This window comes from Perissodus microlepis, chromosome 7 (genome assembly GCF_051167445.1).
Source record: "Perissodus microlepis isolate ML-2025 ecotype Zambia chromosome 7, ASM5116744v1, whole genome shotgun sequence".
In the NCBI taxonomy this organism is placed as follows: Eukaryota; Metazoa; Chordata; class Actinopteri; order Cichliformes; family Cichlidae; genus Perissodus; species Perissodus microlepis.
Window position 1 is genome coordinate 26119004 of NC_140467.1, and position 288358 is coordinate 26407361.

Sequence of the window (288358 nt, forward strand, 5' to 3'; positions counted from 1 at the left end):
TGTTTAAGTACAACTATTTTTTATTAAATTAATATCATTCTTTTAGACTTAAATTGACTAAAACCGCAAAATCAGTAACAAGTCTTTTCTGATGTCAATAATCAAGTGAGCAGTAGTGTAATTTTTCAATAGAGTATCCAATCAAGAAACTTAACTTACTGAAAAAGCTTCAGCTGATCCCAAATGCTGCAGCAATAGTACTGACAGGGACTAGAAAAAGAGCATATATTTCTCCTGTATTGGCTTTTCTTGATTGGATCTCTAGATTTGATTCTCCAGAATCAAATTTTAAATCCTTCTTCTCACATACACATAATCATTAGTTATAATTAATCGCTGGCTCTCTTTCACAGTGTGTCTTTTGTCCTCTCTTCCTCCCCTCACCATCAGTCAGTCATGACAGAGGGCTGCCCCTCCCTGAGCCTGGTTCTGCTGAAGAATTCTTCCGGTTAAAATGGAGCATTTCCTTCCCACTGTTGCTAAGTGCTTTCTGTATTATCGTAGGGTCTTTACCTTACAACATAAAATGCCTTGAATTGACTGTTGTTGTGTTTTGATGTTATAAAGGTTCCTTTTTACTTGGCATGAGAATGAAAGGAGGGCAAGGCATTTCTGCACTGGTCTCACTTTTCAGGCTGTTAATTTTTTACATACAGTCTAGATTTATACAATTTTGTTTTTGTTTTTTTAAATCACTTCCTGGTCCTCACATTTCATCTTAATACATCACTGAAAGAAAAAGAGGGAAAGAGGGGAGGCACGTATTCTCAGAGTGAATTGTGGACAAGAATGCCATTGAATTTGGGTGTTTTTTCATGCACCAGCCTCTTTTGTGTGCAGGCTAAGGAAGTCTATTGTGTGGGCAGACACTCTGGGAAAAAGGCGAGCTTGGAGCTGTTGTCTGCTGGTGCTTCTGCAGCGCTCAGGCCCTGAAAGGATCTGAATGAATCTTTGCCATTGGAAGCAGCCGGCCCATAACCAAGAGACAATACCACCAGAAAACTTTGAAGACCAGCAACAATTAAAAATGCTTCACTATATTAATTATGCATTCATGCTTTTGTCTTCATTCTTTTTTTTTCCTTTGGGAGACCAGAATAGGGGCGCTGTAAGGTTTAACATTCAACAGGTCTGAGTCTGAGAGAGCTTACAGTGAAGAAATTACACATGCAAACTGTGCTTCAAATGCTTCAGTTGAAAATTCAGTGAGAAAGAAAATTATGTTGCAGGATGTGATTTTCAAGTGATTATACTATGATGTTCACCTAATAAAATCAAGCTTCGGTAAAAACAACAAAACAGGACTGAAAAACAAAGATCAAGAAAGTTTGGTTCAGCTTCATCTTGCAGAGCATGTTGCTAGGAAACTCTGAGTTACAGCTTGGAGTTCCACTTTGCAGACTCTTTTTCTTTAGGGCCTTTCTACACTCTCCTTCTTGGTTGCCTGCAGAACACACATAAAGCAACTTTCTGAAAGCACTGAGGTGAAGTTCTGCTGGCTGGCAGTCCTGTCAGGTGGCTCTGTTGTGCTCAAACATGCCAACACATAGCTCCAAGTTTTGTTTAGAAACAGCTTTGAAAAATCATTCTGTCATACTGAAAACTGAAGGACATGAAATCACAGTCACCCCCTGGTGGTCAAGATTTCTCTTTACTGGTGATTGTTACTTTTTATACCCAAATTTCAGGTGGCACACTGGGCATCTCTGAGATATAAAAAAAAATATTCAAGTATAATATTTAATCACTGAAACAAAAATTTTCTATTCAGAATGCAAGTCAATAACTGTAATTTGACATCTTAATCAAAGAATTATCCAAAGGTTGGATGTATGTTACATTTTTTTCTGCCTTTCTGTAAAAGAGAACTCAATTGTATTGTAAAAGAGAATTCATGGATAGCATCAATAATTATATTTCAGTGTTAAAAATACATTTTAGATTAATGAGCTTGCGTTTACTGGAGGATTACCTTTTACAAAAACAGAGTGGGTTGTCCCCATGAAAAACATATTATACCTTTTCTGCTGATGCTAAAAAGCTTATTATCCTATGAATCTTCCTTTGAGCTTTTGGTTACACAGGAGACGACACATCGTGGTAATTGCTGCAACAGTAGAGTAACAGCTTTTGGTGGAGGCAGTATGATGGTGTGGGGTTGGATCGCACTCACTTGAAAAACAAGGCTTGTCATCATTGGAGGTAATTTCAGTACAGAGATGACATTCTGCAAACCAGTGGCAATCTCGAGATACTTGGTTTGGTCTGGGACCAAACTCCTTGTAGGATCAGTGTGGGCATGCTGTTCATGCCAGTGTGACCAACACAGCCACACTTGCTTACTTGATGAAAAATTGTATGCCATTCCACAGCAGTGTGTGACAAAGCTAGTTACCAGCCATGGAGCTACCAGGCTTCTTGTCATGGTCCCAGGTTTTTCTGGGTATTTTTGTTGTCTTTTCTCACTCCTCGCCACCAGGGCACAGTCAGAGTCTCGTCCTCGCCTCAGTCCTCACCTGTGCAGCATCACTCACCTGCCGTCCATCACGTGTGATTACTTTTGTCCTACTTAAGGCCTGATTCTTTGCTGGATCGTTTTGCTAACCGTGGTATTCCTCTGTTTGTTGTCAGATTGTGTGTTCATCAACCCCTGTGAATCTCCCCCTGCGCTTCTCTACCCATGTTTGCAGGTTTCAGGTTTTTCTAGTTCTTTGTCTCAGGTTTCAGGTTTTGTGTTTAGCTTTTCCAGGTGAGGTTTGTCTTTGTATTTCTCAGTTCCCCGTTTGCCTCTTGTTTTGTAGTGTTTGTGCAGCCAATTCACTAGCTGGGCCCACGTCCTCATTTTATGTTTGACAGCGTTTTAGTAGGGTTAGGTTAAAGGTGAATGGCTTGGACATGAATTGAGCTGCAGTTTGGGGAAGGCCTCGAAAGAGACTGGTGACGGCTCCCAGGCCTGGCAGATCCCCATGTACTAAATAGAAGTGAAGAAGTTAAAGAATTGAAAAGGGGTGGGGCACGTAAGTGAGAATGAACAGCTTGTAGGACTGGGGGAAGCTATATAGATGAGAACCGGAAGGAGCGTGTTTGGAGGTGTGGTCCTGCTCCTGAAATTCTGATACTTAAGCTCCAACAATAAAGGCTCGCGTTTTGTTAAACATTCAGTTCCGTTTTGTGTGTCTGCATTTGGGTCCGCTCTCTTTCATCTCCAGTGGTAGTGCACAATGAAATCTTCCCCCAAGGTTATATATTAATTGAGGAGTTATCTTAGCCAAAAATGAACATCAAGTTGAAGGATCACCATTTTCACACACTGGAGGTGATACAGTACACATTACAAAGGCAGGAATACGACAGATATAATTGGACTAACAGTCAGAACGAAAAGGACCCAGAAATACACAGCTAGATGATTTTGATCATGAGATTACAGGGAGTGCAGAATTATTAGGCAAGTTGTATTTTTGAGGAATAATTTTATTATTGAACAACAACCATGTTCTCAATGAACCCACAAAACTCATTAATATCAAAGCTGAATGTTTTTGGAAGTAGTTTTTAGTTTGTTTTTAGTTTTAGCTATTTTAGGGGGATATCTGTGTGTGCAGGTGACTATTACTGTGCATAATTTTTAGGCAACTTAACAAAAAACAAATATATACCCATTTCAATGATTTATTTTTACCTATGAAACAAATATAACATCTCCACATTCACAAATATACATTTCTGACATTCAAAAACAAAACAAAAACAAATCAGCGACCAATATAGCCACCTTTCTTTGCAAGGACACTCAAAAGCCTGCCATCCATGGATTCTGTCAGTGTTTTGATCTGTTCACCATCAACATTGCGTGCAGCAGCAACCACAGCCTCCCAGACACTGTTCAGAGAGGTGTACTGTTTTCCCTCCTTGTAAATCTCACATTTGATGATGGACCACAGGTTCTCAATGGGGTTCAGATCAGGTGAACAAGGTGGCCATGTCATTAGTTTTTCTTCTTTTATACCCTTTCTTGCCAGCCACGCTGTGGAGTACTTGGACGCGTGTGATGGAGCATTGTCCTGCATGAAAATCATGTTTTTCTTGAAGGATGCAGACTTCTTCCTGTACCACTGCTTGAAGAAGGTGTCTTCCAGAAACTGGCAGTAGGACTGGGAGTTGAGCTTGACTCCATCCTCAACCCGAAAAGGCCCCACAAGCTCATCTTTGATGATACCAGCCCAAACCAGTACTCCACCTCCACCTTGCTGGCGTCTGAGTCGGACTGGAGCTCTCTGCCCTTTACCAATCCAGCCACGGGCCCATCCATCTGGCCCATCAAGACTCACTCTCATTTCATCAGTCCATAAAACCTTAGAAAAATCAGTCTTGAGATATTTCTTGGCCCAGTCTTGACGTTTCAGCTTGTGTGTCTTGTTCAGTGGTGGTCGTCTTTCAGCCTTTCTTACCTTGGCCATGTCTCTGAGTATTGCACACCTTGTGCTTTTGGGCACTCCAGTGATGTTGCAGCTCTGAAATATGGCCAAACTGGTGGCAAGTGGCATCTTGGCAACTGCACGCTTGACTTTTCTCAGTTCATGGGCAGTTATTTTGCGCCTTGGTTTTTCCACACGCTTCTTGCGACCCTGTTGACTATTTTGAATGAAACGCTTGATTGTTCGATGATCACGCTTCAGAAGCTTTGCAATTTTGAGATTGCTGCATCCCTCTGCAAGATATCTCACCATTTTTGACTTTTCTGAGCCTGTCAAGTCCTTCTTTTGACCCATTTTGCCAAAGGAAAGGACGTTGCCTAATAATTATGCACACCTGATATACGGTGTTGATGTCATTAGACCACACCCCTTCTCATTACAGAGATGCACATCACCTAATATGCTTAATTGGTAGTAGGCTTTCGAGCCTATACAGCTTGGAGTAAGACAACATGCATGCAGAGGATGTGTGGACAAAATACTCATTTGCCTAATAATTCTGCACTCCCTGTAGTCAAATTTAAATTGGGCAAGGGTTTTGATTTTTCCAGAACCCAGCATTTATTCATCCCTCCTTATAGATAATTTACCTCAGACACTCCCCTTTCTGGTCCTCATCATTGTCATCATAGATTGATCAGCATTTCATGGCAGCCATATACCGACCTTATTTCCAGTGAGGGTTTTTTCCTAAAAACTCCACAGTAAACCATGCCATTTCCTTTGTAAAACTCACTGGCAGAGGTGCCTGGCTTTCAAATGCTGACATTAGAAGTGCTTTCAAAGTCCTGCTAAGTCACCCTGACTTCTGGTGCTTGTTTGGAGTCAAGTAGAAGGATGCCTATTATTTTGCATTTTGGCTAACTTTTGATTGCAAAAGCAGCCCTAAACTGTTTGACTCACTCTCTGAAGCCTTGTGTTGAGTTCTCTCCAATAACCATTGACTGCCATATCTGGTCCATCTTCTTGATGATTTTCTGGTCATATCTCCTCCCACATCACCTCCGACTCCCAGGTTATCTACCATGAAGTCAGTTTTCAATGAACCTGGTGTCCATTTTGATATAAGAGAAAACAGAGCGCCCTTCTACATCCCTGGAGGTCTTTGGCATAACCCTTGCCACCATGCAGTTCCAAGCTTCACTGCCCATCAAAAATCTCAATCACATTAATCCTCTCCTTCAAAACATTCTCCTTGCTCCCTCTTGTTCTAAAAGACAGTTGCTCTGAACTGTAGCTTTGACAACTTCTCATCACCAACTGAATGGGATCACTTTCTTGTATGATGATCAGCTACCCCACCGTGACGACGTTCATCTCTACACAGATGTTGCTCCTTCTGCTGACTTTGAGTGTTATTATTGCCAACGGTGGTTCTCTGCAGCAATTTCTCCTGGATTTTTCCAGTTCCAGTAGTCATTGCAGGCTTATTATTGGGCCATGAATGGTCAAAAAGACCATTTTCATCCACTCTGACAACTTGCTGTAGTATACATAATTAACAAACGCTGAAGCAATTCCCCTTCTATCATGCCTTTTGTGCGTCATCTCACATGGCTGTCAGTCATCCACCAGTTTTTACTCAGAGCAGAAGATATCCCAGACCATTATAATGCCATTGCTAACTCCCTGTGTTGTCTTGACCGTTAAACATTCAGAGCCTTTGCCCCTCATGCAGAGGTGCCCTGACACCAGTTCCTCTATTTTCAGCCACAACATTCGAGATCTAAACCCTAGCATTGCAGAACTCATCCACCTTTCCCAAGAAGATTTTATTGACAGACTCTTAGCGGGCAATCTGACCAGCTACTGGGCTGATTGGATTACATTTCATTCATTCCACAACATGTATCATTTGCACATTGATTACTGTCCTTTAAAATCCCCACAATCAAAGCATATCTCAGCAGGATCCATTTCTTTGCCAAAATGTTCACAGGTTCCCCTCACTTAACCTCAACATTATCTCAGCTGTCACTGTTCATCAAAGGTCTTTGACACAGGCACCCATTCAACCCCACAACATCTGCCCCACAACATCTGCCCCTAAATCTGGATCTTTTATCCTTCTGCATTTTCACACCCAGGCAGAAGTATGGTCACTACTACCTGCCACATTGCTACCAGAGCCTGGTTTCTGTCATGGTTCTCAAGATCTGGAGAGGTCGTGGTGTGTGTGTGTTTTTTGTCTTCGCCTCTCCCACCAGGGCGGAACTGGACCTTGATTCCCTGCCTCTGAACCCGCCCTGAACACACACCTGTGGCTCATTCACACTGATCCTGGCAGACTACTTAAGATGGCAAGAGAGGCTGCTTCCTCGCTGGATCGTTACATAGTTATACAAGTATAACACACAGTGAAATGTAGCCTGACACGCTCCTCGACATGTGCAAAAATGGGGGGGGGGGTAGAGGAAGAACATTATATATATATATATAGTATATACATTGGGTGAATGTGCAGTAGTAGCAGCAAGCAGGTGAATTCTGTACATTAATATGAATAGACATCTGACTATTTTACAGACTAGACAATATAAACATATTTAAAATTAAAGGAATTTGGAATGTACATTGTGCCTGGGTTTAGAGTGTTTAGAGTGTTTGGAAGAGAGTCCTGTCTCAGGAATACTTTGCAAGTATTCCTTGTGATCACCTAGAGTTTCCTCCTAATGTTGTTTTCCTCTGTGTACAGGCCTTCTAGATTCCCTGCCCGTCTTCCCTGCCGTCTGTGGATGTGTGTGAGTGAGCGTGAGCATTTTGGAGTGGACATTCAGAGTGAGTTGTGGATTAAGTTGAAGAGGAGCGTATGTACCCCACCTTGGACCTTCCCCTCGGACCCCCCTCCACCCCCTGGAGCCCCGTGTTATCTGTCTCACTGTATATATGTAGATATTCTCACTTGGTGCCACACTGTAAATAAACCCTCACCTTCTCTCTTAACTTCAGAGTCCTGTGAGTGAGTCCTCTGCCTAATAATCTGTGACAGATTCTTTCACATTTTCATCAAGTTCTCTCATTTTTCTGTATTTCTCCTAATCTTTTGTCTGGCCATTCCTTCCACATCCATGCGGCAGCATCCACTTCTCGCAAAAGAATCCCTGACCGCTTAATCAAGCTCATGGGTCACTGGTCATCATAAGCCTACCAGTTATACATTTGCAACAATCTCCAAGACCTCTGCCATGCTCAATCAGTACTACTTCTAGGGGATGTTTTGATGCATGCTCAATCACCCAGCTAAGGATATCCCAAAAAGCTGATTCTGTCCATCTGGACGAAGCGTTTTCAGTGTGTACTGGAAAGTTCTTTAGTTGATGTATTAATCACATCACTTTAGTAATAGTAGTAACACTTTCTGTACTCAGTATAGAAAGCTCACTCTTGACATCAGTTGTATGCATGTGGAATGTGATCACAAGTGGGCCCAAGTTTTATTGCACCTTCACAGCAGACTCATTTTCCTCTTGAAGGCTGTAGACATCCTGTTGCAGAGGAGATGACAGTTGGTTGGAACTTTTCCTAGACTGAAGAGATAAGGATCTGCTGATAATTGGTCTGCTGTGGAATGTTCTTTGTTTGGGAGGTATAAAAGGGTTCAGGGTGATGTCTTTCCCTCAGAAAAATGGGTTAGGTGTGTGATCTGAACATTTTCAGTGTTTTTCTTTTCTTTTTTAATAAACCTCACTTCAAAAGACAAGCTCGCCTGTTGGTTGCAGTTTTATTCAAGATTTTCCATAACACGTGAAATGAGAAATGTTTCATCACTCATCCAAGTGTCTTTTCAGTCCAGGATATGCACATCCTCATTATTGAAAGCATGGCCACTGATCTGTAGGTGTGAATAGACAGCAGAGTCTGTTGAGGTGTGCCATCTGCTTAGCCAGTGGATATTTGGTTTCCTCTATGTATAAATCATGGTAATTGTCCTGGCACTTAACAGCGTACACTATATTACTCTGTTTGTGTTGGCTGAACCAATCCTTGGGGATGGACCTATTTTTAGAAGGAAGAGAAGCAGTGTTTAAAGAAAATGTGTCTCTACTGTTCCAATACTCCTGACACATACAGGTTCACTAAGGGTTTTTTCTAAGACAGCAGTTGTCCTTCTCTTCTGTATCGGTTGGAGCTTTCTTTAGGTGCGTTCCCAGCTTTGATAAATGTCCAGCTGGGATAACCACATTCACTCAGGACCTTCTTGATATGATGTTCTTGATGATCAGTGGTTGTTGATCAGTGGTCATGACAATTTGCATATTAATGATCAAGAAACTGACCTCACAACCTATTGTTCTTCAGTGGAGCTAGTTTCAGTCATTATTCAAATGTGCTGTTTATAAGCGTGGGGAAACCTGCAGTCAGCTGAAACCGAAGAAGTCCCACAGAAAACTTTATGTCCAGATGAACAGAATCAACTTTTTGGGTACTTCTAGAGGATGCCTCTCTCTTGTGATCTGCCTGCACCTGGAGCTACTGCCAGTCCCCTTTGAGCTCTTTCCCCAAACTGCAGCATCAGTTCATGATTCTCCATTCACCATTTTCAAATCTAAATAAGGATGTGGTCCCGGCTGATAAATTTTCCTTTTATTGCTTGGGAACTTCCATTCTCAAAAGAATTACACGGTTATCTTGGGGTTAAATAATTATGCTTTTTGGGGTGGGAGATGAGTAAATGTACAGAAGTTCAAATTTACAACAAATCTCAACTCCCCGGCAGAAAATAAACAAACAAAAAATACTGAACTTTCCAACCTTCCTGCCCCCAGTCACTTTCATTCAAACAGTTATGGTGCTGTGAAGCTATGTGAAGTTATATGTTCACTTATGGCTTTTATTTACACAAAAAATTGGTTTTTCGTATCAATTTGCTGCTGCAATTTTTCTCTTCCACAAAACAGATAAATCCCAGCAGTTATGCCAATGTTCAAAACAGGTCAGATTTCTTGTCTGTTGGCAGAGCCATATGTTTCAAATACAAGCTGGGTTATTGATTGCAAAGCTCATTGTTGCTGCAGGAGATGTTATGTGGAAAATCAGAGATTGTGTAGTTGGAGTGAATGCAGAAGTACCTCAACATGTTTCTGCCTCTTTAATAAAGTCATCTGTGACCTAGGCTAGCACAAAATAGAAAGTTTTTCCATTGTGTGTCTGATAATGTGTGTGGTGGTCCAAGCCAATACATAACATATCAGCCCTCTTCTCTCCTAAAAAGGATCTTGTTGTCAGTTAAGAGACCACTTAGCGCTCTTATAATCTCATCAGAGTGCAGATAAAAGCAGATCAGACCTGCTGTTTTCTGAAGCCTCCTTCACTGGAGAGGCTGGAGAGGAGCGTTTTGTTTGCCTGTTGGTATGCAGAGAGCAGCCGAGGTGCACAAAAACACTGGTAATAACAGTACATCTTTGTAAAGGTTCAAAGGCTGCCAAACAACCAGTCAACCCAACCAACTAACTGAGATTCAAATCTGTTGCAACAATGGCAGAGAAACATCAAAGTTGAAGGCAGAGCAAAGTGGCCAGTTCCCATCACCTAAATCAATAAAGACTGGGCACAAAGTAAACACAAAGTTAACAGAGGAAGCCACATTCACATGTTACTAACTGCTTGTTTGGAGTCAGGATGAAATGTATTTAATCAAACGCTTAGTAACTGTTTTGTGTAGGGGCTTGGATGGGCTTGGCTGACTTAGGGTGGCTGTAGCTCAGGAGGTAGAGCAGGTCATTAACAAATCTTTGGTGGTTGGTGGTTCTATCCCTGGCTGCTCCAGTCTGAATTCAAAATATCCAGATTAACCAGTCTAAAAGCAGAAAGAAAACAAATTAAACACAGAGAGTGAGAACAAAACATGGGATACAGAAGAGCTGCCTCAGGAAGTGTGATAGCAATGGCACAGATTAGAGGATGGAAGGGTAATAACACATTTAATCTTGAAATAACGATAAGAAGTAAACTCACACAGAAAGTTGGGATCATATTATATGTGTAATTATATGGATGTACATGATCTGCAACAATGCTTAGGAAGCTGCATCTCAGAGTAGCATCCACATGGATGGCAGAACCCAAGGTTTCAAGAAAAACAATGACCAAACATGAGACTGACTTCTTCCCATACTCGTGCTATGGGTTCCCTTGGTAGGTCATCTGGCCAGCCATGTAAAAAAATATGTGATTCATCAGACCAGACCACCTACTTCCACTGCTCTGTGGTTCAGTTCTGGTGCACAGGAAGAGGAACCCCCACACCGTCAATAACAATGTGCCAGAGGGACCAAGGCTTGGCAAGCCCCAGACCCAGGCCAAGACACACACACATCCCAGATCACCAGCCCCAGACAAGTAGTAGGAAACGGAGATGTAAGAAGATCCGCCTGCTCCCCTTACTGCTTATCAGTGTTAAATGTGAGTGTATGAGGTATAAAAAGTGAGAGGTGAGAACTAGAGTACCATTCAAACTGAGGGGACAGATGCAACACAAACACTAAAGCCCTGTGTATTTTGACCGCTCACTACATTTCTTTATTGGACAATTGTGTGTGTGTGTGTGTGTGTTCTAAGTACATTCTCCACGTTTCTCCTTTAATATACTTGTTTAAATGTAAACATATGAGCTCTAACACTGAGTGTGCTCTGGTTTAAACTTTACCTCTGCGATAAAGCATTATTTTCAATACTGTAGTTCAAGAAGGATTGCTACCTTTTAACCTGCATTCAGACTGCTACCAGCCACCGACCGACTTTTTCAAATGTAGTGTGAAACAAAGAATGACTGATCCCTCAGTTAGGAAAGGCTGGGGTAGGGGGGTTTACACAGTGAGTGGGGTTAGGGGGGAGTATAATGATACCCAGTCTGGTTTGTGTGGCATGACCTCATTACCTCAATCCATGTATTCACTGTAATTCAACTTCTGCTGTTGTTTGTCATTTTTAAAGCATCTGTACACTACAATTACAAATTCATTTAGAGAAGATTGCCTTTTCCCTTTCTGCCTCCTCAAGAAATATTTTCTATCACCATCTTATTTTCTTCCTTTGTCATCATTACAAATGTAATGTAGAATGAAACAGTTAAGACTGTGAACTAATCCAGGTGGACAAACAGCAAAAGTAACTGTATTGACCTGAATTAACCTGAGGTTAGGTGGAGAGGCAGAACAGTACAATGCTTGGATGAATTTCTATGCAACAGTAAAGCTTAAATACACATCAATAAAAACTGGATGAGCTTATCTGATGTCCCGAAAAAAGGACTGGAGAACCTTCTCTCAAGAGATTCATTCAGTGACTGGTGCTTTTTCCCATGTAACATCATCTGTGGGTGGAACATTCCAGTAAATATGAAAAAAAAAGAAAGCTCGAACAGATGACCTGGTCTGATTCAATCCCTAGACATACCTACCTTCTACCTCACCCAGGTCTAGGTTGTGGGGCAGCAGTTTGAGCAGAGATGCCCGATGTTTAGCCTCTGCTTGATGAAACCAGCGGGACCACATCATCTGCAAAAAGCAGTTTCTGTTTCAGTAGTCTTAGACTGAAGCAAAAACCCGACAGAAGACATTCCTGTTGCAGTCCAGTACCTACATGGTACACCAGTTTGACTCATCTGGGAATGCGACATAAAAAGATCTTGTATAAATCACCTTTTTTGAGGACAAGTCATCAAGTCAATGCAGAAAGAGATCTTTATAATCTAACTTTGTGCTTTCCTGTAAATTCACCGCAATACTGCAGGCTAAGGTTATTACTTACATACTTCATTTTGTTTTGCAGGACTTTTCACAATATAAAAAACAGATTGCAAATTAAAATTTCCAGTTCATTGAATGCCACTGAGCAGTCCTTACCTTTAAATAAAATCTCTCTTCTTCCTCTCCTGTATGGTCTTTCTTACATCTTTTTCCATCTCTGAATGCACTATCTTGCTCGCTTTTCTCTTCCCGGAAAATACAGCAGCTGTACCTTTTGCTGGCATACACACTGTGTGACAAAAAGTTTGTGTGTTTGCTGATATTTGTTAGGCTGGCTCACGTTGGAGGGGGAAAAAATCACTCCCAGCAAATCCAGATTGCAGGAAAGTCACTGAAAAAGCACCCAAAAAATCCCTGAATGGTTGCTCTGCGGGGGTACAACTAATTTTATTAGCCTCCTTGGAAACATTCAGCCTAAGAAATGGAAAGAAGGTTCTGCATAAATCAAAGGTAATCCAGAGTAAATTATGCAAATATATTCAATGAGATAAAGAGGGGGTAGTGTGCTCATTTGTTGTGAGGTTAAAAAAAACAGTCAGTGGTTGAAACTGAATTGAGAAAATTTAAATGGTTGTAGGGGCTCAGCATTTTAGGAAACAACAAAGGGGTGTTGCATCAATTTTAACTCACTGAGACAATAACAAAAGAAAATCTGGTGAGAAAAAGCATATATGACAGGTGGGGTTTGTTGAAGTTATCCCACCTCTTTCTTTTCTTTTCTTTTTTTTTTTTTTACACACATCCAGCAGTTTCAGTTCATTTCAAACAAAACTAACAATGCTTAGATTGTTTATGAGCTTTGTTAACTGATTAAAGTACATTTAAAAGTTCTATATAATTTATTTATTAAATATCGTTGTTATATTGCAGCTTCAATAATGATCATTAATCTTTTTTTTTTTAACTTCAGGTCAGCTGAGAGAAGTAATGGATGGAGGGAATTTTATTTCAGTCATAGAAATACTAAACAAGGAGGAGGTCAGGTGTTAGACTGAAATGGCAGGTAAAACAAAAAAAATAAGATGTATTTAATTTTATACGCTATGGGACAGATTTTTTTTTCTAGTATCTAGTTTGGTATTCATAGTTCTTGATTTCTGGTTTATTTATGTTTGCTCCCATTGAGTCTAGCCTGCCTCTGTCTCATCTCTGTCTCCTGTCATTAGTGTCCCAATTTTTCTTTACCCTCAATCTCCCCAGTAATGTACCCATGTCTGTCTGGTCTATTTGAGTTCTATCTCTGCAAATGCATTCGTAGTCCTGTCCCTCTGTTTTCTCCCTGCCTGTTTCCATGTTCATCTCTCTGTGTTTTGTCCCTTTGTCCCCTCAGCCTGTCATGTTTCCATGTCTGTCTATCTCGAGTTCCAGTGTCAGTTTCAAGTGTGGTAGTCTGAGTATGAGAGCAGAGAGCAGAGAGCATTGGAGAGGAGAGCGTGGAATTATAGCCAGCGAGACTCGAGTTGGGCCTGGTAGAGTATGAAGCTTGAAATTTGAACGTTGCTAAAAGGGAGTTTTTCCTTCCCACTGTTGCCAAGTCCTTGCTCATACGGGGTTGTCTGATTGTTGGGAATCTTCTCTCTTTTATTCAACGGTCAATATAGAGGGCGTAGAGGTGAATGTTGTTGTGATTTGGCACTATATATATAAAACTGAGTTGAAATAAACAAAAATGGGCTACACACAGTTCTGTATTTTCAGAGTGAATTTGGATTTGGTCTCCATTTCAGTGCAAGGTGGAAGCATAATTCAGCAGTCAAGGGGACAGCAGCCCTGAGAACTCCGTCATCATACGATCAGCCATTCCAGTCAATTACTTATCACATTGTGTAAATGATTCTGTACCACTAAGTAACCACAAAGTGTCTCAACACACATGTGGAATATGATTCACTTTGCTCGTTCATTTACACTTGCTTTCACAGCACAGGCCTTTGTCTTTCAGACAAAGCTGCTCAGTTCAGCAAACTTCCAGCTGGCTCTAAACACACTACGGTCCCAGCGTATTATTGTGTAAAACAAGAGAGACATGATTAAATCCTGGCCTTGCCCTTAAACCCTGTGCTCAAACCCTCCACTGCATCCTTCATGCAATGGAGCCACTGCACTACTGCGTGGTCTGAACAGAGGGTGAATAATCATCCCAGAAGGTAATAGTGGAGAGAGTCAACAATCTGCTGAATGGCCTGGCACTCCTCCACAGTGCTGTAGTGAGCATCTTGCTCGGACAGCTTACGAGTGATGTACAAAATCAGGCAGTTGATCCTTTTACCCGCTAGAACAAAATGGCCTTCTGCTTGAAGTTTTTCCTTCCCACTGTTGCCAAGTCCTTGCTCATTTGTCTGCAAAACAAAAGAGAGAGAAAAGTGTGATGGAGGTTTGTGTCTCCTGAATCCAAAGAGGGAGCTAGTTTCACATAAGAGGGGCCTGAAAGGTGAAAGCTCTGCTTCCTATTTTACTACTTATTGTAGGAAACACTACAGGTCAAATGTACAAGGCAGCAGCCTAAGAGACCAAAGTGCTCTATTGCGGGGATATGGTACTCTGAGCTCTGATGACGATGAATGGATTATGACACCATCCAGGTAACCAATCACAGCTTAGCATCCCTCTGGCAGGTCCAACCTAACCCTGGTCCAACTGGCACCCTGGTCGGACAAACTGGATTTAACAACATGTGGGACTCCAGCAGCTGTGCTGCAAAGTAGGTTGATCTGGTGGCGATTAGTTAACTACAACACTTCAACAGCTGATTTAAGAAGCCTTATTAAAAAGGAAATAAGGAAGGAACAGGTGAGGTGAGGAAAGCAGAGAAGGCGTTGCCTACTGTTGCTACTGCAGCAAACACAGAGCATGAGATGGCCAATAGCTTAGATAGAAACTCAGGTGAATCAGAGGCTCTTGGTGCTTCTAAAGTGTTTACTGTTACATGTTACTGCTGCCATCTCTGATAAACTAAGCTAGAGATTCACAAACTTCGCACACTCTGTCACACTACCATTTTCTTGATGAAACAAATTCACCTCTTATAACGAAGTTATCAAGAACATCAGGAGGACAGCGTCACAGATCTGTGACATTATAAGCATGAAACTATGCAGCTGCAGGATGGTTGCTCTCCTTTTCTTCTCTCAGATGGTCAACCAGGGCATGCACAATGGTGAGTAACCATGGTTACAGGGGGGCACTCAGAAACTCTCATGATCCCCAGTAAAAGATCTCAGGTTATAATAGCCATGCAAAATTAATTATGTACCCAAAGACTAAAACCTAAAGAAATATACTGTGAATATAGAGACATTTTAACAAGGTCAGTCCATCATTCCCTCCAGGTCTCACTGTCATTCCCCACGTGAGCCTTGAAGTCTGTACACATCCTTACCAACGAGCTCAGCTCCATCAACTTTAGGAAACCACTGTCCACTGACAGCCTTGTCATAGTTGGATACTCAGGCTATGGTGGACTTGGGATGCAGTAGACTATGGTCCATGGTCCACCAAACTGTGGTTTGTCTGGGGGGCACTGCTGGAGAAACAGTAGGTGGAGGTCAGGTGTGTGTATTGGGACATTCATAAATATGAGAACGTGGAAGGTCATCTTTCACGTTCCTCAGGAATGCCTCAGGACTTGACAAATCGTCAGTATATTACGCCTCGGGAGTGAGAATGGGCTGGGCCAGCTGACCTAAGAGACCGACAAGGTGTGTAGCTCAGAGAGGTAAGGCGGGGCAAGATTGTGAAAGCATTTAAAAACAAACATAAGAATTTTAAAATGAAGTCTAAAAGACACATTGTGACATCCTCTAAATGGACTTCAATACTGATTAATGGAAAACCACTGACTGTTCAGCAGATGTTAGGCTTTTTAGGGCTGCCTTTTTTAGGCTGGTTAGAGTCTAAATCACAAATTATGTAAATATTACCCAACCTCTTTGTGACATTGTGGCACAAGCTGGCAACTGAAACTTGACAGCAACACTTAATTGGACAGTAAAGGGTGAAAATGTACTGATGTACTACAGTTCAAGACTGGACAACATGGAAAAGGCCAAGCTGGATACATTCAATACCTTGCAGCCCTAGTAAAAGCTATTGAAAAAAAAAACCTAGCCACATTGTAATGTACCACCCACTAATAGTAAGCACAAATCACAGAGTGGTTACATTTCTCAGCTCATGTGCATTCATTTTTTCCCCAGCCAGAAAACCCAGAATCTGCAGCATTTTGATAAAACCACACAACACCTATTGAACAGAAGGGATTAACATGGCAGTTGGAATGACTTCCAAAGAACATGAGCCATATGACTATGCTGAGGTGGCTGTAAAGGACATCAGATTGAGACCAGACCTGAGGACAGAGCCTTTAGAAGATCCTGATCTCACCCAATTGGGAGGGTGAGAAGGGGAACGTGGTCTCATTTGCAGTGGTACAACAATCCCCACTTGGGACACCGACTAAACCTACAGACATGAAGCTATGGGTCGACGATGGTAATTACGACAGAAACCTTACCACAACTCACTGAAGATAAGACATTATGGGAATGCAGAAACAAGCAGGAGCCTATGAAATCAATGAATGGATAAAAAGGGGAGCTATACAGATGGATGGGCTCTTGTTCACATCATGGGAGAATAGTGGCACCAGTGAAACTTTGTCAGCCTCTGATCAAGCAAGCACATGGCCCTGTGCATGTCAGTAAAAGGTTAACTCAGAGAAATATGGAAGAATTGTGATGGTACCCACAAATGGGAGACATTTTGTAGAACTAAATTGCTCACTGTCTCAAGTGCAATGAGCACAACCCTTTCGTGGGAAAGTTCCCAGACGCCCCATTCAAAGACATTAGCATTGACTTCATTGTCATGGGAGCTGAACACAGAACAAAGGGATAAATATACTTACTGGTAATGGTGGACAGATTCGCTAAATGGGTGGAAGCAATTTTCTGACTGACTATGATAGGGAGTGCCAAGAATCATCAGGTCTGGCAAAGGGTCACATTTTAATAATAAGCACTTATCTGAGGTTGTGAGAGCTTTAGGAATAACACACCGATTCAGGGCAGTATATCATCTGGGTATTATAAAAAGAGCAACCAAAATGACATTGGCACGATTGGCATTAATATCCTCACTGCAGAGTAAGACACATTTGACCCCACATGAACTCTTGACAGTGTGTCCAATGCCTGGACCCCAAGAGTGGGAGCACATCTCCTTGCTTTAGACAACTGGCAGATAGGCTGTGATGAGCACATGACTGCTCTAACCAATCTGACTTGAGATAACTCTAAACAGGTCCAGAAAGCTTAAAAGGAGGGAAGACCAGAGCCAACAGACGCCTGTGGTAAAGGTAGCTGACTGGGTGTGAGTAAAAGTTCCCAAAAGGACTTGGGCTGAGCCCAGATGGACTGGACCTTATTGAAGCCACTAGGTGCCTTCCCAGCTTTGACAGATGTCCAGCTGAGATTTTCCTAATTTGTCTATTGACAGTACAGGCTAGAATAAAAACAGGTTTTATGTCCAGTGTTGTAATTTTTGTTTTCATGGTGTTACAGTGAGGCAATGCTACTTTCACAGCATGGCTTGTCATTAATAGAATAAATAAGACTTTTGTTGTTGTGGCAGAAAGAAGACAAAAAGATAATTTTGCAACACAAATCAGTGATGCAGATTTAAAATACACTTTAACTGAAATATAGCAAAAGTTCAAAATGTTCTGATAATGTGGGGACTTATAAAGTGTCTGCTTATTTCTATTTGTACTCTAAATTGCGAACATAAATAGCGACATTCGCTAATGTAGCTTAAACCACTAGAAGTTACTAGCTAATTTGACCTTTCTGATCCACTAGTCCATTGGTATAGTGTGAGCTACCTGCTAAGAAGCTGATACACTGAATTTTACTTCCAAGGATCTAGACTTTCTTTTAATTTTTTTTAAATTGAGCAATGACCTTGAGCAATGGTTTTCCAGGCTTTCTGAAGGTCTTTCAGAGTTGTTGTTGTGGTTTATTTTACTGGCTTTTTTCACTCAATTTCAGTCTAAGGGATCAACCAGTGTTGTATCTACACATAACAGACAACTTAGCAAAGAATCAATTTTTAACTAAACATCTGCAGGTACTAGCAGAAAGCTCCCTCAGAAAGTTCAGGCTGTGTTGAAGAATAAAGTTGCTCATACCAAATGTTGACTTCCAAGGTAATTAGTACAAACTCTGTTTTTACCTTATATATTGTATTTTCATGTTTGCTTGCATATTATAAATAAATCACTGCACCTATTTCCCTAGTAAAAACAAATAAATGGGTGGTTCAGTACTTTTGCACAACAGTTTCCAAAACATGTTTTTAACAAACTAAACTAGTTACCTCTGTTTTTAGAATGATCTTAAACCAAATACTAAAGGGTGCTGGCTCCCGTCAGTCTTGTCCCAAAAGCTTATTTTTGAGAGTCTTAGCCTTGTATGTTAATTTGTGTCCATTAAAATTAAAAAATATTGTTAAATCTGTATTTCAACTCTGGTGAATAGGTTAAGTCCAAACAGCAGACCAGACATCTGTGCAGTGTTAGCCAACACAGTGAGGACCACCACAGCTGAATTAAAAAATTGCACTGCAACAAGACCATCCCCTTATGAACACACACGCACACACATAGCATACTGTATATTTGCACACATATTATACTGTGCATAGCTATTTCATCCAGTTTGGTTGCTAATCTTGACCCAACCAGACTAACACTCCCACCACTTTGAACCAAAGTAGATACTTTTGTCATATTTTTAATTAATTTAATGAAGCCATACCTTTACAATGGTATATCATGTAAATGGAAAGTAATTATGTGTGAGTTATTGCATATCTCAATGTCACCATGCATTGCATACAATATCCTCTAGTGGAGTCCAAGAATAATAATATGAAACTTAGTCTAAGCCTAAGTACATACATGTGCATCTGCTTAGAAATGTGTAAAAACTTACCGTGGATCAAAGAGTAAATGGTAAATGGACTGGACCTTATACAGCACTTTTATACGCTGAGCACTCAAACCACTTTAGCGAGGCCAAATGCAAGTGAGCAGATGAAGGGGACTCCTTTTTTGTGACATACTTCTAGTAAAGACAAGAACATTAAAACAAATTCTACTTACATTTCAACTGTAAAACACACACAAGCTGTCACTCTGATGAATTAAACCTGCTAACAGTTGTCTTTGGCCACTGGGGACTGGCTTACATCCTCACCAAGTCTCAGTTATAGCATAGAGGCTAAGAGTAACCTGGTTAACAATAGAACACAAATGGATTTCCACAGTCTCTCTCTGTGCGATAACTTTGAGAAAGCAAAATGTACCTGGAGTGGTATAGACTAAAGTGGTGGAACCTGGTCTGCTTTTCTGTGTAATGCCAAGTATTTATTTATTCTTGTAGAGTCCAAAAATAAAAACGTGGAGCTGGAAATGAGCAGTTACTTTAACATCTCTGATCCTGGACCAGGATTTACTTGGCAATGAATCAATACCAATTTTAGTAGTATCACCCACCTCCATTTGATAAACACGGGAGCTTCTTGTTCCAGAAAATCAGATAATTCACAAAGAGGTTTGAAGTCCCTTGATCAGCCAATTAAATGCTAGACAGACCACTTATGCCTGAAGTGCACTTGTATAGGCGATAGGACAGGTCTCAGCAGGTTTGGGGGATCCCAAGAACAATCTATCCAGCTTACTCATCAACCCTATCATATAATTTTTACTAAACATAGTTTTCCCTTTTAATATTCCACTTAAATGCAAACACACAAATTCTTAAATAACTAGATCAAATGATATAATGATTAGATTAAATCGACTTATTTATGACCTTAGTTTTCTCATCTATTTACTGCTGTCATATCTTATTTCCATTTGCTGTGCCCCCTTTCCCTCTTAATATGTTTCCTTCAGTGTTTCCTAAGTTATTTATGTTCTTTAGTTCTTTTTTTTTTCATTTTCTTCTCCCTTGTTTCATATCCTTATTACTTTCACTTCTTCTTAATCTTTCTCCCCAACCAAACCAAACTTCAAAATGTTTTTGCACCTTTTTAATTCCTATTCTACCCTGACACAAATATCAATTAATAAATACAAAATTAACGGCTGAATGAAGTCGTGTAATTGCCAGTGTCTCTATTAATGGTCGTGTGGAGGAATTGAGCCAGTGAAATGTGGGCGGCGCACCGCCTCGGTGTGGCCGCTCCTCTCCAGTCAGCCAGACTGCGTGAAGAACAACGGACAGAGCGAAACGGCGTCGCACACTGGGACCTGCGAACTGTACCACACATACGTAAATAGCCAACTCACAGCCTGCATAGTACAATATGGAGCTGTGAGGGTCGTGGACCTACTCTCTCTCGCTCAGCATAAAAAACACTACATTGTTTATTTTCCGCATTTACGAATATTTTCCACCAACATGGAGACTACAGGCTTCTGGCTGCTACTGGCTGCACACTTTATCCTTAACTGCCAACAAGGTAAGACATGTTGTAATTAATGTTAGTGTGTTATTCACAGAAACAGTTAATAGTGTTTCAAAAGTGCGGTGGCCTTTTACTTGCTGCGCCAACTTTTAGGTGATCTCTAGCTTTAGGTAAGTTGAGCGGTACGCTCTCTCAAAAAACAAAAAACAAACAAAAAAAACTCCGAAAAAAATCTATTTGTACTCTTTGTATTTTGTTAGCATTAGAAAGGTTTTTTTTGTCTGGTCTATATATATTTATGAACTCATTTTCCTAACTGTGGCTGAGATGCCACACACACACACTTCTTTTCTTAATTACTCAGTGGGATCTCAGATTAAAATGTTCTGAGGCATAGAGTGTCACACATAAATTCTAAACTGGAGCTGTCAAGCATGAAAAGAGAGGTCTGGACACGGTCTAACTGGTTTATTAAGAGTGTCAGACTCTCTGTATTTATAAACAACAGCAATTGAAACCCAGTAACACATTACACAGTAACACATTATCTACATATATATATATATATATATATATATATATAAAACTCATGTACATAAAATATGATGTTTATATCAGAGATGTGACTTTTAGTTTTGTAGCTGTTAGTTTCTGTGGCTATGGAGACGTTTCCAATTTTTATTTATGTATTATTTATTGATTTATTTTTTTGACTGCTGCCATGGGAACGTGCAATCATCATAAATGTTTAGGTTTAACTGTTTCAGTCTACTCGCACGCAAAAACTATACTTAACTGGCAAGTTAGTTGGCAGATCTATATTCGTCTTTCCACCAGAGGAACTCAGGGAGTCTAGAAGTTCCAGGCAGGCAGTTTTAAAAGCTTGTTGTAATATCTCAAGGTCTATGAACTTTTGAGGTGGGATTTTACAACTGCATTTAAAATGCAGTGAGATGGTGATCTGATGGCACACTGTTGGTGCACTGTTGCCTCATAGTAAGCGTGTCCAGACCCATGTAGGATCCTTCTGTGTTGAGTTTGCATGTTCTAATCATGCTTGTGCTCCTTTCCTTCAAGAAGTCTAATTTTTTCTACCAGAAGAAAATGTGAAAACTTATTTTTTCAACATTATTTTGACAAAGGGGCAGGCTTACAACTGGAGTTGGTCCCTAGGCATTGCACAGTGCTGGCCCACTGCTCCCAATGCTTAAGATGGGTTAGATGTGGCTATGCTATAAATATTAGTAAAAATTTTTATATTGTCTTAAAATATTAGCAAGCTCATTAAAAAGAAGTAACTCACAGCCAGTCTTTGTTTATTGATTTTCATTTGGTTTTGCTGTTAGTAGCATTTAGTAGCTCTTCTGGTACTTTAATCATTTTACATGACCATCCACTGCAGGCAATGTTGTCTTTCAAGTTATTTGCTGAACCCTAGAATCAATTCCTCTGTGTTTAGTAGCTGTTCTTTCAACACTTAAAAAAAAAAGACTGATAAGTTGGTCCTTCTTCTGGTCTTCTTGTCTCCCCAAAAGGAGTTTGTTTCGTGCACCATCTCCCAGTACTTCCTGGGACATGGTGCAAATTCTAAGTTGCTTAATGCTGCACTATATTTCAATATAAGTCAATATATTAGAGCCAATTTACAGCTTCTATGATTACTGTTTTCATAAAAAATGGAAATACAAAAATGTCTTGCATTATATTGGTGCCTCTGCAAACTTTAAAATCTACTAGAATCTACAATTCCTGTGGGGGGGGGGGGGGGGGGGGGGGTTGTTTTTTGGTACTAATGGACACACTGGTAGGTCCTGCAGGGTAATGGAGCTTTAAAAAGTCATTGGAAATTAATTAGTTTTTTTTTTTCCTTAAATTTAAATTCTGGAAGAGCATGTTTTAAAATGTAGCTATGATGACATGTCAGGGCACAAACAGACATTTTAGCTTTCTGAGAAGGCAGCACAGGAATGGTGGAAGAAAAGATGTACAAGGAGAAAACTCAGCACCATCTGTCCTCCCATAAGATACTTTTGAATGGGCAGTGCAAGCCCCGTGCCCTACTGTGTCTGGGCTCATAGAATCTCCTGCCCACTTATTGTCTAACAGGGAGTCTGCTGACAGATGGCGGTCACAGTCAGCCTGTCTGACACTAAGGCACATGGAGGAGGAAGCTGTGGAAATGATACTCATCACACACAGTGAAGATGCTCACTTCTGGCTAAAATAAATGCTGTTTTTAGTCTGTGTTCGCATTTTGTATGAAAACAAATGCGTCAGTGCTTTTTATTTTCGTATAGACTTTTATTTACTGAGTTACTGTATCAACTTCAATGGCCAATCAGTGTAAAGTTGGTGTGTGGAAAATGCTGGTGTTTTGATTCAACTTAAGTTTAACAATCAAATATTCTATAAAAGCCTAGATTCTGTTTTTTCTTTCAGGAAAGACATAAATGATCACCACAGACTACCTCCTGTTTGTCTTTCTTCTTTACATTAATGTTTCCCCCCCCCCCCTATTTATTTTATCCCTTGATATCTGTCCAGTGCTGCTTGGGGAGACTGGGAAGACATCCTTTGCTGCCCAACTGGTAGTCTGGAGAGAGGGATAAAAAGAGCAGATTTCCAGTTGTGACAGCGGGGATATTTGATGACCAGATTAGGTGGTATTAAGCGTTAACTCGGGCATACAGAGAAGCCATCGGTTTAAATCCTCCTGAGTATCCCCTCTTTTCTTTCCATGGGCCCTTGGCTGAATGGTGGCTGGGGTTATTTGGGGAAACAAGCAGACGGGTATTTGGTGGAGGTCAGCTGAGGAGGCCAGTTGGTCGAGCTCAGCCCAGTGAATTATGCTGTGAGAGGGGAGATTTGTTTTGAAATAGCAGGAAAGGGGGCAATGACATACAGAAGAGAGGTCTAAGGGGTAGAATGAGGTGGAATGATGGGGTGCAGAGCAACACAGAACAGAAGAGGGTAATGGGTGTTTTTCTTCTTTTTTACAGGGGATGGGAAGGTGGGGAAGTGTGATTCACGACGGCAGTGTAATTTGTCCGAGTGGTGGTGAGGACGAGAGGGCACTGTCACACTGTGAAGCTGGTGCTGAAGTGTGAAAGCACATTTTGTTAGGAGTGGGGAATAAAGTAAAGAGTAAATGCACACATTTGCCCTCCAGTACCACAAGATTGTAGGCTCACAGAGTGATAGAGCACAGGTTAAGCAGCTCTTCTTCCTTTGTTAAATTTTAACAGCCCCAGCAAAGCCCACTGTGCATTTTGGTTCTCCAGCCTCACTTTGTAGTCCACTTTTGTGGACTATAAAATATGTCTTGGCAAAAATGCCGAGGAAAGCCACATACATGTTTGTCTCTTTCTGCTCTTATGAAACAAATGAAATAACAAAACTGTGAAAAATGTGAGTAAAACAATCCGTCGATTTACAAACACATATTCTTTTACAATATAATATGTGTCGGTCTAGGTTTACAGTCGTCCAGATCATGGTAGTCTAAGGAGCTTGAAAAGAAAGTGACTGAACTTCTTTAAGTTTCTTGAAGATGCTTCATCTCTCATTTAAGAAGCTTCTTTAGTTCTAAAACCAAATGGTGGATTCCTAGGTATTTAAACCCTAGTGGAAGTTGTCCTGTCGTGTCCTGATCATTGACCCAATATTGATCATGTGCCTCATCATATTAGCCAAGGTGTGAAAAAATGGCACAAGTTATTATCAGCAGAGGTTTTGGGTGAAACCTCTGTGAGACCTTGCCTCACCCTATCATGTGACCTATTGTGATCACCTGACACAAGATATGAGTGGGGGTTAATGCGCCTGGGAAGGGATCTTAAAACTGCATTGTAGCTGGCAGACAGTTGATGTCACCCTCTCAAAAATGTTCAAAGATGGTGGTTCACAGTGGATATAGATGGCCTCTTTCAAACCATCTGTCTTCTGTCCAAAATGTGAACATTGTCACCCTTGAACGAGTGATCTTTGAGCTTTAGATGCAGCTGTACAGCTGTCTTGTCCTGTCAAGGTGGCTCTTCTGTGTTGTCCCATGTGGAGCCGCTGTTGTGTTTCTCCAGTGTCTGAGCAGTCCTCACTGCATTGCACAGTATACAACGTTTATAATATCCCAGTAAAGATTGGTCATGTGGACATCTATGACAGGTGCAAGAAATTTACATGATAAATAAAAAAAATTTTGTTTTATTTTTTTACAAATATCAACATTTTTTGTTATCAACATGATGCATATGAATAGAGATTATTTATAAACAAACAAAGTTTATTATGCGTCAGCCTGTTGATTTACTCAGTACATGTGGGTATTTATTTATTTTTTTGTTATTTACATTTTTTCAGTTTTTCTTTAACTGGCTTATTTATTTCAATTAATCAACTTATGTTTTTGTAACCAGGTTAAAACAGTTTTTTTTTTTTTAAAGTTTTCTTTAAATGTGTTGAAATCCATGTTAAAATGTAAAAATAATAATGGTATTTAGTATTTAGAATTCTTTTAAAAAAATATTTTAACACATAACTCACACATAACTGTTTCTGTACAGAAATCATGCTGCCCACCCTCTGGAAACATGGGACTACAGTGCCTATAGAAGCGTAATAAAAATAAAAAATGTCTAAAATGAGTTGAAGTTTGACACAACAACCACATTTTACGGAGACCAACACTAGATGTTCAGTAGATGCTGAAAAAAAAAGTTGCCTGGCATTACAAAACAACAATGTAGTGGGATAGAGAGCCACATACATACACTTAACTGTTTCATCCAGAGGTGTGCTGACTCTCCACAGGCAGAGTTCTTCATGTTTTATATTTGAGAAGCAGCCCCACATGCCTCCCCTTTTGTTGATTTGTTCATTGATGACTGACTTCTCAAATTGTCCTGTTTGGAAGATATCGTTTCATCTCTCAACGAGCTGAATTTCAAATTGCAAGGACAGCGCAATAATGGCAACATGTTCTCACATTCCATAAGTCCCTGAAGCTATGGGTTGCATGACATAGACACCAAAACCATGTCTTGCACTGTGTTATAGGACAGAACAGTATAATGTTACTGATGCGGAAGGGAAAACATCTCGTTGGGCTTATTCAGACACACTAGCTATGCCCATTCACAACTTTCATCACTATTTTTGAGTGACAGAAAATGGGTTCAAAATCCCTTTGAATTTGAAAGCGCGTAGGGGAAAAAGTAGAACTATTATAGCTGAGCAGTTACATGCTGAAGATGATGTAACAGTGGGCATATCACCATTAAAGACAAAGTCACCAGCAGAGATATTGCGCTATTAGGCAATAGCATGAGACTCTACTGCCCACCAAGGGAAATCTAGATATAGTTTGCAATGTTCTCCATTCTGTCACTAATAAACTGGAGATAATGTAACCCCATTTCCTCTTCCTGAGTATAATCACACCTCTTTGGATTATTCTACCCTCATTCAGCTAGTGTGTTACATGTCCCACCAGAGACGATAAAACACTGACTTACTACACAAAAGATGCATATAGCTCATCTCTCCTGTGTATAAACATTTAGAACACAGGGAGCTTTCATCCACATTGTGTAAAGAAAACCTCTGAAGGACTGTTTTGATGCAACAATGTGGGGATTGCTTTGTGATGACCATGGAGAGGACATTGATTGTCTGGTGGATTGTGTAACAGACTACATTAATTTCTGTACAGATAATGGTGTACCCACCAGGACTGTACATCAGATTCTTGACATCAAGGGTGTTCTTAAGCAGAATAGGAGAGCCTTTTGAGTCAGGAAACAAAGAACAACTGAAGAGTATACAGAGATTGCTGAGGAGAGGCATTAGTGAGGGGAAAACACTTTTCCATTACTACCTACTCAGATCGACTTCCCAGGTTTGCCATGGTTCTCAGAGTTTTCCATTAGGTCATAGTACCTGGTACCAGGTACTAAAGTAGTACCTAATCTGCCCGGTTCCAAGTGATCCGAGCAGGTGCTAAAATGTGGCGTGTCAGACTGCATGCCACCAGCTTGTCAGTAGCATCACTCATGAGAGAGTCTCGTTCACGAAAATCAATACTGCTATTTTTGAAACGATCAACGAGGGAAATGGCTACAAAAAACAATGCCGTGGTCCCCGAGTCTGACAAAAAGCCACAGACCGAGCAGCAGGTATGTTCTTGCCTCAATGTCCACCTTTGTTGTAGTGTTCATTTGCATATTAATTACATCACAGGATGCTTGGACGCGTTGCTCTGACAATGACCACTCACATTTGGTGATACTCGATCTGAGTCGACTCATGCTGAGCCGTGGTGAGTCGAACCGAGTAGGTACTAATGGAAAACAGACTCTACAGACAGAGGGTGGAGAACCAGCTACAGTTGAACAATGTTAATGGAGTCTGGAGGAGTCTTAAGAACCAGTCTAAGATTACAAGACGAACTGCCAACTCTTGGCAGTTCGTCTTGTAATCTGAAGGTTGCCGGTTTGAGCCCCGGCTCCGACAGTCTTGGTCGTTGTGTCCTTGGGCAAAACACTTCACCCGTTGCCTACTGGTTGTTTTGAGAGGGCCCGGTGGCGCTTTGGAAGACCAAAGCAACGAAGGCGACAGGTCCATACTGTACTATCATACTCACACTGAGAGACCAGCTGGAGTACACAGGTGTGTACCACTTGAATCCTGGACTCTTGTACCAACATAAGAATCCAGAAATGTGTGTCCAATAGGGTCTTCTGCAATTCAAGCAGCCCAGGTCGAACAATTCTGGTTCCATATCCACCACAACTCTAATTGCTTCCTGCAAAAGTTCTGACTCAGCAATTGTTGGCCTTATCGCCAATTGGGACAACAGGAAGTACAAACACCTGACCAAGTACTTTATTGACTGTTGCCAGGGTAACCACCTCCAAATCAACACTGGGAAAATCAAACAGCTGGTGATGGACTTTTACAGGCACAACCATCCTCCTTCTGCACCAGTGAACATCCAGGGAATGGACATTGAGATGGGGGACTCATAAGTACCTGGGTGTTCACCTGACCAGTAGATTGCATTAACAATTCAAAGGCCATCTACAGGAAAGGACAAAGCAGGCTGTATCTGCTATGGAAACTGAGGTTATTTGGAGTGCAGGGTCAGCTCCTAAAGACCTATGGGGGTGTCCAAACTCATAGGCTGCATCCTCCTGAGGCCGCATTTGTTGGCCGATTACGTCACAGTGTCACGACAAAGGCTGTCCAAATTTGTAGACTCCTCCAAATGTGGCCGACAAGTGCTGCCTCCTTTTCTAATGTCAATCCAAGCTCACCTTTTAACATATTACTTACAGTAATGGAGAGAACAGCAGCGGTCAGTTTGAGTCTTGGTATTGTTGTTATCTTAATAGGAGCAACTCTGGTCTTTGCTGTAAAGCACAATGCACTTTATCATCTTTGTTTACGTGTCTTAAATACGAACACTGACCGTAAGAATATAAACTTGTGTCAGAAAAGTCATGCAACTCTGTTTTTACAATTTGGTCAAAGTCTTTAGGAACATAACAGTGTGATATTATGATTTTCTCTATGTTGTCTAAGTTGCTATTGTAGTTATTCCACATTGGCCTTAATTCACTGGGAAGTGGATCATCCCAGCTTGTGCCTTGTTTGCATGTCTCTTGAAGCACTCTTTTGCCTGTAAGTAGAAAAGGGGAGATGAATCTCAATGGGCTGTAAAGGGATTCAGCCATAGACGGGATGGGGAGTTGAATTGCTTCCTTGACGCTTGCAGTGTTCATCACACCATCGTCCACGTAGAAATTCTTGATTATGACTTGAGATGCAAGGGGAAACTGTGTCTCGTTATCTTTAGCAAGATGCCTTAACCCATAATTTGCACACCCTGGTGAGGATGTGGCGCTGTAAAGGTGCACCTTCATCCAAAACTCTTGGGGCTCAATGTTAAGTGCGCCATTTTTCCACCATAAAAATCTTAAATAATCTGAAATTGGTGGAACATTTTTTTCAGTGTCACAACATAATTCAACTTGATGCCTTCTAAATCTGATGAGAACACCATTAAAATCTGGGCCTGACAGCAAATTATCATTGAGACTGTTACCTCTGTATTTTGCTGAGGCATCAAATACTACTCTGAGTTTGTCTGGTTTTTGGGGGTGATATATCCTGTGGTGAGGAATATACCACTTTTCTCCTTTTTTGCTTCACTGTGCACTTCCTCTGCATCACCCTTTTCTACGATTTCAATCAAACTTTATATGTTGTTCCTTGTACCTTTGGGTACAGTTTGGTTTGAGGCTTTGAAGCCGCACAGTGGCCATTTGCTTATTGTCTGGTAAGAGGGGTCTCTCCTTAAATGGAAGTGGCATTTCATAATGTCCTTCGGTGTTTTTGTAAATCCCTTCCTTTTAACATGTTAAGAAAGAGAATGTCATCTTGAGACACTGACCTGTTATCCTTGTTATCGTCCTTAAAGTCAGACTCAATAACCTTGATTGCATCAGCTGGAGTCACTAGTGGGAGCTCTTTAACTGCAACTCTGACACACAGTAGACATACTAAAAGAGTCATCGTAAGACAATGCCGGGCATGCAATTCTCCAGCCCAATGCTGTGTGAACTGCATAAGGTTCATTCTCTCCTCCTAAGATTACTTGCTTTGGAGGAGCTTAGCTTATTCCTGAGAGCAACTCTAGCCAATTAAAAGGACAACTTCACAGTCTGGTGGTTGCAGCCTGTTCTGTGTTGGTCTGAATTTGTGGCTGGTTTGTAGCTCATTTACCATTGTCATAGTTGAAGTTGTGCAGACAGGTAGGGTGTTTCTTTTCTTACACACTTCACATAAAAGTCTGTAATAACAGTTCTTTGCGCTGTGGGTTTATATATTTCCTTCATTCCTCAAGTGATTTGCTGTTTAACTGTGGGTAACTGTGAGGTTTGTCTGTTGTTTTGACAAAGCATGCATGGTGCTTTAACATTTGGACTGTTTTGTGTTTTCAGTCTCAGTTAACGACTGCATGTACAGAACACCGGAAGTGTTCTGTACATGCAGAACATACATCTGTAGAGTGGAGAGCCTGAAATGATGTGATCAGGTTGCACATGATCTTGGCTTCAGAAGACATGAACTTGGCAAAGTCCTTTAAAACTGGAAACTTCCCACTTTCTTTCATAAACTGAGTAGCTTGACGATTTCACCTTGCAGCTGCCCAGTTTGGTATCATTTGAACAAGTTTTTGGTTCTCCTCACAATCGTCGAGAATGTTTAAGCCTTCCCCTGAATCCTGTGGAGTCATTTGTTTGGATCTTTGGCCAATTTGCCAGACTTTCTCTAAATGCTTTCTGTACATCAAATGGATGTTTTACATGCTAGGGCTGGGCCATATCATACCGTTCACGGTAATACCGGTATAATGTTGGGCAACGATAAGAAAATGACATATCGCGATAGAATATGGATAAAACGCGCATGCACAGTGCCTTTGTTTTCATACGCACATGGCGGAAAAAGCATGGTGGCGACGCAGAATGAGAAGGGCGAAAGCGGATCGTTGAATGAAACGGATGAACCAGAATTGGTTTGTAAAAATGCTGCAACTTCAGTGGTGTGGAACTGGTTTAGCTTTCGTCCGTCAGATACACAACAAAGCACTATTTTTGGTAGAGCATGCTAGCGGGCCGTCGTCATTACCGTGTTTTTTGGAAAATACGGCACACTTAAAATCAATCCTAAAATCGACAGTGCCCCTTATAATCCCGTGTGCCTTATGTATGAATTCTGGTTGTGTTTACTGACCTTGAAACAATTTTATGTGGTACACGGCGCTCGAAAATCTGTCAAATGTTTTAGTACGACTTTGCTAAGCTACGAACCCGCACCGCTTGATGGATTGTCGGAGCATTACGGCTATCGTAGACATGTCTTGCAGCCTCGCGGAGTGATACTGTGCTTCAACATAATATTACCGTATTGTGTGTGTATAACCTCTTTTTAAGTTTTGTGGATATTATATATGGTTATGCTGAGGATATGTCGGCCAGTTTCCACTGGAAATGCCTTTTGGTTAAACTGTCAGCAAGGAATTTGCTGACAAAGGAATTTGCTGACAAAGGAATTTGCATTTGCACTGTTAATTTTTTTTTATATAACTTTAATGAACATAAAAAACAGCTGCTTGTTTAAGTGAAAATACATTGATGGGGTTTTTTGCACTAATAAAGTTGTGGAGTTGTAAAGTATTTTGTCTAGTGTCAATTATATCATTAGTTATATCGTTATCGCAAATTTTCAAATGTATATCGTGATAAATATTTTTGGTCATATCGCCCTGCTCTAGTACATGCATCCCTGTATGCTTGACTGTCATTTCTGTAGAAGATGCCATCAAGCGTTTGTCAAGCTGGACCTCCTACGTATTTCTTTAAGTAGTGCAGTTTGTTAACAGGGGAGATGTTCTTTTTATCAATGAGTGCAGTAAAGGAAGCTTTCCACTCATTGAATTGTATTGGGTCACATGTTGTACGTACTTGTTTTTACCATTCATCGTAAACTTTGAGAAGCCGTTTTTCCTTTCTATGGGCCTCCTCCTCCTACAGGGCAATGTAGTTGACCATTGGATCCCAGAAAACCTGGGTTGGAGCTGTGGAACTGGAACCTTGAAGTGGCTCTCACTGGGACCACAGTGCTGAGCGTGGGTTGATCTCCTTCTCTGTTTGGGGTAGAGCTCTTTTCAGCTTGGGTCAAGCTCCTATTGAAGCATCCCCGCTTAAAAAGATGTTCTCTCAAATGGTTGGTTCACAATCCTTTTATTATACTGGGAAACAACAAAGTATACATTTACAAAAACGTTGATACCAACTTTTTTCCCTCATCAACCTGGTGCTAAGGAACCGTTTGCGACTTATACCTAATGACCAGGTGTAATACTTTCATCTTTTTGACCACTGTAAGTATAGCATCAAGTCCCATAAACGTTTTGGATATTGATCTGGTTCGTTAAGTAACAGAGGTGGCTGCTAATCAGTTTCAGCTGCTTTGATGTTAATGAAATTAACAACATACACTTGAAGGGATAACAGCGAGACCCCCCCCCCCCCCCCACACACACACACACACCCCCCACCCCCGAACAGAAATGGTTTTACACTTGGAAGCCACTGACATTTTTCCCTTATTATCTTTACTGGCGTTTTTTGTTTGTTTGTTTGTTCAAAACTAGTTTTGTATTTGGCTAGGGTCGGTGTCACCAGTGTTAGCATGAGGTGATACCTGGACCCTACAGAGGTTGCACAGGCAGTCAAAGTCCATTGCCAAAAGGTTTGCTGTTTCGTCCCAGCACAGTATCAAGAGCATGGAAGAGATTCCAGGAGACAGGCACTCTAGGAGAGCTTGTCAGGGCTGTAGAAGGTCCTTAACCCATCAGCAAGACCACTGGTACCACTACACCACTTGCTCCTTTGTGCAAGGAAAAAGCAGATTGTCAGAGCCTTACAAAATGAACTCCAGCAGGCCACTGGTGTGATTGTCTCTGACCAAACAATTGGAAACATGCTTCGTGAAGATGGTCTGAGAGCCCAGTGTCCTCTGGTTGTCCCTGTGCTTTACAGTTTTTATAAATGAGAGCAAGTTCAGCTTAAGCACATGTGACAGACCTGAAACAGTATGGAGAAAATTACATTATTAAGCATGACTGGTTTGGTGGCGGGTCAGTGATGGTCTGGAGAGGGATGCACAGACCTCTACAGGCTGACTGCCCCTGACTGCCATTAGGTATCTGGTTGGAAAGATCAGTGGGTTTTGAGTTCCTCCTGGTTCATGACAATACTCACCCTCAGTGCAGAGAGTTTGCAGGCAGTTCCTGGAGGATGAAGGAACTGATACCACTCACTGGCCCCCGTGTTTGCCTGACCTAAAGCCAGTAGAACACCTCTGTGACCGTTTTTCTTTGAACTCTGGCTTGATAATTTTTATTTCCAATATATTATGTGGCTTTCTTTTGTTCCTAACCTAACATTACCGAGTATATATCTAGTAACAACTATACCAGGTATTAACCTCTCAAAGCAGCACTAATATCGCCTCTCACTCTAAGACAGCTGGGATTGACTGCAGTCCCATCACGAGTGGATAGGAAGGAAATGGCTTCATATTATATACAGTAAGCAGTAGGTTTCCATATAAATACGCATAGAATTCTCTGTACCACTACAGCACAGTTTGGGGTATTCTTTGGAGCCACTAGAGCAAAAGTCATAGCACTTGGTAATCTCATCATGTGAAAAAAAAAATGCTTATTTTTGTTTGTGTTTTACAGTCATCTAAATAATTATGGTTGTTCTCCTCCAGTTCAGATAAGTAGCCATTTAGAGAAAAAAAATTAGAAAAATTAGAAAAAATTAAATCCCAAATAAATGTCATCATAATAGATGTCTTTCTGAAAGTGCTTATAATATAAAGTGCCTTGAGGTAAATGATTTGGTGCTATATAAATAACTGGGAATTGAGTATTGCAAGGTCATTTAAATCATTGGAGTCCAGAATATCATTTTGCTCAAATATATTACCAAGTTGTGATAAGAACAAACAGATTTTGCATGAGAAATAGAGGGAGAGAAATAAAAGGATTATTAAGAAATTGCAAGTAAATAAGAAATCACCAGACAGTGCTAAAGAGGGAAAATTAAATAGAAGTATGTCAAGGTTACGAGAGGACAAATCCATAATTTCCTCTGTGTCTGCCCCCTAGCTGCTCATTTAAATTAGGTCATCTCTCAAAATAGTCATGTGTGCCCAAGGTGTTGAGCGCAAATGCCCGCCTGTTAATGAGTCAGTGATTGTGTTATTGATGATGATCACACACATCACAATGGATATATGCAAGTAAAAAACCAATTGATGTTTGGCTGCAAACTTGCAGGCAGGGTGGCTGTGGCTGCCCCCCTGCAGATGATGTAGCACTGAAATCTTTAGAAGGTCAGCGGGTAGGACGCCCTGCTTAGAACACTATGGACAGAAAACTCAATCATCTTTTTTCCTGTGAGACTGAACCCGTGTTTTTTCAAGTTGTGGTCTGTATGCTGCAAATGGGAAACACTATTCTAATAAATACCCCATTATACAGCCACCATTTACAAGCTTATCTGTATGTGAATTTGGTAATAAAATACTTCTTGATGGAATTAAGTGCAAGATAGAACTGAGCTTTTTGGAGTAGGGGAAAAATAAATTTTATTCATGTAGTCTCATAAATAATGGATAACTTTTGGTTAGCTGGCCATTCAATCTTAGATAAATTTTATTCATATGTCCATTGTATATGTTAAATTTCAAATTCCTTTTTTGCAGACATACTTTTGAATGGCTCTTTACGCTAAAGCTGATTCAAACCTGTCCATTGAACCCTGATACTTTGCTCTTCACTGTAATGATATTATCACAATATCTTCTCAGTCAAATGTTGTTTTATTGGTGTTGTGCTGCCTTTGTTGGCATATTAATATAAAAATGGGTATTTTCAGTATTATATGTGTTCTATAGACACAATGTTCATTTTCAATTTATAAATATAACACAGTTATCAGTGAGTGGAAAGTGCATACTGGACATCTGCGCATCAAAAGGACCCAGTCAAGGTGGTACAGGAATCTGATTAGTATGCCTCCTGGGTGAGGTGTTCCCAGCATGTCCCGCAGGAAGGAGGCCCTGGGGCAGACCTAGGACACAGTGGAGAGATGGTATTCCATAATTTCCTCAGGTATTAATAAAGTATTCTGATTCTGATTCTCTCAGCTGAAGATGGACTTGTTGCACAGGTGGCATCCTATTATAGAGCCACACTGAGCTCCTGAAAGCCTCCCATTCTTTCACAAATGTTTGTAAAAGGAGGTGATTGATTTTTATACACCCGTGGCTGTGGAAGTTATTGAATTCAATGATTTGGATGAGTGATTGAATACTTTCAGCAGTATAGAAATAGACTTTATTTGATCACACATTGGGGACATTCACTTGTTACAGTATTGCAAGGGACGTGGGACACAAGGTAAATTTGAGATATATTGGAAAAAAAAATTAAATTTAAAAAAAATTTTTTTTTAAATAGTATACAACAAAGAAAAAATACTATACGATACAATAGTACAATATACTATATAAAGATTGTTACTATATACAATAAGATACACCAAGAGTTTTAGTTTTGTATATGTATATAAAGTGCAGTGGGAGTGATAAAAATATATATGTATTTTGAACAGTATTTATCCTGTGTGGATATTTTACAGTCTTAAAATGAGGTTCTCATTCAACCTTGGTCTACTACTTTTGGTGGGTTTCTTCAGTGTTTACTGCCCATTTTCCCTAGTTGGCAACTTGGAAATACTACATGCCTTGGATGCAGCATTAAAATCGTCAAATTCATTCATGAATTAGTCTTTTGATTTGACTACATGCTCTAACCGACGTCCCTAGGCATACCATTTTCAATTGATTTACTCTCCAACTGAGGATTAAGTTGACAAAGTATTTAATCCAAGAAAGAGGGCTTTACATTCATCCTCACACTTCCCTTCTCATTGTTGTTTCTGTGGGATACAGTGCTGGCATTCTGCTCCATCCATTTAAGTCCAGTGTTTAATTAAGTTGTTTTTCTGTTGAAGGAGCTTTTCTGGGGGCCTTTGACAAACTCTTTCGTCAGTGTGTGTACAATCAGATTAGAAACACATCTGCTGAGAATCAAAACACCTCTACTTAGAAGACATGCTTTATAAATAAGGAAATCTGCAAAAGAAGGTAATTCAGTGCTTAGTTTTGCAGGACTTATTAGACATTAGAAAAGGTAGAAAGTTTGAGTAAATAAGACAACAAATATTTGCTTTATCTCAAAAGTTGGGCAGTTATTGCCTTTGAAATACTTTTTTTAAAAAACTTTTTTTTTTTAAATGTTGGGGCAGTTTGTGTGTAAAACGATGTATGATGTTTACCTGGAAACACTTATGCAAAATACTAAACCACCTATTTTAAAACCATTATTTGCTTAATATTTATAATTAAATGCTAAAAATCTGGCCCTCTTTAACAATCTATTAAGTTGTTTCCTTTTCCTCTCCATGCTGCTACCTCTCTAGCAGACAACCACTTAAAAGATAACAGAAGCCATCATAGTGTCATTAAAGATCCTTATTAAACTTCTGCACACTCCAAAAGACTTCAGCCTGCCCAGCAGATAAAGCCAACTTTGGCCCACCTTGTACAGAGCATAAGTGTTATGTGACTAGTCCTGTTTATTGTTTTGGTAAAGGGATTTGTACTTTAGTGTCCAAACCACAGTTATGCCGTCAATGAGCATTTTACTGGTGTTAATGAGCAGGTGGTGAGGTCACACCAGGTGAAGTAGGCGATACTCTGGATCATCAGAGAACTTCTGGAGATGGCATTTTGTGGTGTTGTATCTGAAGTCTGAAGTATAGAGGATAAAGAGGAAGGGACAGAGGACCGTCCCCTGAGGGCCCCCGATGCTGCATATCACCACTTCAGACACACAGACCTGAAGCCTCACGTACTGTAGTCTTTTGATGAGGTAGTCCATTGTCCATGCAGTCACAGTGCTTCTAGTACTCTACAGCTGTGAAAGTGATCTTGCCAAAAAGTAATTCTGTGGATTGCATCATCCACCCCAACACCAGGATGGTAAGCAAACAGCAGGGGTCCAGCAGCAAGAGAATGGAGGTTGTTGATCCCCTCCAGACTCTTAATCAAGTGGGAAAAGTAAAAACACAGGTCTAAAATTGTTAGGCTCCCTGGGGTATACAGTCTTTAGCACCAGAACGACACAGGAAGTTTTTCACTTTGGTGGGAGGAGTGGGAAAATGCAAAATCTTGTCCGAAGAGGGGGGAGTAGCATATTGGGAGTGGGGCTTGAATAAAAAGTCCCTTTTTCATTAGTACCTACTCAGGTCGACTCGCCATGGATCTACGTGACTCGACTCACATCGACTTGCTTTCCATTACAGCCCAGTAGTACCTTGTTTGCGTGCTTGTTGTCATTGCAATGAATCTGCACGTCCTGCGACGTAATTACTATTGACACGACTGCGACACACCAGTTGGTGGCATGCAGTCTGATGATGTCACATTTTAGTACCTGTTTTGATCAATTGGAACCCTAGCTGAGCAGGTACTAAAAAAGTGCCTGGTACCAGTTGCTATGACCTAATGGAAAACCGTGGTGAACCGTGACGAGTCAATCCGAGTCAGTAGTAATAGAAAAGGGGATAATCTCTCTTTTAAAAAGGGATTCAGTTCACGATTGCTCTATTCTGTAGTCTGTATCCATAACCAGTTTTGTCAATACTCTGACTGAGGGTTGGTTCACGCTTACGCAGAAATGCAGTCAAGACAGAGCAGTTGGATAGGACTCCTTCTTTTGAGGTCCAGGGAAGCAGGACTGCCAGGCCTTCAGTTAATCATTCTGGGTATGTCTCATTCATTAGCAGCAGGTTAATTTGTGCAGCCAGACATTCATTGTTAGTTAGTTAGCTTCTTTAGCCAGTAAGTGGGATTCATATCAGGGCCTGGTGCTGTCCAACTCTTTATGCTTGAGATTCTTTTTTGGATATCTGCAACTGTTGACGCTTGTTCAGGGAGGTTGCTATGGTTGCTCTTAGCACCACCAGATACCCAGCATTGTTATTATGGGTTACGTCCTTCTCCCACATAGTCCTCCAATATTGCTCCATCTCCAGCCTTGTTTGTTATAGTTTCCCTGCCACTGAGTGTACACCTTCGATGGTTCAATGGAGAACAGCTGGTTTATCCTCCTGGCTTCTAGAATAGAATAGGACTTTATTGTCATTGTACATGTACAACGAAATTGTAGGTGCTCCACACCGACTGTATCCGAAGTATGTATATATATATATATATATATATATATATATACAAAACAAGAGGAAAAAAATACAAAAATAAGACAAAGGCACACATTGGAGAACAAAACAGTTGCAAAGTGCTCAGAGGCAGTGCAAAGAAAGACTTGGTCCATGAAGAGTCAGTGTGTGAGTGGCCTAAGTGATAAAGGTTACTCAGACCATGGTTTAGATTGGTGAGGCAGGATTGCTGGGCAGCAGGTCAAACAGGTGGTGAGCGGGGTGCAAGGGGTCCCCTGTGATGGCACTGGTTTTCCTGAGACAGGAGGATCTGACGAAGGTCTCCAGGGGTAGTAGAGGGCAGCAAATTATTTCTTGGGAGGTGTTAATTACCCTCTGTGCAGCCTTCCTGCTCTCATTAGTGGCCCGTCCATACCAAATACCCAGGCAGTAGGAACATTAGAAGGCCAGCAGCAGCTTCTCATTAAGGTTATTCTTCCTTAGGACACGAAGGAAGTGCAGCTGTTGCTGGTCCTTCTTTACCAGGACGTTGGTGTTGTCAGTCAAGGTGAGATCAGTGGAGATGTGGGTGCCCAGTAACCTGAATGTAGAGACAGATTCCACCCTCAATCCATTTATAATGAAAGGGGATTGGACCTATCTGTTCCTCCTGAAGTCCATTAGGAATTCTTTGTTTTAAGGACGTTCAGCTTCAGGTTGTTTTCTGAGCACCAGTGGGACAAGTTCTCTACCTCCGCCCTGTACGCTGTCTCATCTCCATCAGAGATGAGCCAAACCATGGTGGTGTCATCGGCATACTTTATGATGGTATTCAGTGCCTTCAACAAATGCACTGGGGCTTGGTTCCCAATCAATAACTTAGATGTAGAAAAAGGTGCTTCTATGAATGTGTGTGAACAGGTGACTGAGATGAGGCATATTGCATAGTGCTTTGAGTACTATTTGAGTAGATTAAAAAAGTGCTATATAGTAATCAGTCGTTTACAATGGTTTGAGATCATATTCAGAGTTTATTAGTGTCTGTGTGTATGAAATAATAAATTTTTTTCCTGTTGTTTTTTCTTTCATTGGATTTTCATAGAAATAAATAATTCGTCCTGTATTTTTACCAGTAATTCATCCAATGAAAATATTACTAATACCACCCCCACCATGCTCAAATCCTCGTTGGCATCAAGAGCTGAGGGTCAGGGATTCGGGTGGAAGTAGAGGGGAGGGGATTGTTACACATTCTGGCATGAGCACCAGTTCTCACCCCACAGCCTGTAGATGTCCTGGCTCTCCCAGGGTTTAGCTAATCCTCTTATTCAGCTTCTGGCTGGAGGCTGCGGGGCTCCCACAGACCGGAGCACAGAGTCGGCCACTCTCCGCTGAATAAACACAGTGACACAGTTGTGGTCTTTTTCTATTTCGTACAGGCGCTGAGCAAGAATTCTCCATAGAATCTATTCTACTCCTTCACTCTTTTCCAGTAAGCATGTTAACCCACCACCCCCAATCATCAAGACCTGAATTACATCTCTCCTACTCAGTCACCCTCCCATGTTCACTTCTTTGTTCTTCTAAAATCAGCTTTTCTCTCTTGATCCCCTTTTGCTCTATAACAGAAACCTTTTTTTTCTTCATTATTGATGGCCTCAGGAATATTTTCTCCAAACAGCGCAACAAACACTAGCCACATTGTGTAGTGTGACATCATTTTATGCTCCCTCCACAGAGGTTCCCAAGCGCTTTTCTTGCCGAGTTTACTTAACAAAGGAAATTATGATTTGTCAAAAAACCTGAACATCATGGACTGTAAATGTGCTAATTACCTCAAACTTAGCATAATGTCATCCATCCCAGTCACCTGTCCCAATCAATTTGGAAAATAAGGTTATTTTGTGCTTTCAGTTAGAGCACAAGTGATACCAGACTACAATTTTTTTAAAAATGAATTTGAGGCATGGTTGCAAAAAAAATCTTTCTCTTGCATGCTCATAGACTAAAAAGGAATCTGATGCTACTTCTGATCTATTAAACATGCTAAAATGTCTTAAAAAGAGCACAAATTCTCACAGCTTTGAGATATGTTTGTAAATTCAGAGACAACTGTCATTTTTAATTTGAGTTTACAAGCTTTGACTATTACAAAGTTAAAGCAAATATGGGAAAGTGTATAGATGTATATGTGACTTTTAAAACTTCAATTTAGTTGTTGGGTTCCTGTTAATATGCACTGCAAATAAAAGTCTTATTATTTTACAAGAAGAGTGCTAGAGAGCATAATCATTTCTTGATTAAATTCTATTCACATTAATTGTCAAACATTTTGATTATTGGTTGTTTTTTATGATTATTTTTAAACAGATGTCCCTAACATGAACTTGTACCAGGTTATTAAATGCTAGTTATTAATTGTCTATGTTACAAAAATCCAAGTTTTTAAGTTTGTGATTGCAAGCCACACAAAAGATGACATTTGAATGATTTGTTTTGTTGTGTTTTTTTTTTAAACAGGCAATTCCTTTATTATGTAGAAATTGTAACCTTGTGGATATGTAGTGACACAAAAACTGAGAATTTTTAAAAGTATATTTGAATCATTTGAGAGGTTAAAAAAATCTACAAACTCAACAAATAAAGTATGCGTAATCAAATTATCCAGACAAATTATTTGTCATTGGCCTAGGTTCCCAGCTTTGCCTTGTTGGGAATTAAGCTTAGAGTATAACTTTGATAACCTGAAATTTAATCTAAAATGAAAACTTTAGTGCTCTTAACACTTTCGTGACAGATTGTCAGCTAGGGAAAGTGTGACGCCAGTGTGTGTATATATGTATATATGTATGCACAGCGACATCTGCATACACAGGAACAGACTTTAATAAGCCCTTGTTGATATACTGGTTACAGAGCAAACAGGTGTTACATGTCAGAACTGCTTACTTACACTGTCTGGCTGACATTTCCAGCTTAAGAGAGACAGAGCTCACAATTTCCTGTCAGGGTTGGCCCTACTGACAGCACAGACCTCACACCCCAGACCTCGGCAGCATTTTAGCTTGTGTCTCCATCTTAACATGGCTTCTGTCTGTGACTGTGCCATGTTGGCTTGAGCACAACACCAGACTGTCATTAGACTGCCACTTTTGCCAAAGAAAATCTTTTGGTAGAGGTATAATGTACAGCAAAAGTCTACCATTTGAAGTTTATTTATTCTCATCCACAAATAGTAAATGCTTACATCTTTAGCAAAGATTTTTTTTATTTGTCTGAAATATTTACATTGACTGGCATTTACTCACTTGCAGCACAGCCAGAAACCTCAGCACCCTCCCGAATTAATATGCCACACACTATAGCGCAAGTTCACGCTCACATCTCTGCCCTATTAAAAAAAAAAGAGGGGTAAAAAAGTACCAAAATTTTATCACTAACAAAAAAATGGCACTGTGACACACACCCCGGAACACACACGCACACACTGGCGTTATGTTTGGGCAGCAGCCCTTTTATTTGTGGCAACACAAATTTTCTGATATATCTGAGCAGTATTATCAGGTGCTTCTCAAGGAAGTCTCCTGTCCTGCAGATGAGCTCCATTCAACAGCTTGAATTTAATTTGGTGGCCGTACCTCTTGTTCAGCTGTAGGACTAATAATATTCATGAAGTTCTCCACCTCCTGAAGGTTCTGGTTAAAATGACGCTTCAGCTCAAAGTAACAGTTTTCTTAAGTAGAGCAAAGACTCCTGACACGAGGTGCAGTCCATGATGGTGGAGCTTGAGTCCATTTCACAGCAGCCTGGCCTATAGAGAGAAAATACATTAATGAAAAAATAAGCTAAAAATGAATAATTACTCAAATATGTTGCAGAATATACTTAGGCTGCTTGCCCAAGTCAAATCTGTCACATCTGTGTATTTAAAAACAAACAAACAAACAAACAAAAAGATCCCCATGAACTAAATGGAAGAGAAGAAGTTAAAGAATTGAAACTCGGAGGTAGGGTGGGGCACGTAAACGAGAATGAACAGCTTGCAGAACTAGGCGAACCTATATAGCTGACAACCGGAAGGAGCGTGTTTGGAGGCATGGTCCCGCTCCTGAAATTCCGATACTTAATCTCCAAATAAAATACCCACTGTTATTGTAGTTAACTTGGATATGTTAAATAATTTATGTAAATAGTTCTACTATTCATAGATAAAGAAACTGAATACTCTATGTGTTGGTGACCATTCGTTTCTGTCTTGCAGCTGAAGGATATGGATACAGGAATCAGCGCAAATTTTCAGAAGACATTGACTGGTCGTACGCAGGTGAGTCAACAATCACAGGTAACAAAACGAAAATGCTCAAGCAACTTCTGTGCATTCAGAACGTTCCTTTCCATGTGAAAGTAGAGCAAAATGGTGTCAACAGATTTGGGAGGTCTTCATTTTATTATGTGTTTGCGTACACTGCTGTTTGGTAAGACTCTTGGGTATATATATTCCCCTCTCGCCCCTGCGGGCACTCTTTATACTTCAAGCTTGGGTCCAATGCCAGAGGCCTGGGAGCTTAGAGGTCCTGCGTAGTATCTTTGCTGTTCTTAGGACTGCGCTCTTCTGGACAGAGATTTGTTCCTGGGATCTGCTGGAGTGACTCACCTAGCTTAGATGTCACTGCACTGAGTGCTCCAATTACCACTTGGAGAAGTATAAGAAGATGTGGAGATCTGTGCGGTTGTCAAGCCATCACCAGTTTGTGTGTCTATATCTGGAAGTTCCACAGGATCTTGGCTTGGTCATTCTTGACCATTTTGACCTCAGGTCTTCCTGAGGGGCATCCCAGCAAGAACCTGGGGTCTTGCCTGGTGTGGTAGACCGTGGGCTAAGAGCCTGTTCTTGTGCTGCAATAGTTAGTCCCATGATTAGTGTGGGTCTTTTGAAACTGAGTGGATGCTTGGTGTTGTGATGCAAGTCTTGGGACTCGTCTGCAAACTCCAGTCCACTTTTTGTGGTGGGGGAATAGGTGATACCCCGAACACGGTGGTGTTCTGGGGCATTGACATTGCTGGCCCTGGACTAACCTTTTCCTAACCCATGGCAGGTTGTGGGAGATGGGGGTGCCTACTGAGCCACAGGAGGTAGAGGATTACCCTCCTTCCGGGGGTAGTCCTCAACCTCTTGGTTTTACCTGTCCCATCCTTCCCTCCTCCACACTCCCTCATACAACACATCACTCACACACGTAGAGTCTTGAAGGGGGTGTCGTGGATTGCGTAGGTTAGTGTGTAAGGCCATGAAAGGGCCCCCTGTGTAACGGATATTCATGAATACACGAATGCGCCTTATGCCTCCCCCCCCGTCCTCCTTTTTTAATTACACACAGGGGTGCAGGAAGGGGGACATCTTCCTACACCCCTGTTTCACACACTCTGCCTCAGATCAGGGGCAACAAGCAGTTTGTGGTGGTTCAGGTCAGGGCGACATCTGCTCACCAACACCATGGGGGGGGGGGATGTTTGCACATGTCTTTGTCTTTCTGTATGTCATCAGTTGGTAGGTGAGAGCGAGTGAATGAAGTGAATGAAGTGTATGTGTGTGTGTGTGTGTGTGTGTGTGTCTGTGTGTGCATGGTGGGGTCTGGGTCTGGGGCTTGCTGGGCCTTGGCCCAAGTGGGACATAGTGACCAGGTCGTGTGTACTTTTGGGAGCTGTCTGCCTTCAGGCTTCTGGGAGGCATCACTGCAGTTAACCTAATTATCAAGTACATTTGTGACAAAGACACAGTGACTGCGTGTGAGAAAGCCTGACTCGTACACTCTCTCCCCATCTCCTTCTCACGCTGTCCTCTCTCTCACACACATACTATTGGAAAATTGTTGATTTATGTGTCTGTGTTTTTTCACATTTTTTGTGCTCCAGGTCTTGTATTTTTGTTTTTTGGGGTTTTTTTGTTTTGTTTTTGTCTCTTACAGGTGCAGTAGTTGGCAATACATTGTGCATTTTATTTGTTTTATTTGTTTAAAGTTTGTGGCAAGCCTATTCATGCTGTTATGCATTAAGCAAACACCAAAAGAGTATAGTAGGTATAGAAGCTCTAGCTAAAATAAAGAGTCTCAGTGGCATGTAAAGGAACAAAGAGCAGAAAGATAAACCTAAAAGACTTCCACACCCAGTACTGGACATCACTACCAACAATACAGACTGCATTGCCCTTTAGCTGCTGTTACATAAATCTTGAAACTTGATTTTTAGGCGAGAGGTTTCTTCCCTTCATGTGTTCTTAATGATCAAATACGGGCCTATCAGACTGCCAGTTTTTGTTTTGAAAGATTCATGTTTCCAAAAAAGAAAGGGGGGGGGGGAGTAAAAACTGGTAATAAACTGAGTTTTCTTCTGTCACCATCATATTTTGAGATTTTGGGTGATTGGATAGAACCACTGGATGAACTACTATATGCAGGAGTATTTAGAACTATGTTCCTAGGACTATGCTCTTTTCGACCTCAGATAAGACCGCAGAGATCTCAGATGACATTCCTAGAATCTACTGGAGCCAGTAGATTACTGGGTGGGGGGGGGGATGTTACTGCCCTGAGTGTTCCAATTACCTCAGAGACCACTGTTGCTTTCATCTTCCACATCTTTTCTAACTCCTCTTTCGGCTCTTGACCCCTCGAGTTCCTTATGGTCCTACTTATTGATATTGTTGTCGCTTTGTTGCTATTGCTACATCTATCTTTGCTTAAGCATCTTAAAACACTTGGTTTTAGAACTAAACAAGCCTCTGGGATGAGAGGTGCAGTGTCTTCATCAAAACTTCACTAAGTCCAATCACTTTCTTTCCACGCTTCTTAAACTACTATGACCTGGATAAATGAGAACCTATGCAGACATACTTCCACAATGCTTCCCTTTCTTGCTCCTCTTTTTTTCTCAGGTTTCTGAATCCCTGAGGGATTCACTAAGTACATAAGTACATCAGTTTGATGACATCTGATGTACTCATGGATCTTTGTATTTTTATTGTGGACAGTGGTTCTGATAGTGGCCATATAAATGATAGACAACTGTTAGATTGATAAATGTAAGGTTTTCCTACTTGATATTCAGTTTTTGTTGAAAAAAAAAAAAGGGTCAGTTTCAACAAAAATATCTAAATTTGTTTCAAAGAGGAGAATACAATGCTCTCACAGTTACCCCAAGATAAAAGGAGTGATATTCTGATGTTGGAGTTTTCATGAACGCAGCTCTGTGCTGAAAACTGCTTCTCTGACTGAGCAAACACAAATGAATTAAAGAAGCATGTTCTGACTTCTCAGATCATTCTCTAAAGTGGAAATGACTTCTCCATATTTTTAAGTTGGTCTTTGTTATGAATTCAAAATGATGTCACAAATTGGGCAGATGTCTTAACAATCATTTTAGTAACATACTCTGGACTGCATACTTTTATAAACAGGATTTTAACAGTAATCTCAGGATCAATAAATATATACAGTATATTCCAAATCTTTTATAAATATTTTGTATTTAATTGTATTAAAAGACAAAACACATCAATAAGAAAGTTTTAGAGACTGGCTGAGATGGTGTGTTGCTTCTTCTCTGTAGAAAGCTCTTGCTTCACGATCTTTAAGAGGTGGAGATAGTTTCAATGTAATAAAAATGAAGCGTGGCTGTGGAACATCAAGCACTTAATAAGAAAAGCAAAAAACCCCTCAGTTTAACATTGTCATAAAGTTCAAGAAATACAAAGAAGAGAATTGTTTATATAATGATGTTCTGTAAATACTTTGTCAATAATTCCTACACCTTTGACATACAGCATCACTTTCAGTCTTCTGTCTGGCTTCCCACAGAGTTGACATTCGCATACCTGAAACAATGACTTGGTGATGTTCCGGGGTAGGATGAGAGCCCTCTTTTCAATTTCTTCCATGTACAAGTCGGCCACAATGGGAGAAATTGGGGAACCCATGGCACACCCATGTTTCTGTGTGTAGTACTGACCCTTATATGTAAAATATGTGTAATGAAGACAGTTTCAAAGGTAAACACACTTGGTCGATGCTGAGAGTGGTCCTGTTGCAGAGGTTGAGGTCATCCTGTAATCTCTTACAAACTACCTCCAACGCTTCCGTGACTGGAATACAAATAAAGACACATGTAACATCATATAAGGCCATTGTTACATCTGCCCCTGTAATGACATCTCTCACCTTCTCAACAAAATCCAAGATGTTCTGGATGTGGTGTCCAGAGCTGCCTACCAAGGGGTTGAGAATCAAAGACAAAAGATTTTAAGATGTCATAGGTGACGTAGTTGATTATACGGACAATTGGTCTTAAAGGTGCGCACTGTTTATCAATCTTCTGTAAACCATACAGACTTGGTGTAGATTCCCCTGTGTATGATGTCCAGTTAGTGTTGTCTTGTTCTAACTGTTTCAGACAATCTATCACCCTCTTCCTGTAACCACTTCCTGGGTTTCATTTCAGGGGTTCATAAGTATTTTTGTTACTGAGCAATGGCAAAAGGATATTCTAGTGAGTTCTATGCTAAACAAAGCCATAAAGGAACAAAGTAATATTAGACACTGACTCTGAAACTGATTAACAACCTAATCTGGTCTGCTACTTCAGCGGTCCCCAACCCCCGGGCCTCGGACCGGTACCGGTCCGTGAGTCGTTTGGTACCGGGCCGCGAGAGTTGAGGCTCAGGTGTGAAATGTATGGTTTTCAGGGTTTTTATCGGTTTTCAGCATTATTTTGTTATCGTTTCTATCGTTAACTCGGTTTTCCTGGGTCTTTTCATGTGTGTTATGAATAAATCTTTTTTTCGGTACCGGTACTAGTTTTATTTTGTTGTATTTATCCGCGACACCTTAAAGGCCGGTCCGTGAAAATATTGTCGGGCATAAACCGTTCCGTGGCGCAAAAAAGGTTGGGGACCGCTGTGCTACTTAACTGACGAGATCAATGTTACAAGTCAGTTAAACTTCAATATCACAGCAGTTTAACTGACTTGATGCTATACTATGATTAAAAAGTGTTCCTTTAATTTTTGTAAAACGTGCAGCGTGGGGCTGCACTGCGCATAAACACCTTGCATCCCCACGCACGGGGCGATCCACGCTAACTTGCTAACGGAGATTTGCCGCGTTAATGCGGTTATGGCGTTAACGCCATTTTAACGAGATTAACGCTGACAGCACTAGTATATATGGATAAAGTACACATCATTTGTGTATGTTTAATCTAGGTTTAAATGTCCCTTAGCATAATGTCCCTTGACCAGACACCTTTGGTAAGCACACAAGCTTTTAGCATAATTTTTCTGCTGACTTTAAAAGTTATTGGTTTTGGCAGGTTTGAGGTAATCACTTTGGAAAAATGTCGGTCTGTTTTATCCTTTCCACAACCAGCTTTGATCTGTGTTGTGTATCATTGCCCTATTGAAACGCTGAACACATTTGAACTGTTTTATTTCATTTTATCCACTTTGTACCAGTTCCTCTGGCAGCAATATTCCCCCAGTTCCAACCCAATATTTACCAGTTGGTACTATTTTCCCTGTGGTTAAGTACCTTAGCTTTATAAGTAAAGGTGAGCTAATCTGAGTTGATGTACAGTAGCTAGTATCACCAAAGGTTTTACACCCTGTGGTCTATCCAGATCTTTTCATACTGCTCAGATGACACAGAACAGACCAAAAACAAGAAAACACATTGCTGTTGTGTAATAACACCCTGACATAGTTTTTAGGGTCAGATTTCTCAGGGAAACTCTAATGTGTATATAAGTCCCTTCTTTTCCTTCTTTTCAAAAGATTCTATATCATACAATGTTTTGATGATGCTGGTGATGAACACTGGGGTGGCTCAGGAAGTAGAATGGGTCAGAAGGTTGTTGGTTTGATCCCTGGCTGCTCCAGTCTGCATGCCAAATATCCTCGGGCAAGATTTGAACCCCAAGTTGCTCTCTGAAGCATCCATCAGAGTATGAATGTGTGTGAATGTCAGATAGAAAGCACTTATGTAAAACCATACAGAAAAGTGCTTGTGTGAATGGGTGAATGAGGTATTGTGTAAAGCGTTTTGAGTGCTTCAAGAGAGTAGAAAAGCGCTATATTAGAATGAGTCCATTTGCCATTTAACACTGCTCTTGTCCAGAAATGTTACAGATGTGCATACTGTCTGTTCTATAACAGCATGTGGCTCACGTAATATTAAAGAAAAAACATTTTAAGTAAGTCTTGAGCTCTGCTTAAGCATTTGCATTTACTTTGTTTCTCCATTCATTTATCTTTGTTTTTCCAACAGTGCTCTCACTGGTTTAACTTAACTTCTACAAAAATCAGCAGAGAAATGAGAAGTGCTTCACATATTTAATCAACCACAAAACTTCTTTACTTTTTAAGTGCAAGATTTGTTATCATATTGCAAATTTCAGAAAAAAGTCATTGTAATTCCTTTGCCAGATTAACTCTAATCATAAGGTATAAAGTTTACATGAATTTACAAAATGGTAAAATGTAAATTTTTTTGTATTGGAGTTTGTATTGGTTTTTTTTGTAGACATTTCTATATTAGATGGAGGAAAACAGGAATTTATTCTGTCATTTAAATGTTTATCTATTAGTTAATTACTTTGGTGTAGTATGAATGGACATGGGAGAGGTCTTTATTAATAGAAAAAGCTTGAAATGTCTGAAAATCTAATTAAAGGTTTAAACTCTATGCCCTCCTTCGCATTTTTGAAGCTGTCCAGTGGGCAAGGCCAATTCTGGGCCCCAGGCCTTACTTTTGTGACACCCCTGAACTCGAGAGAGTCACCTACTCAACTGAAAATTATTGAAAGTAACAACTTTCACTTTTCACTATTTTTTTAAAATTTATTTTGGGTTTGATTATTATTTGGTTGTCTTTCCACCAAGATCTACACCGCCCCAAAAATGATTTATCTGAACACTAATTGTCTATATACACACTCCAGGAACATTAAACCAGAACAACTGGGCCAAGAAGTTTCCATCCTGCAGCAACGCCAAGCAGTCTCCCATCAACATAGAACAGAACCTGGCCCAGGTGAAACTACAGTACCAGAAGTTGAGCTTTGATGGCTGGGAGAATCTGACAACTAACAGAACAACAATCAAGAACGATGGCAAGACTGGTAATAACAGTAATGCTTTGGATTGTTTTTTGTTGTTGTTGTTTTCTAGAACATCGAGAATTTTGATCTAGTTTTGTCAGTTCTACGTATTCACATATACTTATATCTCAACTACTGTATGGAATAAAATAGACATTTTACACACATTATGATCGCCAGTGGAGGAGTCCTTTTGAGCCTAGCAACTGATTTTTTTTTCTCCTCAGACAATAAAATTGAAATCTTGGAATATATTAACAGCATTTATTAGAGCACCAGCCAATGTAATTTTTAAGTCATAGCTCCTATAAATTAAGAGATTGGCACTATAACTACTATATCATTTTTTTGTTTCTGTAAGGGTCACCTGTATGTGCAAGCTCAAAATTATGTATTTATTGCTACGTTATAATTATTGTTATCCATTAAATTTCAAATTGTCTTTTACAAACAAGTAGAAAATAGTAAAGCACATTCTCATTTTTTTAAAGTAATTATTTACTTCCATCACTGAACAGAAAAATGTCTTTTTGTGGTTGAAAGATTCATTCATTTCTGACTTCTTAAGTCCACAAGCTGAAATTTAGATATAAAAATGTGAATTTTTAAAAAATTAGGACAGGCTAATAAAAAGAAAAAAAACTGTATACTTGTACAAGTCAACAAGAATGAATTAGCAACAGGTTGAGCTAATATTTTCCTTACCTTGACGGGGAAATTAGATTTTTGCCAAGACAAAAAAACGTAACAGGCTTAAACTTACATGGATTAAATGGCACAAAGGGAGGCAAACAAAGAGAGATCACAGTTACTGTGACCAAAACATATCAAAGGGACTTTTCTTCATGTGTTCAATAATCGGTGACTTAAAACAGGCTTAATATCATCAGTTCACAGTAAATAAGGTATTATCACAACAAAACCATAATTACATGACCGTGGCAACACAATGAAAACATGACCACTTTTGTGATCCATTCAAAGTAAGTTTCGATTCTTGAGCGTATCTTTTTAGCAAGTTAAAGAAAAGGCAACTTTTATTCAGGTCTGTTTTATGGTAGAGTGCAGGTGCTGCTAGAGTATTAAATAGAGAAGATCATCTTTTGATATTCTGTATGTTTCTAATCCATTGTTTTCAGGACATTTTCACAGTGTTGTGGTTGAGTCTTCAATGCAGTAGGCGAAGAATAAAACTGAAAAATCTGGGATATCAAAAACTTGAAGCAGATCTACAGTCATTGCCACTGCAACATCTTGTTTCTTTTCTTTTTGCCATTCTGTTGTAGGGCTGTTCGATATAACGATATATATCGGTTTCATATTACGCTATTGTTTGTTTCGTGGTGTCGCAAAATAAACAATTTAAGGGAATATTTTTTCAGCATTTTGATGGTCACTGTAGTGGTTATAGTTCTCTCTTTCTCTTATATTTAAAATAACCACACTACGCGGCTGTTTTTACACGTTGTCATTAGCAACAATGATGGTAAACCCATCGTGTGGCTCCACCTTTGGCTTGTTTATTTTCCACATAAACCTTTCACAATGAAGCTGAAGATCCTGTTGAGATTTTTCAAAATAAACTGAAATGATGACAAACAGAAGAACCAGTCAAAAGAAATCAAGGACCTTATTTCTAAACGAGGGGCTCCCTCTGTAGCATTGACATGGTTTGGTTATGAAAAGTCTGACACGGACCAGAAAACTGTACTACGCAAATTATGCATGAAACCGGTCCCCACCTCAGACTCAAACACGGCAAAACTCTTCTACCACCTACGCAAGAATCATGTGAAAGAGTATGGAGAGAGTTTATGGATGAGTAGCAAAAAACAGCCGTCTGGTGCTGAAAATAAACCTTAGACTCAAACGTTAGAACAGGCTTTTCCCCGTGTAATAAATACTCACAAAGAAAATTCCGTCCGTTACAACTTGTGTCTAAAAATATACACTTTCACGCATCGGTCAAAACACTCAACTCCAAGTGTACGACGCCCACCTGAAAACACTTCACGCAAGTCGAGTTACCCAAGATTCACAGAATTTACAGAAAATGTAAAATTTTTGTCATATAATTCGTTGTCGGGACGATAAATGTCTTATATCGGAATATGAGATTTTGGTCATATCGCACAGCGCTATTCTGTTGTAGATTTACTAGTATGCTTTTGCCTGACCCAGTTTGGGTCACGCTAGCTCTTGTACAAATGGCATCTCTCTTTATACATTAGTCTCAATGTAGCTTTTTAATAGCATTATAAAATAAAGAAAATTCAGTCTCACACATGCCATTTTTTCTCACATCTCTTTTCTGTTAGTGACCGTCAATGTGGATGGTGACTTCTATGTCAGTGGAGCAGGTCTCAGGTCAAAGGTCAAGGTGGGGTGCATCACTTTCCACTGGGGGTGCTGTAATGCTTCTTCAGAGGGCTCAGAACATAGTCTGAATGGTGTCAAATACCCTCTAGAGGTGAGTCAGCTTATGTGACTAGTGTTGAGCTTGGTAATGACCTAAATGTTAAATATTACTTACAGACTCAAATTCATCTGTTATGATCAGGAGAATTTAAACTATATCTATAAATTCAGCTCTGTCCAGAAATTAAGCATTCAGCTATGTTAAACTCTGAGATCAATACAAATATCATTAATTGCAGCTGTCTTTATTATTGTGTTTTCATCACAGGTTTGTTCTGTCTTTATTTAATGATAGATTAATTAGTATTATTTACTATTTTTTGTTTTACCTCTGCAACCTTTGTTCCATTTTTATAATTTTATTTTCATTTTATTTGCTCTACTTAATTTAGTTTTATATTATTTCTTGTATTGTTGTGTTTACTACTTGAGATGATGCATCTCAAGGCATTTACTTAAATATGATAAAAAATAATGTTATAATATTATATAACATTATAACCAGAATTCTTATAAAGCAACAATAAAATATAATCCTAATTTAAAACAAAATCATTTAATATTTTTAAAAAAGACCTTTACAAAAAGAAATTCAGTGTCTGAATTAAACAATCTAACTGGACTGATAGACTCAACTTGTTGGTGTTTATTTTTTTCTGTTTACTCCTGTAGATGCAAATATACTGTTATGACCCACTTCGATTTGATTCTTTGGATGAAAGCATCAAGGCTGGAGGCAGAATCACAGCACTCGCTGTTCTATTTGAGGTTTGTGGTGTGTGCATGTGTTCACTACAAGGCATATTGTTATGTGCTGAGAACAGGTTTAGAGGTTTGTATGACTTGTGTGCTTAAAGAGTAAAGCATTGAAATTCAAAAAGCTATTCCATACATGCGTGACAATAGAAGAAGAAAGGTATTAAAATAATTAAAATAAAATAAAAGTTAAGCTTGAATAAGTTACTGCAACCATTGAGGAGCTTAGCATGGAGCCGCTACTCCTCTGTTGAAAAGAGCTGATTGGGGGCTTTTTAATTCAAAACAGGTAAACAGATGGTCAAAGTGATACTGCCAGTGTATGTAGTATCGTGGCTTTGTCCTGTCTTCCTACCCTAACCCCATCCAGTCACAGCAGATGATCATCCTGAGCCTGGATCTGCTGTAGGTTTCTTACTGTTAAAAGTTGTGTTGAGAAGTTTTTCCTTCTCACTTCCACCAAAGCACTTGTTCATAGGGGGTCATATGACCGCTGGGGTTTTCTTTGCTTTGCGCACAGAGGGTCGTTTGATTCTTTGTATTATTGTAGGGTCTTTACCTTACAATATAAAATGCTTTGAGGAAATTGTTGTTGTGATTTGCCACTATATAAATAACATTGAATTGAATAGTAATGTTCAATCATTAGACTGAAGGTTTATTTTTATTGTTGGTTTATGATCATTGCTGTGTTCTTGTCTGTGTGCTTATGTTCAGTGTCAGGGTTCATACTGAGCATAGTAAATACTTTTTCTTAACATGCAGTCTGCTTTGTGCAGTCATGTTGCCTCTGGCCATGTTGGCATGTTAGAACTGTGAAAGGTCAGGTTGGAACAAATCTAAGACGAATGCCTCATGTGAAACAGCAGGGAATATCTGTGTGTCTTTCCAGCTAAAGCTTGGGCATAAAAACTACCAGTTAACTACCAGTTTTGTTTCTTGCCAGCAACTTTGGCAGTAACTGGGTCATAAATAATCTTCTTCTCATCATTTTCTTTTTTTTTTTTCTCAAAATTCAAAAAATGTGAACGCTTTGTTGGAAATGGTGAAAGCAGTGTAACCATGAAAGTTCTGGTTTTGAATATGTCCTATAGTCTTGTTTAATATTCCCTTTGTGTTCCTTTTGTTTTTCTTAACTTTATGATAAAATAATAAATGGAGCACTTTGAAATATTTTCCTAACAGTGCAAGATCATACATATCTTTAGCAGAACCTATATCTGATTTCATGTTATGTTTAAAACATAAAATCCATGACATGATGTTATGTTTATAATTTTGAGAGGAAAGGGTTGTACGTTGTTTGTTTTATTTATTCCTTCATATTTTATTCATTTGTTAACTTACAAAGTTTCAGTCCATAGGAACTTATAGTTTTACAGTATACTGGCTGTCCTGTTTATTTTCTGGGGTTTTTTTTTTTCAATGGTATTAGTGTTGTTATATTTGTTAGTAAAGCTATTTTAAGATATTCATTTGGAACCTGTATGTATATGTGTGATTTATCTGAGGTAATTATGTTTTCCTTTTCACAGATAAGCACTGAAGACAACATGAACTACGCTGCTATAATAGAAGGCATCAACAGTGTGAGCAGATATGGTACAGCAGGTGGTTTTTTGTGTTTTCTCTTACCTTTTCTTGTGTTGTGTGTTTTTAAGCTGTCTTGTTTACTGTCCAGGAAAGAGTGCCAGGGTTTCACCCTTCACCCCGCAAGGTCTTCTGCCAAACTCCACTGAAAAATACTTTATCTATAATGGCTCTCTGACTACGCCACCTTGCGGCGAGATTGTTGAGTGGATCATCTTCAAGAACACAGTAGCCATCTCCGATGACCAGGTGACAAATCCAGTTCCAGTACATTTAAATTAAAATGTATACATTTTCACTTTCTATTTTGACATCTGCTTCAAATCCTGCATGTTGTTTATTATTTTTATATTCTTGTTTTAAATGGTAACCTTCTTTATATTGATTTCTAAATGATTGCACCACTTTAGGCAATAAAATATGATGCTAGCTTTTACTGTAAACATACAGTAGAATTTAAACATATTGTAAACATAACTTTCTCAGTATAATAGAGGGGTCTTTTTGCCTTAAGTGGCTCGACAAAACCTAAAAGCCCAGTTGGAGATAATGGGTATCATGACGGAAGTTATCTGAAGTTTCTATTAGGCCAGGCTTTCACCTTCAGGGTCTGTGCATGCTCACTCTAAAAATACAGTGGCTTGCAAAAGTATTCGACCCCCTTGAACTTTTCCACATTTTGTCACATTACAGCCACAAACATGAATCAATTTTATTGGAATTCCACGTGAAAGACCAATACAAAGTGGTGTACACTTGAGAAGTGGAACGAAAATCATACATGATTTCAAACATTTTTTACAAATAAATAACTGAAAAGTGGGGTGTGCGTAATTATTCAGCCCCCTGAGTCAATACTTTGTAGAACCACCTTTTGCTGCAATTACAGCTGCCAGTCTTTTAGGGTATGTCTCTACCAGCTTTGCACATCTAGAGACTGAAATTCTTGCCCATTCTTCTTTGCAAAACAGCTCCAGCTCAGTCAGATTACATGGACAGCGTTTGTGAACAGCAGTTTTCAGATCTTGCCACAGATTCTCGATTGGATTTACATCTGGACCTTGAGTGGGCCATTCTAACACATGGATATGTTTTGTTTTAAACCATTCCATTGTTGCCCTGGCTTTATGTTTAGGGTCGTTGTCCTGCTGGAAGGTGAACCTCCGCCCCAGTCTCAAGTCTTTTGCAGACTCCAAGAGGTTTTCTTCCAAGATTGCTCTGTATTTGGCTCCATCCATCTTCCCATCAACTCTGACCAGCTTCCTTGTCCCTGCTGAAGAGAAGCACCCCCAGAGCATGACGCTGCCACCACCATATTTGACAGTGGGGATGGTGTGTTCAGAGTGATGTGCAGTGTTAGTTTTCCACCACACATAGCGTTTTGCATTTTGGCCAAAAAGTTCCATTTTGGTCTCATCTGACCAGAGCACCTTCTTCCACATGTTTGCTGTGTCCCCCACATGGCTCGTGGCAAACTCCAAACGGGACTTCTTATGGTTTTCTGTTAACAATGGCTTTCTTCTTGCCATAAAGGCCAACTTTGTGCAGTGCACGACTAATAGTTGTCCTATGGACAGATTCCCCCACCTGAGCTGCAGATCTCTGCAGCTCGTCCAGAGTCACCATGGGCCTCTTGGCTGCATTTCTGATCAGCGCTCTCCTTGTTCGGCCTGTGAGTTTAGGTGGACGGCCTTGTCTTGGTAGGTTTACAGTTGTGCCATACTCCTTCCATTTCTGAATGATCGCTTGAACAGTGCTCCGTGGGATGTTCAAGGCTTGGGGAATCTTTTTGTAGCCTAAGCCTGCTTTAAATTTCTCAATAACTTTATCCCTGACCTGTCTGGTGTGTTCTTTGGACTTCATGGTGTTGTTGCTCCCAATATTCTCTTAGACAACCTGTGAGGCCGTCACAGAGCAGCTGTATTTGTACTGACATTAGATTACACCCAGGTGCACTCTATTTAGTCATTAGCACTCATCAGGCAATGTCTATGGGCAACTGACTGCACTCAGACCAAAGGGGGCTGAATAATTACACACACCCCACTTTGCAGTTATTTATTTGTAAAAAATGTTTGGAATCATGTATGATTTTCGTTCCACTTCTCACGTGTACACCACTTTGTGTTGGTCGTTCACGTGGAATTCCAATAAAATTGATTCATGTTTGTGGCTGTAATGTGACAAAATGTGGGAAAGTTGAAGGGGGCCGAATACTTTTGGAAGCCACTGTAGGTGTTTTGTGGTTCATGTAACTCTGTTTCCACACAGAATGAGCTTGGAGTCCTGCTGGCTATTTACATTTAAACATTAAAGATTACCATCCATTAACCTAATAAATAATAATAAGTAATAATAATAAATAATAATAATAAGTTTATTGCTTGAATAGACAGTATTGTTTTGTGTTTTGTGTTCTAAAAGCTGTAATTCCAACAGTGTAAAACACACAGTTTGCATCACACTGGACAAATCACCACATTAAACAATAAACTGAAGTTGGTGTCATAAACACTACCAACTACATGGGGAAGGGGGCAGATGGGATGGACAATCACTGAAAACTGTGACTTGATAGAAGAATCGATAGGAAAAAAACAAAAAAACAATTATTACTATGTTCGTAAGCAACCCCTTAAAGAGATATTTAGGTTTCACAACAGAGAGGGGCAAGAGAGAGAGAAAGGGCGAGACAGACAGAGCATGACTGAAACCCATACAGAAGCAGTCTTTGCTTCAAACAATTATTGGCTTACAGAAGGTTTCTGAGCTATTCAGACTTGATGAAGCACATTAGACCCACATAATTGCATGTACCTGCACAAACATGTAGATGCACACAAAAGGTTTTCAACAAAAACATTCCACCATGATCCCTGCTGAGGACCAGATGTCGTTTTCAACTTGACTCATTCACTTCAAACACAGCTACCATTAGATAGGTTTCACTCTGGTGAACTGGTGACTCAGCAACGCAAAAAGACCTGGATGTCCATGGAAGACAACAGTGGTGGGTGATCACAGAATCATTTCCATGATGAAGAGAAACCCCTTCACAACAGCCAACCAAGTGAACAACACTCTCCAGGAGTCATATCAATATCCAAGTCTACCATAAAGAGAAGAGTGCTTGAAAGTAAATACAGAGGGTTCACTGGAAGGTGCAAGCCACTCATAAACTTTAAGGCTCGATTAGATTTTACTAAAACACATCTAAAAAGCACAGAATGATGAGAGTATGGAGAGGGCATGGAACAGCTCACAATCCAAAGCATATCCAGGCAATATGATGACTTGGCCGTGCATGGCTGCCGAAGGCACTGGGACACTAGTGTCTGACACAGGACAGAAACAGCCGAATGAATTCAGAGTTTTTCAGAGACATACTGTCTGCTCACATCCAGCTAAATGCAGTCAAATTGATTGGGTTTCATAATACAAATGGACAATGACCCAAAACATACAGCCTAAGCAACACAGGAGTTTATTAAAGCAAAGAATTGGAATATTGTTGAATGGCCAAGTCAGTCACCTGATCTCAACCCTTTTGAGTATTTCACTTGCTGAAGACATCTCTGTGCAGAAGCCCCATGCTGACAGCTAATAATATTTAAAAAAAAATTATTTGTAACTGTGAGTGATGAAAAGCTGATGTAGTAAAGTGCAAAAAAATGATGTTGGAAATTAGATTAGCGGGTCACCTTTGAGTCTTTAGTGGGGCATGTAGTCAGATATAGTTTTGAAGTTTGAATACCTTAAAAGAATCTTTTATTGTTGCCCATTCTTTTTCAAAGACGTTCACCATCAGAAAAATTTTGAGGAGTTTAATAAGAAATATTTTTAGGCTACCTTTTCCTTTGTTTATTTTATTCCCAAAGTCTTTTCTGTAAAAGAACCTGCTGAAATCACAACCCCACAGTTAGTGCAACCTCACAGTACAATCACTCCTAATTATTAGGTAACCAGTGTAATTCATGGCAGAGTGCTGAACTCATGTTTATAACTGTATTGATTCCTCTGTTGCAGCTGGTAATGTTCTGTGAGGTGATGACGATGCAGCAGGCTGGATATGTGATGCTGATGGACTACCTGCAGAACAACTACAGGGAGCAGCAGGAGCAATTTATGGGTCTGGTGTTCTCCTCTTATACGGGCACTGAGGAGATCTTCACACGGGGTTTGTATCCAGAGTTTTGTTTCTTAGGACAGTCATTTATACCAAGGGCTCTAGTCATCTGAATGAAATCGTATTTGACTGAAAACTAGTGATGTGCGGATCGATACTGAAATATCGATTCCTCCAATACCAGTCATTTATGTTCTAGAATCGATTCTCATATTAAAATATCGATATTTTAGCAATTTATGGTAAATTTGTAGTTTATCATTAACAGGAACATAGTGGAAAGAAACTATATCATTCGGATTGTCTACGTTGGAAGGAACTATTTCCTCTTCTGCCTTTCATAGTCATGTGCGAAATACGGCTGTACAAATGTATAAATGTGTCGCAGCCCCTTGGCGTGCGCACTCACAACAATGGCTAGGCGTAAATGGAGTCGTGTGCAGACATATTTTACCTCCACAAACAGCCGAGACGCAGTTTGCGATACATGTGGCAAGACCACTAACCTCGTCAACTACCTCACTGTAAATCATATCACAGAATATGACGAGCGTATGTTGAGGCGAACTGAAGAGGAGGAGAGGGGTAGGTGCCGCTAGGGCGAGACAGACGTCTCTCGCGGAGGCCTTTAGTGCTGCAGGCAGGCAACATGCTCAAATGGCACACAACTTCAGTTTTCTATATGATAATTCTGCATCATTAAGTGATAAGAACAAGTAATCTGACGTCCTGTAATCATTATGAAGCTATAATTTGAGATACAATAAAAGATACAGTAAAAAAAAAGTTTTTGTACAAAGTATCAGTATCGGATCAGTATCACCGATGCCACCCTGAATTTTACTTGGTATCGGATCGGAAAGGAAATCAGTGGTATCGCACATCACTACTGAAAGCAAATGTTTTCTCTGATTAAATACATCAGCTGGATTGTGTAGAATACATAGTGTTTGCCTTTTTAACCTAAAGACATATAAAGCTAGTATTTGCAGAGTTTTAAATAATTTTAACTTTGTTATTTAAAATTGAAATCATGATATACTTTTTAGAGTAAATCATATTTCATATACATGAAGCAGGTTGAAGCATTAGTTGAGGCAGAGCTACTAACAGAGGTTGATGCCTGTAAATCTTTGGGCTGGATGTACCTGTCCTCATAAAATTATTATCTGAAATAAGTTAACACAAAAGTTGTTGGAGCATCCAAACAGACAGGTTTGCTTATTGTTTTTGGTGACAGACCTTGTTGGAAGCTGAGATGTGGCAGTCAAACTACTGAAAACTTAAAAACCGTAAATCCTCCACTTTAGCCATGATAGAAACTTTTTTCACATGGTATTGATTAGTTTGGAACAAGCAGCAACTGAAGAACAGGGCTTAAAAATGAATTTAGTGTGGCATTCAGTTTTCCAATCAAGCTTACTAGAATTACCATTTAACTTTCTTAAATATGGGGACCTGTGGCTCCAAAAAATGAACATAGCAGCAACCAAAATGCTAGATGATGGTAATGGGTGGCAGCACAGTGGCCACCTCCATCTTACATGTACAGTAATCCAGTAATTGTAAACAGTAATTGAACTCGTAATCACAATTCTAGCTTACCTAAAGGACTTATTCAGATAAAATAATTATTGTGGGTGATTTTAACATCCATGTAGATGCTAAAAATGACAGCCTCAACATGGCATTTAATCTGTTATTAGACTCAATTGGCTTCATTCAAAATGTAAAAGAACCCACCCACCACTTTAATCACACTCTAGATCTTGTTTTAACATATGGCATAGAAACTGAACATTTAACAGTGTTTCCCGAAAACCCTCTCTTGTCTGATCATTTCCTAAAAACATTTATGTTTACAATATTGATAACACAGCAGTGGGGAGTAGACTTCATCACAGTAGATGTCTTTCTGAAAGTGCTGTAACTGAATATAATATACCTGCTGTTATCTTCTTCAATGCCCTGTACCAACACAGAGCAGAGCAGCTACCTGAACGCTACTCAAACAGAGGTCGATTATCTTGTTAATAATTTTACCTCCTCACTTTGTATGACCCTGGATACTTTAGCTCCTGTGAAAAACAGCTGAAATCAGCTGAAATCAAATCAGAAGTACTTGGCTCCTTGGTATAATTCTCAAACACATAGCTTAAAGCTGATAACTCGTAAGCTGGAGAGGAAATGGAGAGAAACCTTTTGGATGGTTCCTTACCTTTTGGATGGTGCCAGTAGTATCCCATTAAGGAGTGATGGCCATCTTCAACCAAAACACTGACACAAATGTGACACAGGAACTGTCAGTCATTAGTCTCTGTCCTGCCTCTTCCCTTTGATACATGGCTACAATGCAAAATCAGGGTTTCCAAAAAGTTGATTGTGTTCATCTGGACGTAGCATTTTGTGGGAGAAATGTTTCGTCACTCATCCAAGTGACTTCTTCAGTCTCAGCTGACTGCAGGTTTCCCCAATCTTATAAACAGTACATTTGCATAATGACTGAAACCAGCCCACTGAAGGAACAATGGGCTGGGAGGTCAGTTCCTTAATCTTAATTATGCAAATTCTCATGACCATTGATCAACAACCACTGACCAAAACCCACTGATCAAAGACCACTGATCAATGGCCATGAGTACCATTCACAGAGAGTTGGGGAATGGCTGCAATCACAGCATTGTAAGATGGCGAAAGATTCACAGATGGTCTTTCCCTTTTCACGTAAATGGCCTCCTTGACTCCACGCTCAAACCAGCGTTCCTCCCTGTCCAGGATGTGTACATCCTCATCATTGAAAGAGTGTCCACTGGCCTGTAGGTGTAAATAGACTGCAGAGTCCTGGCCTGACAAGGTAGCTCTTCTGTGTTGTGCCATCCGCTTTGCCAGAGGTTGTTTGGTTTCCCCGATGTATAAATCCTGGCAATCCTCCTGGCACTTAACAGCGTACACTATGTTACTCTGTTTGTGTCGGGGGACCCGATCCTTGGGGTGGACCAGTTTTTGGCGCAGTGTGTTTCGGGGTTTAAAAGCCACAGAGACCCGGTGTTTAGAAAAAATGCGTCTCAACTGTTCCGATACTCCTGACACGTACGGAATCACTACAGGTTTTCGCTTGGGCAGCGGTTGTCCTTCTCTCCTGGATCGGCTGGAGCTTTCTTTAGGTGTCTTTCCAGCTTTGACAAAAGTCCAGCTGGGATAACCACATTTACTCAGGGCCTTCTTGATGTGCTGTTCTTCTGCCTCGCTGGCCGCTGTGTCAGTGGGGATGGTGTTCGCTCTGTGTTGTAGCGTCCTAATGACACCCAGTTTGTGCTCCAGTGGATGATGAGAGTCAAACCTTAAATACTGATCCGTATGTGTAGGTTTACGGTACACGTCAGCTTTTAGATGTCCCCCATTACTGATGGAAATCTCACAGTCTAAGAAGGCTAACCTGCCACTTTTCATATCCTCCCTGGTGAATTTGATTTGTCAGTCCACCGAGTTAATGTGATCCGTGAAATGTGGTACGTCCTGAGATTTGATTTTTACCCAGGTGTCATCCACATATCTAAACCAATGGCTTGGTGGTGTTCCAGGGTATGATAGCAAAGCCCTCTTTTCCACTTCTTCCATGTACAAATTGGCCACGATGGGTGAAACTGGGGAGCCCATGGCACACGCATGTTTCTGCCTGTAGAACTGACCCTTGTATGTGAAGTAGGTGGAATGAAGACACCGTTCCAAAAGCAAACACACTTGGTCGATGCTGAGAGTGGTCCTGTTGCTGAGGTTGGTGTCATCCTGTAATCTCTTACGAACTACCTCCAACGCTTCCGTAACTGGGATGCAAGTGAAGAGAGATGTAACGTCGTACAAGACCAAGGTTTCATCTGCCTCCATAATGACATCTCACCTTCTCAACAAAATCCAGGGTGTTCTGGATGTGGTGTTCAGAGCTGCCCACCAGCGGGTTGAGGATCGAAGCCAGAAACTTGGAGATGTTATAGGTGACCGAGTTTATGTGAAAAGGGAAAGACCATCTCTGAATCGAGGAGGGGGCCTAAGGGTACATCTTTAGCCACCTTACAAATCTGTGATTGCAGCCATTCCCCAACTCTCTGTGAATGGTACTCATGGTCATTGATCAGCGGGTTTTGGTCAGTGGTTGTTGATCAATGGTCATGAGAATTTGCATAATTAAGATTAAGGAACTGACCTCCCAGCCCATTGTTCCTTCAGTGGGCTGGTTTCAGTCATTATGCAAATGTACTGTTTATAAGATTGGGGAAACCTGCAGTCAGCTTAGACTGAAGAAGTCACTTGGATGAGTGACGAAACGTTTCTCCCACAAAACGCTACGTCCAGATGAACAGAATCAACTTTTTGGAGATTTAACCCTGATTTTGTCTTGATGCATTCTCAGTCAGGAAAGTAAAAGTCTGAAAGGGAGGGAAAAATGACCTGAAACTGAAAAAGGGGGGTTGAAACTGAAAAAAAGGGAATTTGAAGCCCCCCAAAAATTTAAACTGTAAAAAAACTAAATTGCATAATTTTGTAGTAAACAAACGGCAGACACCGTTGAGCCATTACAACAGATTTTAGGGTTCCCCACCTCCTGAATCCCACTTTCCTACTCATTTTCCTGTTTAGAAGCAAATTCACACTCTACAATTGGGAAAGGAAACTAGAGGTAATTTTTTTTTTCATTTTTTCGCTGCTCATTTTCTACTTAACTGATTCAAGCTTAGTACCTTTTTTAGAATTAAAAAAAAAGAATTAAAATTTCACCTACTTTTTACTTTCTTATTTGAGTACATTTCAGAGCCAGTGTTTTTTCACTTTTACTTGAAAAAAGAAGTTGACACTTGCTGGAGTATTTTTAACACTAGTATCTGTACTTCTAATTAAGTACAGAATGTCTGTATGTTTTCCACTTCTGTCTGGCTTACCTAAGCTCAAAGTGGGCTGCATGTGGCTCACAATGTAAAATGAATTTGTTGACATCCCTATATACTATTCCAAAAGCAATTCTCTTTTGCAATGTGAAGCTTATTATTACTGGGTGTTTAAATATGGGACTTTACATGACAGTTTTTTTTTTTACATTTTTAACCAGCAAATACTCAAACACTATGTGTGTATCTGTCCCAAAGTACAGATCCTGATTCATTTTGATTATAAGAAAGGGTGAGAATTTCAGGCTTTTAAAAATCTGCCTCACATTTCAGTGTGCGGAAAGAAAAGAAAAAAACGGTCTGAAAGTGGGTCGAAAGACCATTTTTCCATTTGAAGCTTAAATTTCATCATTCCATTCTATCATATATCTTAAAACTTTGGACCATAAACGTTTTAGGTAAATTGAAGATGGTGAAGCAAAATATTCTAAAGTTCTGTTGATTTTTAGACAAATGATCATGATGTAAAAATAGAGCTGAAGTGACCTGAATAAAATGTCAGTGACAGACAGAGAATGGGGTGACTTGGGTACCAATTGATTTTAACACTGCATGTTGTTTCTACTCAATAACTGGGATTGATCTTTGGCTTTGGGGAGAGTTTGTTCTGGTACCAGAGAAATATTTGATGTTGTTTTCAATTAATGTTCTAAAATATTCTTAAAATATTTGAGAAGCTGGTTTTGAATTGCCGTTGACTTTTGCCTCCACCAGTTAGTTTTGGAATATGCAACACTTTAGCATATTTTATTGGAGTTAGCAGAAATTAATTTATTAGTTGTTACACACACATCTGTATATATTTTGGCAACATTACAGGACAAAAACAATCTTCTCCATAATCAGTTCCATTTGTTTGTCTGTTTATCAGTCTAGCATCCACAGTTGTAAAGATATTTAAATATTGTGTGATGGTAGATATCAATAACAAGTGAAGGTGATTTAATTTTGGTGAAAATTGTGTCAAGGTGATACCAAATGTGAAAAACAGTAAAAACTTTATATTACTTGTAAAATTTGAAGACAATCCTTTAAAATATCCTAGACCTTAGAGAACTTGACTATCTAGCTTGGCTAAGCACACACTTTATTTTTTTAATATGACACACTACATCTGCTAACCTCAGCATGTTGTAATAAAAACATAAAACAATAGTAAGCTGTAAGTTTTAGTAAGCTGTTAAACGCTAGGGCTGGGCGATAGGGCCTTAAATCCATATCATGGTATAATTTGAAGCATGTGCGGTAACGATATATATCGTGATATATTTTTTTCTTCTGTATACTGTATTTTCTATACTTAAAATCCTTTCATTTTCTCAAAAATCAACAGTGCACCTTATAATCTGGTGCGCCTTATGTATGAATTCTGGTTGTGCTTATTGACCTCAAACAGATTTTATGTGGTACACGCTCAAAAATCTGTCAAAAATGTTTTTGTAGGACTTTGGTAAGCTACGAAGCCGCACCACTTGATGGACTGTCAGAGCATTATGGGTACCGTAGTCAGGAGCCTCGCTGAGTAACCTGGGTCCTAAACTCCGTCTTCTTCGGGTCCCAAAGTCAAACGAACACTGCGGCATCACTGAGAGTTAAAAACGGTCTAAATTCTTTCATCTTTAATAAAATGATCAGCACTGCTGCTTTACCAGGTGTAACAAGTTAAGTTTAACATCCAGGCATCCATGAAAACAGAATTTATTACATTTAACAGAGTTAGAAGTTAGCAGGAAGTTAGCTCGCTCGCTTCCACCTAAACATGATATACCACGTTCTGACAGAGAGATTTCTGAAAAAATTCAAACGTACAGCTCTGCTGTCACTTCCAACATAAATGAAGACAGAAAACTAAACAGCAGTGACTTTTTTAGGGTTGCTGAAGTTGGGCTAGCTGGTATATAATGATGTGCTACATGATCACTAGTGACACAGCTATGTTAGCATAACATAAACACAGTGAAGCTGTAGGATGAACGCTAACTTTTTTCCACTCGATAAAAGTTAACGTGAGGGTTCCTGATGGTTTGGGACAAATGCAATCGCATGGCAGGATGCTATGAAGGGACCAAACTTCAGTCAGGAGAACAACTGAGATAATCCATCCATAAAACAAGGTTAGTCATTAATATACTGCAACAACATGGGAATAGAGCAGAATTCATTCATTAATGAATCAATGGTACGGAAGTGGAGGAAGCACAGTTTTTTTTAGGCTTACAGTTGCAACAGGATGCCATCTACGAAGAGAAGCAACGAAGACTCTCCACAAACCAGTGAAACATTTTGGGAGTAGAATTCAGCCAGCAGCAAGTGGAAATACTCTCTGCTAAAAATGTGGGCCTCACAGAGTTTTGACACTGGTGATCACTGAGGACATGACCAGACTTAAGGAAGAAAACAGATCCAACTGTTATTGAACTCAGGCCTGCAACATGAGTGATAACCTCGTGTTACTTGGCCTTGCATCACAGAGAAGGCAGAAGAAGACCAAGTAACAAAGGTAAGACAGTTCATCCAAGACCCACGTGGAACTCCCAGACAACACGGTAAAAACCATCACCTTCCATCTTTTCAACCATCTGGAAGCAAATGGATGGACAAGCTGGGAGGAAAGGACTTCAGCATCAAAGACCAAAGATCAAAGGAAATTCTGGAGTGACACAAGGTCCTTTCCCCGATCAGCCTCATCAGTGGAGGCTCCTGAGTTCTCATTGTGGTCTATATCTGTATGTCAATGGGCAGCTCTATTGCAATCAGAGCACCACTCCAGGGCTGAACTGATCCTGAATCAGGTGATTTATATCCACACAAACACCTTTTTTTCTGATTCCCTCTCTTCACTCTCCTTTTCCACTGATTTATAGACAGTGTTAGGAAGGTTACTTTTAAAATGTATTCCACTACATATTACAGATTACATGCCCCAAAATGTATTTTGTAACGTATTCCGTTACGTTACTATTCTGAATACTTTGGATTGCTTAATATATTATCAAGCTTTTTTACAACTAATGAATGTCCTATTGCTGTGTGATTTATTACTATTACTGAAGGCTACTCACCATACCAATACCAACTAGATTTTTAAATCTTAATATAAATGAGTAACAGTAGGGTGGACATTAGGTAAGGCTGCACTTTTTGCAGCGATCTCGTATAGAAAACTATTCCGTGCGTATATAAAACAGGTCAGCGGCTCTGAACCGTAGTAAAGGGACCTCTGGCTAATACGTCGGGTTCATGTCAGGCATCAAAAGGCTGCTCCAACAGAACTTATTGTTTCGGAGGAAAACACGAACACAGTGTACAGTCAAGTCTTAATAGCTTACTTACAACTGGGCTCGTCAGGCACTCCTTTTGGCTGCAGTGGTTATTATTATATTTACATGCTTCCAGCTCCCCTTTCTGGTCGGTGACAACTCGTACTTTTCCTTTTTCTCCCTCCCTCGCTCACAGACACATAACAAGTATGGCAGTCCATTCTCTCTGCAGCACAGACTACACTGAGGCTACATTCTTTAGGGCTATGCCTGTAACACTCTGCCTAATGCGTGTTTTGTTTGGGTTTCCACCGGTATGGAATTATCAAAAATAGAGAGGGCATAGCCTAACATATGAAACAGGAAAAGACCGCCGTGTAATCCCTTTATTTCAACAAAGTAACTTTATTCTAAATACCACCCTTTTAAACGGTAACTGTAACGGAATACAGTTACTCATATTTTGTATTTTAAATACATAACGGCGGTACATGTATTCCGTTACTCCCCAACACTGTTTATAGACATGTCAGCATAGAACAATTAATGTTGGTTTAGTCAACATAGCATAGTTTTTTTTTCTGGTCTTTTTTTTGTTATTGTTGTTGATTTTCAGGTCACTTTGGAGTGAGTCATTGGTGCGTCCGCTGTTTTATTTATTACTCTTTATGTCTTATCCTTTCTCTTTCTGCACTCAGCAGTATGTTTGATCTGCCTTCAGTCCTGCCCTTTAACTACAAAAACACATAAACACACATACACAACCCGACCAGTCAGTCAATCAGTCAAACCATGACCACACTGAGGTTTGCCACATGGAAACACATGGTCTGTTTTCCCTGACAGTTGGTTTCAGGAAAAAGAGACTAAAATTGGTGAGAGAGAGAGAGAGAAAGAGAGAGAGGTTTGTGCATTCTTTACCAGTTCTCGTGGTTGGCACTGCCCTCTAGTGGTCCAAGTGAAATATTTGTATTTATCAGCTTGTATTTATCTGTTCCCTCTTCTGCTGTTTGTAGCTAATGATATCAGGATTTTCACTTTGATCCCTCAGTGACCAGAGTTTAGACTGGTTAGAGCACTGAGCCTAGCTGAGATCCAGTGGAAAAGGAAATTTGCGAATGATTGGATAGAGTTTTCTGTCTGTCACCGCCAATCCTCAGCCTGCTTTAATCTGTGTTAATCCCAGACTTCATAGTGTCAGTCATCTGCATTGTCTCTGCACTACTAATCTCACCTCTGACCCAGAATCATACTTACAAACACAGACAGGAGCCATTTCAACAGCCACAATTCACTTTACTCATCCATTGCTTACTTACCGGTAGTTAATAATTCAGTTCAATTTAATTAAATATTATATATACAGCGCCACATTGCAACAGCAGTCACCTCAAGGCAGTAACAAATAAATCAATAAACAAATAAAGGCACATCATGATGGGCGCTAGGACAGTTTATGGCCCACCAAAGTCAATTTTAAAGGTATAACTATGGCTTCACATCTAAACTGAATTAATTCTTGATTATGCTCTTCAATTGTATATTGAAGAGCACAATTTCACAGTTTTATGAAATTCAGCTTTGTAGTTTTTTGTGTAATTTTCCTAATCAGCAAACAAGCATTGAACACATTTCACCACTGAGTTGCTTCAAAAGAACAAGCTATAAAACATAATGTGATGTGATAACCTGCATCGAGGATCAAGAAAATTTTAAAAGCAAAATCATAAAATGTAATATTTTCTTTTTAATTGACTCTTTCTTTCTTTTTTTTTTTTAATGTAGTCAATCATACATGATAATGTATCCAGTGTTCCCCTGTTCATCAACTCTACATAAAAGCTACTGAAATAATAAAAGTTACTATAATAGAAAATAAAGTCAAGGTAGATCTTAGTTTTGGTTAGAGTTTTGGTTCCTGTATTTGAATTTGTGTCTACACTGTAGAATGTGACAATCAATAATACCAAGCCAACCACACTGTAATGAGTACAACATTTATTTATTTATTTTTTATCAGGATCTGAAATGACTAAGGAAATGTAAGCTGTAAACCATCTGCAGAACTCGTGGGTTTAAAAGAGTGCATCACAACATATTTTTAAAAAGAGAGGTTTTTATCTGTGTTTCAGTCTGCAGTTCAGAACCGGAGAACATCCAGGTGGCACCACACAACCTTAGCAGCCTGCTGGTGACATGGGAAAGGCCACGGGCAGTGTATGACTCCAGCATCGACAAGTACTCAGTCAACTACAGACTAGCTAGTACAGAGAATGCTGTCTCATCTGAATACCTGACTGACGGAGACCAGGATGTGGTGAGAAAGCAACCAACAGTTCATAATATAAAAAACATTTTCTCTTAAATTTTGTGATATTTTCCATCTGTCCGTCCATCCATCCATCCATCCATCTTCTTCCACTGATCAGGGGCCGGGTCATGGGGGGCCAGACTAAGCAGAGAAGCCCAGACCTCCCTCTCCCCTACCACCTCCTCCAGCTTGTCCAAGGGAACACCAAGGCATTCCCAGGCCAACTGAGAGATATAATCTCTCCAGTGTGTCCTGGGTCTACCCCGGGGCCTCTTCCCAGTGGGGCATACTTGGAACACCTCGCCCAGGATGCACCCAAGAGGCATTCTTGTCAGATGCCCAAACCCTCTCAACTGGCTCCTTTCATTGTGGAGGAGCAGTGGGTCTACTCTGAGCCCTTCCCAGATGGCTGAACTCCTCACCCTATCGCTAAGGGAAAGGCCAGCCAACCTTTGGAGGAAGCCCATTTGCGCTGCTAGTATGCGCACTACCCACAGCTTGTGACTGTAGGTGAGGTTAGGGACGTGGATCAACCAGTAAATTGAGAGCTTCGTTTTTACATTCAGCTCTCTCTTCACCATAACAGACCAGTACAGCGTCCGCATCACTGCAGCTGCAGCACCAATCCATCTGTTAATCTCTCACTCCCTTCTCTCATCACTCGTGAACAAGACCCCTAGATTTTAGTTTAATCCACTTTGGGTAGGAAGTTGTCCCTGACCCAAAGTGGGCAATCCACCCTTTTCCGGCTGAGGGCCATGGCCTCAGATTTGGAGGTGCTGATTCTCATTTCCACTGCTTCACACTCTACTGCAAGCTGTTCCAGTGTGAGCTGGAGGCCATCATACATTAAGGCTAACAGAACCACATCATCTGCAAAAAGCAGAGATGAGATTCTGAGACCACCCAAGTGAAAGCCTCCCTCCACTTGGCTACTTCTAGAAATTCTGTCCATAAAAATTATGAACAGAATCGGTGTCCCCCAGAAATAAGTCCGACTTATTGCCGGCTATGCAGGCCAAGCTCTTGCAATGGTCGTATCGGAGTCAAAGGGCCTGTTGCAATGGGTCAGACATCCCATACTCCTGAAGCACCTCCCACAGAACACTCTGAAGGACATGGTTGAATGCCTTCTCCAGGTCCACAAAATATATGTTGACTGGTTGGGCAAACTCCCATGCACCCTCAAGTATCGTTGAGAGGGTAAAGAGCTGGTCCCGTGTTCCACGACCAGGACGAAAGCCGCATTGTTCCTCCTGTATCCGAGGTTCAACTAAAGGATGGACTCGCCAGCACCATGGCATAGACTTTACCAAGGAGGCTGAGGGTGTGATCCCCTATAGTTGGAGCACACCCTCCGGTCCCTCTTCTTAAGTATCCGTCGCATGACAGTTTGCCAGAATTTCTTCCTTTTCCATGGCCTCTCCAAACTCCTCTCACACCGGGTTTTTGCTTTAGTCACTGCCTGAGTCGTGTTCTGCTTGGCTTGTCAGTACCTATAAGCTGCCTCTGAAGTCCCGCAAGCTAACCAAGCCCAATAGGACTCCTCCTTTAGCCAAGTGGCTCCCTTCACCTCTGGTGTCCCAGCATTTAGTTCGGCGGTTACTACCACGACAGGCAGCAACCACCTTACAGCTGCAGCTCAGTGCAGCGGCTTCGGCAGTGGAGGTGCTGAACATGGTCCATTCAGACTCAATGTCCCCAATCTCCCTTGGAACGCTGTTGAAGCTCTGCCTGAGGTGTGAGTTGAAGATCTTGCAGACCGGACCTCTGCCAGGCGTTCCCAGCTCACCCTCATTATACATTTTGGTGCATCAGGTCTGTCCAGCATCCTCCCCCCCACCACCTGATCCAACTCACCACCAGGTGGTGATCAGCTCAGCCCCTCTCTTCACCCAAATGTCCAGAAAATATTTCCACAGGTCTAGTGATACGATTACAAAATCAATCATCGACCTGCGGCCTAGAGTGTCCTGGTACTACATGCACTCATTTACACCTTTATATTCGCACATGATGTTTGTTACAACTGTGGTTTGCACAGACGTCCAGTAACAAAACACCGCTCAGGTTCAGATCCGGGAGCCCATTCCTTCCAGTCACGCCCTCTCCAGGTCTCACTGTCATTGCTTACATGAGCGTTGAAGTCTCCCAGTAGGACAACAGTCCCCATGTGGAGCACTCTCAAGCACCCAGGGACTCCAAGAAGGCTGGGTACTTTGAAGTAAACTGCGCATAAGCGGAGACGACAGTCAGGACCTGTTCTCTGACCCGAAGGTGCAGGGTGTAAGCCCTCTCGTCCAGAAACCCCAATGTACAGGCAACAAGCCAAGGGGATACTAGAATACCCACCCCAGTCTGCTGCCTCTCAGCAAGGGCAACTCTAGACTGAGACAGAGTCTAGGCCCTCACCAGGACCCCAAGGCATGCATTGAGGTGAGCCCGACTATATCTAGCAGGTACCTCTCAACCTCATGTACTAACCCAGACTCCTTCCCCACCAGAGAGGTGACATTCCATGTCCCAATCACTAGTTTTGGTAGTCAGGGTTTGGTCCGACAGGGCCTCTGCTCCTGGCCACCACCCAAAGCACATTGTACCCGACACCTACAGCGCCTACTGTGGGTAGTGGGCCTACAGGAGGATAGGCCTATGTCCCTTTTTCGAACTGTGCCTGGCTGTGCCCCATGGATGCCATTGGGCACCCTCCCCGGGCCTGGCTCCAGTGAGGGGCTCTGGAAGGGTGAACTGTTTCCTTGGACTTACTCATAGGGGTCTTTTGAATTCCTCATTGTTTGGTCCCTTACCCCGGACCAATTTGCCATGGGAGACCCTACCAAGGGGGACAACATAGCCCCTGGAATCCCTGGAACACACAAACCCCCTCCACCATGTTAAGGTAGCGATTCACAGAGGGGGTGATATTTTCGCCAATTATATTAACCATTGACCTCTATGAAGCCTGAATAAGCAGCTGTTGCACAAATGATAATCACCGAACCTCTAAGAACTGTGCACTGTTTACTACTACTAAAAACTATCTTCTCAAAAAGGTGTTCACTAGGCTGCTCAATGTTTTTGGTGTGGATTTAATGGTAAATAATTCTTAGCCATATTGTCGTTTCATAGTCTAGGGAGTATGTTGAAGTTCACCTGTAGGCCAACCCAAAAGTATCACCCTGGATTTTATGTTAGACAATAAACTTTGTGTTGAAATAAAAGTTTTATGACACTTCCACAATATGTGCAAGATACTTGCCAAAAGTAAAATGTCTTTTTTTCCAAATGATGAATGTCTGCAACAACTTCTGTGGTGTTTAATTTCAAGGTAGCAAATTAAATAAGTCTTGGACACAGAAAATTTTCAGCATTAATATCATTAGGTGATGAGGTAAGGATGCTTACTTATACTCATTAGACACTTTGTTAGGTGCACCCGTTGAACTGCTAGATAATGCAAATATCTAGTCAACCAAATCACATTGCAAAAGATGAACATTTTCTCAAAACAGAAAATATCCAGAGAGTGGCATGTGTTTGGGTGAAAATCCTGTTAATGCCAGAGGTCAGAGGAGAATGGCTAGAATGCTTTGAGCTGATACGATGGCAACAGTAATTTAAATATCTACTGGTTATAACCAAGGTATGCTTAAGAGCACAGCATGTTGAACCGTGAAGAAGATGTGTTACAGCAGCAACAGAAGAAGGCGACAATAGTTGCTGCTGTCAGCTAAGAACAGGAACCTGAGGCTATAACTTGTAAGGGATCACCAAAGTAGGACAGCAACAGACTGGAAGAATGATGTTTGGTCTAATAAATGTAGATTTCTGCTGCAAAATTTGGATGGCAAAAATCCGAATTTGGTAACAACATGAAAGCTCTTGATACCTGCCATGTAAAAAGAGCCAACAAATCTGTGGCAGCTGCATGATGCTGTCATGTCAATATGGATCAAAATCTCTAAGAAATATGTATAGGAATTTGTCTACAACAGCGGTCCCCAACCCCTGGGCCACGCACCGGTACCGGTCCATGAGTTGTTTGGTACCGGGCACTATCCTAGTTTTAGGATAGCTGTAACATTCACTTGTACACTGTACTTTGACCATGGTTTAACTCCTTGTGAGTGAAATAAAGGCATGCAAATGACTGTAGAGAATGGAAGTAGGTAATCTTGGCACTGATGTGATATTCTTTCACCAGGGTGCGATACTTGATGACCTCTTGGCCAACACCAGTTATATGATCCAGGTTGTGGCGGTGTGCTCCAACGGTCTGTACGGACGTTCAAGCAACCCATTGATGGTTGTCATGCCCATTGACAACCCTGGTAAGAGCAAGCGTGCCCATCACCAGGCATAACCACAAAATCTATCTATTAATTGTGAAATAGTAAGGCTAGTGCAAATTGTGACTTTGTGACAAACCTGCAAGATAGCCAAACCTGTATATTAATTTGTATTGAACCTTTACAAAGTGCAAAATAATTGGTTAACACTTAGTAATGTTATTGGTCACATTACTATTACTAAGTCATCATTTGACCATATTTTAAATATATTCCAGTCACTTTTACATATTATTAATAATTAATCATTTAAATTTCATCTAATAACGTGGATGCATTTTTTATTTCATTCAACATTTTTATTTACTATGGCATTTTATTGGTTTGTTTTTATTTTCATCATTTTCTTTTGCTATTCTCTCTTTACATTTTTCTGTTGTTTTATGGTCATAAATGGAATAAACTGCATTAGAAGATAAAAGCTTATAAATTACCACACACTAACAAGGTCACTTTTGTAACGGAAACATCTGGTTTTGGTTGAGGCTAGAGAATGTTTTTTTCCGTCTAAAAGGGTTTTGTTTAACCTTACTTAACACAAAGACCTGAAGCTGCTTCAGCCCTTCAAACTAACTAAATTGTTACTGAAATATGATCATTAGGGTGCAATTAATTAACTTTTTTGGTTTCTTACACATTTTTCTTTGTAAACAATTTATCCCAAATATTTGTCCTCCCCTAAATCCTGAATAAATATTTCTTGTGTTTTTCCTCATCTCCTTTTTCACCCTACCCATTTTACCTTCCCTATGGTTGTACACATGTAACTGACTACATTTGATTTAACACACAAAAACATGTTTCATCTTGTCTGTGTTTTTAACTGTTTCTTTAGATTCTTAAAATATACTCTTCCTGTATTTAGAGTTAAACAATATACTTGGTTTAAAGAGTCATTTTTAGTGTTGCAAAGCTGCCATCTTTGTTTTGCTGTCATTCACATTCACATGGCATCTGTTCTGCTTCCCAAACCTTTTGTTTTTGCAGCCTTTTGTTTAGTGAGGACTGGATTGGCAGTTATAGTGACTTTGTATTTCAGCTGAACTTAATAATGAATAAACCGATATGTGTTCTTACAATCAAAAAGGTGAAGTATCCTATTATCCTGTATCTTATTGTAATATTCTTCAATATTCATTAGATTTACATAAGTGAATTTTTCCTAACTTGGGTTTTGCTAACATTCTGGCAGTCATAGCTGCCTAGAAATAGTTCTGTCACAAAAAAACATAGAAATCGACATCTTAACAACACCTTATTATGTTAGTATTAGATTACTACTATTAGATTACTACTTATATTTAAGTAGCATTACCTTATTTTCAATTATATTGTAGGGTCTCTACCTTCTAAAGTGCCTTGAGGCAACTGTTGCTGTGATTTGGCACTATATGAATAAAACTGAATTGATTATGGCATTTACAAGATTGTGAGGCAACAAGGCAACGTTTTACTCACCTTTAAAATTAGTCACTTTTAAAATTGAAAAAATATTTTAGACCGAGTATAGTGTATAGCATAACTTTATTACTGGACTGGTTGCGCAGGTCCTATCATGCTACCGCACTGGAATTCACTGAGCTCCTGAGAGCAAACCATACATGATTATAGTAGGAAATTTACGATCACCAAATGAAGTACGTTCAAAATACAATTCCTGTACAGAAATTTGCAAAAGTGTTATTTATGATCTATAATGATGATGATATGTGTTCTAGGAAAAAATACTGATATGTATTTCATTTGTAAATGCCATGGTGCTAATGTTGATAAAGTTAAAACACATATCATTTCCCTGAGTCTTCTCCATCAAGCCTGTTTCTTTAAACTTGTAAAACCTCACTTCATGCTTCACAAACAAGTCTGATCTGGTCCTTGTGGTGTGTCATTTAGCTTCAAACAGGTAAGAGCCACTAGCCCACCATTTACACACCTGCCCCCTTAAATCCCCACTGTGTGCTGTCTCTAAGTTCAGTCAGCTTGTGCAGCATTAGCAGATAACTCTCCTTATGAGTTTGTTTTATTCCTCTTAGGGAACAGGTGGATCCAGTCTGAAAACAAAAGTTTGAGACAATCGGAGTTAAAGAAGTAACATGAAAGCTTTTTGTTCAGATTCCTTTCTGTAACTTGTCTAGTTTTACAAGGATGAAACAGGAACAACTACAAGTTGCAAATGCTTTATGTGTTTGTGTCTTTTGGGGATAATTCCTGCATGCAGGTACCTGATATGTTGTCACCATTTGTTTTTTTCATAAATTGTCATTTTATCACATGTAGTTGTCTGAATAATCCTCCTCTTTTTCATTTTCTCCATATGTTTTTTTGTATTGTCCTTTTTTCTATCCCGAGTGACACATTCCCATTCTGATTATTGGTCCTAGAATAACAAAACTAAATGAAAGGATTAATTGTCCAGGAGCTTACCTGTTCTTGTCTGAGATGTTTTCGTCTGTGTTTCCAATTTGTTATGACCTTTGTTACCTGTTTCTGCTTTTTCAGCATTTTCTTTCTTTGAACATTGTTTTTAATTCTGGAAATTAAAAATAACATGAATATAAGTTGAAGGAAACTTAAAGCCATCCTGAAGAAAATTTAAGTTAGAGTTATTTTGAAATTAAGTGATTTATTCTAGTTCTTGTTTGCATTGTATATAACTAATGTTGCATTCTGTTCCCTTTCTAGAAAATGCACTGGATCCAGCTTCTTATGAATATAGTAATGAGGTAAAAACAAAAATCCTATTTTCCCCATCTCATTGTTTAATTGTAGAATTACTGTTACTCGTCAAAGTCTGTAAACCATACTTTTACCAACAGGTCAAGTATGATCCAGATCTTACCTGGGACGAAATAGGACAAACTAAGGACTACGATCTGGATTGGAGTGCAACAAACTTGCAAAGGACAACAACTTCTGAATCACCTTTTTTGCTTTTGCCTACTATTAGAACTACAACAGTAGAGTCGGGTCACAGGAAAGTTACCAAGGATCCAGTTCCTCCTCTTAGATCCACTCAATCTGGTCAAGTGTTGAGCAATTCTGAAGAGATGCAACAACATAGTACCTCCATGTGGTCACCAGAAATGACCCTGCCACCAGAAACAAGGGGAAGAGCTAACTTCAATGCCAATGCTCTGTTTAATTTAACCAAAACAACCAAAGAAAACTCACTTCATACCACCACTGCTCCTTTACACCGCACGATAAAAATAGATGGTGTTCATGGAGGCATTACCCTAAACGGAAAAGGCAAAATAAAGGGAGGTATAAGTACCACTGCTCCCACAGTCACCACTTCAAAGGCTGATTACATTAATAGAGGATTAAGTCAACAAGATTATTCTGGAAAAGTAACTACTACTACTCCTACAATTACCAGTGCAAAGACCAAAGAAGGTAATGTTTCTCAATCAGGCAACACTGCAACCAATGTCATGTCTCATATAAGTAATGTGAGCAGCACAACATCGTCTTCTACATCCTTCATCCAAACCAAGACTGATCCACGTTTGGCACACCCAACAAACAAAGACAACACCACTGATAGAAGTCTTTCTACTAAGCCCAGAGGTATTCCAGAGATCCAGACAGAAAGCTCAACTTCCAAACCTTCCTCTTCACCTACCAAAACATCTGTCCAATTAAGCCGCATTCTCGTGCAGACCACAAAGCCACTGTCCAATGGTGAGAGCCTATTTGTGTTCCCCTCAACTTCCTCCTCCTTCACCTCCTCTCCTTTGTGTGACGCCGTGGATTCCAGCTGTGCCTCTTCCACCTGCTTGCATGATCCTACCTCCTCTTGGCCTGTATTGTCTCCCTTGGACTCACAGCTTACTGCTACATCCCTGTCACCTGTCAAAGACCCAGTTTCCCAGGCTTCAGTCTTCACGCTATCTGCCTCTACCCTGCCTTACCTCCCTCACCCCTCACACTCCCTGTCTGGTTGGGCGACTGACCCTGTCTTTCCTGGTGTTGGGTTTGATGATACTGATAGCAATGATGATGTGTTGTCTGGATCTTCAAGTAATCCCTCAGTATTTAGCAGTACACCTCCACTCCAAGCACTTCTAGACCCGTCTGCTATTGTTTTCACCACCAAGCTCTCTGAATCTTCCTGGGATCAGTCTCTCTCAGCAGCATCTCCTTCTGTCATCCCCACCCTAGAACCTTCGGTTCATCTGTCTAGTAACCGCTTCCTTTTTGACCCTACCCTGGGATTATCTAGTTCTTTCTCATCTGTTTCTGACAATTCAAGATATGCCACAGGGAAAACAATAGAGACTTTTCTCAAAGAGGGCAGTGGTGACAGGTTTCCATTAGTTAGCGATGTGCATGCCCTGTGTGACTGCTCTTTGGAGCCATCAGCATCCTCCCCTTGGTTGCATTTGTTAAATGTTGAATTGTCCTCCTCAGCCTGGGACTCTATAAGTTTAGAGCTTTACTCAAGTTTGGGCTTCCTTTCAGCCACTCATGTTGACTTTGACAATTTTTTACACTCTTTATCTGTGGTGGGCTCTGATGGTCTGTCCTTAGGTCAGCCACTGTCATCCCGTAGTGCTATCTTGCCTTCATCATCTTCTTCACACTCCCAGGTTCTCCAAGCCACCCAAAGTGACCTGCCAATTTCTGTTGCAGCCACAGCATCTGCCATCATGGAATCCTGGTTCTCTGTATCATCTGTGCTAACTCCTTCACCCACAGCCTCCCCCACCACTCTCGCTACAGAGGGACAGGTGATAGACACCAGTACCAGTGCATCTGGCTCAGGCCTGTTCCCCGACTCCCAGGAGGGCATAGATCAGGAGTGGGACATGGTTCAAACTTCAACCTCTGGGGAGAGCATGCTCCCTTACTCGATGAACGTTATTAGCAGTGCTTCCCCATCTAGCTCCTCAGAGGCTGGCCAGAACCCAGACGATCTGGATGAACACTCCTCAGCATTTTATTTTGAAAGTGAGAGTAGCAATGCATTGGGCTTCGAGGTAGGAGACACGACAACGGAAGCAGTAACCTCTGCTTCACATTGGTCGCTAGGTAGGGAGGAGGGGAGCAGCTCAGGGCAGAGTGAAAGCCTCTACGACAACGAGACATCTTCTGACTTCAGTATCTCTGAGCACACAGAAAGGGAGTTGACAGAAGAGGAGCCAGTAGCAGGTAAAACAAAACAAAACAAAAAAAGCTGCCAGTGCGCGAGGGACAAAAACTTCACTGCATTTGCAATTTTGCCCTGGAAACTAGGAAACACATGCTTTGTTAGGAAGAATTTTGAACATCCAAAAGACTAATCTACTTCTCTTCATTTTTAAGAGAAGAAAAGGAAAATGTCATTTATAATTTCAGTCTGTTAAAGCAAAATAAAGAAAATTCACTTAACTATACAGGCCCCTTAACTATAATGAACCTTTCATCACATTCTTCACTATTATTTCAGATATATTTATCTTAATAGATTGCATCCAGCCATATTTTTTTTTTTCAAACTGCATATCAGGGATGTAAATAGCTCCACTTCCATGTGAAGTATTTTTCTTATTTAATATAATTCTAATGGAGCCTCTCTGATGACATGTGAGGCAGTAAGATATTCATGGCCACTAATAAAGAAGAAGATGCGAAAATGCAGGAGCCCTAAACGCTGCACTACATTTGATGACAGAATAAAACCTTTTAAAGAGGCCACACTATCATGAGATAGAGACAGAAAGTTAAAGAATATCCTGACAACAACCAAAATTATTATTGTAATTTAAAAAAAAAATGATGACATGTTGTCTAGCTTTGGTCATTAAGGTTTAGTGATGCTCAAAAACCCTAAACACTGAAATGCCTTTTCAAATGTTGCTTGACATGGGCACCAGAGGGCAGCAGAGCTGTTTTGATCTTCAAAGTGGTTCACATATCTATATTATCTTTATATTGTCTCAGCTGTGCTATGTATAGGTTGTAAATATCAGTGAAAAGTGATTTAAAGTTGTAGTATTTACAAAGTAAATCAAGTAATGAATAACAGAGAAAGATTTTTTCCCTTCCTGACAGGCTTTGATTTTTAGTTTATTTAAATGAAATTCACATTGATCTTATTAAAATCTTGCTGCAGGTGGGTAATATCATAATTAATATCCCCGTTACTTCAAAGTTGCATAATAATAATAATACTTCTTTAAAAAACTTAAAATATCTTTTTTTTGTTGGTTGGATTTTTCTTTTTTTAAGATTTTCATCCATAAAGCTTTGTTCGTCAAAGTGTCCTTGAAAATACCAAAATTCTATGATTAAAAAAAAAAAAAGTTTTCACATGGTCTTGTTGTAGAAGGTCTTGGTGTGTTACTGCACTAATAACAACAAAGGCCAAATGTTTGCAAATGGAAAATAAAAGTAGTGGGTCACTCCTTTTATTTTATTTTTTTAGAGGTAATTTGAGGTCAACTGATCTGTGTTGTATGATGTGTATTGAACATTGCCTTGACTTTTCTTTCAGATAAACTAAAAATAAGGCCTGCCTGGTAGCTAAATATATGCTAAATATGTGTTAGGGGGAAACCTCCAACCTTTTTATTTATTATATTTGTTAAGAGGGGGTTTTAAGAGTGTTGGTTCCTTAAGTCACATATTTGATTTGATTTGATTTTTAATTTTTTGAGTTGAGTTTTCTATTTCAATTTCCTCATTGAATTGACTAATATTTTTCATCTTCTAGTAATTAGTCCAAGGTTTAAAACCGGCATAAAAAGGTGTGCTGGATGAATGATTGGATGAATTGGTTTTACTTTTAAAGCGCACCACAAACTCGATATGAGCTGGTTAACAGGTCTGACCCACTCATTCATGACAGTACAGGGTCAGTCTGTGCAGAAAAGGTCTAGCAAACAGCTTTTCAGTCATGTGTAGTTCACACTATTGTTGTTTTTACAGGCTGTCAGAAAGGATGGTTTAGCGGCTAAATTCAATTCAATTTTATTTATACAGCGCCAAATTACAACAACAGTCACCTCAAGGCACTTTTATATTTTAAGGTAAATCTTACAATAATACAACAGACAAATGCAAGTGCTTTGGCAACAGTGAGAAGGAAAAACTCCCTTTTAACAGGAAGAAACCTCCCGCAGAGCCAGGCTCAGGGAGGGGCGGCCATCTGCTGCGACCAGTTGAGGTAAGGGGAGCTGCTGAGTGACCTCGGGTTCAGCCATCATAGGTTATGTACTTTGAGGAATCAGTGATGGACTTTTCATTAAAGGCTTTTGTGCCTCCCTGTGTTTCAAATGGTTTGGCAGGTGTTTTTATCGTGATGAATTTTGTATTTGTACAGCACATTAGTCAATTTTGAATGAGGGAGAGCATTGTGTTTTGAGATGTAAATGTGTTTTTTTATTCTAAAATAGATATTAGAGGTATGAGAATGTCCGACGTTGTTTCATAAACACTTTGAGTAAGCCAAGAAGAGCTCAGTTACATCTCAGTTGCTTCTTTTTTTCTTGTAAGTCTTCAAATTATTAATTATTCTTCACGTTTTTGGGGTCACCATTAAATTTGTATGTGTTACCTGCCAAGATGATGAAGTACAAAGGGATAGTACTATAAGTTCTAATTATTTTTGATAATCATTTATTTTGCAACAAGTTTGGAAGTTGGTCCACAACTTCTGTTTAATTAATCAGATGTGAAATTTCCATTTGAATCATGTTTCAGTTGAGTGAAATGTTGTTTAGGTCTTCCACAGTGTACATTTCTATCCACTTTTACAGGAAAGATGCACTGTGGGTATTTTTCATATATCATTAAAAATAATTAGTGAAAGCTCACAAAAATAATACCTAACACCTGGAAACAGAAGAGCACAGTGCAAAGAAATCTGTGTAACCTACGATGCTGTATTACCATTTTGCTACGTGCTCTAATGCAGCAGTCCCCGTCCCCTGGGCCACGGACCGGTACCGGTACATGAGTCGTTTGGTACCGGGCTGCAAGAGTTGAGGCTTGGGTGTGAAATTTATGCTTTTCAGGGTTTTCATTGGTTTTTATCCTTATTTTCTTTATCGTTTTTATCGTTAACTTGGTTTTCCTGGGTCTTTTCCTGGGTCTTTTCCCGTGTGTTATGAATAAATCTCTTTTTTTTTGGTACTGGTTTTGTTTTGTTGTATTTATCCGCGGCACCTTAAAGGCCAGTCTGTGAAAATATTGTCACACGTAAACTGGTCCATGGTGCAAAAATGGTTGGGGACCGCTGCTCTAATATATAAATAAATAAATTACTTACGTATTCACTTAAGTAATTTGAGTACAATGAAAAAAGTCGATACAACCCCACAAGAGAAAGGACAGCTGGTTTTATTATTCTTGGAGGCCTCATATTGAAGTTTTGCAAATGTGACATCAGAAAACCCTTTTGATGCTGATTTTTAATTCTTTCTTTTACATTGGACCATCTATGGTTGTTTTCCTATTTTCTTTCCTCTACTTTTAAATGTTCCATGCTTATATGCTCAAAGTTTCAAATATACTTCAGGCAAAGTTGTTCAATTGAACCAAGTGGGAGAGTAAGTATAGTTTGTTGACAAGACCTGATTGATAAAATTATGATTTGCTTGACTAAATATGTCTAAATCTGTGGGCTGTAATATATTTTGAAAATGAAAGAGCAGCTAGCAAGCAAGCAGAGGACGTTATTTTTGGATTGTCAGTCGATAGTGTTACATTTGTGGTCCTATGCTTTATCAGTGTATTCTATAAATACAATAATCTGTGTAAAGATATACAGATTTGCTGAAAATGCAGTAAAGTCTGAAGGCAGGTTATAGAGTTAAATTTTAACAGGTTTACAAAAAACTCAAGGCAAAAATGGCCAGGCCTGTATTTGTATAGCGCTTTACTAGTCCCTAAGGACCCCAAAGCACTTTACACATTCAGTCATCCAGCCATTCACACACACATTCACACACTGGTGATGACAAGCTACATTGTAGCCACAGCCACCCTGGGGCGCACTGACAGAGGCGAGGCTGCCGGACACTGGCGCCACCGGCAAGGGCAACAATGCTCTATTTAAGGTTTCACAACATAAATTTACTATAAATTCACTAATCAGTGTACGACCATCTTTTATATATATTTTATGGATAGGAGGTCAGAAATATGGTGACTTTAGAGACTACACTTTGGATTCTACATGGGACCAATATTTTTTATACTTTCTTTTGCATTATTTCCATTGATTCTAGATTGATTTTGATTGATGGTTACATTTCAGGCAAAATAAGCAAAAATTTAAATGCATTTGCTGACTGTCACAAAAAAACCAAAACAAAGGAAAAGCTGGTTAAATAGTGAAAAACATGTTTGAAATAGCCATATTCTACCTTTTGTTTCACCCAATACTTACAATTTAAATGTATAAAAATACTATGACTATAATGACTTTTTTGTAATTAAAAGTTAACTATATCCAGTTTAAACTGACACGTTTAAAATATGACCCTGACTGGGTTTGTATGCCACTGGCATATAGTGTTTGTGGCTCTGTTGACCAATTTTATTATACTTCTTGAGCCTTCATCTAAAAAGTAGGTGGGTTTTGACTTTTATTTCTGCTCTCCAGCAGCGTTTTTTTAGCTGCCAACTCTTTTGGTGTTATTTCTCTACAGATGCTAGTAACAGCAGCCACGAGTCAAGAATTGGTTCAATCAGGGAACAAGAGAGGAAGGCTGTGGTTCCTTTGGCAGTCATCTCCACCCTCACCGTCCTCGGCCTGATTGCTCTCATCTGTGTTCTCGTCTACTGGCGGTAGGTACTGCCGGTAAATCTGCATATAATGGAAAACAGTTTATACATGCAGGATACATAGTACAATTTTATAATCCCCCATCTATTTAAATTTACACTTTATGTAGTGAGATTCTTTTAACACATTTACACAGGTGGTTTAGTCCAAAGGTTGAGAGTTGTGAACAATATGGTTAAAACAAAGGCTTTTTTCTGCAGCCTGTTGTGCATTTACCATGAACATGGTGATGTGCGATAGAAGACCACTTCCCACCCAAATTGTGCTCCATGTGAGAATGATCCAGACAACTTGTTATCCATAGGAGGGTCATCCATCGTGGGTAATAATATCATGCAATTATTCTTGTACGTATGGTACAAGATTAACATCAGGAAGAGACGTGACATTGGAATATCATTTGAAATCATTGAAAAGTTCATTTTGCCTTTTCCTGTACCAGTTTTATGTCAAAAGTGCATTTTTGTTTACTGAAAATACTGAAAAACGCTAACACATTTAGCATCCGACTTATTGTCTAATCCAAATCCTCCCCCAATAATTTCATGATTTTTGTCACATTTTCTTTTTCTAAAAGGTGTTAAGAATATATTCCTAGTATCTATTAAAAACACGTATGCATAATCCCCATCTCCACTGCCCGCCTTCTAACCCAACTACACTTCACATATATCTTCTGATGATCAACGTCAACCAGAAGATTTTCACATTTTTCTGGGAAACCTAATCTCTTCAAACATGGGCTCAATCTTGATCATGCATCGTATTGTGTGTTTTTATTTGTGTTTTGGTGAGCAAATACACACACTTCACAAATAATACCTTCTGTTCATGCTGTTTTGCTGTTGCCAGCAAACTGAATGAAGCCTTTCATCTGTTACTGCAGCTCTCTGTTGATAACCTTCAGAGATGCCATTTTTCTTTATTTATGTAGACATATGAAATGCTCAATATGAAGCAAACTGAATTTTCTTTAAGGATAGTCGTAGTTTTTTGTTTGGATGCTTTGTTTTCTCCTCATCACAAACCCCAAACTTTTTTTTGTCTTGTTTTGACAACAAATCTTGAAAATCTTTCTGACCGTGAAATACCCAGCTCCAGAAATCCAATCAAAGACACGCTGTCAAATGCAGTGTAAACATTTTTAGTTATTTTTCACAGAGTACATTTGTCATCTGCCATGTTGAAGATAAACATATTGCTCTTGTTTGGCAATCAGCTTGTTGTTGTATCCCTAAGACTGAGCAGTGCTAAACTGGTAATAATCTGTAGAGCAGGAGGATTAATCCTTAATAAAGGATGTGCTTTGGCTGCAGTGCTCTGAGCATCACTCAGAGGAGAGCGTCCTGGGAGGGCTGCAGGATCGAAAAGGACATCTGACTGATTATGTCGGATAGAAGGAATCGTATCAGCTTCTTGTAGGGCGAGCAGCAGGAGGTCAGACTGCACTAATCCTCCTGTTGTTGTGTCCTCCTTCACTAACTCACAACATGGTGCTCATTTGGCCACTGCTGCTGTGCATTTGAGATGAAGCAGGGTGAGAGGATTTCGATTGACTACAAAGTTGCGGCAAGGTGAGAGTTGTGCAGCAAATCAGGATATAGCTAAACAGTCTTTAAAGGTTTGGATATGCGCAATATTAATATTTATCCTACATCCTGAGTATCTCACAGGATGTGGATGGTAGCTGTTTTCAGTTCAGAGTGTGTGACTGTGTGTTAATGTGGTTGTTACTAAGCTGCAGCTCAGTTACTTAATTTAATCTGAGCTTCTCACAAGTTACTATAATCAATATCAGTATATAATCAATATAATTGCATTAAGTAGTTTCTATGGTGTTATATGTATGTCAAAAGTCATGCGGGAGAAAAAAATTATTTAATTGCACGAGTACTAATTGTTACTCGCGCAATTAAATTCATGTAAATTCAATAATGCACACATACAACTCAGAAGCCATGTGTTGAAATAAGCAATCAGGTATGCAAGACTGCGTTTGCGTGCGCTTCACAGTCTTACGGTTAGCTCTGTGCTCGAAGCTGAATCCTAATTGCTCCAACCAACTGACCTTAAGCCATTTGGAGGGCGGAGCCAAAGGAAAAGTAGCCCTAATATTAAATCCTAGTGTAGCAGTGGAAATTACATTACTGCTAAAGAAATCATTAAAACTAGAGTACTCAAAGAGAAGTTCTGAAGTCTCTGAACTCCTGTTTACATTATCACACACCTTTTAAGATAAAAAAAATCATAATGAGTTTCTAAGAAAAGGAAAAATAGTTTTTATTCTTTCATTCTTAATTAAATACATTTTCCAAAATGTGAACAAATAAGGTGTGCTCCACGTACTGTGGGTCCAGGTTTCATTATTTAATCCAGGTGCTCTGAACAGAAAGTCTGTGGAGTAGACAGGAAAAAAACGATGTGACAGGCCGTCTTTTTACAACACAACACGACAGTAGTAAGTAGCTCATTTTCTGATCTGAATTAGTGGCCGATAAAACAGTTAAGGTTTTTACTATGATTTTGTGTAGCAACCTAAAGGGTCAAACTACACACCATCCTTGTAGCTGCTGTTTGCTATGTGGGCTAAGTTTTCATACTTTGTGGTCATGTCAGTCCACTACGTAAGAACGAGTTTTACCATGTACCATGTTGTAGATCCTTAAATCTGGTGTCTTGCCCTGGACTTGCAGACCAAAGGGAAAAAGCTATGCATCTGTCTGTTCGCACTGCTAAAATATTTGTACAAAATACTTGTACAATTGTCTTTTTTAAAATTATTTTAGTTTGATAAGTTTATATATTTATTAGTTGATATATTTGTATACATAGTTTATAATTGTGTTCATAATAAAAGCAAGAAAAATATTAAAGAACTAATTCTACTAGGTGGTTAGATTTGTTGTTATTAGTAAAATTATTATGATTTATAATATTAAATATTAATATAATTAGAATGAAACTTTTTGTAGTTGTGGAAGAAGTATCTATCCCAAATCCTATACTTAGATAAAAGTAGTCATACTACATTCTGTGAAAATAAACTTTTAATGAAGTGCAAATGTTCTGCATTAAAATATGTCAATCTCTATATAATTGTTTGTTTGTTTTTAACCTGTACTGTCAGGCAGGTTTAGCGACAGAATCATGGTCTGAATGCTTTGTTGTGCCAAACACATTTGCTTTTTCCAGGACGAGCGCTGTAGACTCTGGGGTTAATCGCTTTGTTTTTATAAATTGTGTTATTATCTGTGTGGGTATTATGCCAGAGTGGACAGTGGGTGAAGGCCAGGTTGCCGAAAGGCAAGAGGAGAAGGCGGAGGAACTGAAGAAGAAAGGGACAGAAAGAAAGAGGGGTGGGGGATAATCAATGGCCAGTTGGGAGGAGCAGGGAGAGGAACCACCCCCAACCCACCCTCAATAACACCAGACATGCGTGTGTGCACCGCAAGAAAACTGTTGATTAATTTAGCTATGCATTTTTATATTTTTGTCTTCTAGGTGCTGTATGGGGTTTGGGGGTTTTTTTGTTTGTTTTTTCTTCTCTTACAGGTGCAGCATTTGGCATCACATTTCTATTTGCACTCTATACTTTTATTATGTTTTTCCTGTTTTCTCCCCCCTTCCATTTTTTTTTCTTCTGCTGCCTGTCAACTTAGACAAGGTCATAATATACTATATACTATATTACATACAATCTAAAAACTAAAATAACACTAATAGAAAATGATAAATAAACACATGAAAGAAACACATGAAGAAGAGGAGCCTATAGAGAATTTAGAGAGCTCGTCTTAGAAAAGCAAAATGTGTTTGGCACATTTTTGCATTCAGATCATAATGCTAATTGCAAAACCTGTCAGACAGGACTGAATTTTAAAAAAATAAATAAATGGTAAATGGACTGGTTTTTATATAGCACTTCTGTACATAAACGCTCAAAGAGACTAGGGGTTGTTGTATCCCCTCGGATTGCTGCCAGTGCATTTAGGCTTTTGCCGCTTAATGAGGACAGGGTTTGTTCCCAGTTCATTTGGGTCGGGGAGCAGGTACTGACTGTTGTTTGGCATAAAAGTCCAAGCAACAGTTTAGCCTTCTTGGAGTCCCTGAATGGGGTGATCAAGCTGCTACACCTCATTACTCTGTTGTCCTACTGGGAGACTTTAACCCTGATATAAGCAATGATAGTAAAACCTGGAGGAGTGTGACTGGCATGCACAGCCTTCCTCATCTGAAACACAGTGGTGTTTTGTTATTGCAAATCACAATTTGTCCATAATGAACACCATGTTTGAACATAATCTGCAAAGGGTGGACCAAAATCATAGTATACATATATGGAGGAGGCATATGGAACTGAAACTAATCCTTTTAGCTGCAATCCTGCCTAATGTAGTATACAAAGTATTGTAGATCAATTAAATTTGTTGCTTTGGAATGTGTGAATAACCATTCAACTGCCCAATGCTGGGAACTATTGGAAGTCTACGTCAACCACTTGACTACCCTGAATTATGAACCCTCACTGATGCGACTGAGACCACTCAAGGACTCTGGCTGGCATTAAAAGCGAAATCATTTAAGGGATACGGGTCCTATACTCCTTTCTGCTTATAGCTCCTGTTGACCTAAACTGTGTCATTTAAAAGAAAAAGAGAAATCTTTAATCTCGTAAAGATTCCATTTATCTGGATGCAGTGTTTTCAGTAGGAGAAATACTTTATCCGAGTGAATTAACAATCATGAAGATGATTTTGTGGCTTATTGTTGCAGTGGTACTAGTTTCAGTCATTGTGCATCTGTACTGTTAGGCAAACACTAGCAGTCATCTGAGACTAAAGATTTCCTTACCTTGAGTAAGTTGTAGAACAACTATCTTTAAAAAAAACCTAGACTGAAGAATTAATATAGAAGTAGAATGAAGTAGAATGAATAAAGTAGAAATTCTGTTTGGTTTGGAAACTTGATGCAGGGCTAATCAGACTAGATTAGTGGACAGTGGGATGCTGGCGTAAAAACCTCTGAGACCTGTTGGGAGATTGTTTTTGTTAGTCAAAGTATTTGTCATTAATCTCCAGTGTTGGTCAAGTTACTTGAAAAAAGTAATCAGTAACTAATTACTGATTACTTCCCCCCCAAAAGTAAACCCGTTACTTTACTGATTACTTATTTTCAAAAGTAATTAGTTACTTAGTTACTTTTTGAAAACATGATTTACAACCTGAATAGGTAATAAAACGATAGATCTTTCAGCCCAATTCTACTTTTTCTGCATAATCCATCATACAAAATGTAATCAAATGGAAAAAGTCTCTTTTTAAAATTTGTTTTAATCTTTTAACTTTATGCATCAAGCAAACATTAAATTATATGCAACATTCTCAGACTGGAAGAAATTTGTTTAACATTTAAACCTATTTTCTGCATATTCCAGCACATAAAATAAAATAGTTTTTTGTGTTAACACTCACTCTTTCAAATAGATGCACGTAAAACACAGCAGAAAATATATAAAATCAAAGGCTCAGGGGTCCTGTTGCTCTATTTTCACCTGTATAGAAGGAGTGGGGCAGGTGGAAGTTTGCCCTGGTGCAGGTCAGAGGAAGGATCTGGGAGTTTCACATTCCCGTGTAAGCGTACTCGGTGCTAGCTTGGAAGTTTAGGGGGGTTTTTTCACTGTAAAAAGAAGTTTTCTTCCCACGCAGTGATCAGCGGACACTAATGTTTTTGTCACTTTTTACGGAATCAAACTCAAAGTAAGGTCAGTACTTCCACGCTTTAAACGCTGCACGGTCATATGCTCTCCCGCACTCGATATATTATCCATTGCTGATCTGCACGCAGCTGTTGCCACGACTGTCGCACTCGCTTACGTCATTGTCATGAGACACTCTCGCAAAAAAATCACGGTTTTATTAACGCAGTAACGCAGTGTGCTTATGGGAAAGTAACCGTAATCTAATTACCCTTTTTGCAATAGTAATCCCTTACTTTACTCGTTACTTGAAAAAAGTAATCGGATTACGCGTTACTGCCCATCTCTGTTAATCTCAGAGATCAGCTCTGATTCTGTTTTTTTTTCCCCATCTGTGAAAATCCTTGATGCCCATGTCTGGCCGAGACACTACAGAGGTGCTGTCATTTGTTTACAAACCTATTAACAGATCATCTTATTTACTGGTGTTATGGGGAGATTATTTTGTATTTTCTAAAATCTGGGCTAATGCTAAATTACATGAAAGCAAAAAACATTTCCTGCCTATCAGTGCAATGTTGATTGTCGTCTAAAGGAAGTGTTTGTTTTTCTGCAGGTTATGTTTCCAGTCGGCTCACTTTTACATCCATGACAGCTGCTCAACCAGAGTCATCACAGCACCAGACACTGCTATATCTGGTAACATGCACACATCGTTTTGTGTGTGTCTGTGTGACATATTACATTGACATGAAGTTAAAACCCAAAGTTAACATCTTAACAACGTAACATAAGCCATTTGAGGACTTACATACTAGAAAAATTACCTTCATTTCAAAAACAATATTATACTCTCAATTTTTCTTAAATATCCTTTCCAGAAATTTAACAAACACCCCAAGTTGTCAATAAATCTCTTCACTTTGCATGAAAAACAGGTCCTGAATTTCAAAAAATGTTTTATTTCAAAATTTTCCAGCCAACAGTGTAAAGATGCTAATTTACCAAAATGTCATTAGTTTATGGAGCTGTCCTCATTTTGCTGTAAAGTTCTCACTTGTCTAAAATATTGTTTTTCTCAAAAAGTAATATTTTCACAAATGTAACAACTTCATGCATTACATTCATCCATCCATCCATCCATCCATCCATCCATCCATCCATCCATTTTTTTCCACTTATCTGGAGCCTAAGCAAAGAAGCCCAGACCTCCCTCTCCCTAGCCACCTCCTCCAGCTCCCTGGGGGAACACCAAGGCACTCCCAGGCCAGCTGAGAGCTATGATCTCTCCAGTGTTTCCTGGGACATGCCTGGAACACCTCCCATGCCATGCCCATGCCACCTCAACTGCCTCTACTCTGGGCCCTTTTCCCAGATGGCTGAACGCTATCTTAGAGAGAAGCCAGCAACCCTTAGAGAAAGCACATTTCCGTTTCTTGTATCCGCAGTCCCATTCTTCGGTCACTACCCAAAGCTCATGACCATATGTGAGGGTAGGGAGGTAGAACGACCAGTAAATTGAGAGCTTCGCTTTTACGCTCAGGTCTCTCTTCATCACGATGAACTGGTACAGTGTCCACATCACTGCAGCCGCAGCACCAGTCTGTCTGCCAGTCCTCTGTTCCCCTCTCCCCTCACTTGTGAACAAGATGCCCGAGATACTTAAATAGACTTGGAGGTACTGATTCTCATTCCCACTGCTTCACACTTGTCTGCAAACCACACACCAGTGCGAGCTAAAGGCCACCACCTGATGAAGCCAACAGAACCATATCATCTGCGAAAAGCAGAGACGAGATTCTGACACCACCCAAGTGGAAGCCTTCCGACACTTCGGCTTCCGAAATTCTGTCCATAAAAATTAAGAACTGAGTCAATCACAAAGGGCAACTCTTGTGGAGTCCAACACCCACTGGGAACGAGTCAGAAGGATCGAATAGCTCATAGCAACAGGCCACACACCCCACACTTCCAAAGCACCACCCACAGAATACTCAGAGGGACACGGTCAAATGCCTTCTCCAAATCCACAAAACACATGTAGACAGGTTGAATAAACTCCCATGCACCCTCAGGTATCCTTGCTAGGGTAAAGAGCTGGTCCAGTGTTCTACGACCAAGCCAAAAACCGCATTGTTCCTGCTGGATCCAAGGTTCGGCTAGTGGATGGACTCACACACTGTGTTAGGTTTCTTGTGCACCACAGAGGTGACATTCTATGTCCCATTCGCTAGTTTTGGTAGCCAGGGATCAGTCCACCAAGGTCTCCACCCTTGGCCACCACCCAGCACACATTGCATGCGACCCCTATGGCCCTTCTTCGGGCTGTGCCCTGCCGGCCCCCATGGGCAAAGGTCAGACACCACCAGGCACTTTCCTTCGTTCACCCTCCCCAGGATTGGTTTCAGGGCAGGGCCCAGTATATCTATACTGGGGCCCCGGAATGATGGACTGTTCCCTAGGTTTCTGTGAATAGGCGTCTTTTGAATCGCTCTTTGCCTGGTCCTTCATCCAGGACCAGTTTGCCATGGGAGACCCTACCAGAGCACAAAAAGCCCTCCGACAACATAGCCCCTGGCATTCCTGGGACACACAAACCCCTCAACAGATTCACGGAGGGGTTATGCATTATATTCAAATATTTAAATACATTATCAATAACCTTGTTGTTGTTTTTTTCTAGATTTAGTTCAAATGTTTTTTCCAAATTCAGTCTACTTACTAGTTCCTATTAGTTTCCAGAGGTGCATTTACGCGTGGCCTGCCTTGGCACTGTATCCCTCAGTTTCTCTTACTCGTCTCTTTTTTCCTGAGACTTGGTGTGCACTCCGTGATCTTAAGTTTGCACAAAGAGGGAAACTTTAACTTCTGTTTTAAACTTCCGAATTTAAAGCCAAATGTCATTGTATTTTATTACATGTACAATGTGCAGGATCTGACCCAACAGTTTTCACCATTTTTTATTTAAAGGTTCCAACATGCATGTTGCCTTTTCCAACATTCACAGGGCTCTGTTCCATGAATTTATCCTCCATAGTCATAATGTCAATGTGTTTGTGTATGAGGAAGAACCTTCTGGAGAAAAAGGACCTGTACTGTGACCTTCACTGTGGTGGTCAGTAGGCCATCAAGCCCTGAAACACAACTAATTTTAGTGCCATTGCTGAGAGTGCACCCAGTATTCACTGCCTAAAATAGGTGTGCCAAGCTTGTAGTGACATACTCATAAATACTTAAGGGAGTAATTACTGCCAAAGGTGCTTCAACAAGGTATTGACCAAAGGCTATATTCATAGCTGAATTTATTATGTTCACATTCACATTGTTTTCATCATTTATTTTTAATAAATTTGCAAGAATTTGAAATTATGTTGAATTTTGAGTTTAAAATTAATTTAATAGGTTTTGTATAAAAGCTGTAGTGCATACTTTCTGGATGCACGGCATACCTGTTTATTTAGTTAAATGTGTTATTATCACAACCAAGAAGTCCAGAAACTTTCTTTTTTGTATTACATAATGGACAAAAAATTGTTATTTGGAACATTTGTTAGTTTTTTGTTTTGTTTTGTCTTTTGTCATTTTGTTGTTTTAGTTTTGTGGGGGTTTTGTTTCCTAGGTGAGCACAGGGCTTTTCCAGTGAAGGACTTTGTCAAGCATGTTGCTGAACTTCACCACACTCAAAGCTTCAAACGAGAGTTTGAGGTATGACAAAGATTCAATTATATAATACAATTTTACAGTGGTGCAATAGTTATAGCACAGAAAGACCGCTTTCATAGGGTGGATTCAAACCCAGGACCTTGTTGTTGAGCTCAGTTTGGATTTGATAAGCAGAAGATTGATGGAATTTTAAAAGTTTTATGTTTGAGTAGTTGTGTGAGTGGTGTTAAGCTGGTTTTATGGTCCTCTCAAATGTGTCCATCCATGTACACTACTGGGGACAGAGGGGGAAAGGGCTTTTTCATTGTACTCAGTGGCTAACTGACTGACCAACAACAATGCAAGCAAGAGTGGCCCACACACCAGTTTTACTCACTACAGATCACAATGTCGTCTATAAACATCATCAGAATCCTGCCTAACCTCATCTGTCAACTTGTCCATTGGGAATGAATAAATAAATGAATACAGAAAACATTTGGGCAACCGTCATACTGACAGTTCGTGAAGTTGCTTTGAGGCACATCCTATTGTGCAACATCAAAAGTGTCATATGGGTTAACCCTAACAAATCAAAATGCTGATGGGAAAATATTTACAAACAGTTTAATGTGATTTCTCCTTCATGTTTGCAGGAGTTGTACTGTGGCATAAAGCTATGTGGATCTGTAATTTGTAATTGTAATTTGCCCTTTTGCACTTCTTTGGTTTTTGGGAATTGTCCTGCTTGTCTGCTGCTGATTCGCCCTCAACCTTAGAAACTGAGGCCCAGTTACGAGGTAAGCCCCTGTCATTTATTCATGTTGCTGCATACCACCAGATGTGTATCTGTCTTGTATTGCACACTGTTTCCTTGTCATAGTATCAGTAAAGCACGTTTACTCTGTGGCAGCAGTAGAGGAAGGCATGACTGCATTATGTGAGCTGCAGAGTTATTACAAAGAGTAAAATGTGTGCATAAAGGTCGTTTCTAGTTTCAAGAAATCCAACCAAAATCTGTTGGAAATCTGTTAAAATCTCAAAATCTTTTCTTTTAACCATGAACTGTTTTGGAAAACTAGTTGTATGAAGTTTTAAAATACATACACTATATTGGCAAAAGTATCCACTCGTCTGCCCTCACACGCATATGAGTGACATCCCATTATTAATCTGTAGAGTTTAATATGATATTGGCCCACCTTTTTGCAGCTAAAAAAGCTTCAGGTCTTTTTGGTAAGGCTTTCTACAAGGTTTAGCAGTGTGTTTATAGTCATTTTTGACCATGCTTCCAGAAGCACATTTGTGAGGTCAAACACTGATGTTGGATGAGAAGACTCTGCTCTAATTCATCCCAAAGGTATTCTGTCTAGTTGAGGTCAGGACTATCACAGTACCACGCTGAAATTCACTGAGCTCCTGAGCGTGACCCATTCTTTCACAAATTTTTGTAGAAGCAGTCTGTATGCCTAGATGCTTTATTTTGTACACCTGTTGCCTTGGAAGTGATTGCAACACCTGAATTTAATGTTTGGATGGGTGAATGAATACTTTTGGCAGTAAAGTGTATCTTAAAAGGGAATCTGATGCAATGCTTATCCTTGATGGTCTGATCCACAGCTATTGCAACAGGCGTGTGTTAAGTGGTTTTGAGTAGAAAGACGCTTTCTATCACAAGTTTATTTTACATTGTATGGAATGTAAACTGAAATCTGCCAGTGTGCAACTGTACTCACTTATGATACATTTACCGAGACTTTAAGTTATCTTTGAAGACTCTAAGCTTTGCTCTGTGTGTGCATGTTTCTAGGAGGCACATATGTGCACTGTGGACATAGTGATGTCTACTGACAACGCAAATCATCCAGACAGCAAGGCTGAAAACCGACACAGCAACAATTCGGCCTGTAAGTACAGGTTCAGACAGTGTGATGTGCTTCATGTTCAAGATTCAGAACAGTTTCAGATTTCTAACTTTTACTAAAGGAGTTATTTTCATCTCTTAATCACAAATAAGATGGATAAAAGGCATAACATAGTTATGATTATGTTAGGTATTTTAGGATTGTTAAGATTTTGCTGAGTCTGTGTGCTCTGCTAGTGTTTATCAGATGCAAATTAATGTTTCTGTTGAGTTGAGGTTTTAAAAGATTGTTTTTCAGCCGAAGTTCTTTTCATTAACAGGTACACATAACTGTTATTCAGAAACACATACAGTTGTAAATACATGGTAAGGTATGTGTGGCCTCAATACTCAACAGAGCACCACATATAGATTCTTCCATCACTGAAACTAGTCCCACAGTGCCACTGTTTATGACACACTGAACAAAACTATAAGGATTAGTAGTCACAAAATGCAGTTTTTAATTGATAGTTTCATTTATTAGAGAAAAAAGCTACTTAACCTACCTGGCTCTATGTGAAAAAAGTAGTTGTCCCTTCTTGTTAAATCTTGACTTAACTAGGATCAACACGTATTTTTTTTTAAACTGAGTTTAACTTCAATAGCCATGCCTAGGCCTGATTACTACCAGACATGTTGAATCAAGAAATAGCTTAAGTAGTAAAAACATTGTTTCCTTCATTCCCCTACTTACCTCCTAAAAATCAAGTGGATACTATTTTGGAAATAGATCCTTTTGGCAAAAGGCGAATCTCTGTCATATGCAAACTGATATAGAGCTTAAGGCCTATTACTTGGGAAAAAACTAAAGATAATTGGGTAAAAGACATTGGGGTGGATTTATCTGATGATGAGTGGAGATCTTGCTTGAATTGTATACATACCTCCTCCCTTTGCATTCGCCATGGTTTAATTCAGTTTAAAATTCTTCATCGTCTTCATTATAAAAGAGAGAGGCTTTCAAATTTTTTCCCAGAAGCTGATCCTGCCTGTCCCAGGTGTGGACATAATCCAGCAAATGAGGGTCACATGATGTGGTCTTGTCCTAACCTGGACAATTACTGGGGAAATATATTCAAACTATTATCTCACATCAGTGCGCAAAATTTAGTGCTTGATTTCCGCATTGGCATTTTTGGAGTTATGCCACCTCAATACGAAATTAGTACATCTCAGGAAAATGCCATAGCATTTGCTACATTGCTTGCCCGTAGACTCATTCTATTCCACTGGAAGTCTGATAAGGTTCCTTCATATATACAATGGTTAAAGGAGGTGCTTTTCTTTTTACCACTGGAAAAACTTAGACACAGAGTTCTCTCATCACAACAAAAATTATCTGCGACTTGGAACCCATTTATTGACTATATAAAAACGTATTTTCCAGATGTGTGGCGTACATTTTTTGTTTGTTTTGTTTTGTTTCTCTTTACATGAACCTCGGGTGGGGAGGGAGGGGGGTTCTTTTTTTTCTTTTTTTAACTGTGCTTTATTTTTTATGTATAATCGCAACGTTTTCATTTTGTATTGTGACCATGATTTGTGTAAAGTGATTAAATTTAAAAAGTCAAAAAAACCTAGAGTGCAGGCTAAAACTGGAAGTTTGTAGTGCCCAATTTCTATTCTATCATTCCAGTTTTTTTTCCTTTTTAAGTTGAATATGTAGGCGAAGTATTTCATACGCAGTATTGCAGTCTTTTATGCAGCCAAAACATCAAGATTTAATTTGGAACAATAAAAATAACTTCTTTATTCACCAAAAAAAAAAAGAATGAATACTGGTGCATTTGTTACATGTTTATATCCAGATGCTGGTCTGGAGATTTAATTCTTCTTCATTTGCTGCACTTTCAGCTGTGGCTGCTTGTTCATTCCTGAAGAGTCAAGACAGCAACTGGGTTTTCAGTTCAGAGCCACAGTAATTAGTTGATTAAGAAGCCTAAAATTAATTAATAAAAATCTTCTGTAGCCTTATCAACACACGGGACTAAGATAAAGCATTAAGCTACAAATTTTGGTTTTGTATATGTAAATGAGTAATTCAACCACATAAAAAGAAGAAAGAAATTAAATGCAAATGAAGATTTAAGCCTGTATCCTGCTAGTAAAGCACTCAGAGTATAAAAACATGTATATAAAAGATGGGCACACACCATGACATCACTCTGTTCTGTGAACCTTTTTCTCACTGTTTTAAGCTTTGATTTGAGCATTTTTGTGATTGCTGTCTTTTTTATTTGGAGTCACAAGTGACCAAAATTATTAAATACATTTGAAATAACATGTAATTTCAAACTTACAAAAAGAAAAAAAAAAGAAATAGCTTAAGTAGAACAGAGACAGAGTAAAAGGTTAAAAGATCCCAGAAAGCAACACATCATGCCATAATGTAAAGAAACAGTTGAGAAACAAAGTCAGTGACATGAATTAGTCCAGAAAGAGTTAAAGGCTTTGGGACTCCAGCACAGTATCTGAAACATACCACCTCTGAATGGCTCAAAACAACTAACTAACAAGTCAGATTTAGGCAGCAATTAGTTTTTCACATTGGATCAGGTAGTTTTGGGTACATTTTTCCCTTAATAAATAAAATCATGATTTAAAAACTACATTTTCTGTTTGGTAGGTTCTGTATTAAAATATGTTTACGCTTAAGTGTGACAGATGAGCAAAAAAATAAGAAACTTGGTAGGGAGGAAATAGTTTTTAACAGCACTATATGTTTATTTTTGTCAAAAGTAAAGTACAGTAGAGGATCTAGAGTAACTGGCCCATTTCAGGACTTTCCTCCAGGATTACACCCCGAAGAGTTCAGGACCAGAATGTAATTGATAGTCATAAATTCTACACTCTATCAGGCGATGCTGAAGGAGAATGTCTCGTCATGCCCTGAAGTGTTTTAAATTTTAAAATTATATTTAATATCCATTTTATATGGAAGATGTCAAATTTGCTTACATGTCTTTATCTGATGTAAAATGAATGAATCTAATTTGTTATCTTTACTGTCTGTGTGTGTCTGTCTTTGCCTGTCAGATGATGATACCCAGGTACACCTCTCACTATTGGCCAACAAAAAAGGAAAAGCAATGGATTACATTAACGCAAGCTACGTGGATGTAAGGAAAACATTTTAATAAGCTACATACAAACTGATGCCTTCATCCTCACTCTGAAGCTCATTTCTGTTTATTCAGCCTCTCAAACAAATAGTCTAAGGGTATTTTTATTCCCAGAGCCACTCAACACTTCCCTCTAGTCTTCCAAAACCAAGTCAAGTCTCCCTGCTGCATATTTCTAAACCTATTCACGAGAGGGGACCTGCGAAACTCTCTATTATGCTAGTAACGGCACCAATAAAACCTTATTTCCAACATCTTGTTGTTTTGTGAAAAGCAGAAGCGACACAAAAAGACCTCTCTGCAGTCATGGCCTCTCTGGAGAGCCGGCATACAGGTTAGAGTTGGTAAAAGCACATTGAGAATCTCTACAGCTCCTACTTTTGTCTGCTTTTGGCGCATTGACGACAACTTCATGCTGTCAGTCAACTGAAGGTTATCAAACTATTAAATGGAGTGATTGAACAGCGCTCTCTCCTGAGAACATGTGACAGTCTTTCCTAGGCAGGCCTTAACTAAACAAATCACCAGAATTCTGCCATCTTGACATTTTTGTTAAAAAAACACACACACACACATATTGTCCTTGATGAGTTTTGTTTGATTTGGCAATTTAGTCTCCAATTTGAGCACCTATACAGGAGCTTTCTTGGTCCCTTTCTCAGTAGTAAAAAAAATCTAGTAAATTTGAGTTGTGGGATTTAGATTGACTGTGAAGTGCATTTAAATGCTTCATTTTCAACAGGAGAACAAATAGGAAGCTCCAAGTGGACTTTAAGGAGAAAATATTTTTTGAGCACATTTTGTTTTTAAAAATCAACTACAACAAAAAAAAACTTTATCATAAAAAAGCTACAAATTCTAGTGAAACAGGTTGAACTCGTATTAGACTGAACACACCAGGAGTAAATGAAAATATGCTGGTATTCCTGAATTAGCATCACTTGTAGACTTGTTTCTAATTTTAGAGATATTGCACAAATCCTAAATATTGATTTAATATGAGCTTTGAGATATCCTGATCAAAAATGACTCCTAAGGTTTCTGAAAGTGTTACTGAAGCCCAAGGCAAGTCATCTACATATTCGTCTCCATTTTAGAAGGAGGAAATTCAAAAGACATGCCTGAGTTTAACTACATGACGTGAATCATCTGGCTTCATGGATAGATAGAGTTGGCTATCATCTGCATAGAAGTGAAATTGTATGTTATTTCTTCTAATAATATTGCCTATTATTTAAATGTATAATGTCAATAGAATTGGTCCTTGACAAAAAGAAGACTCAACATTTGCATGAACAACGCGGATAGATATAACTTAAACCACTGTAGTGCAATTTCTTTAAAAATTAATTAATTAAAAAGTCTGTAGTAAAATATTGTGCTAAGTGTTATCAAATGCTGCACTGAAGTCTAGCAGGTGTCTGACAGTGTGTAAGCTCACTGTCAGAGGCCATAAGAGGTCGTTAGTAACCTTTAGTAGTGCAGTTTCTCTTCTGTGATTCTGAATCCTGACTGAAATTCTTCAAATGAACCGTTCCTCTGCAGATAATCAGTTAACTGGAGGATGTTATAAGGCCTTGAGGCAATCAGATGTAAAACACAATATTCATGAGTGTTTTAAATTGTAAATTGATAAATAATAAGTAATAATAAATCCAGATTCATAAAGGAATGGTGCAACTATACTTGAAATAGCTATCAATGTGGTGTTTAAGCATTCAGAGCAAAAACTCTAATGGACAATCTTTTTATTATCTGCATTGTTTTTCACATTGCAATGTAAAAGTACATGAACACAACAAAGTCAGCAGAACAAATTTCCCATCTTGTACTTAGTACATCTTGCACATACACCTGTGACATTCTGATTTGCCAAAGATCATGTCAGCACTTTGTGTTTCTCAGGGTTTTAAGAAGCCACGGTTGTACATTGCTGCTCAGGGGCCTGTGAGGTCGAGCATTGAGGACTTCTGGAGGATGATATGGGAGCAGAACATCTCCATCATCGTCTTGATCAGCAACCTGGTGGAGAAAGGATGCGTAAGTGTCTCGTCATAGTTTCTGAAATTACATTTATATTTTTGAGTTGAAATATATATGAACATAATCTGATGACACACACAGAGTGAACTTGTGTACACTCATGTTGGTCAGTAAAGAAAGAAATAATTCTGTAGCTTTAAAAAATATCTTTTTTACACTTTTACAGTGCTCTTTTATAAATATCGATCAACCAAAGAAGAATCTTTTCCATCACATTTCTTTTAGCATTATATGCATGTGTTTACTGTGTCTTAGAGAATATATGATCAGTACTGGCCACTAGAGGTGCAGGAGGAGTACGGCAGCTTTCTCGTGACTGTGAAGAGCACTAAAGTCCTCGCTTACTACACTCAGAGAACCTTCACCATCAGAAAAATCCAGGTAAAAAAGGTCAGCCTGTAGCAGTCACCCTTAAGTATCCTGTGTAATAACAGAATTTCAATTCATTTTCTTTTTTATAGCTCTAATTTGCAAAGATGGTCACTTCAAGAGAAACAAAGACCCTAAAATATCAGAAAGGAGTTCCCTTAATGGGAACCAGTTGGGGTGAGGGGAAAGAGAAGAGAGTAGAGAGACTGCACTACATTATATTTAGATTTTCATGTTACTAGGCCAAGTAAATGGCCTGCATTTGTATAGCGCTTTACTCAGTCCCTAAGGACCCCAAAGCGCTTTATAATACATCCAGTTATCCACCCATTCACACACTGGTGATGGCAAGCTACATTGTAGCCACAGCTGCCCTGGGGCGCACTGACAGAGGCAAGGACACTGGCGCCACCGGGCCCTCTGGCCACCACCAGTAGGCAAACATCTTGCCCAAGGATATTTGGCATGCAGCCAGGAGGCAGCCTGGGATCGAACCACGACCTTCTGATTAGTGGCTGACCTGCTCTGCCACCTGAGCTACAGCCACCCCGTAGGTGTAGCAAGAAATTATTTTAGGGTGGCAGTACTGCAGTAGATTCATCCATGGATGGCACAAGTTGGTATTTCACAACTCGAGTGATGTCAGTGAGTCACTGTTGGTATCTTCCTGTTACTAACTGCTTTGTTCTTGTCCACCTGCAGAGTTCTCAGAAGGGGCGGGCCAAGGAGGGGGCCAATGAGCGGACTGTGACACAGTATCATTACACCCAGTGGCCTGACACTGGCGTTCCAGACTTAGCTCTGCCGTTCCTCTGCTTCATCCGCAAGTCGTCCAGAGCCAGGACAGATGACATGGGGCCACTGATGGTTCACTGCAGGTGGGAACTGCCAGAAAGAGTTAAAAATCTCATTTTCATTGGCAGCTGAATATATATGCTTAACTCTAATATTCTTTTTGCCACGCAGTGCTGGTGTTGGCCGGATGGGCACATACATTGTCCTGGACAGCATGCTGACGCAGATCCAAAATGAGGGCTCCGTCAACGTCATGGGCTTCCTTAAACACATTCAAACTCAGAGGAAATGCCTGGTGCAGACAGAGGTCACCCTCATTCCTGTCCATACACACCCACACCTATAGCCAGTCAACACACCATCCATTTACTACCATTAATAATAATACTAGCTAATAATAACGACTTCTTTGTGGATGGTAAATCCTGAGTCTCTACATGGCAAGTTCAGTGTCATTGATCCGTGCACCCAGACTGGAACAACTGACATTAAATTGGAACCAAACACTGATGCAGCCCAGAAGATTAAAAAATAAAAAACGAGAACCCCACTGGCAATACTTAGATTTTTCTTCAAGCAAACCCATGCCTTGGTATGCTGAAGCATTAGCGGTGCCTTTCACTGGAACTAAGGGGTTGAGCCCAACCCCTTAAAAGTAACCCCATATCCACCAAACATTACACTTGACAGACTCATCCATCGGGCTGTCAGACGGAGAACCATGATTCATCACTTTTCACTGCATTACACCGCTTAGATGCAGCTGCTCGGCGATGGAAACCCACCCCATGAAGCTCTTTATGCACTGTTCTTGAGCTAATCTGAAGGCACATGTGGTTTGAAGGTCTGTAGCCATTAACTGCTGAAGACGTTACACACTATCCACTTCAGCATCCGCTGACCCTGAGGCTGAGTTGCTGTCATGCCCAGTCTCTTCCACTTTTTGAACCGTAGTAGTGAGGAAATTTCCCAACTGGACTTGTTGCACAGGTGGAATCCTGTCACGGTAGCATACTGAAATTCACTTCAGTGCCTCAGACTGACCCATTCTTTCACAAATTTTTGTAGAAACAGTCTAACAAAGGTGTCTGATTTGATCTCCTGGTGGCCATCTGAATTCAATGGTCTGGATGAGTGAATGATTACTTTTAGTAATGTAGTGTAGCAGTATGATATAGAGGGGTTACAGTCATTTTGATCACTGTTGTATACACCCTCTACATTCATTCCCATAATGAGTGCATATAAACTTTTGACCACAACTGTAGACCTTTCTTTCAACCATATTTTGATTCTGTGTAGAATTAATAAAATAAATTCAAATGATTGCTAGAGATCTTGTTTAAATATAGCACTGAACAGAATATTCTTCTCACGAATACATTTTTAGTTTCTATCTATATTTTTCACTGGCAGGCAGAACTAGAATGCATTAACAACCTTTTTTTCACAAAAGTTCATCCTGATCCCGAAGTCACAGAAATAATCAACTTTGAATTTTTGTGACTTATTATTTTCCGACAGCCATCTTGTTTAATTCCATCTCCCATTTCTAACGCCCACTAGGGTTATGATGGTTTGTCAGTTTCTATTTCATGGCTAAAACTGTATCAGGTATAAATTTAGGACAAATAAACAGAAAAATAGGGAAATAAATTATGTTGCTCCTGCGACAACTTTGCCTCGCTGTTCTAAGCCCCTGCTATAAGATTAGCATGTGCACATGCTGAAGCCACACTGAAAATAAGTCTGTGATGCTTTTTGGCCTCAAACAGGACAAAATCCAAAGCCTAGAGATAACCTAGATATAACACAAGGTGCTGCTCCCCACTCCCAAGAAAAGTTCAGCAACATAGAACAACAGAAGATGCCATCAGCAGTTTGTTTGCTTCAACAGGGAATAATGCCAAAACAACAAACAATCAGCAAACATTTTACAACAATTTTATCTGATCCTAACAGGACAGCTAGTCTGTACTTGCTGACAAGAGGTCAAATTTGTCCTCTCAAACCGAGTCTGCAACTGGAGGAATAAAAATTAAAGCTGTTGGGAGAAGTTTATTTTAGAGTTTAATTTTAAAATATGCTGCAAGTGTCACATTTTCACTGATTCGTTTATTTAAAGCACATTTTAAGTGTATTATAGATTTATTGGTGAGATGATGTTTTAGATGTGCAGCTTGTTAAACTGCACATATAAAAAACACTAAATGAGGCACAAACTATGTGTTACATCGTGACAGGAATGTCTGGGTATTAATTTGGTGATTCAGAAAATGTATGAAATGATTGTATGTCTGAGTGTCTTTACATTACTGGAATTGTGGCTACTAGAACAAAGACCACTCACCAAAAAGACCTTCTTAATTAATCGGATTAATTTGACATTCATCTGCATCAGACTGTCAAACTCCACATCTCCTTTATTAGACAGTAAGATTTTTTTAATGTTCAAATGAATAGAGTTCAGTGTTTAACATTTTAAACTTCCTACCTGGCTCAGCCAACACACACACCTTGAACAGCGGAGAGAAAAAAAACACATACTGAGAAAAACATAAAAACAACAACATGTTGTGATCAACATAATCCTGAATCATAACAGTCTCCTGTTATGAGACTGTTAAAAAAGTTTCAATGACAAATTTAAACTTCTCGTTTTTTTCTTTCTGCAGGAACAGTATGTTTTTATCCACAATGCCCTGGTGGAAGCCATCTTGTCTGGTGAGACAGAGGTGGCAGTGGCTCAACTGCATACGTACGTGGACAAGCTGATGACCCCAGGGCCTGATGGAGGAACAGGGATGGACAAACAGTTCAAGGTAAGCCTTACTCTCAATATGTTTCATTGAGACAGACACAGTCTCAGGCAGTCTTCATATTAGTTAGTATGAAACTATTATCATACTTATTATCAGACATCTTTTAATGAAAGATGGGTTTTTTTTAGTTGTTTACAGTTGTTTACGGGTTTTTGATGTTTTCCACAGATGGTTTGTTACACCAATCTGAAGCACTGTGACTATTCCACAGCTCTGCAGGACTGCAACCACAACAAGAACAGAAACTGCTCGGTGATACCCAGTGAGTCTGACACACTCGTCAGCTGCAGCTGAAAATACTGCACATACACAAAAACATCTGTCTGCACAAACATGTTCTATCTCATATTGCAGTTGAGAGGTCACGAGTGCATTTGCCGACAACAGCAGGGGAAACATCAGACTACATTAATGCATCATATATCGCAGTAAGTCATATATATATATATATATGACTCTGTGTGTATGTGTATATAATTCATCAGTAACAGCCACCGTTTCAAGTAATGAGGTCAGTAAGTGTGGCTGACATGTTCCTCCAGGGTTACAGGCACACCAAGGAGTTCATTATTACCCAGAAACCCTTGCCTGTCACCATAAAGGACTTCTGGACAATGATATGGGACCACAACGCCCAAGTCATTTTGTCACTGCCTGGGGTGAGGAACCGTTCTTTTTAAAGACATCCCTGAAAGAATCTTGTGACTAAATCCTCCTGGGGCTCTTTGTACCTGTTTGTTCATTTAATTCAAATGTTATTTTAATATTTATTTTATATCTCAAAATATCTTTTCTGATTTAATATTTTAATGTTTTGTGGAAAATGTATTGAGGTTTTCTTGACGTGTTAGCCCAGACTAGCGATCTGTTCAGGGTGCACCATGACCTTTTGGAGAAAGTCATGCTCTCTCTACAGTATCATGGTACATACTGTAATTACAAGCAGCCAGGTTGGAAAAAATGTAGTTGCAAGTTGGAGATATCTGTGAATTGTCACAAATGCAATATAATGATTTCCTGTGTTGGTAGATGGAGGAAGAAGCAGAGCCATTTGTTTTCTGGCCTTATAAAGGGCAGCTGATCAGCTATGAGATGTTCACTGTCACTCAAAAGAGTGAGACTCATGTTTGTCTGTCCAACGAGGACCTGCTGGTAGTTCAGGACTACATACTGAAAGCTACAAAGGTTAGTAACATGGCAGTTTGAATTCCCTCTAAAAAATGTATCCCAGCTTTAATTTAAAACCCACGCCCATAAGAATAGTTGTCATGTGGACATGAAAACTCACTCTCATGACCGACTGTGACTGATGTTTGCTGTCTTTTCTTATCTTAATAGGATGACTACGTTCTTGAGGTGAGACACTATCGTGCTCCCAACTGGCCAAACCCAGACAGTCCCCTCACTTCCACCTTTGAACTTCTCAAACTGATGAAGGAAGAGATCCTCACAAAGGACAGCCCTACTGTGGTCCACGATAAGTAAGACCCTTGGACTAGTTACAATACTGTCGTCTGGTCTGATACTTGTTTTGTAATCTTTATATTATTCACGATCCATATCTATGCATCTGTCTGTCTGTGTACCTACCTACTCAGGCCTTCTTGTCCAACCTCTGAACCTCTTGTCTGACCTCTCTGTCAGGGTGCTGGTTCAGCATTTTGAGTTTATTCTGTTTTGTGATTCTTTGTATTATTGGTTTAGGATCAAGTTTTATTCCTTGAGTTTAGTTCCTTTTATGTTTTGAGTTTTTTTGTTGTTTATTTTTCAGTTTACCTGTTTTTATTCATGTTTGTTAGCAGCCAAAATACAGTGAGGAACATAAGTATTTGAACACCCTGCAATTTTCAAAGTTCTCCCACTTAGAAACCATGGAGGGATCTGAAATTCACATTGTAGGTGCATTCCCACTTTAAAAAAAACAATTAGGAAATGACATTGTATGATTTTTAAAGAATGTATTTGGACACCTGAGAAAAGTAGTGTTAATATTTGATACAAAAGCCTTTGTTTGCGATTACAGAGGTCAAACGTTTCCTGTAGTTCTTGACCAGGTTTGCACACAGTGCAACAGGGATTACGGCCCACTGCTCCACACAGATCTCCTCTAGATCTGTCAGGTTTTGGGGCTGTTGCTCAGCAACATGGAGTTTCAGCTCCCTCCAAAGATTTTTTATTGGATTTAGGTCTGGAGACTGGCTAGGCCAGTGGACAGGTGTCTTTAAAGAGCTCAGACAGGTGCTAATAATTTAGATTAATAAAGGCATAGTAACAGGTCTTTGAGAGCCAGAATTCTTGCTGATTGCCAGGTGTTCAAATTTTTATGTGCAGCAGTGCAATACAAATAAATTCTTTAAAAATCATACAATGTCATTTCCTGAATTGTTTTTTAAATGCTGTCTCTCACAGTGGCAATGCACCTACAATGTGAATTTCAGACCCCACAATGATTTCTAAGTGGGAGAACTTCGAAAATCGCAGGGTGTTCAAATACTTATGCTCCTCACTGTAAATGGTTACACTTTTTGTTAAAAATCAATTTTTGCCTTTGATTGTCTGCATTTGGGTCCTCATAAAAAGCTGCATGGTCTGCAGCCACAGACCGTGGCACTCCCAAATGCGCTTCTAGAAGAATGGTCAAACATTCCCATAAACATACAGTTGAAGCTGCAAAGGCTGGGCTGACATAATATTTACCCTATGAATGAAGACAAGACAAATTGATATGCATGCGATGGCAGACAAGCAAATACTTTTGGCAATATAGATGGAAGTTGTGGGTGTATGTGTGGGTGTGTTTGTGTATGTATATAGATAAGATAGATATAGATATATAGAGAGAGACGTTGGATGTCGGACTGGAGAATAATAAAAAGGCCGCTAGAAAAGCTGCAGCCACCAAATATCAGCAGAGAATAACCTAAGTCCTAAGGCGTCAGCTGAATCGGAAGAACAAGATTCGTGCAATCAACACATACACCCTGCCAGCTTATTATCAGACATCAATAAGCTGGCAGGCCCAAGGGAGAAGATAGAAGCCATTGACATCAAGACAATCAAGCTCCTTACCATGTATGGAGGGTTTCACCTCAAATCCAGCACCCTGAGACTGTATGCTAAGCAGAAGGAAGGTGGCCAAGAACTAGTGAGTATCAGAACTACTATCCAGGATGACACAACAAAGATCCATGACTACATCAGGAAGATGGGCACATAGTATTGCTTAGTGAATACCTCAGGCAGCAGAAACCAGAGAAAGAAGAAGAGCAAGAGCTCCCATGATGACAGACCCGCATGTACCACCGACAAACAGAAGAAGGGATATTGAGAAATCCCACCAGTAGCTAGCTAGACTGAAAGACATCACAGAGGCAGTAATCATGGCAACAAAGGAACAAGCTCTAAGCACAAGATCCATACAGGCTGGGGTCTAACACACCAGGCAAGACCCGAGGTGCAAAGATGCCCCTGAGACAATCCAGCATAACTGCAGGGTGTAAGATGCTAGCAGGCAGGGCATACATGGAACGCCATAACCAAGTGGCGGCCTAGTCCACAAGAACATGTACTGAGTATGGCCTAGAACTCCCAAGGTCAAAATGGGAGACGCTCCCCAAGGTGGCTGAGAATGACCAGGCTAAGCTCTTGTGGGACTTCCAGATACAAACAGACAAAGTGGTAATGGCTAACCAACCGGACATAGTGGCAGACAAACAGAGGAACACAGCTGTAGTGATAAATGTAGCTATGCCAAGTAGTAGCAAAATCAGGAAAAAAGAAAACACAAGAAGTTGGAGCCACATGCCCATATAATTTTATTTATTTTGTTTTTTGTTTTTTAGTGTGGGTGGGTTTACAGCAGGACTGTTCTGTGCTCTTTCTTCTCTGACTCGCCAGTTGGATGCCGAAGCATCAGTGGATGTCTTCCAAGTAGCCAGGCTGATGAATCTCATGAGACCTGGAACCTTCAACAACATCGTAAGTTTGTCTGTCTCACAATAATTTTATTGTAATGTAATGCTGTAAAGTGTACCTCATTAAATTCGAATATTTAAAAAATATATAATTGGCATCAAAGCAACAAGGCAGCTGTTTTTATTGTAATAGGCTCTTTATATGTTGGGTTTTTTCTGTTTGTTTAAGGGTATAATATGCCTTAATGGCTGTGGCCTTTTTCAGTAGGAAGACAACAGTGAAACGGCAAGAAGCACGACAATGAGTTTAAGGTGTTGACTTCACCTCCAAATTCTCAATCTAATCAAGCATAAGCAATTGTTTTTTTCCAGCACTTATTTTGTACTGGACAAAAAAAGTCTGATCCATGGAGATACCTTCAAGGGTCTAGTGGAGTTCATGCTGTTTTGGTGGCAAAAGGGGTACCAACATGTCAATTCATTCATCAATTGTCAATTCATGTTAATGTTATTGCCACCTTGAGGTGGCAACAATCCCTTCAAGTTTTATATTGTAAAGATCCTACAATAATGCATAAAAGATCCCAAGCGCTTCAGGGTTCGCAAAATTTCAAAATCCCTGGTAGCCCTTCGGGCAGGGACTCTTCAGTTTTTGGTAGCCCAAAATAAATTTAAGTAGCCCGAATAAAAAAGAGAGCAATTTTTTGATTGATGTTTTGTTTCCTGTTTTGTTTCCGTTACAATATTTAATATTGTAACGGAAACAAAACATTAATCAAAAAATTGTTGAAACACAAATTACAACATTGTATAAAAATTACAATCATCAACTCAAATACTTGTTTCTAATTGAACAGAAATTTCTATGAACTTGTAAGAACTGTGTAGTGTGTCAGATCCTGAATTTGAAATTTCCACTGAAGTCAGGGGTAAGAGGCAAGTGGAACCAAGATCGAGGCCATTTGCTTTTTGAAGTTTGCAAAGACTGCTAAATTATGCCAGTGGTAGTTCACTCTTTGCAACATAGTACGCTGTTTTAAACAGATTTTCAGGTTTGTTTTTAGTATGTTATTTGCAATTGGTGTTTGTTCTGGGAAAGCTATTGCAGACTGAGCAATAATGCATTTCTTGCATTTCTCATGGGTTCTAATGGGGGCCTTTCTTAAAATTACTGGTCCCAGTAACAAAGGCGCTTGTCGACTCAGAAATCGAGAGAAAACCAACGACACACCCGGCAGAACATTATGTTATTTACACGGGTGCACATAAGTGGTCCGCAGGTGCGCATTTGCTGTCAAAATAAAAGACGCGCACCAGATAAGAAGTTGCAACGCGCGTTTGCGTCCATATAAAAGGCAGTGTTTTTGTCCGCTAGAGTGGGATTTTCACGGCACATTCTGCACCACATCTCTGTGCGTTCATCATTTGTTTGAAGCCAGCTCACCTCCTGCAACTACTTTTCCGAGAATACGTGCTTCTTTTGTGGTTCGGACTCCTTCTGACATTTCTTTGGAGGTGGAGGAAAACCAAAGTAATTGCTTAAAGGAGCTTGCTTCTTCGACATCTTTAAGAGTTCTAAACAAATGTCTGTCCTCCTCCACAAAATCTTATGTACGCAAACACGCGTTGCAACTTCTTATCTTGTGCGCGTTTTTTATTTTGACAGCGAATGCGCACCTGCGGACCACTTATGTGCACCCCTGGTTATTATATAGCTCGTCATATTTCAGCCACAGAAATTCTTTTGTCCATGAAACCATAAAGCTGCACTTTCTTTTTGCCTTATAGTCTGATTTGTCATAACTTTTCCGTTTTGTGGTAAGCTTTTCTTTGGCTGTCACTTCTCCACGCTGACCTGTCTTATTTGGTTCAGCAGAACTAAAATATATATCCTGCTGCTTTTACACACGCACTCACATAACGCTCAGCGATTCTCTGCGCGATCAACCTCTCACATGTTTAAGCTTGCTGCGGGAGATTTCACTTGTCATGTTTGTATAGTAAGCTAACGATTGATAAGACGATGTCAGAGGAATTGGTGCGCAAATTATCGTCACTCACCAATCAGTGCTGTCGCTCTCTATACACAGTTCGCGCGATTGCAAAGTGAAAGCAAAAAACATGCGCAAATTCAAACGAAATTTCCGAAAGAATGCAAAAGCTTTGACATATATTTTTCCTTCCTATGACAGCCCGACGGGCAGGGCAGAGATAGATTTTGGTAGCCCGACTGGAAAAATCGTTAGCCCCGGGACGTCGGGCCAGCGATTTTGCGAGCCCTGTGGAGCATATACATATATATATAATTGTACACATAAAAATAAATATACTTTTTGACCTGGAGCCATTTGTTTCAGACGAATGCCATTCTGTGCTCCCATTCACTCTTATTCACTAATTTCTCCAACCAGTTTTGGAGAGAAAGAAAATAACCTCAGTTTTTAACTTGCTCTCCTGACCTCAGTTTAAGCACCACACATACCAAAAACCCACACATATGGACAGCAACTTGTCAGGATGCTCACCGTTTTTAAAACACATAAATATCACATTTGATCTGAATGTGATATGGAGAAGCCTCATTTTAAGAGGAGTGCAAAGCGCTTCTCTTACAGGCATGACAGAGAGAAAAGGGGCCATTTTCTCATGCCACGCCTCCCTCATTTTAATATCAATTGTGGATTGGTTGGCCTGTGTCATAGTCCTGCTCCCTCACCCCTAAGGGGCACACCTACCAGTGGCTGTCATGTGTTTTGCCAGGAAGTCTGTCAGTGGCTTACAGTCTGCACTTTTACTTCTCTTGTACTGATAATTTTGGATGCAAGGGACATATTTCTCTCTTTTTTTTAACATATGACAACTTTCAGTATGTTTAAAACAAACAAACCACTTTTACAGTGTCTGCCACTTTATTAGGCACACTTGTTTTCACTGTACACAAACAAGCTGTTTATCTAGAACTTTTTGTTCACATCCACAGTGTTCCACATCCTTGCAAAAAACTTTTTGCAATTGAATTGTAAATTCTAGTTGTTTTAGAAGGATTTTAAATTAGATTCTGGATTTAACAGGGAGTCAATGTTAAAAAGAAAAAAAAAAAGAAAAGCCAATATTAGAAAAATATGCTCTTTCTTGTCAGTACTTTTGCTGCAGTATTTTGGATCAAGTAAAAGAGATTTTTATTTGCAGAGTCCTATAATAATGAGTTACAATAGCCTACAAATGTATGAACTGGTTTTTCAGGAAAAACTTTTTTCAGCAAGGCAGCATGGTGGTTTGGTGTTTAGCACTGTTGCTTCACAGCAAGAATATCCAGAGTTCAACTACATCATTTGGCCAGAGCCTTTGTGTGGAGTTTGCACGTTCTCCTTGTGTTTGTGTGGGTTCTCTCTGGGTACTCCAGATCCTCCCACAGTCCACAGAGATGCAGTTAGTGGGGTAAGATTAACTGATGATTTTAAATTGCCCATAGGTGTGAATGTGAGTGGTTGTCTCTGTGCATCAAATGGGATCTCCAGGGTATCCCACCTCTCCCACTGTAGTAGCTGGGATAGGCTCCAGCACTACCTCCTGAGCCACCTCGCAAATGTACAGGTCATCTAGTAATTAGAAGGTTGATGGTTCAATCCCTGGCTACTCCAGTCTGCATGCCAAATATCCTTTCGCAAGATAACCCCAAGTTGCTTTCCAATGTATCTATTGTGTGTGTAAATGTTAGATAGAAAGCGCAGAAAAAGAAGTGGATCGGTGATTGTGGCAGGTTGTAAAAAGCACTGTGAGTGGTAAGGTAGAGTAGAAAAATATGCACAGCAGGTCAGTTAAACACACAAAACTGTACAATGAACATATAATGACTGTTTACCCATTTTCTAGGAGCAGTACCAGTTCTTGTACAAAGCCATGCTGAGTCTCATCGGGACACAAGAAGACGAGAAAACTCAGTCCTTTGACGCTAACGGGACCATCGTGACGGAAACCACCAGCATGGCTGAAAGCATTGAATCCCTGGTGCCAACGAATAAATAAAACCAACAAAAAAATACTACACTTTTACAAATGAGCAACAGCATTTCGTCCCTTCCCTGAAACCACCAACAGAGCTGCTAGTGAATCCAGACTCTCGCTACAATCACTCAAGAAATCTTGTCATTCAAGACTCTGCCTTTTGTAGATTGAGACTGGTATAAGTTTCCTCTATACAGTTTTGTAATGTGTGCCTTTTTGCTCATCTTGGATTTCTAACTGTGATATAAACTGTAGACTAATTGTTCAATGTTTTTAATGCTGTACTGCCCTGAGACTAACTGTCAACGCCAATCTTATATTTATTGGCGCTGAGCCAAATGTGGGGAAAAAGGGAAAAGCTGCATCTTTTGACATCAAATGTCAGACTCTTTCAATATTGATTTTGTTAATGTGTCTTTAACAGAGTACTTGCTCTGTTAAATGTAAATTCTGTTTAAATTGGTGTAGCGTGCTGCAGTCAAATATAAAATAAGGGTATCGAATAGTAGATTAATGTACTGTAAATAATATTATAATAATACCCTGAATGGACCAAATTTCTATTTATGCTTTTCACCTTTGCTTTTATTTTTGAAGGGTTTAATTCTAATTGCCTAGCTGCTTTTATACTATGGATTTTGTAACAGTCATGCATGGGTACTGACCTTTTTGTTTTTTTGGTTTGTTTTTTAGCTATAAAGGAATCGCTGCTGGCTTATTAGCTAAGGGATTAAATAAGGGAAGGAACACCAAAGAGAGCCTGTGAGAGTGTTTTGTTACTGTGTGTTGAATCACAAATATACCTGCAAAGATGCAACAGACACATGAACTATTAGAGGTTTGCTCAGAAGTTAGTTAAATACACTGTTTTGCATACAAGTGATGTTGGAAATTTCCAATTTAAACATTTGGTACCAAGATGATGTATTAAGTCCATTGTAGACAGCAATTAGCAAAACTGTAGATTAGCAGAATGAGTTTCAGCTCATTAATATGCAGCCTTACAGAGAACCAACAGGAGGCAGGTCAAAGGTCACAAAGTCCAGACAAAAGGAACAAAAATGAGGAGAAACAGCCTTCTGTGAGCCTGACAGGGGAGAGATGTTACTGAATCAAGAAACACCGAAAATGGAGACATACCCAATTCCATTTCTAATGATGATTCTTGTCTGTGGATTATACAATTCCCTTAACAGAGTCATGGACTAATCCCTGGTTATTTCAGTTGATTTTTGCATGTGTTAATCCAGGCTAAGACACTGTAAGAAATGTGCCTTTTCAGGACAGAAAATAGGTCAGTGTCCAGACGTTGTATCCACATTTTAATTTGCATTTTTGACTTTTCATGAATACAAACTTAATTGTTCTCTGCTTGGTGCCCTACTTTATATAACTGCCTTTAAATCAAGAAGGAGCAAAAACGCTGATCATCTTTTTCTGAAGAGTTGAGCTCAACTAATTAAGTGATCAGAACCATGTCACAAATATAAAGGTCACAAAAAGCAATACAGGTGCAAAAGTCTGTATTACGCAATAACTGTTTTTAATATCTTAAAGCTTTGTGCTGACAAATACCAGCCATAATTGTAAACATGTACATACTGTGTATTGATGCAAAAGAAATAGTGTGCTGCAGCCTTTATCATCATTTGGCCTCTTTTGGTGTCAAGATGATATATTAAGTCCATTCTAGGCACCAATTAGCAAAGCGGTAGATTAGCAGAATGATTTTCAGCTCACTGATATCCAGCCTTACAGGGAACCAATGGGAGGTAGATAAGTAAGTAATCAATAAAAAGATAAGTAAGGGAGAACTAGTGCGTGAAGTGGACAAATCAAGAGTGTGGAAAGTTCTGAAGATAACAAGGAAACTGATTGCAGCTGTAAACCGTCATAATTCTCTTCCATTTGGGTCTGTGGGTGATATGTTCCTGTTGTGGTTGGGAAGTGAAGGACTATAGCATAATAACAATTATATTTATTATATTGTGCATTTTAGGACACAGTATAAGGTACGTCTGTGTGTTTTTGAATTTTGCTGGTAGTGCACTTCATTCATGATTCATTTCTATTGGAATTTAATTCAAATCTTCATTCTGAGCTTTCTCAACAAATTCTATTGAATATAATGATATCCCTAAAATTCATAAAAAAAATCATCCTGGCTAGTTGACATTAAATTCTCAGTGGATGGATTCTCAATTGATTTAAATGTTAGTGCATTTGCAATTAAATTATTGCACTGTTTGCACTAAGATCCAAGCATTACGAACACCAAGGCCTCAAAGCTACAACACCAATGAATAAGGAAATCTTGTGGAGAAAAGGTCTTCTGCAAAATGTTGGAAGCTTAAAAATGCTCAGAATGAAGGAAAAGATTCACTTTACCCAAATACCTTGCAAACAAGAGAATTCCACCTACCTGCACGGCTTTGCTATCAACATGGCTGAATTCAATGGATTCTGTAGTGCTCTAAGCTTAAAAATAAAATTAAAAAAAGCTTAAAAAATAAAAAAGGTCAGTTATGGATATAGTAAAAATCCAACGAAGAAGAAATTTTAAAAAAACAGACTATTACATTTATAATTTAATTGTGACAATCCGAATCTATAAATAATGAATGAGAAATACTTCACATAATAATTTTATTCATGCAACCATTATTTTATAAAGCAAAATATCAGAACCATCTGATTGTTTTTTACTAATCAAATCTTTGATTATTGTGAAGGTCAATCAAAAAGACAAATAAAAACCATTTGTTATTATTCAGTGTCATATTCTTGTTACTAACAGATTTAACATGAACACATGAAACTGAACCACCTTAAAAATACCACCTAAAAATACCATGTGGTACTTCTAGCTCGCACTACAGAGGACGAGCGACTCTAAATCTTAAACATTGCATATTGTGGCTCCGTGCACCATAGGGAACATGGTAAACCATTAAAACTGATCTTATAGTATGTATCTCTCTCCCTCTCTCTCTTTATATATCTATATATCTATATAGATATATAAATATATATATAAAAACACCCAGCACGCCCCTGTGGGCGGTTTATCCTTCAAGCTCGGGTCCTCTACCAGAGGCCTGGGAGCTTTAGGGTCCTGCGCAGTATCTTAGCTGTTCCCAGGACTGCGCTCTTCTGGACAGAGATCTCCGATGTTGTTCCCAGGATCTGCTGGAGCCACTCGCCTAGCTTGGGAGTCACCGCACCTAGTGCTCCGATTACCACGGGGACCACCGTTACCTTCACCCTCCACATCCTCTCGAGCTCTTCTCTGAGCCCTTGGTATTTCTCCAGCTTCTCGTGTTCCTTCTTTCTGATGTTGCTGTCATTCGGAACCGCTACATCGATCACTACGGCCGTCTTCTTCTGTTTGTCTACCACCACTATGTCCGGTTGGTTAGCCACCACCATTTTGTCCGTCTGTATCTGGAAGTCCCACAGGATCTTAGCTTGGTCATTCTCCACCACCCTTGGGGGCATCTCCCATTTTGACCTCGGGACTTCCAGGTTATACTCGGCACAGATGTTCCTGTACACTATGCCGGCCACTTGGTTATGGCGTTCCATGTATGCCTTGCCTGCTAGCATCTTGCACCCTGCTGTTATGTGCTGGATTGTCTCTGGAGCATCTTTACACAGCCTGCACCTGGGGTCTTGCCTGGTGTGATAGACCCCAGCCTCTATGGATATTGTACTCAGAGCTTGTTCTTGTGCTGCCATGATTAGTGCCTCTGTGCTGTCTTTCAGTCCAGCTTTGTCCAGCCACTGGTAGGATTTCTGGATATCAGCCACCTCCTCTATCTGCCGGTGGTACATACCATGCAGGGGCCTGTCCTTCCATGATGGTTCCTCGTCTCCCTCCTCTTTCTTGGGTTTCTGCTGCCTGAGGTATTCACTGAGCACTCGGTCAGTTGGGGCCATCTTCCCAATGTATTCTTGGATGTTCGTTGTCTCATCCTGGACTGTGGTGCTGACACTCACCAGTCCCCGGCCCCCTTCCTTCCGCTTAGCGTACAGCCTCAGGGTGCTGGACTTGGGGTGAAACCCTCCATGCATGGTAAGGAGCTTTCTTGTCTTTATGTCAGTGGCTTCTATCTCCTCCTTTGGCCAGCCTATTACCCCAGCAGGGTACCTGATCACGGGCAGGGCGTACATGTTGATGGCCCGGATCTTGTTCTTACCGTTCAGCTGACTCCTCAGGACTTGCCTGACCCTCTGCAGGTACTTGGTGGTTGCAGCTTTTCTAGCGGCCTCTTCATGGTTCCCATTCGCCTGCGGGATCCCCAGGTACTTGTAACTGTCCTCTATGTCTGCAATGTTGCCTTCTGGTAGTTCAATCTCCTCAGTTCTGACTACCTTCCCTCTCTTCGTTACCATCCGACTACACTTCTCCAGTCCGAACGACATTCCAATGTCATTGCTGTATAGCCTGGAAGTGTGGATCAGTGAATCGATGTCTCGTTCACTCTTGGCATACAGCTTGATGTCATCCATGTACAGGAGGTACCTCCTATATATATATACACACACACACACACACACACACACACACACACACACACATCTGCCTGCAGAACACTACTTTAACTACTGATTATACTCACTTTTCTGCTTAGGTTTAGAGAAAAAAATAAAAATAAAAAAACATAAAACATGTCATTTAGTATATTGTCTGATAGTAACGTCTAATTTAACAAGAACACATGAAACCGAATCACATTAAAAATGACAATCTGAGTTTGCTGTGGATGCAAAATCAAAGTTCTACAGGCCAAACAACAAAATGCTGTTTTTAAAGCCTTGTCAACACCTATCACTAACACAAAATATATAATAGACACAAATATCTCTCAGGTCAATGTGAAATCTACCTACCTTACAGGAAGACCTCTGCTGCTGAGGATAAATTCATCCGAATCACCAGCCTCAGAAATGACAAGTTAACAGCATCTCAGATTAGAGCCCAGATAAATGCCACACAGCAGACACATCTCTACATCAACTGTTCAAAGGAGACGATTATACGATTCAGGCATTTATGGTCAAATGAAACCTCTACCAAGGAAAAGCAACAAGCAGAAGAGATTTGTTGGCGCCAAGAAACACAAGGCATGGACATTAGACCAGTGGAAATCTGTGCTTTGGTCTGATGAGTTCAAATTTGAGCTCTTTGGTTCCACCAGCGGTGTCTTTGTGCGACACAGAAAAGGTGAGTGGATATTCTCTACATGCATGATTCAAACAGTGAAGCATGGAGGAGGTGTTTTGGTGTGGGGGTGCTTTGCTGGTGACACCGTTGGGGATTTATTCAAAAGTGAAGGCACACTGAACCAGCATGGCTACCACAGCATCCTACAGCAACATGCCATCCCATCCAGTTTGTGTTTAGTTGGACCGTCATTTATTTTCCAACAGCAAAGTGACCCCAAACACACCTCCAGGCTGTGTAAGGGCTGTTTGACCAAGAAGGCGAGTGATGGAGTGCTGCGCCTGATGGCCTGGCCTCCATAGTCACAGTCGTCTGAAAACGCTCCATGTCCACACTAGCGTTTTCAGTCGTTTTCACAGAGTTGTGCGTCCACATTGAAACGCCTGAAAACGCTCACATTCCAGTACTGTGCATGCGTGAAACGCAAGACGATTCGGCCTGCCTCATTTCTGTCAGCCATTTATTTACTTTCCAGCTCTTTGAAACATCGCGCCAAAATGTCAAAGAAAAGCACCGAGTTTTTTAATTGGACTAACAATGAGGTGGAGTTGTTGCTGCGAGTAACACAAAAGTACAAAGTTGTAAAAGCGAGTGAGAATTAAAGAATTTGAAGAAAAGCTATCTGGAGCATGTACAAAACTGACATTAATCTTTAATAAGGCTGTCAAAATTGAGAGCAAACAAAACAACTGCTGTGTAATGCCCTCCGCTATCTTTATTTAATTGGTCACTTAACTGCATCACATGAAGTCCTGTAGTGACTTCAGTTAGCACTAGCTTGTGACTCCTTGAAGCTGGATTTGTGTGTACTACCAGTTTCAAGCAGAGATCTTTCTTGTGTAAGTTGAATGTGTTAACCACTACATAAAGTTCTCACTAGTCTTTTGACTCTAATGGGGGACAAAATTGACAAAATCTGCTTCATGTTGCTTTCAATAACTACCGACTGTTATCAGTCAGTAAAGTGTTCGCTGAGGTCACAGGAGGGTAATTCTAGCCTTCAATAGAATCACACACAAAAAGAGGAGTTGCCCTCTGGCAGCCATTAGAAAGAATGCAGGATAAAGGCACTTGGCACTGAATTTAACACCTCCACCAAGCCTGAAGTGGAATGAAAGAACAGTTGTCAAGGTAACAACCACACACATGCACATACATAAAAGAAATTGCTGGATTTATCAGATGGTACTGGGAGCATTATTTGGCAATGGAAAAAGGATTGCCCACACAAGAAGGTACAACAAGGTAAACAAAATAATCTACAATGCTTCAGATAACTTTTTATTGTGAATTCAAAAAATCAGGGAGCAAACAACCTTCCTGGGTAGGCATGTTAGAGTATTATTATAAACTCAGAATGAAAGCAGGTAGGTGAGCCAGAATCTGTCTGAAGAGTTTAAAGGTCGATTAATGACATGAAATGTAGACAAGATTAGAATTTACAGTCATTTGCTCTTCTTGATGTTGTAGCTCTACTCCTGCAGGGTGCTTTTGGAAATGAAGTGTAGTCCTTCCTCTTTCAGCCGGGCCAGCACTGGTTCGTAGATCTCTTTCACCATTGGAACCACCAGACCTTTTGTATTGATTTCACCTACAAAGTAAGTATAGAGAGCCGGTAACATTATATTCTCAAGTATTTATCTAATATTCAGTGAATGAGGTTGGTGACTAAATTTAGTTTGAACATAGTTTGAATGCTCTCTGTAAAGTGAAAGACCAACGAAAATGAACATTTTTGAAAAGTTAAATCACTAACCGTTAAGAACCATCCGAGCAGCAATGGCTGCTGGGTATCCAACAGTCTTGGCCATGGCTGAGAAGCCGGTGGGGTCGCCATACACCACCAGGCTGATGTGTTTGGTCTCTAGTTCTCCAGTTGGGTAGCGAACCCCCACATCGTTTCTCAGAATGATCATGTCTCTTTCTCCCTTATCTGATGACAAGGGGCAATAGTTCTTTTTACACTTGGTGTCACATTTAATACTCCTGTTCTTCTAATGTGGTATTAATGAGCTCACCGAATGAAAGTTTAGTTTCCAAATGTTTTGCAAGGGCAGCCAAAATGCTCTCTGCATGGGGCACTAGCTCATCGCCAAGCATCCCTAAACTGCAGAAATAAAAAAATGGTTATTAAAATAACATAACCGTTACAAAACAATACTTAGGGCTCGAAAGATAATTACTCTGCCCTAATAACCCCACACACTGCAGCGGCAGCCCACGTGTCCTTGGCTACATCTAAAGAGATGAGCATTTGCTTTTTGTGGCTGGGTTGCTGGTGAATTGAATAAATGAACAACAAGTCTTTCAATGTGAGCTGCAAGCGCCTTGCTTTTTACCCTTTAACAACACAGATGGAATGTTTCCAACAGTTCACTTTACCATCAGAGGAATTTACATTTCAATGCCAGTGTGACCCTCTTGCATTCACTGCCAGCACTGTGAGAACAATGACAGCATGAAGCCTTGGTCTGAAGAGACCCTTGGAAAAGCTAATTTAAACTGATGATTGTGCATACTACACCACTTCAGGCGTACTTGTTAGGCAGGCAGTAATAAGTGTGTAGAAGATGCATAGCCTTGCTCTTGGGGCGCTGTGTATAGGGACAACGCAAACTCAGAAGAGCAGTATCAATCACAAAAGAATATACCAGATATTTGGATGTCTGCTAAAGTAGTACAGGATTCCACCAAATGACAAAACAATTCAAATTATTTCAGGCTTCATTTCATCTTTATACTTTTGATAATCACTTTCTGACTTGATAAGGACGAGACTCTTCTGAAAGGTGCCAATTCTCACACACTGACAATATGATACAAGCTTTTACCTTCACATGGTTTCAGACTGGCCAAATATATTGAATAAGGGGAGTTTTAACATTGCATTTAGCTTCAGTGTAAACCATAGATGGTATAAACCAGTGGTCCCCAACCCCCAGGCCACGGACCGGTACTGGTCCGTGTACTGTTTGGTACTGGGCTGTGAGAATTTAGGCTCGGGTGTGAAATTTATGGTTGTCAGGATTTTTATTGTTAACTCTGTTTCCCTGGGTCTTTTCCCGTGTTGTAGTTATAGGTCTTATTTTGAAATAAATATTTACGCATTACCATAGCAACTAGAGAGCATTAAGGGGCAGAGAGGAGGATGTGACTCTCAGTGTTGTTGGCGCATTTCAGTAGGACGCTGCTAATAAAGTTACACAATTAGTTATTATATTTACAAAGTACCACAGTTCGTCGCATCATTTTATTTTGTTGTATTTATCGCGACACCTTAGTGGCCGGTCCATGAAAATATTGTCTGGTATTAAACTGTGGCGCAAAAAAAGGTTGGGGACCGCTGGTATAAACAATAAAAGGCGCTGTGACATCACTCACTGGTTTATGAAGTACTGTTTTAAAGCCTCCCTCATCTTCGTGTTTTGAAACCGTATGTAATGAGTGAGCGATAGATCTGCCTGTGAAACTGCTAGTTATCTGCCAGTGTGCATACACTAGATACGAGGCTCAAAATGAACAAAATTTACAAAACTATTCATTTTAACCCCAAATGACTGACTGACCCATAAATTAATCAGCGAAATGTTGTGCACAGAGGCCAGGCCCAAGTGCAGTTTTCTTATTGTGTCCTACTGGACAGGCCTGTTTTTGCAAACACAGGACAGATCCTTGTTGTCATTAGACTTTTTAATTAGATTATAAGGCCACTGGACTCAGTAGTATATAGAGCCTAATCCTGGTTTGAAAAAAATATTAACATACATGGCAGCCATTCTCAGGTTCAAGAGTCTTGACGTCCCTCACATTTTTATTCTACTGTTCCCTTTCCCCCATTTCTATTAATCAGAAAAGCTTGAAAGTGAAAAGTGATTTAGTTTCTGAGATATCTGAAGACTTTTTTAAAGGACCCATGGACACTATGAGAGAGATGGTACCAAAAGGAAATTTGTTAAAATCTTGAAAACACAATAGGAGAGAGACAGCTTAGCTTTAGTTGACTAAAAGAAGCTCTTTTTTTACTTCAGGATGGCTTCTCACCATCTCAGAGTGTCCATCCTGAAGTCATCCTGCCCTGTGTGTTCATATACAGCTTGTTCAAAGACATTTTGGGAAACAGAAGAAGATAAATCCATCTGCTGACAGAGGAGTTCTTTCTGTAGAAAGAAGAGAAACAAGTCACTGCATTGCATTAATGAATCATGAGACTTCAGGGCTACATTTTGTAGGTGGGCTGCTATTTATTTGGTTCTCTTTGCATTGTCTTTTCAGATAAAAAGTTCTGAGTGTTTTCAGAGAAAACCCTTGTTACATCAATCATCATCAACCAGCTTTTGATTTCTGATAAACACAACCCAAACACGGAGCACTAAGGCTCCTTTTTCTTGTCGAACAGATAGCAGATGACAAATATTGTCTGCTGTATACTCTCATCAGTGCCAGAGTGCCCCGGCTCACTGCAGCCTTGATGCTAATAAACAGCAACTGTAATAGGCTCTACTGCCACAGTCAAGAGCTTCAAAGCAGCTTGTTACATTAAACTGAATGACAGAAAGAAGCAGGGTGCACTGTTAACTGACTATTTTCCGCCCACATCTTTGGATGCTTTTGAACACTAAAAGAGGTTCTTACCCATGAAACTGGTGATGAAGTGTGCTGCAGGATGGGACTGGGATCGCTGTTGATTAGACCCAGTTTAATGAAACCACTCATGGCCTTCGAGAAACCCTGAGTAACAGGACAAGAACGGAGGTGACCAAAAGATGTTAAAATAAATTGGGTTTCAGGTTTAATCAGGGGATTATGTTACATGGAAGGAAAAGGTTTTAAATATCTTGCTGAGTGCTGGATATTTGCAAAGTTACATGGACACAGAAAAATGTCTATTTTGCGCACTTCGAGATCACAGTGATACCATTGCTGTGCACTGATTGGCCACGCTGATGATTAATGTAGGACTTGTACTTCTGTATTACAAGTTAAGTTTAAAGCTCATTTTGTACCACTGCCAAATCTGTAGTGAGATTTAATGTTCTGGGCACTTATTACTGATGTGGCTTTGTTTGGTTAGTGTTAACTGATAACTCCATCCTCGTATCTTAATATGGTCACTCCTGTCTTCAAAAACTAACATGGTAGGTGCCAAAATGCTAACACTGAGGTGTCAAAATGGGGAGTCCAAAACCCATGCATTTCAGAGACTATTTATGCCTTTTATAATCAAAGATAATTATAATTTCAATATTAGATTATTACAGATTATAATTATAATCTAATATTGAATTTAATTATTTCTTAAGCATAATAAATTCTGTATAGCAGTTGTATTTGTATGTGCAGTTTGTCTATGTGTGTTGTACCTTAAAACGCAGAGTTCCTCTGATGAGCGTGTGTGCTGTCTGGATGCCGTATGGCTCAGCGTATTTAGTGCTGTCACGATTCGGAAATCCCTCAAGGTTGAAACCTGGAAAGAAATCCATTGGAGTGGTGGAATCCATCAGAGAGCCACCAGGTGGGACATTTATCACCTCAAAGAAAGACAAAAAAATCTTATCTTTACTGAAAGTAAATAATAATAAAAAAAAAACATATTAACAATTTATGGTCTTTTGAGACATCCATACCTGGTTGTCTTTGAGAAAAATAGCGGGACTGATAGTGTTGAGGAGGACACCATATGGGCTCCAGCTGAACTTGTAACGAAGAGGATTGTCTGAGCACTCAGGAGCAGGAAGACCACCACAGAATGAGCTGTAGGACTCCACCTAAAATGTATTCAATGTATAAAGAATGATCAGACAGCTACACAAAAATGCAGCTAAAGCTACTGTTGATATGCAGAAAGTACTTAAAATATCTAGTAGGTGGTATATGTTAGAGTGACCAAACGGAAGCCACTACTCAGTAAAATGCACAAGGGCCCATCTTGAGTTTGCCAAAAGGCACCTGAAGGACTCTGACCATTGGAGGCAAAATGTTCTGGCCTAATGAAACAAAGATTTAACTCTTTGGTCTGAATGCTAAGCTTCATGTCTGTTGGAAAACGTGAATTTAATATTTTTTTGAATAAGGCTGTAACATGACAAAATATCAAATACGTAAAGCACTGTAAATACTATCTGGATGCACTAAAGTGTATTTATAATGATACCAACAAATGTAATTTTTTACAGAAATGTCCAACAAAATTGTCCAAGCAAGGAATAGTTGTTAACCAGCAACCAGGTCACTGGCGGCCAAGGATCACTGATACACATCAGGAGAGAAGGCTGGCCCGTTTGGTTTGATCCAACAGACGAGCTACTGTAGCTCAAATTGCTGAAAAACGTACTGCTGATTAGAAAGGTGTCAGAATACAAAGTACATCACAGTTTGTTGCATATGGAGATGCATGGTTGCAGACCAGTCAGGGTCCATGCTGAGCCTTGTCCAGTTTGGAAAATGCCAACAATGGGCACCTGAGCATCAGAACTGGACAATAGTGAAACTGAATAATGAAAGACAGTGGCCTTGTCTGATGAATTGCATTTTCTTTTACATTACGTGGCTGGCCGGGTACATTGTTTACCTTGGCAACACCTGGCACTAAGATGCATATGGGAAGAAGACAAGACATGGGAGCAGTGAGATGTTTTGGGCAATGTTCTGCTGGGAAACCATGGGTCTTGCCATCCATGAGGATGTTACTTTGAAACGTACCACCTACCTAAGCATAGTTGCAGATCATGTACACCCTCTAACCAAAACAATATTCCTTAATAGCTGTAGCCTTTTTGGAGCAGGATTGGTTTAAGGAGGACAAGAACGAGTTTGACCCTAACCCTAACCCTCAACCTAATCAAGCTTAATAATCTGTGGCATATGCTGGACAAACAAGTCCTATTTATTCATATTTTTTAATACATTATATTATTTATATATCATAATAGTTGCCTTAAGGTGCTTTATATTGTAAGGAAGCTACAATTATGCAGAGAGAACCCCAACAATCAGATGAAACCCTATTAGCAAGTACTTGGCAGCAGTAGGAAGAAAAACTTTATATTAACTGGAAGAAACCTCCAGCAGAACTAGGCTCAAGGAGGGTCTAGCCATCTGCCATGACCAGTTGGGATTTAAGGGAGTGCGACAAGACAAAAGACACGCTGTGGAAAGGAGCAAGAGATTAATAATAACTAGTGATTAAAGGCAAAGTGGTGAATAAACACAGCGAGTGAAGAAGAAATAATGTTATGCCTGATCAGTGTACCAAGTAATCCCTGTGATCTAATAGTTCAGGCTTTAATCTGATCCAAATATTCAGCTTCTAGTTTTTTGCATTTTTGGCTCTTTGTGATGTTAAAGAGAGAGGATATTCTTACAGGGCTATCTCAAGCAAATGGCTATCTGTGAGCAAAGAAACCCAACCTACCTGCTCTTCAGTGCGTTTTTGTAATAGGAGTTGCCAATCAAAAGCAGTGTTGGGCAAGTTACTTTGAAAAAGTAATTAATCATAGTTACTAGTTACTTCTTCAAAAAAGTAACTGAGTTACAAGATTCTAAAAGTAATTAATTATTTGAAAAGTAACTACTGCGTTACTTAAAAAAAAAAAGTTTAAGCCTCTGGGGTCCAAGGGTATAATTGGCCATTTTAAACTACTTTTGATGTTTCCTCTATATTACACCTTTAAAAACTATTTACTTTGCCTTGTTTGGTATCATCCTTTTCAGCACAACCTCACGTGTCTGAATTTAAAGTTATGTTTTCATTTTGACATACTGTATTAACACAATTGATCTAAAATCAGACAAAAAACATAAAATCCGAGTAGAAAGTTAAATTTTTTACTGTAACAACCACAAACATGTTTAATGAATCATATTTCATTTCTTTAAATACAAATATAAATTCACAATTTTAAAATCCTATGCACAAGTTTTGCACACAACAAAGTTATTTGCAGCCATTTACTTTTTACCCCTTTTTTTTATAACCATTTCAAATTATTTACATAACAATCAGCGGTTCTGCATTCAATAAGATGCCACACAAATTATTTGTGCCACTCCAAATATTTCTGTCCACTATAAAGGAGAACATCACAGCCTGATACCTGCAGGTCTGACAGCAGCAGGTGTATCACTCCTTTTTCTACCTGGAGACAACAGGTTCATTGTTCTGACACACAACACAAAACTATCCACAACACTACACACAAGACAACACATTAACTACACAAGACAACACATTAACTACACACTCCAAACACACTAAACGTCACAAATCTCTTACATCTCAAAACTCGCTCTTTCTCTTTTTCTGCTCCCTCTCTCTCTCTCTCTCTCTCTCACTGTCACTCCTAAAACTTCCCCCTCTTCCTAAACAACCAAATGTCATGTTGCCATATCATTTTTTGATTGGTTGACATGGTGCATTTTTCCACCAAAACAAACGGGCTGTTTTTTGTTTTGTTTTTTTGGTCATAAGCAAAGAGTGCTTGCTAGCGCTGTCCTTAGAAAGTAAACATGACGAAACTATTGGGGAAAAAACACGTGTATATATTGTTTATCATGACTCTGGTTTTACGTGGCCTATCAACACAATTGCTTAAAGATGTAGCGCCCAGATTACTTACAGCTACTTCCGTGCAACTGATATGAGATGCAGTAAACTGAACACAGCTTCAACCGTCTGTTTGTTGAAAAATAGTAACGGACCGCATTTTCTTGTTATTAACTGTAACGGCGTTGTAACGATAGGAACAGTAATTAGTTAGATTACTCGTTACTGAAAAAAGTAACGCCATTACTTGTAACACCATTACTTGTAACACCATTACTTGTAACGCCGTTATTCCCATCACTGATCAAAAGAGAAGTTTAAACGGAGTATGGTGTTACGGAGATGAGTTAAAACTGCTATTTCAGTCTGTGGTTAAACTTAGACTAGACAAGTGCAGCCCCTAAGTTAAATAAGATTAGTCTCAAAACCTGAATGAGGCAAAGTCACTGTAATAAAGTTCACAAATACAAACATGAAACTGAAAATGAGTATAATAGGTCCACTCTAAAGGAGTAATAGTAGGTAGACAATTTTCAATTAGAGAACATTTTTTTTTCCTACGGTCTCTGAATTCAGCAGCACCCAAACATGCAGGCAATGTGAAACTGTGTGATCCATAATTGGTTAGTTTATGCTTAAAGAAAATCATGTGTGGAAACAAACCTGACAAATCAGTGCTTACAGAAAAACCATTGGATTCAGCTTCCACTGTATGCTGACTGACTGAATGATTGCATGAATAAGCAGGTCTACAGCTGTTCTTAATAAAGTTAGTGACAATTGTATTTATGTATCTGTCAAAGTCTGATCAGGTTAACCACTTGATATGACAGAAGCTGGCATGAATCATTAATCTTGAGTTATGTCTAGTTTTAAAGTGTTCAGTCTGTCAGAACAATATTGGGTTCAATTTGTTTGTTTACATTACCAGTTTCTAAGAAAAACAAAAAACAAATTCCAGTTCAAAAACTCCACATTAGCCTGTGTCTGTCTGCTTGAACTGAAACCTGTGTGAAACTCAGCATGTGTTAAACATAAAACTTTCCATGTTGAGCCATAGTGTGACTGTCCATGTGTGTTTGAACACTGTTTATATGGCACACATACAGGTGCCAGATTTTCTATCTCAGTGTTGCAATGTTGACTCACAGTGCAGCTTTCAGCTTTGGCTTTGTTGATACACTCCATGGCCAACATGTGGTCGATGCCTGGGTCCAGTCCCATCTCATTCACGATCGTGATCCCTGCTTCTTCTGCACTAATACACACAAATGCATTCAACATGTAAATATGCATTTTCACTTTTCATGACTATATTTCTTAATAATATTAGGGGGGATCTTTTCTGTTTTATTTTATTCTATTTTTGCTATGCATTTCACTTTCTTATCAAAAGAAAAATAAGAAAATTTCCTTATAAAATTCAAAGTTTAAACTTTAAAGTCACAGCTTTTTATCTCATAACCTTCAAACATTTAGCCAGTGCAATAATTATGTGACACATTAACAAGAAACAAGACTAACATTTGCCTATACATTTGTGCATCCCAAATCCTATGCATATGTTTTACAATAATTTATTAATACTGCTGAGGATGATGTGCACAGATAAGAAAATAATAGAGAAACATTTATTGAAAGTAATCCTGAATTCCTAACAGACTTCTGTGGACTTGATCATTACCTGCTCTGCAACGCCTTCATGGCAGGACTAAGGTAGCTGGCTGTCACCATGTTCACCTTCCTCTTTATACAGTGTTTGGCGATAAGCGGATGGAACGAGTAAGGCAGCAAGCTGAGGAGAAGATGAAGGGGTTGACTTAAGTATAAGCGGACTGATATTTTAATCTAATAATGTAATGTTAAATTGTAAAACAGTCCAACAATAACTGGGCTCCATTAAATTACTTTGGAGATGAAATGATAAAAAAATAAAAAAGAATTTGTTTTGTGGTAATACATATTGTGGTAAAGTATTCATCTGGAATAAATGAAATCATTACAACTTTACACATTACTTAATATTTGCCACCAATGTTATATCTGTCCTGCTGCTATACCTGATGACCAAGTCATGATCTCTGACCAGAGAGTCTAGGTGTCCTTCTTGGCTGCTGACATCCAGCATGACAGGGATGGTGTTGGGGTATTTGGCTGCCAGCTCCTCTGCCTGGCTCAATAGCATCGATGCTAAATGCAAACAAAGAAACAATAACCACTGTGACACATAATTTTCTGGTCTTTGTCAACTTTCTCAGTTTCAGTTTTTTTAAGACTTTAAGTAATGTACTCTTTACTGTGCTTATAACTGTTAATGTAAGCCACTCAGCTGGACTCAGCTGGAAGTTTGTGGTGTCTTTGTAATCTAGGCCATTTTAATGCAATTATCAATGAATATTGTGGCTCAGGGTTTCATTTATATGTTAGCTCAGTTAACGTGATGCATTGTGCTACCCAAGCTACCCAGAATATATCCATCTTCTAGATATAGTCAATGGCACTCATTATTATAATAATAACACCAAGATACCTAAAGTCCTAAGTTGGACAAGAACCCCCATGGTAAGATTTACACTTTAAGGGTAGTGTTAGAAGTGTTTTATCACTTTTACTAGAGCAATATGATTTATGATAAACTGTATCTAAGTGAACTTCCTCAGGCTAAAGGAATAAGTCACAGTTAAGCTTCTTAAAGATGAAAATATTTAAAATAGCAATGAAAGTCCTCTGACTCTCAGCCAAACTGCAGAAGTAAGTCTTCTTGGAGTCCAACGTGGCAACAGAAATCTAACAGGCTAACCAGCATTAAGGTTGACACCAGTATACTGATGCAATGATTTCACTCTGTTGATCTCCAAAGCCCCAAAACAATTTAATCTCAGTAGAAGTACATACATCTATGTTAAGAGGGAAACATGGTCAGTCAGTAACCTGCACTGCTTACAGTTACCCTTTGGCAGAGTTGAGTAAACACTGACTAACACTGTTCAAGGTTGTGATGTGTCCATTAGATGGGCTATACAAATCACTCACTCCTCATAATTCTTTCAAAGAGACCAAACTAACCCTTAATAAAAATATTAAACATTGACCTTTGGTTTCATTATTTATCTGAAAATGATAAACTTGACAATAAAGACTGACATGAATTTTAATCCCACAAAAGCCCAGAACATTTCAGTCTTAATAAAGTTTAACAGGCAAACTCACCCACAGTGACCTGGGTGCCCTGATCACGGGTCAGATACTCCACAACAGGTCCAGACACATATCCTGAACCCAACAGCAGAACTCGCTTCATGCCGGCCTTCTTCATGATCTGAGTTTTCTCCCTTAAGAACATCAGACAGGCTGGGTTATTATGGTAAAGCATGACAGCATTTCAATTTCTGAGCCTCCAAGTGGGAAAGTTACATACTGAACTCCACAGATTTGAGTTCAGTACCTAAAACATGAGATTTCAAAAACTGAAGCACAGCATACCTAGGATATCAGATATGGATATTTGTTGCAAATAAAAAAGGAACACCAGAGATGCAGTTGATGACACTGATTCCTTGCTCATTCATCTGTTTGCACTGATCATGTTTGCACTGATCACCACCTGCACTCATGTATATATCTATCTACTTAGCACTTTTAATTCTTATTTTTATGTCTATTTAAGCGTTATATGACAGTATGTTTGCACTAAGTACCGCAGCAATTTCCTAATGTTGTAAACCTGCTCAACATTTGGCAATAAAACCCTTTCTGATTCTGAAAAAGTTTTAGATGACGAAGCTGTCAATACAATTCCGTCATCTTTTGTCAGTCCCATTGGAGCAGCGTTTCAACGCCTCTCTCTGTCTCTCGCTAGCAAAGTTGACCCAGACAACAAAGTAAAGCTAGTTTTCAGCTACGAGCCCGACACAAACCCGACGTATTAGCCAGAGGTCCCTTTACTACGGTTCGGAGCCATGGACCTGTTTTATATACGCGCGGAATAGTTTTCTATACGAGATTGCTGCAAAAAGTGCAGCCTTACCTAATGTCCACCTACTGTTACTCATTTTTATTAAGATTTTAACATCTAGTTGGTATTGGTATGGCGAGTAGCCTTCAGTAATAGTAATAAATCACACAGCAATAGTACATTCATGTAGTTGTAAAGTATTCAGAATACATTACTTCTATAATCTTTGGTGGAATACATTTTAAAATTAACCTTCCCAACACTGTCAACAGGTTAGCACCTCATACCACAGTGCAGCAAAAGCAGTCTCATGAGCGCTGGGAGGGACAAGCCCAGAGCCCAAAACAGACAGTGCAGGAGATGACAAGGTTAGTAATTGTATGGTGAAAATTATACTTTTAGTTATCTTGATTGGCAAAAGAAAAGTAAATACAAAATCTGCTTCTCACATATAGGGTATTTCCAAGATTTTTTTTTTCAAAACTTCTTCAATTTCTTTCATTACAGCTGTCCTGTTGACCCACAGTGAGAGGCATCATTTCACAAACACCAGGAAGACTGAAACTCATCGCCGGGATCAAGCAGGGCTCGTGACCTTCACCAGCAGCTCCCTCACAAGAAGGATAAACCCAGCATTTCATGAACACTGATGGAGACCTTTGCTTTGTGTAATGTTAGAAGTGCTCAGATAATCCTCAGAGGGTCTGTACTTTTACATAATATAATAGCTTTAAGTCCTGTAGAAAGTTAAATATATGTTGTGCTCTCTGGTTACTCTGGTATGAATGACTCTGAATTACTTTATGATAAATAACACACTATTGTCAAAAAACAGTGAAAGAATTCCAGATCACAAGTTTTTAGTTCAAATACAAGTAACAACCTTTGACTTTAATCAGGTTTTATTTAATTGTGTCAGAGAAAACGTGCTCTTCATGTAGCTGAGTACATTCAGTGTTTAAAACAGAAGTTGTGCAGGTCTGAGATCAGCAGTTTTCTGAAACACCAAACTGAGGTCCTGTTAGTGCTGATGTATAGTGACACAAATACAGGGGTGATTAATCCTTTTGACTTTTTGTCTTTAAATTTATCAATAAAACAGCTGCAGCTTTCACTGACAGCACATGTGGTACTTTAACCTTTGTACTGTTTTCATCAGTTAATTTTGGAGTTACTACAAAGATTGACGATATAGGATCATCTGTCTGCTGTCACTGGGTGGTGCTGAGGTCTGAATCTGAGGACGGCTCCTGTAATCACAAACAGAACAGAATCATCACAAACTGAAATATAAAGTTTATCTCTCAAATCTGAAATAGAGCTGATCCTTCTCTGTCCTCACACACTCGGGATCTGAAGTTGTTCAGTCCTACAGTTCTGCCGACAGCTGACATATGAGCTGTTTATTTTTTATTTGTTTTAAAGGCCTTATATACTAACACATTTTCTAATATCATGTTTACCTTTGAGTTGTTGATGCTTTATAAATGGACATCTGCAAAGATGAGATGATGGAGCTAGGTAGCTAGCTAAGGACCTAAATTACGGATTAGCTTACAAACACATTTAACTTACCAAAAATAATGCGGTGGGGCCTCAGGTCCTCCTGTCCGGTAGTCCAATTTACTGAAGAACACCTCAGGCTGTCACTTTGAAATAGTCGGTAATGTAAACGCTGGACCTCTCAGCATCTGCCATTCCCGAACAGACACGTGCAAGTTTGTCCGTGACCGCAGCCGCGTCGTCAGTGTTTTCTCCAGTCATTGGTCAGCATTATAATATATGCAAATACATGCGGGTCGGAATCCCCGCCCCCCCAGGCGTGCCCCTGACGCCAAAAACAGTGCCAGCAGAGTGAAACTGAAAAATGTTTTGAAACCGAGAAATGGATTGAAACTGAAAAAAAAATTGTAAGCGAAAACAAAAAAATTACACTTTTAATTAATTGTTTTTCACTATCAATTTTTTTTTCCGGTTTCAATACAAGATTTTTCAGTACATTTATTTCAGTTACAATATTTTTTTTCGGTTTCAATATTTTTTTCGGTTTCGTTTCAAAGTGGCATCGTTCTGATTCCATAGTCTTTCCCTTTTCACGTAAATGGCCTCTATGTTGTGCCATCCGCTTCGCCAGAGGTTGGGAGAGTATTCCAGTGTGTACAGCTGATCTGGGACTGCTGCAATGATCTGGTGTCCACATCGGATGGGAGGTAAGCATGGGAGGAGGCGTTGGATTCGGGGGAGGGAGGGTGATAGTGAGGGCGTATCAGTATCAGTGTACATCAGCGGTCCCCAACCTTTTTTGCGCCACGGACCGGTTTATGCCCGACAATATTTTCACGGACCGGCCTTTAAGGTGTCGCGGATAAATACAACAAAATAAAACTAGTACCGGTACCAAAAAAAAGAAGATTTAATTCATAACACACGTGAAAAGACCCAGGAAAACAGAGTTAACGATAAAAACGATAACAAAATAACGCTGAAAACCGATAAAAACCCTGAAAACTATACATTTCACACCTGAGCCTCAACTCTCGCGGCCCGGTACCAAACGACTCACGGACCGGTACCGGTCCGAGGCCCGGGGGTTGGGGACCGCTGGTGTACATGTTTCATGCGTGTGCATGTGTGTGTGTGTATCCCGTGTTCAGCTGAGAGAAAGTGTCACCACACCCGGTTAAGCGAAGGTCAACAGTCTCTGTAGTGTTCTGTTGCAGAGTGTAGCAACTGTGGTTAAACACCAAGCTAAACCCCTGTCAATGAATACACGAGTCCGAGTAGAGGTGACTTTTTACTCAGAATCTTCATTTGACAAGCGGTGAAAACTGTGGTTGAAAAGAAATACAGAATAGAAAAAATGATCGTGTTTACATAAATATTGTATCACGAAATAACTCAAAATATGACTTTACATCTTCGTGTTAGCTTGAGCAACAGTAATGATCATCAAAAGGAATGCCTTTTTTAACATGTACATATCAACCTCCATGAATCACAAATAAAATATAATTTTTAACAAATACCGCTATTTATGCCTTTTTAACACCTTCATCATGAAATATATACACTTACAGCGTTGCCTGAACGATGTTCCCAAGTGGATGGCTGTGGATAAGCCTCAGAGCAAGACCGCATGTCACTCTCCCTCTTAGAGCAACCAGGATGAGGAATTAAACAGGAAATGAAGCAATACAGGGAACCCACCAGGAAGTGAGGTTATTAGCAAGTTCACCTTCAAAATTAAATCTTCTTCACATTTTTAACTCTTTTTACTGTTCTTTTTAACTTAAATACAAACAAATTAATTATTTTAAAGCAAACATTAAAGATAAATGACATAAATGCCTTTGAGGCATCACAGTCTCCAGTGGATCCAGGTGGCCTTGAAGGAGGTACAAAGAATTCTGACAACAATCCTGTTATCATGGGAAGAATTTGTTGTTCCAGTCAGCTTCAACCTTGGTAGGCCTTCAGCTGGCACCAGGGGGGCCGCATGAACTGAATGTTTGGGTTTAGTGTGAACAATTGCATCCAATTTTTACAGTTGATCTAATGTCCATCACTGGCAATGTTCCCTCTAAGCTGCGCGCGTGCGCACTGCTGGCATGGTCTCTGCGCACAGAAAAAAAATCTAACCTGAATTGAAATTAAAATTAATACTTTAACAATTCTGTTTTGCAGTGTTAGTCAGTAAGTGACTGGCTGCTCCAGTATGGGATTAGAACGATGCCACCTTATCCCACAGTCCAGCCAATAATGCGATTCACATTCGTTTATACGCAGCTAATCAACGTCGTTGACAGGCTATGACAGCGTCCTTATGTGCCGACACCGGTGTTTTAGCTAGCAAACCGGCTGATGAGGAGTGAAGCCACGTTAATGACAACGTGTACAACCATTGGAGATGTGAGCAGGACAGACGGAACAATTGACGGAAAAAGTGTGGACTTTATACCAGTTTTTAAATTGTGTTGATAGGCCACGTAAAACCAGAGTTAAGATAAAAATATGCAATGTTTGGTTTTCTTCCTGAATACTATCGTTGTTTATATTTAGTGTGGGAAGAAATGGTAAAAACGGGGTTTTATAAGGAAAACGCTCAAAAGCTTGTGAGCAAAAACAAAACCAAAAAACCCCACCCTTTCCTATTGGTGGAAAAATGTACCATGCCGACCAATCCAAAAAATGATATGGCAACATTAGGGGTGCAACGATATTCGTATCGATATTGAACCGTTCGATACAGTGCTTTCGGTTCGGTACGCATATGTATCGAACAATACAAAATTTTTAATTTATTTGATCAACTTTCCTTCTGACGATGCTGTCTGTGTTGAGCGCTCAGTGGATCTGCGCTCGACAGTGCAGCCTAGGCGGAGTAGTCGAGCGCAGATTCAGTGAGCGCAGGGCAAGCTAGCGAGACAGAAGTTAAGCTCTCCTTGCAACATGGCAAATTGAACCTCCCCCACCCTCATTCAGATCTGGCGTTTGGAACTATTTTGGTTTTCATGTGAAGTATGACCCTGAAGGTAAGCGCGTCATGGACAAAAGTAAAACAGTATGTTGGATGTGCCACGCAATGCTCAATTACATGGGTGGGACCTAGTGTGTTAGCGCAGTTAGCTCGTTAACGTGTTGGCCGTCCAGCCCCACGCATGGGGCGATCCGCGGTAGCTCGTTAACGGAGATTTGCCGTGTTGTGGCGTTAATGTCGTTTCAACGAGATTTACGCTGACAGCACTAGTGGGAACACAACGAATATGACTGCACATTTATGCTGACAGCATCCTAGTGCAAAGACAAGTGGAAGCAGAGAAAAACAACAAGCGCGCATGGTACAAACTTTACCCGAGTCATTTAGACAGCCGTTAGCACATGATTCTCCTTATGGGGACCTGATATGTTTAATATGCTGCTGAGAGTATACCCCAGAAGACGCTGTTGTATTGCTTATAATGTTTGCACTCCGTGCTTACTGTCCCTTGTGGTCCACCGTAGTGGCAACGGGGAGTGTTTGTTTTTACGGAAGTGGGTGTGTTTTATGTTGAACTGAACGAGCGGCAATAAAGAGAATGGTGGCTCACGAAGCAGATTATGAATACGTTATTCATAAGTTTGAGACAGAACATTACATGGTGTCAGAAAAAATCGAACTAAACGCCCACTGACAGAGCGAAATGGATTCGTCGGGAGTTCCTGCACCACGGATGGACTGGGATTCAGCCAATCTTCCCGATGCCTGGCGGAGGTTCGTACAACATGTGAAGCTAATGTTTAGCGGCCCGCTAAGCGGCAAGCCCGAGGAGACCCAGTGCAGCTATCTTCTTCTGTGGGTAGGAGAAAGAGGCAGGGACATTTATAACACATGGCAGCTATCTGATGAAGAAGCTAAAAAGCTGACCACATATCTCGACAGGTTTGAACAGTACCTCATGCCGAAAACAAACACCATTTTCGCCAGATACAAGTTTAATGAAAGACTCCAAGGTGAAGGGGAGTCATTTGAACACTTTGTGACCGAGTTAAAGTTACTCGTCAAGCAGTGTGGCTACGTTAACAGTGATGAAATGGTCCGAGACAGGATTGTCTTTGCAACCAGTTTCCCACAAGTCAGAGAAAAGCTTCTGAGCCAAGGGTCAGATTTGACTCTAGAAAAAGCCATAGACATTGCACGCTCCTATGAGATCGCACGAAAGCAACTGAAAGCCATGGTTGACCCACACACGAGCCTGCAGGGAGCAGCGCCCGCGCATGCAGTATCCGCTAAGCGCCAGAGTACGCAGCAAAAAGATAGGAGGGCACCTCATCATAATAAGATGGGAAAAGTGTGTGGAAGATGTGCACGAGCACACAGTCAGAAGGAGGAGTGCCCTGCAAAAGGGAAGAGGTGCAAAAAGTGCAATAAAATGAACCACTTTGCTAAAGCATGCCGTTCACAAACACCACATCAACCCAACCCAGTGTACTCTATTAACCCTGACACTCCAAGCGATGAAGCGGAGCTATTCATAGATTCCATAACAAAGTGCAACGAAGGGGAGGCCGATGAACAGGCTTACGCTGACGTAGAAGTAGGCTCACTGCATCACACCGTGAGTTTTAAGCTTGACACAGGAGCCACTGCTAACGTCATCCCTGCCCGATTGTTTAAGAAGTGCTTTAAGCAGGTTAGCTTGGCACCGCCCACACGCACACTATCTGGCTATGGAGGAGAAAAACTCAACATCAAAGGCACATGCCAGTTGAAGTGCAGGTGGAAAGACATTCACAAGATGCTGACTTTTGACATAGTAGACACTACAGCACCCCCCATCCTAGGGCTGAGAGCATGCCTGGATCTAAACCTAGTCAAGCTGGTCATGTCAGTACAGATCACAAGCGTCATGGAGGAGTTTGCCGATGTGTTCAAGGGCATAGGGAAATTCCCAGGAGAATGTGACTTACACATTGACCCAGACGCCATGCCCGTTGTGTGCCCCCCATGGAGGATCCCTTTCACACTGCGGGAACGACTTAAACGGGAGTTGGATGACATGGAGAAAAACGGCATAATCGTCAAAGTAAAAGAACCCACAGAATGGGTAAACGGACTGGTGGTCGCGGAGAAGCGTAATGGGAAGCTCAGAGTGTGCCTCGATCCTCGCGATTTAAACAAAGCCATCAAAAGACCTCATTATCCGCTTCCAACATTGGATGACATCACACCAAAGCTGGCAGGAGCACAGTACTTCAGTGTCATGGATGCTCGCTCAGGCTATTGGGCCATCCAATTAACCACCAAGTCATCGCTTCTCACCACCTTCAACACGACCTTTGGCAGGTACCGTTTTCTGCGCCTTCCTTTTGGGATAATATCAGCACAGGACATTTTCCAAAGGAAAATCGATGAGACGTATGAAGGGCTCAATGGAGTGGCAGCCATCGTGGATGACATCCTCGTGTTTGGCAGGACAAAGGAGGAACACGACGAGAACCTCCGTGCCATGCTTGAGCGCACAAGGGAGCGAGGAGTACGTCTCAATCCAGAGAAATGTGTCATAGGCGCCACAGAAGTGAGTTACTTTGGACACAAACTTACCCGGGAGGGCATCCAGCCAGACCCAAAGAAACTGCAGGCCATAAAGGACATGCCACCTCCTGAGAATAAGAATGAGCTTGAGACAATCCTTGGAATTGCGAACTACCTGTCCAGATTTGCACCACGACTATCAGAGGTGAACGCACCGCTGCGTCAGCTGCTCAAATAAGACTCAGAGTTCATCTGGGATCAGACCCACGACAGAGTCTTCCAGCAAATGAAAGATCTCATAACCAGAGAACCAGGCCCCATACTGGCATACTGCGACACGACCAAGGAGCTACGGCTACAGGTAGATGCATCGAAGTATGGTTTGGGAGCTGTGTTGATGCAGGACGGACACCCAATAGCATATGCTTCAAAGACACTGACCCCAACAGAAGTCAACTATGCACAGATCGAAAAAGAGCTCTTTGCAGTGCTGTTTGGATGCAAGCGTTTCCACACCTACATATACGGCAGGAGAGTCATTGTCGAGTCGGACCACAAGCCGTTGGAGCGCATACTGAAGAAGCCGATCTCTGTAGCCCCTGCACGTCTGCAGCGCATGCTGTTACAGCTGCAGAGGTACGACATAGAGATTGTGCACCGGCCCGGAAAAGACATACCTGTGGCCGACACACTGTCCAGGAAACCATTGCTCGACCAAGACAGCACGCTGAGTGAAGGCATGGAGGACCAGATCCACTCAGTGATAAACAGCCTCCCAGTAAGTGACAAAAAACTCTCAGAGATACAGGCTGCAACAGGATGCGACCCGCAGCTCACCCTGCTGAAGCAAACTGTGCAGGATGGCTGGCCTGAGGACAGAAAAAAATGCCCTAAAACCCTTTTGGACTTTTGGAATTTCAGAGATGAAATTTCACACTTCCATGGCATCATCTTCAAAGGTGACAAAATTATAGTGCCAATAGCCCTAAGAAACAACATGCTGGAGAGAATCCACACTGGGCACATGGGGATTGAGAGGAGTAAGCAGAGAGCAAGGGACGCCCTCTTCTGGCCAGGCATGGACAAGGACATAGCTGCCACGGTGGAAAACTGTTCCATATGTCAGGAGAGGCGCGCGGCGAATCCCAAAGAACCTCTCATCCCACACCAGATCCCTGAGAGACCATGGCAGGCAGTGGCCTCAGATCTCTTCACATGGCATGGACGGGACTACTTAGTAGTTGTGGACTATTACAGCCGCTACTTTGAGGTCGAAAGGCTATTCTCTACCACTGCAGGGTCCGTCATCAAAAAGCTCAAGGCCATATTCGCCAGACATGGTATACCAGAGAAGCTTATCTCAGATAACGGCCCACAGTACAGCTCTCGAGAGTTCAAGGATTTTGCAGTCACATGGGACTTTGTCCACACGACCTCAAGTCCTTTGTACCCACAAAGCAACGGCCTTGCCGAAAGAACAGTCAAAACGGCTAAATCAGTTCTGGATAAAGCTCATGCTCAGGGAGTAGATCCCTACCTGTCCCTATTGGAGCAAAGGAACACACCAGTCGACGGCTTCAGGTCACCCGCGCAGCTCCTCATGAGTCGACGTCTACGCTCAGTGCTTCCCATTACCGGATACCACCTGGTACCTCGCATCATAAGCCCGACGGTTGTGCAAAAACCACGGATGGAAAGACAAGAGCATCAGAGGCGTTACTACAATCGCAGCGCCGCACCACTACCGAGGCTGCAGCAGGGGGACCACATTCGCTTTCAGCACGAGTCCGGAGCCTGGAAACCGGCTGTCATCATCCGACCTGCAGAGACTGCCCGCTCTTTCGTGACCCGCACTGGCGAGGGACAGACTATACGGCGTAACCAGCGGCAACTGAGAGGCGCCAAGGCGTCACCGGCACCTTCAGCACCAACATCCGATCTGGTAACCCAGCCGGATAGTGCAGCTCAACAACAAGCAGAGCCCCTGTCGCCATCTAGAGACACTAAAACACCAACCATGGACACTAGCCCTGCACTGACCACCAGATCAGGACGAGTGGTCAAACCGAGGGTTATTCTTGACCTGTGATTGTAAAGGGTGTAGGCGGATCGCTGCCCTGAAGGAAAAAAAAAAGAAACATGTCAAATGTCAATGTACTAATGAGTTCATATCCCGTGTTGCATTGTTGTTGTTAGTTTTATGCCACAGTAATTTTACACATGACAGTGTTGAAAAAACTGTTCCTTATCCTCATGTTCAGGATGTTCTATTTTGAAATGTATACCAGCTGTGTCACTGGCGGACATTTGAAAAAAAAAAAGGGAGAATATTGTATTGCTTATAATGTTTGCACTCCGTTCTTACTGTCCCTTGTGGTCCACCGTAGTGGCAACGGGGAGTGTTTGTTTTTACGGAAGTGGGTGTGTTTTATGTTGAACTGAACGAGCGGCAATAAAGAGAATGGTGGCTCACGAAGCAGATTATGAATACGTTATTCATAAGTTTGAGACAGAACATTACAGACGCGTATAGTATAGCTTTTATTTTGGAAAGAGCCATTTCTCTGTAATAAACTCTCTTTTCCAAAGATGAGTGATTCCTCGATCAGATAGATTTATTTTTTTTATTACTTTGTTATTTCAGCAACATTAAATTTAAAAACTGTACTTTTGAGTTAAAATATATATTTATAATTTTAATAAATGACAAATTAAAAAGGCATGAACATTTTTTTTTGTATCGAAAAAATATCGAACAGTGACACCAAAGTATCGAACCGAACCGAACCGTGAATTTTGTGTGTCGTTGCACCCCTAGGCAACATGGTATTTTGTTGTTTAGGAAGGGGGAAGTTTTAGGAGTGACGGCGGTGTTTTGAGATGTGAGAGATTTGCGACGTTTAGTGCAAATCTTGTGTAGTTAGTGTGTTTTGTTGTGTAGTTAGTGTGTAGTGTAGTCAATAGTTTTGTTGTGTGTGTCAGAACAATGAGGCAACTGCTGAATGTTACAGGTGTTACAGGAGTGATACATCTCCTGTTGTCAGGCCTGCAGGTATCAGGCTGTCATTCTCCTTTATCTCATAGTGGACAGAAATTATTTTTTGGAGGGGCACAAATAATTTGTGTGGCATCAAATTTGATGCAGAACACCTGATTGTTCTGTAAATAGTTTGAAATGTTTATTTAAAAAAACGCCTTGGCTGCATTTTTAGGTAAACAGCTGCAAAAACTTTGTTGTTTGCATAACTCAGTTACTTTTTTGAAGAACTAACTATATAATTAATTGCCCAACATTGGTCATTATATACTGTATTTTGCAGACAGAGTTACAGGACTCTCCCAGACCACAAACTCATGATCATAATTAAAGTCAGAGCTTTATATATGAAAAAAAACAAAGGAAAAAAAAGTTGTGTTTTCAAAATTCAAGTTATTTTTACTGTGTTAACATACTACACAGGTCATGAACAAGATTCTTTTTAAATTTTCGTTGTCAGTGGGCTAAAGCAGTTAATTAAAAGTAGCTAACATAAATGTAAACACTGTAATTTGATTATTTTAATAAACCATGTAACTTGGATGGATTCGATGCTGGCGTGACCACAGTGCACACGTCCGCTGTTGCTCACAGTGGTCCAAGAGACCGCTCAGGGAGTTTGTGTGTTTGCTCAGACACACGAAAAATTAGAGGAAACATTGATGACTGGTCACCAATTATCTCAATTCCCGTTGTTCTTCTCCAAGATGTTATCCATATTGCAGAGCCATGAGTTTCTCCAAGATCGTATCCATATTGCGTTCAAAACACAGTCTGAGTACTCACAGCCCTGCCTATCATGTCGGCCAGCCTTGTGGGATTTTGAACAGCTATAGCCACTTCTTGTTCTTCGATAAGCCAGATCCGAGCCAGCTCCAATCAGCCAGAACTCTGTTATCATGGTTCCAAATTGGTAGATGTTGTTCATTGTCCTCCATCGAGAGTGTCGCCAGACACACAACGCAACCGACCATCGAGTATCTGGCAGCAAACGTCTCCGCAGGACAATCTGGCTCTCCCAAGCCCAGCAAGGTGTCAATTCCGTTACGGGAACAGTTGATCAAATCCATAATTCTTTAGGTTTTAGAGAACAAGACTGAGAAACTCTTTGAGGGGTAGAGTTAGAAGAGACTAGACAAACAGACAGAAGCAGCAGCAGGGAAGATAAGGGAGGGAGAAGGGAAAGATGCGTCCGCCTCCTCCGAGAGTCAAAGAGGGTAATGTGTAGAAAGGTTTGAATCAATGTCTTAGTTATTTACAATACAGTGTGTACAAAGTCAAAATGGCAGCAATAGATAGCAAACTGTATGACTGATGAAGAATTGGACAGAATTCAGACAAGAGGAAGGCTAGTAGTGGAGAAAGTGGGTGAAACATGGGCAAAAATAGGTAAAAATCCTGGCGGCCACCAGTGCTTCTCCTCAACCTTTGCTTAATGCAAGCCAATGATTTGATCTTTCTAAATGGAGTAAGACATTTCCACAACCACAGGATGTATGTTTTCCATTGTGATTGTTTAATGAGAAGGGTTATTTAGGGTTCAATAGCCCAATTAAAACCAATCAATCATAGCAATAATTCTCCAATGGGAGATCATTTGTTTAGTTAGATCTAGGTTGGTACTTTTCTTGTCAGGCAGTGCATTTTTGTTTAAATTGGAAGTAAATAATAAAAATGTCAGAAAGTAGCATTTATAGTACATTATATTATAATGCATAATACACAATACATTAACTGTTAGTAAGATTTAAAAAGCCAGGTAACCTATGAGTATGCCTCATTTAAATATTACTATGTATATTCCTTTTTATGTATTTGGGGTTTTTTTTCTGTTTTGTTAAAGGAATCTCTGGCATCATAAAAGTAGTGACTTGTGATAAAACAACGTGACAATGAAAGCCATGCTCTGGAAAACCCAGAGTAGGACTTTTAATCAAATTATATATCCTTCTTAAAATATCTGCTAGATTCAGTAAAAAAAATCAGTTTGTGATTTTGCAGGCAGGATCCCCTCAACATTACACCAGCACCACCACCAATATTATTGGATGATTGAGGCACCCAGAGTGACCTGTGGGATTAAGATCCCATCACCCCCCTCAAATCCCCCTGGAGTCAAACCCGTGGGCTTGTTATCGCTGGCCTAATTGGAAACCGCATTGCACAAATGCTCTAGCCACAGCGGGACTGACTGTAGGTCTGCCTGGCACTTGTATTCTTAATTAAAAAAGAAAAGGCAGACATTCACTCAGGAGGATTACCCCCTAAGTTTACATATCTTAAGGAGCCAAATTCAGTCAAAAGGATTAAAAATTTGATGGCATGGCTTGTCTCGAAAAATTATACTTAGGATCAGTTAAGAAAAAAAACTCATCAGGTCTTAGAGCTGGCCTAAATATGACCAAATGGAAGGCTTTGGTGACCATGGATTCACTGAGGATGGTGAAAAGAGGATGAGATCCCTCCAAGCAAGCTGTTCCTACAGCCTTCGAGAAAAAAATGCATACAGTCTGATTGTTAATGATTAATAAAAATATTCATTGGTTAAACGTTATCTGTCGATCTGTCAATAGATCCAACAAACACATTCAAATATTTGTAAATACAACTCTTGCGAACATGTAAAAAAAAGCTAAGACTGCAGTAAAATAAGCAAATCAATTACAAATAATCAACAGATCTGAGAAAATAATTAAAGCAGATTTAAAACCATTCCTAAATGCTATATGCTATAAATGTGATTTCCCAGATGACGAATGCTAAATGTGCCAATGATTATATTTTCATGTTTTTGAGAAATCTCCTTTATACAGAGCCAGACTGAATTGACTTCTGTGACTTTGGTACTAGAAAAAAGCATTAGATCACAGGGCATGTTTACTTACAAGTCTAAGCTTCAAAATGTTTTACATTTGTAAGTGACTGTCTAGACCCACAGTTTGCTAATAAGCTGCCATAAGTTAACTGCAGATCTGACATGTAATAATAAGAACATGCAATATTAAATAGCTAGATTTGTTGCCTGGGCATGTAAAGTAGATGCTAACATAAACAAGTAAACCTGTCCTCAATGTTAGTCTTCAAACTTACTTAATGTAGCAGATAAGACAAAAAATATTCCAGTACTGTTTTCAGACATTGCTGATGTAGAGAAAATGGAGAAAACGTACAAATCTGATGTTATTTGAACGCTGTCTTTTTCCATAGAGTCACAAGCAATGAACCGTTTTATGTTATTATGTTATGTTATTTGTACTCATTTACTTAAAGACACTTGAAAAAAATGTTGTATTCTTTTAAGATAAATCATCTCTACGAAACTCCTAAGTGCAGTCAAGGTCTGAGTCTTTTTTAAGTAGATTTTGTTCTCTGTTAACAGTGGAATTCTAGAGGTATATACTGCCTCCAATCTTTGTCCTAGCTTTTATTTATGCACAGAAGTTAAACTGGTATTGATTATATCTGTTATATTTGTTGATTACATCTTACATCTGATTACACCTCAAAAAAAACTGTATGTTAACACCAGACAAAACAAGACAGAAAGACTCAGCATAATGAGTGATTGGGTTTTTAGTGTAAAAGAGTAGAAAAGATATGTCTACCACTTGGTGAGTGCATATTCCAGCTTCTGGAGTTAGTTAGCAGAGATGGCCTATTTAGCATGCTAGCTAAGTAAGGTGTTAATGCAGGCACAGCAGACACCAGAAGGCAGCACTGTGCAGGAACAACCACATAGTAATGGTTAGTTACTATGAACAAAGATCCTCAAACTTCACAAATGACAATTCTAGGAAAGGATTACTTAAGGAATGCAACAGCAGAAACGGCACACTAGAAACCAAGTTAATAACTGAGGTTAACAAGCTCTACAATTTAGAAATTCAGAGCTGGTGAGCTATTGCACCTTTCCTGTAATCGTTAGACATTGTATCTTACTCATAGAATGTTTTAACTGGTTTGATGAACATTTAAAATAAGAATTACATTCAAACGAAGCATTTAAATGCAAATATAACAAACAAACAAACAAACTTACATATTCACATTTCCTGTCTGAAGACTTACCTTCTTTCTCTAAGTTTTTCAATGTATTCAAACTTTGGAGTAAGTTTTCCGTTAGAGGCGATGACAGCCTTTAGGAATAAATCAGAACATCCAAACCAGACATGAATTTCACTTATTTGCAGAAAGAGTCAAATAAACATCCGTTACATACACATATCTAATCCAAATAAATAAATGTATGTTATCAACCAAAATATTGAATTAGAAAATGAAGTAAAACACTCAACTAAAAATAGCATCATGCCTTTGTAACAAATACAGTGAGATACTTCTCTCAACCAACATTTCACTACTTACATCTCTGACTTGTGGGCTAAATTCTTCTTCGTCCAATGGTCTGGTTGAATCTGAAGGTAGCTGGTAATGACATATAATTTACTCAAAAAAAAGGAAACACTATGTGAAACATGTCATAGCCCTCTCCCATACTTGATCAGAAAACACCACCAAATGCACTGCAAAATTGGTGGCATCAAACCAGACATCTTACCATCTCCCAGATGTAGGGGAAGAGACGGTCACCAAAATACTCTGTGGCTTCGATTGGCAGCTGAGCAGGAAGGTTGTCAATGGAGCACATGAGAATCCCATTTCCCTCCACGCTGCCGGGACCACAAATAAAACCAAATCAAATGTTAAAATTCAGGCATTTTACTCTTTCATAAAAAAAAAACAGTAGCACGTATACAATTTGATGGCAGTCTCAAAGAAGTTAGGAGGGGACAACAAAAGGCTGAAAAAGCAAGCAGCACTAAAAAGAAACAGCTTTGCATCTATTTAGGTTGACTGTCAATAGATCTGTAACATGAGGAGGGTATAAAAAATGTTAATTTTAGTAGATTAACAAGTAAAGATGGGCAGTAAAGATTGTATTAAAAACATTCATGATTCTGTTATTGGTTGCACATCTGGAAAGGCAACATCAGTGCTGAAATGTATGTAGCAATTTTAGAGAGACATATGCTCCCATCCAGAAGAAACTGTTTTCAGGGAAGGCCTTGCTTATTTCAGAAAGACAATACTTTTGAGTGGGCCCATTTCCATATGGAAGCAAAAAACCCCTGGACATACTGAAGTCAACTTTTAACTTTGGAACATTTAGAAACATAAAAAGAAACTAACAGGGCTATTTTTCTGTATTAACTTGTGTATTGCTTAATTGTAAAACCACTGAAAGACAAAATTTGTTGATGTTTTCTTTATTTACCTGTTCACCTTTGCAGTTATATTGGGCTCTCAGACAAGTCTTTTTTTTTTGACAACTTTATTTATGATTTTCCAATATGACAAAAGTACAGAAAAATATAACTCGACTTGCGACTACAAACACTGCCATTGTGAAACCGGTTGCGCCACGCAGTGGCAAACCAGTTGGATGCAGGAAATGTATAATCTATGGGCACAAACAAAAAAATACTACCATGTGAAACCCAAAAAACAAAACCCACCAAAAAACAAAACAAACAAAAACAGAATAAAATAAATACATAAATAAAAGGGGGGGCTGCATTGTGCGCAGTTCTTTTTGGCTTGCTACAGATAGTAGGTGGCTTTAAAGAAAGAAAGAGAAAAAACCCCAAACACAGATAAAAGCAGTAAATGACAACTTCTCCACATATTCAACAAAGGATGACCAGGTTTTGTAGTATTTACTTTGAGACCCTCTCAAACTGTATCTCAAGCACCTCATCACCTCTCTCACCCACTGAACAAACACTGGCGGACCTGAATCCTTGCATTTAAGAAGAATTAGCCTGCGTGCCAGGAGAGATGAGAAAGCCACTGCATTCATTTGATACGAAGTTATACCGTGTTGGTTTGGGAGTACACCAAAGACTGCTGTCATCGGATTAGGATCAATTGTTTTCCCACACACACATATGAAAGAGCTTTAAAAACTAATTCCCAGAACCGGTTCAAATCAGAGCAGGTCCAGAACATATGGTTAATATCGGCGGGTGATTGCTTGCACCTCGGACATCTATCATCAGAGGCATTGTATATTTTGGCTAGTTTAGCTTTGGTTAGGTACGCCCGGTGAAGAATTTTAAACTGTATTATACAATGCCATATACAGACTGAGGATTCATGGATCTTGCTAACACTAAGATCCCATAGGTCGTCTGGGATCTGGAGGTTTAAGTCCAGCTCCCAGGCATTTATGGCTTTGGACACAGAGTCTGCCTTTACATGCTGCAATGTGCTATATATTTGAGAGATGTGACCTCTAGCAATAGATCGAAATTGCAGACAATCCTCAAGTGTACAGACATTAGGTAGACTTGGATAAGAAGTGAAGTGTTTAACTGCAAAGCTACGCGCTTGTAAGTATCTAAAGAAGTGAGTCTTTGGGATTCCAAAATCTTTAGACAATGCTTCAAAGGATAAAAATGACCCTTTAACAAACAGATCAGAGAAGCAGATAATTCCTCTGCTGTACCAAACCTTGAATCCTGCATCGCTCAGAGCTGGTAAAAAAAGATGATTTGACGCAATAGGAGAGCACTGAAACCAGACATTGAGAGAGTTCTTAACCACAGGATTTTTAAAATGAACATTGCGACTGACTGGTAGACCTAAACACATTATTGCAACAGGGGATATGGTGAGATTACCGTCTAGCTCCATAGTGGACCAAGGCGGCCCTCTGCCCTCCCTAAAAGCCCGCATCCAGGTGGATAGTTTCACAATGTTGGCACCCCAATAATAATACATAAAGTTTGGTAGGGCCAGGCCGCCTTCCGACTTAGAACACTGTAACAAGGATTTACGGATTCTTGGAACTTTTTTGTCCCAAATAAAAGATGATATGAGTCCGTCTAACTGGGTGAAAAAGGTTTTAGGAAGAAAAAGGGGTATCATCTGGAAGAGGTACATGAATCGAGGCAAGACTACCATTTTAATCGTGTTGACCCGCCCAGCAAGAGAGATGGGTAATACTGACCAGCGTGCCAAATCCGATTTTGTTTTCTCTAATAAAGGGGTAAAATTTTGTTTAAAAAGATCCCGATAAGCGTCTGTGATTTGAATACCCAAATAGGTGAATGAGGAGTGTTCCAGTCTAAACTGCAAGGCTGAGTAGTCAGCCTCCTTCGCCATACTGTTAATAGGGAACAGTGTGCTTTTAGCCAGGTTCAATCTGTAACCAGACAGGCGGCCAAAGAATCCAATGAGGTCCAGAGCTGAAGGAATTGATGCCTCCGGATCTGTAATATACAGAAGGAGATCGTCTGCATACAAGGAGCACTTATGAATAGTGATTCCCCTAGTGATCCCCCTTATTCTGGGGTCCGTTCTCAATGCTGCCGCCAGCGGCTCTATTGACAGATTGAATAGCAGAGGGCTTAAGGGGCATCCCTGGCGGGTGCCTCTATGTAAGGAAAAGTATTCTGAAATAGTGTTATTGGTGCGGACTGAAGACAGGGGTGCTGAGTACAGAGTCCTGATCCATGAAATAAAATTAGAACCGACGCCAAATTTTTTCAAAACGGAGAACAAATATTGCCAATCCACACAGTCAAAAGCCTTCTCGGCATCTAGTGAGACTATTAGTGATCAACAGAGTGGTCAGAATATAGGATATTTAACAGCCGTCTGATATTGAAATATGACTGGCAGTTCACTATAAAGCCTGTTTGGTCCTCATGTATAATAGAAGGTACTACCTTCTCTATACGAAGTGCAAGAGCTTTTGTGAGGATCTTATAATCCACATTCAGTAGACTAATGGGGCGATAGGATCCACATTTTTGAGGATCCTTGTCTTTTTTGAGTATTACAGAGATTGTGGCTTGGGACAGAGTTTGTGGCAACGTGCTTGTTGCCTGAATTTCTGAAAAAACCTCAGACAGTAAAGAAACTAACTTGCCGGCAAAGCGTTTATAGAAATCACACAAGAAGCCATCTGGGCCCGGTGCCTTGCCATTTCGCAAAGAATTAACTGCCTGCAATATTTCCGCAGAGGTAATAGGTCTTTCCAGTAGCTCACGTTGGTCTGGGTTAATAGTGGGAGTATCTATGTTCCTCAAGAAGGAATCCAAGTCAGCCTCTGAATAATCAGTGCGGGAAGTATAGAGATCCTGATAAAATAGCTTGAAAGCAGCATTAATTCCGTCAGGGTGTGTTACCACCTGACTGGAGTCTAACTGTATGTCGGGTATAGATTGAGCTGTAGCGGATTGACGAAGCTGATGCGAAAGATATCTACTTGCTTTTTCACCATGCTCGTATACATGTCTTGATCTAAGTAGGAGCTTCTCAGTTTCTTTAATTGAGAGAGTGTCAAATTCAGACTGCAGCAGTACCTTCTGCTTATATAAATCAGCGGTTGGACAGGTAGCATATTGTGTGTCAATGTTAGCTATGAGCTCCGTCAGCTCCCGAAGCCGTTCGTTTCGCTTTTTATTCTTATAAGACGAAAAAGAAATAATTTGGCCCCGCAGATATGCTTTTAGCGACTCCCAAATTATAGATTTTGAAACATCTGGAGTGTTATTTGTTTCTAGAAAAAGCTCGATGTGGTGTACTATGAACTTGCAAAACTCCTCATCTGACATTAATGCTGAGTCAAATTTCCGGAACCGCTGCCATGCTTATACATTTGGAAATGCGATATCAACCTGCACTGGTGCATGATCAGAAATTACAATTGCATTGTATTTACACATGGTGACCCTTGGGATAAGGAAATTATCCAGACGAAAATAATCAATCCTGGAATACGAATGATGCACAGGGGAGAAGAAGGAATAGTATTTTGCTAAGGTCTCAGTGATACGCAGTGGATCTGAAATGCCATAGTTTTGAAGAAATGTCTACAGCATTTAAATTCTATGTATATCGTTCATGGACGATTTAAAATCTTCAAATCTACAATTTCACACGTGCTACACCTTAAGTTTTTGCTAATGCAATCATGCTTTTAATAATTTAAAAAATATTTCAGACTGAAAACTAAATCAAATTCAATTTCAATTACATTTTATTTAGATAGCACCAAATCACAACAACGGTTGCTTTAAGGTGCTAAAGGGAGCAAATTTCTTGCAATGCTACTAAATTATCTGCCTGGAGAAAATCAGTCTGCTGTAGAGCTGGGCGATATAAGATTTTTTTCATATCACAATATGTTTTTTTCATTTCAGGCGATAACGATATATATCACGATATAAGCCAAATAACTATATTTGTAAGATTTAAATGTGCCGTTGCTCACAAGTAAAATGTGAAATAATCAGCAGCTTGTTTTGATTTAAATATTTATTTCCCATAATAAGTTCAACAGGGTAGATGTACTTAAGGAACATGAGACTTTTTCAGATAAATAAAGGCAAATATTGCAAACTACACAAAAGGCAGCCGCTAAAGCATTTAAGTTTCAAAATAGAACAAACAAAACAGGCTACTAAATTGTCAATTCAACTTAGAAACAAAATATTAATTCTAAAAATAAATCTTAGTTTGTTTTACAGAAGAACAGACAAAATTGACTAACTTTTGTCAATATCAAATAAACTGAGAACTAAAAGGAAATTCTCAATCTCTTCTTGTTGTATAGCTTAGCTTTTCAAACAGTTTTAACAGTTACTTTAGTCTGACAAAAGCCGAATGACGAATTAGCGCTTCCAGTCAGAGATTGAGCATGCACCGGTTTATTGTATTACCAGACTTGCTTTTGGCACAATTTACAGTGCGCGCTACTCTGTTTTTTGTCAGACTTGAAATAGCCAAAATACCTTCACACTACGGAACTTCTATGGCTCTTCCGTTCGACAATCTCTCCGGCATTGGAACCATCATCTGTTTTCTCTTCGGTAACCTTCGGTCACGCTCTCAGTTGATTTTTCTCTAGTCGGCACACTCATTTCCTCCATTACCCGGGCGGCACGGCAGCTGGCTGCTTCCCAAACAAATACACATGTGCGGCTTGGCACTTGTGCTGTACGTAACAAGTCACGTGACGTGACGCTGCGACTGTGATTGGTTCGGCTCTGCGCTACTTAATTTGGATTGGCTGTTCTTTTTTTTTTTAAGAGGACAAGAGCGGTGAGGTCTATCGCAATAGTTTAATTTTTCTATCGAGAAAAAGTTCTTTCGCAATACATATCATTATTGTTCTATTGCCCAGCTCTAGTCTGCTGTGTCAGTGACATCGTTTATGCTTTCCAAGGTTGACACACATAGTGATGTCTTGTCTACCACATTGACAGGACATCTTATTTATTTATGCATTGCCAAATCACAGCAACTTTATGGTGCTTTATAGGGTAAGATGTATAATAATTAAGAAAAAAATGCCTACAATCAAACAACCACAAATGAGCAAGCACTTGGTGACAGTAGGAAGGAAAAACTCCCTTTTAACAGGAAGAAACCTCCAGCAGAACCAGGCTCAGGGAGCAGGTATATGCCATGACTGGATGAGGCTGAGGGGAGGGTGACAGGATAAAAGAAAAACTGTGGAAGAGAACCAGAGATTAATAACAATTAATGATTGAGTAGTGGTGTATAAACACACAGACACTGAAAAGCAGTGAGGAAAGTTGAAATGCTCAGTCGTCATGGGAAGCCTCCAGCAGCCTACACCTAGTGCAGCAGAGTTGCAGTCTTACACGCCTCTCTGCAGCTTCTCTCCTCCTGTTACCCCACCAAAACCCCATTTCCATTGAGACTGTGTCAGCTCCGAAAAAGACAAAAAACAAACTAAAAACCAGCAACAAACAACTTAAACATAAAAAATCCCAAAGAAAGAACAATACAGTATCCACATCTGAACTAAAGAGAAAAACAGTGAAATGTGGATTATTAAGTATTAGGTCTCTCTCCTCCAAGTCTCTGTTAGTACATGACTTAATAATTGATCAACAAATCAATTTACTGTGCCTTACAGGAACCTGGTTGCAGCAGGATGATTATGTTAGTTTAAATGAATCAATACCCCCATTCTAACCATCAGAAACCTCGAAGCGCAGGCGGAGGGGACTGTGTGGCAGCAATTTCCCACTCCAGCCTTTTAATCAACCAAAGACCCAGACAGACTTTTAATTCATTTGAAAGCCTGATGCTTAGCCTTGTCCACCCCAGCTGTGAAACTCAGAAACCAGTCTTACTTGTTATCATCTATCGTCCACCTGGGCCTTACACAGAGTTTCTGTCTGATTTCTCAGACTTTTTATCTGATTTAGTGCTCAGCTCAGATAAAATAATTATTGTGGGTGATTTTAACATCCATGTAGATGCTAAAAATGACAGCCTCAACTTGGCATTTAATCTGTTATTAGACTCAATTGGCTTTTCTCAAAATGTAAAAGAACCCACCCACCACTTTAATCACACTCTAGATCTTGTTTTAACATATGGCATAGAAACTGAACATTTAACAGTGTTTCCTGAAAACCCTCTCCTGTCTGATCATTTCCTGATAACATTTACATTTACAGTAATTGATTACACAGCAGTGGAGAGTAGACTTCATCACAGTAGATGTCTTTCTGAAAGCGCTGTAACTAAGTTTAAGAATATAATCCACCCACTGTTATCATCTTCAATGACCTGTACCAACATAGAGCAGAGCAGCTATCTGAACGCTACTCCAACAGAGGTCGATTATCTTGTTAATAATTTTACCTCCTCACTACGTACGACTCTGGATACTGTAGCTCCTGTGAAAACTAAGGTCTCAAATCAGAAGTACCTGACTCCGTGGTATAATTCTCAAACACGTACCCTAAAGCAGATGACTCGTAATCTGGAGAGGAAATGGCGTGTCACAAATTTAGAGGATCATCATTTAGCCTGGAGAAATAGTTTGCTGCTTTATAAGAAAGCCCTCCGCAAAGCCAGAACATCTTACTACTCATCACTGATTGAAGACAATAAGAACAACCCCAGGTTTCTCTTCAGCACTGTAGCCAGGCTGACAAAAAGTCAGAGCTCTGTTGAGCCAACCATCCCTTTAACGTTAACTAGTAATGACTTCATGAACTTCTTCACAAATAAAATTTTAATCATTAAAGAAAAAATGACCAATAATCATCCCACAGATGTAATATTATCTACAGCTACTCTTAGTACCATTGATGTTAAGTTAGACTCTTTTTCTCCAATTGATCTTTCTGAGTTAACTTCAATAATTACTTCCTCCAAACCATCAACGTGTTTTTTAGACCCCATTCCTACAAAACTGCTCAAAGAAGCCCTGCCATTAATTAATGCTTCAATCTTAAATATGATCAACTCATCTCTAATAATCGGCTATGTACCACAGGCCTTCAAACTGGCAGTAGTTAAACCTTTACTTAAAAAGCCATCTCTAGACCCAGCTGTCTTAGCTAATTATAGGCCAATCTCCAACCTTCCTTTCATATCAAAAGTTATTGAAAGAGTAGTTGTCAAACAGCTAACAGATCGTCTGCAAAGGAATGGCTTATTTGAAGAGTTTCAGTCAGGTTTCAGAGCTCATCACAGCACAGAAACAGCTTTAGGTTAAGGTTAAAGGTTAAAACTGATCTTCTTATGGCCTCTGACAGTGGACTCATCTCTGTGCTTGTCCTGCTAGACCTCAGTGTAGTGTTCGATACTGTCGATCATAATATTCTACTAGAACAATTAGAACATGCTGTAGGTATTTCAGGTACTGCGCTGCAGTGGTTTGTATCATATCTATCTAATAGACTCCAATTTGTACATGTAAATGGAGAGTCCTCTTTACACACTAAGGTCAATTATGGAGTTCCACAGGGTTCAGTGCTAGGACCAATTCTATTTACATTATACATGCTTCCCTTAGGCAGTATCATTAGAAGACATAGTATACATTTTCACTGCTATGTTGATGACACCCAGCTCTATCTATTCATGAAGCCAGATAACACACACCAGTTAGTTAAACTGCAGGAATGTCTTAAAGACATAAAGACCTGGATGGCTGCTGACTTTCTGCTTCTAAATTCAGATGAAACTGAGGTTATTTTACCCGGCCCTGAAAATCTTAGAAATATGGTATCTAACCAGATTCTTACTCTGGGTGGCATTACCTTGGCCTCCAGTAACACTGTGAGGAACCTTGGAGTCATTTTTGACCAAGACATGTCCTTCAATGCACATATTAAACAAATATGTGAGACTCCTTTCTTCCATTTGCGCAACATCTCTAAAATTAGAAACATCCTGTCTCAGAGTGACGCTGAAAAACTAGTTCATGCATTTATTACTTCCAGGCTGGACTACTGTAATTCATTATTATCAGGATGTCCTAAAAACTCCCTGAAAAGCCTTCAGTTGATCCAAAATGCTGCAGCAAGAGTACTGACAGGGACTAGAAAGAGAGAGCAGATTTCTCCTGTTTTGGCTTCCCTTCATTGGCTTCCTGTTAAATCCAGAATTGAATTCAAAATCCTGCTCCTCACATACAGGGCTGGACCAGATGACCCTGAATCCTCCCTTAGTTATACTGCAATAGACGTAGGCTGCCAGGAGATTCCCATGATGCATTGAGTTTTTCCTTTCCAGTCACCTTTCTCACTCACTATGTGTTAATGCATTCAATCATATCTGTTATTAATCTCTGTCTCTCTTCCACAGCCTGTCTATTATGGAATCAGAACGATGCCACCTTGAAACGAAACCGAAAAAAATATTGAAACCAAAAAAAAATATTGTAACTGAAATAAATGTACTGAAAAATCTTGTATTGAAACCGAAAAAAAAATTGATAGTGAAAAACAATTAGTTGAAACTAATTTTTTTGTTTTCGCTTACAATTTTTTTTTTCAGTTTCAATCCATTTTTTTTTTTCGGTTTCAATCCATTTTTCGGTTTCAATCCATTTTTCGGTTTCAATCAATTTTTTTTCGGTTTCAAACCATTTTTCATTTTCAAACCATTTTTCGGTTTCAAACCATTTTTCAGTTTCAATCTGCTGGCACTGTTTTGGCGTCCAGGGGCGTGCTGGGGGGGGGGGGGGATTCCGGCCCACATGTATTTGCATATATTATAGAGGCCACTAGTACTGACCAAGCTGCCATCTTTCTCTCTTCCCGTCTTTCAATGGCTGCTTCAATTTCAGCTTGACCCTCCAAACCGCAAGTAATCATTTTTTGTCATCTTTCCTTGCTGTCCCACTGGACTGGACATTAGTTTAGGTTTTTTTAGCTACATCTGGTAAAGTTGTGGTAAAATGCTGGTATTAGCCTATTCATCGTAGCAAGCTAGCCTGAAGCTAATATTTGCTAAATTTAGGGACACCCGTGTCTCTTTAGGAGTTGGAGGCCAGTGTTTTAGGAACGGCACAAGATCTCATCAACAGGCAGTGTTGGGCAGTAACGTAATACATGCACCGGCGTTACGTATTTAAAATACAAAATATGACTAAATGTATCTGTTACAGTTACCGTTCAATAGGTGATATTGAGAATACAGTTAGTTTGTTGAAATAAATGTATTACATGGCGGTATTTTCCTGTTTCATATGTTAGGCTATGGTTTCTCTATTTTTGGTAATTCCACGCTGGTGGAAACCCAACCAAAACACGCATAAGAGCCTCTAAAAATTATTATACAAAAATGATTTAATATGAAGGCAATAGCAGAGTGTTACAGGTATCGCCCTAAACAATGTAGCCTCATGGGCAGTGTAGTCCATGCTGCAGGGAGAATGGACTGCCATACCCGTTATGTGTCTGTGAGCGAGGGAGGGAGAGAAAGGAAAAGTACGAGCTGTCACGGAGCAGAAACGGGAGCTGGAAGCATGTAAATATAATAATAACCACTGCAGCCAAAAAGAGTGCCTGACGAGCCCAGCTGTAAGTAAGCTGTTAAGACTCGACTGTACACCGTGTTCGTGTTTTCCTCCGAAACAATAAGTCCCGTTGGAGCAGCCTTTCAACGCCTCTCTCTGTCTCTCACTAGCAAAGTTGACCCAGACAACAAAGTAAAGCTAGTTTTCAGCTACGAGCCCGACACAAACCCGACGTATTAGCCAGAGGTCCCTTTACTACGGTTCGGAGCCGCGGACCTGTTTTATATACGCGCGGAATAGTTTTCTATATGAGATCGCTGCAAAAAGTGCACCCTTACCTAATGTCCACCTACTGTTACTCATTTATATTATGATTTTAACATCTAGTTGGTATTGGTATGGCGAGTAGCCTTCAGTAATAGTAATAAATCACACAGCAATAGTACATTCATGTAGTTGTAAAGTATTCAGAATACATTACTTCTATAATCTTTGGTGGAATACATTTTAAAATTAACCTTCCCAACACTGTCAACAGGTTAGCACCTCATACCACAGTGCAGCAAAGCAGTCTCATGAGCGCTGGGAAGGACAAGCCCAGAGCCCAAAACAGACAGTGCAGGAGATGACAAGGTTAGTAATTGTATGGTGAAAATTATACTTTTAGTTATCTTGATTGGCAAAAGAAAAGTAAATACAAAATCTGCTTCTCACATATAGGGAATTTCCAAGATTTTTTTTTTCAAAACTTCTTCAATTTCTTTCATTACAGCTGTCCTGTTGACCCACAGTGAGAGGCATCATTTCACAAACACCAGGAAGACTGAAACTCATCGCCAGGATCAAGCAGGGCTCGTGACCTTCACCAGCAGCTCCCTCACAAGAAGGATAAACCCAGCATTTCATGAACACTGATGGAGACCTTTGCTTTGTGTAATGTTAGAAGTACTCAGATAATCCTCAGAGGGTCTGGACTTTTACATAATATAATGGAATAGAATAGAATTCAACTTTATTGTCATTGCACATGCACAGGTACAGGGCAACGAAATGCAGTTTGCATCCATCCAGAAGTGCTTTAGCCATGATATAGATATATTACAATATATATTAGCAATAATATAGATATGTAAGTATATTACAGAAATGGGTCTATTATGGTATGTTATAATGTACACGGTATGAAGTATGTTATGAATATTCTATAACTATAAGTATGTACAGGCTGTAGTGAGTACAAGCGACAGGCTATGAACAGGATATAAATATGAAATAAAAAACTATACAGAAATCTGAGATATACAGTTATACAGAAATGTGAACTATGCAAGTTATAAACAGTTGTAGGATTAAAAATTATCGTATGTACAGAATGATTATTTACACAGAACTATACAGTAGTGCAGTTAAGTAATCGCTATAGCTATAAACTATAGTAATAGCTTTAAGTCCTGTAGAAAGTTAAATATATGTTGTGCTCTCTGGTTACTCTGGTATGAATGACTCTGAATTACTTTATGATAAATAACACACTATTGTCAAAAAACAGTGAAAGAATTCCAGATCACAAGTTTTTAGTTCAAATACAAGTAACAACCTTTGACTTTAATCAGGTTTTATTTAATTGTGTCAGAGAAAACATCATTGTCATGAATCGCTGTGCGGCAGGCAGGAGTTGGACCCAAAATGCAGGACTCACAGACTCAGGGGATGAACTCAAAATCACAGCTTTATTTGCTGGCAGGGAAAAAACATACAAACTAAACTAATCTAAACTGGGAACAACAAACTAAAACTCACAGGGAGATCCACACAGCATGAGGGACGACACGACACAGACTCAGAGAAACACAGGGTTTAAATACACTGGGAAGTAACGAGGGGAATGAGACACAGAAGGAGGGCACAGCTGGGAGAAATCAGGACTGACGAGACAAGCAAAGCAGGACGCATTCACATAAGACACGGACCTTCAAAGTAAAACAGGAAGTATGACACAGAGACGCGAACTAGACTAGGGGAGACAGAGCAACTAAGAAACACAGACAACACCAACAACAAAGAGACACAGAGGGCAGCTACTAAATACTCAGAGAACTAAACAGAATACAAGAAAACCAAACTAAGACACTACTTAAAGAATAAACTGGGACAACAAAGAGAACTAAGAACATAATACAAAAAACTCAGAGGCACAAGAAACTCAAAACACTGGGTCACTGACCCAGGACCGTGACAATCATGTGCTCTTCATGTAGCTGCGTACATTCAGTGTTTAAAACAGAAGTTGTGCAGGTCTGAGATCAGCAGTTTTCTGAAACACCAAACTGAGGTCCTGTTAGTGCTGATGTATAGTGACACAAATACAGGGGTGATTAATCCTTTTGACTTTTTGTCTTTAAATTTATCAATAAAACAGCTGCAGCTTTCACTGACAGCACATGTGGTACTTTAACCTTTGTACTGTTTTCTTCAGTTAATTTTGGAGTTACTACAAAGATTGACGATATAGGATCATCTGTCTGCTGTCACTGGGTGGTGCTGAGGTCTGAATCTGAGGACGGCTCCTGTAATCACAAACAGAACAGAATCATCACAAACTGAAATATAAAGTTTATCTCTCAAATCTGAAATAGAGCTGATTCCTTCTCTGTCCTCACACACTCGGAATCTGAAGTTGTTCAGTCCTACAGTTCTGCCGACAGCTGTTTATTTTTTTATTTGTTTTAAAGGCCTTATATACTAACACATTTTCTAATATCATGTTTACCTTTGAGTTGTTGATGCTTTATAAATGGACATCTGCAAAGATGAGATGATGGAGCAGGTTTCAGTCGAGGTTCAGTCTGCTGCTGCATCCTGGTCACAACATACAGAGGTGTTATCAGCTCAGTATTGAACAAGAAATATTAATGTTTCAAATTATTTGTCCTAAAGGATGCAAGCTGTACAGAGTACTGCACATGTGACTAGGTCTAGCTAGGTCTTTAGCTAGCTAGGTAGCTAGCTAGGTAGCTAGCTAAGGACCTAAATTACGGATTAGCTTACAAACACATTTAACTTACCAAAAATAATGCGGTGGGGCCTCAGGTCCTCCTGTCCGGTAGTCCAATTTACTGAAGAACACCTCAGGCTGTCACTTTGAAATAGTCGGTAATGTAAACGCTGGACCTCTCAGCATCTGCCATTCCCGAACAGACACGTGCAAGTTTGTCCGTGACCGCAGCCGCGTCGTCAGTGTTTTCTCCAGTCATTGGTCAGCATTATAATATATGCAAATACATGCGGGTCGGAATCCCCGCCCCCCCAGCGCGCCCCCGGACGCCAAAACAGTGCCAGCAGAGTGAAACTGAAAAATGGATTGAAACCGAAAGAAAATGGATTGAAACCGAAAAAAAATGGATTGAAACTGAAAAAAAAAATTGTAAGCGAAAACAAAAAATTACAGTTTCAATTTTTCGGTTTCAATACAAGATTTTTCAGTACATTTATTTCAGTTACAATATTTTTTTTCGGTTTCAATATTTTTTTCGGTTTCGTTTCAAGGTGGCATCGTTCTGATTCCATAGTCTATATCCTGTTTTCCTTCTCTCACCCCAACCGGTCGCAGCAGATGGCCGCCCCTCCCTGAGCCTGGTTCTGCCGGAGGTTTCTTCCTGTTAAAAGGGAGTTTTTCCTTCCCACTGTCGCCAAAGTACTTGCTCATAGGGGGTCGTATGATTGTTGGGTTTTTCTCTGTATCTATTATTGTACGATCTACTGTAAAATATAAAGCGCCTTGAGACGACTGCTGTTGGGATTTGGCGCTATATAAATAAAATTGAATTGAATTGAATTAACTAAGGGAGAGCTACCTGATCCACCCTAACTAAAAGCTTAAAGGTACTTTGATAGCACTTTATAATCCCTGTAATAAAATGTAATTTTCAGGTACTTTGCTTGAAATTCTGGGTCCTTTACAAGAAAGAAGAAACACATTATATTGCAAGTAATTTTAAAAGCACAAAAGCAGTTTTCTTAAGTCCAGTGTGAGTAATTTTAAATGCAGTGTAATTTCATGGTAATTTATGGAAAAAATTTGGCATTTGGCTGGAAAGACAGGTTGTGCTGGAAAGGATGTGAAGCAGGTTAATGTGATAAAGAGATAGAGATGTAAATGTACTGATGTGAAGAATGTATTGAGAGGGTGGAAGCGAACTGTGAGCAACAGTATAGCTTCATGTCGAGAAAGAGCACAACAGATGGAATGTTTGTTTTTGATGTTATCAGGAGGCCAACCTGAAGGTGGCAGAGCTGAAGAGTTTAGTTTTTTATTAGACGTGAAGGGTTTGAAATGAGTGCCCAGGTTGAGCAATTTGGAGGACAAACTTGGAGAGACAACATGGTTTGGACAGAAGAGCAGAAAAAGATGAAGTAAAATGTATTGTAAGCATGTTCCTAAAATCTATAAATAAATGTTCCACTGAGTATATTTACTTTATTTCAAAAAAGTTGTTCATTTTTAAATGTGTATATACCTGACAAGCATTTTCTCCCCTAATCATCTTTTCAAAAATGTATACCATATAGCAATCACTTCCTTGTTTTGTTTTTAACACACAATTTCCTAGCTTTAAAATTATTTTCTTTGAGGTGTTGTCTTATTTTTAGTAAACTGCATTAGGAAAGGAAATGGTCGATGTTACTAGGTACATGCATACCTAATGATGTTACTTCAAACCCTTGGCCTACTAGTGTACCTTGAAAAGTACAGCGGTATTGTTTGTTTTTTCGTGGATATTACCATGACATTATGTTGTACTTAAAATTACTTACAGTAAAATGTATATGTCGTTTCCTGTAAAATACCTGGAAGTTAAACAAGATTACGATTAAGCAAGTGACCCCATAATATGGCACAGGGTACTTATGTTGTAAAAAGTTTTTTTGTTTTTCTGAAAAGTACAATGAAATTACATAGTACTTAAAATTACTTACATAGTACTTAAATTTACTTACAGTGTAATTATTTCATTATTTCCCGTAAAAAAAACTGACTTGTTACCCCCTTATTTTAGTACAATTTTAAGTTACAGTAGAATAATTTAAACATTATATTAGAAGTATTTGTAGGGTAAATATAGTTACACCGCAATTTCAGATAACACATGTTATAATTGCATGTAATTACAGGGTACTTAAACTCCTAAGTCAAATGTTGTATTATAAAGTGCTCCTGAGTTTGTCTCCTGAATCCAAACCAGGAGCTGGTTCCAAAGAAAATAAAGTCTGAAAGGTGAAGGCTTTGCCTCCAGATCTACTTTTATATACCCAAGGAACCACAAGTAAGCCAGCAGTCCAAGAGCAAAGTGCTCAACTGCCTGGTTCTGCTGAAGGTTTCTTCCTGTTTAAAGGGAGTTTTTCCAGTCGCCAATGCTCTTGCTCATAGGGGGTCATACGATTGTTGGGGTTTTTTTCTATTGTATATTATGGTAGGGTCTACCTTACAAAACAAAGCACCCTGAGGTGACTGTTGTTGTGACTTGGTGCTGTATAACTAAAACTGAATTGAATTGAACTGAAATCAGGTGGCATGGTACTGTTCTCGGCCTTCATTAAGTTTAAGAAGCCAACTGCACTGGTATATTTTTATGTACAAAGCCATCCTGGGTGAACTTCCTGCAGCTATGTAACCTCTTAATCCCTTTAAACAGCTGCTGTGATTTGCGGTCTCTTATTTTGCACCTTGTTCATTGAAAAACCTTCAGAGCACTTTAACAGAACAGAACTGAATAGCCCTTTATTGTCAATGTACAAAGAAATTATGGGTGATCCAGACCAACTGTGCAGGAGTAAAATATAAATAGCCAGCAGCTGCTTGTCTTTGTCTCCCTGGGAAAGTTCAGAGCTCTAATAAAGACTGTTGTAACTGAAGACTGTTATTCATAAACTGGACTTTGTATTTGTATTATTTTGTTTTATGTGTTTTAATGTTGTATTTGATTTTTAACTTGTAACACTGTAATAATATGCCTTCCTCGCCAAGTCTCCCTTGATGTTAATCTCAAGGGATCCCTGATTAAATAAAATAAATAAATATGAGGTCTTTAGGATAAAATAAGAAAGGAGTTTTTAAAAGCCAACTCAAGTAATAAATGCATGAACCAGTTTTTCTACATCACTCTGAGATAGGATGTTTGCATGTTTTATCCATGTCCAAATGCAAGTAAACAGTCCTACAGATTTGGATAATATGTGCATTGAAAGACCTATCCTGGTCAAAAATGACTCCAACATTCCTCACACAAAGGTCTAGCAGGATACGAATGGTGAGTTATGTTAATAAACCAAGCTGAACAGAAAAATATACAGAAATCATAAAAGATGCTGCTTGATGTAAAAATTGGAGTCTTTGCCTCAATCCTGAAACCCTGATCCAAACAAAACACAGTTGATGTTGGCACAAAGGCAAAACATGAACCGTTTGCGCTATACCTGTCATGATCAATATGCTGGTCAGCGTCATACATGCAGAAAGGCTTATCAATGGTGGTGCATTCATTCATGAACTCTATAGAGCCTCCAGTGTCAGCAGATATGTCGCAGATGGCCAGCAGCCTGCAGGAAGACAGAAAAGAAAACACTTATGAGGGTATAGCAGGCTGTGGGGTAAGGTGATCCAAACGGGTATGTCCTACAGGGAGGAGGCCCCAGCACAGACCCGGGACACGCTGAAGAGATCTATTGGCTGGCCTGGGAAAGGTTTGATGTTTCCTCAGATAAGTGGGGTGCCTTTGCCAACTATAGATAAGCAGACAAAAATGGCTGGATGATTTGTTTTATTATTTTAGATGTTAATTTTATTGAAGATGTCATGAGATGTCATGAATCACAATGCTTTTGTTTGTTTTTCAGATGTTATTTTGCCATATTTTAGTAATACGTGAACAGCTTTTGTAGTAACATGTTTTCATATTTATTCTCATATTTAACATCTCAAAAAGTTGATTCAGTTCATCTACACGTAGCGTTTTCAGTGGCAAAAAATGTTTCGTCGCTCATCCACATGACTTCTTTGGTCTCAGCTGATTGCAGGTTTTCCCAACCTTATAAACAGTATATTTGCATAATGACTAAAACTAGCACCACTGAAGAACAATGAGGTCAGTTTCTTGATCATTAATATACAAAATGTCATGACCATTGATCAACAATTACTGATCAAAGACAACAACATTATCATCCTTCTGGCAGACAAGGGTAGGTACACGGTTTTGCTAAACCAGAAACTATCATGAGAAAATTTTCTTGCTGCTCAGTTACAAAAATACTTGAAACAAGACCAGGAAGTGACTACAGGAAGAGGGTAGAGGAAGCAGTTAGAACAAGACAATACTACTGACCGGATGTCATTTTTTAATTAATTTATTTTATTTTTATTTTTTCTTTTATTTGGTTTTTATTTATATACAATGTATTTTTATTATTTAGTTCCAATGATACAAAAGTCTTGTATGATGTTACGTCTGTCTCATTTGTGTTCCAGTCACTGAAGCAGGGGAGGCAGTTTGTAAGAGATTACAGGATGACCCCAACCTCAGCAACAGGACTACTCTCAGCACCGACCAAGTGTGTTTGCTCTTGGAACTCTGACTTCATTCCACATATTTCTTTATTAACATATTAACTGGCTCCCCAGTTTTACCCATTGTAGCCAACTTTTAGATGGAAGAATTGGAAAAGAGTGCTCTGTTATCCTACCCTGGAACACCACCAAGTCATTGGTTCAGGTATCATTATCATTTCATTATCATTTTTATTTATGAACTGAACAGAAACAGAAATACAAAATAAATAGTACCAAATAACTTATAATTTATAATATTAATACCAAATACCAAATAACGGTCATACTGTATTAAATGCCAGTGAACACAAATGTGTTTTAGATGTGTCATCTGTAGGGGGACATTATTCCACAGTTTAGGCACTACAAACCCAAATGCTCGATTGCCTCTGTGAACGAGCCTACACCTTGGTATGGCTAAAAGCAAAAGATCATTTGAACTAAGAGATCTAGAAGTTGGATAAGGCAGGTAAGACAAATACCCAGTAGCCTGTCCATTTGGAGCTTAGTAGGTCAACAATAAAATTTTAAAATCAATTCTGAAGTGAACAGGGAGCCAGTGAAGAGAGAGAGAGAGAGAGAAAAGCACTGGTGAAATATGTTCATGTCTTTTAGTTCACATCAGAAGACGAGCTGCAGCATTCTGGACCAACTGCAGTCTTGGATGGCAGGTCTGACTAACTCCAACATATAAGAAGTTACAATAGTCCAGCTGGGATCTAATAAAAAGGTAAAGGTATGTGGATGACACCTGAGTGAAAATCAAATCTCAGGACATACCACAATTCACTGATCACATTTACTGTGGACCAACTGCTTCCTAAGCAAAAACCCTTAGTGATTTCTCATCTGTCAGGAGTATTGGAACAGCTGAGACATATTTTCTCTAAACACCACATCAGTCAGCTGAAACTGAAGAAGTCACTTGGATGACTGACGAAACCTTTCTCCCACTGAAAACGCTACGTCCAGATGATTTTTTTTTAAGATTTCCTTACCTGGATGATTGAACATCAAGACGTTTTTCTTCTTTGTTATTGAAGAATGTGATAACTGGTTTGAAATGCGTTTGTTATCGTTTTTCATTAAACGGTTTTCAAATGTAACTTCAAACCTGAGTGTTTCTTAGTGTTAGACCAGTTGGTTAGTCTAATTTTTTTTTCTTGTTTAGTCAACTAAGAAATTAGTCGCCAGGAATATCCCTAAAAGATAAACATGCAATCGCTGTTGAGATGCAGTAGCTACCACCACAGTACTTTTATTCATTCAGTAGAAAATGATTTCCAGCCTATATTTGTGATTTTCCTGTGCTGCGTTCTTACTTGTGAGGAAGCTTTGGTGATCCCTCGTTGTCTGCAGATGAGGATTTTTGTGGTCTCATGAGCATCTGAGCGTCCAGTCGCCTGAGGAGTCGAGGAGTGTGGGGGTCCCAATAAATACCATTGATCAGACAGGTTGTATAGGGTGCTACCTATAGTCAGGAAGAAACCACTGTCCAGTCATTCGCTATGTGTTGAACTACAGTGTGTCAGCCATTCAGTAGTGCTTTTGAAATCTCAACTGTAATTTAAATCTACAACTACAATTCTGAAAAAGTTGGAATGGTGTCTAAAATACATATTACACATTTTCTACAACACAAAACAAAAAAATATAACACCCTGAACTGCATTAAATAATACACTAACAATAAACAGTAAGTCTCTCTCTTCTAAGTCCCTGCGAGTAAACAGTTTTATAATTGATCAATTTTTATTTATTTATTTATTTTTGCCGCCTGTCCCATTTGGTTCTTTTGCCATCAGAATTATTGTCTGAAGGCCGAGAAAGACGCCCAACGGATTTACTTTACCAAGTGGACTATCCCGGCCTTGCCATATTGGTCCATTTGATTGACCTTTGTTTTTATTGTTTATTTATTTTATTTTATTTTCACTTGTTACATACGGGACAGACATAACTGGGGGAAAGGAAAGGGAGAAAGAATGAGAGGGAGGGAAAGAAAAACAGCGGGGAAGAGGAAATGTGATAAAGAAAAGAAAATTGATCAATATACTGATTTAATTTGAGTTAAGGACCTGGTTATACTACAATGGGTATGTTAGTTTATATTCACGTGCAACTCATTTTTAGTATCTTGCCCAAGAATAGTTTGCCTGGGATCAAACTATCAACCTAACAATTGGTAGATGACCTGCTCTACCTTTATAGCCACAACCTGAACAGAAAGGGTGGACAATAAGTTAGTTCCACACCCGTGGAGGCCAAAAACTCAAAAATGTTCTGTGCTAGGACCAGTTCTGTTTCTGTACACCTGCTTCCTTTACACACTATCATTCGAAGGCATAGCAAATATTTTCATTGCTATGCAGATGAAATCCAGCTTTATTGATCCATGAAGCCAGATGACACACATCAATTAGTTAAACTGCAGGCATGTCCTGGATGGGACCTGAATGACCTCTAATTTCCTGCTACTAAATTCATACAAACTGAAGTTATTGTATTTGACTTTAAAACATGTTGTATGACTACTTTAGGCTTGGTGTTTGATCACAACTGTTTTAATTTCATGTCACCTGTTATTTGACTGCTCCCTAATGTGGAGATCAGGGAAATATTTTACTGCTACTATTCATAACCATCATTACCATTACATTAATTATCATTTCATCAAAGCATTTATTCAATAGATTACACATGTTCTTAGTTAAGATTATTATACCTATCACAGAGAGCTTCTGTCTGGTAAAAGGTCAGAAGCGTCAACAGGCGGGGTGAGGCCGAGTGCATTTTGAGGTCGAGACACACACACACACACACAAACAGTAGTTAGACTCATGTTTAGGTAAGAGTTCAAATAATAGTTTGCAAAACCTTGTAACTGTAAGATTACGTCTGCCTAAGGGACAGTTTGTTCCAGGAGATAAGCGAGAGTTAGAAGATTAATAGGAAGCACCTGGCCTCGAGACGGAGAAGATGTCCTTTTAAATGTGTCAAAAGTCATCAACAGAACATTTGTGGTTTTGAAACTTATGCATGTATTGTATCTGCTTTGACACATGAGGGGGCGTCATAAATAATACCCTGATGTTATAAAAACAACTGCTTGTGTATTATTGGGCGGAGATCAATGCTGTCTGTGTGCAGTGTTCATCTCCCCACGCGTGTTCATTAAAATCATTGTTTGACCGACTCTCCTGGACCAATTGTTGTTTTTTGTGCTCACCCTCAATATTTGAACCCGTAACACTAACTTGAGCATTGTGCCTCACGTTAGGGAGTGTGTAGTTTAGTTTTTTTGTCCGATAACTTTGGAGAAACTTAGCCACCATTTTTACTGGCCTACTATGCCTAAAGATGTGGAATAATTTTGCTGCCACTCCAATTTTAAAGCATAGAGGAAATCTGGCTTTCCCAGTTGGAGCGCCCAGACTTCAGAATAACTTGCCACTTCAGAGTCTATACAGTCTTTCAAATTGCATATTAAAACTCACTTTTAATTCAAGTTCAGTTTGAGTACCATCAGGCTTGTTTTATCTTTGTTTGCTTTGTTTTCATGTTAAATATATTGTCATTGCCTCATCATGTCTCATTTTTCTGTATTTGCTTTTCTATTGTGTTTTCTTGTTCATTAAATAATTGTGAAGCTTTGGAAAAAGGATGGTATTAGTTATACTAAAATAAAGAAAATATTAAAAACAGAGCATTCATTGTGAAAGATTAAAACGGTAACTATGTGCATTTTAAAACTGACCTCACATATGCTTTTTGTTTTCTCAAATTAGTACTCCACACTATGGACTGTTCTCAGTCCAGCTATGGTTCCCCTGCTGCTCTGCACACACAGCAACCTGCCACAGCTCAATATTCCATCTGCTACACGTTCAGCCTCCAAAAATTATTCATCTTTTATCTAACTATAGTCCACTAGTCACTATGGTATTGACAACTGATCGCTAATATGGATAAATATCGGATAATTACTAATAGATAAACAGCTAATGTCAATGTGTGTGCTGGTCAGGCTGACATTTATGATAACCGTATAATATTTTAGTGTTGTTGAAACGTGTTACAATGGAAACATTAACTCTTGACCTCTTAACTCTGAACTCCTACAGGGGCTATGACACCAATAGAGTAAATTCACAGACTCCGCCCCCAGCACCATAGGTTCCAATCGAAGCTGAAGTGAAGCCGTTTCAGAACATTTTGCTCTACATATTTGAGTTGTTTGCCATGCTTGGTAAGTCATTTTTTCAAAGATTGTTTCAATTATTACTATTAGCTTTTACTTCTGTGGCTCTTTGGAGTTGGGACAAAGCTGTGTGAAAGGCATTAGCCATGTTGCTCGGTGATAGCATAATATTCTGTTTTAGCTAGCTGAAAGGTATTGTTTGCGGGCAAATACCACAGCCTTGAAAAAAAAGCTGGCATGTGAAATTTTTGGTCAAATACACCTAAAACAATGTCTAGAATGTGAAATGTTGGTATAATGGTGCTACTTGAAGCCTGAAAATGATCTCCCATTAAAAAAAACGAGCAAACAGCAGTAGCAGATGTCCTGACTGGGTTCTACGTTAGCATTTAGATCCCTCCAGAGTTTTGTGCACACGGTTTAGGTAAAAATGAAAAAGGTTGAGGTTTTACATTTAGTTCAGTATTACCTGTTGCCTGTGTCCTTGTCTTTTGGGAAAATACTTTACACAAGTAATGGCTCAAAAAGGATTCTTTTTTTTTACTGTGCTGCAATTGATTTGTGCCATTAATTAGTGTCAACTAATTTTTATTCAATCTCCACATAGGATATGCTTGTGAAGATGGAATATGGGGAAGAGCAGAAGTTCGTTGAAGTTCCACAAAGTGATGAATGAAGGACATGCATATTGTATTGAAGAAATAAGTGATGAGAATGCTGTTATTTGCATTTACCAGCTCACCTATGTCAGACCTTTTGATAAACAACATTCTAATGAAAGTGAGAACATGTACACTGTTACATCTTTCAGAAAATGTTTTGTGGTGCACAGTTCAGAATAAATGTTTTTCAAAAACCATTGCGTCTTTTTAGTAAATGTTTATTTCCAAAAGAAATTTCTTGAAGTTTAGAACCGTAAAATTCCCGCTTTTTAGAATTAATTAGAAGATAACTCTTACGTAGTTAAACTAAAATACTCTTTGAGAGTTAATATATAAACTCTTAACACCAAGTTAGCATTAGTAATTGTTAAATTATTAACTCCAGACAGATTTGGTGTTTAACACTAAATCAGAGTTAACGTACCAACTCTCCAAAAAGAGTTAAATTAACACTCTCTGGTGTGGACCCATATAGACACTTTAATAGTGTTGAAATCAAATCTGACAGTGTTAATTTGGACATGCTGGATTTGCTGTGTAGGTCCCAGAGACAAACTTAACACTACTGCTGCAACTATCTTACTTAGGTTTTAATGTTGATTAATATCTAAGCATTGACTTTTTGAAAACCCAACCTTAAATATGTTGGCAATACATCGCTAAGTAGCTTATTATTTTAATGTATCTGACTGATTTCACTGGGTGACATTAACTCACGGGGCACATTCCTCATAAGGCAGATAAGACAGTTACAGACAGTTCCATCACACTGGAAAAAAGTCTTAAGTGAATGTGAGTCCAAATGGTGTGTGTCTCTATGTTAGCCAGGATGTACCCTGCCACTCGCCATGTGGCAGAGCAATAGTTCTCGAGGCCTTCTGAAGGCCAAAGTTTTTATTTGGTTACTTTTTCACTCATCTTTTAGTCCAGTCCATGATGATTTTCAGAGGGATGTGTTTCTTGTTTGTTAAACCACTTAAAACCGACACATGATTCCCTTAAAGGCAAAAACACCTAACTCAAGAGATGAATGAATTATGGGTCTATGCATAATACAGAACCTAGCAAAGAACCAATTTTAAAATATAATATAAAAAGCTAATAACTAATAACTAGTTATTGGCTAATAGCTATTAGCCAATAACTTGCATATCTTGCCTGGTATGCATTACATTAGAAAAAGTATTTTTGAGGAAACTGGACAAGTGGAGGACAAAAGAAGTGGCAAGCCTAAAAATAAAAAAAATAAATCTACAACAGATGAACACTATGTTTTCCATTTTTCTCCTCAACACTACGGCTGTTCGACATAACGATATATATCGGATGACGATATAAAAACGTCTATCGTTTCATTTTACGCTATCGTTTGTTTCGTGGTGTCGCAAAATAAACTGTTTACGGCAATATTTTTTCATCGTTTTGATGGTCACTGTAGTGGCTATATTAATTTCTTAAAGTTCTCTCTTTCTCTTATATTTTATATAACCACACTACAGACGGACAAGCGCCTGTTTTTATGCGTTGTCGTTAGCAACAACGACGGTAACACCATCGCGTGTCCGCTTGTTTATGTTTCACATAAACCTTTCACAATAAAGCTCAAGATCCTGTTGAGACTTTTCAAAATAAACTGAATCACGTGAAAAAGCAGATTATTTACGGATGAGAATTAAAAAAGAGCCGCCAGGTGCTAAAAAATAAACCTTAGACTCAAACGTTAGAACAGGCTTTTCCCCGCAGCACGCCGTGTAATAAATACTCACAAAGAAAACGGCGCCCATTACAACTTATGTCTAAAAATGTATCGTTTCATGCATCTGTTAAAACACTCGACTCCAGCTACATGACGCGCAGCTGGAAACACTTTACGCAAGACGAGATTCACAGAATTTACAGAAAATGTTACATTTTTGTGATTTGTATCGTTATCGGGACGATAGATGTCTTATATCGGGATATGAGATTTTGGTCATATCGCACAGCCCTACTCAACACCATACCTAACCAACACCTTCTCGTCGTCTCCTCTGTTCACTTAACCTACATGTCCCTGAGGACACTCTCTGCCACTTCTGCATCCAGTAATGCCATTTCTGCATGCATGTACATTTCCAGAATTCCGTATTCTTTTCTAACCGACATCCAACCTGTGGGTCAAATGCACTAACAATATTCACACCTTCATTTTCCAGCTTCAAATTCATGATGCTGTCTGACACTATTCTTTCAAGATTACCCCTACTCCTTTCCACTTGCTCTCTACAGCAAAGTAGAACAGTCCAAATCCAGTGCTACTGACCTTGCTACCCTTCCACCTGGCCTCATGCACACACAATAACTCACTCTTCCTTCTCTCCATGTCAGTGAGCTCTCTCTCTTTACCAGTCATAGACCCTCCTTTTAAAGTCCCAACTCTCCCCTCCATAATCACATACCTTACCCCTTTCCTTTCCCTAATCTCTAATAATGTATATAAAAACATAGGGATTACCATGGTAAACACAGATCTAGAACCCTGCAAGTGGGCTTTATATTTGTACTTTAGTGACACATCAATACAGCATGTGTTTTGAAATGCCAGCACAACTTGACTTATTCATGTCTTATGTGGGCAGCACGGAGGTCAGCAAGAAGGTCCTGAGTTCAATTACACCATCAGACCGGGGTCTTTCTGTGTGGAGTTTGCATGTTCTCCCCGTGTTTGCGTGGGTTCCCTCCGGGTACTCCGGCTTCCTCCCACCGTCCAAAGACATGCAGTTTGTGGGGATAGGTTAATTGATTAATCCAAATTGCCCATAGGTGTGAATGCAGGAGTGAATGTGAGCACTGTCATGTGGCTGTCTGTCTCTGTGTGTTAGCCCTGCAACAGACTGGCGACCTGCCCAGGGTGTACCCCGCCTCTCGCCCTATGACAACTGGGATAGGCTCCAGCGCCCCCCCGCGACCCTGAAAAGGATAAGCGGAAGCGAATGGATGGATGGATGGATGGATGGATGGATGCCTTATGTGTTGCTGACTGAAGTAGAGGACAAGGCCCCCGAATAACAGATGGGGGTTGGAGTAATGTTGTAAGCAGGCCTTAGTGACAGACGAAAATTAAGAAACTCACGCTGGTCCTGAAGTGGGAAGTGTACAGTTCTGGATGGATCTCGTACTCAATGGGGTCATAGATGCCGTCACTCTTTCTTACAAGGTGGTGGTGTCGGCTAAGGACGGTGGCATACACTTTGGTCATATCTGGCAAGAAAACATACAGTTTGCTCTAGTTAAAATACATAATATAACTTAATGATAGTGATAAAAACGAACAAACACAATTGCATAATAAAAGGTTGTAGGAATACAGTTAGCTTTAGCCATAAATTAGTATATATCTAATCTTAATGTCACATTAATGATTCTAGTAATATTTTGACTTAATCTTTAATGATAATACAGTGAACTGACTTTGAATCCTAATAATTAGAGAGGTTTACTGTGGTGGGATGTGGAGTTGTGTGTGGTGTGGAACAACAAAGGTAGATGGAAAGCTGCTCTCATAAAAGCAAAGGAAAACACTGCAAATAAATATCACTTGACTTGCCAACTTGCAACTAACCAGGGAACATCATTCATGTCTCACAGACTACAAGGACTGTACGAATTACTGGCATTAAATGTGTTCGGACCAACTTCTACCACCCTCAGACTGATGGGGTGGTGGAACGGCTGAATAAGACTTTAAGCTCCGTGATTCGCAAGGTCATTTACGCGGATGAACACAATTAGGATTGCCAGTTAGACCCTCTTTCGTTTACAGTGAGGGAGGTGCCCCAGAGTTTCATGGGCTTTTCTCCCTTTGAGTTACTGCTCAGCAGAACTACACTACTGCCCCTTGTGATGTGATAGCTCTGTTTGAAAAATCTTCACCGAGCATAACACCCCAGTAGATCTCAGACCCAGCAACAACCTCAGACAACAAGATGGAAAAACACTGGAAAAAAAGAAAAGAAAACAATGTTGTGTATGTTATATGATGAGCAGTTCTCAGACCAACACATAGGAGGGACGAAACAACCACTCCAAAGGTACGTAGCGCCACAAGAGAGATCCAGGTCTTTAGGACAAGATTCAGCTATAATTTCACTTAAATGAGGGGACACACTGTTTTCATGATGCTAATATTCACATTTTGCACAGAGAAGATGGATGGTTTCAGAAAAGAGTAAATGAGTAAATGGATATCCACTGAATAGAGGTAGTGACCTACAACACCAAACAGGTGCCACCTATAATACAGTCCTGAGATCATTTTCCAAGTGATTCACCTCCAATTCACACCTTGTCTCATGTGATCCTAATGACTCACATGATGGCAGAACGGGTCAGTGACTCTCAGTATCTCAAAGTTGACAACCCCACAAAAACAGGGATAGAGATGACAGACGTTTTATTATCATCATCTGGTATATTTTGTCATATCCCACAGCCCTAAAATAAATTGTCAGATATTTTGTTTTTTTAGGTTCATGACTTTCCAATTTATTCACAGAGGCAAAAATAAAGGAACATAGTAAAAGTTTGGTTAATAGTAAGAACTTTTTGATCAATCTAGAAATTTATAAATGTTGTTATTTTCTAAACACATTTCATTTGTATTATAATCTGTAAGCAATGTTTAATTTAAGTCCTTGTGCTTTTTGTGGTATCCATGTTTTTCCACATTCCAAATAACAAGATCAGACAGACCATTTCCCCAAAGAACTTGTGTGTTTAAAGTGCTACAACCCACCACGGTCACTCCAACAGCTGAAAATTGCATGATGCTCAAAATATTTCATACCTCCTGTTTCAGAGACGTCCTTCAACTCGTGAGGTTCAACATATTCAACAGGAAGCTCGTTGATGATGTCTTGGGCTCCCTGCAAGAAAGAAAAAAGATGCATAAAATGAAACATTCATCACAAAATCCTCCTTAATGTATATTTTCTGACTGAGTGTTTGGTTGTGTCTAAGGTTTTGTACCTTGGAGACATTTCCTGTTCCAGTGAAGCAAAATGTGAGGGGTCCAATGGATTTGGGCATAAGCCCCATTGAAATTTCATACCCACAATCCCTGACTGCTTGGATGGCCTGGCTTACATTCCTATAGTTATGAGCCATACCAATGTGCTGGATATGAATCATGTGGAGAAAAGGACATCACATGTGAACTCTTTATAAGGACAAAGTTGTTTTTAACATTTTTTTGAAATGATAAAGAATGTCCACTCTTACCATAAACGGAGTGTGGTGGCCGAGAGCCAAGAAGCGCAGCCCCAATCCATGCAAAATGTTAATCATTCCTGAACAAAAATAAAGAGAGATTAATTTACTTCAAAAAGAACAATTTACTAAATAATAACACACAAAACAGTAATTTATAATGTGGTCATCATAAACAATTAAAATGACAGAAATATTTATAAGACAGAAAAAGTTGGTCATTAATTTAAGGTTAGAGGGTGATTTTTAGTATTCTGTGCCATTTAAGCTCCCATGACAGACTAACTATTGTATGTTGTATAAAAATACAGGCCATTCAAAATGGCTCAGTATGTATTTGTAAAAGCTTGCCTTACACCATCAAACTCTCATCTACCATAGAAAACCATCTTATGTATGCAAAATTATGTTCTTAATTGTCTTCTAGTTACATGACTTACAGCTAGTTGTATATAGTTTTGGAGGAAAATCATCTACAAGAACCAGAATAAACAGCTTTTTCTATCTGATTTCTCAGATCTTTTGTCCCGATTTAGGTTCAGATAACATAATTATAAAGTCCAGCAAGGGCCAGGACAGTCTCCTAAAGATGATTCAGCTGCAGGATCGGGGTGCCATCTGTGCAGATCTTGCTCAGGAATGGCAGCAAGCAGTTGTGAGTGCATCTGCACACTCAGTGAGCTGAAAACTCTTGGAGGATGGCCTGGTGTCAAGAAGGGCAGCAAATAAGCCACTTGTCCCCCCTAAAAATATCAGGGACAGGCCGATATTCTGCAAGAAGTACAGTGAGTGGACTGCTGAGGACTCAGGTAAAGTCATTTTCTCTGATGAAGCCCCTTTCTTATTGTTTGGGGCATCTGCAAAAAGGATTGTCCAGATAAGAAAAGGTGAGCACTACCATCAGTCCTGCCTCAAGCCAACAGTAAAGCATCCTGAGACCATTCGTGTGGGGTGCTGCTTTTCAACCAAGGAAGTGGGATCCCTCACAATTTTGCCAAAAAACACAGCCATGAATAAAGAATGGTACCAAAACATCCTCCGACAGCAACTTCTTGCAACCATCCAAGAACAGTTTTGTGATGAACAATGCCCTTTCCAGCCTGATGGAGCACCGTGCCATAAGACCGAAGTGATAATAACTAAGGGGCTCGGGGAACAAAACATTGAAATTTTGCATCCATGGCCAGGAAACTCCCCAGACCTTAATCCAATTGAGAACTTGTGGTCAATCCTCAACAAGCAGGTTATGAAAGAATGGGTTGCCATCAATCAGGATTTGGCCCAGAAGCTTGAAAATGAAGGGCCAACACTGCAAATATTGACTCTTTGCATAAACTTAATGTAATTGTCAATAAAAGCCTTTGAAACGTAAACAGTGCTTGTAATTCCTACTTCAATACGTCACAGAACAACTGACAAAAAGATCTACAAACACTAAGGCAGCAAACTTTGTGAAAAGCAATATTTGTGTCATTCTCAAACCGTTTGGCCACAACTGTACTGTCTGCTTGCCTATCACTCCCACTTATTTCAGCTTGTGTCAGAGGATGAAAATAATGACACAGTCTACATTACATTTATTTTTATTCCATAAAAGGATGAGAGCGTGATGGTAAAGTGCAAACTGCATCCAGGACAGAACAAACTGCATTAAGCTTCTAACACAACTTCAGCTCTTTGCCAGTGCCTGCACAACAATTAGGGGAAATACCTCCAACATGCACAAACATTTGACCACACAGCATACAATTCAACTGCACAAATGTAATATCTTCGCTAAATTCTTATCAATTCCCATTCCTACTCCCTGGTATAACTCTCAAACTTAAAAAATAGAACCCGTAAGTTGGGGAGGAAATGCCATCTCAATTTAGAAGATCTTTATTTGGCCTGTAAAAATAGTTGCCCCTCCGTAAATCTAGGGTGTCTTGTTATTCATCACTGACTGAAGTGATGAATAAAAACAACCATAGGTTTCTCTTAGGCACTGTAGCTAGGCTAACTAAAAGTCAGCATTTTGTTAAGCCAAGCATTTGTTTAACCATAACTATTAATGACTGAATTCATTTTTTCACAAATAAAGATTTTAACAGTGTTAGGAAGGTTATTTTTAAAATGTATTCCACAACAGATTACAGATTACAGATTACATGCCCCAAAATGTATTTTGTAACGTATTCCGTTACGTTACTCAGTGAGAGTAATGTATTCTGAATACTTTAGATGACTTAATATATTATCATGCTTTTTACAACTACATGAATGTCCTATTGCTGTGTGATTTATTACTATTACTGAAGGCTACTCGTCATACCAATACCAACTAGATTTTTAAATCTTAATATAAAATGAGTAACAGTAGGGTGGACATTACGTAAGGCTGCACTTTTTGCAGCGATCTCGTATAGAAAACTATTCCGTGCGTATATAAAACTGGTCCACGGCTCCGAACCGTAGTAAAGGGACCTCTGGCTAATATGTCGGGTTCTGTGTCCAGCTCGTAACCGAAAACTAGCTTTACTTTGTTGTCTGGGTCAACTTTGCTAGCGAGAGACAGAGAGAGGCGTTGAAAGGCTGCTCCAACGGAACTTATTGTATCGGAGGAAAACACGAACACAGTGTACAGTCGAGTCTTAATAGCTTAGTTACAACTGGGCTACACTGCCCATGAGGCTACTTTCTTTAGGGCTATGCCTGTAACACTCTGCCTATTGCCTTCATATTAAATAATTTTTTGAACAATAATTTTTAAAAAGATTTCTTGACGTCATTATGCGAGCCGCAAGTAGTGGTGACATGGGCCGTGAGATTGAGAAACAGGCATTAGAGCCTCTTAATGCGTGTTTTGTTTGGGTTTCCACCGGCGTGGAATTACCAAAAATAGAGAGAGCATAGCTTAACATATGAAACAGGAAAAGACCGCCGTGTAATCCCTTTATTTCAACAAAGTAACTGTATTCTGAATACCACCTTTTTAAACGGTAACTGTAACGGAATACAGTTACTCATATTTTGTATATTAAATACGTAACGCCGCTGCATGTATTCCGTTACTCCCCAACACTGGATTTTAATCATTAGGAAAACAATTATTTACAGCTACTCTCAATACAATTGATATTTAAAGGGGGACATGGACTGGTCCCAAGCTTTGGGTAGTGGCCAAAAGAACAAGATTGTGGAAATGAGCATAGGAAACCGCAGGAAATGAGTTTTGTGACTGGCCTTTTCCTACCTTCATCTATGATATCAATTTGAAAATCCTTCCTGAGTTATTGCATTCAGAAAATTTTCAGACAACTTGACCTCTGACAAACTCTGCTACGGTATTGATTTGAAGCTCCTACGTCATGTTATAATGGTGTAGATGTTAATTAAGATTAATAATAATTCAGTGTCCAGAGTTTTACTGACCCATGTACATTCTTATCGGCTTGTGAAAAGCTTTTATTTGTATATTTTTAAATATTAATGCGATCTAATTAACACAGTATTTTATATTACAGCCTGCTTACTGCAGGTATCTACAAGTACGGCTGCCGTCAGAATTCATTAAGCTGTACAATTTAAACATGATATCAGGTATCAATCATGGTCTCAGTACTATCAAGTTAACAGTTCATCTGCATGTTTTAATAATAAAACTTCTTGAGGCTTACTGCAGCGGTGGATGGAGCAGCTACAAAGTTTGTTCTTATTCACGTTAGAATTTGTTGATCAGGTCCTTTGATGAAGGATTCCCACTAGCATTCTCAGTGAATGATTTAATGGTGCTGTTTATGCTATAAACATGTTTTCTTTCACGCAACCTGAGCTCACCATCTTGGTACCGGATGAATGAGGTAAGCTGTATAAAGAGCTTTGAGTGCTCATGAGAACAGAAAAGCACTCTACAAGAACCAGTCCATTTACTGTTTGTCATAAAGAACACCCTTAAACCCTTTAAGCCTTTTGTTTTCTGACTTTGCTGGGCCAGGAGGAGCTCTTCTTGATCCAACTAATTGTGGGTATTTATGTATGGGGTCAATAGTGTAGTGTCTAGCACATTTTCCAAACATGCAAAAGATCTTTGGTTTAAGACCAGGAGGAGGCATAAATTCCTAGAAGGGTTGCATCAGGAAGGGGATCCGGCATAAAAATGTGCTGAGTCAAGCACACGGATCCACGTCTAAAAATAAGGGAGCACACGAAAGAAGAGTATGGCTGGACAGAGGGATTTCTTATGAGTCCTACTTTCATTATTTTTTTTTATGTCAGTAATGGCATAAAATTCTGTAACAGTTTATACTGAATAACAGATTTTGATCTTGCAAGTCCGAGTTAACAGTGTCAACAGTGGTCTGACTGATCAAATGATAAAGGCCATGTTTTTACGAATGATTCACTTCTGTCCATGATCTGACCTGATCTTCCCTGATCCCAAAGTTTGCTACAGTGCAACTCTTTCTACACAGTCGGGGAAATAATTAACAAAATTAGGAATCCCAGCAGCCTTTCTTACCTGCGACACCAGCCCACTGGCCAAATGCTACAATCCGGTAACCATTAGCATCAACCATCTTCTCATAATCAATGAGCCGGACCTCCTGCACAGACAAAAGAAACTTTGTTAGTGTTTTTGAAGGGTGTGAATTTAAATGGAAAATGAAATCCAGCCTTCGGCAGAGCATGCTGTATTTCTTTATTTACTGTACATCAAAATCATTAGTTGAGTAGCAACAGCTAGAAATCTGAATCCGTTTTCATTATTTGTTGAGAAGTTTGGACACATAGTCATTTATGGGTTTTCTTTATTTATGTCTTTATTATTTATTTTTCATTTTAGTGTATTTTGTTTTTAGATTTTTCAAAGTGAACACCAATCATTTTAAACTCCCAAACACCTGTGGGAAAAACTCCTATGCTCCGATCCCCATCAAAAGTAATTTCTCTCTCAGATATATGGTAGACTCCTTTCATCTGTTTATTCCTCACCATCCAATGTTAAATCTGCATGGGAGAGAGTGCTGGGAATTAGCCTGAACAAGTGTTGGAATGTAAACCTCGATTCACACCCACCTCTCTTTATACAATTTCAGGATTCACCTATCTAAAGCTGTCTATCAATTTTTTATACTTAAAATCAATAGCTTCAATAAATGTCAAGTTTTACATTACCTTTCTCATATATCGATTAGTCAATTGGAGTTCTTACCATTCATCTTATTATTATTTTCTTTATTAATAAATTCACCTTATTATTGGCAATACAACACCTACTCTTCTTCTGGAAAACAGTGCCCTGTACCACACTCAGTGGCTCCGTGAAGCAATGTCTTTATTTAATCCAATTTTATAATCCTTGATCAGTCTCCTGATAGTGATCCCAATTTCTTGTCCTCCACCTTTCCAAATCTAATAAGTCATAACCAATGGATCTTTTATTGTCATTGTTTGGACTTGTGACTAAGATTGTTTCACCCTGTCAAACCGCATTAAATCTAATTTAACTTAATAAAATTAAATGAAACAAATAGTAACTCAATCTGATTTAGGTCCGTACATTGATTAGCACACTACAAAACTTTGATTTTGTATTCTTTGATCCATTCAGAGGTAGACTTGCTGGTGTGTTTTGGATCACTGACCTGCTGCATAACCCAAGTGTCCTTGAGTTTCAGGGCACAAACTGACAGCCAAACATGCTCCTTCAGGAAACAATCTCCTTTTTCAGTAAAGAGCCGAATTCATGGTTCCATCAATTATTCCTTTTGTATAGTTTCACTGGTTCTTCTATACTTATACTAAATAATTTTCATTACTTTATATACCACTTCATTTAAATATGACAACTTAATCTATAATAATACAGAGTAACAGATTTTATTTATATTCTATATTAACGACTCAAATCATGCAAATCCATGTCCCCCTTTAAGCAGTGATTACATTGTGCAACATGGACGGTTGTAGACATCATAAGGGTGAAGTCAACCATTTGGCTACATGTGCAATTTTTGCATTCTAATGGTAAATCTCTACAGAAGTGTCTGCCCATAAAAAAAACAGGAAGATGAGCAGAAATCAGCACAGACTGTCATGCTCACTGTCTGATGACAATGATGTTTGGACCCAAGGAGAACCCAGGAGATATAAAGAATAATCAAGGTTTTATTTCAGTCTTACCCCCGCATACTGTGAGATGCGACTCTCTACTGAGAGAGGACCGCTGCTGTCAAGCTACAGCAAGTTCATGAAAAATTTAACAGACGTAAAGCTTGTGAACTATGACAGCTTTGGTTTTAACTTGATCTTAATCCAGTTTTGGTGTTAATGTGTCAAAAAATGAAAACAATCATTGCTGGAAGCAGTTAACAAGCTTGTTTTCATTAACATTTAAACTGTCTGTGTCACGGTTCTGGGGCGATTCGACCCAGCATTTTGAGTTTATTTTGTTTTGGTTTATTTTTTGAATGATGGATTGTTCTTTATGTTTCTCTGGTGCTTTCTTGATTATTATTATAATCTATGTTTCAGTTATTCTTGTTAAGAGATTAGTTCTTATGTTTGGTTTTTCTCTGAATTATGATTTGCTTGGGTTTTGAGTAGTGATTCATGTTTCCTGTTTTATTGTGAAAGTCTTTGTCTTATGTTAGTGTGTGCAGCTTTGTTCCCCCTGTCTCGTCAGCCCTGATCTCTCCCAGCTGTGTCTCCCTCCTGTTGTCCATTCCCTCATTATTACCCTGTGTATATAAGCCCTGTGTTTTCCCGTGCTTGGTGTCGCGTCGTACCCTCAGATCCTGCCTGTGTGTTCCAGTTAGTGTTTTCATGTTTGGTTTCTGTTTTGTTGGTGCCAGCAATAAAGCTGTGGTTTTAAGTTATATCTCCGTCTCAGAGTCCTGCACTTGGATCCACATCTCCACCTGCCCGCACACAGAGCCCTGACAGTCTGAGCAGGTGATTGAAAGGACTGAAATTAAAGGTGTTGGTTTTTTATCCCAAAAATTGATCACATCGTGTGTGTGTGTGTGTGTGTGTGTGTGTGTGTGTGTGTGTGTGTGTGTGTGTGTGTGTGTGAGAGAGAGGGGGAGAGAGAGAGAGAGGAAAATGTGTGTCAGGCGAGTCTTGGTTTCAGGTTTCAACACTCATGCCTGTCATTGACCTTGTGAAGAGTGATCATATGATTGCTTCACTTTGCCTGCAGTGCTTGAACTGAAACTTGAGAAGAGTTCAGCTACTCAAGCAGCAACATCTCAATTAATCGATTTACGTTATTAAAATATTCACAGAGAGCAACATAACTGCTTGTGGAATTTTGCTCCCAAAACGAAACAGCCAATCACTGCAATGAATAATCAGTCTGTTGTACATGAATAAAGTTTGTAACCAGCAGCTAGTTTGGTGATCAGAGCACAGTTAGCTTGCACTACATTTTTTGTTGTTGCTTATAATAGTCCTTTTAACAAAGACAACCCCAAATGACAGGTGCAACCACTGTCAAGTGTTGAAGCAACACGTACATCTAAATCCTGCCTTAAACCCTCACGCTGTTGAGTTCTTGAACCTAGGATCTTCTTGCTGTAAGGGAAAAGTGCAGACCACCACACTGCCCACCTTTGTCTTTGACTCAGCATATTACTTAAAAGAAGAAAAACTCATACTGTTTAAAAAAAGTTATTTTCAAGGCTAGCAAAAGAAGAGAAAAGACACCAAAGAATGCTTGGGAGGAACTTCTTGTATCTCAGATAAATACAGACTTTCCCTGCATCATTTACAGTTGTATACTGGAAACAGGGCTGGGCAATATGAGGAAAACATAATATCACAATGTTTTTGGCTATATCACAATCTATATCACAATATGTTTAAATAGCCTCCAAAAACAAATGTTATTTTCAACCATATAGTGCCTAAAATTGCACTGGTATACTCATTCAAATCGACCACTCAATATTTTTTTCTACTTTGATTAAAAAAATCATGTTTTAACCATCAGTTGCACACACAGGTTTTTTTTTTTTTTTTTACAAATGACAATACTGTCACAGTAAGTCTCTCTGTGGTCAACACTAGAACTTTAACAAAAGATCATAGCAACAAAAATTTACAACAAGCAAGAATTCACGAGACAAAACAAAACAGTTAAATTAAAAAGGTTCTCTTTTGTGCTTCTAACCTATAAGGTTATAATAAAAAATGTGATCACCTCAAATTACAGAAACATAAGCCTAGACAGTGACTAAAAACGAGTGACCAAGAACAGTCGTAGGTGTCACAGCTGGTTCATTTAACGTTTTCTTTGGTGTGTGGGGAGACGCTGACATGCAGAGTTTAAAACAGGCTTCATTTTGCAGTGGATGACTTTTCATCTGGTGGAATACATTTGTGGTACTGCTACCTTTTGCGGCAATATTTTTAGAGGATGTTTTGCAAATTACCACATTTTGTTCGACACTGTTGTGAAATCTAAACGACAGCGAGTCTCATTATCTCGCTCATCTAAAACTCCTGCTGTCGCCATGTTTTTCCCCACCTGGTAGTATATAAACACGCATGCTCAGTGCAGTGTGTCAGGTAGAAAACTTTCCGGTTAGGAGGGGGGATTAATGATGTAATTCGCTGAGAAAAAAAACTCAGCGAATTAAATGCAGACAGCTTAATATTGCCATGGCAATTTATACTTGATGGTTACGATAAAGCCATTTTAACCATCATATTTGGAAAAACTCCAAATATCCTTGATACCATCAAGTATATTCGATATATCGCCCACCCCTAACTGGAAACATAAATAAACTGACTGAAAAGCAGGACCACTGCAGGGTATTTTAGGGCTTACCTTTTTCAGTACGTCATCCAAGAGCCCCATGTTGGCTTCCTGAGCCTTAATGGTGTGTGAGAAAAAAGCGTACGTCTTCTTGGGAATGATCTTCTCCTCCGGCGGCCTCTTCACTCCAATTATCAGTGATGCATCTGAAATGTTCTCCTGAATGATAGCCCCTGCCTTCATATAGTACTGAAAGCAAAGTACGGTCTAAATGTTATGGCTTACAAAATGTTTTTAATGTGTCTTCAAGTTTGTCTGTATTTTTAGTCCCATAAGCTATACATTTTATAGGTACAATAGAGTGTTTTTAGAGGAAGCAAAGATGCCTAAAAGTCACCAAATGTAAAATCGCTAAATACTATCCAAAAAAATTGATTCTGTTAATCTGGACGTAGCATTTTCAGTGGAAGAAACGTTTCATCACTCCCCCGAGTGCTTCAGTCTTAGCTGACTGCAGGTTTCCCCAACCTTATAAACAGTACATTTGCACAATGACTGAAACTAGAACCACTGACAAACAATGAGCTGTGAGGTCAGCTTGATCATTACTATGCAAATTGTCATGACCATTGATCAACAACCATTGATCAACACCCACTGATCAATGACCGTGAGTATTCCCAGTTGGGGAATGGCTGTAAGATGGCAAAAAATGTACCCTTGGGCCCCCTCCTCGATTCAGAGATGGTCTTTCCCTTTTCACGTAAATGGCCTCCTTGACTCCGTGCTCAAACCAGCGTTCCTCCCTGTCCAGGATGTGTACATCCTCATCATTGAAAGAGTGTCCACTGGCCTGTAGGTGTAAACAGACTGCGGCCTGATGAGTTAGCTCTTCACTGTTGTGCCATCCGCTTTGCTAGAGGTTGTTTGGTTTCCCCGATGTATAAATCCTAGCAATCCTCCTGGCACTTAACAGCGTACACTATATTACTCTGTCTTTGTCAGGGGACCCGATACTTGGGATGGACGAATTTTTGGCGCAGCGTGTTTTGGCGTTTGAAAGTCACAGAAACGTGGTGGTTAGAGAAAACGTCACAGCTGTTCCGATACTCCTGACACATAAAGGATCACTACGGGTTTTCACTTGGGCAGCGGTTGTCCTTCTCTCCTGGATCGGCTGGAGCTTTCTTTTGGCGCCTTCCCAGCTTTGACAAATGTCCAGCTGGGATAACCACATTTACTCAGGGCCTTCTTGATGTGCCATTCTTCTGCTTCCCTGGCCGCTGTGTCTGTGGGGATGGTATTCACTCTGTGTTGTAGCTTCCTGATGACGCCCAGTTTGTGCTCCACTGGATGATGAGAGTCAAACCTTAAATACTTAAAAGCTTTTTTGTTTACGGTACACATCAACTTTTAAATGTCCCTCATTACTGATGGAAATCTTACAGTCTAAGAAGGCTAACCTGCCACTTTTCATATCCTCCCTGGTGAATTTGATGTGCTGGTCCATCGAGTTAATGTGATCGGTGAATTGTGGTACGTCCTGAGATTTGATTTTCACCCAGGTGTCATCCACATACCTGAACCAATGACTTGGTGGTGTTCCAGGGTAGGATAACAGAGCACTCTGTTCCATTTCTTCCATGTACAAGTTGGCCACAATAGTTAAAACTGGGGAGCCCATGGCACACCCATGTTTCTGCCTGTAGTAGTGATCCTTGAATGTGAAATATGTGGAATGAAGACATAGTTCCAAGAGCAAACGTACTTGGTCGGTGAACATCAAATGAAACCATCTGCCTGCATAATGACAGCTCTCATCTTCTCAACAAAATCAAAAGTGTTCTGCATGGTGTTCAGAGCTGATTACCAACAGCTTGAGGATCGAAGCCAGAAACTTTGAGATGTTATAGGTGACCGAGTTGATTATACAGACAATGGGTCTTAAAGGTAAACCCTCTTTATATTATTGATATTATTATTGATATTAATGATCAAGATCCTCACCTCAAAGGTCACTGATCGTCAGTGGTGCTAATTTCAGTCATTATGCAAAGGTACTGTTTATATGGTTGGGGAAACCTGCATTCAGCTGAGACTCAAGGAGTTACTTGGATGAGTGACGAAACGTTTCTCCCACTGAAGACGTTATGTTCAGATGAACAGAATCAACTTTTTGGGATTTCCTTACCTGTATGATCGAGCATGCGTCAAGATATTAAATACTACCTTCATAGATCTGAAAATCAAAACAACACCACCTGAAGAAGTGAAAATTAGACAAAGTATTCCTTCTCTCACCTTCTCGTGAATAGCTCTGCGGTTGGATGGCTGTACCAGGACTTTTACGCCAGCATTTGTGAGCTCTTTGACATGTCGTGGTGCCAGTGGCGCCCTCCTCTCCCAGGGATTGACATCCTCGCGACGTATAGCCATGACGGCCCTGTGGTGCTCATAGCGCCGCTGGGCCATGAGACTGGTGCACATTCCCTTACCTTGATGATGGAGGATTCGGAACATGACTTCACCTCCTCCTGCCTGAATTAAAAGAAGAGAAACAGAAATAGAAAGGGCAACCTGTGACGAGGCTAGGGAGAGTGTGGCTGAAAGGTCAAAATTTTGCTGCTGGGAGAGAAGTGACATGAGTTCACAAGGAAGCTGTTCTTCCAGACCAGGAATCATATTAACATGTTATAACATTTAAATTATTTTTAACAACTACAGTACTTTATTATTATTGATAATACTCACTTCAGTTTTATTTATATAGCACCAAATGCCTCAAAGTGATTATTATTACCTTATCATTATTATGATAAGGTAAAGACCCTACAATAATACAGACAAAAACCCCAGCAATCAAATAATTCTCTGAGCAAGTACTCTTGTTCTATGGCCTCACCAAACTCCTTCCACACCCGAGTTTTTGTTTCAGCTGCCAGGCATTCCCATCAAACACTTTCTATATGTATGGGTGCATCCTCCCTTACAACCTGATCTACCTGACCTGACCTGCAATCTGGGGTGTTCTGGTGCCACATGTACTTATGGACCCTTGTGTTTGAACTAGGGATGTGTGTGACTAGTCGTTCATATGACTAATCGTCACTATTGTCACTAGTTGGAACTGGGGATGGCACGATGCCACCTTTTTATTTTAGATACCGATATTTTAAATTTGGATATCTGAAAAACAAAGGAAGTGCAATATCAGCATGAAATTGTGTTTATATTCAACAAACAATTGTAGAATGGACCCTTGTAGGCTTAAAGCCATCACATTTAACATCAGTTGTTTTTCTTGTTTTTCTGTTTTGAGTATAATTTAAATTCATTCATGCATTCAATATTGGAGAATGTGATTAATGGTTTCAAATGCCTTTGTTTAGACAGTTTTTTTACCATTACATACTCAACAAATTTAACTTGATATCTGAGTGTTTTTCAACTTTACGCTAGTTGGTTAGTCTAATTTATTTTCCTTGTTTAGTACACTAAGAAATTAGTCACCAGGAACATCCCTATTTTGAATGTAGTGTTCAACATGGACTTGCACATAAGTCCAATAACAAAACTCCACTTAGCTTAAGCTTACATAAAGCTCAGGCAGGCCGTTCCGCCCAATTACACCCAGCTGGCTCTTAAGGTTGTTGCCTACGTCAGTGTTGAAGTCTCCCAGTAGGACACGGGTGTCAGCAGGTGGAGCACCCTCAAACGCCCCACCAAGTGACTCCAAGAACGCTGGGTATTTTAAACTGTTCTTTGGCACATAAACTCAAATGACAGTCAGTGTTCCGTTTGGGTAAGTGAAGCAACCCTCTCATGCACAATGAGAACCTCAGTGTACTGGTAGCAAATTGATGGGATACAAGAATACCCACCCATGGATATTCTGGGGTTGCCTCTCACCGAGGGCAGACTGAAACAGAGCCCATTACAATGGTTCTCAAGCCCAAGCCACGGGTCGAGGTGAGCCCGACTATATCTAGCCAGTATCTCTCAATCTCATGCACTAGTACAGGGCCCTGTCTCAATATGCGTACTTGTGCGTATTTGCGTTCTCGCGTACTCGTGATACGTCATCAGTCGGAGACCAAGTACTGTTCCAATTCAAAGTACGCATCAAGCTGAGAACACAAAAAAGTCCCGGATGTGTTCTCGCTCCGCCCGTTTTATCGAGCATGCATTGGTGGTGACTTGTGTGGACTTGGTACAGCTAAATATCCCAGAATGCATTTCGTCCAAAACTCAAACGCGGCAATGGCGGACGAGCGGGGCTGAAAACTTTTAAATATTACTCTTTCTGGGTCACAAAATAAACTTTTAAGTTATTTTCAAGCGAGAATGTAGCTGTGTAAACTTCAAACATCTGCTCGATTTATCAAGATATCATATATTTCCAAAAGTGCTCCGACGTTTTCGGAGACGTCTGTGACCCGCCAGCTCCATAGAAGACAGCGAGGTCGAGGATCATTAGAGCCGGCGAGAACAGCGGACTCCCGGCACATCGTTTTCAACCCCCCCGCGGTCTTTTCGCTACTCAGGTTAAACAAACCCCAAACCCCAGCAGCTGTCTATTGTACTAAAATAAAAATAAAGGCGTTCTGACATCTCACCTGCTTGTTTTTATTAAGACATACATGTACACTATTTTTATTAATAGAGATTTCGCTACTGAGGTTAAACATGATATATAAGTAACTTAGATCACTTCTAAATGTTAATGTTTGGTTTATTTCAGTGTTTTATTTGTTCCTGAGTAAATCGGTCTGGCTGTGATTAAAGTTAAGCTTCATAACATATTACTCACAGTTAAATTAAGAGGGGACGGCAGTAAAAACTCCGGACCTGTGACATCATCAAGTACACTGGTGTTCCAGTTGTACAAATCACGAGTCCGTGCTCGCGTTCTCGGCAAGTCCGTACTCCCGTGCGGTCTAGGCAAGTCCGGTCTCGCCGAGAACGCGAGTACGTACTTCCGTACTTAGAACTGAGAAAGGGCCCAGATTCCTTCCCCCACCAGCGAGATAATGTTCCGATATCCAGCCTCGATAGCCAGGGACTGGACCCCCAGTTTCCAACGATGATGGCAGCTACTTAGTTTTAATATTTCTCTTTCTGAGTCACAAAATAAACTTTTAAGATATTTTCAGGCAAGAAGGTAGCTGTGTAAACTTCAAATATCTGCTCGATTTATCAAGACATCACATATTTACAAAAGTGCTCTGACGTTTTCTGATTAAACAGAAATGTGAGATGGTCGAGAATTTGTCCTGTTATATTTGAGGGAGCAAGGAGCAGACGGCTGAGTTTATTAAACTCCACAATCTACAAATTTCATTAAAAGTTTAATAAACTATTATCTTGTCTTTAATTTTAGTTAGCACATACCTTAAACACTTCAAGTTGTAAGCTAATGATAGTTAAATAAGAGCAGACGCATGGTGGTGCAATAGGCTGTATGTTTTACATCCAATGGATGCATGATCTGATTGGTTGACTAATCACAAAAATAATCGGTGACTAGTCGACTATCAAAATAATCGTTTGTGGCAGCCCTACATCCATGTACATACTGGAAATGACAGCTTCAACACGGCATTTAACCTTTCATTAGAGTCAACTGGCTTGATTCAAAATGCAAAAGAACCCACCCATTATTTTAGACACACTCTAGATCTTGTCCTGACATTTGGCATAGAAACTGATCATTTAACACTATTTCCTGAAAACCCTCTTTTGTCAATCCATTTCCTACTAACATTTACATTTACAATAATGGATTACACCACAATGGAATAGATTACATCACAGCAGATGTCTTTCTGAATGCACTGTAACCAAGTTTAAGGATATAATTAATCCACTGATATCTTCTTCAATGCGGAAAAAATTGTAGAGCAGTTACCTGAAGCTACTCCCACAGAGGTTGATTCTTTTGTTATTATTTTTACTTCTTCACTGCATTCAACTCTAGATATTGTAGCTCCTCCAAAAAAGAAACCCTCACATCAGAAGTACTTGACTCCCTGGTGTAACTCACAAACACGCACCTTAAACCAGAGTACTCCTAAGCATGAGAGGAAATGGCGTCTCACCAGTAGAGCTGCAGCTAAAAATGATTTTGGCAGTTGACTAGTCTGCCAGTTTTTTTGTGATTAGTCAGTTAGTCAATGATTATTTAAATAACTCTTATCTCTGCATCCTCTGGGAAAATATCCTGTTCTAGTTTCCAGTACCTCACCTGCTTAAGTCTGCCCACCTGTTAATATCACCCAGTTGTCTTGTCACACGACAAATTAAAATAATGACCTAGAAAATCAATTTGAAAAAAATGTATTTTTAACAATATTCAATAAGACTGTCAGAATAAAAATGAAATAAATAAAAAATATTAAGTAATACAAATTAAAATACTAGTAGTATTTAAACATTAAAAAAAATAATGTGTACATGGGAAACTTTAAAAAAAAATTCCCATGTACAACCTTATCTTTTTTTTTTTTTTACCACTCAGTGGAACAAACCACATTTAATATTGTTACCAGACTGCGTTTTGTTATCTCTTGTAACTCTCCATTGAATCTTGGGCTTCAGTGCCTTATTGTTGTGAGGACTCTACATTAAGGCAAAAGGTTGGTGAACAATTAAAATGATTATACCTCACAACATTTTAAAACGATTAAAATGCATGTTTTGTCCTGTACTATTATTCTGCTTTATTCTGTGTTATTTTTGATGTAACTGCCATTTCCCATGGGCCATGCCCAAGTCAGAGTAAGGCTAAACAACACCGCATTTGCCAGACACTTTAGAAATGCTCCGGAAAACGTAAGAATAACAAAATTGGATGCTTCTGTTAAGTGAGCCTTAATTACCACGGCATATGAAGTACATTACACTACTTTGTGATCGATAAGCTTGTTGAACACCACACTATTAACAATCATTGTCAAAAATCTAACAACACAGACACAGCAGTAAAATCAGTAAACATATAAGTGGACCTCAGCGTTGATTTTAGCTAGCAGTGTGGCTTTAATCGACACAGTCTGTTACCACATGAGTCAGTTCTGTTCAACACGCTTAACATTTCAAGCGCTCGATAATGGGCTAGACGTGCTGCAGCTACCCGAACCCACCTTACTGACTGCTTTCTCTACACCACAACGGGTCCAGGCGATGAAATTTGGCGACTATCCACCGAAAACAGTGGAGGTGAGAAGACGTTCAACTTTACGCAGACACTACTTCGCACGCGCACAGGCTGAACCAAGCTACTTCCGGTCACTATTTCAAAATAAAAGTAAAAAGTAAAACCTCACGTAAAATGACAACATTCTACCGTACGTACCTACATGCATGTGACATGTAATATAATCTAACGTAATGAAACCAGCAGCGGTAGAGGTCCTACAGGGTATGACCGTTAGTGTTACGAATGCGTACGTGCGTAAGATATGTAAGCTAACATGGGTAAAAATTACAAATATTATTTTTGTGCAGATTTTGAGGACTCACAAATGCTTGCATCCACAAATACGAAGCAATTTAATCACATGTAAACCTATTTTATGAATGCGTTCATTAAAACCTGGATAAATAGTGATTATTTACACACAACTTATTAAGTTCAGCGTAAAAGTTCTCTTTTAAAAACTCTTCTTTGCATGCAAACTTCTAAAACTACACGTAACACCCATCTCGCTCTCTTAAAAAACCTTAAATGAGTGTGCACCAATCGCCTTATACGCACAAGTCACGTCTCACGCCCACGTGGGGTTTTGAGGCACTGCCAGCTTCGCACAAATCCACAAATATAAGCCGCGTTCAATTCCCAGTGTAAAACTGGGACATCTGGCTTTTCACTGTTCTTCTGCATTTTTTTTAATGAAGCGTTCCTTTTTTAAACAATAAACAGAACAGCTTGTCGCCCATCTACCAGAAAACATAGTTTTAACAATTAGGCATTACACAGTAGCCTATGAAGGTTTATATATGTTTTAAATAATTTGCTACTACATCCTGAAGTATTCAGGATTAGTCATTAAGCTAATTGTGGCTCTAGCTCGGGAGGTTGAGCAGATCAACTACTAATCAGGATTCAATGCCTGCTCCAGTTTACTTGTCTCTAGTATCTAGATACTAACCCCAAGTTATCTCTGATACGTCCATCCAAGTATGTGTTTGAATATTAGATAGAAAGCACTTATGTAGAAAAAAGTTCTGCGTATAAATGGGTGAATGAGGCAGTTTGTTCAAATTGCTTTTAGTGCTCGGAGTAGAAAAGTGGAATAGAAAAGTGCTATATAAGAACCAGTCAATTTATTATCAGAGAATGCCTGATTTTTCACAACAGGCCTCTGTGTTGCATCTATAATTGCTAATACTATTAATTTTCTAGTAGAGGGGTTATGGGCTGTTTGGTTTGTTTAGAACTGTCAGTTGTTTTGTTTCTTTTTTAAAAAATTGAGGAGTACAGAGAAGAGTTTTACACAGGGACATGGACACAGGTTACATTTGTGGATCTGTGCAAAGCTGGTAGTGTGAAATTTACCTCAAAACCCCATGTGGGCATGAGATGTGATCTGTACTCGTGAGGCATCAGGCACTTGCTGCACACGCATTTAAGGTTTTAGTGAGCAAGAGGTATGTTACCAGCGGTGGATCTAGAGAAATTTTCTTAGAGTGACATGAGGGTGGCACGGATATCAAATGGAGTTGCCAAATCAAAGGCATTTCTTAACACAGATGCAGGGTTTACATTCTGTAATATACATAATGCATGGTTAAAATACATCAAATGCAGTAAGTACACACGTTTCACAGCTAATGACATTTTTATTTCAAAAAGTTCATAATTAGACCAGGGCTTTTATGATTGTATTGGGTTTTTGTTACCTCTCTTGTGAAGCACTTTGTGACATCTGTCTGTGAAATGTGCTATATAAATAAACTTTTACTTAAACATAGCACAACCTCACGTGTCTGAATTTAGAGTTATTTTTTCATTGACATACTGTATTAACATAGTTGATCTAAAATCACACAAAAAACATCCGAGTAGGGAAAAACCACAAACATGTTTAGTGAATAATTTTCATAATTTGAAATGCAAATATGAATTTAATAAACTTTACAAATTTTGTAAACAATAAAGTTATACACAACTATTTACCTAAAAATGCAGCCAATGCCTCTGGCATTTTTTGTATAACCATTTAAAACTAATGAACTACTAAAACTAAAATTACAGAACAATTAGGTTTCACAATAAGATGCCGCAAAAATTATTTGTGCCACTCCAAAAAAAAAAGTTTGTTCGCCACAAGACAGAGGAGAAATTCCCTGGCCTAAACCCTGCTTCCCTGACAACAGGAGGTAAATGGACTGGTTCTTATATAGCGCTTCTCTACTCTGAGCACTCTATACAACTAATTCATTCACCCAACTCATTTAAGTTGTTAGTGCTCACTATCTAACATTCATACACATTCACACTCCTGGATGCATCAGAGAGCAATATGTGGTTAGCATCTTGCCCAAGGGGAGAAAGAAATTTGGCATGCAGACTGGAGCAGTCTGCCAGCCTGGGATCGAACCACCAACCTCCTGGTTAGTAGCTGACCTGCTCTACCACCTGAGCTACAGCCAGCCAACCAAGGACAGAGATCCAGGTGTATCCCACTTGGAGACAGTGATTGCATTACAATCTGCCTTTTATGACATTTTAGCAGCAACTGTGACATTCACTAGTACTCCCATTATTCTGGAGAAACCAAAACAAACGACCACACTACACACTAACAATACACTCCAAACAAACTAAACATCACAAATCTCTCTCGTCTCAAACTCACTGTTGATCTCTCCGCAATCACTGCCAAAATTTTCCCTGTATCCTAAACAAAGAAATGCCAGGTGTTGCCATATAATTTTTTTGATTGGTCGACATGATACATTTTTCTACCAATAGGAAATGGGAGGCACTGTTTTTCTTGGTTTATTTTTGCGCTGTCCTTGAAAATGCCATTTTTAATGCTTTTCCCCCACAATAAATGTAACGACAGTATTCATAAAAAATTATCACATATGTTTTTTTGATCATAACTCTGATTTTAATGGCATATCAATAAAAACTGAAAACTGGTATATAGAGTTTGAAGTCCGAACTTTCAACACAAGTTGGCTGCAGCTTGTTGCTGTGTCAGCTTACATTGATCATGTCGACCCCAGAGAGTTAATAACACTCACCTTTATTCCATTTCCAGACTGTGTTGAAATCTAAAACACAGACGAGCTCGGCACAATCATAGTGACAACAAAAAATAAAGCTGTTCCACGCTATGGGATGAACCATTTTTTAATGGGTGAGAGGGGTTAACACAATGCAATATATTCACTTTTAGAATTTACATTCAGTGTTAATTGTAGCTCAAAGTGTTAATACTAGCTTATAAACAACGATGTCATTTGCAAAACTAGGGTGGCACTAGGGGTGGCAAGAGATTATTTTAGGGTGGCACATGCTACCCCATACCACCACAGTAGATCCGCCCCCGGATGTCACCTGTAGTTTTAGACATGTATACATAAATCAGTTGTATTGTACACAATCGGAACACGTTGTTTTCTGGTTGTTGAGCAGCCAGTCTACTCTCCTCTACCCTCTATTTTTTTTTTGTCTTGTTTTTTAGCAAGACATACCACGTCGACATGAATGAACTGGTAATCTGCCTTAACGGGCATTTGCCCGGAGGACCGAAGGGCAGCTGCGCACGTACAAGCACTGTCAGCAAGCCTATTCGTTCGTTTTCATTAACGAAACTGTATTGCCCAATCAAATCTGTTAACGCAACAGGACCCACCCCTACCTTCGCTGTAAACTCATGCGGCTTGTAGAACAAAGTTTAGTTTGGAAAAAGTGGCGAAAATGAGAAGGTAAAAGGCGAAGAGAGGAAAAGAAACTAAAACTAAACAGCGAAACATGTCAAATTCACCTACACGTTAGCTGTAGGTGAGCCTGCTGCAGCTGTACGGTCAACAGTAGTACCAGCAACAACCAGTAACAAGCCCTGTCAGTCACAGGAAGTTGCTGTTGCTAGCATTATGGAAAAATGCAGCAGGAGGAATCCCAACAACAGATGGAGAAGAGTGAAATTAATGCTGTAAGAAAATAGATGGAGGGATGGAATTAGGAAGGGAGAGATTGAGGATCTGGGTAAAACGAATGGTTACTTTGACCAATCCCAGTGGCTGAAGTGTGGTTTTTAATTGTCATACGCTGCGCTGCAGCACAACTGAGAGCCCAGCAACAACTGTACTGAACCTGATTAAAGCCTGTTTCAATAGCAATTATCAAACGAAATTAAATATATAAATAATATGTATAATATTATATATATTTAATTATATTTGTTTATTTACCATATGTATAGCGATCACGGTAGGCCTGGACCAAATGCTAGGACCGATTTTATTTTACTGTCTCAGTCCAGCCATGCAAGTCGACACAAGTGTTTTATCTATCTATCTATACATACATATATATCTTCTGTTTGTACCCTATGTGGGAGGCTTGGGTGCTGTGCATGTGCGAGACATTAGACAAAAAGTACCTTATAACTATGCTTCTTTTTCTCAAGAAAAAGTGTTCAGTTATAAACTGCTGTAGGAGACAGAAGCTATACAAATGACCTTTCGTAAAAGCCACCCATTAATACCTTCCTTCGGCTCATATGGAAGATGGAAATCCTTCTATCAATTAATTTAGAGACAGCCTTCTGCTGCACGCATCACATGGAGACGACAGAACAAAAAGGTAATAGAGAAGGGTGTGTTCCAAAAGTATTGCAAGCTCTTTCCAAATATCAATAGTGGATTAATCAATCAATGTTTATCCTCTACGATCTGTGTGTAGTACTACTGAATGGTTCAACATTAATAATTATATATTTTTTTTATTTTTGGAAATGAAAAACATTACCTCAAACATACACTATAAAAAATGTCTGAACTTTTTGTTTGTTGACTAACAGGTTAAACTTCTTTTTTAAGCCCATGACACATTTAAATAACAGAAGCTAACCCAAAGAATGCTTTAGAGACAGACACATTTATAGTCCAGGTCTCCAAAATACCGGGTTTCAAAATACATGAAAAATATATAAAGTGTCTTCACATCTTTCTGGGCCTACAAAATCTACTATGTATATGGCTTCATGATGCTGGTCCGGGATTGTTTGGATATTTTTGTGGAGACTGAATATCAGTTTTTTGTATTGCTTTTAAGTGGGTGAGTGATGGTGTTCACTGTGATTGAGCAACGTCCCTTTAGTAAGTGTGTTTCAGCTGGGTGGCTGTGCTGCCCTTTGCGTTTAAAGTTGCCTCGAGCCTGGCACACCACTGAAGACTAGGTAGGTAAAGTTAGGGTTTTATTGTTTTTAGCGTTTTAGGCTGTGAGTTGCACATAGTAAACCAGTGGCACCAAACTTGGTAGGAGGTTTGAGACCATTCATTATTATGGTCTTGTAGCTGAGGCAGGTAGGCTGTTTTAAAGTTGGCATTGTGTGTACACCGTGTGTGCATATGTCACTGTTGATGGATGCTAATGAGATCGTTGTGTGGTGAGTGTTTTTTGTGCGGTATATGCACACTTTTGTTGGATCACTTGTGAGTGTTGTTGGCCAGGTGATGGCAATAACACTGAGGGGTGCTGAGCCACCCTTGATGTGATCGTTGTGTGGCCATAGCTCTCCGTTTGTGGTTGGTCACTAGCATGCTTGCTTTACTGAACTTTGGAGTTTAAAGTAACTTGTTGTGGTATAGGGCCACTTGTATGTGACCATTTGTGTGGTGGAGACAACAGATCACTTGGTTGTGATTATTTGTTGCTACTTTTGGTTTTGCGTTGTAGCAGATCAAGTAATCATTTTTGGGTTTGACTGTTGTGCTCCTTTGTGTTGGTCACATGTTACTTTTTGTGTATGTTCAGTGTGGCAACTTCAAATCTTCATGCAGGGGCATCCATGCTTAAAGATGCCAACTATAATGTGGCATCTTTAAGCATGTGAACACTGTATGTGTATGTAAGTGTATGTAACTGGGGGGGGGGGGGTCAAGTACCTGAAGATAATTGTTTAGGGGTCCTAGAGGTACCCTTTTGAGGGAGGAGGTGTTGCGTCCCTCTGAAGCCTTTAATCTGCTCAGTGCGTTCAGCTGGTGCTAATTGGCCACACCTAGTCAGGTGTTGATCAAAGCATACCTGAGGCAGGCTTTCAGACGCCTCACTAGCCGTGCCTGGGTGGCACCAGCCATTTTAGCCAGCCTGTGATGCCATTGTAAGATTAAAACGTCTTCCTATTTACACTCTGGTATTCGTCTCCTTTTTTATGTTGCGGCCTTGAGCTGGGTCGTAACAGTTGTATTTACTAATTATTGTGAAAATCAGAGGGGTTTAGTAGTTATTAAAATGTGTTCAGCATATTTGCAAATTGAAAATGATTCGTCTCATAAATCATGACTCACTGCTCTCCCCTAGATAAACTGCCTTTATACGGTAAAAGTATTGATATTGGCAATACTGGCCCTGTATTTACTTGGTATCCGATCGATACCAAAATCAGTTTCAATTCAATTCAATTCAATTTTATTTATATAGCGCCAAATCACAACAACAGTCGCCTCAAGGCGCTTTATATTGTACAGTATAGCCTATAATAATAGAGAAAAACCCAACAATCATATGACCCCCTATGAGCAAGCACTTAGGCAACAGTGGGAAGGAAAAACTCCCTTTTAACAGGAAGAAACCTCCGGCAGAACCAGGCTCAGGGAGGGGCGGCCATCTGCTGTGACCGGTTGGGGTGAGAGAAGGAAGACAGGATAAAGACATGCTGTGGAAGAGAGACAGAGGTTAATAACAGATATGATTCAATGCAGAGAGGTCTATTAATACATAGTGAGTGAGAAAGGTGACTGGAAAGGAAAAACTCAATGCATCATGGGAATCCCCCGGCAGCTTACGTCTATTGCAGCATAACTAAGGGAGGATTCAGGGTCACCTGGTCCAGCCCTAACTATATGCTTTAGCAAAAAGGAAAGTTTGAAGCCTAATCTTAAAAGTAGAGATAGTGACATATTGACTGGGCAAATATTTGTTCAGTGTGCTGTTGGTAGCTTCCAAAAAGGCCATAACCCGTCGTTGGCTTAATGAGGATACTCCTACTATAAATGAGTGGATTGACGTGATACATACTATTTTTGTTATGGAAAGAATAACTTTTAGGCTAAAGTTGCAGGCGGACTCATTTGACGAATGCTGGTCGAAATGGTTGAACTATGTACAAAATGGGAGGGCCGATTTTGTATAATGTTGTTGTATTTTCTGGTTTGTTTGTTTTTTTTGGTTTTGTTTTGTGTGTTTGTTTGTTTGCCATCCCCCCCCCCCGTGGTTAAGTTGTATTGTTGTACATATTGTATAAATAACAAAACCAATAAAACATAAATGAAAAAAATAAATAAATCAATGATCAGGCTTTCAGTTAGCCATTCTTTCTTGGATGTCTGCAACAGGGGCAGAGGCAGACATTTGATACACTCGGGGCTTAGCCCTAAAAGGTAGTATGCATGTGGGATTGGGGGGGGTTAGAAATGACTGAAAGAGTAATAGGCTCTGTTTTGAGTTTTGTTCAAAAAAGAATGACTTCATTTAAGGCAAAATATATATCACATATGCAGGACACCTTAAACTAGTTTTTTAATTAAGCAGCAAGGCAGAACAAAGTTGGGCTGTATCAAGACACGAGGACTAAACCCCAATTCAACCAGACCCAGAATTGATCCGGAATTAAAACAGGACTACAACAGTTCAAAATCAGGACTACTTAGGATTTAACCAAGACAGAACCAGAATCAGAACTAGATGATAGTAGCACTAAAAATCATCATAGACCTGCACTACACTTATTTTTTAATTCTACCAAAGTCCACTATTTAGATTCAGAAAAGTTTATATAATTATTTAGTCTTGTTGTGCAAACAAGCCTGCAAAACTTAATAAATGTAGAATTTGAAAAATAACAAACCTAAAAAGAAACACTAGGTACGAGATACATGAGTACCTATGATACAGTGATACTTTTGGTAAACAACCATTTGACTAACATGTGTGTCTCACCTGCTCTTGTTCCCTCTCTGTTCCTCTCTCTCTCTCTCTCTGTTCCTCTCTCGCCCTCTCTGTTCCTCTCTCTCCCTCTCTGCTCCTCTCTCTCTCCCTCTCTGCTCCTCTCTCGCCCTCTCTGCTCCTCTCTCTCCCTCTTTGTGCTGACAATCAAGCCAAACACCAACATCATTAAATATACAGTTGAAACCAGATATTTACACACTCTTCAGATAAAAACAGATACACTTTTTTAATTGTAACATCGAATCAGACTAAATGTTTATTTTTTTTCGATTGATAAATATAAAAAACATATTTGTTAACTTTAAGAGTAAAGAGAGAAACTATCTGTATTTCTTAATTGTAAATGGCACCAAATTGTATTCAAAATTCAGCCACACTTGTGGAGCTCCACAATTCTTTTCCTGGTGTTTTGGTTGACATCTCCCATGTCACAGAAACAGGCTCTGTGTTTTGCCTTATATGCATCCACAGGTGTTCCACCAATTTACTCACATGGACTCTACTAACCTATCAGAAGCTTCTTCAGCTCAGAATGGAATCGTCTGGAGTTTTCTTATTAATTAACAATAAACTTAGTGTACATGTACTCCTAAATTTGATGAGAGTGATAAAAAATAGACAGCTCTCTCTCTCTTTATTCTGACATTTAACTAATTCAAAAGATATTTCAATATTTATTTATCCAAAACAAAACAAGTTTACTCTAAATTGATGTTGTACAGTAAAAAATGTTCTTGTGTTTTCCATAAAGTGTATGTAAATATCTGGTTTAAACTGTGAATATACTGCTGTGTGTTGAAATTCCTCTTGTTTTGCATAGAAATATACTGAACAACATACAAAACATAATATATAAAATAACATCTACCAGAGTTTTTTCTTTGAAAGAAGCTCCTTATGTCCATTCTTGTATATCAGTACATTACTGAAACCGATTTATTTAGCCGTGGAGGGTAACTGAAAATATTAAATAAACACACATGTAAGCTAAGACTCTCTAAAGAAACAGCATTGTTGTTATTTGGCTTTTCATTTCGCCATTTGTTGATTCACTTGAAGAGCAAGTAACGTAATATGGGTCAGGTGATCAGTTTGACATCAATCTTTCGTGATACACCGTCATATTTACATTATTTGTACAGTAGGAATGATTTGCTTTGGTACCTGGTCAAACTTCAGTTCTCCTCTGTCTGCCTGGCTGCGCTTCTCCAACAGCGCACTCGCAGGCAGCCCCGCCCCCTCGCTCAGTCGCTTAGTGTCTGAGCTCGGATCATACCAATATTAGGGGGGATTTACGCACAGTCGTAAATTCCCACAGTGTGCACTATGTGCTTCGAATATTGTGTGTAGTTTTTGTTTTATACAGTTGTCAGCCAGGCATCTAACTATGAAAAAATTACACTCCAAAAGACCCCGGGCTTCTGAAAAAACAACCCGGGCTTAAGCCCAGTAATATAGTCTCCTCCAATGGGGGTCCTGCTCCTTGTGGCTGTTGTTCATCTTATGGCTCAATTCTCGTCTGTGTTTCCTAGTTTTCCTCAACACCTGGCACAGACCTTGTTATACTGAGCAATGTCCAAGCCAGATATCTGACATCAGTTATACATCTCTCGCTCATAGTCTGAGGTAGGCGGGGGTAGCATGGCAGGCCTAGGCTTGAGCCCTTACCAGATGCATCACTTATTTGGTATTCATACAAAGTACTACTATTTTGATTTGCTGCAATGAAATTTCCGCAAATTTTACATTTCAAGTAGGATCAGCCAGATGGCTCCCGGCCTCAGTCGGGTGATGGGTCTATGTGGCAGGGTGTGGACTACGATGCCGGTTAAGGGGAGGCGGACGCACCTGAGCGGCATCCGCAATCACGCCTCGCCGGCTTTAAAATCTGTATTGGGTTCAAAGATTGTATTGTTGTTGGTGTGTATGTGTGGCTGCAAGCTGCAAAGCTGCAGCCAGTGTTGAAACAGCGGCCGGAGGGTAGATACTGAAAAGTATAAATGTTTTTACATCTAGTTTTTAGCATCACTCTGAGACAGTATGTTTCTAATTTTAGAAATATTGCACAAATGTAAGAAACCAGTACTACATCCTACATGTATTTAATATGCACATTAAAGGACATATCCTGGTCAAAAACGGCTCAAAGATTCCTCAGTGTTACTGGAGTTCAAGATAATACTGTAACAATGGTTAAATGTTATTTTACTTTTTTTTTTTTTTAATTTATATTTTTTTTATTAAGGTTTCAAAAGCAGGCATTCACAGTATGTACATCATGTAAGCATACTTCTTGCTTATATTATCTGCCTTAGATACCGAAATAGTATTTTAATTTACATCCGAGTCATAAAGAGAGAATACTTACAACTATATACAATCACATAATCCGAAATAAGAAAACAAACAAAACCAACAAACCTACAAACAAAACAACAACAAAAAACCCCAAAAAAAATACGAATGTGTTGGTAGGGGGTGATCCTATAAATATATATTCTCATACATCACAGTTATTGGTTTGTAAAAAATAAAATCTGGCCTGTGAGGCGACTTTTGTTGTGATTTGGCGCTATATAAATAAAACTGAATTGAATTGAATTGAATATATTTGACCCAGTTTTCCCAGTATGATGTAAATTTCTCCAGCTTGTGGTTAACAGAAGCTGTTATCTTTTCCATGTTATAGATTTCCATTGTGATTTCCATCCATGTACTTATGTTTGGGCTCTCCGGGGATAACCATTTTCTGGTGATACTCTTTTTACAGGCCACCAGTAGAATATTTACTAAATGTTTATCATATTTAGGCCATTCCTGAGGTATATATCCAAAGAACATAGTCTTACTCTCGAGGGGTATTTCGCATTTAAAGATATCCTGTAAGGCATTATGTATTTCTCTCCAATAATCCCTCAAGATAGAGCAGTCCCAAAAAATGTGGTAGTGATTTGCACTTTGATTTCCACAGTTCCTCCAACAAGCAGGGGAGTTATCATCATAGTGAGACTTCTGAGGGGGTGTTATAAAATATCTAATTAGGCACTTCCAGCCGAATTCCCTCCACTTTTGTGAGCTGGTACACATCCACTGATACCTCCATATTGCCGTCCATTCTTCCTCTAATATTTTTATCCCTCCTTCCTTCTCCCATTTTGTTCTAATATATGAGGTCGAATGTGGTTTCAAATCCATTAGACCCTTATACAGACATGATACAATTCTATCAATAGTTTCTGAGTTATAGCTTTTTATAAACAATTCCATCAAGCGTGTGTTTGTCATTGTTACATTTCTCATCTTCGTGTCAGCATAGTGCCTTAACTGCAAATATCGATAGAAGTCTTGTTTTTCTAATGAAAATGTCTTTCTAAGCGTGTCAAAGCTGAACAATTTTCCATCTTTCATTATACTACACAGGGCTGTTATGCCCTTACCTGTCCAGTCCTTGAATCTAGAATCCAATTCATTAGGCTTGAACTCTGAGTCGTAAGCACACCATTTAAGAACTGTAATATTGGTCTCGAGTTTATATTCCTTTATAATAGTTTTCCATGTTTTAAGGGTCCTTTTCACCCACAGGTTATCAATGTTTTTTATATAGGTTTGTAGATTATTGTCAGCTAGAGTTGCCTGAATAGGAATAGACAGCATTTGTTCCTCAATGGTTTTCCATTGGGCAGTGTATGATGGGTTACACCAGCATATTATTGCTCTCATCTGCGCTGCAAAGTAATAGTATCTGAGGTCAGGGAGGCCCCATCCTCCCTTTTGCTTAGCCAGCTGTAGAGTTTTGAGGCGAACCCTTGGTCTTTTACCTTACCATATATATCTAGATAACATTTTATCCCACTCATTAAATTGACTTTGGTTAATCTCTATTGGTAGGGTTTGAAATAGATACAAAAATCTTGGTAATACATTCATTTTAATAGAATCAATTCTTGAATTAAAGCTAAAGAAAGGAATTAAGTTCCATCTTACTATATCTTCCTGTATTTTTTTGTATAAGGGTAGGTAATTCTGTTCAAATAATTTTGTAAGATCTTTCGGTAAATTTATGCCTAAATATTTAAAAGTCTCCGTTTGCCATACCAGGGTATAACTGCATTTTATTTCTTCTGGTGGGCTATAATTATATGAGAGTAGCTGGGTTTTACCTATATTAATTTTGTAGCCTGATAATTGGCCGTATTGTTCAAATGATTGCATCAGTTTGGGTAAAGAATATGTTGGGTGTCCAAGGTAGACCAAAATGTCGTCCGCATAGCATGCCAGTTTATATTGCGTCCCTTTAATAAAAATTCCCTTAATGTCTTCGTTTTGCCTAATGAATTGAGCTAGTGGTTCCAAGTATAATGCGAAAAGTAACGGTGACCATGCACAGCCCTGTCTAGTGCCCCTTTTTAGGGTAAAACTGTTAGATAGGCATCCATTAATTTTAATCCTGGCTGTAGGATTGTCATATAGTGCTTGTATAGTTTTAATAGTCGTATCATGAAAGCCAAATTTATATAATACCCTGTAAAGGAACTTCCAGTTGACAGAATCAAAGGCTTTTTCAGCGTCTACACTCATCACAATTGCTTTGATTTTATGTTTTTGTATATGGTCCATAATATGTAGTGTCTTTCGTATATTGTCCTGTGTTTGGCGTTGATGTATGAAACCCGTTTGATCGTTACATATCAATGTTGGTAGAAACTCTTCTAGCCGTTTGGCCATGATAGATGTGAAAAGTTTATAGTCCACATTAAGAACGGAGATTGGCCTGAAAGATCCACATTCCGTTTTATCTTTGCCTTCTTTTGGTATAACTGAGATAATTGCCTCCTTCCAGCTTGGGGGCATTTGTGCCTTTTTCAAAACCCAATTCAATGTAGGCAGTAAAACAGGTATCAGTTCCTTTTTAAATTCTTTATACCACTCTGCCGTGTAACCATCTGGTCCTGGTGATTTACTTAATTTAAGCCTATTAATTGCAGCTTTTAATTCTTCTTCAGTTATGTTCATTATCATTGCTTGATTTTGTTCTTCATCTAAAGTGGGTAAGTCTAGAGGGTTCAAGAAACTATCAATCTGAGCTTCAGTCCCGCCAGGGGCTTCAGAGTATAGGGTTTTATAGAATCTTTCAAAGGCTTCCTGTATTTCATTTAATTTCTTTTTTATCACTTTTGTACTTGGGTCCCTAATTTTATAAATTGTATTTTCCGCTGTCTTTTTTTTTCAATTTCCACGCCAATATTTTGGTAGATTTAATGCCACTTTCATAGTGTCTCTGTTTCAAAAACATTAAATCTTTCTTGATTTCTTGTGTGGCTAGATTGTTAATTTCGTTCCTAATGTTTTTAATTTCCCTTAATATATCCTGTGCTGAGTCCCTTTTATGTCTTCTTTCTAGTTCCTTTAGTCTCTTATTCAACTCCTCTAGTTTTCTATTCTTATCTTTTTTCCTAAATGAAGTTATTGCTATAATTTTCCCTCTTAGTACCGCCTTCAAAGTATCCCATAGTATGGGAGGTGGTACGGAGAAGTAAATGTTATTTTACAGTGACATGTTGGTTATCTCTGCACACTGTTGTTATTTCTTTAAGATACATGTTTGGTTGTGCTGCAGGAAAAAGGGAGTTAATGTGTGCAGGAAGGGGAGGGGGGTCCTTGTTGTTGTGTGACTGTGCGGGGCTGAAGTGAGGTGTTGTACGTGAGCACTCTCCCCGGAGTTAACGGCCCGTTTGCCTATGTTACCGAATAAACGGACAAACTGAGATCAAAACGTCTGGTTCTTGCGAACGTTACACTGGTGTCAGAAGTAAAGAAAGAAAAAAACCCCCACCGAAAACGCCCAACACCCTGTTGCTGGCGACGCTGACGGTCACGAGACACGAGGATGTTGCCGGACAAGATTAAGAAGGAGACGGAGGAGAGGGAGGTTCACCCGCGCTCGCCTGCCCATAGAGTGAGGGAAACGGCGCTGCGGCTGTCTGCTGAGGCTGGATTTTCTCCAGGTTTGACTAGGCTCGGGAACTTTTCGCACAGTGGCCGCGATTCCGGTGGGAGGGAGTCGACCTCGCTTGGCGCGCCGTCACGTGATGTAAACAAACATGGCGGCGCCCAGCAAGCTGCGGCGAATATAAAAAAATATATAAAAAGTTCAGCGGCAAGACGCCATGGGAAGTGTTTATTGCACAGTTTGAGCTGTTAGCTGTTGCAGCTGGCTGGTCTGAGGAACATAAAGCTCTCCAATTGGCTTTGTGCCTGTGTGAGGATGCAGCTGCATGCCTGCTGCTGCTGTCCGAGGAGCAAAGGGGAGATTATAATGCTCTGGTTGGGGCACTTCAGAGACGTTTCGGGCAGTATAACCAACCAGTGCTGCTGAGGTCGGAGTTCCACAACAGACGCAGATTGCCAGGAGAGCCCCTTCACATTTTGGCCCATGAAGTCGAGTGTCTTTGCCGGAGGGCGTATGACAGCATGCCACCATCAGTGCAGGCGGAGTTAGCTCGGGACCAGTTCCTGCAGGCCCTGAGCCCTAAAGAGCTCCGTATGCAAACTCAGCTTGCTCGACTGGCCACACTCAGTGCAGCCCTGGAGCTAGCGTTGGAGAGGGAGATGCTTCCAGGATCATCTGGGGGCGCTGATGACACGCATGTGGTGAGGGCTATGTCAGCACCTGTGGAGCAGATGGAGATGCCAGCGGGCCTGTGCAGTTTGGTTCAGACGGCTTCTCTGCAGTCGCCTTCCCCTCTGGCTGGCCCACGCCGCCGACCACAAAGCTGCTGGGGATGTGGACAAGTCGGACACGTCATCAGGCAGTGCCCCAAGCTTGCAGCGGTTCAGGGAAACGCCCACGGGCCCGTGTAGGTGGGAGTACACGGGCCAGGGAGAACGACATCCCCACACCACCGCCATTTCCACCCGGTGCGGTCATCGCTGTGGGCTGGACCCAGGTTGGCAACTTTTGCCATGTTCCAGTGATGATTGCGGGGGTGTCCTGTACGGCCCATCTGGACACGGGGTCCAATGCAACGCTGGTCCGACCCGATGTCGTCCCAACCGGAGCTGCTGTGCAACCAACTAATGTGCGACTTAAGACTGTGACCGGTGATCTGGCCCCAATTAGAGGGAGGGGAGTGTTCCAGTTTAAGGTGGGGGACCTCGGTGTGCCTTATGCTGCCTGGGTGGCTGACGTGCAGGACGCCTGCATCCTTGGGCTGGATTTTTTGCGAGCCATTGGTGGTGTACTGGACTTAGGCAAAGGCTTCCTCATACTCCCTGATGGGAAGAAGGTGCAGCTTATTCCTCCCCCGGTCTGCCCAGCATCTGCTGCGGCGTCCACCTCCACCTCGGAGACCCCCGCAGACCCGCCAGCAGAACAGCAAGCGTGGGAGGAGGAGAGGCTCTCAGCAGTGAGGAGCATCTGGTCAAAGAACTGTGAGGGGCTGACTCCACAGCAGCAAGAGAGTCTATGGCAGATACTAAGAGTTTAGTGACATTTTTGCCCTGAAAGAAAGTGATGTTGGCTTGACACACTTGGTAGAGCACGTCACTGAGACCGGGGATGCCCAGCCTATTAAAGTGCGCCCCCGCCGCCTGCCCCTGGCTCATCAGGAGGCTGCTGACAGAGAGTTGTGTGAAATGATGAAGGCGGGCATCATAGAGCCATCTGATAGCCCGTGGGCCTCCGCTGTGGTGATGGTGCCTAAGAAAAACAGCCCAAGGATGCGTTTCTGTGTGGACTACAGACCACTCAACAAAGTGACGAAAAAGGACTCTTACCCCCTTCCCAGGATTGACGAGTCTCTCGATTTAGTAGCCGGATCCTCCTGGTTCTCCACCCTGGACCTGCGGAGTGCCTACTGGCAGGTGCCACTGTCCCCTGAGTCCAGACCGAAGACAGCCTTCTGCACTAACAGGGGACTATGGCAGTTCAAAGTCCTGAGTTTTGGTCGTGCAACGCTCCTGCTACCTTCGAGAGGCTTATGGACAGTGTGCTGGCTGGCGTCCCACGGCAACGGTGTCTGGTTTACCTGGATGATCTTCTAGTACACGGGAGCTCCTTTGATGCTGCCCTGGATGCCCTGAGACAAGTGTTGGGGAGGGTGGCGGCAGCAGGCCTGAAGCTGCACCCCGACAAGTGCCACTTCATGAGGAGGGAGGTGGAGTTTTTGGGCTACAAGCTGGGTCATGAGGGCATCAGCACTTTGGAGGAAAAAATTCACACCATTACTGAGTGGCCCACACCAGCGGACCAGAAACAGCTCAAAAGCTTCCTAGGACTGGCGTCTTATTACAGGAGGTTTGTGAAGGGCTTTTCCTCTATAGCTGCACCACTCTTCCGCCTGCTGCAGAAGGACCGTGACTTCATCTGGACCCAGGACTGTCAGCAGGCATTCAACACCCTCCGCAGATCGCTGACAGAGTCCCCAGTCCTCGCCCCCCCTGACCCCACCCTGCCTTTTGTCCTGGACACTGACGCAAGTAATGTGGGGCTGGGAGCTGTGTTGTCGCAGGTTGGGCCGGAAGGTGAGGAGGTGGTGGCGTACTTCAGCCGGGTCCTGAACAGGAGTGAGCGGCGCTACTGTGTCACATGACGAGAGCTGCTGGCCGTGGTGGCAGGGGTGAGACACTTTAAGTACTACCTGTGTGGCACATCATTTGTTATCAGAACTGATCATGCTGCCCTCCAGTGGCTGATGTCTTTCAGGGAGCCAGAGGGACAGGTGGCTCGCTGGCTGGAGGAGCTCCAAGCCTTCAATTTCACTGTGGAGCACAGAGCAGGGACGCACCATTCTAACGCAGACGCCCTCTCTCGCCGCCCATGTGCTGCAGCTGGCTGCCGTTACTGTGAGAAGCGAGAGGAGATAGAGCGGGAACTCACAACAATAGACGGAGCAACACAGCTCGCCTGAAGGGCTCTTCTGGTGGTGGATGCAGCGGAGTGGAGGGCACGGCAGGAACAAGACACTGACCTGCTGCCAGTCCTGCAGTGGCTGGAGAGGGAGGAGTAACCCCTTTGGGATGAGGTCACTGGGTTTTCCATCTGCACCAGGGGGCTGTGGGCCAAGTTTGCAGCTCTCAGGCTGAAGGAGGGGGTGTTGGAGCGTGCCTGGAAAGATCCTGCCACAGGGGAGGAGAGGTGGCAGGTTGTGGTGCCAAGGTCGCTGAGGTCAGCTGTGCTGGAAGCCTGTCATGGGAGCACTGGCTCCGGCAACTTTGGGGTTTCCAAGACCCTCCGCTGCCTCCGCCAGGGCTACTACTGGGGTCAGCAGCGGAGGGATGTGGAGGACTTTTGCCGCAGCTGTGATGCATGTTCCTCGCACAAAGGGCCACAGGACCAGTCCCGGGCTCAGCTTCAACAGCAACCAGCAGGAGCTCCAATGGAGCGAGTAGCTGTGGACGTCATGGGCCCATTTCCTCGTACAGACAGAGGAAACCGCTATGTCCTTGTGGCCATGGACTATTTTACCAAGTGGCCGGAAGCATATGCCATCCCAGATCAGGAGGCTGAGACTGTCGCTGATGTATTAGTGGAGGGGATGTTCAGCCGCTTTGGAACAGCAGAGACCTTCCACAGTGACCAGGGGCGTAACTTTGAGTCCAAGGTATTTGCTGCCATGTGTGAACGCCTTGGGATTAAGAAGACCCGCACCACCCCACTTCACCCCCAAAGCGATGGACTGGTGGAAAGGTTTAACAGGACGCTGGCCCAGCAGCTAGCCATCCTAACCTCAGAACACCAGCGGGACTGGGACTACCATCTTCCCCTTATCCTCATGGCCTACAGGTCAGCAGTGCAAGACTCCACCCAATGTACGCCTGCCTTGCTCATGTTAGGGAGAGAGCTGAGAACTCCTGCAGAGTTGGCTTTTGGGAAGCCCCCGGACGCGCCAGAGGCACCACCAGGCCGGGACTACGCAAGGAAGCTGCAGGACCGACTGGATTCTGCACATTCCTACGCCCGGGACAAGCTGGCGAAGGCAGGCCTGCGCCAAAAGAGGAATTATAACGTCACCACTAAGGGGAGGCACTTCCGTGCTGGGGAGCTGGTGTGGGTCTACAGCCCAAAGAGAAAGAAAGGACGGTGTCCTAAACTGGATAGCAGCTGGGTGGGGCCCTGCAGCGTCCTGGAGCGAGTGGGGGAAGTTGTTTACAGGGTGCAGTTGCCTCCTAGAGGGAGGAAAGTGGCGCTGCACAGAGACCGGATGGCCCCCTACAGAGGGCAGTCCCTCCCCTCCTTCCCTGAGGGACGTGTACAGAGCTCCCATGACCCTGCACAGAGGGACCCCCGGCCGGAGCTGCGTTCCCCTCCCTCAGACTCTTCACCTCAAAGCCCCGAAGCTCCGTGTACACCCCAGGGGCTCAGGAGGTCAAGGAGGGAATGTAGGCTACCACCCCGCCTCAGAGACTGTGTTGTTCCCTCGCGGACGAGGAACTTATTGCTGGGGGGGCAGTGTAACGATGGTTAAATGTTATTTTACAGTGACATGTTGGTTATCTCTGCACACTGTTGTTATTTCTTTAAGATACATGTTTGGTTGTGCTGCAGGAAAAAGGGAGTTAATGTGTGCAGGAAGGGGAGGGGGGTCCTTGTTGTTGTGTGACTGTGCGGGGCTGAAGTGAGGTGTTGTACGTGAGCACTCTCCCCGGAGTTAACAGCCCGTTTGCCTATGTTACCGAATAAACGGACAAACTGAGATCAAAACGTCTGGTTCTTGCGAACGTTACAATACCATCCAGAGTAAGCATCTTGTTAGATACCATATTTCTTAGATTTTTAGGGCCACGTACAATATATTTATTTCTAATAGAGATCATCCAGATCTGTATATCTTTTTTTCTATATTTTATATTTATATTTTACCACTGGAGCGGGTATGATGACCCGCCCCCAACCACTCTGGGTCGGGGATGAGTTCCTGGCCCAAGTGGAGGAGTTCAAGTATCTCGGGGTTCTTGTTCGCGAGTGATGGGAGAAGGGAGCTGGAGATTGACAGATGGATTGGTGCTGCGGCCGCAGTGATGCGGACGCTGCACTGGTCCGTCGTGGTGAAGGAAAAGCGTAAAAGTGAAGCTCTCAATTTACTGGTCGATCTACGCACGATCTGATATTGTCGTGTTGGTGTTGTTCCCAGATCATCATACTAAATGTTGTTCCAGGATCAACATTGCAAGGGACCAATCAGAATGTTGTGATGTCATACTTTTGCGACTTCGGGAAAAACCACCGTAAAACAAAAAACTGTACTTAAGCTGCGAGAAACCGCCTCTGTCCGCCGATCAACGGACCCTCACCCTAACCCTAACCGTAACCCTTTAATAAACGGTAAGCAGAATTGATATTGTCCTTGCAACATTGGAATTTCATAAATGCACGAATGGCTTGGCGCGCAAAAGAATAACGTCACAACAATGTGATTGGTCACTTGCAATGTTGAACCTGGAACAACATTTTCATGATGATCTGGGAACAACACCAACACGACGATATCAGATCATCCGTCGATCTACATCCCTACCCTCACCTATGGTCACGAGCTGTGGGTAGTGACGGAAAGAACGAGATCGAGGATACAAGTGGCGGAAATGAGCTTCCTCCGAAGGGTGGCTGGCCTCTCCCTTAGAGATAGGGTGAGAAGTTCAGCCATCCGGGAAGGACTCAGAGTAGAGTTGCTGCTCCTCCACATCGAAAGGAGCCAGTTGAGGTGGTTAGGGCTGACAAGGATGCCTCCTGGGTTCGGGCTGACAAGGATGCCTCCTGGGTGAGGTGTTCCGGGCAGGTCCCACTGGGAGGAGGCCCCAGGGCTGAACCAGGACACGCTGGAGAGATTATATCTCTCGGCTGGCCTGGGAACGCCTTGGTGTTTCCCCGGACAAGCTAGAGGAGGTGGCTGGGGAGAGGGAGGCCCCTGCGACCCGGACCCGGATAAAGCGGAAGAAGATGGATGGATTTTTTATTTCCTATATTTTTTCTTTTTGCTTTTTTGTGATGAGAGGTAAAATAATTTCATTCTCATCACATAAAAAGAAAAGAGGAATCAAATGTATTCAGGAGTTGGAAGAAATGATCAAATCCTTAGAAAAAGCGTATGTGTCCTCCCTGGAACAGGAAATGCTGAACAAAATTTATAAAACAAAACTAGAATTAAATGAGATTATTAAAAAAAACCAACAACTAAAGTCTTAGTACAAAGACTGCACTTGCAAAATCTTTAACATGGTAACGAACCCAGTCGATTTCTAGATAACAAGTTAAAAAAATAAAGAAAAAAGTCATAACTGGGAACAGAGTATATGACCCTGAAAGAATAAACAACACTTTCAGGGACTTTTCTTTCACATACACCATAGATAAACCAATCTAATGACGAAAGTGATCAGTTTCTTGACAGCGTAACCTGTCTGAAATGATTAAACAGTCAAGCAATAGCAATGGATTGACAGCTGGTGAACTCCAGGAAGCCCTGTAACGTATGCCCATTAATAAGGGGCAGAATTCTATGGATTTCCAGCAGAATTCTATAAAGAATTCTGGACAATTATGGAACCAGTATTCCAAAGAATGTTGCAGGAAATCAAGGGAAATGGCAGTCTACCACCAAATATGAATTCTGCCAACACTAGTCTCCTGCTAAAACAAGGCGAAGTCCCTGTATTTCCTACCAGCTATCATCCAATATCCCTTATTATTAATCCCTTATTAACCTTAGAAAAATCTGCAAAGCTCTCTCAAAAAAGATTAGAGAAGATAACCCCTCTTATAGCACATCCTGACCAAACTGGTTTCATAAAAGTGGAAGCACTCATCAACAAATACAGATAGATTACTTAATTTGATAGACTATTCATGCAGTAAAAACATTAAAACTACAATTTAAAAAAAAAAAAAACTACAAAACTACAAACTACTAGATGCAGAAAAAGCATTTGATAGAGTTTACTGGAAATTCTTCACTCGCAGAAGAAGTGGATCGCATTCTCCTGGCTACTAGGAGCTTCAGCATCCTGGCAACAGTTCCCGACTCACCGACAGCATCTCCTGCACCCCCACCGATTCTCCGGGGGCCTCAGACTCCTCGATGGTGGCTGGGCCAGAGGTTGGTCTGTGCCTCACCTCTGGTGCCAGTACATTGAGGGTTGTTGGGAGGGGCTCGGGTGGTCTGTGTGTGCCTGTTTGTCTATGTGTCAGGTCTGGTTTTAGGCTCCACCTCTAACAGAACATCTCAGTTCTGTGGGGGCCTATTTCCACCCACCACACTTTCTGCCAGTGGCTGGTGCCCCCACCTGCCAGTGCATTGGTGGTTCTTTGTAAGCGAGGCTGGGTGCTCGGGTGTGTAGTAGCTCACTCTCAGCAGCTGCTTGGTGGGGCCTGGCCCCTCTGGCTCTGTTGGGCCTCCGCTGGGGGTTTGGGGCCCTCAGGTCTCTGTTCAATTCAATTCAATTTTATTTATATAGCGCCAAATCACAACAAAAGTCGCCTCAAGGCGCTTCATAGATACAGAGAAAAACCCAACAATCATATGACCCCCTATGAGCAAGCACTTTGGCGACAGTGGGAAGGAAAAACTCCCTTTTAACAGGAAGAAACCTCCGGCAGAACCAGGCTCAGGGAGGGGCGGCCATCTGCTGCGACCGGTTGGGGTGAGAGAAGGAAGACAGGATAAAAGACATGCTGTGGAAGAGAGACAGAGGTTAATAACAGATATGATTCAATGCAGAGAGGTCTATTAATACATAGTGAGTGAGAAAGGTGACTGGAAAGGAAAAACTCAATGCATCATGGGAATCCCCCGGCAGCCTACGTCTATTGCAGCATAACTAAGGGAGGATTCAGGGTCACCTGGTCCAGCCCTAACTATATGCTTTAGCAAAAAGGAAAGTTTTAAGCCTAATCTTAAAAGTAGAGATAGTGTCTGTCTCCCGAATCCAAACTGGAAGCTGGTTCCACAGAAGAGGGGCCTGAAAACTGAAGGCTCTGCCTCCCATTCTACTTTTAAATACTCTAGGAACAACAAGTAGGCCTGCAGAGCGAGAGCGAAGTGCTCTAATAGGGTGATATGGTACTACAAGGTCATTAAGATAAGATGGGGCCTGATTATTTAAGACCTTGTATGTGAGGAGCAGGATTTTGAATTCAATTCTGGACTTAACAGGAAGCCAATGAAGGGAAGCCAAAACAGGAGAAATATGCTCTCTATTTCTAGTCCCTGTCAGTACTCTTGCTGCAGCATTTTGGATTAGCTGAAGGCTTTTCAGTGAGTTTTTTGGACATCCTGATAATAATGAATTACAGTAGTCCAGCCTGGAAGTAATAAATGCATGAACTAGTTTTTCAGCGTCACTCTGAGACAGGATATTTCTAATTTTAGAGATGTTGCGCAAATGGAAGAAAGCAGTCTTACATATTTGTTTAATATGTGCGTTGAAGGACATGTCCTGGTCAAAAATGACTCCAAGGTTCCTCACAGCGTTACTGGAGGCCAAGGTAATGCCATCCAGAGTATGAATCTGGTTAGATACCATATTTCTAAGATTTTCAGGGCCGAGTACAATAACCTCAGTTTTATCTGAATTAAGAAGCAGAAAGTTAGCGGCCATCCAGGTCTTTATGTCTTTAAGACATTCCTGCAGTTTAACTAATTGGTGTGTGTTATCTGGCTTCATGGAAAGATAGAGCTGGGTGTCATCGGCATAGCAGTGAAAATGTATGCTATGTCTTCTAATGATGCTGCCTAAGGGAAGCATGTATAATGTAAACAGAATTGGTCCTAGCACTGAACCCTGTGGAACTCCATAATTAACCTCAGTGTGTGAAGAGCACTCTCCATTTACATGCACAAATTGGAGTCTATTAGATAGATATGATACAAACCACTGCAGTGCAGTACCTGTAATACCTACAGCATGTTCTAATCGCTCTAATAGGATATTATGGTCAACAGTATCGAACGCTGCACTGAGGTCTAGCAGGACAAGCAAAGAGATGAGTCCACTGTCAGAGGCCATAAGAAGATCATTTGTAACCTTCACTAAAGCTGTTTCTGTGCTGTGATGAGCTCTGAAACCTGACTGAAACTCTTCAAATAAACCATTCCTCTGCAGATGATCTGTTAGCTGTTTGACAACTACTCTTTCAAGGATTTTTGATATGAAAGGAAGGTTGGAGATTGGCCTATAATTAGCTAAGACTGCTGGGTCTAGAGATGGCTTTTTGAGTAAAGGTTTAACTACAGCCAGCTTGAAGGCCTGTGGTACATAGCCGATTATTAGAGATAGGTTGATCATATTTAAGATCGAAGAATTAATTAATGGCAGGACTTCTTTGAGCAGTTTTGTAGGAATGGGGTCTAAAAGACACGTTGATGGTTTGGAGGAAGTAATTATTGAAGTTAACTCAGAAAGATCAATTGGAGAAAAAGAGTCTAACTTAACATCAATGGTACTAAGAGTAGCTGTAGATAATATTACATCTGTGGGATGATTACTGGTAATTTTTTCTCTAATGATAAAAATTTTATTTGTGAAGAAGTTCATGAAGTCATTACTAGTTAACGTTAAAGGGATGGTTGGCTCAACAGAGCTCTGACTGTTTGTCAGCCTGGCTACAGTGCTGAAGAGAAACCTGGGGTTGTTCTTATTTTCTTCAATCAGTGATGAATAGTAAGATGTTCTGGCTTTGCGGAGGGCTTTCTTATAAAGCAGCAAACTATTTCTCCAGGCTAAATGATGATCCTCTAAATTTGTGACACGCCATTTCCTCTCCAGATTACGAGTCATCTGCTTTAGGGTACGTGTTTGAGAATTATACCACGGAGTCAGGTACTTCTGATTAGAGACCTTAGTTTTCACTGGAGCTACAGTATCCAGAGTCGTACGTAGTGAGGAGGTGAAATTATTAACAAGATAATCGACCTCTGTTGGGGTAGCGTTCAGATAGCTGCTCTGCTCTGTGTTGGTACAGGGCATTGAAGATGATAACAGTGGGTGGATTATATTCTTAAACTTAGTTACAGCGCTTTCAGAAAGACATCTACTTTGATAAAATCTACTCTCCACCGCTGTGTAATCAATTATTGTAAATGTAAATGTTATCAGGAAATGATCAGACAGGAGAGGGTTTTCAGGAAACACTGTTAAATGTTCAGTTTCTATGCCATATGTTAAAACAAGATCTAGAGTGTGATTAAAGTGGTGGGTGGGTTCTTTTACATTTTGAGAGAAGCCGATTGAGTCTAATAACAGACTAAATGCCATGTTGAGGCTGTCATTTTTAGCATCTACATGGATGTTAAAATCACCCACAATAATTATTTTATTTGAGCTCAGAACTAAACTAGAAAAATTTGCATTTTCTGCGAAAATGCAGTGTGGATGCTTTAAAGCTGAAGCTGTATGCAAAAACTAGCTGAAAAAGCTGAAAAGTTGCAGAAATTGTAAAAACTTTGCAGAAGCAAAGGAACTTTGCTAAAATGGAATAACTTAGCAGAACTGCAATATCTTAGAGGAAACATAATACTTGGCAGAAATACAATAGCATAGCAGAACTTAGCAGAAATATTGTAACTTACCAGAAACATGATAACTTCCTCTCTCTCTCTCTCTGACACACACACACACACACACACACACACACACACACACACACACACACACACACACACGATCCAATTCAGTCAACCAGTCTAAATATATTGAATTTGAATCTTACAATGAGATCATCCCATAAAAAGGCTTTCGCTCTCTCTCTCTCTCTCTCTCTCTCTCTCTCTCTCTCTCTCTCTCTCTCTCTCTCTGTGTCTCACACACACACACACACAGGGAGAGAGAAGTAAGTTTCTAGCTCAGTCAAGCAGCCTGGGAGCTGCTGAATTTGAATCCACCAATCAGAGAGCCTGTGCACTTTTTCCCGCCAAAACAGGTGCACGCAGCACAGAGAGACACAGGATTTTTGCAGTCTATTTCTCATAATGACGACTCCCCTCAAACAAATGACCATAATTTCCTAACCGTAGGGGCTAGAACGGTCATTCTTACACCGTTTTGTTCAGAAGAGATGGGGGAATCTTAAAGTGTTGACAATTTATCATTAAAATATGAATTATTAAAGATATTTGACTTCTAATGCACCATAACTGAGTAGAGCAAAGCAAAAACTGCCTTGACTTGCCCTCAAACAACGCTTTCTAACTCTAAATCTATTTGGAGTATCAATATCATTCTTTCACCGTAAGAGACAGCAGGCTTTGGTGAACAATCATGGAAATTTTCAGGTCTCTGTGGAAATCCATTAAAAAGATATAACGAGAGAAAAAAGTGGTTCATTTCCAGAGTTTGAAATCTGAAGAAATCTGAGCGAAGGACGAATTTCCTACCCTCAAACAAGTCTAACTCATTTCAGAACGGTAATAGGTGAGAAAATAATTCTTGAATTGTGAGCGTCAGGAGTGTCTGAAGATATACTGGGACAAGCCTTATGTCTTAACTTTGCTTCGTTAAGGAGATATGACGATTCGAATATGCCTCTCATTACAGAAATCAAGCGGTGATTTTGAACAAGCTCTCCATTGACTTTCTATGGAGAGTTTTGCGACTTTGTGTTGGTCTGAGGAGATTTGCCAAAATTCTATAAATCCCACAACAATGATAGTGACATTTTCGGAAAGCCAGCAAAAATACCTACATTTTGATGTATAATTTGTGGAAGTTGAGTGAAAATTGAGCAAGTAGGAAGAAGTTGTTCGGACATGAAGAGAAGACTGCAAAACCTTCAGTGGCACACTGGAAGCCAAGTGCATAGCAACCATAACAACGCATGTATTTTGTGAAAAATCACAATTTTGCAACTGAAAACTTTAAGAGGCATAAAAGTAAAACGGTAAAAGATTTGAAAAAGCTGATTTATACCTGAATAGCCCAATAATTTGAGAACATTTTAAAGTTTGAATGGTTGTTCTACGTGAAAATATGAGGAAGTAGTTAAGTTTCAAAAACAAGCAAATTTTAGCAGAATTGCAGAAGTTTCCCATTCATTTCAATGGGACAAATTAAGCTTAATATTTTAAAAAGTATAATAGTGAAAAATACCAAAAGACATAGCACACATTAGCAGAAATAGCAGAATAGTTTAAAATTTGAACGGTGAAAATCGGCTGAAAATTGTGGAAGTAGTTAAGTGCCAAAAAGTGTACGGAAGTCCCAAGAGGAACTCAATAGTGTGGATGCTTAAAGCATCCACACAATTAGATATAAAGTCTGAGAAATCAGACAGAAACTCTGTGTAAGGCCCAGGTGGACGATAGATGATAACAAGTAAGACTGGTTTCTGAGTTTCACAGCTGGGGTGGACAATGTTAAGCATCAGGCTTTCAAATGAATTAAAAGTCTGTCTTGGTCTTTCATTAATTAATAGGCTGGTGTGAAAAATTGCTGCCACACCGCCCCCTCGGCCTGTGCTTCGAGGTTTCTGGTAGTTAGAATGACTCGGGGGTGTTGATTCATTTAAACTAACATAATCATCCTGCTGCAACCAGGTTTCTGTAAGGCAGAGTAAATCAATTTGTTGATCAATTATTAAGTCATGTACTAACAGAGACTTGCAGGAGAGAGACCTAATATTTAATAATCCACATTTCACTGTTTTACTCTTTGGTTCAGATGTGGATACTGTACTGTTCTTTCTTTGTAATTGTTTATGTTTAAGTTGTTTGTTGCTGGTTTTTAGTTTGTTTTTTGTCTTTTTGGAAGGTGACACAGTTTCTATGGAGATGGGTTTTTGGGGGGGTAGCAGGAGGAGAGAAGCTGCAGAGAGGCGTGTAAGACTGCAACTCTGCTTCCTGGTCCCAACTCTGGATAGTCATATTTTGGGGGGTTTAATAAATTTGTCCATATTTCTAGAAATGAGAGCTGCTCCATCCAAAGTGGGATGGATGCTGTCTCTCCTAACAAGACCAGGTTTCCTCCAGAAGGTTTGCCAATTATCACATCGTTTCTGGGACACCACTCAGACAGCCAGCAATTTAAGGAGAACATGCGGCTAAACATGTCACTCCTGGTCTGATTGGGGAGGGGACCAGAGAAAACTACAGAGTCCGACATTGTTTTAGCAAAGTTGCACATCGATTCAATATTGATTTTAGTGACCTCCGATTGGCGAAACCGGGTGTCATTACTGCCGACGTGAATTATGATTTTACTGAATTTACGTTTACCCTTAGCCAGCAGTTTTAAATTTCCTTCAATGTCGCCTGCTCTGGCCCCTGGAAGACAATTGACTATGGTTGCCGGTGTCTCTAGCTTCACATGTCTGAGAACAGAATCACCAATTACCAGAGTTTGACCCCCGGCGGGTGTGTCACCGAGTGGGGAAAAACGGTTAGACACATGAACGGGTTGGTGGTGTACCTGGGGCTTCTGTTTAGGACTATGCTTCCTCCTCACCGTGACCCAGCCGCCCTCTTTCCCCAGCTGCTTGGGGTCTACCGGGGAACAGCTAGCGGGGCCTACGCTATCTTCGGCTGCACCAGCTACAGGGGCCTGGCTAGCTACGGGTGAATGAAGGGTGCGAAGCCGAGTCTCCAATTCAGTAATCCTGGCCTCCAGAGCTGCAAATATGCTACATTTGTTACAGATATCATTACTGCTAAAGGAGGCCGAGAAGTAACTAAACATCTGACACAATGAGCAAGAAAGTGCAGGAGGGACAGGTGAAGTAGCCATGGTGCTAACGAGTCGGCTACGAGCTAAGCTAAGCTAGCGAAACAGTACAGAGACAGTGAGTGAATACTTTGGCTATAAATTAGGTAGTGAGTACACAGAAAGTGTGCTTCGGAAGATTATACTATGAAAGAAGAATGTATTTAAAAGTTGTTAATTAAATTGCTAAGCAAATAAGCTACTCAGAAACACCGCTGTGTTTGAGCAGGAACAGGAAGTGATACTCTACCGCAGAGCGAGCGAACACCAAGTGACAGCGCCACCAAGAGTGCAGCACACAGCAACAGCCTGTTCCTGGGACCCTGTCTGCTCCGGTAGATCCTGCTCACTGCTGAGGCCCCCTGTGGCTTCTACGCCGTGGCCACAGAGGAACCCTCATCCAGGGCTCTCCTCAGCTCTTTTCTAGGCGGGTGTCATGATTGCCCCTATGGTGGTCCTCCTGGGGCTCTCATGCTCTGGGGGGCCTCTGACTGTGTGGAGTCCAGGTCTCCTCCATGACTGCGTCATGTCTTGGGTGGCAGGGCAGTGGCAGTGTACAAAGGTGTACGAACAGGTATTACAAATGCACACTATCTTGGTTGGCTGGTGCCTTTAAACATGTATCATTAATACTGTGTGCTGCTCAGTAACATTTAATATTTATTATTTACTGCTACTTGATGTTTTTTGCTTGTTCTTTTTTCAGTGGGTGGTCAAGAAGATTTTCAGTGTTTTCTCTCTCTCTCCTATCTCTCTTCTTCTCTATTTTCTCTTAACTTTCCCAACTTCTTTTATTCCATGCCCCAGTCTTGTCTGTTCTGATTCTAATGACTCAAAAAAAAAAAAAATCTAATAAAAATCTAAAAAAAATATGAGTATCATGTGGACCAGTATAGCAAAAGCCGTAATGGTCTAGAGCTTTATGTCTTAAAGACATTCCTGCAGTTTAACTACTTGGTGTGTGTTATCTGGCTTCATGGATCGATGAAGTTGGGTGTCATCTGCATAGCAGTGGAAATGTATGCTATGCCTTCTGATAATACTGCCTAAGGGTAGTATCTCATGATCCAGTGTTTTGGCATTCTGGTGTATTCACTCTCACTCTAAATCTCACCTACCTGCACTCCTGATCGCCACAACGTACCTCCGCTCTGGACGAGGAAAGAAAAAGGTTGGACATTCTATTCTACTAGTTCCATCACTCAGTCACTGACATGGAGATCCACCCCTCCCTTTAGTCTTGCTTCTTCCTGTAAACCTCCTATACTCACCATAGCAATCTTACTCACCTTCAACCTAAGCTCTGTGAATAACACGTCTTCTCCTGCTGTTCAAGTGCCTCCTGTTCCTGCAAAGTTCTCTCTCCGTCATGCTTTTCAATTAATTTTTTTTCAATTCAATTTTATTTATATAGCACCAAATCACAACAACAGTTGCTTCAAGGTGCTTTATATTGTACAGTAGATCATACAATAATAGATTCAGAGAAAACCCAACAATCATGCTTTGACCTTAGCGATTCCTGTATTAAATAAAGTTTTGTCTAAAATTGAATAGCTGTCAAGGTTACGGGTGCAGGACTCAAATGCAGGACTCACTCTGGTTGAAAGTCAAAAAGGTGGTTTATTTACACAAGTGAAATATATACACATATAGAATGCTGGTGGGAAAATGGGGGTCCAGGGCAGTCAGGAAAAGGTCCAGGGCAGGGAAGGTCCAAACTCCTCTTCACACAGCCAGTGAATCACTATTATCCGCAATCCAATCCAGTCCAAGCTCACTCACACTCATGCTCATCCACTCAGTATCCACAAGCAAGGGAAACAGGCCAGGGTCCAGGGAAGTCATTCCACAAGGAGAGAAGCTGACGTTAACAAGGAGCACTAGGAAAACACGAGGAAATCACTAGGCGAGCTGTGTTACACTGACGGAGGCTAGCACAACAATCCAGCAAAGAGTCAGACTCCACTGAGGCCTTAAGTACTGAAGGAGTACTCATCGGCGATGGATGGCAGGTGAGTAGAGCTGCACAGGTGAGTACTGAGGCGGGGACCAAAGCCAGAGTCCGCCCTGGCGATGAGGAGCGAAGGAAAAACAACAACAAACAACACTGAAGAAACCTGGGACCATGACAAAAGCTGTATATTGATTCTACTTTTGGGTCCAACATTTGCACACTGACCACTGGCCTTGACAGTATAATGTAAACATGGTCCTAGCATAAAACTTTGTGGAACTCCATAATTAACCTTAGTTTGTGAAAAGGACTTTTTAGGTTTGTCAGCATCACTCTGGGACAGAATGTTTCTAATTGTACAGATGTTGTGCAAATGAAAGAATTGGCCAATAATTACCTGAGACAAATGGATCCAATGATGGCTGTTTAAATAATGGTTTAAGTACTGCTAGCCTAGTCCCAGCCAAGTCCTGTGGCATGTAGCCGATTAATAGAGATAGTTTGATCATATATAAAAGTGAAGCATTAATTAATGGTAGGATTTCTTTGAGAAGTCTTGAGGTGGGGTGTAAAAGACACTTTGATGGTTTGGAGGAAGTAATTACTGAAATTAACTCAAAAAGATCAATGAGCACACACAGTCGATTTTCATTTATTATGCTTTTTTGTTTAGCAGCAGGACAAAAAATTACTTTGACAAGAAACCCTTCTTCATATAACGTAGTCTTCAGTTCAGCTATTCTTTTTAGAATATAACACACTTTAAAATAAATATCATAAAATACTATTTTATTATTATTATTTTTACAATTCTCCTGAGATTGAAATCAAGTTTAGAAACAAACTAAAGAAAGGAAGGTTTCAACTTGTTCTCAGGACTCAGGACCAGAGATGCAGAGGTAAATAAGAAATGTATTTTATTTACTTATTTATTTTTGTTGTGGGTGCTGGGGTTTTTTTCATAGGACGTTAGAGCTGTGTATCCTAGCAGATTAGATTTTATACACACAAATATTTAAATGCAAATCTTTAAAAACATGTATGGAACCACTGAGAACCCAGATTTCGAAAGTTTTTGTGACTGACAGAGAAAAAAAATGCTGTAATAATGAAGTATAATGCAACAAGGTACAATGGCTAAATTTAGTAAGTAAGGAAAAAATGAAAGCATCAGACATGATATAGAAACTGTACCCTTGCTTACATTAATTCATGAAACAGAAATTTCATATTTTAGCTACATTATATCCTTTTCTGTTGGTTTTCTTCAAGACATTATCTCGTTGCATTCTGTTTTTTCTTTTCTTTCTTTTTTTTTTTTACAAGGATCTCTTATACCGAATAGGAAACACCAGCCATGCTATCACTCCACTTCATATAATCATATAAACATTTTAGATATAAAAATCTGGGCTTTTCTGTAGAATATGTTGTTAAAATTGGGGAATAATTTTGATATAAACCAGGTTAGCTTTCAGTTTTCAGCTTTGATTCAGTGGGATCCACATTCAGCTGACATGAACAGCAACGGAATTACAGTCATTTTTAACTACATTTTTTCTTCATCCATTTTATTAATATTAATAACACTGTAATCACCCATTTATTTGCTTAAATCTGTAGAGTTGGTGAAATAAAGTATTTTATTAATAAGAAGTATTTTGAGAATACGGAAAATGTCTGAAATACCTCCTTACTGCACAGGAAAACTGGGTGCACACATCTACAGATGGTATAGTAGGAAGTTATCTTAAAATAACAATTTCACGACTAAAACTCCTAAGAAACTTTTGAGAAGATTCTTTCATTTGTGTCTCTATCAGAGGAATCAGCTGCTCTGTAAGGGAAGGTAGCACTTTGTGAAAGTTTACATACCTTTAAGGGTAGAATTTACAGCTTTAAAGTTGGTTAATTGGTTGATTGCAATGCCCATTTTTAAAAGATGTTCATTGGTCTGTTTTTTCATTGCAGAATTGGACCCCAGAATGCTCTTTGATAGACCCTCTGTTTTTAAGGCATGTTCAATTGAGGAAAAAATACCTCTAGGATAGGTATTTATGAGTGACCCTTATAAGTTGCTGTGGGTGGGGAACTAAACTCTGGAAATAATTACAAACTATGTCCCTCTATTGTTCTTGCTGTTTTGGCCTCCTAGAGCCTTTCACAAAGTAATAATACTTAATAATTTATATTGTTTTGGTGCACCTCATCTCACAATGAAAAGAACCTACAAGTCGATCCTATACGTTCCTGGAAACAGGCTGGTTGAAGCATGAATATCCAGTGTGAATTTGAAACAGCAGCTTTTTGGGAGGGCTAACTATCTTGCAAAATCATACACGGCTTCAGCCAATATTAAATATGCAGAAAATCTTAAGGAAGATTTTGTTCCTTGGAACATTCCCAGAGTTCAGGTACTAAGGCGGTGAGCAAAATGATGTTATTACTGATATAAATACCCACCAAATCTATAAAAATGTAATTAAAGTCACAAATTTAAGCAACTACAAACTCTGAAACCTGCTGGAGTACAGAGAAGAGCAGTTTTGGACAATCGCCTTTTGTCATGAAACCAGTGTCACATTTGGATCACATGATTATGAGCAAGAAAACAGCATTCATGGTGACAAATGTCTGATATGCTATGAATAAAGGGAGTGAAAAATAAGCTAATAAGTTAACCTTTACAGATTTGGACACTGAAACAGTCTCTAAATTCTTTCTTTCTTAAACTATGAATTTTGATTGCTAGGTTTTATTTTTTGGTGTTTTTTTTTTTTTTAATGAAATACTAGTCAAATGTGCTTGGATGAACAATGTGAATTTATGGCATAAACATGTTTAAATACAATGCCTTTCTATATTATTTTGTTTGCAATTGGTCTGCCCCCCCCCCAAAAAAAAACAAACAAAAAAAACAAAAAAACAAAAGCTACTGGTTTCATCAAAAGCTGGTGCCTGAAACAATTAGGCAACGCAATTTTTTAGGCAATGCAGGAGTAAAAAGTGCACCTGTTTGGGACTATTTCCTGTGGTGGAAATACACCAAACACATACTTGGTTCCTTGGTATTTATACTTTGAGGGAATTAGCTGATATTAAGAAAAATATAGATGTAACTAGATTTACTTTTGACTATTAAATCTTATTGAACATGAGTCTGCACTGTTTCACTGCTGTCACTTGTCTAGTCTAGTAATCTCACATCCTGAGTTCTGGCTGAAAAATAATACTGATGGCTAATGATGGAATAATTATCCATCATTATAACAAAACAAGTGACTAGTAATTCGAGGATATGAAAGTTAAGTTTCCCCTCAGAGTAACCTCAGACCAGCAAGCTAAGAGAGACATGGAGCATGTCAGGACCAGGTATCAAGGGGCCACTACGGGGCTTTAAAGGGGTTAGGAATCCCCCACACACACTTTCTTTCTTTCTTTCTTTCTTGACGTTCAAGTTCATAGTCATGGTTTGTGTTGGAGTGTTCAAGGAGAGAGTTTTCCTTTTTTGTTTTTCCTGGATCGCAAATGAAAATGCAAATAACATTTTTGTGACTGGATGTTTAAAAAATGACTCAGTCAGGTATGCTAAGTGTAAAAGGGGTATTTAGGGAAATTTAATCATGTGTGACAAAATCCTATTTAAATTCAAAGATTTTGTGCAAAAATGTACTTCCTGTCTGTTGTTGTGGCTAAGGTCATAGAAGGGATTGTTTACTGATCAGTAGGTAAGTGGCTCAATCCTTGGCTCCTCCAGTAATTTAATCAAAGTATCCTTGACCAAGAAACTGAACTCCTCATGTTGCCCCTGATACATCCATTGGAGTGTGACTGTGTGTAAATGTTAAACAAAGTGCTGCATGAATGTGTGTGTAATTTGGTGAATGAGACTTGTAGCAGAAAGCATTTTGAGTGCTCAACCAGCTCAGGCACACTCTCACTACTGGTAATGTGCTGTTTCCTTGAGTTAAGTGAGCAAGACAGAATGAACATTTTCCGCTCTTCCATCACATGGGCACAGATTTTGTACCAGGAAGCTGTCAGGTTAAAGACAATTTAAATAGATCTGCATACACAAATTCAGCTCTTTTACATTTTACACGTACTAACAACATGCATCAGTGTGTTGTTTCACCTGGCATTACTGCCTACTTCTCTTTAGTTAACCAAAGTTCAACCCGGTACATAAGTAAACAACATGATTGGCTATCATGTGTGTCAATCAAAAGAATTCTGTTGTTAAAGATTTAATGGGACACTAACAAATGTTATAATTAAAAGTTGTTGGGTTTTTGCCATGGCTATCCCTCCTCAGACTGCAAAAACAATTATAGATAATATTGATTATTTTGTGAATATGTCACAGTGATGCCATCAGAAGGAGGGATAATCTCATTTTAGACTTTTGCCTTATTATTTATTTATTTAGTCATTCATTTATTTTGCCTCTTTGTTAGGATATTTAATGAAGAATTTGCGAGCAGAAGTGAGTCCAGATGTGGATTCAGGAATAGTTGGAATGATTTTTGGATGGACAGCATTGTGCGTTGCACCATATCTTCACAAATACACATCAAATTGAAATAAGAAAAACTGAGAGAAATCATCTTGATGTAATCTAAAAATGATTAGAAACTTGTGCAGATCCAGGAAATCCTCTGGATAACGTAACTCAGTTTAAGCATGTTGTGGGTGGAGGTATGCAGACGCATTGATCTTTTAAGTCACTGGGTTTTGTGAAAAAGTTGTGCTATTTAGCAATTTTACGCAAAATGAAACTGCTCTTAATCACATGACACTAGGCCAACTGTTACAGGGGAATCTGTAGCCATTAGATGCCAGGATATGATTGTAATAGAAAAATACTACATAAATTAAATTTGAATGTGATCCAGTTGTTGTTGTTGTTTTTAGCCTTCAGTTAAAGATGGCAAAGTCTTCTTGTTAAATTTGTTAAAACACCTGTAATTTTGAATAAAATCATGTCTGAAATGCCTGGCTTTAGTTTTACAACTTTATCATCTGTTGTTATGATTTCTCTAGTGGGGGGTGGGGGAGGGGGATTTTGGAAGACATCTATGATGATTTCTACAAATCATAAGTAACTCCTCCCCATATCACATCATTAAATCATGTAGAATTACAAGAAACAACACACAGGACATGATGTCAGTTAAAAACTTTGATCATAGTCAGAAATACATAAAGAACATATAGTCACAGTTTTAAGGATTCAGGGAGCTTCATTGCTGCTTGAGAGAGAAATCATATGATTGAGTTATATATTTTTTTAAATAATAATTTAAGGTTACAAAAGAACCCTCAAATTATTTAAGTTCTTCAGTAAATGAGCCAATTAGTTAATATTGGTAAGGAAATTATTTAAAGACATTTACTCTTAAGCATCTGTAATTTGAGAACAGAAGGAGCAAAAACCATGATAAAAATGTATTTTAGTTACTTTCCAGTCTCACTTACTGATAAACTGGTGCATTAATTTGGATGAAAAAAGTGCACAAATTCTAAACACGTGCATATGACTGATTTATGAAAAACCTTCCCCTTACCACCTACAGGGCTTCTTAAGTCTAAGGACCAACGTGTAGCTTATTTTACATGTAGCTTGGCTGAAATGTAATTGTTGAGTATGCATTTTGGTGTGCTGGGGGTTCAGAGTCAGTGTTCAGGTTTTTACATCTGTGGGGGAGACTGTGCGCCGGCTGGGTCATGTAGCTTTCTGACGTGTTTCTTCAGGTCAAAGTTCCTGCAGAAGCCCTTGCCACAGGTTGGGCAGGTGAAGGGTTTCTTATCGTTGTGGGTGTGCATGTGGAAGGTGAGGTTGTACACCTGATGAAATGCCTTGCTGCAGATGGAGCACTTGAACTGCTTCTCGCCACTGTGTGTCAGCTTGTGGTTTTTGTAGTTTCCTGTGTTGAGGCAAAAGGGTGAAACTTAACAAGACATCAAGACATGGAATTTCTTTACAATTCCAAAGAGTTTCCAAGAGTATGTTTTCTCAGTGGTATCAGCATCACATAATCTGACTGTGAGGAAGTGAAATGGGACCAAAGCAAAAAAAACAAAACACAAAAAACAAGCAATTATACTTTACAGTACAAAAGTTATTAAATTGGTAATTGATGGTTAAAATGGTTTTACTTTTTAAACTAATTAACATTACATTTAGGTTCAAATGAAATAATAATTAATAACGTTCATATATTGATTCATAATTTGTTTTTAATGATCCTCTACAGAAATTGGATCGATGGTTATGGTAATTGCAACTTATTGCATAAACTAGTTGCATAAATAAAAATAAATTATAACATACTGATGTAAATCAGTCACTCATACACATATTTTAAGAATTTGTGCACTTTGTTCAATTATTAGTAAATATTATTATTGATGTTATTATTAGTATTTCAATTTTTATCACCGGTAGAAGGGAATAACTACTAACATTTTATTAATTATCAGGATACCTTTTATCAGTGATGAATACATTACTGTATAATATGAGTCCATAGCATGTGGAGAAAAAAGCCCAGCAAATATTTTTCCTTATAATATTTTTTTTAATTAATTAATTTATGTTGTTTATTTTGTTTTGTTTTGTTTTTGTTGTTCTGAGAATTAGAAATCATACCACATATATGTGTTTTTCGTTTGTGAAAAATACAGTTTTACTCACATTAACAACTAAAATAAGGATCACGTTCACATTTGAGAAGCAAAATCCATCCAGTATTTGGCATTATTGCTGAAACCCTATTCTGTGATATTTAAAATAACCAAAAAACAAACATGTGTTTTCCTCCTGTTAATATGAACCAGAGGAGTGTTTTCAGTGCAATGCACCCCAGAGCAATACATCACCACAATCACCCACATAACCTTAATATTAAATAAAACCTGAAATAAAGTACAATTACCGCATTTCTAACAACATAAAAAAAGGAAAATGTACACTTAAAAAATGACTTTTTGCTCTCAGTGAACACAAAGCAACACTGAAAATAATAAAATACTGAAATGTAAAAAAAAAATCAAAGGTTTCTTTATTTAAAGAATTAATCACTGGCTGGTATAAACTAAATGTATACAAATTAAGTTAATTTTATTTGACCATATTCCATTTAACATTTTACACAGTACCTATGTAACAAAATTTTATTTAAATGAAAATCTAATTTACATGTACTCAAATTACTTAAAGCATTTAGTCGTAAAAGTTTTCTATGTGTTTCATGAGGCGATGTATTGGATGTATTAGAGCTGATGTATTAGTAGATGTAAAGCAGTAGCAATACAACAGTTTGAAGGGAATACATCAGTACAGCACAGTAAAACTGTAAGCATGTAGACAAATATAATGTCACAACTAAGAATGTGCGTTTCTATAGAACATTTTTTACCACTTCATATCATGCGATGCTATAACAGCTCAGGATGAATCCAGGGAGCTATTCCTCTTCAATTTTAACTGTTTGTTTTAGCCGTCATAGCAGACTAACCTTTTCTAAAATTACAAGTCCAGCTGATTTCAAGAAAGTAAACTTTGGTAATTGTTATGAATACGTACATACATAAACAAATACAACACAATCATCAACTACCACTCTAATGGGCCTTGGGCATTTGTTGATGCCCTAGCTGCTATGTGTCTGGCAGAGATGACCTACATGGTTTGAAGGTTTGAAATAGCACCAAATATTTGGCCTCACAACATGTAACAGCTCTGCTACAGGCAGTTACAATGAAACATTTATGTTTCCATAACATATTATAACAAAACAAACAAACAAAAAAGAAACAGGAAAACAAAATAGACAAGCATCTGTATAATTGTTGTGTCTGTTAAACTCGCATGTCTTGAATATGCTGAATTATGTTCCTTTTGCATTAATATATAATGATTATATATAATAAACAGTGTGGAGTCTGTAGCGAACTGTCTTCACGGGAACTTTAAACGGATTTAGCCTCAGACCCGCTGTATTTGTCCATCGCACCCACTTCTGTTACATATCATCACCTTTTGTTTTCCCTCTTTATGCCAATGAATTTATCATGTTTTCGCTCTGTGTTGTTTGACTGTGAGTTCAGTTCAGCTGTATAGTGAGGATGTGGCTCTTCTCTGGGGATCTTTTGCTTTTTAGGATTTAACACCGCTCTAAAATGTAACGGATTCTTGGAATAAAAATTCTAATCAAGATGTTTTGGTTGATATATTAAATGTAGTTATTGAAAAAGGAGAAGAAACAAATAAGAAAATACTGATCCATTTTCTTTTTTTTTTTTACCGTCTCACCTTTTTGGTGAAATCCCTTCCCACAGAACTCGCACACGAATGGTTTGTATCCCGCATGGATGCGTGTGTGCGTGTTGAGGGTTGAACTCCTGTTAAAGGCTTTTCCGCACTGGTTACACTTGTGAGGCTTTTCCTGTAAAAAATTACGGGGGGGGGGGGGGGGAAATAAGTAACTCAGTGGAAAAATGTGCCATAAATAAAAAATAGCACCAAAAAATACAAAATAATCTTGCAGAGATGCACAAGGACCTTATACTTTCACAGATAATGTATATAATGTGTAGAATCAAATTCATTAATATGACAGTGCATAAAGATGAATACTTTTTATGCCTAATTTATATTTTAAGCGAAACAAACATAATTAGCGCGTGATTAATTTCCTCTGTGAAAGTGACACCTCACAGGGGTAAATAAAACAGAAATCGATTTTTGAGTCTAAACCTGCAATCCGAACGCCACGCTGAAGCCCCGCCCACCAAACGCATATTAAATCATATGACTGAAAACAATCGAACTGGTAGTTACTTAAATAAATTAATGATCGTACTTCAGTGTGATTAAATGTCTGCGTACGATTCAGAGGCGAAACGTATTAAACAAAAATAAATCAATAAACAGAATAATAAAGAGTGACCGACTTTATCGCGACCTTTGGTTGACATTTAAACGGTCAATAAAACAGAGAATATAACATTTCAAAACTTACAGAGATCAGCGAAATAATAATCAAACATAACATTTAAAACCATCATTAAAAAACAAAACAAAAAACATTAAAAAAAGATGAATGACTGAACTCATCCTACCTGAGTGTGGATGATTTTGTGCCGGCACAGCGTGCTGGCCTGTCGGAATCCCTTCCCGCAAACTTTGCACACGAATGGTCGAGCGCCTGTGTGTACAGGCATGTGGCGGGTCAGGTTGTAGTGCGCGTTAAAGACCTGAACAGGAGGGGGGAAAACCCGAGACAAAACAAATAAATAAACAAAAAGCAACACCTTGTCAACAAGAAAAATCTAATCATTATTATTTTAATAATAATAATAAAATAAAATGTCAGCCGACTACATTGCTCAGTTAAAGGTTAATTATGTGGAAAAGAAGAAGAAGAATGAGTGCCTGTAATTATTAGATTAAGTCTAATTATGTGTAATCTGTTGGGGGTAATTTATTGGACTTGGAATACACGGAATGGGTCCATTGTAACACAATAACAAATCTCTAAAGATGCGCAGCATGAGCCAAAATTTAAATTCCTAAACAACCCACCAAGTAGGCATTACGGTAATTTGGTCCTTTTAAAATGAGTTTTAGAGAAATTACAAATGTTAAATTCCATAAATTCCATCTGTTATTTCAAATAACCACAGCAAACCTCCGTTTTTTCCTTAATATATGTACTCTGCGCTTCCATTCCGGGACTCCGTTTATTAATTTTGCGAACTAAATGCCGGGTCTGCACACTCTAAAAATTCTATTCGACATATGTATGCATTTTTATTTTAATGCATACATATGTCGAATACTTTTTCGTTTGTTTGTTTGTTTTTTAGTCGGAGTTCTTTTTTTAAGGTTGTTTAGATCATATAGAGTGACCGAGTGTATCGGACACTATATTATTTATCTAACCCTAAACACATCCATTAAACAAAACTTAACCTTATGTAAAAGGATCGAGTATTTGTAAGTTAAACACTAATAACTAATCAAATCCAACATTTGACTTGCACTAGATTACTTGTTTAAAATATCTTCAAAACCGCCCAATTTTTTCGCAAAAAAAAAAAAAAAAAAAAAAAGAGGGTGAGAGATAACTAACATCAATTCTGAAAATAAATCCATTTTCAGTTTCCTTCTGTGGATAAAGAGCAAATAAATTCAATCATCCGCGCTGACGCTCACCTTACCGCAGACCTCACAGGTAAAAACTTTGGGCTTGCTACCGGGACAGGAGCCGCTGAGCCTGGCGCTTGCCGCTGCAGCTGTCGCGGAGCCCTTGAAAATCTTGTCACTCAGGATCTGGTCCCTCTGCTTTATGTAGTGAATCTGGTTCGGAGATAGATCCTTGAAGGCCTGCACGCCGGAACCCGCGTACCGCTCCGCGGCCTGTTGCATGCCGGTCTTGCTCTTCTCTGCCATGAAGGCTTTATGTCGGGCAGTGAACAGGTACGAGGCCATAGGGTGCAGGTTCACCAGGCCAGCCGGCGGTGGACACGCTCCGGAATCCCCGCTGCAATTCAGGTAGCAAACAGTGCCCATCGTGGGAAAGGAGGACTGGTTTACCACCCTGGGTCTGAAGAGTTTGTACTGCCCGGTGGTTTGGCTGACAGCAGTGTCTTCTTGTTGATTTTTATAGTTTAGCCCAAACCCCAAAAATTCTGCGGGAGCCGGGAGAGAAGACGCGTCTAAGTGGCCCGGATCCAGCCCTGCGATACTGAGCCGGTGTGCCGGCTCATAGCCGAGCGGTACCAGCGGGATCATGCAATGCAGCGAGGACGGATATGCTTCGGGTTTCCCCACTGGAGCGGACTGAAACCAGTTGGGGAGCGGTATTGACTTGGGCTCGGGTGTCCTGGCCATAATCCGGTCGATGGAGAAAGCGAGAGGCTTGCTGCTGCCGCCGGAGGTGAGCATTTCTGAGCCCGCAGGTTGGCTCCCTGAAGCCGTGGGGGAGCCAAGGATCCCTGCTGGGCGGCGGAGAGGACCGTCCATCACCTCCGCATCAACCGGGTTGCGACAACAACAACTAAAGCTGCTGGAAAGAAGATGAGATCGGCGCTGCTCCTCACCGGCACACAGAAAAGGACATCATCCGCCAGGGATCCCCCAACCCCACCCCCACCAAAACACAGGCCCTGCTTTCCTGGTTGTTGACGACAATCAGGGCGCCCGAGGCTCGTTCGATATCGGTGGGGCAAGAGCCGAGACCTTGCCGATCGTTACCGTCCAAGAAGGAGAGTGGAAAAGTAGATAATTTGCTCAATTCTCCTCTGTCGATTCTCTGCGTTTGTCGCCGCTGGAAGAGGAGGAGGAAAGTGTTCTTTACTTGGCAGGACTCCTGCTCAACTGAAAGGTACTTGGTAAATCCCAGGTCCCCTTGTGGTTTTACGTGACATCTTTTTTTTTTTTAAATCGTGATGAGCCAGACGCGCAGCGGCTGCAGGGTCAGGAACTGTCAGTGTTTTAGATCAGATTTGGACACGTCTTTGGCTCTCAAAACCCAGCCCTTTTACGCACGGTTCAAAGAAGACAGGGACATGTCATGTAGTTGAATTCAAAACAGAAAACAGATCGAGATATTGAGCAGAAAATGGATTTGATGTCATTGATGTCAGTCTGGATGGGTTTAGAAATCAACAACTTTAACTCAAAGCGCCATTTTTTTTCTTTTACGCACCAGATTTTTAAATGTTGAAAAGCGGTTTGGAAAAAAGCGACTACTCGAGACAAAGAGATGGACAGAAATCTGCAGTGAAAATGCTCACTCTCCCCACTCTTTTATCCACAAAGCACAGAGCCGGTGGGCTGAAGCGCAAATTCCACAGGATGAATGAATGAAACCAATGGCGCACGAACCCACAACAATAGCTCCATCCTGTCAGTGATGGAGGCAGAGAGTGAATGGGCAAGTTCGGAGTGGACTGAGCTGAATTTGCCCTTCAAGGGTTTGAACAAAAGATGAAGAGAAATAAAAGTGACCGTCGAGGGCCCAGGGAGCGACAGCAGAAATTAGAGTGAACACAGTCACATCAGAAAAGAAAAGGTTAACAAGGTATTTGTGTTGGTTGACTATTAGTATAGTACACGCATTTTTTTTTCTTCTTCAGTGTCTCTCAGTTGGCTTAATGTAATAATGTTTTGTTTTGTTTTTAAGTCAAACTGTTTTAAATAATGAGGGAATTAGATGGAAGTTGAATGTTTGTGTGTTCTTGGACGATGGTTTTTAATGAGTCAGGGGTCACAGAGGCTCAACAAATCAAGTATTCGTTTACACGTAATAAAAGTGTGATAAAATAAATTATGCGCCCATTATTGAAGCAAGAGACATTGCAGTGTTAACGTGAGGCCACGTCTCTCCTCACTTATCTACTAAAGCCTTACAGCACCAGTTTTAATCTGCCCAGCCGAGTTTCGTTGCTTTTATGTCATAGAAGTATTAGACAACTTATCATTTCAGCTTAATTGAAGCTATAATAATAATAGTAGTAATAGTACTATAAGCGTATAATGTTGGGTGTGCGTCACCCCCCCCACTAAATATCCTAAAAATTAGAAATGTTCCCACATTGTTGTATTTTTCACTCACACACACACACACACACACACACACACACACACACACACACACACACACAGTTATACTTACATTAATTACTAAGATCTTCACATCTGAGCGTCAGGCCACGTCTCTTGTCATATACTGAAAGATCACAGCAGCAGTTTTACTCTATTTAGCCAAGTTTTCCTTTTTGCTTCTTTTTGCTAGAAACACCGCAAGACTTATTAATTATATTATAAGTCACGTTCTGAGAGTTATTATGATGATTTTATTCCAATTTTTAATATCATTTTCATTAAGCAACACGTTAAATCACTTCAAAATATTGTGATGTCTGTCAGTTAATTACATTTACGTCTAAATAATTAGCCATAATATTAATAGCAATATTAATAACAATTATTATAAATTATTGTTGTTGTTTCATTGATTTTTTTGCCCATAAAGGCTTCTTATGCCAGAGCCTCTAATACACCACTGTCGTGTTAGCGCCGCATAGACGCTGCTTCTGTGTAAACTGACTTTTCACCACTTCATATTTTGAACTGAACTAATAAACAATACTTTTAAAAATAATTATGAGTGTCATCATAAGGAGTAGGTTATTCTGCCAACCTACCCTGGATTTTCGCGGTGTTATTTTTTTCCCCTGTTAATTCAGTTCTTACATTTTGTTCTTGAAATATTAATTTCTCTTAACTTTATTTCATACTGCGCAACTAAATGTATTTTTTAAAATAATAACTTTAGAACTTTAGAAGTAGAACTCCAAACCTGTTCTACTTGTTTTATTTTATCCCCCTCAAACAGTTACAGGAGAAAGTATTTGTCTTTACCAATTTCTGAACAGAATGCCAATAAAATGAAAGTCAAAGTCTTGTTGATTTAATGGTACTTCTTTTGATTAATCGGTGACAGATTTATTTTGAAAATATTTTAAGATTTTTTTTTTATTTAATAAATTTTAAATGAGAACATAATATAAACAAGACCATGAATTTTGTTAAGAATTATCATGATATTAGTGACCTGGAGAATGTGTGTCCTATCGTCTGCTGACTCAGATTGTCTTATTGATTTTTATGTGACTGATAAATGTTTTGTGAGTTTTTAGTTGTTAGGCATTACTGAAGATTTTATTACAAAAAAGAAATTAATCCTTAGATTTAAAAAAAAAAACCTTTCTGGTCTGTCTGGAAATGACTCAGATCTCCACCATGCTTGTTGTGTTAGTTACCTATTGAATAAAGATGCTACATATCCAACACTGTTTCTCAGATTTTAGATGATTTTCCCTGAAACTGAAAACAAACATTAAATTACACAAACACACACATACCTAACCATAACCTAATTGCAACCCTGACACTAAAACCACATTTTGAGTCTCAAAAACGCCTTCAAACTTGTGGGGACCGGGATTTTGGTCCCCACGAGGGCTGTTTGTCCCCACAAGTATAGTAAACTACCAATTTTTTGTCCCCACGAAGATGTTAATACCCGTCCACACACACACACACACACACACACACACACACACACACACAAGTCTAAACACCTTCACATTCGGTTTTTCTTTATTTTTACTACTTTCTACATTGTAGATACAAACCGAAGACATATCAAGATATATGGAATTATGTAGCAAAGAAAATATTGATAAATGACTCTAAATATGTCTGATATGTTAAATTCCTGAAAGTAGCCACCCCCTGCTTTGTTGACAGCGCTACAAACCCTTGGCCTTCGCTCAGTAAGCTTCATGATGTAGTCAGCTAAAATGGTTTCACTTCACAGGTGTGACTTGTCAGCGTTCATTTGTGGAATTTCTTGGCTTCTCAGTTGTGTTGTGTAAAAGTCAGGATGGTCCACAGCTGACAGCCCCATTTAACAACTGTTAGAATTTAGCTGATTGGTTCTTCCCATAATATAAGTAAAGAGAAATGAAAATCCATCATTACTTTAAGAACTGAAGGTCAGTCAAAATTGCTGCAACTTCGAATGTGTCCCCAAGTGCAGTTGCAAAAATCATCAAGCGCTACAACGAAACTGGCTCATACGAGGACCGCCTCAGGAAAGGAAGACCAAGAGTCATCTCTGCTGCTGAGGATAAATTCACCAGACTCAGAAATCACAAGTCAACAGCACCTCAGATTAGAGCCCGGATAAATGCCACACAGAGTGCCAGGAGCAGACTCATCTCTACATCAACTGTTCAGAGGAGACTGCACGAATCAGGCCTTTATGGTCAAATAGCTGCTAAGAAACCACTACTAAGGAAAAGCAATAAGCAGAAGAGATTTGTTTGGGCCATTAGACCAGTGGAAATCTGTGCTTTGGTCTGATGAGTCCAAATTTGAGATCTTTGGTTCCACCCGCCATGTCTTTGCAAGAAAGGGTGCACGGATGGTCTTTATATGCATGGTCCCACTGTGAAGCATGGACTTTCTAAAAGTACCATGGGAGGAAGAGCCTTCAGCTGTCAGGCTCCTTTCCTGTGTTCAAAGTTGGTACCATAAATTTTTTATGCAAATTGGAGATAGTCAAGCAGAAAATATTATAAAAATTATTAGTTTTCTCAGTATTATATTTAACTGTCTTTGTTAGTTTTGGTACATTTAGAAGTAGACTCATGTGGTTAGAGATTTTCAGTTTCGTGCTACCCTTTTCTTCCCTTGTATCTTGTTGAGTCATGTTAGTTTCTGTGTTATTTTGCTAGTTGTTTTCTTTTTGCGCCTTGTATTTAGTTTTACTTTCTTTGTTTCATCATCTGTGATTATTTTTAGCTGTTCATGTTTCTGAGGCGTTTCCACTCCCAGTGTGTGTGTGTGTGTGTGTGGCCACAGTTATCCATGGATTATTTTAGCTTTCCATCGTCTTATTCTACTCATGACTTGCTTTAGTCGTTTACATTCCAAGAGGTAAACTAAAGTTCAGAGGACATATGACCTTGTAATTAATCAACAGGGCAAAGCTTGTAATAGACACACTGGTTCATTGTGTGGATGTTACACTTTGCCTCTTTTAGGTGCGAAATGCACACATGCAGAAGTTGCATACCAGGAGGGGGAGATAATATATTTGAGCAAAAATGTTGCTGACCAGGAAAGGTATGAAGTACATTCCAGGCTCCTTCTTAGGTAAGATTAAGCTAGATGGCAAGTGAATTTACATGTAAATGTGTTAGTAATGTCTCTTTAAATGCTTGTTTTCATTTTGGCTTGAAATAAAACATTGCCCACTGATGGAACTCAGCTTACTCTAACTTCTGCATGCACGTCCATTTCACGCTTACGTGAGACAAAGCATGACATCCACATGGTTGACCAGCTTGTCTTTTACATGCTTTGCTGTGATGTTGGGTTAAATTAAAAAAAATAATAAATAAAGATGAGCTCATTTGAAAAGGCTGGTAACAAAAAAGAAAACAAAAATGATTTGCCTTTGAAGAATGAAAATATAACTCAATTTATTTCCCCAAGTGAAATACACCCTTCCCTCCTATAACAAATGTATCCAAAAGGCTTTAAACAACAGCCTAACTGGTGTTCCCCTGTCATCATCACAGTAAGTGATGCTAAACAAACCAAAATTCCACATAGTTTTAGCTGTTGCAGCCAAACACTCCAAGTTATTAATTGATTTATACTCAGTTTATCAGTCTTTAAGGCTACCATCAAGCGAGTAATAAGATGCCTTTTCAAAACAGAAGGTAACATTTGCCAGATATATACTGTCATTAGTCAGAATGTTTTGTCAGACTTCACCTTTACCAAGAACCAAAGGTTTTCAGTTTGTGTACAAGCTCTGCTTCCAGTGCTGTGTGAAGATGTGGCTGGTTCCTCTTGAACGTCTCCAAAATTTTCACAAGATGAGCTATTCCATATTCCACACTCCACATTTGCAAGTCAACAGATGCATCAGGGGAGGCTGGGGCTCTCTGGCTGTCATGGAGTATTTGTTCCCTTTCACTTGTGGCTTTCATGACTCGTAGTTTGTCTGCATAGTCCAGAAATTTCACTATCACAACCCCAGGTGGCAGGAGACCATATCTCAACTTTAGCTCCACTACCAATTCTGCATGCTGATATAATCACTAAGTCCTCATGGAGCCACTTTTTGAAGAAAGTACACCAATCAGCACCTTGCCCTTCCTCCGAGAGAGAGAGCCCAATCAAATATTTGAACAGCAACTCCAGTTTTCCAAGTCATCCATTTTACATTGTAGTATATTTTATGGCAGTAGTTTAGTTCCTCAAAAACATTGATATCACTTTTCTTAGTTCTGGTCATTTTGGTCACTATACCCAATAATCACAAAGTGAACAAAATCATTGAAAATCTTGCAAATTTATTAAAATTAAAAAACAAAACCATAACATGTACAGTAAGTATTCACAGCTCAACACTTTTTGGAGTACTTTTTACAGCATTTCTTTAGGCTCGTGTGTTTGTTAGTATGACACTACAAGCTTGGCAAACCCATTTTTTAGCAACACGTTCTCACTCCCAAAGCGTAACATTTTACGCTAGGTGACAAATCGTCAACATATTACGTTTTCGGCTACCCACCACGTTCCTAAATGCCAATTATTCTTTGCAGAACCTCTCAACCTCCATCAGTTTGAAAAGGGAGCCTTAGTGAACAGCAATTTTCAGATCTCTCCAAAGATGTTCAGCTGGATTCAAGTGTGGCTTCTGGGCCAATCAAGAACATTCACAAAGTGGTTCTGAAGCCACTCCTTTGTCATCTTGGCTGTGTGCTTAGGGTACGTTAGGTTCTTCTTTCTCCACAAAGCAATACTGGAGCTCTGTCAAAGTCACCATTGGGATCCAACAGGTTCTTGGTCACCTCTCCGGCTTTCTACCCCAATCAGTCAGATCGGCCAGGTAGCCAGCTCTGGGAAGAATTCCTGGTTCTTCTTTTTCCATTTATGGATGATGGAGGCCACTGTATTCATTGGGACCTTCAATGTTCCAGAAAGTTTTTCTCTATCCCTTCCCAGAACAATTCAGTCTCAGAGGTCTACAGACATGGACTTCATGCAACTTTATAACCTGTCAGATATGAAAATTATGCACTTTCGACTTTGCACTGCAGAGTTCCCACATGACACACCTCAGTTCTGTTTAAAACTCAAAATTGTTTCTCATTTACCCCTTTATTCTTTAATATTTTGTGTTCCATAACTAGTCATATGAATTGTTATCTGGAAAATCCTTCAATTTTCCATTTTTTTTATCCCTTATATAATCCTTCAAAATCAATAGGACAAAAAAAAAAAAAAAAAAAAGCCACATTCCCCAAAAATGCTGTATTTGTCCAATTTAAATAACTCTTTTAAAACTACTTCAGTCTGAACAATAAATATTAAATGTTAATTACGTTTTTTCATTTTAACCCTTTAAAGACCAGTATGCTTAAATAGCTTCACTACAACAAAATGATTTTGATAAAATATATTTAAGGAGTACATGATTATCCATGCATTTTTATTTTTTCTACAGTGTAAAATTTTTATTTTATTTTTATTTTTATTTTTTTTACAAAAACTGACACTCAAGGACCTAGCAGAAAAAAAATGCCACCTTCCCACAAAGATTTTCCACTTTAAATGACACAGTCTTTTAACAGTACGTCAGCCTGAAATATAAATATCAAATATTAATTATAGCTTTTGGATTTGAACCCTTTAAAGAACAGGGACTCCAGGCAGAGGCTGGACAGGCTGTGGTTTTTGCATGTAAGGTTCACACATGGTGCTGCCAGCTCTTCTCTTTCTATCAGTGCAAAAGTCACACTGCCCTTACATTTGCTGACGAGAGGGGATTGCAGTGGCACGCTGCAGACTTGAATTGATTAGATTTTTTTGACCTGTAAACATTGTCCAAAATGAGCGTCCCTATGCAAGCCTGCCCTCCATGTGTGTCAACATAAGCTGCTGAGTGTTTCCCATGCAGGTTTGTCATGGCCACAGTTTGAGTGTCATCCATCAGCAATAGTGCACAGATTGTTCCATGGTGTGTAGGTTCTGGGATCAAACCTCTGGCTGCTGGGACATAGCAGTCTTTCTGGGAGAACAAAATATGGAGATGGAAAAGTCCATCCACTCACTGTTTCAACCATCTCCTCTCCACTCCACTCTCACCTTCAGATGAGTCAGAGTTGGACTCCAGCTGATCTGTTTCAACCTCTGAAGCCTCCTTCATATCAGCCTCAGAGTCCTCAGAGGAGGATGAGGTGCCATCTTTACACTCATAGTGCATGATTATTTCCAGAGCCTCCTGTGTGCTCTAAAGTCTTGGCATCTCCAAAATGACTGATCCTGCACTACTGCTCATACTTCTAACCATGGCCGCATAAACTGCTTAACATAAAGAAATGCATTTGTTGATGTCAAGATAAATGTGGGATCAAAAATTGTATTTACAATATTTTTCAGTATTTTTTGGCCACAGGATAAAAGGTGGCGTAGCTTAGTTTTTGCGTAGCTTAACCATTTTAAGCCAATTTAAAGAACTGACAAAACAATTATAAAAGAAAATAAAAATCCATATATTCTGGCAAATATTAGCTATATTCACTCAGTACAGCCAAAATAGCATGAAAATAAAAAAAAGGAATTAAACAAATTGTCCCCAGGAGTCTCTAAGGTTATTCACAGTTACAGGTTTTACATGTTATCTTACATTTTACGTGTCAATTCAGTCTATTTTTATATATATATTTTGATATTTCATGCATTTAAAAATAACTGGAAAATTTAGAAAAACTTAACAGAAATATACCAGCTTTATTACTTAAGAACTTACAAAACAAACAAGATGGAAACCAGGAACAATTAATCAAATACCAAATACACAAATCATTGAGGGAAAAAAAAATGTAAGGGAGGACAAAACAATGAGGACTCAACTGCACACAAGAAAATTTGGGAGGCAACAGCTGGGCAAAACAAGACAGGTGAACAGAATAACAGTGACAGAGATAAACATGGAGACATGACTAACACTATCATACTGAAAGGACTACACCGCGTTCCAAATTATTATGCAAATAATATTTTTCTCTGTTTTTCCTAAATAGTCAATTCAAATGGCAGTCGGCATAATATTCGAGTCATCAACCATTAGAGTATAATTCAAATGTTACTGAACAAACCTCCCAATGAAAACAGTATGTTTTCAAAAATAAAAAACTTAAAATGCACTGTTCCAAATTATTACGAACACAGAGTGTCAAAACATTTTATAGGTTGTGGAGAATTGAAAATGGCCATTTGTCGAATTTGCAGCATTAGTAGATCAATTTTAGTGAAATCAAAAGCCATTTCAATCAAAAGCATCTTAACAGGTCAAGTTACATATTAACATAGGACCCCTTAATTGATAGCAGTTTCACAATTCTTGCATCCATGGAACTTGTGAGTTTTTGGAAAGTTTCTGCTTGAATGTCTTTGCAGGATGTCAGAATATCCTCCCAGAGCTGCTGTTTGGATGTGAACTGCCTCCCACCCTCATATTTTTTTGTTTGAGGATGCTCCAGAGGTTCTTAATAGGATTGAAGTCAGGGAAGAATGGGAATCACACCATGAGTTCCTCTCCTTTTATGCTGATTTCAGCCAATGATGCAGAGGTATTCCTTGCAGCATGAGATTTTACACTGTCTTGCATGAAGGTAATTTTGTTGCAGAAGGCACAGTTCTTCTCTTTCTACCATGGAAGAAAGTGGTCAGTCAGAAACTACACATACTTTGCAGAGGTCCTTTTCACACCTTCAGGGACCCTAAAGGGGCCGACCAGCTCTCTCCCCGTGATTCCGGCTCAAAAAATGACTCCACCACCTCTTTGCTGACGACGCAGCCCTGTTGAGACATGGTGGCCGTCCACCAACCATCCACCACTGCATCCATCTGGACCATCCAGGGTTGCGCTGCACTCATCCGTTAACAAGAATGTTTGAAAATTAGTCTTCATGTAGTTCTGGGCCCACTGCAGCCGTTTCTGCTTGTGAGCATTGGTTAGGGGTGGCCAAATATAAGGTTTATGCACAACTACAAGTCTCTGGAGGATCCTACACCTTGGTGTTCGCAGGGCTCCAGAGGCACCAGCAGCTTCAAATATGTGTTTGCTGCTTTGTAATGGCCTTTTAGCAGCTGCTCTCTCAATCTGATGTATTTGTCTGGCAGAAACCTTCATCATTGTGCCTTTATCTGCACAAACCCGTGTGTGCTCTGACTCAGCCACAAATCTCTTAACATTATGGTGATCACGCTTAAATTTTCGTGAAATATCTAAGGTTTTCATTATGTGTCCAAGGCATTCAACTATTTCACGCTTTTCAGCAGCAGAGAGATCATTTTTCCTTCCTATATTGCTTGAAAATGGTGGTCTGCTTAATAATGCGGTTTTTCCTAGTGGTTTTTCCTTTAATTGGGCTCACCTGGCAAACTAATGATCATAGGTATCGGAGATTGATTTCAGTGATCCACAGAGCCCCGAGACACAATTCCATCCATGGGTTTAATTGAAAAACAACATATTTAATCTTTATGACACTTAAACACAATTTGCATAATAATTTGGAACTCGGTGTAGATACAGAGATGAAGAGCTATGATATAAGTTAGGTCTCAACATCCAAAAGAGCAAATCATGAGCTCACAGGAAAAACTCGAAATATCTTACAATTTAAACCGCTGGGTAAAAGACTCAGGACTAGGACCGACACAAACATGATCAGAGGGTTAAATTAACTGGCAGATTATTGCAAACATTTGATTTGAAGAATACACTGAAATCAGTATGTAGCAGAGCTTCTGACATGAACTTTAAACATTGAAGCTTGGCTCTTGAAGGATGACTACAAATCACATTTTAAATTGCACAACATAATTTATAAGCATTTAAGTATGGAAATTATTATGTATGATATTGTTTTGTTTTTTAAACAGGAATTGGCTCATTGGTGTGGCAAGGACAATGGAAAGCTACGTTAAATATACAGTTGGAATTTGCTAAAATTCGCAGCTGCCCACATGCACAACCCAAATGCCTTCTGGAGAAAGGTTTATGGCCAGACGAAACAAATAGAGCTATTTGGCCACAATGATATGAATGATAACAGGTATACTTGGAGGAGTAACTGTGAGGCTTTCAAAACTAAATATACTGTATCAACTGTCAAGCATGCTCTGGGGCTAAAGAGTATGATGGCATTGAAGCATGCCATTATTCTGGGGCTATTCTGCTGCCAGTGGTACTGGTACAATGGCACTGGTGCACAAAGCGGATGGAACAAGAAGGACTACCTCAAAATGCTGCAAGATCACCTGGTGGTTGAAACTTGGACACAATTGACCTTCCCAATGATGAAATGACCCCATTTGATCATATTAGTCTTAAGTAGCTTGATCACTTGAAAGTTAATGTTCAATTGTCATTTCAGTGGTCCACTGAAACTAACACTACTGATGAAAACTGGGCTGTGAAATCAGTTTCTTGACCATTAATATACAAATTGCCATAACCATTGATCAACATCCACTGATCAGTTTCAGTCATTATCTAAATGTACTGTTTATAAGGTTGGGGAAAGCTGCATTCAGCTGAGACTGAAGAAGTCACTTAGATGAGTGATGAAATCGTCAACTACAAATGCTACGTCCAGATGAACAGAAACAACTTTTGGGGTTTTCCTTACCTGGATGATGCATCAAGACATCAGTAACTTAAATTTGCTGATGTGAAACCTAAGCAAAGACGAGCTACAGGTGCCTTTGTCAGCATCTACATGTAGCCACACCCCTAAAAATGCATCACTTCAGTACCAGTTGAATGTGTCCATTCACTTACCATGAAGGGAGAAATTAGCTATTAGCTTAGCAATTTTTACATGTGAGTAGAATCATTATAGGTTGTACTGTATAATGCAGCAAATGGCTGAAGGAAATAAATAACTAGCAAACATTTTGTTTTAATCTGGGGTACAGGGCATTTCCAACGTTAGGCTACAGCTATGAGCAAAGACATAATAGAAAGCGCCTCCAATTGCTAAGCTTTACTATACAAAGTTGCACCAGAGCATGGCTGTATGTCCATAAATCAAACAGCAGAGAATCTGGGAAGCACTGATAGTCACATCTAATGCATTAGTGCGTTCTGTCTATCATTCACACACATTCATACTCTGATGACCAAAATCGGAGAGCAACTTGGGGTTGAGTATCTTGCCCAAGGATACTTTGGCATGTAGGCTAGAGCAGCCAGGGATGGAACCACCATACTTCCAATTGGGTGACTGTACCTCCTTGCCTACAGTCAGCCCTATAATGAAGTAAGACTATGTAGAGTAGAATAATAATAATAATAATAATAATACATTTTATTTATAGGTGCGCCTTTCAGACCCTCAAGGTCACCTTACAGTAGCACGTAAACAATACCATAAAAAACATAAGAAAAATGTATATATAGCAAACATGGTAGATAAAATTTAGACATAAACAGTCATAAAAGTATAAAAGCAAATATAAAAACTGAGCAAGGTAAAAATGGCCTGAGACAGATCAGGTGTATGCAATTCTAAACAGATGGGTTTTGAGTAGTGATTTAAAAGTGGTGAGACAGTGTGTGGTCCGTAGAGCAAGTGGAAGTGCATTCCAAAGTCTCGGGGCAGAACAACTAAAGGCTCTGAGTCCCATGTTAGTCAGGCGAGCAGGTGGAACTGACAGAAGGGAAGCTGAAGAAGAGCGGAGTGTACGAAGGGGTGAGTATGTATGGAGAAGATCGGATAGATATGGAGGAGCAAGGTTATGAAGCGCTTTGAAAGTGAGAAGCAGGATCTTGAAATTGACACAGAGGTGAGCTATTTAAGAACAGGTGTTATATGTTCAGTGGATCTAGTTCTGGAAATAATACGAGCAGCTGTATTTTGAACCAACTGCAGTTTATGGAGGGATTTATGAGGTAAACCATAGAGAAGAGAATTACAGTAATCCAGACAAGATGTGACAAGAGCATTGACAAGTATGGCAGTACTGTGTGGTGTGAGTGAGGGACGAAGACGGTTAATATTACGGAGATGAAAGTAGGAAGACCGAGTGATATTATTTATATGTGCTGTGAAGGACAGAGTGCTATCGAGGATGACACCAAGACTCTTAACCTGAGGGGAGGGTGTGACAACAGAGTTATCGATGGATAACGAACGACTGGTTGGAACTGTAGTCAGTTTTGATCTGGTGTCTATTAAAATACACCCATAACAACTAAATATTGTTAACATAACTTGGGCTGTTGCCAGACTGACTCACCTCCTTTGCTACGACTGGTTATTGTGTTGTTAGCTCTATCATGAGGTGGACTGGAAAACACTCATAGCATCTCATATTGCATATTTGTGTGAATGCGTGTAAACTCTATATTACATATAAACACTATATAGTACAGCTACCTGCAGTGAACTATACCTACCAGGATGGTTTATCAGTAGTGGCTAAAAAGCTCCATAGTTTCAAACTTGGCTATATAGTGGAAACGGGGGAATCAGTAACCAATTTTTAGCTATAAGGAAATGATAAGCTCTCATTAGGTATTTTTTGTGTTTAGCCCTCCCCTCCATATGCCAAATTTGCACATTATTAATATAGAAAGTTTTGTACGTTATCACTTGGTGTGACTCAAAAGGATTAAACATTTTGAGATACTTTCCCTCAAACCACCATTGAAAACTCCAGCTGACCTTGAGTCTATTTGTACATCTAATTTGTGACCCATTTGACCCCTTTTGTACCTTATTACATTTCAGAAAAAAATACTGCATCTCACTACATTTACTTTAGATTTATGTCTTTTTATTTACTGATTTCAAGAATTCTAACATATGTGCACATGTTGTGCATCACTATGTTATAGAAATAAATTGTATATAATTGTAAATCAGACAAGAACTGAAATAGTGGAGAAAATACCATGGAGATGTAAAACCAAAACTTAGAGGTTTCTGAATGCCAAGAGCGTCAACAGTTGTTGATGAGCTGTTAGCAAAACAACTACAGCAGAATAGAGCATCTCTCTGGCCAATGCAATCTAGCACTAATTGATAACTTGTCCTTGTTGAAACACCACAGCAATATTTCAGCCACAGTACAAGAAAAAAATCTGTTAACTATTCTTTCAGGTTTGTGTGAACTACTTAGTGAAGTGTAGTAGTGTGTCACAGACTGCAATCGAATGTCCATTACAGAGGATGATAATCAAGCAGTAACCGGTTGTGTGCAGATGTGTGTTTAGTCATCCTCTACATCACTGTCTCTCGTGCTGATGCCCCGTAGGCCATCACCTGCCTTGACAGCCACAGTAGCCTCCTCCATCGTCAGCCTGTTGTAGATGGTTTCATAGCTTTTGATGTTCAGTGTGCTGTCCTGGACTCCCTGCAACCTGAAGTCATGATAGGTCTTCTGTTGAGGTGAGAAGAAGATAAAAAGAGAAGGAATAGAAAAAAAAAAATACATAAACCATCTCTGGAATGTATTAAGCAGGATAAGGTGTGTGCCATTCACTGTTCGAAAGGACAAAAACAGGAAGACTGAGGCCCAAGGACGTGCAGTCTTTTATGTGCCATACCAGGGCGACAGACGATAGCATGCAAGGAAGAATGTTTGCACCTTACATGAGGGCTATTATAATTCGTTGTCTCATTGCTTTCAAGTTAAACTCTGTATATTAGCAACCAATGAAAAGACAAAGAGAGCTGGAAGCAACAACAGCCCACAGTTGAGCATTTTTTTTTCCTTCACGTCTCCCCGCCTCTTCACACTGCTACTTACAAGGACACGTCAATGCGGCTCGAGTTGTCTTTATTATTTCTTCCTTTCCCTTTTTGTCAGATCTGACTCTTTTTGCACAAATAAGCCAGATTCTAAGATGTTCCTTTAATTGAATGGAGCCAGTCTCGGGTGATTCACTCCATTTTTTTTAAACTTTAAAGAAAAGATGGCTTAAAATGTGGTAACTGAACGCAATAGGTCATTTTGAATGACAAACAATCCCTTTGAAAAAATGGACATCTTTGTCTATCAAATGGTTAGGCTTGGTCTCTCTTACATACTTCACGTTTATTTACCTTAACAATGTTGATGAGTGTTTTCAGCTGATACATGTGCAGCTGCAGGTCCAGTCTATCAGTGAGCCAAACACATATCGCCCTCATGGAGTCAGTGTACCATTGCTGTAAGAAACAGAAACATCCAAACAGGACAAAGATAATTATGAGAAGAGAAAACAATAGCTAGGGATAAGTCGAAGGCCCAAACTATCAGCTCTAAATATTTATCAGTTTGGCTGCTTCAACACCGGACAATGACAAAAGTAGATTTTAAATCAATTATTCAGGATGTTTTTGAAATGCAGAAACGCTTTGTTTCAAGGGGGCTAACATAAGCATTGATTTGAGTATTTAGAAATTACAGCCATTTTCTAAAAGTGCTGATCGTCAGAGATTCAAAAGTAATTGAACAATTTTAAATAATTTGGATCAAAATCATTTGCATTCTATGAGTGCATGAAGTCCAGACCTGATGAACAACACCAGTTTTTGTATTTAACAACCAAAACACATACTATATTAGGTTGAGATCAGATGACTACCTCAGTGTTACTGCCTGACTTGATAGGGGTGACTCCATTTCACCCTATCACTAGTATCCTGCTCTGTCACACTAGTCCTCTTCATATCATTCACTACAACCATCAATCTTCTGTGTGGTTTTCTTCTTCTCCATCTCCTGCTTGGCAGCTCCATATTTAGCATCCTTTGTTCAATATATCCATCATCCCTTTTCTGCAAATGTCCAAACCATCTCAGCCTTACCTTTCGAATTTTGCTCAACCTCAGGCCGTTCCTCTGATGTATTCATTTCTAATCCCTTCTATTCTGACCACTTCCAAGGAAAACCTTGACATTTTCAGCTCTACCACCTCCAGCTCTGTCTCCTAGCTTTTTGTTAGTGTCACCACCATTTTCAAACCACAGATCATAGCAGGTCTCACTACTATCTTGTAAGTCTCCACCTGCTCCACCCTGCCTGGAATCTCCTGTTCATCTCTCTTGTGTACTGCCCCTTGCTTTGGAAGGTTGACCCCAAATGTTTAAACTCATCTGCCTTCACTATATCGACTCTTTGCATGTTCACCTGTCCAACTATCTCCTTTTTATTCATACACATGTATTCTGCCTTGCTCCTACTGATTTTTATTCCTCTTCTCTCCAGAGAATACCTCCATCTCAGGCACCTCCAGGCCTTTCTTTCTACTGAATCGGAATTAGAAATGATTATTCATGCCTTTGTTTCTTCACAATTGAACTATTGTAATTCATTGTATTTTTTGTAGGTCAATGTACAAACACGCACAGGACTTTATAAAACATGCAACATTTTACAAAGTCACTGCAAACATTGCAAACGTACATGACTTTGCAGCATTAAAATGAATAAACCATGTAAAGATCTGTGTACTGGATTTTGTAGTATGTATAAAGTGACCTTTGACTGCTAGAGCACATTCCTGGAGAAAGCTTTTTCAAGTCTGTTTTTGAAGTCAACAAGGCCAAGAAAATACTCTGAGGAGCATCTTTAAACATTTTTCTTTTCAGTTGCAGCCATACCCCTGAAAAGATACTAATAAAAACTATACTATGTTAATTTAGCTTCAGATACTCTGAACAAGAACAGTTTATGGTTTTCATACCTGTGTGTTCACCTTCAGATTAGTTTATGTGTTAGCCGTTTGCTTGTTGACAGATCTAAAATGCCTTGCTTTAATTCAGCTGACAACACCACAATGTAAGGTCAAAGGACATGTGCTAACAAAAGTGCAAAACTCAAAGAGGGTAAAACATTTATTTATTCAAAGGCACCAATTTACTGGTGAAGTCCTGAATACGAGGACAGAGTTCAGGGCTCTGCTTTGAACTTCAAAGAGTTGGAAAAAAATCAGGTTCCTTCTTTGTAATGTTTATTAAATGATCTTCCTTCACACCTTCCACCAACAAGCCACAGCTGCAGGAAAATCAAACACACCTTTTCTCACCTAAAGAGCAATCCTCACTTACAGAAACATTCAAAATGCTGCTGGTAAAATGCACACACTGGGTGGCTTTATTCAGTTACCAGTCTTACAAGAATACTTGCGGAAATTGCTCTGACACAGTAATGACCCGTATATTCAGATCTGCTCTGAGAGATCACCGCTGACTTAATTCTGTACAATGGCAAGGACTGTAATTACCTTCCCATTTAAGAGAGAAAAACAGTCCAAAGGTTTTTCACACACTTGACAAAAGCCAAAACACATCCATGATTACGCAGCTGTCATGCAAATATTTGATTCATTCTATTGTGAAAGCAACCTGTAACCTCCTACATCCTGGCTCCCAATTATACCAAAGTAATACGTTTTTCACTCAGTCTAAGTAGCTTAGCCTCGAGGAAATGCAACAAAATACAAACTTAAAAATTAGGGTTTAAGTTCAGTCACCGTTCCTGATTTGATTATTTTTCTGCCCAGGCTGCATTAAAGCATTTTCTCTCTTTAAAAGTCTTATCTTTTCATCTGGAAAGTAATCAAACGGTGAAAAATTATATGCTTTTAAAAGAAAATTAACTTCTTATTTAATCAAGAATTTTACATTGCAAAAATGAGCTTGCCAAATTGTGCTGCAGTGGAGTAGAAAAGCACTATACGTGAACCAATCGATTTACCACAAGAAGATGGGAGACCTTATCTTTAAATAGTTATTTTTAAAATAATTTATCTTTAAATAATTTTTAAAAATAACTGTAAGCTGATCAAATGAGAACTAAATTTTGCACTGCTGTATTCATTACTGTTGGACTAGATGATGACGGTTCTTCTTGGGGAGCAGCATTGGTGCTGGTGACACCAACAGACTGAATGAAGGAAGGCTGGCTCTGCGATTGGCTGCAAATTTAAAACTTGTGAAGGTTTTGAAACAACTAATAATCAGGAGTCGGGCTCGGCACTTTAGTTCCAGTGAAATGAACTCTTAAGGATTCAACATACCAAGAACTTTTTGACAATTTCATGTTTCCAACTTTGTGGGAATAGTTTGGATGGCCTCCATCTGTTCTAACACAACTGCGCACCAGTTCACAAAACAATGTTGTAAAGACCGTGGATGAGTGAGTTTAACGTGCGAAACTTGACTGGCCTGAACACCACTTTTGGACAATACCTTTGGGATAAATTAGAGCACAGTCAGGCCTTTTTGTGCAATATCACTTTCTGACCTTACAAGCGCTTCTGGAAGAATGGTCATGTGGTCATTGCAAGCTAGGCAAAGATGCTCAGACCTCCGAACCTCCAACCCCCAGCTCCAGCTCTTCCAAGGGGGTACCCAAGGCATTACTGAGGTAACCGAGATTTCTCCAGTAGGTCGAGGGCCTGCCTAGGGTTCTCCTCCATCCCTGAGCCACTTCATTGATAACTATGTTGCCTCCTGGGGACCCCCAGGAGGCAACATGTCATGGATGTCTCAACCACCTTAACTGGCAGCTCAAGCAAATGATTTTTTTGGTCTCACCATTGAGAGAGGGCCGAAAGTTAGATAAAAAGCATACACACTTTGCTACAGGCTTGTTGCTAGCTAGTTAGCGATGCTACACACCTGTGTTACACTCCTAGTCTATATGTTTGAATGATTCACCACTCCTTAGTTTTTGTTATCATATTTAGGACAGATGAAATCAGCTGCACGCTTACACTGAGGCCCAGAGTTACTGCAAATATCAGAATTATCTAGAAATTAAATGTTGTCATTTTTAGATTTTAACATAAGACTCAAACTCATGGGAAATAATACACTATTAGCAAAACACACAATGAAAGAATTACAGATTAAAGTTTTCAGTTGAAAATACAATTGAAGACCTTTTATCTTTAATCAGGTTTTATTTAATGCTGTCAGAGAAAATGTCGTGCCCTCTTCATGCAGCTTACTACATTCAGTTCAGTTTTACTTAGACAGCACCTAATTACAACAATAGTTGCCTTGTAATTTGGTGAGATGAGCAGCTTTCCTAAACACCAAACTGAGTTACTTTTTATGCTTCTTTATAGTTACATGGATGTCTGTCTTTCACGTCACATTGCACAATAAGGTAATTTAGTCTTTATACTTTTTCATCATTTAATTTTGGATCAATTTAAAATTTACTCTAATATTAAATACGTATGCAGCATTAAGAGTGGGAATATAGGATGATTTCTCTGTTGTCACAAGGTGGGGTAGAGGTCTGAATCCAAGTTTGCAAGTCCTGTAATCACAAAGAGAAATGAATAATCACAAACTGTCAACTCTAAAGTTTATCCCTCAAAGCTGAAACCTTTCCTGTTTTGACGCCCCTGGAATCTTCCCTTACATTTCTTCAGTTTAATTGTTCTATTGATGTGCTGACATCAGCATAACAGTAGAACAATACAATATATTAATTATACAATATAATATTTTACCTTTGACTCGCTGGTACTTTTTAAATTGAGATCGACAAAGATGATGTCGCAGGTTTCCAGTCAGTTTCAGTCGTGCTGCTGCAGGAACACAAACATAACATAAGGAGGCGGCATCAGCGGTGTTCTGATCGGCTGCCTCAGCACTGGACAACATACATTAATGCTTCATATTATTTCTGTCAAAGTAAGCGGTGCAGAGTACTGCACATGTAACTTGGTGAACTCAAATTAGAACCTCAATAAGAATAATTCTGATTGCGTTTTAACCAGAGTACTTAAAACAAACTCTGTAACAAATACATAGATAAATGCAAAGAGTCAGTGCTAAAAATTTCATTAATGGAAAAATTTAACAAATTTGGACTTAACATACCAAATGCTACCATTTGGCATTAGCACATAAATGTTAGATTTGGTTATTTCAATCGTATGGGCTCAAATTGTGGTCGTAAATATTTTGTAGTTGTAAATCAAATGCGTTGTTGTGAGAGTTGTGTGAGTTTTGTAACCTTGTAAACCAAAATACCTGAAAATTTTATGTTTGTGCATCTATAGATGAGAATTTGTGTGTAAAAAGATTTGTGTTTGTAAAAAATTATTTAGACAAGACACCTTTTTTTTTGTTAAGGTCTGGTTACAGATACAAAGCAAAAACTACGTGTGAAACTCTGCGCTCAAGTTCCCCGGCTGTGTGTGAGTTTGAACTCACAAGTATGAATTTTGACCCAATTTTTCTTCCTTTCAGCTGATTGGTCAATGTCATGTCAATCACAAATTTAACAATCCAATCAGAGAACACATGGGTTTGGCTGTCGGAGGGGGTGCTTTATTGAGCAGAAAATTTTCTGATATTTTGGTTTACAACGTTACAAAACTCAGTTCACAACTACGCATTCTGATTTACAAATACAAAATATTTATGGCCAAAATTTGAGCCCATGCAATCCTGTTTCTTTTATTTTGTAGACATCAGCTGTGTTTTTGACCAGTTTTTGACAAACTGGGATATCAGCAAGAACTGATATTACAGGCTGAACGCTGAATGCAGTGAGAATATCTTAAATTTTCTCAGTAATTCATCTTCTGTTAAAACTGCATTAAATCCACCATTAATAACGGGTTGCTGAAGTCCACACTTAAAAAACAAATCTGGTGTCACTGTTCTTACAGATGTGGAGAGAGAAACATGCAACTGTTTGCACAAATTCAATAACTGAACACGGCTTTCCCCAACAGCCGACAACGGTCTCAGCTAATTAGCTGTAGCACATTAATTAATTATTAGTTTCCAAAAACACATTTAACTTACCAGAAAAGTGCAACGGTGCCTGAGGTTCTTCTGTTGATTAGTCCAGTTTACTGCAAAACATTTTTCGCTGTCAGTTTGAAACAGCCCAGTCCTGGTTTTGGAAAATAAACTGTGGGCCTCCTCTCAGAATCACTACTCTATCTGCGCTTCCCAAACAGAGGCAAGTTTTTCCGTGACTGCTGCTGTCATCCAAGCTGTCATGACCGACTCTACCCCAATTTTACAGCATCGAGTTAATAATTAGAATCAAACTTCTGACAAAGCATGGACACAAATTAGCATGAGGAGATGAATTTTTCATTCATAATTCTCCCTGTAGATATTAATAGTTAACTATGTCACACACTGCTCAAGCCTTTTAATTCAGCGGATTTTTTGTTACTAATATACAATATAATATATAAAAAGGCCCGTGTTTCTGAGCTCGTGAACATCAGATTTTTTTCATAGATTTGTGGTACAAACGTGTGATTTATAGAATATGATGCTGAACATTAAACAGAAATAAAGTATTTAAACCAGAATCGACCTTAAACATTTATTTATGTTAAATTGATTAATTGAATTGATTTTACTTTATGCACAATTTTCCAAAAATACAGTTTTATATGTGCTGACTGCCTTTCTGTAAAAGTCACCGCGTGCTGCTGGTGACTGCTAACATGTTAACACACATCTGCACACCACTGATGTGTGGCTGCTTTGCCTCACAGCTAAATGCATTTGCAATAATTTGCAATTCCTGTTGGCTTATTCTCTACAGCTCAGACTATTTACGCTGGTTTTTTCCTCTATTATTCTGGACTAATTAAATTTAAAAAAATGTTGTGTTTTTTTTAACCTAAATTGTAGCACATCATTCTTCAGTTTAGTTTGCATCACCTCATTTATGTGCGTCTGCTTGTGTCCTTATGCCGTCTCTGACAGTTCCTATGTGATTCCTAAAATTTGCTGTCATACTTTTTACACATCCTCTATCCCGCTATTATTTTCTCTTCCTCCTTTTCCTTCACAATCTTTTTTTTAATGCTGCAGTTCACATAGTACCCTAATCAGCCTTGTACTCATTATTAACAAATGCTTGAGGATGTTCAAATTACTGCATGACACCCTCTGATTTTCTGCTCCTCCTCCATTCAAGGAAACGTATATTTGAGTGTCTGGGAGGCGAGTTTCCAGAGTGAGTAATCAGCTGCCTGCTGGTTTCCTTGCAAACTGCACTAACCATCATGGAAATTGAGAATGAAGAAGGTCCTTAATTGAGATGATTAGAGGATAAGAGTGAAAACAGATGGAGGGAATAAGCACAGGAAGGATGGGGGAACGAATAGGTATGCATTGGTCTTGTAAAAATTATGTGAAGAAATGGGGGTATGCTTCTCTGGTGCCGAAAAGATTTGAACATTTGAGATATATTCACGCTTTTGCACAATAAATGTTCCTCGGTTATAAAGTTGTATACTCCTGTATATAAAATGCCAGAGATGTTTTATTTCTGGGTCTATTTTTTTGTTTCAATTGTTGAGATCTGCTTTTTTCCTTAACAAATATATGTTATGTTTTCTCACCTAAGAATTAAATGATCTAATATTTTGTTTTCTTTCTGAACTGAAACTAATATCAGAAATATGGGGAAAAGAAAAAATATCTCAAACATCTTATTTTGTTTTGAAGGATAAATCTGAGGTTGAATTAAACCTGTTTTGAGATAAATTTTTAACTGTATCCAGGTTTGTCCTTGGTTTGTCAGTTGTTCCCTCCTAAAGTCGAGAACAGAGAACTGTGTGTGTGTGTGTGTGATGCACACAGATGCTCCCTGATGAGCACTTGTACACAAAAACACAGATGTTTGCATGCACAAGCAAAAGGGGAAAAAAAACTCTTAAGTCTGTTTACAGTTCATGTTGATTCCCCATCTTTTCATTTTGGTGTTCTTTGCTTTCATAGCCTTTTTCTTCCTCTTCTTTAAATCCATCAGTGTTGACAAAGCTTTTGTTTAAAAGGTGTGGCAAATGTAAATAAATTTGCCTTTGACTCACAAAGCTCTATATAAACAAGGAAACCGCATACCCATATTGCTGCTGGCAGGAGGTCTGATGCTGCTGTCGAACAAAGGATTTGGTTCTTTGTTTACACACAAAATGTATGTGCGCACATATATGTGTGTGTGTGTATGTGAGATACATGTTGAAGGGCTGAGTGGAGAAACCTCAAGGCCCTGCTGTCACCTCCTTCTTGGCGCATGACTGGGTGCTTCTGAGCTCTATTAGACTTACTCTCCTCGACCTCCCTTTTTCAAACACGAACGCGCACACACACACACAAAATTCAGTCCAGTGCAGATCGAGCCTCAGTCACAACACTCTGAACTCTCGGAGGAGGCGGTGGGTGGCAGAAATCCATCGCTCAGCTTCGTGCCGCTAATGTGTATGAAGGTCTGAACCGCCATGTCTGAGTTGCCGCGTTAACTAATGATGGCGAGCTGAGGCGTGTTTGACAACTTTCTGCTAAAATATTCTTAAAAATCTAAATCCAAGTGGGGGCGGTAGGTTATGAAAACGGACAGCGTGGGATAGAGGGATGATTAGGCGGATGGATAGCTGGGTATGTGAAAGTGTTTTTGGCTCCAGCAGAGCAAGCCAAAAGCTCTTGATGTTTTCTAAGTGATAAACAGGTCAACAGAAGCAGTCAGTGTTTTCGGAACTAAGCAACCTGCTGCTGCTTCGAAAGAGGAGAATCAGTGTGTGCAAACACCTGACTGTGAGCTCTGTTTGTAGAGATTTTATAAGCATTTACTGTATATATAAGATTCCCATGAACAGATCAGATACTATTCAAAATTATTTTCAGTTTTTGGTTTGCATGTCTTTATGTGTGCATATTAAATCCATTTTTTGTCTGTAATTAAACATTTTACATAACAAAAATATTAAAAAAGCTGAAAGTATGTCACATAAAGCACAGAAAATATCAACCACAAACTGACTTGAAAGATGAGCATAAAATGTTTTGAGAACCACAGAATTAGTGGTCAAATTGGATTCACAGCAGTTACAAGTAATTCTAATGAGTACGTTCCTGTTTAGTCACAGTCAGGTTAGTGAGGCATTATTTAAAACAAACAAACAAAAACTGCTTTCCATTCTTTTCCTCTACAAAGATGCATTTACATTTAGAAAATCAGAAGTAACACATTTATTACATTGCCTCACAAGGCTCGGTACTGGGGCCTGTTTTGTTTACGTGTATATATATATATATATATATATATATATATATATATATATGCATGCATGCATGCTTGTATACATACATAAACTTTTTCTTCCCTTTTTGGAACTAGCCAAATTTACATCTTTACATTGAGGATACATTAATGCACATGTCTTTTGCTCAAAGAATTTGAAAGTTGCAGCTCCTGCCACTGGTAAAATGAAATACATCACATGTTAATTTTATATCACCAGGGGAAAAATTGTTATTATAATAAACGTGTCATAAATGGTACAAATAGTCAAAGAGTATCGGAGAACAAATATCAAAATATAAAAGTTTTTTTCTGAAAGCTAAGGGTTTAATTCTAAGCCTGTACGTTGCTGTAGACTTGTGTGCGTCTTTATCAAACAAACTGAAATGATTAGCTTATGCTGCCTGTTACTGAGCTTGAGGAATCCAGTTTTACTTACTGTGTACCTGCAAACCACAATGACATGTACACAAAGCTGCCTCATTTTTCTGGGACTTCTGTTTGGATGCTGACAGAACTTGGAACGAATACAATGTTTTCTCGGTGGTACTGGTGATTAAGCGAGCACTTCTGTGTGCCACAGGTGGTAGAGCAGAGTATCAACTGTTTGCAGGTTTTGAAGTTCAATTCTGAATTCTTGACCACAACACTGATTTTGAAGAAGGTTTAACCATCAGAGCACAACACAGCTCCTGAAAGCAGCTTTACGTCCACTGGTGTGAGACTGGGTGAACATGAACATCACACCCACAGGAACAACAACAGACCGAAACAAGCTGGAGATACTGGAAGCAGGCACCATTTCCCAGTATTCATGTTAATGAAAGAAATTAATCAGGTAAGTGGCGCCATATAGAAACACGCGGTGGCCCAAGGGGCCCCCGGGTGCCAAAGATTAAAATTCTGTCTTTTTTGTACATTTCATACAACAATTATGGAGTGTGTTAGGAGACTCTTCATTTACAAATAGAACTGGAAATACATCCTGCTGCCATTTTCATAAAATATTTTCCCTCTGGCTCTCCATCTCTGAGCTTTGTCAACAATAAAAAGAGAAAAAAAAGTAGAAACAGTTCTACATTTTTTAACCAGTGGAAATGTTACATCAAAAATCTCTACACTCAAGAGCATAAGGTTTTATTTCCAAAAGTACTGACTTGAAAAATGTATTATTCAGCCTTCTGCAATTTGCCATGGAAAAAAAAGTACTCCACCTATATAAAAAAATGTCTAGCTCTACAACTGTAGGTGCAAATCAGCAATTTAGTGACAGCTGAACAGAGAAGCATTTCCTGCTGATAGAAAGATGGATACTTTATTGATCCCACAAGTGAAATTGTTGAAAGAAATAAAAAATAGATTTTTTTAGATACAAATTCATCACTCTTGACCCTGTTTTTCTTTAGGAATCTACAGAAAGTTAAGAGACAGGCAAAACAGCAGAGGTAAAGCATGTGCTCAAAGAACAGAGACAGAGACATGAAACAGAAACATATGTGCAAAGAGCTGAATGGCACACAAACCCTTTAAAACCTTAAAACATGACAAAGTGCTTGCCCAAAGGGAATGGGCTCAATTTTTGAGAATATTATTGGATATTAACCTTACAATGTAAAGTTTGTAGATATTGCTTTCGGTAGGATTTTGTGCTATATATGCAATTTAAACACATTTGTAAATGTCAAGTTGGGAGTGGTGTTTTTTTGATTGAGAACAAATGCACTTTCATATTGCTGATTTGCTTGAAGCGTTAGCATTCCTGCTGAAACAACTGTTGGCTGTGAAATAGTGAGGAGAATGTTAGACCTAACTTACTATGTCCCCAAGACAGAAAGGCAGTGATTAACTTACATTTATAGTTTAAATGTGTTTACATAATTTTTACATCACATGCAACTAGATCTATGACTGTTGCATCATTTAGCATACTCTTTCAGAAGAGCATTTTGATTTTAAATGAAGAAAAAATAAGGGGATTTGTCTGATCCTGGTAAAAAAAAAAGAAAAAAGAAAAAGAAAGAAAAACTAACAAAAAAAACCACAACAATAAAATGTCTGTGAAGGTTCTCAACAATAAAACAAATTTTTAAAAGAATTTCTTTACATGTACTTACGTGACCAATTTGCTATTTTAGGCTTTGCACACAGAAATAACAATAAAGTAGGAATATGAACATAATTTCAGGCAAACTGGAAACAGTACTTGCACTTACATCAAATACGGTCTCAATGTAGAGCTCATCACTGACACCACGGTGCAGAATGTCCTGGTTCTGTCGTACAAACCTAGTGTAAGTGTCAGCCAGATCCATCCTTGGTTTCTGCAGGACACAGGACAAAGGCAGGCCTGAGGGCAACTCATGGATGGTAGAGCATGAAAATACAATGTCAAACAATGTTACAAAAAGTATTTTTAGCACACAGTTGAAACGAGACATAACTGGCATTAAATGTGAATAACTCAAAAAATAATGGTAGATTGCAATCTGCAGATACTCGGCTGGTTGTGCATGATGAGGTCTTCACACATTCTGAAATGTAGAGTGTTTAATGCAGCGAGGTGGAACACACATCCAAACACTATCGTCAGTGTGAAAACAAATAGCAATGCAAGCTAATACTCTTAGTGAATAAACCTTGATGCACTGATCTTTTGATTGTTTGGTCACTTTAGATCCACAGTGCATCCACTTCAATTATTCCACATTTTGTCACCTTACAGTCTTTTTCTTGTAATGGATTAAATTCATTTTTTTTCGACCTCAAAATTCTTCACACAATATCCGTTTCCACTGATCATCTGTCAGATGTTTTTACAACTTTACTGGAATTCCACCTGTAGTAAATTCAGTTGACTGGACATGACTTGGATAGGCGCTTATATATCATATAGGACACCGGGCAATGTAAAGTCTCATAGTTGACAGTGCATGTCAGAGGACAAACCAAGCCATGGAGACCAAGTTACTGTCTGTAGACCATTTTCCAACAAGTCAACAACTCTAAACACACAGCCAAGATAATAAAGGAGTGGGTTCTGGACCACTCTGTGAATGTTCTTGAGTGGCCCCGACAGAGCACAGACTTGAACCCGACTGAACACTTTCCCTTAATTAACTTAATAAATAGCACTACTACATGCATCCCACTGTTCTCCTGGATACTCTGACTACTAATGGCTAATACAGCTTACTGAAGTTCCAGGAATAATACATTTAGATTGTCAAGTTTTCAGTAATACAAATCTGTGCTGCTGTTGACATTAGCTAAGAAGTCTTTCTCTCACATTTAAAACTTCTATACGTCTGTGCCTTTCCAAATGATCGGCTGACACAGTGGACAAACGCAGATGTTCTGGAAACTCTTGCTTGTACTCTTCATTAGTGGACATTAAATTTAAATGGAAAACATTCAGTTAAAATTACAGGCTGCAAATTAAACAATTATAAGGATAAAATATGTTCTGAAGTGAATAAAAAGTGTATGATTTACTAAAATAATTTTCTCCGCAACAATTACAAGCAAAGCCTAACAATTGTTTTCGCTCAGGAAACGTTACCTGCTGCTTCTATGATAAAAAGGAAAAAAAAATCCTGCCCTGGACATGCTGTCCGGAGATATTACACCTGTAATGCCAATAGTAATTGCCTTGACATCTTTCACAGCCATGTTTTCTGAGCTGACGTGCATTAGGCCCAAGAGGAGACTTGTCATTCTGTTTTCTGTGCTGCACAAGAAAACTAGAAACCTTCTGGCTTCACTTAAAGTCAACAGGCAGGTTGGATATGGACTCAATATTTATAATTGTAATATTTCATCAAAGACAGCATAAAAGTCATCAAATCATATCACAAAGTTTCAAGAGCCTCAATATGGACAAAGTCCAGACAAGGTCACACTGTTCTCTCAAATAATTTTAAAACATGCAAAGTTGTGAGGGCCTCCAAGGTTATGCCTGACATTACAATTTAGTGATTTGTCTGCATCGGTCCATGCAAATGAAGCATACATCCCTGTTTTTAAACACACGCGCCCACACAGACACCCGAGCAGCAAAGCTAACATAATTAACTTATTCGTCAAATAGTTGCCTGACAGTAAATTAATTGGCAACTACTTAAATGACAAATTAATTGTTCAAGTGATTTTCCAAAGAGAGAAAAAAAATCAAGCAGTCATTAGATTATTGTAGCTTCTCAACTTTGACAGTAACTCTTAGAAGAAGATAATTTGACCTCTCTGGTAAGTTGAATGTCTTCTGGTAAAAACTGTCTCAGCAGTTGTTTCAAAGGTCTATCAGAGAATGACAGACTGGGGTCAGTCAGAGACGATTAGCTGTAATTCAGACCGACTACTGAAGAAGAAAACCTGCAGACACAAGAGGTTAAAGTGGGGTCACATGGCTGCAGGGGGACTGTTGTGTGTGATGAAAAGAAGAGAATGGAGTGTTATAATCATCCTGAAGAAGTTACCCAAGCCCACTGACTGACAACCCTGTCATAATTCTCATAAGGCACTAGAGTGACTGGGGAGGTAAGTGTAAAAGATGATACTCAGATGAGTATCGTCTCTGATGTGTACAAGCAGATACTTTGAGGTCATGCCCATGTTGATGCAAATATATTTCAAAACTATTTTTGCAACTGTTTCTGTGGTATTTGTTGATTTCAGTTCAGAAATGCAGTTTTGTCAGATATCACCTGCATCCCCACCTTTACCTTTGATGTGTCTTTTAGCATTGGCTCTCTGATGCACAGTCCCATTTTATGACCCTACATCGTCCCTACTGGAGAGGTGGAGGTGGCAGGAATCATAACAACATCTGGGTAGTTGACTTATTAAAATAAGTTAAACCACTTGAAGTTCTCTTTTTTAACTACATTTTGATACCAGGTTCATTCTTTAGCTGTGATTCTTTCCTGATAATATTTTTTTCTAATAAACTCATTTTTGATACTTTGAAATTCAGAGCCTTGTTTAAGAATATTTGAAATTCTTCTCTGATAGGGTTAAGTTCTTCTTCTGGCACAGTGCAGTATCATCCTAAGACTGTGAACAATAGCAATGATCTCCAATCTCAGTCTCAAAAACATCTTTTCTATGGTCCCAAAAATTGCTTACAACTTTCAGATTCATAACTTTTGCAAGGCACATGCTATAGTGGATGCATACTGACCAGTATTAACTTGTCACTTATGCTTCTAACTGATGCTGTAATATTTTTTTATTTTGAATGTCTTCTGGTGATTCATAGTTTATCAGTTCTCCTGTATTAAGTTCATTCATTTCAGGAAAAAAACATTATTTTTTACTTACCATGTTTTATTTTCTGCTTTATTTTGATAGTTATTTGTGCCTTGAGTTCAGTTTGACTTCCCCTTGTATCATTTCCCTGATTACTTGCTCCTTTGTTGTTCCCCAGCTGCATTCACTTCCCCTAATCTGCCTGTGTTTTTAAGCAGCTTTAGTATTCTCCCTATCCTCTTTCAGTGCATTTGTTCCCTTTGATGTTTCTGGTCGTTTACAGTTTTATATGGTTTGACCCATATTATCAAGATAGCAATAATAATCTAGCAATCCTATTGATGGTGTGGCTGCATATCAGAAGGTTGAGCAGGCCATCTACTCCAGTCTGCATGCCAGATATAGACAAGTGCTCTATGAATGTGTGAATGTTACACAGAAAGCAGTTACACAGAAAAAGGATCTTGTATTAATGGGTGTGACTAGATGAATGAAGCAAATTGTATAAAGCCTTTGAGTCCTCAGCTGTGGTAGAGAAACACTATATAAAACCAGTCCATTTAGCAGAAGAGAAACCCTACAGTCAAAAAATGTTCCTAACTTCCATCCATCCATTCGCTTCCACTTATCCTTTTCAGGGTCGCGGGGGGTGCTGGAGCCTGTCCCAGCTGTCATAGGGCGAGAGGCGGGGTACACCCTTGACAGGTCGCCAGTCTGTCGCAGGGCTAACTCACAGAGACAGACAACCATTCACACTCACATTCACACCTATGGGCAATTTGGATTAATCAATTAACCTATCCCCACAAGCTGCATGTCTTTGGAGGGTCAAAACTGCTTAGACTCATAATAGACCAAAAGCATAATATTCAGGTTGGTCATAAAGTCTGGGCTTAGGTATGAAAGAAAAACAGTCAGGTTCCTATACATCTATGCACATTTGCCACACAACCACAGATATATGGACAGGTTCAAAGTGTACAAAGTACAGTTCTCCTGTATGAGGTACAACATTTAAGAGTGTGTATGTGTGTCACTGGCTACATGTAAATGCCCCTGGTGTCACTTGAGACATCAATTTTCCCTTACCCTCTCCTCCCCTTAAGGCTTTTCATAGTCATTCACCTCTTTTTCTTTTGTTCTGGCGAGGCGACAAAGCACCATGACAGATCACAGATGTCGGCACAGTTCCAGCCAACAAGATTAGAGATTCTCTTGTGTTAAGCAATAGAAAGGATAGACAGAGAAAAAGGGAAAAAGCACATACAAGTAGTTCGTCACTGTTGTCCCGTTCTGCTCTCTCAATCTCCTTTACTGTTTCTTTAGTTTTACCTAAACACTAGTAATCCTCTCTGCATCTAGATAATGGATGTCTGTTAACTTATCAATATTTGACAGCAACAAAAAACATTTTAAAATAAAGATATGTTCCTGTACAGGTACTGATCGGTGCAGGTATAAGTCTAAAGAGAGGAGAGGGAGGAGGTGCCTTTTGTTATCAGGGTAATGGGGCATTAAATTATTAAGTAACTTCACAATGATATCAGTTCCATTTCCTGCCTTGGGTTCATTTAATTTTTTTCCAGGTGGATGTCGTGTATGGCAAAGAAGAAAGTGCTTGTGTGAATAGATGAATGAGGCTAGTTGTGTAAGCTTTTTTGAACTATATAGCTGTGACTTGACAAAATGTGGAACAAGTGAAGCCCTTTTAATACTTTCCAGATGCACTGCCGCCTTAAGGGCCTGTGGTACATCAGCCATTAATCCGTTCTGATTATTTAAGATTGAAGTCTAAGGAGTTTGAAAAGAAGGTGACTGGATGTTAAGTATTTTGAAGATGTTTCACCTCTCATGCAAGAGGCTTCTACAGTTGTAAAACCAAAAGTTAGAGAGTCCCAGGTATTTAAACCCTTGTGGGGGTTGTCCCTTAGGAGGTTGTCACTGACCCACTATTACTCATGTGCATCATCACATGAGCCAAGGTGTCAAAAAAAGGCCTGGGTCATTACCACGAGAGGTTTCAAGTGAAAACACTGTGTGACCTTGCCCCACCCACCGTGTCAGCTATTGAGGTCACCTGATGTAAGATGTGAGTGGGGGTTTAGGTACCTGAGAAAGGATCTCAAGACTGTATTGTAGGTGGCTGACAGCTGGTGTTGTAAGCCACCACTTCTGTTCAATTATGGTTGTTCATAGTGGAACTAGATGGGCTTATTTACTCCTCTGTCTTCTCAGTCCAAAATGTGAACATTGGCATCCTTGAAAGATTGACTTATATAGCACAGATGTACAACTGCATCTTGTCATGTCAAGGTGGCTCTTCTATACTGTGCCATGCATTTATGGAGTTGCTGGTTTCTCCAGTTAAAAAGGTCTGGGGAAGGATGTTTTATCCTTGGGATCAACCATTTTTTAGGTGTGGCTGAAGCTCTGAGATTCTCTGACAAACCTGCAAGATGAGGAACGACTATGTTGTTATGTTTCTGCCTAGTTGTTGTCTAATCTTCCTTCTTTCCACTTCTGCATGAAGATTGAAGTTTTAATTAATAGTAGGGCTTCTTTGAGTAGTCTTGACAATGACAACAAAAACAACAAATGTAATAATTGTCATAATAAGTAAATTAGATGCTTGGCTGGTAAAGATAAAGATAAAAATATAAAGCAACTTATATGTAATTTTTACAGATCTTATTTTCCATTGCTTAGCTAACATTTCAAGCAATCATATTTACATTAAATGTTGTTAGCCGCAACATCTAACAGGCACCATCCAAAATCATACTTAAATCTCCATTGCTGAGGTAACGTTTAGTTAGTAGACGTTAGCTAACATTTTTTAGGACGCTCTTCAGTTGTGAATGCACCATTCAAGTTTTAGCCTATATAGTGATGAGATATAATAAAAAAAAGTTTATAAAATTCTGATGATTCAGTTTCCACCACATGGTTTTCCACTACTGTTAATAACTAAGAGATATAAAATGACAAAAACCCTTACGCTGTGGGATTCTGGAAATCTACAATAGAAACTAAATATAATAAACTATGGTTACAGCTCATTGTTTTTAATAATCCTATAAAAAGGTGCATTGGTATTAATGAAAAAGTTTAATAAAAATTATATTTGGGAAAAGAAATCAGCCATAAATAAACTGACCCACTCACGACAATGAAGTGAAACAAAGGAAAACTAGACAGTGGAAAATGAATGCTTTGTGTATTTGTGACCAGGTGTGAAGTCCAAAAGGCTCCACCCCCTGCCCTTTATCCCAAAAGAGGCACACATGTCAGGTTACCACTAGACAAAAGACCAGAAGGCCAAGGTAGGGGTTACATTATAATTTCACCAGAAGAAGGAGCTGAGAGGGAAGTAAGTTAGGAACCAGAGAGAATTATAGGATAGAGGGAGATACAGCAGCTTAAGATTGTTCTCCTGTTCTCTCCTTAAAACTATAAATATATAAAAATCTGGAATCAGTGACCTTTCATTGAACTTTTTTTTTCTTAATTAAATAGGATTTAAAAAAAATTGTACCCCTTTATGTTTTCTTTTGATCTTTTCAATAATAATAATGTACTGAAGTGTGAAACCCAAACACACTGAACTAACAATTCTCCTCTATCAGTTCAATGCATTGCTTACAAAACTGACCATATATATATATATATATATATATATATATATATATATATATATATCTCTATATCTCTCTCTCTATATCTATATATCTCTCTCTCTATATATATATCGATATATATATATATATATATATATATATATATATAGTGAATAAAGACAAACTAAATATTTAGAAAAAAGTACTTTTCAACAACAGTTTGTTCAGTCACATTCAATGTCTTTTGCATACCTGTCAAAAACCTTTAATTAGAAACTGACACAAGTTTAAAAAAAAAAAAGGAACATAATTTAATTTTTGTTTGATATGTATGAATTTCTTTACTTTTTACTGAATTGAGAAATTGTTTTTAAACTCTTAAGTCTAAAATTTCAATGGATGTTAAAAAATCTCATTAACAACTTGATAGCCAAATGCTGGTTTGTTATGTAATCTTTGTTTCTGGTATTGCAGACAGAATAAAGACCCTCCTTATCTTTCACATATGTTTGACACTGTGTGGAAAAAAAAAAGTAACATGCAGATGCATTAGGCTCTATGCAAAGAGCAGCCACTTTGCATTTACAGGTTGCTTTATTTTCCAGCCAAAACTTGAATGATCTCAATGTGGATGGAGACACAAATATGTGATGAATGGGCTGAACAATAAAACAGCAGGCAGACAGACTCACAGGGAGTTCCACATATTTTGCAGCAGCTTTCACCTACCAGGGGAGTAGAAAGGGGGGAAAGAGGATGAAGAAAAAGAATGCTGAAGTTCAGCTGTAAAGATCTGGTTTCCAGCAAATAACAGGTTGCCTGGATAAGCAGTGGAATAACAGCACAGCACTCTGTTTCCAGGAACAAAAACATGGCTACTCACTGTGAAAGACAGGACTGAAGAGAAGAATGTCCCTTCATCATATCTTGAGAGCTTGGAGAGGACACCGTTTAAAACAGCAGCAAACTACAGACAGGTGGGAGCACAAAAACACTTCTAAGATTAGGTTTCTAGCTGCTTTCTTGAGTCTAGTGAGGAAAGTTATTATCTAATCTTGTTTCAAGATTCTTGGAATATTTTTAGAAGAACAAAAATTAGCTCCCCCTTTCTGTAAAATGAAACTCACATTTCTTTAACAAAAAAAGCAAGAAATTAATTAATCAAAGGAAAAAAGAAAAAGTGTCTAAATACCAAAATCTGGAAAAACAAAACAAACAAACAAAAGCTAGGCTGGGTTTTCAAAGAGTATGGTTTGACCCCTCTCCCTACTAAAATATTTTTGAAAAATATAGGAAATAATAAAGCGTAAAAGAGTAAAGGTGAGGTTTACCTTTGACACAAGTGATGTAATAATGTCCTTTAATGTCTCATCAATCAAAACATCAATTTTGGAGTGGTACTGTTGCTGTAGGGATGAGGGTAGGGGGGGGACAAAAAGTCACATTATTTATTTGTTATTTTCAGGAAACTGACCAGACACAGACGTAACACAGACTACCTCTACTCTGCTCTGATATACAACAGTATTGTCTGTGCTGCAAAAGAAATAAAAACCTACAACAAATCCTCACACATGCACCCCTTCCCAGGACAGCCTAGAAAACCTTCCCATCCGTGTAACGCTGCTGTGTTAAGCAGCTAATAGGGTGCATTATGCAGCTGAATAATATGCCCATCTGTGCTGGAAACCTGACGGAATCTGAAGGATACTTTTTGTGCATCCCTACAATTAGAGCAGCCTTGTATTCCTCTAAAGCAGTGCTCTAGCTGAGAGGACCAGTCTCACATAAGATTCAATTAATCCACTATTTCATGTCTCGTTTGCCACCCCGTAAAAAATAAATAAATAAATATATATATATATATATATATATATATATATATATATTTTTTTTTTTTTTTTTTTTTTTTTTTTATGGCACCCTTTTCCCTTCAAGGAAGGAGAGAGAAAGAAAAAATGCAGGGGCTAAGCACTGAATGGTAGCAGCAGCAGGGGGGTTCATCTCTTAGTGACAATGCCCTTTCACTGGCCTTCTAAAGAACACCCAAATTAAAAATTTCAATCAACAAAGCATACAGATTGCTGACAAATTGCAGGTCCAGAGAGGTCATCGCCAATTTTTTCCCCTTCCAAAAGTCTTCAATATGGCAGCTCTCTTTCAGTGCTCTGAATCTTCCTAGCAAATCTTGAGAGCTTTTCTTTTTTCTTCTTCTTACCTCAATTAACACTACTGCTCCTTCCTTTTTCCTACAATGCCTGCCTTAAAAAAAAGCAGAGAGGAGGAGAAGAAATTGTTTGGTCTTTGCCATATGCGACACAAAACTGAAAAGAACAATTATATCTTTTAAAAACATTTATTTGCCCGTTGAGCTGTAACTACTGCTGCTACTTCAGCCTTGTGAATTGGCTGAGATCAGAATTAGGTCACATTTTTAATATGAGCCCCCCCCTCTACCCATCCCTCGCCATTTAAATGAGCTCAGCAACAGAACAACAGAACAACAGCACATTGATTAGCAATTTCATGGGCTTTGTAAAAGCAAAACTGTTAATCAACCAGATAAGTCTTTATCAAGGGTGGACTTTTCACAGACTCTGTGTTGCCTTCCAGTCAAACCCCTCACAGTTTTTTCTAAAACGGCAGAATTTGGCACAGAGGGATTTAAGAATGTCCAAACGCTTTTCTGGAGATCAGTAGACTCTAAAACTTAAACAGAAAATTGTTGGTTTGGGTTTAGTTCAGACTCACATGGGGCTCATTCACAACCCCTACAAGCAACTTAAAAGGGGCCAGTTCACCTCAAAGGTATCAGATTTTGGCAATCACATTTTCATTTGGTAGGTGGTTACCCTCAGGGATACACATTTTCCTCTAGTGGTATGCCAGGGCTAGCATTTAGCATACAGCTGAAGGATGGGTAGACATTCTTCTTCACACTGTTACAAGTTGGAGGTGTATTTTCTTTTAGATGAAAGAAACTAGTTCTTACATGAAGCTGTTTACAACATTCCACCAGTTTTACCGGCATACTTTAAAATGGTTTGAATCAATGACTGTAGAAAATATATATTTTCTACAGTCATTGGTTTGTATGGTTAGACCAGGCTTAATTTTGCTAATGGATTAGTCTAATGCAAAATAGACTGTTTAATTTAAAACCAAACCAAAACTCCTATCTTCAGGTTGGCACTCTTTATTAGTCATGCTGAAGAATCCTGACAAAACTTCACATTCACATAACACTCAACATCAAAATATTTTCTAGGAAAAAAGGCTAACGTTAATTCAGTTTTTATAATTAGCTGTTTTAGCCGAGTTTTATAAGTTAGCTAGCGTCAACTCAAACATCAGAAATATCAAATCTCCTGAGTATGAATATCACGTAATGGTAATGGTACTCTTTCCAGGTACTGCAAAGTTGCAGAACATATTTATTCACTGTGCTTCATATGCTAGAGTTTGCAGATAGCAACATATCTATTAACTGACCATTAACCATCAACTGGACAAAATAAATGGCTCAACTTTACAGGGTTCAAAGGAAGCTAAAATAAACTTCTGTTCATTCTTCATCATTTTATTGATGTTAATTTAGATTTCCTAACAAGGAAATGGGCTGGGGAAAGGAAGGTTAATGAGGAGATGGAGGCACTTACCCACTGTCCGTCAATCTGGTGTTCAAACAATGATGAGAAGGAAACATGGATATGAGGGATGGTGGAGAACATGAGACAGAAAAGAAAAAAAAGGACAGTAAGCCAAGATTTTCTTATTTTTAGTTTTTAAATGCATCAATTAATGACTTGCAATATTCAACTCATTCAACACATATCAAACAGATGATCCATATGACGACACTGAAACTGCTTGTGGCCTTTTCATAACTTAATTAACATAACAGCCAGAAAAGTAGGTGTAAATGAACTCCAATCCCATCTTTTAATTCCCAAGTTGGAAACATGGCTGGAAAACTGTTTGCGTGCACTTTAAACCAAACACTCAAAATAATTAAGTAAATTAAGTTTTGTAAACTTTTTTTTTTTTAAACAAACAGTCCTAACTTTAACAGTTTAAGTTCATCTAACATTTTCTTCCATTTGAATTAGTTCATCTTATTATTTTTGACCAACTTCAACAATTTAGCATATTAAGTACCTTCTACTTAAATATTACATTTAATTTTACTTAGTTATTTCAATTATATGCCAGTCATGTTTGGAAGGTTTTGTTTCCTGGGGTCAATTTGACCCCCAACATAAAAGGTAGCAGTCTTTTGTAGCAGTAGCAGCTGGACTGATTCAGATTCTGATAAAAGACCATGGAGTAAAAGTAAGATGTGCTCCTCTTTTATCAGTTGTTCACAGGTTCTTACCCTTCTTACAATGTCCACAAAGTTTAACATTTTTTCTTGTTTTATTTTCATTCTTTTTTTATGCTTTTATTACTTTTTGAAACATTACATTTTTTTCATTTCCAAATTTTATTTTTATCTGGCAGGTAATTTCCTGTCAAATATGGAGGTCTGCCCATTTGTCTGCTTTTGCTTTTGAAACATGAGTGGGTGTGAAGACTCAGTGAAAGCCCAGAAACAACAATCATAAGATAGCTCTGCATTCATCACTGTTGACCACATTGTTTCTGTGACAGTAAGTATTCAATATTCAATCCATTTTAACGAGATGTCAGCGAGGCAGCTCTCACTCAGTGGCACCACCCACAGCCACTTCACCATGTATCTGACTGAGTTCACTGTAGTAGCTGAGACAGACTGCTAAGTTTTTAAACTGTAGATAGTTTTATTCTGAGGTATTTGATTTTTTTTCCCCTTTTTTGATAAAATGCTTTTCATGGTGTAGAGACATTATACGAAAGTATAATCTTTCAGTTTAACTGGAAGGAGTTAATATAGAATTCAGAAGTAATGAAAAAGGATAGGAATAATTGTTAGGTGAGTGACATCAGCTGGAAAGAGCAAAGAGATGTTAACCTTTGGTGATATGACCGTGTACAGAAATCTCAGAACTTTTTTGGAGGAATTTGTTGCTGCACATCTACTCAGTTAAAGAAAAAGATGGCAGCAATCCAGAATTAGTCTTCTTTTGAAAAAACCTTGCAAATTTGTTTGTTCGAGTCTTTGAAAGTCAGAATTCTTGTTTTGTAAAATCAGTCTCTTGCAAAAATAACTAATATTACTAAAACCAAATGTGCAAACTACTTAGGTCACTCTGATGTACAGTTTAGGTTCTTATTCTCACCATAGCAAAGATGCTGGCAGGTCAAAACGTGGAGTACCCCTTACAACTTGTTTGGAGGAAGAAATACTACTGTATGGAGAAGAGCCATAACTATCACCTTATCATAGTTCAATTAATTTTGAACTGACAAAGTGGTTTTGCTATATTGTACCTTTGCTCTTTTTTCAGTGTAGGGTTTAAACAGAGCGTGCCCAACACATTCTACCGCAAAACTTGACAGCTGTGTGATTCAACTCATGACTTCATTCAGATCCATTTGTGGTTTGTTCTCTAAACAATAACAACAAAAATACAGTTGTAACTAAAATAATAGAGCTTTCAAACATCCTACACACCAAAAGTTGTTGGGTGAGGCTTAAAGACATAAAGGTATTATGACAATTTGCAGAATAGTCTTTCTCTCGTTCATTCATAATGAACCTGATGAGCCAGATCTGAGATGGTGCAACACTGTCATCATTGAAAGTAACTTTGTGGAGGTTTCCCAAGAACTGCTGACGAACTTCTTCAGCAATCTCGGTCCTTTAAGATATAACTAATTTTCATTTCTATTCTATAGTTTACTTTGAAGCAATTGTTTCATCTTCAAAGTTCTGTTGTCCAACACTATTGACACATTTTATTATGACACTCAATAAAATATTTCAAGTAAGTAATTTTGAGAATTTGCAACAATCCTGAGCCACAAAACTCAACATGACCATGGTATTCAATTTCCTTCAGTCATATTTGCAACCACTCAATGACACAAGTAAAACATGTAAAACCAGTAAGCTGTAGAAAAGTTTTAAAGAATTTCTTCCTCTTAAAAACTTCAGAGAATGTTCTATTTCTTCATCAAGGTTATTTAGTTATTTAGGCAGACTTCAAAATCCTGACAAAACTGAGTGAAACATCTGATGTCAAACTGACATTTGTTGTGTTTGGAAACCCAGGATTCAAGGACAATATATAATCAATTTGTCTCTCTCAAGGAACAGAAAATGGTCAGTTAACTTTTTTCACTGAGGTCTCCATTCAATAAATTAAAAGTCTAAGGCTAAATTAATAATAAAACTATTGGAGATGTAATTTTCAGTAGACAATAACATACATTTTGAGAAAATCAGAAGTCAGAATCTATGTTCTTTGTTTCACCACGTTTGGTTCTCTATTACTGTGACGGTCCGTCTGCACTCACTGGTCGACTAGCTCTTCTGTCTTTCCCACCTCTTATCTCTCTCTCTCTCCTCTGTCGTGTGTATTTGTGTATTCTGGTTTTGGTACAGAGGCAGGACTCTCCTTGGTATCTCGCCTTCTGTGTCCAGACACCTGGTTTAATCACGCACCTGTACGTCTTGATGCATGCTCAATCATCCAGGTAAGTAAATCTCCAAAAGTTTATTCTGTTCATCTGGACGTAGCATTTTTTGTGGGAGAAACGTTTCGTCACTCATCCAAGTGAAGTCCCAGCCCACTGAAGGAACAATGGGCTGGGAGGTCAGTTCCTAATGGCCATTGATCAGTGGGTTTTGGTCAGTGGTTGTTGATCAATGGTCATGAGAATTTGCATAATTAAGATTAAGGAACTGACCTCCCAGCCCATTGTTCCTTCAGCGGGCTGGTTTCAGTGATTATGCAAATGTTCTGTTCATAAGATTTGGGGAAACCTGCAGTCAGGTGAGACTGAAGAAGTCACTTGGACGAGTGACGAAACGTTTCTCCCACAAAACGCTACGTCCAGATGAACAGAATCAACTTTTGGAGAGACACGCTCCTGCTCCTGATGTCCTTTCTGTGGTCTCTTCTTAAGGGAGTGGCAGATTTTCAGTCTTACTTGGCTTGTTGTCTTGCAACAGTCAGTGCAACCAAGCTCCAAGCCTCGAGTTAATGTTTCCACTAAACTGTGAAAGCGATACTTACCTGTATATTCCCTCTGCTCAGGTTTACCTGTCATGGAGTGGTGAGAAGTCTTGGCCTGGATTTGCTCAAACTGAGGAAACTCGTTGAACTCCTCTGCGAGTTTGAGAATGCTGTCGGGGGATTTTGTAGATGGTGAGGGTATGGTTGTCTCTCCACACATGGCAAGGGTTGTTGTCAGTGACCTCTATCCACCTCCTATGGTCCTCCTTGACCTCTTTGATGCCCGTCCCTTCAAGCTGGCTCTGGCAGTGTTGTCCAGAGAATTGTTCCTCAGCCTGAAGGCTGAGTTTCAAGTTTTGATCAGAGCCTATTCTTCACTTGTCATCCAAAGTTTTTGGTTAAGAAAAACCTGGATGGTTTTGGTCACTGTCACTGAGTGAAGGTCTCCAGGTCCTGCTGTTCAAAGATGGACCAGTTCATCAGATCAAAACAACCCTGTAGCTGGAAAAGAGCATCATCTCGCCATTTAATGACCCAGGTACTCAGAGGGGTTTGTTTCCTAGAGGGGGTGTAAGAAGTGTAAGGAGGAGAGAGAGAGGTAGTCAGATCGCCCCAGGTGGGGGAGGGGTGTCACTCTGTAGGGCTGCTTGATGTTATTGTACACATAGGCACAGTGTCGTGTTGGTGGAATTTGGGGAGTACAGATTTCAAACGTGTATTGTTAAAGTTCCCAGCAACAATATGGATGCCCTCCGAGTGCTCACTTTGCTGTTTGTTGAGGATGAGTTGGAGATGGTTGAGTGCTGAACAAATGGTAGCACTGGGGGGGATATAAACAATGGTAATTATGGCTACCATTCGCTCACGAGGTAGATGAAAGGGCCTGCACTGAATGGACATGGCCTCTAAGTCTGGTGGGCAGTGACTGTCTATAATTCTAGTGCTACGGCACCAGTCCTGAAGGACATAAGCACAGAGCCCACTGCCCCGTCCCTTGCAAGAGTCTTTGTAGATCGTAGATTTATTTGGGACTTCGATAATGTTGCCTTGCCTCTAATAAATCTCACCTCAGACAAGGTCTCGTTCCAGCTCAGGAATCTTTAGACAGCCTAAGCAATGTTTTGCTGCAGCTCTTTGACAGCCCGATCTGTCAAAACAATTCATCTCAGAGGAAGAAACCCTCTTGCCTCTGTCCTGTGTTATCAGTTCTCAGATCAGCTGAAACACTCAGTTTATTTAAATCCAGGTTGAAGACTCACCTGTTCTCAGCTGCATTTGAATAAAACAACAAATCCACACTGTTTTACTTTTAAGCTTAAATTTCAAAACTTAAATTTTAACTACTGATTTTATATACTGTTCCTTCCTTTTTACTTTTTTTTCCTTTCAATTTTAAATCATGCTTTTTATTTGTTTTTGTTTTTTAATGTCTCTGTAAAGCACTTTGAATCACCTTGTTGTTGAATTGTGCTATATAAATAAACTTGCCTTGCCTAGTATGAAACAATATCTATCTTATAACCTCTGTTCTGGTGGTCATCTTTGGCAAAAGATGTTTGTGAGTATGTCCTTGTTTGATCGGTTTTTGCCCAGAATAAGCCAGTGAGCTTGCCACCTGCTAGGCTGTTGAGACTCTTTCTTCCTATGCCTGGCTGCCCATTGTCCCATTATCGCTTTGGATTTCATCACTGGCCTTCCACCCTCATCGGGTAATTCACCATCATTAACTGGTTTTCTAAAGCTGCTAATTTTCTTGCTTTGCCCAAGCTTTTATCCACCCTTGAAACAGCCCAGTTACTTACAGAGCACTTCTTCAGGTTACATGGGATCCTTTCTGAGATTGTCTCCAACTGTGGCCAATAGTGCACCTCACGTGTCAGGAAAGAATTCTGTTCAGCACTCGGAACGCAGGTTAGTCTAGCTGATTTCCACCCACAGACAATCAAACCATGCGTGCCAATCAGGAACTGTAGGCAGTTCTCCACTGCATCGCTTCATCCACCTGAAGTTCACAGCTTCAATGTACGGAATATGCCTATAATTCCTCAATTCCTCTACCAACAAACTTTCATCATTCAAAGCGTCAATCGGATATCCACCTCATCTCTGCCTTGCAGTCAAAGTTGAACTCTGTCCCCTCTGTGCAGCACCAACTTTGTCGCTGTTGCAGTTTGTTAACCCTCCTGAGAACAAAGGAACAAAGCAATCGTCTGACTGATCAACACTACATCCCTGCGCCATCCAACCAATCATGTCAGAAGGTTTGGTTGCAGTGGCTGTAGCTCAGGAGGTAGAGCAGGTCATCTACTGACAGAAAGGTTGGTGGTTTGATCCCTGGCTTCCCCAGTCTGCATGCCAAATATCCTTGGGTAAGATACTAACCCCAAGTTGCTCTGAGTGCTTTAGTGAATGGGTAAATGTGGCATATTGTGTAAAGTGTTCTAGGAGAGGAGAAAAGTGCTATATAATAATCAGTCCATTAACCATTTACTATGTGTCTGCAAAAAAATCCTGCTTCACACCAAGTCTAGGAAACTTTAAAGGACTTTGAAATAGACACCCTGTCACTTTCCATTTGACACTGGCACGTAAGATGAAGGTACCCTCATGTGTCTCAGCTCACACCTTTCCTGGGACATTCAAAACTTTTCTAATCATTTTAAAAGTGTTACCAATAAATGCACTGTATTTTATCCCTTTGTGTGAGTCCAACCTGTCTCCCTTGATACTATACAAATACCTGATCAAATTTGTATGACCATATTTCTAGGATCATATTTGTATGTTTCCACTCTGCATTTAATCATTAGTTATTCTTAATCTCTGACTTTGTTCCACAGGGTGTCTTTGTCTGGTCTTCCTCCCCTCATGCCTAACCAGTTGCAACAGATGGCCGCCCCTCCCTGAGCCTGATACTGTCAGCAATTTCTTCCTATTAAAAGGCAGTTTTTCTTTTTCACACTCACCAAAGCGCTTGCTCATAGGGGGTCATCTAATTGTTGCGGTTCTCTCTGTATTGTAGGGTTTTTACCTTATAATATTAATGACCCTTGGGGCAACTGTTGTTGTGATTTGACACTATATAAATAAGACTGAACTGAACAGAAATGAATTGAACTTGGATAAAGGAACTCTAATTGCCAACAGGAGACCAAGGCTGTTCATTTTCATGTTTTCTATGGATTTCTATGGATTGTTGGTGTGGAACACAGACAGTATAAATAATGGATGTACCTACTGTGACCCACTGGTTTGTTAAGTCCTGTTTTGAAGCCTCAAGAAGAGTCTTTATGCTGTTGCTATCTTGGTGTTTTGTGAGTGGGGTTTGACTCTGGTTGTTCAACTACAAGCTTATTGTTTAATGGCTTGCTAATCACAACTCATTTACCAATGAGCAAATTCTAGAAAATCCTCCTTTTCTAAATTTAAAATGATTCAAATTTACAGAAACAATAATGAAATGCCCCACATTCTTGCAAATTACTTGAACATGAAAACTTGAAAATATGAAATGAGTAGCAGTAACAGTCTGAGTAGATGTTATTTACAAAGCTGGTATACAAAGGATGCAGACAGGAATTTATTGTGTGTCTGCTGGAAAAAAAAATTACAGGAGATGTTTTTCAACAGCAGAGGGCTGGTGGAAGCTGAAGAATTCAGGAAGCTTAAGGTTAAGAGAACAGTGAGTCTAGCTTTCTGTCAAGATTGCCAACAGCCAAGGGTTTTGCTCTTCATGATGCCAAGGCCCCTGCCTCACACAGACTCCACAGTTATCCATTTAATAGCCTCTGACAGTTTCAAGTGAACATGAATACACCTGAACTTCCCTTTTGCTGGATGTTTGGTAGAAAACTTTAGTGGCTGATCTGACAATTTGACTCAACCTTTTCAGACTAAAGCCAGAAATAAAAGACTGCTAAGGTTTGTTAAAAGCTCACTCACTTTCACTCTGTGGGGAAAATTGATGGTGAGCTGTGAGATGGAAATGGAAAAATATTTTTTAAAAAAAACATCTAAAATAAGTGATTTAATCTGATATTCAAACCAGGACTAAATTTTCCACAGACATTTCTGATCACAATCAGTAAATTTCAGAGTGACTTCTGCAAGTGAGCAGGGACATGGTTAAACTGAGCATCTGAATTAACTCAATTAAATTATCCCACTTAGAACTGTTATAAAGGAAACTATCCACCAAGACCAAAACGACTTTGTAGCAGACTGTAAATATGTTTATGTCTGAGGTAAAATTGGACATTATAACACATGAGTGGATTGGTGACTCACTTTTTTTAGCTGACTTACGTGTGGCTATTAGAGGAACTTTACTGGCACGTTTACATTAGTTTTTAACGCTTGGTTTTGACCTGGCTAGGACACCGTTAGCTATCAAACATGTTTCCAGTTGGCTAGTCAGCCACCGAAACTCACCAGCTAGCCCAACAAAGTCACTAATTTAACATCACATTACACAGGATAAGATAATAAAGCCAACACGCGTTCATTCTGAAACCATGACTTGGTTTCAAAATAAAATCAGCATGACTTGAATTGCAGCCACTACCAAAGTGATTTTTCTGTCACAGCAGGAAAAAACTTTTAACAATCCCATCATTAATAGGCTTTCTTACATATTATAAAGTGGCAGACTGTTGTTTATTTATTTATTGTTTTTGTTTTTAAAGAAAACCACAGGACACAAAAAGAATTACATTAATAAAATGCAAAATGTTCTTTTAGAGATTTTCTCATATTAACAATATATTCTTATATTATTAAGTGTAATGACAGTAATAACCCCTTTTGTCATTGGCTAATAACTTCAAATGTAAATTTGATCCAACAGAACTACAATTATAAATAGTTTACCTCCTGTTCGCTGTCCAGCACACAGAGTTTGGAGCATTGGTTTTTGGCATCAATCAGCACGTTGAACATGGTGCAAACTGACAGTGGTAGAAGGGAGTCTGTTGACTTACACACTTTCTGCATTTTGGCATCAAATGCAGATTTTGTTCTACAGGACAAAACAGAAAAAAAATGTTTAAACTGTGTTAGTCTTTTCCATTAAACAGTGACACATGTTTGTGGATGGTTACATTTAGGTAGTGTTTTTATAACTAAAACAATTTAGCCATTTTATGATCGACTGAAGTAAAGCACTTTTCAAAAGAAAACCTTTTATATATCCAGGTAATAAATTATTTTGGTTATATACATTTAATGCTTTGTTCTATCTTTTTAAATAATCCGATGAACACAGAGAAGGTAGAACTTGAAATTTAGGCCTCATTCACAATTCAATTCAATACAATTCAATTCATCTCCAAAAGTTGATTCTGTTCATCTGGACGTAGCGTTTTCTGGGAGAAACGTTTCGTCACTCATCCAAGTGACTTCTTCAGTCTCAGCTGACTGCATGTTTCCCCAATCTTATAAACAGTACATTTGCATAATGACTGAAACCAGCCCACTGAAGGAACAATGGGCTGTGAGGCCAGTTCCTTAATCATAATTATGCAAATTCTCATGACCATTGATCAACAACCACTGACCAAAACCCACTGATCAAAGACCACTGATCAATGGCCATGAGTACCATTCACAGAGAGTTGGGGAATGGCTGCAATCACAGCATTGTAAGATGGCGAAAGATGTACCCTTAGGCCCCCTCCTCGATTCAGAGATGGTCTTTCCCTTTTCACGTAAATGGCCTCCTTGACTCCACGCTCAAACCAGCGTTCTTCCCTGTCCAGGATGTGTACATCCTCATCCTTGAAAGAGTGTCCACTAGCCTGTAGGTGTAAATAGACTGCAGAGTCCTGGCCTGACGAGGTAGCTCTTCTGTGTTGTGCCATCCGCTTTGCCAGAGGTTGTTTGGTTTCCCCGATGTATAAATCCTGACAATCCTCCTGGCACTTAACAGCGTACACTATGTCACTCTGTTTGTGTCGGGGGACCCGATCCTTGGGGTGGACCAATTTTTGGCGCAGCGTGTTTTGGGGTTTAAAAGCCACAGAGACCCGGTGTTTCGAAAAAATACATCTCAACTGTTCCGATACTCCTGACACATATGGGATCACTACAGTTTTTTGCTTGGGCAGCAGTTGTCCTTCTCTCCTGGATCGGCTAGAGCTTTCTTTAGGTGCCTTTCCAGCTTTGATAAAAGTCCAGCTGGGATAACCACATTTACTCAGGGCCTTCTTGATGTGCTGTTCTTCTGCCTCCCTGGCCGCTGTGTCAGTGGGGATGGTGTTCGCTCTGTGTTGTAGCGTCCTGATGACACCCAGTTTGTGCTCCAGTGGATGATGAGAGTCAAACCTTAGATACTGATCCGTATGTGTAGGTTTACGGTACACGTCAGCTTTTAGATGTCCCCCATTACTGATGGAAATCTCACAGTCTAAGAAGGCTAACCTGCCACTGTTCATATCCTCCCTGGTGAATTTGATGTGTCGGTCCACCGAGTTAATGTGATCCGTGAAATGTAGTACGTCCTGAGATTTGATTTTCACCCAGGTGTCATCCACATACCTGAACCAATGACTTGGTGGTGTTCCAGGGTAGGATAGCAGAGCCCTCTTTTCCACTTCTTCCATGTACAAATTGGCCACGATGGGTGAAACTGGGGAGCCTATGGCACACGCATGTTTCTGCCTGTAGAACTGACCCTTGTATGTGAAGTAGGTGGAATGAAGACACGGTTCCAAAAGCAAACACACTTGGTCGATGCTGAGAGTGGTCCTGTTGCTGAGGTTGGTGTCATCCTGTAATCTCTTACGAACTACCTCCAACGCTTCCGTAACTGTGATGCAAGTGAAGAGAGATGTAACGTCGTACAAGACCAAGGTTTCATCTGCCTCCATAATGACATCTCACCTTCTCAACAAAATCCAGGGTGTTCTGGATGTGGTGTTCAGAGCCAGCGGGTTGAGGATCGAAGCCAGAAACTTGGAGATGTTATAGGTGACCGTGTTGATAATACAGACAATTGGTCTTAAAGGTGCAACCTGTTTATGTATTTTCGGTAAACCATACAGACTTGGTGTAGATTCCCCTGGGTATAGCCTGTGGTATGAGGTCCGGTCAATAGCCTTGTCTTGTTCTAACTGCTTCAGACAGTCTATCACCCTCTTCCTGTAGCCACTTCCTGGGTCTCGTTTCAGGGGCTCATAAGTATTTTCATCACTGAGTAGTGACAAAATCTTCTCATGATAGTCTTTCTGGTTTAGCAATACTGTGCACCTACCCTTGTCTGCCGGAAGGATGATAATGTTGTTGTCATCACTAAGTGATGTGAGTGCCTTCCTCTCCTCCATGGTGATGTTGGATGCTGGGGGCTTTGCATTGCTGAGACAGGCCGAAACTTTTGTCCGTAGTTGCTCTGCTTCCACTTCTGCAATATTGTTGTTATGAATTGCTGTTTCTGTGGCTGTGATCAGCTCCATTAGCGGGATTTGTCTCGGTGTGACAGCAAAATTCAACCCTTTAGCAAGGATGTTTTTCTCTGTTTGGGTGAGCTGTCTGTCAGACAGATTCTTCACCCACTTGTCCACATCCTCCGTGTCGCATCCTTGTCTCTTTTGGCCACTGAGGACACTCTCCGTATTTTGTGGTGGTTTCTGACGTACAACAAGTAAGTCAAACTTCCTTTGTTGCCTGGTCTTAGACTTCTTGTGCTGACCTAGACGAGCCTTCTCAGTAAAGTCAAACACCTTTTTAAGAGTATTCTCATCTAAAAGCGTTGTCAGTCTCTGTCGGATCCGCTCCTCTTGAGATTTTAGCATGTCGATGGTAAAGTTTGTTTGCCTCACCCGTTCATTAAGTAACTGATGCTGTGCCTTCTGGAGGATTTTTGTTGCCCGGAAGCCTTTAACTGAAGAGCTCATTTGCAGACTTTTAGGAGTAATCCTGTTTTGTCTGCATCTGAGGCTGAATCTCAGGTGGTTCCTGTAGTCCGCCATCTTACGTGCTGTCTGCTCATACTGACGCACAAGCTTTGTGCGTTGGTTGGTCTCGCTGGTTGGTTTCATCGGGGAAACCAAACAACCTCTGGCGAAGCGGATGGCACAACACAGAAGAGCTACCTCGTCAGGCCAGGACTCTGCAGTCTATTTACACCTACAGGCTAGTGGACACTCTTTCAAGGATGAGGATGTACACATCCTGGACAGGGAAGAACACTGGTTTGAGCGTGGAGTCAAGGAGGCCATTTCTGAATCGAGGAGGGGGCCTAAGGGTACATCTTTTGCCATCTTACAATGCTGTGATTGCAGCCATTCCCCAACTCTCTGTGAATGGTACTCATGGCCATTGATCAGTGGTCTTTGATCAGTGGGTTTTGGTCAGTGGTTGTTGATCAATGGTCATGAGAATTTGCATAATTATGATTAAGGAACTGGCCTCACAGCCCATTGTTCCTTCAGTGGGCTGGTTTCAGTCATTATGCAAATGTACTGTTTATAAGATTGGGGAAACATGCAGTCAGCTGAGACTGAAGAAGTCACTTGGATGAGTGACGAAACGTTTCTCCCAGAAAACGCTACGTCCAGATGAACAGAATCAACTTTTGGAGATTTATTTTCCTGGATGATTGAGAATGCATCAAGACAATTCAATTCATTTCAATTGTATTTATACAGCGCCAAATCACAACAACAGTTGCCTCAAAGTGCTTTATATTGTAAAATAAAGACCCTACAATAATACAGAGAAAACCCCAACAATCATGACCCCCTATGAGCAAGCACTTGGCAACAGTGGAAAAGAAAAACTCCCTTTTAACAGGAAGAAATTAGATAGATATGATTCAAACCACATAAAAAGATCATTTATAACCTTCACTAACTTGGTTTCTGTATTCTGATGAGTTGTGAAACCTGACTGAAACTCTTCAAATAAGCCATTCCTCTGCAGATGTTCAGTAACCATTTTACGACTAATCTTTCAAAAATTTCAAAAAAAAAAAAAGGCTGGTGATTGGCCTTTAATAAGACAGCTGGGTCAACTGATGGATTTTTTAGTAATGGTTTAATTATTGCCCGCTTGAAGATCTGTCGTACACAGCCCATTAAGAGATAATGGTTGATGATAAATACGATTGAGCATTAATTAATGGCAGTCAAACCACTATATACTGACAACATATGAAATATTTATTTTACATTTATGCAAGAGATGGCTCAGGGTGTGAAACCAGGATTGTGCAGTAGCCTCTCGCCATATTGCTCACTTGCTTAGAGCCCAGTGAGTTACAATAAATAAGTATTGAAAAAAAAATATATCACTGCCAACAGTCGAGTTATGTGCAGGGAAAAATAAGACAAAATGACAGAAAAAACTAAATGTAAATCAAACTTCTTTTTAAATTGCATGGTTCATGTCCCTTTAAAGATCATAAATTTCACTTTTGTGAAGTAGTTGAACGTTTTTGCAAAGTGATGGATGTAGCCATCATGAGTTTTCTTTTTCGAAGTTCCATCAAATTCCCCATCTTTTTCCACTGAGAATAACACATCTGTTTGTGACTTCATGTTGTCTGACAACATCCTCCTAAATTAAATCTGATCTTTAATATCTGATATTATGTTTTCCATATACATTATATTACCCAAAGTATTCAGTCACCCATCTAAATCATTGAATTCAGGTGTGCTAATGACTTCCATGGTCACAGGTGTATAAAATTAAGCACCTAGGCATTCAGACTGTCTCTACAAAAAATTGTGAAAGAATGGGTCGCTTTCAGGAGCCATTCCTGTTGATGGTCAAGTACCTCACAAATGTACTTCTGGAAGAATGGTCAAAAATTCCCGTAAACATATTGTTAAACCTTGTGGAAACTCTTCCTAGAAGAGTTGAAGTTGTTATAACTGCAAAGGGTGGGTCAATGTCATATTAAACCTTATGAATTAGGATGTCACTCAAAATCATATGCATATGAAGGCAGATGAGTGAATATTCTGGTGATATAGCTTATGTCTAAGTAGGTCCTATCATGCAACATGTTTATCTATTTCCTATGAAGCAATAAAAGGTGTTTGTGCAGTCTGACCTTTTGACGCAGGCCTCCATCATGTCGCTGGCCATCAGTTTGAGTCTTTGCTCCAGATGCTTTGCAAACTCTGGTTCTGGCCAGTGAAGGTCCATCACAAACATTTGTAGAGTGTTCAGCTTCCAGAACAAATCCTCTGAGGTGGCTGAACCATTGCTGCGTGTAAGATTGAGGGGGGTTAATAACTGAAATGGACTCCAACGACAATGAATACAAGCTCTAGCAATCTTGTAAGTTTTCCACTGGCCCAACAGGTTCTTTTATAATTCACTTTTGTTTTAACAACTCTGTAGTACTGTATTTAGAGAAAGGTGTATGAAGTGCAGGAGACTATGAACAGAGCATGAAGTGGATATCTCAGTGATCTCAGTGGATAGTCTGAAAGCCAACTTAACAACGATTACTGGAATAAATTATTTTCAGCATAATGTACCAGATAAACAACTTTAATGAAATACATGTTTTACATCCGCAAACTTAATTTCAGTGATCCACATTTCCTGTTGATGGTCATTCTTAACTTGACTGTATTTTTATTTTATCATTACTTTTAAAAAAGAAATGTTATTGTACTCATAACGTACTAATAGTTATTTATATGCTGAAGAACAACACTTTATTTGTAAATGAGTCTAGTAGAGTAAACTGTGCTTTCTAGACACTTTTAAGACTCAGTGTGTGTATTTTTTTTTTGGTTCTCTCACTCGCTCTTTTTTTCTCTAGAGCCTGAATTATTATTTGAGAGGAAACACATATACTGGCTAAATAGCGGTAACTGATTAAATATTTAAATCTAACCAAAAACCAAAGTACAACTTTCTTGGATGGCCTGGTATAGTTAACTGCTTAAAAAGTTATTTTTATTTGTTAGGCAATTTCATAAGAATTACCTAAGCCTGCAGTTCCCCATTGCATCTAGTGTGTGTGTGTGTGTGTGTGTGTGTGTGTGTGTGAGACCTTAAAACAGATAAGCATGCAGCTACCTTAATACTTACTTAATTCTTAATACAACAGGACAAGTGGACAAAGCAAGGTCCATAAAGACACAGGTGAGTGTGTTTGATGTAGAAAAATCTGACTGGCTTGGCTTTAACCTGAAAGAACACCTTTGGGATGAATTAGAATGTCGACTGTGAGCCGGCCCAAAAATGTGCTACTGGAAGAATGCTCAAAAATTCCCATAAACACTCTCCTAAACCCTGTGGATGGCCTCCCCAGAAGAGTTTAAGCCATTATAACTGCAAAGGGTGGGCCGACATCATATTAAATCCTGTGGAATAATACTTTTGTATTATACTTGCTATAACGCAGTTCACCTTTCGCAGCCTTGCTGTTTCACTTATTTTTTTTTTTTGAGCAATTTTGCATGCTTTTTTTTCTTACAGCACATTGTGTTCTGCATCCTGATTGGCTGTAGACTATTGTCAATCAATCTTGTGCCGTGTCTCCTGTACAGTACAGAATGCGTTCAGTTTGTCATCTTTACATAAATCTTCTATCGCTAGCAGTGTGACTCTGAAGTGCTGCACTGTATGTTTGTAAGTTTTCTCCCCAACAAACACAACAATGTCGACGAAACGTTTTGCACCGTCAGAGGCACCTTTGCACCTTCAAAGTATTATAGAATGAAACCCTTTGGTTTCATTCTATAATACTGGACTTCTTTTTCTACGAAGGTTTGAACTTTGACAGTGTTTAAACAGGAGAGAAAAGTGTGAAAATGTTCATGCCTGTCTGAGAAAAGTGTATAAAGTGTGTAGTGTGGGGTTTAATAGCTTTAAAACATCTATAATAATTGAAAAAATAAAGTTGGCTACTTCGCAGATTTCTCCTATTGCGGGTTATTTTTAGAACGCAACTCCCGCGATAAACAAGGGACCACTGTATATCATATGATATATGATATCATGTATGCATATCTCATGTAACATGTATCATAAGAGCTTAGCATCTCTGGGTATTCTGCATCTGTTGTGGTTCTTTAATAGGTTCTGCTAGTTTGTGTGTTGATCTGTTCAGTTTCAACACACTGCCAGGCTGAAACAGAGACAGGCGGACACTTCCCGACATTCTCCCCTGTGCACAGGTTGCACAGCAACACATGGTAAATGCTTACTGACATGGAAGTGTTCAGTGCCCAGCTAGAATGACTGGAGTGGGGAGGGTGGAGGATGGAGGAGCAGAGGGAACAAAGGTGATGGGGGTTAAAACGACCACCTCTCACAACCTCACTTTTCTCACTTCGCCTTTAAAAGACTGTTACCTTAACAAGTGGCACACAGGAATACATGCTTTGGGCCGAGTCCGTAGTGCAATTAAATGCTCAGTGGTTATCCCCCTCATGTCTAATTAGTGGTGCTCGTCTCTGACTGTGCTCTGCCATACTCCCTGGGGAACAGAACAATCCCACTCACCAGTCTGTGCTCATTAATGAAGTGCCAGCTTTTTAGTTTCTCTTTTTTTACGGATAGGGGAGGGCCAAGTAAAGTGAGCTAGAGGAAAATTGTGGTCTATGTTGTGGGAAAAACTGGGGGAGTAAGAATGAGGAGCCTTTTTAAGAAACACACCCTCAACCCGTATTTTGAGACCCCCCCACCATGCAATATGTCCACCAATAATGTCAGCTCTAATGCAGACTCTACAGACAGACACACACAAATACTTTGCAATAATTAAAGAAAACTAGACTAGACATGCAATTTCACAGATGAAGGTGAACCTACAGTACAACTACAGTCTTAATTCATCATTTTCTAGTGCTCATGCTGAAGCTTAAACATCATCTTATGTGTAACAAAACAGTCAAACACATTCAGTCCATAATATACATAAAAGAAAGAGAATGTAGTATCTGCAATTAAGGTGAACATTTGCCTCTTTTATTCAATTAAACCACTATTTCCAGGCCACATTTGAAGGGAAATTTGTTTATTTTAAAAAGAATCATTGTCAATAACGGATTTTTATCTGGAGGTAAATTAGATAAAATAATGGACAAATCATTCACTTCTATTTAGGGATTATAAGTTGCACTTCATTGTTTTTCTAAGCTTAGCAGCTGCATCACTTTTCAAATCATAAATGATGGACATAATCACCACGAGTTTTTCAGATGAAATTACTTGTAGTCCCCCTCTTTTTAAGTCAGGCATGTAGTGCATATATAATGCAAGTCATGGCTTGATTTTTTATTTTTTTTTGCAGTGAATGGCCAAAGGTTATAGAGACAGCTACTTTAAAGATAGTCCTCATATTCTGTATGTTGAAAAAAATTTAAAGTATATTTCTAATAAAATGCCAACTGGAGAACAAATATAATCCAAACTGTAAAATCAGGACAATCATGTTGATTTTCTGCATATTTTGCCACATAATCACTATTAAAAACATTTTTGAGGTAAAGAGAAGCATACAGGTTTTCTCACATAATCTTTTTTCTTAATCTACATCACGTAGATTCGTTCCTTGCAGGCTGCAGCAGAAAATTGAAGGTTTGTGTTGTTATTACGCTGATACTTAAAACACTGAGGCATGCACAGTGCAAAGCATAAAGACTCGACACACATGAGGGACCTTTAGCTATATCACTGTAATCTCTCTGAGGGACAGACTTTTATCTGAAACCAAAAACCTCACACTCATGCTGAGCCCAGCTCATTCAGACAAGAAAGAAAAGTACATACTTCTAAAGTTCACTCTCTGAGACGAGGAGTAAATGGCAAAGTTTTTGTGTCTCTGAGGAGAAAGAACACCTGTGTGTCTTGTCACATGGCTACTCTCTGTTGGTCATTGGACAGAATGTAGGTTTGGGACGCTGCAGTTGCTCCACTTTTCTGGTCACAGTCTACAGTCAGCCTTCTATTGCTTTAGCGTAATGATGTCAGGCTCCAACATGAGCATGTTACTATTAGCTTTCAGCTTGTTATCAAAATATTGCTAAAAACAAAAAAGAACGTTAAGCGACTTTCTAAATTTTAAAACCTTTAAAACACAGCTTTCTGACACAAACGATAAAATAAACCATCAGCTATCTTGGTGTGTTAAATTAAAATTAGACAGTGGAGCATTTAACGTGGACCTTCTGTACCATCTCCATTTAGAATTTACTAGCATGTTGATTGGCTGTGTTAAACAGCAGCATTATTACATGCTAGCATTCAGCAAAGCAATAGACAAAGCAGACAGCTCACAATTCAAGTCCTGTGACAGAATGTCGACCTGTCCATGGAGTACACCCCACGGCTTTTAAGAGGAAGAGAATGGATGGATAGCAAGTTTTGGATAATTCAGAACTTATGCACACCACTAGTCCAGAGCCTCTGAGATCCCCATCCACCCATCATCAGTGTTGGGCAAGTTACTTTGAAAAAGTAATTAATTATAGTTACTAGTTACTTCTTCAAAAAAGTAACTGAGTTACAATATTCTAAAAGTAATTACTTGAAAAGTAACTATTGCATTACTTTAAAAAAAAAAAAACGTTTAACCCTCTGGGGTCCAGGGTATAATTGGCCATTTTTAACTACTTTTGATTTTCCCTCCACATTTTACCTTTAAAAACGATTTACTTTGCCTTGTTTGGTATCATTCTTTTCAGCACAACCTCCCGTGTCTGAATTTACAGTCATGTTTTCATTTTGACATACTGTACTAAGACAATTGATCTAAAATCAGACAAAAAACATAAAATCAGAGTAGAAAAATTATTTTTTACTGTAACAACCACAAACATGTTTATTGAATCATATTTCATAACTTTAAATGCAAATATAAATGGTCAATTTTATAATCATACGCACAAGTTTTGCAAACAAAGTTATTTGCATCCAGTTACCTTTTACCTTGATTTTTTAAATAACCAAACTATTTACAGAACAATCAGCGGTTCTGCATTCAATAAGATGCCACAAATTATTTGTGCCACTCCAAAAACATAATTTCTGTCCACTATAAAGGAGAACATCACAGCCTGATACCTGCAGGTCTGACAGCAGCAGGTGTTTCACTCCTTTTTCTACCTGGAGACAGCAGTCGCCTCATTGTTCTGACACACAACACAAAACTATCCACAACACTACACACTAACTACACAAGACAACACATTAACTACACACTCCAAACACGCTAAACGTCACAAATCTCTCACATCTCAAAACTCGCTCTCTCTCTCTCTCTGCTGTCTTTCTCTCTCACTCCTAAAACTTGTTTTTTGTTTTTTGTTTTTTTTTGGGGGGGGGGGGCATAAGCAGAGAGTGCTTGCTAGCGCTGTCCTTAGACAGTAAACATGACGAAACTATTGAGGAAAAAGCGCTGCGTATATATTGTTTATCATGACTCTGGCTTTACGTGGCCTATCAACACAATTTTAAAACTGGTATATCACCTTGTTGCTTTGTCTTTAAGTGGTCAAGTGATTGGCTTACCACGACTACTTTATTCTTCCTCAGTCAAACAGCAGCACTCATGCGATTGTTTTGCCCCCTTAGCTCCAGGTGTTGTGCTAGACAGTGATCGTGATTATGTCCGCGGGAGCGCGCACAGCTGCTTAAAGCTGTAGCGTCCAGATTACTTACGTATAGGGCTGTGCGATATGACCAAAATCTCATATCCCGCTATAAGAATTCTATCGTCCCGATAACAATATAAATCACAAAAATGTAACATTTTCTGTAAATCCTGTGAATCTCGACTTGCGGGAAGTGTTTCCAGCTGCGCGTCATGTAGCTGGAGTCGAGTGTTTTAACCAATGTATGAAACTATACATTTTTAGACATAAGTTGTAACGGGCGCCGTTTTCTTTGTGAGCATTTATTACACGGCGTGCTGCGGGGAACAGCCTGTTCTAACGTTTGAGTCTAAGGTTTATTTATTAGCACCTGGCGGCTCTTTTTTAATTCTCATCCGTAAATAATCTGCTCTTTCACGTGATTCAGTTTATTTTGAAAAAGTCTCAACAGGATCTTGAGCTTTATTGTGAAAGGTTTATGTGGAACATAAACAAGCGGACAAGCGATGGTGTTACCGTCGTTGTTGCTAACGACAACGCATAAAAACAGGCGCTTGTCCGTCCATAGTGTGGTTATATAAAATATAAGAGAAAGAGAGAACTTTAAGAAATTAATATAGCCACTACAGTGACCATCAAAACGATGAAAAAATATTGCCGTAAAGAGTTTATTTTGCGACACCACGAAACAAACGATAGCGTAAAATGAATGATAGACGTTTTTATATCGTCATCTGATATATACCGTTATATCGAACAGCCCTACTTATGTAGTCAGCTACTTCTGTGCAACTGATATAAAATGCGGTAAGCTGAACACAGCTTCAACCGTCTGTTTGTTGAAAAATAGTAACGGACCGCGTTTTCTTGTTAGTAACTGTAACGGCGTTGTAACGATAGGAATAGTAATTAGTTAGATTACTCATTACTGAAAAAAGTAACGCCGTTATTCCCATCACTGCCCATCATACATACGTGTTGCCATACAGCGACCCCAACCAGGCAGTTGCAAAGAAGATTGGTATCTGCAGAAGCTTAAGGGGGAAGGCTGGCTACTTTATGCAGAAGAAAGCTTTCTAGATTGTCTGTTAATGATCTGCAAGGTCAGAGTAAGTGCAAGGTTCATCAACGGCAAAAAAAGAAAATGTCAAAAGGATATAATAGATGAAGAGAGAAAGAAGAAACACTGAGTGTAAAAGTAGGCGTCCTTTTCCGCAGCACAAATACAAAGGAAAAACTACCAGAATAACAGCTACTTGTTTTGTCTGCAACACCTGATGAAATCAAAGAACAATAAAGAGGAGTCACTGCTCACTTCTATTTATGCCATTTTCTTTCACTACAGATGCTTTTTGTCAAAGAGGGCAGTGTGTCCTTGCTGTTTGTGTTCACTTCCATCCTAGCTTATTATTTAGTTTCGATGATGACACATCAACAATCATTATTGCTGATAGCAAACAAGTAAAATGGCAATACTTCTTCTTTCATAGGAAAACTGAAGAAAAAATATCATATAGAGCAAAAGCAGAACTCAGATAAAGATCACTTGTCCATGTTTTCATGGACGGATGAATGGGAGAGAAAACAGAGGCTTCTGTTCAAGCTGTTTTCTTTGCCACAGTTCCTCCCAGGCAAATTTACGTGTTCTCACTCCTTTGCTTTTACTTTAAATGCCATTCTAAAGCTTTTAAATTTGCTATGATTAAAGTGTAAACTGTTTAACAATAATTCAAAGAAGTAATCACAGTATGGAGGAACCATCTCATGTTTATACTCTTTATATATAATGGCTAATATAACATGAATTTCACAAACTAGGTATACAGAAAGGAATTTGTAGATCACCGGACTTGAGAATCATGAATCCACAGAGAAATAACAGCCTAGAATTTAAATATGAAGTTGATGCTAAATACACATTTAGAAGTCCGTGTCTCAAAAGTAAAATCCAAATTTCTGGCTGAAAAAAAAAAACACTTTTAGTTTTAAACATTGTAAAAAAGTTGCCTATCAACAGGTTTTTGGATCTGCACAAATACTCCAACACCACTGTTTGCAGAAGGTCAGAGGTTCAAGAGAACATTTGCAAGACTGAATGCATGTCAACTTTAAAACACTGTAAAGAACAAAACACATTTGTAGCAAAGAAGCAAAATTTCATGAACACCTGGCGAGACAAAGGGCATGTTAATGTATTAGTGAAATATTAAAGATATTCACTTTTCATGTAAAAAGCTCAGTAGGAATATAAACTTTTGCATAATAAAGAAGGAACTCAAGGAGTGTTTTATGCTTATAAGCATAATGACTGATTACTTGGGTGAGCCTTACTTGACAGGCTGCCAGGTTTCCTTCTGGAAGCTGCGGTGGATTGATTGAGCAATGGCCAACTCCATTAGATCAATGTATCGTACCACCAGTGGGATGTACAGGTCTTGGAGGTGTTTGTGGAACATCCCATTGCACAAGTGAGCTGTTTGGGGGGGGATGAGAAAAATGTTATAACCATGTGGACTTTCTGTTCACATTAACAGTCATTAGATGGATTGAGCCCGCAAAGTCTCATTTCAAACTTCAAAATAGTTTTTAGCTTTTTAGCAGGTTTCCAGTCCTCACGACTGAAAATGTGCTCTTCTGGATTAAAGTAAGGAATAAGACCAAACAGAAATGATTAAAGCTTATTCAATAGTCAAATACAAGTTTTCTGGGATAAAAACAAACAAATAAACATTAAAAAAAATCCACAAAAATGTAAGCTAAGACTGTTTATGGTTGAGATTATTACTTCAGATATCAGAAACGTGATGGATTTTACTTCTGATATTGTTCTCTCTCACACACAGTATGCTACTATTTTTCATTCTTGCCCTTTATTAACTTCACTTAAATTTCAGTGTAAGCTTTAGCGACACCTAAATTACTACTTGTTTAAAAGCGTAGAACTTATTACCCAACCATTGTAATATGACAAATGGAGTCCATTCATGCATTGCTTTTCTGGTGTTACAGCAGCCACATCCAGTCTTCATATGGAGACTGGGAGAGTTGTTTGCATTGGGATATTTTAGCCAATAGTGTGGCTGCAACTTTACGTTAAGAGTTTTTGTTTTCTTATGTGACATTTCCTAATTGGACAAGCTGATACAGACATTTTACCCAAATTAATATCTATCTGATAAATTCTAAAAGTTTAAATTAAAAAGCTTCACTAAATTCAAATTTATACCCTAGAAGGTCTACACGTCTTTTATCAAATGTCACTGTGTCCACAGGTGTTCCTATTATCACTCCATTATCCCCCATTCAAACTGTAATGGTGGGTTTTGGAAAGACAGATAAATCCCTGCAGACAGTCGACAGTCCACAGTGAGGAGAGACAAAGATAAGGTGTTGGTGAGAAGCAAGCAAGCTGGTCTCCCAGGACTTCATTAGTTTTAATTCCTCTCACTCTGCTCCATCATGATGAACACTAGCCTTTTTGCCCACTAGAGAGTAAAATCCACCTCCCTCACGAAAGCTTGTCACATATGACAATCAAGTGAGCATTTAAATAATCTGCAACCGAGAGATAATACACACGCTGAAGAAAATACTTAGAAATCAGCCGACCAGTGAGTATTGCAGAGGATTTGTTGTCCAAAAAAACAATGTGAATGATTAAAAACAATGACTGTACATATTATATTTTTGTGAAGCTTTGAGAAAGCGATTCATAAATAAACGCTCTTGTCCATCAAATCTTTTTTTCCCCCTTTTGTTTGTGAGCTGCAGCGTTTTCAGTGATTGGGACTAAAACTAATCAAACCAATCCCTTACCTCTCACTTCAAGCATAATTATCAGAAGGAAAACCTCATTTGTGCAAACAGTGAAAACTATGATTTCGCTCATACTCTGTTTCATCTTTTTCTATTGCCTCGTTCCACTCCAAATGAAGTTGGCTAATGTTGTGACACTTGGAATAATTATGGTACAAACAGAAGATGGTAATTAGAAAGAATGCAAGATATGAGCCACAGAAAAGAGATTTGTGGTTTCTATGCATAATGAAACACTGAGTCTTTATTCTCAACACCGCCCTTGGGCTGTCTATCTGCCTGCCTGTCTGTTACTGTATTTGAGGTATTTTGGCATCGACCATGTTAAATATTGCATCTTGCCAAATCTCTGCTGGCTTGAAGACAAAGCCCCACAGCTGAGGGAGGGTTTGAAAGGAGAAACACAATGAGCCAATTAGATTTTTTCTCCAGCAGTCAAATGAAATATTTACAGTGAAATAAAGTTTATCAAGGAAGAGAATTCAATATTTACAGTGAAGTGCAGTTCATTGCGGTAGAAAATGTTAACAAAATCTCAGGAATAAAAGTGCAACATTTATGTTTGTCATAATTTGAATTCTCCAGGTTCCCCTTTTAGGGAGTTTTCTTTTTCCATTGTTGGGACTTTGACATGAAACCTACATTCACAGAACTTGGGTATTAATAAACTGCCCATTAGCTGCAACTTATTCTTTAGGAATCTTGACAAAGCAAAAAAATTAGAAAGTATTATTAAACTGGATCTGTTCCTCTCATGTCTTGTTCTACTTGTTTGCTCTTAGATGCTGCTAGAGTAGCTTTGCACAAGTCACAGTGCAAAACAACCCTTATTTAACATGCAGAACTAAGTTTGTTGTGAAGAGGGAACTAAGTGCCAATATGAAAAAAGCAAATGAAGTACAACAGAGAAGCATCATGCTTTGTTGGTTGCTTTAGATACATTTACCAATGATTACTAGGTGCTGCTCACACATTCTATCTGCCACCACCACTACTTTTGGAACTTGTTGAAATGTGGGCTGGTTCCCTTAGTGTACCAAGGCAGAACAGGTCTGGCAGCAGCACTGCTTGGTGGAAAACAGGCATTTGACATCATTTCCTGTAATGAGCTTTAGCAATCAGCTCAAAGCAGTCCTGAGCTTTAGAGAAGGCCTTAAAAAATGTGTTCAGAAAAAACAAGACCTACGGTCTGTTCGTAGAAAATTGTTGAAGAGCTGAAATAGTGGGAAGCTATTCCAGGAATCGATCGACTGGACCTGAAGAGCTGCCTCCATGTCGGCTCTGTACAGAGACAGAAACTTCTCAGCATGTTCAGCCATCAACTCTGGCCAACATGAAAAAGCCTGGAACAGATGCAGATGAAACGAAATTATATCAGAAAAACAGATAATGCAAATCACAGAGTGTTCTTTTGGTTTTAATACATGGATTTCTGCTCATTTTAGATCAGTTCTTTGTGTGTCTCTACTCATTCCCAGTAGTATAATAGTGAACCCTGTGACTAGTATTACTAGTATCTCCCATTTTGACCTTGGGACTTCCAGGCCAAATTCGGCACAGATGTTTCTGTATACTATGCCGGCCACTTGGTTATGGCGTTCCATGTATGCCCGAGCAAGTAGTCGGTCGTGGTCATCCTCCTCACGTACTCGTAGATATTCGTTGTCTCATCCTGGACTGTGATACTACAACTCAATAGTGTCGGGCCTCCTTCAGCTTAGTGTACAGTCTCAGGATACTTGGTGGTTGCAGCTTTCATAGCAGCCTCTTCCTCTACATGCCAGGACTCTGGTAGAAGACCTGAGCTTGAAAGATAGAGACCATCCGCAGGGCGAGGGGGGAATTTATTTTATTTTAAAATATGGTTTGTTTATCATGAATTTGTCCACTGGATAAGAACTTTGGTGT

At 39.6% G+C, this 288358-nt stretch overlaps 4 protein-coding genes and 1 long non-coding RNA gene across 8 annotated transcripts in view; 1 reads left to right on the forward strand and 4 right to left on the reverse strand.

Annotated features, from left to right (window-relative positions):
- Positions 1-20479: 20479 nt before the first annotated feature.
- LOC146383196 (receptor-type tyrosine-protein phosphatase zeta-like) lies at positions 20480-111915 on the forward strand. 3 transcript variants are annotated; one of them, XM_084934406.1, is made up of 30 exons: positions 20480-20752; positions 41825-41887; positions 48553-48732; positions 51030-51181; positions 51802-51897; positions 53421-53487; positions 53567-53724; positions 57502-57652; positions 67934-68118; positions 72317-72443; positions 75144-75184; positions 75278-77615; positions 82100-82238; positions 88548-88630; positions 91551-91636; positions 92353-92373; positions 93384-93480; positions 96516-96598; positions 98507-98641; positions 98900-99034; positions 99716-99891; positions 99980-100115; positions 102484-102630; positions 102799-102892; positions 102985-103058; positions 103173-103289; positions 103660-103815; positions 103969-104111; positions 106473-106608; positions 110418-111915. In XM_084934406.1, exons 1-30 carry the CDS (start codon positions 20692-20694, stop codon positions 110568-110570), a joined length of 5730 nt encoding a protein of 1909 aa, XP_084790532.1. In that variant the 5' UTR covers positions 20480-20691; the 3' UTR covers positions 110571-111915. The 3 variants fall into 3 exon arrangements, with proteins under 3 accessions (XP_084790532.1, XP_084790533.1, XP_084790534.1); XM_084934407.1 differs by having other exon boundaries at positions 98900-99025; XM_084934408.1 differs by having other exon boundaries at positions 106528-106608; positions 110418-110532.
- A 5121-nt stretch (positions 111916-117036) lies between these two features.
- On the reverse strand, positions 117037-186871 carry aass (aminoadipate-semialdehyde synthase). The gene is made up of 24 exons (XM_084934410.1): positions 186733-186871; positions 181892-182128; positions 179663-179839; positions 175346-175430; positions 170857-170924; positions 170605-170751; positions 170423-170501; positions 168710-168837; positions 162057-162205; positions 159603-159725; positions 142881-142992; positions 142688-142747; positions 142391-142458; positions 127529-127650; positions 126379-126508; positions 126003-126113; positions 125468-125576; positions 121401-121541; positions 121137-121304; positions 120409-120504; positions 119818-119933; positions 117795-117883; positions 117533-117709; positions 117037-117367 (listed from the first exon to the last, which is right to left on the reverse strand). The coding sequence occupies exons 2-24, from the start codon at positions 182108-182110 to the stop codon at positions 117249-117251; spliced, it is 2793 nt and encodes a 930-aa protein (XP_084790536.1). The 5' UTR covers positions 182111-182128; positions 186733-186871; the 3' UTR covers positions 117037-117248.
- Positions 154124-159591, reverse strand: LOC146383198 (uncharacterized). Its single transcript, XR_014800731.1, has 2 exons — positions 155899-159591; positions 154124-155695 (listed from the first exon to the last, which is right to left on the reverse strand). It is a non-coding gene; the product is annotated as an uncharacterized LOC146383198 (long non-coding RNA).
- Positions 186872-216069: 29198 nt separating the features above from the next.
- Positions 216070-227552, reverse strand: fezf1 (FEZ family zinc finger 1). The gene is made up of 4 exons (XM_084934411.1): positions 226646-227552; positions 225550-225684; positions 224741-224873; positions 216070-222350 (listed from the first exon to the last, which is right to left on the reverse strand). The coding sequence occupies exons 1-4, from the start codon at positions 227453-227455 to the stop codon at positions 222115-222117; spliced, it is 1314 nt and encodes a 437-aa protein (XP_084790537.1). The 5' UTR covers positions 227456-227552; the 3' UTR covers positions 216070-222114.
- An 8244-nt stretch (positions 227553-235796) lies between these two features.
- The window catches only part of cadps2 (Ca++-dependent secretion activator 2), a 180617-nt gene continuing 128055 nt past the window's right edge, over positions 235797-288358 (reverse strand). Inside the window, exons 18-27 of one of the 2 annotated variants that reach the window (XM_084934412.1) lie at positions 287637-287793; positions 284966-285107; positions 277129-277284; positions 271944-272091; positions 263634-263648; positions 261306-261380; positions 260858-260941; positions 253327-253434; positions 242149-242253; positions 235797-241483 (exon numbers count right to left, since the gene is read on the reverse strand). In XM_084934412.1, coding sequence (XP_084790538.1) covers positions 241313-241483; positions 242149-242253; positions 253327-253434; positions 260858-260941; positions 261306-261380; positions 263634-263648; positions 271944-272091; positions 277129-277284; positions 284966-285107; positions 287637-287793 — 1161 coding nt within the window. In that variant the 3' untranslated portion in view covers positions 235797-241312. Of the gene's footprint in view, positions 241484-242148; positions 242254-253326; positions 253435-260857; positions 260942-261305; positions 261381-262192; positions 262237-263633; positions 263649-271943; positions 272092-277128; positions 277285-284965; positions 285108-287636; positions 287794-288358 lie in introns of those variants that run through there. The other variant, XR_014800732.1, reaches the window with a different exon arrangement.

Excerpts from the sequence above, each read along its gene's own strand:
- LOC146383196 (XM_084934406.1), top strand. The coding sequence starts at position 20,692 with ATGGAGACTACAGGCTTCTGGCTGCTACTGGCTGCACACTTTATCCTT. Across the intron at positions 82,239-88,547 it reads TGTGTTCTCGTCTACTGGCG|GTTATGTTTCCAGTCGGCTC; the intron begins GTAGGTACTGCC and ends GTTTTTCTGCAG. Across the intron at positions 102,631-102,798 it reads GGATGGACAAACAGTTCAAG|ATGGTTTGTTACACCAATCT; the intron begins GTAAGCCTTACT and ends TGTTTTCCACAG.
- fezf1 (XM_084934411.1), bottom strand. The coding sequence starts at position 227,455 with ATGGACGGTCCTCTCCGCCGCCCAGCAGGGATCCTTGGCTCCCCCACG. Across the intron at positions 224,874-225,549 it reads ACAAAATCATCCACACTCAG|GAAAAGCCTCACAAGTGTAA; the intron begins GTAGGATGAGTT and ends AATTTTTTACAG. Across the intron at positions 222,351-224,740 it reads GAAGGGATTTCACCAAAAAG|GAAACTACAAAAACCACAAG; the intron begins GTGAGACGGTAA and ends GCCTCAACACAG.
- aass (XM_084934410.1), bottom strand. The coding sequence starts at position 182,110 with ATGTTCCGAATCCTCCATCATCAAGGTAAGGGAATGTGCACCAGTCTC. Across the intron at positions 120,505-121,136 it reads GAGGAACTCTGCGTTTTAAG|GGTTTCTCGAAGGCCATGAG; the intron begins GTACAACACACA and ends CCTGTTACTCAG. Across the intron at positions 117,884-119,817 it reads AGGATGGACACTCTGAGATG|TTTAGGGATGCTTGGCGATG; the intron begins GTGAGAAGCCAT and ends TTATTTCTGCAG.